The sequence below is a fragment of the Lemur catta genome, chromosome 15 (assembly GCF_020740605.2).
Source record: "Lemur catta isolate mLemCat1 chromosome 15, mLemCat1.pri, whole genome shotgun sequence".
Classification (NCBI taxonomy): domain Eukaryota; kingdom Metazoa; phylum Chordata; class Mammalia; order Primates; family Lemuridae; genus Lemur; species Lemur catta.
The window spans coordinates 5,827,415-6,058,734 of NC_059142.1; the positions used below are offsets into that span (position 1 = coordinate 5,827,415).

The window sequence follows — 231,320 nt, forward strand, 5'->3', positions numbered from 1 at the left end:
GGAAAAGGCAGACTGCTTTCAACCTGAGCCAGGTTGCCCTGGATCACAACAGGCTGAGGCTAGGTCAGAGATGCCTGGAAACTGAACCCTGGGACCTATGGCTTGGGGACAGAGCCAGGTCAGTCAGGTGGGAGGGAAGGGGTCCCAATCAGGTGGATTGATATAAACCAGAATCAACACTCAGGTATCTGAATGTGAGAAGGCAGTGAGCTCCCTGTCCCTGGAGGTATGCAGACACAGAGAGGCACCCTTGGTGGGGAGCAGCCAGGGAGACTCAGAGGTCTGGACTCCCAGGCCCTCCTAGCCCTGGGCCTCAATGAGTCAAGCTGTCCTCAACACTGCCTTGCTCAGACTCCAGATATACCCTGTCTGACCACACCCCCCATGGGAGTGAAATTAGTGGTGCACTTTAGAAGGGGGGGTGCTGGGGGAGAGAGAACCCACAGAGGCCCACGTCCCTGGGGCTCAACCTGGACGTGCAGATCTCTTTGTTCCTCTCCCAGAAGTGGCTGCTGTGGAACATGACCCAGAACAGGGGTGGCCAGAAGCCATTGAGGGTCTCCAAACCGCATCTTCCCCACAAGTAGCCCTGCTCAAGGGTCCACCCAGGGCTTCACCTCCCTCCAGATGAACTCCTGCTGGGGAATGCAGGGAACACAGATGGTCTCTCCTAAGTCCCCCCACCCCCAGGAGACACTCAGGAGGTCTTATGAATCTGGTGGCTTCCTGATAATTTAAACAGCCCTTCCCAGGGAGAGGGGTGGCAGGGGTGGTGCTGGGTGAAGCCTAAAAACCACTTTCTTCAGAGTCAGGCAGCTTTTCACCTGCCTGCTGTCTGACACGAAACCACTTCACTTTTGTGAGTCTCAGCTACTAGATCTGTAAAATGGTAATACTCCTTCCTGCAGTTACTCTGCAGAGGCAGGTAGGGTGTTTTGGAGTCATCATCACAACAGATCCTCCTCACTCTTCTTTTTTTTTTTTTTTTTTTGAGACAGAGTCTCACTCTGTCACCTGGGCTAGAGTGCAGTGGCCCAATCCAGCTTACTGCAACCTCCAAGTCCTGAGCTCAGGTGATCTTCCCACCTCAGCCTCTCGAGTAGCTGGGACTACAGACACAAGCCACCATACCCAGCTAACTTTTTCTATTTTTAGTAGAGACAGGGTCTCGCTCTTGCTCAGGCAACTCTCAAACTCCTGACTTGAAGTGATCCTCCTGCCTCACTCGGCCTCCGAGAGTGTTAGGATTAGAGGAGTGAGCCACCACACCCGGCCCAGCCTCACTGTTTTTTAAATGACTACCCCATATGTAAAGAGCAGAGCTCAATAAAAATGCACTCCATAACTGCAGGAGTTAGGGGACAGGGAAAGAGGGTAAATCAAGGTCAACAAGAGACTTACAGCCCAGAAAATGCCAGTTGAAACTGAAGCCTGGTTGAAGCCCCGGTGGGGCATGCTCCAAAGAAATGGGTGAAAGGACTTTACGTCTTTGCCCAACAGCCTGGGATTACTAGGGCAACCCTCAAGGTGAGGTGGGGCTCCGGTTTTTCAGGGGAACCTGCTTGTCTTGGCACACACAAAGAACGTGGACACAAGCCCCTCTACCCTGCTGTGCCTAGGAGGAGGCAGGGGCCCCGGCCTGGCCTACGGTGACTCCTGCCAGCAGGTCCTGCACTGTCCAGTCATTGAGGGCTTACAGCCTGCCAAGCGCTTCTCCTGTATTAACCCATTCATTCCTCCAACAGCCTTAGGGTGGGCTGTTACCAACCATCCTATTTTACAGATGAGGAGAAGAGGAAATTGAGGCAGGGGGAGGCGAAGGGACTTGCCCGGGACCTCACAGCGCTGCTGCCCCGACTTTGTCATGCCGGGCCAGGCAGGCCGGGCACAGGGGCGCCGAGCCAGGCAAGCCCCGCCCGCGCGGGCCCGGCGCAGCCAATGGGCGCCGGCCCGGAGTGGGGTGATGCGGCGTCAACGCGCAACTCCCGGAGCCGGGCCCTGGGTCACGTGCGCCGCGCCGGTTCCACCCGGGGGGCGGGGAGGGGCCGCGGCGCGGGCCTGCGAGGCCCAGCCCCCACGCCAGACACCTGGCTGGGACTGCGGCCAGGTGCGCGTCCCGGCACCGGGCGGGCTAGTCGGCATCCCCCCCGCTGTCGGGACTGGGCGGCGCGCCCAGAGCGTGGGATTCAGCCCAGGTCACCCGGCCTGTCCCCTGCCCGACCTTGGTTTTGCCAACTGGGAGATAGGGGTTCGCAACTCCCCGCTTCCTCCCCGCGTCTTAGAGACTGGGAGGCAGCTTCTGTGGTTTCTGAGCCATTTGGGGCGGTGTCCAGCGCGGGCACGGCCTCTTCCCAGGCCACTCTTCCTGCCGAGCTGTGCCCTCGGCGCCCCGAGCTCGGTGGTGGGTGGAGGGGCAGGCCCTGGGCAGGAGGACTGGGCTGTGCCACCTTCGGCATTGCCTAGGAGCCTACTGAGACCCCTCCCTAATCCCGGAGGCCCCTGCCGCCATGCCTGGCCCTGCTTGTGCTTCATTGCTGCTGGAGCTAAGCTGGGACATGCCAAGGTTGTGGCCGACGCCAGCTGTGGGAAGGGATAGCCAGAAGCACGATTTCCCCACCCCTCTTTCTCCATCTGTGTGAAATGGAGCCAGATGACTGTTGACATGGACGATTCTGGTCCAAGATGAACCTTGTGCTCTGATTCCAGTGTGGCCTCTGCCGTGAGCTGGCAAGTTCTTTCCAGTCCTCTCTGAGGCTCTGTGGCCTGCTCTGCCCCACCGAGGTGCGCACCACGGGGGGCACCTCCAGGCTCCTGATGGGCCACTCGACAGGCCCTCCACAAGAGAGCTGGGTGAACACGAAAAAGCTGGTTGAAGCCCAAAGCCTGCCACTCAGTGAGGGGTGAGGTTCACAGACATGGAGAATGAAGGAAAGGACACCTGTTCCCTGCGGGCTAACTGGCTGTTTGGGGAGAGGCCAAGTGCAAACTGAATGGGAATCCATTGGTAGCAGGGAGAGTGAGAGGGGACCACAGGTATCATCTGACCCCCACAGGCCAAATGCAGTCATAAGTGGATTATGACTTTAAATTGTCAAAACGTATACAATCACACCTGCGGGCTGGATTTCGGGCTTTTCTTGAAAAATGGAAGTGTTGAGCAACCCAGGGCTTGACAATGGCTGTCCCTTTTCAGCCGGGGCTGTGAACTCCTTTCTCCACAGTCCTTATCACTCCTTGGCATCACTTATTTATAAATGAATATATTAATAATAAAAAGGCTTCTGGGGAATTGGATTTACCACCCATGATGCCATTTGACAGATCAGGAGCCTGAAGACCAGAGTGAGACAGTGACTTAGGCACCTACAATGAAGCCTGCAACCCCAGGTAGGCATGGGGGTGGGGAGGAGACGGCACGGACAGTGGAGTCCCATTGGGATCCGGAAGCGTTCCAACGACTCCCTTGTGCTGAGGGTAGAGATTTTGCTTCCTGAGCTGTGGAGGACCTGGGCTTAGAGGCCCTGGCCAGACCCCTCTGGGGTCCACCCAGAAAGGTCTGATAGGGGCTCCTCAGAAATAAACTGATGGAATTTCTGGGTGAGTCATGCCTATCCGAGGTCTCTGATTCTGCCCTCCCTCACCCCTTCAGGACCCAAAGGAGACCCTTTTCCTGGGGTCTTCAGTGGTGCTTCAGTGGGCGACTAGTGAGCAGGTGGACCATGAGCCATGACAGGACCACAGTGTTCACATGTGGCCTCCCAGCTTTCCGGGGAGGGGACTGCAGGTGGGGAGCAGCTCCTCTCAGGTTCTAAGGATGACAGGCAGCCAAGAGCTGAGGAGGCAGCATTTGAGAGAGAAGTCCAGAAGTTTGTCTCTGTCCAAGTCTGTGCCCCTATTGTGTCCCCCCCCCCCATCTCTAGCCGTCTCCATCCACACTGCAGTGACCATCTATCATTTGTGTCTACCCAGATTTCATCCTTCCTCTGTTAACTGCCTGATTTTTCAGGGTGGGCTCTAAGGCTTTTGCTGGAACTACTCTATAGGAAGGAGACGCCTCTCTCTGCCAGTAGGATGTCTGCCTGGAGCTGCAAGCAGCCTGGAGCCAACCGTATGGAAGAGCCAACCCAGAGAAAGCAGAGCCAGGACTTACAGAGGGGCAGATTCCTCACCAAATTCATAAGCACCTGGATTCAGCTGTGCCTGAAGCTGACATTTCAGTTACATTAACCAATAAATTCCTCTATCTGATTAACCAGTTTCTGCCACAATCAAAAAATGCCCAATGTGCCATCTCTAAACGAGGAGTTTGGACCACAAACTACCTCCATCCTGGACAAAGAGGTCCTGATGCTACTTAACTTTAGCATTTCCCAAACTTCATTTCCTACAGAGCCCCTCCTTTTTTAGGAACAGCTATTAATGTCCTTTGGCAAATGTCCTTGAGGGATCTTGAAGTGCCTGTCAGGAGGCAAGTCAGTTGAGTCAGAGTTGCATGACCACCTCCCTTGCCCTGTGGTGGGACTACCCACTGCAGCTGCTCCCAGGTTGAGAGCTCCGGGGCTTGGCTACTTGCTCAGAGCCTCCCTCACTGCAGGCCCTGGAAGAGGGTTCCAGCACTTACTGGCTGCAGAGTGTCCTTGATTCTGGAAATAGCACCAGGCTCCGAGCTCCCCAGGAGCAGGACCAGAGCAGCCCTACCCCTTCCTTCTGGCACCCACCTGGCACACAGCAGGCTCTCGGGGACATCGGCTAAAAGCACAAGCGGACCAGGTATCCTGGAGAGTCCATGGTGGTGTCTGGGACCAGCCTACTCTCCACAGGACAGGGACACAGCTCGGGCCTCTTTCATTGCCCACAGTGCCTGGCACAGGGCTGGGGCACAGAATGAGCTCAAGGTCCATATTGTCTGTTCAGAGGGACCTGGGGTTGCAGGCCTCCTCCACTTCAGAAGCCCACTCCCTTACTCCCCCTGGTGTGGGGGCCTCTATGTCACTCTGGCCAGAAATAGGAAAGGCCTCTGCGGAGCTCCCTGGAGCCCAGGGAGGCGACTGGCCGAAGGGATCTGGGTGCTGCCACTTCTGGCTTGCGCTGGTGATGGTGGTGGTCCCAGCGTGGCCCCTGCCATGGACCTACCTGCCTCCTATAGGCAGAAAGGGGAGCCCCATCCTGAGCCACCCGCCCAGAAGGGCTGTGTTCAGGGTGGGGGGCATCTTTCCTGCCTGCTCCCCCGTGGCCCTGGCCTGGGAGGCGCAGCTCCGGGTTCCGGTGCTGCTGGCTCTGCTGCTGCTGCTGTGCGGCCCTAGGCAAGCCACAGTCCTCAGTGCCTTCACCCGCACGGCGGGAGGCTGGGCAGATGTCTTAATGCTTAGTCCAAGTTCGCTGGGTTATGATGAGTCCACCCAACTTGGGGGCCACCCTCAAGCCCCAGGAGGCAAAGGGACTAAAGGACTCTCAGGCTTCCCAAGCCACCTGGAGAAGGCACAGGTGTTGCAGGCTCCCACAATCCACCCCTCAGGACCCCTACGCCTCTAGGCCTGCCAGGGGCCGCTCCCCAGGACAGCTGCCTCCCAGCAAGAGCTGCAGGCGCCCACCTAGCACAGGAGAGGGAGAGAAGACTTTTAAAAAGGGGGAGAGTGGGCTGGGGGGATAGGAGGAGATGGGTCTCTTTGGGGGGGATGAAAATGTTCTATTAATAAAATTGACCGTGGTGATGGTTGCCCAACTCCGTGAGTATACTAAAACCTGATTATACGTTTTAAATGGGCAAATTGTATGCTATGCAAATTATATCTCAATAAACCTGTTACCAAAGACAGCAGAGGGAGAGTCTCCCTGGCTTGGAGCAGCAGTGCTCAAGTTCCGTGCCCAGGACGGGCTCTGCAGAAGGTGCTGACGCCCGGCCACCGTGTGGGAGCCCAGCAGGGGGCGGGGGGTGGGAGTGGGGCTGAGGGTGGTCAGCGTGGCTCAGGTCTGCTTGCTCAAAGCCTTGGGTGCTCGGGGCAAGAGTGAGTGGCCTGCCCCTTCCTGCCTGGGCCCTGGGACGAGAGGCACAGGAAGAGGTCTGGTCCTAGAGCTCTCAGGCAGGTGTGGCAGGCTTGCAGCTGCCACCACTGATGCCCCAACCTGGGCCGTCCCAGGGGTTTTCCTGGCCAGGCAAGGGGCTGTTGGGACATCTCAGGTGGTGGGGAAGGGGTGGAGCGAGGGTCCCCATGGCAGCCCCTGCTTAAAGGCAGGTGGTTAGACCTGGCAGACCCTTCAGACTGTCACAAGTGACTTGACAAAGATCACAAAGGAACAGTTTGTTCAATTATTTATTTATTGTGGAGTATTTTACATGCAAGAACCCAAACTAGAGAGATGGTATCTGGAAGGAGGGCCAGTGGGGTGGGTGGATGCTCTGGTGTTGCTCTGAGCCTCGCGTACACTGACCCGCCCTCCAGAACCAGCTCTGCCCATAGAAACACACGACAGTGACAAGAACACCAGACTTCTGGGACAAGTGGACAATGAACTCAACACATTCTTCTTTTCAATAGCCCCCAACAATCCTGAGAACCCTCACAAATGAAGTGCAAACTTTAGGAAATAAATGTCCACCCCCCTCTCCAGGGGAGCCCGGAGGTTTGTGCAGAGAGCAGCAGTTCTGACTTAGGGGTTGACGACTGCTGCTGGGGGCCGGTGGCTACAGGGGAGGTTTGGACCCACGGACAGGAAGGGCTGGAGACAGGTGCTGGGGGAGGAGGGCACCGCAGGGCCTACAGGGAGTGTCTCTGAGCTGGACACACACTTCTCTGTGGCTGGGGAAGACTGGCTGTAACCCCACCCAGCTGTCCCAACAGCAGACTGTGGAGAGGCTCCCAGGGGCCACCTGGCAGCGCCAGGGGCTGAGGCCAGGCTGCGAATGAGTGCCTCCAAGCCATCCAGGGGCTGGCCTGGCCCCACTGGACCATCCAGAAGGCTGGGCCCAACTGAGAGGTGTACGTGTGGGGGCCAAGGGTGGGGGTGTGGTGCCCGGCAGCAATCTGCCCTGCCAGCACCTGCTGCCACTGCGTCCTCAGAGCCCTCGCCACCACTCTCCTGGCTGGGGCCTTGAGGATGACTGCCAGGGTGCCAGGGTCTCCTCTCCAGAGCAGCGGAGTGACCACACAGGCCCTGAGACCACTGGGTGAGGAGGGAAGTGCAGTGAGCCAAGGCACGGTCACTCACAAAGGGGCTGACGGACAGAAAGACAGGAGGACAGACAGACGGTCACCTTTCCCTCTGGCCCAGGCCAGCAACAACCCCTTTTGGCTTCAAAACCCCTTGTCCTGTGCACACTGATAATCAAGCTGGTCGTTCTTTCAGCCTGGCCACAGTGCACCTGGTCGGTTGTCTGGGGGCGCCTGGACAGGGACCACCGTGCCTGGGGGCAGACTGCACACGTGCCATCGGCTGCCGCCCACTGGCCAGACAGGTAGGCGGCAGGCAATGGGTAGTCTCCACATCTCGGCACACAATGAACACAGAAAAGGTTAAACACATTCCCAAGAAAATATTTTGACAAAATAAATATTTTAACCTATAATCAGGTATAATTAGTGCTTACGAGGAATCCCAGCAATAATTTAGTGTAATTAAGTACATACTGTATCTGTGATTTCTAACACTTGTGGGAGGCTGGTGGCCTGCGAAGGCCCAGCTTTCCTGCCAGGGCTCTGCTCTCTTCCCTGGCCAGGTGGCCTGAGGACTGTGCTCCTAGATGGGGGGGGGGGAGCTCAGGACAGCACATCCCACCAGGGCTGAGCGGAACTCCCTCCAGGGCACCTGGGTGGGACTTGCTTCCTCAAGAGCCCATCCCCTCAGCCTACCGGTGGGGTGGCTGTCTGGACAGGAGGTGGCAGCAGGTGCTTGAAAGCCACCAGGAGGGTGGCTCCAGGCTGGGAAGGCAGGAGACACATGTCTGCGTGGCCAGTGGCCTCCTGCCAGCCCACATGACTCCACCACCACCTGCTGCCCACGGGGCAGCCAGGCTCCTCCAAGCTGAGCCTGGCCCACCAGCAGGAGTCAGGGCGGGGGTGGGGGCAGCTCTGGGAAGGGTACTAGGAACGGCTGTGCTGGGGCTCCCAGTCGGGCACCTGCCTCAGCTTCATGCCCTGCAGGAGCCCCTCTCGCTCTCAGAGCCTGCAGGCTCCTGACCTGCGGGACCTCCCTGCGCCCAGGCAGGGAGGCGCGTTCTGCCCTCACAGGGCACTGGGCCTGGTGCTATGGTGCTGGGGCTGTGGCAGTCCGACTGCCTGAGGTCCCACTGCCCACTGCCACAGGCCCTCACAGAAACTGTGCCGAAGGGCTGGGGTCTCTGGGTACACCTAGGCCATTCCAGCCACCTTCTCTGCAGCTCCATCCAAGCCAGCTGTCTTCACAAGTCTCAACATCCAAGGTGGCCTCAGGGGGCTCTGCCTTTGAGAAACGCTGATGAGAGAGGCCCAGGCTGAGTCGGAGAGCAGAGGTGGCGGCTGTGGCACGTGCTGCTAGACAGGGCAGGGCCTGAATCAGGCTGGCCAGGCTCCGGGGAGGAGCTTCCTGGGCATCCTCTAAGGAACTGGAGTGTGACATCCCCAGCTCGTCCTGCCAGGTGGGCCCCCAGCCAGACCGCAGGCCCCCTCTTGGGGGAAACTGGAGGGGTGCTAGACTGGGCACGGGCAGCGCCCCACTCCCTGTTGGAACTGTTGGTGCTCGGCATGGCCCCTGGCTGCAGTCTCTATCCTAACTGCTCCCCAGAGACCACAACACTAGTCTCTGCTCAGGTGACGCTCGGCCCCTTTTCCCTGCTTGGGCTAAAGCTCTGGCAGTGACTGCTGCAGCCTCTAGGCCATCTTGCCAGGTGGGACGGGCTGATCATACCAACGAGGACACAGGATGGGAACACGTGTCACCAGCCTCCATCTGCTGAGCCCCAGGCTCTGTCAGCCTTCAAGGTTGGCTTGGGGAGAGGGTGCAAATTGGTGGCCAGGGGACATCTGAGGTGGGAGGAGGTCAGGCTGTCAGGACAGTCTGTGGGAGGAGGACAAGGCCCATACCAAGAAGCAGTGCAGGGGTCTTAGTGTCGCTCTGGCCACTCAGTCACCTGGAACCTCCAAGCACGGTGCAAAGCTGTCTGCTGCTGGGCCCTGGAGGTAGCGGTGTGAGGCTACCACAGGCCAGGCCAAAGCCCTGAGTGTGGCAGCTCACAAACCCACGACACTTTCCCAGATGTGCCTCCCCGAGCAAGCCTCTCCACAAACCAGGGCCAGGTGTGTGTGAACGTGCAGGGTGCGCTGGGGCAGGCGGGGGATGGTGGTGCTACCTCAGCAGCATCCCTGCTGCCCTCCCAACCGCCTGTGGCCCTTCCCCACGCCAGGAGCCTGCTGAGCCAGCTCATGCGTGGGCTCGGGCTAGCAGCTGAGTGATGGAGAGGGTCGAGAAGGTAAAAGGACCCCCTGTGGGCACCCACAGAGCCTTCTGAAGTACTGCCACACCACGTGCCACAAGGTGACACACAGTCCAAGGAGGAGACCAGGCCTGTGGGTGCAACTGTGCCCTGTTCTTCCACAGGCAGCAGCACAAAGCCCCTCCTGGAAGAGAGGGGCACAGGAGGGCGGGCGTGCCAGGTGGAGGTGGGGCACACGGAGGGGACCGGGGCCGCCCTTTCTCTGTGGGTGGGTGGGTGGGTGGAGGAAAGACTGTCCAGGTCTGCTCAGGAAACAATGCTAAGGGGCTGCCCTGCCTGGGGCTGGGCCACTCTGCCCACTCTTCCTGGGAGGAAACCTGGGCAGACGGGCCCGTGAGGGGAGGGAGGGGCCTCCGGCCGCAGCTGTCCCACCACCCAGAGGGAAAAAGGTGGCTGAAGCTGACCCTGACTAGTGGGAGGCCTGGGAGCGGACACGGTGGCATTTCCATGGAGACACAGGTGTGCAGGCCGCATGGGGGCTGGGGATGGGAGGAGTTGCCAGTGCCTGGTGTCCACAGCAGGCGGGTGGTGACCCGCCATCTGGGGAGGCAAACCACAGAGCCGCTCACAGGGCGAAGAGGGCATCCTCCGACCGCTCCGGCTTCTTCTGGCCAGGAGGGTTTGAGGCTGGGGCGGGAGCCTCCACCGGGGGTGAGGGGAGGTCAGGAACCATTTCAGCAGCTTTGGCTCTTTCTTCAAGGAATTTATCGAACTCTGCAACACAAACCAAGGCAAGGGCCGGGATTGGTGGGGTCACCCCAGCACGAGCCCCCACCCCTCCCAGCTCCGGCCTGTATCACCCAGCAGGGGGAAGGCAGGGGTGGCAGGGCCGGCAGCCAGCCAGAGCCAGGGGAGCTGCCTACTCCTCCTCTACCTCCAGGGCTGGTGGGCGAGCAGTGTGGGGGAGAGGGTTCCAGCTGTGCCCAGCCCCGGGCCTGCAGGGAAAGGCTCTGGAAAACAGGGCGCAGAGCACCTGCCGCACCTGCCGCACCGCCCACCTGGAGGTTTGTCCATTTTCCAGCAGGGGCGAGTTCCTAATTGACCTGGCAGGGCCCGTCCCACCTACCCCACCCTCTCCCGCCAAAGGGAGAGGCCGCAGAGATGCTGAGGAAGGAGGTGGGGGAGGGGGCTCCACGCCCACGCGGGCACCAGAGCTAGAGCGCCAGGGCCTCTGGCGCTTCCCTGCCTGCGGAGCGGCTGGCCACTGCGGGTCTGGTGGGCTGTGAGGGGCAGCAGGAGCCGGGGAGGCAAACGTGAGGAGTGGGGGAGGTGGGACGTGGGGGTCTGCGTGGGAGAATGAAGCCCCCGCTGCTCCCACTCGACCCATCAGCTGAGGCCGGGGACGCCCCTCCGTCGGGCTCAGCCGCCCTCGGCACCCTGCACACCCTGTGAACTCTGCCACACGCGTCTGAGCGGGACTGAGCACCCAGGGCTCGGGACCCAGATGGCAATCCGCACCCACTGTTCACTAGCTCTGTGACCTTCTGAATGTCACATGTTCTAAACTCCGTTTCCCAATAAGCAAGATGAGAGAAATGACACCCCACGTCACCCGTGAAGCCTGTGGCTCAGGGCCCGACACAGTAGGTGCTTTGGCAGCAGGGGCTTCTTGGTGATCCGGGCTGGTCCCTGCACAGCCTTGGGGGCAGCAGCAAAGGGGGCGCTATAAGGCCGTCGGCCAGGCCTTACCTTCACTCGTGACGCCCTCCTCCAGGCCGTCGCCCTTCTGCGGGAGGAGCAGAGAGAGCGGCATTACGGCACTGGTCCCGCCCCAGCTGCCCAGCCAACTCTGCCCGCCCTTGGCCACCCCAGGGTGGCACTGCCCATGGCAGCCAGAGCAAAATTTCCTATTTCTTTCTGTTTCTAGATCTTTGTAATGGCAAGCACTGCTCTTCTTATTGGAGAAACAGATCTTTTGTTTTTAAAAAACAAAAGCAAAACCAAACAAACAAAAAAACCCAGATAGGTTCCAGGTTTTGCTCCTCCAGAAGGGCCAGAAAGAAAAAGTCCAAAGTCAGTGCGGGCTGTTCTCCAGCCCGGGCTGCAGAGGGCGGGACCCCGGGCCAGCACTCCCGATCGGGGCGCTGGGGAGAAGCGCAGGGGGCGGCCACAAGCAGGCTCAGCCCAGGCGCAGCCAGGGTCGCTGCATGTGCTTCGCTGCACAGTGCCCACTTGCGGCCACCACAGGGGTTCTGGGCAGACACTGTCCAACCAAAGCTGGAGACAGCAGGAGGCCTGGATAGACCAGGGCCATGAAGCCCACGGCACAGAGCCTGGCACCCAGAAGGTGCTGCGGCAGTGAGGATGTCCCTCTGGAAGCCATGTCCTGTGGCCTCCCAGGAGCTGCACCAACCTCCTCCTGTGGCCCAGATCCTGTCACCTGCTGTTGGCTCCAGAAGGAGCTACTGAGGCTGTGTGCATTCTTATAAAGTGGATCAGACTTGATCTTGTTTGGAGAATGCAGTAGTTTCATGAGCTCGGAGCTGCCCAGGGACTGGGGAAGAGTGGCGTGTGCAGGGGCCTCACTGGGAAGGGGCAGGATGGGGAATTGACAAGGCCCCAGGCTGGTCTAGGAGACCTGGGTTTTTTCCTGGCTCTGCCACTAACCTGTGTAGCCTTGCTGGACAAGTCCCCTCCCTGTCTTGACCTTGGGGTACCCCCTTAGAAGGTGAGGACCCTGGTCCTTCTTGCTTGGCTTCTATGACAGAAACTATTTCTTTTCGAGGCACTCCCTTAGGAAGGATATCATGGGATGTTTCCTTCCTCTCCTGATACCTGGGTGGCTGCCTCCTTTGGCAGTGAGTGTCCTTGGAAAGCCTGGCCTTCCAGGGAAGAGGCCCAGAGCAGTAAGAGGCCCTGACCTGAGGCCTGCTGTGCTAGTGTGGGAGGTGGCCAAGTCACCATCCCACAGAAAGCCAGGCTGACCCTGTGGTTAAAGAACTCAAGAGGCTACTCTGCTCTGGGTACAGGGCCTCCTGAAGAGGAGGCAGCTAGGAGCAAGAGATGAAGTGTCTCTAGGTCTGGGGGAGGATCCAACTAGCCCATGACCCTGGGCAAGCCACTTCCCCTCCCAGGTGCACTCCTTCATCAGCCACTGGCCAATAACCCCCACTCTGTCCCCACACCGGGCTGCTGAGTGAAAGTGCTTTGTAAGAAACAGGGAGGAGGCTGGCGCGGTGGCTCACGCCTGTAATCCTAGCACTCTGGGAGGCCGAGGCAGGAGGATCGCTTGAGCTCGGGAGTTCGAGATGAGCCTGGGCAAGAGCAAGACCCCGTCTCTAGCAAAAATAGAAAAAAAATAGCTGGGCATAGTGGTGTGCACCTGTAGTCCCAGCTACGTGGGAGGCTGAGGCAGAAAGATCGCTTGAGCCCAGGTGTTTGAGGTTGCTGTGAGCTAGGCTGACACCATGGCACTCTAGCCCGGGCAACAGAACAAGACGGTCTCAAAAAACCAAAAAACCAAAAAAAAAAAAACAAAAAAAACAAAAGAAAGAAAGAAACACAGGGAGGGACCAGCTCTCCTTTCTCAGGACCTGCTGCTGGTTTCAGATGCATAATATCCTTATCTTCTTGCCCCATCTCTTAGGATGGAGATAGTGGTCTACAGTGGTCTTTTGGGCAGGGGTTCTTTTTCTTTTTTTGAAACAGGGTCTCACTTTGTCACCCAGGCTGGAGTGCAGTGGCATCACCATCGCTCACTGCAACCTCAAACTCTTGGGCTCAAATGATCCTCCTGCCTCAGCCTCCCAAGTAGCTGGAACTACAGGTATGCATCACCATGCCTAGCTAATTTTTAATTTTTTCCAGAGACCAGCTCTGGCAGTTGCCCAGGCTAGTCTCAAGCTCCTGGCCTCAAGCAATCCTCCTGCCTCGGCCTTCCAAAGTGCTGGGATTATAGACATTAGCTACCGTATCCAGCCAGGGGTTGTTTTGAATAAAAAATCAGGCAGGGGGAATGACAGTGAATTAAAAACAAAACCACTGTGTGTATATTTCACATAAAAAAAAAAAGAACCCCTCCCCCCAAAAAGGCACACACACACACACCCCTGAAATGGAAAAGAAACTGCGGGGAAGGCAAATGTGTGTTTTGGAGTTGCTGGAGCTGAATTCACACCCCAGCTCCACCTCCCTGGGCTGGTGTCCAGCAGGGCTGTGTGGGTGCGGGAGGCCTCACCACCACGGCTGGCCACCGGGCCTGGGAGTCACCCCAGCACCGCACCGTGGCCGAGCGCTGGGGTGGCAGGTGGGCTGTGGCTGGGCCTGCCCTGCACCTCCCTCTCCACCGACCCTGGATGGGGGCCGTGTCCCCGGAGGCCTGTCCTCAGAAGAGCCTCCGCTTCTCCACACCCCACACGAGATATAAAAGTCAAGTCTCACCAGGTCCATCCTGAGCCACACCTCAATGTCGTCCATGACAGAGGGCTGCGCAACGGGGATCTATGGAGGCGGCAAGCGGTGGGCCAGGCAGCCCCGCACAGCCAGGCGAGGGAGACAGAACACCGGAACAAAGGAAATCGTCAAAAGCAACCCCGAACAAAACCAAAATGTACACAGAGCAAAAAACACGATGGGCACGGCACGCACAGGCAACACGGGGGAGCCACATGTGAGATGGCAGGTGAGGAAAGCAATGGGGAGCAAATTATAAGAAGCGGCTGCCCGGCAGGGCGGGCGGCAGGAAGGCGGCAGTACGAGTTCTTGAAATGGAGAACTTTTTGACTACGTGTGTCGGCCCTCAGGGCTGCACAGCCCCTCTCACCTTAGGAAGGCCCCGTCCTACAGCCTCACTCTGAACTTGGCTGGAGGAGCCAAGAGAGGGCCCCTGACATGCCAGGGAGGCTGAGTGGCAGCCTGCCCAGAGCAGGGTGCAGGTGTTCAGGGGGTCAGGGCAGCGCCAGCCCTGGGAGATGTTGGGGGTATTTCGAAATGTGTCCTGCTGTGTTTCTGAGAGGCACCCGGGAGGCACGTGCTCCGTCAGCCTGGGTGTGGCTCAGGGGACAGAGGCAGGTGCACTTAACCACCAGCAGAAACACAGCAAAAATGAGGGCTTTGATGACAAAAGGGACTGTGAGGCTTCAGTCGCCTCTGTGTCTCTTTAGGGGGAAAGAATCATGAAGCAGCCCCGAATACAACAGCTTCCTTTAGTCTCATCCTTTCTTCCCAGCTTTCCGTGGCGTCTGCGCCACAGCAGTCAAAGAAAAGAAGTTCCACTGAGAACGGGGAGCAGCTGCCAGGGAGCCAGGGACGTGACTGGGCCCCACACAAATGAAGACGCACCTCATGGGTGCCTGGGCAGTTGCCACACCTGGGCCCCTGTGCCAGGGGCCTTGTGGGCAGAGATTCTGAAAAATGCATGTGGCTAATAATATTAAAGTTGCTGTCAGATATGACGTGATAAGTAGAGGTAACCTTTAATCCCCTAGAAGCCATGTTGACGGAATGTTGGCTCCCAGCCTGGAGAAATGGGGTGATGGCCCTTGATCCAGGTGACCTGCCCCCTCACCTACTCTGGGTCTGGGAGGTACCTTTTGGGGGCTCACTTGCAAGCCCACTATTTCTTTCTTTTTTTTTTTTTTTTGAGACAGAGTCTCACTCTGTTGCCCGGGCTAGAGAGCCGTGGTGTCAGCCTAGCTCACAGCAACCTCAAACTCCTGGGCTCAAGCGATCCTCCTGCCTCAGCCTCTGGAGTAGCTGGGACTACAGGCATGCGCCACCACACCCAGCTAATTTTTTCTATATAATTTTAGCTGTCCAGCTGATTTCTTTCTATTTTTTTTTTTTTAGTACAGATAGGGTCTCCCTCTTGCTCAGGCTGGTCTCGAACTCCTGAGCTCAAACGATCCACCCGCCTTGGCCTCCCAGAGTACTAGGATTACAGGCGTGAGCCACCGCGCCCGGCCAAGCCCACTATTTCTAGAAAAAAATGCCAGCACTGTGTCTATACCTGGCTTCACCCCAATGTGATCTAAGGTAAAAATAAAGTTAAACTAACCAGTAAGAGGACTCCCTCAGCATTTACCAAATGTAAAAAATAACATGACCTTCACAAAGGGAAAGAACAAAGAATGCATATCACCAGCCCTGATGTGACAACTCCAGTCCTGGGGGTTGACACCCACTGCTGATGCCGCTGGCAGGTGGAATTGGAGCAGGCTGAGCAGGTGTCTGCAGGGCCACCGAGCGCCTCCCTCCCTCGCTCTGAGGAATGTGCTCTGTGCCCTAACTTCAGACCCAACATGGGTGGCCCACGTTTTTCAGAAAGGCTCAAGCCTCCCATGATCAGATTAGGAAGAGCCTGTCTATGTTGCTGTTTTATCTCTTTGACTTACTGGGGACTTAAAAAGGTTGAATCGAAAAAATATCAGGGAGTCTTTATCATGCTGACGTGAATCCTAGGGACAAAGAGCATGTGATCACTCACTGGGGAGGGGCTCGAGTGTCCGGTGGATGTGCTAACAGTGCCTGAAGTGGGCACCACCTTGCCCATCACTAGTCGACAAAAGCAGGTGTTGACTTCCTTGTGGCCAGACACAAGCAGGGTGCGATCTGCTACTTCTCACTTGCTGCCAGGCCTTCTGCCTTGACACGTTCCTGGAACAGGGGATGCCAGTTGTCATGGTCTTGGTGCCTGTAAGTCAGAATGCTTGGCCTCTGGGAGGATGTGTGTCACGCTAAGTCCCCAGAACTAAAGCTTAGAAAGTCAGCTGTGTCTCCAAAGAGCAAATAAACCCCACAACAGCTGTTAGAGTGCACACCGGCCCTTTTTCCACACCTGTCCAGCTTCCATCCACTCGGGAGAACTTGTGATCAGACAGCCTAAGCTTTTCAATGTGTTGCAAAGGCTTGAAAAAAAGCCATTAAGGGGTCGTGGGCCTTAAACTTCAGATTTCTATTGTAATTGCTTTGTTACTGTTAAAAAAATAAATCCCTTGAGGCCTGGGATCATGTTCCAGTTTTCTTCTTTAAAGATTAATCTTGAGAGCCAGCATACTCAGAAAAGAAACAGTGATATTTGAGAAACTCATCCCCTCAAAAAAAATTCCCCCAAAACTGGATCACGGAACCCTTTTCTTCCTTCTCCTAGGTTTTTCCAAATAAGTAGTATGTTTATGGAAAGGCATCCTCCAGCCCAAGCCCGGGGGCAGGCTGAGGAGGGCAGCCTGGGTTGGGGGAGGCTCCCCCGGGCCCCACGCTCACTGGCAGCCAGACCTGGGGCGAGGCGCTTCTCTCTCACCCCAGTTTCTTCACCGGAGGGTTCCCACCTTCCTCCGTCCTAAGAAGCCGCAGAGATCTGGGTGAAGAAGCAGGAGAGGGGCAGGGCAGCACTTGGCCTTGGTCTCCTCTGTGCAACAGGGTGACTGCCAGGTTGTATTTAGCTCCTAACGTTCATGACTCAGAATCCCTTCACTTCCAGGTTGGGCTTCTGTTTTCTAATTTCCAAACCCAGGGATGTCAGAAATTATTGGAACTGACTCATTTCAGCATGAAAGGCACTTGGCCTCAGGGCGGGAACCGCTGTGGAGCAGGGTGTTGGTTAACAGTGAGGCTTAAACAATGTAAGGCAGGGGTTCACTGTCTTGTGCCAGACATAAAATCTTAGGGATTCAGATCTCCCACCCTGGCAAATAAGTGCCTTGTGAGCATTATAACTGGGCAAAGTTCATTCTAATAATGCAGGTGCTATCAGACACAGTACACATGTGCACTGCTATGACAATATCAACTGGAGAAGTGCTGAGGGGAAGAGGAGACTCCCTTCTCCAGGCTGATGGCGGAGGGGCCCTGGCTGGAGAAGGGGGCACTGCACTGAGTCTCAGGGGACCGTGTCTCTGCCCTGTGGCTTTGGGCGAGTCACCAGGCCCCGGGAGGCGTCAGCACCCTCATCTCAAACAAAGGGCTGGCCCAGCAGATCCCTAAGAAGACTGTCGGCTCTGACGTGCCATGGCTTTAGCATCTTCTTGGGCAATGATCCCAGCTGAAGGCTGGTCCAAGGGGTCTGCAGTAGAGTGTAAGTTGGAGGAGGGAGACAGAAAGGAAGGAGAGATATAAAGAGAGAAAAAGAAAGGAAGCTAGCACGAAACACCCTCCAACCGAGACGGACGCCTGACGCTCAGCCCCTCTGAAGGCAGCGGGCAGGCCTGGCTGGCTCAGCTGCGGCCATGGTTAGACCAGCCCTGCCCATCTTCAGCGTCCAGAGAGAAGTAGGCATCTCGGATGTCAGAATCGGCAGGTTTTGATCTGCGCGCTAGGTGAGTCGTCTTGCTGTCGGCTGACTCTCACTGGGAACTGCAGGCAGGGGCAGCTCTGCCTTGGGGATCAGGAGGGTCACCTGCCCAGGGGGAGAGGTGTGTCTGGTCCTCCCAGGGATACTGATCATCTGTCCTGAGTGGGAGGGGCTTAAGAGCCTCCAGGGCTGAGTAGGGGTCCCTCCCTCCAAGCCCAAGCCTGGGTTTTGACAGCAGCAAACTCTTTTTACCAACCTACTTCTGTTCTTGTTTTGACAACAGGATATCTTCCTGGCTGTACCCTGCGTGAGAGAGACACCCCTAGCTGGTCATCAGCCAGGAGAGGCAAAAGGACCTTGAGCTGGAGAGCCTGGGGCGGGAGGGCACAGGAGCACTGGGAGCTGGCTCATGACAGATCTCATTTCTCTTCAACTAGTAATGACCCTGGTGTTAGTTAGCTTTTGTGTTGGACATTCATATACCTGAAGGCCCAGGAGAGTAAAGCCCCGTGGGATGCTCCTTTGCAGCCTCCCACAGCCCACGTCCGCAAGGAAACCGAGCCATCCAGTTTTCCACGCACCAAATGCAGTTTCTGCAGCTCAGGTGTGCTATTTCCAGAGAAGCTGTGAGACACTCCCCATTACACTTCACCAGCACCCCAGTGAGGCTGGGGAACCCGGATCCTTGAGTGCGGCCCTTTGATTTGTTCTGTGAAGTTTGGATTCAGTTGAGGGGCCACACTTGGGGATCTGGAGGGCCACGTGTGGCCTTGGGGCTGGAGGTTCCCCACCCCTGGAACACCTTTGGTCTCACTCATAGTACAAAAAGTTTCCAAGTAAAGAATTTGTACTTGGGAGGTTTGGACAGACTCACAGTTTCTACACTATGGGAAGTAAGGCAAAGCAATTAATGTACGTTGTTGTAAAGAAAAAAGACTGCAGTCAGGCGGGAGAGACACCAGGTTAGCTGTTAGTGGAGTTTGTTTCTGGGAATTAGAGACGGGAGCTCTATGTGGGGCCAGGGCAGTAAAGAGGCAGCCTGTGTGGGCAGAGGCGGGCGCCACCACCAGCTGCCAAGGCCACACTCAGGGTAGTTGTGTGGGCAGTATCCTTTTTTGCAGGATGAATAGGCACAAGGGCACACAGGCTGGATGTGCCCAATGTGGACAATGGAGTGGACGTGGTCTCCAGGAGCCAGCCTGTCCCCAAAGAAGCAAATGAGGGCCCGGGCCAGGAATGACTACCTTTGCACCCAGATCAGGAGTGTGCCGCTGCAGTGACGGGGCGGGGGGAGCGTGGCTGTGCAGAGGGCACCAGCCCAGACTGTGGGGCCAGCAGACGCCCCTCACTCCCGTGGTTCTGGGCAGTCCTGCCTGGCCCACGTCCTTGCTCGCTGGTCACACCTTGCTCAAGCAGGTGGCGCCTGTGCTGCCTGCAGTCTGGGATCTGCTGGCCCCACCCCTGCCCACAGCCTGGCACAGCACAGAGGGGGCAGTTATGCACCCCCCACCCCACCCCACCTGGAGGGAGAGGCCTGCATTTCCACTGCTTTCATCATCTTTCCTTCCCTGTATTCTCTCCAGCTCGGGCCCCATCACACAGAGCTTTGGGCTCTGTTATAGGTGAAATGGTCACCCCAAGGCACGTGGCCTGGATGAGGTCACCCTCTCTCCCTGCACCAGGCTCAGGCCACCTGAACAGACAAGGCAGGACAGACCCGCCCAGGTCTCTGTGCCAGAAAAGCTCTGCTGCATGAGAACTAACTGCAAGTATGACATTGAACTCCCCGGCTTTGTCTTCTTTATATTCTGTTCCTACTGTGTTTGTGTATTTCTTTAAGAGGCCTCAAATCCTTTGGGGGGACTTAGTGGACACAAGTCACCATACTATAAAAACCCATCAAGCCTAGGACTGCCAAATCCACAGGCACTGGGCTGGACGGATTTTCTGACTGGTCAGATACTTTGAATCTGTTCCCTTAGAACTGTCCCCTCCCAAGCAAAAGCCACAGTAATTTGTGCTCATCCTGGAAAAGTGAATACTGCCGAGAGCCCCGGAGACAGTAAAAGGAAGGAAAATACCCTCTCCTCATCCCTGCTAATGTCCCAGACCCTAACGGCCCAGGGGCATGGACCTCAGCAGAAAACCAGAGAAGGTGTTTCTGGGACTGGAAGTCTGTGGCTTAAGGAGATTATACGAAAATAGGAGGGGAAATTTGGCACCCCTGTCAGAAAGAGGGAGCATGGCCTTGTACTGTCTGATTCACAAGGGCTCGGCAGGTGGCAAGAGGAAGGCGTAGGCTGTAACACAGGACAGGGGCTGGGTAGACGGCGGGCTCGGCTGGGCTGGTGATTCCTCACCATTCCTTGGGTTATGAGCCAGCTGTCTATAGGCTCCAGGTCAGAGTCCCCACCTCGACCTCTCTTCTGGGCCGAGGACAGAAAAGTCCCAGAAAGAAAAGTCACAGCAAGACCCATGAGAAAGAAGTCAATAGCACATATTGTGGAAACAGAAAAGTCACTGTTCAGACTTAATCCTTTGTCATGTAAGGAAAGGTAACTTCATGCCCCTGCCCCCAACCTCCACCCCTGGCAGGTGCCCCTTACCTGCCTGCAAAGAAGAAGACAGTTTAGTAACCAGGAACCCCCCGGGACATACATGCTCATGCCCGGCACATCTCCGTGAGGCCAGGGAAGGCCGAGCGCGGCTGCTTCTCTCGATGGGGCCAACTGTCCAAAGCACCAGCTTTTGCAAAATCATTTCTACTTTTTTCTAACTTAGTCCTGCATTTTTTCTTTTTCTCCTTTCTAGTGGGCTATGTATTCCTTTTCTAAACTCTTCACTTGAACGCTGAATTTAGATATATTCTTTATTGTCTTTTTTTAAATGATAAAGTAAAGATGACCGACTGGGTTGGACTTGCTTTGTAGAGGTGTGGCTACACAATTTTCTCCCCTTCTTTGCTGTGTTCTGAATTTCTCCCTTGGCCCCATTTTCATTTCTAGGTCAGCATGGCTTGGGCTGGGACAAGGTAACTGAAGTGCTGTACATGGGCAAGAACGTGTGTGCACACACGGCCACACACGGCCACACACAGCCAGCGAGTGCCCTGCCGCCCCGAATCGCCAAGGCTGTAGCCATGGCATCACCCCACTGAGCAGCAAACATGAAAAGCAATCTGCCTACCGCTGTGTGGAAAACTTGCTGGAGTCATCAAGACCTTTGAAAATAGGGAGCCAGTCCATGCCACGCACCCAAAGGGTAAAGGGCGGAAAGTCACCCACATCTCCTGCGCTCAGACCCAGGCCTGGACACTGATAATGACAGGGGTACAGCAGGACACACCCTTGCATGCACAAGGCAGGCGCTGGAGCCAGAGTGGGAAGCAAACAAGGTCAGCCTGGCTGGGGGACAGGGCTGTTCCCAGACCTGGCCAGGGTCACCCAAGAGGAGCGGGTGGCCACACCAGGCCGTGCACTGGCAGGCCCCCAGCCCAGCTCTCTAATGCTCCCCTAGGGGCAGGTGGGAGGACATTCTCATAATGGGAGAAACAGAACCTTGACAACTGCATAGATTTGGGGCATCCCAGTGGCACAGCCCGCCCCTTCTTTGGAAAACTAGGGTGCTGAGAACCCAAGGCAGCTGGATGGCTCTTCTGTGCCCCCTGGTGGCCAGTGCAGTGGGACACATGCCCTCAGATCAGGTTGGCTGGGCCAACGCAAGAGCCAGCTCCGCCCCCACCCCACCCCAGCTCCTCATCAGCAGCAGGGGCTCAGCAGCAGCGGGGGAGCCAGGTAGGAACTGCTGCCTGCCTGGGCCCACTTGGACAGGGGCTGCAGGAGGCTAAAACTGGTATTCGGGAAGCAAACAGCCCTTTGCAAACCTTCCTGTCCAGGGGACAGATGAGCACTACCCTTCTCTAGCACAGCTGGGGACCTGACAGGAGTTCCATTTGTTGTGGGCAGCTGTTCCAAGGGCCCTTTTCCTCCCTCCCCTGCAAACAGACCTGCTTCCACACACATTTCTTAGTTAGACAAAGAAGAGAAAAATCTCATGAAAAGCATTAAGACATAACTTCTTTCCCCTTCAGTAATCTGAAATCTTGTAGAAACCATGGCTGTGTTTGGGGGCTCAAGCAGGTACCATCCTTTACTTCGAAGTGCCTCTCCCTTGGCTTTGCTCCATATCTACACATGGAGCTTCCCAGAACACCACCCAGACACCACCCAACCGCTCCAGCTCCCCAAACAAATCCTGACCCTCAAGTGCCTTCTAATGGGGTTGGTATTGCTCTGCTGGGCCAGTGACAAATGACCACCAGAGATGTGGCTCAGGTCAGCACTGTCCTTCTGGTGCAAGTCATGGTTTTGTCAGAGCACTGCCCACCCCCAGGGCACTGTAACAGGTGACGACGGGGCCCTGTGGTAGGAAGAGAAGGGGTTCTGGAGTTGGACAGTCCTAGGATGGGATCTCCCCTTGCGGTCGACTCTCTGAGTGCCCCTTGGCCCATCTCCCACCTCCCCGAGCCTGTTTCCTCTGTGTATCGTGAGAAAGCTCACATGGGGACTGACCTCATGGGGTGGGGGAAGACTCAATGAGGCACTGCCTGGTAGCATACAAGGGCTCCACGCGTCTCTCCTCAGTGTGTCCCTGCCCTCTGTGCAAGCCAGCTGCTGCCAAATTATCCAGCTAGCTTTGCCAAACTGCCCAACTTTCCCTCCAGAAGCCTCCAGGCAGGAAAACAGGGTTGAAGACCTACCCCTTCCGAGCACTGTTTTCGACTGTCTAGTGCAGAAGTGAGTCCTCCAGCAGCCTGGGGATCCTCATAGGTCACCCTGGGGACGAAGCAGCACACGCAGAGTGAGTTCTCCCCCAGTAATCATGGGGGACTGGGGCAGTGGCCTGTAATCACTTTCTATCCCATGGCACCTTCCTCAGATGTCCTTAGAAAACTGTTTCCTGTGACCTTGGCATTGGGCAGAGGCCAGGGGCTCATGCCGCCTGTCTCCCTGCAGCTGAAGCTAGGAGACCTAGGTCCCAGCTCGGGTTCAGCCACTAATCTCCTCTGGGATCTGGGATATTATGCACCTCAACATCCCTCTCTTGAGTAACAATAGTGGGGTATCTCTGAAGCTCAATGACAGGATGTCAAAAGTGCCCTGAAACCCCTCAGAAGGACAGCTAGACAAAAGCAAAGTAACTAATTCTTATTTTATAAGCAGCAGCCTCAGCAGCATTTGACAAGGAAGGTAACCTCTGGGACCAGGACAGTCACTGATTTTGGGGGGTGTCTCCCTCCACTCCCTGACCCCGGAAAACAGCTGCATCCATTTTACAAGCCACTTCTGCTGGTGAAGAGTCGTGGGGCCGTGGGCTTCTGGTCATCATGTTGAGTCCTGAGCAGGACTCAGGGAGCCGTATGCACCATGATGCTGGGTCCCCGGGAAAGGTGGGGAAGGGTGTTGCTCACCCACCTCTAAGCTGAACAGAAAGCGCAAAGCATGCACAGTGCCCCCCTGAGGTGCAGGGGGGTGTCCACTTTGGAATCAACTCCCCCAGTTCCATATGGTTCATCCTTGCCAGAGCTGCTGTGAGAGAAGCCTCTGCCCTGACCACTTTTTTAGGCAGGAAAATCTTGCTGCTAGGAACCTGGCTCAGTCCCTGCCTTGCTGCGCCCTCCTGCTTCTGAGCTCCTCCTGTGGATGAGGGGCTGGGCAAGGTGGGGTCTGCGGCAGCAGCATGGGGAGGAAAGGGAAGAGAAGAGTCACCTCCTGTAACACTGACAGAAATCGCACTGCAGTCAATCTCAAGGGCGGGGGGTGAGGGGTGGGGGTGGAGAGAGAGTGTGTGTGTGGGCAGGGGGCTGGCGTTCATTCAACACCTGCATCTAAAGCCAAGCTCTCACAGCTGTGCTTCACAGTTCCTGGCAGTCCTGGACCTGGTAAATCAAAGGCCTTCTTGTGCTGGCCTGTGATCAAACCTGGGTCAATCTCCCCAATATCTTTACAGAGCCACTGGAAGGGGCCCCACTTACGTCTTGCGCTGCTCGGCCAAAGAGTTCCCTCTAGTCTGGGCAAACATGTCAAAGCCATCACGGGGATTACACTGCTGGAGTGAACTGAGGGTGCCACTGACGCTCTCTGTCCCCAAGTCTGTGGCAAGAAAACAAACGGAGGCAGATGAGAATCAAACGTGGATTGTGGATTTGATGGAGGGCCCCCAGGCTAGGACACCAGCTGGACAGGTTCAGGTCCCATGGGCTGGGGGCAGGACTTTCCTAGGCACTCCCAATGCACGACATGCAGGAACAGCCAGGGCAGGGCCCAGATGGGGGACAGAATAGCCACTGCCTGCCAAGCTGCTCAAGGAGACGAAAGAGTCATCACAATGAAAAGGAGATTGCTGGTGGTAGAAGGCTAGGACCCAGGCCAGTGCACCTGCGTGTTTCCCATAATGCCCTTCTAAGGTAGGCCCCTCATTAACTCAACCACAATGTCCAAGGACCTGGGTCATTTATTCACGTAGTAAATATTTCTTAGGCACCCACCATGCTCAGAACTAGAATTCAAGTGGACAAAATTGAATCTGACGTGGTCCTTGGCCTTAAGAATCTCCCCGAGTAGGCAGGAGACAGACAGACAACAGGAGTGCTGGGCTTGAGACGTTAGGAAAGACACAAAACCAACACAGTGAGTCTCTGAGGATGACTGAGAGTATGCTGGGGAGAAGGGGAAAAGGCAGGTACAAAGGCACAGGTCTGGAAGTTCAGGGTGTGTGAACAGTGCTCACAGGCGAGGAGGAGGTGGCTGGAAAGGCGGGTGGAGGTGGCTGATGAAGCCTCCAAGGCCAGGTAACGCAGTGGATGGTGAGATGCTACACATCTTTTAAGAAGGGAGGTAGCAGGATCTAATTTGAAGTTTTTGTATTAAATCTGGTGAGCATATAAGCTGGAGAGACTGAAGGCAGAGAAATCTGTTCCAACAGAGAAACAGTGGCTACAGATATACACAATATTTTTTTTTTTTTTTGAGACAGAGTCTCACTTTGTCGCCCGGGCTAGAGTGAGTGCTGTGGCATCAGCCTAGCTCACAGCAACCTCAAACTCCTGGGCTTAAGCGATCCTACTGCCTCAGCCTCCCGAGTAGCTGGGACTACAGGCATGTGCCACCATGCCCAGCTAATTTTTTCTATATAGATTTTTAGCTGTCCAAATCATTTCTTTCTATTTTTGGTAGAGACGGGGTCTCACTCTTGCTCAGGCTGGTCTCAAACTCCTGACCTCGAGCGATCCACCCGCCTCGGCCTCCCAGAGTGCTAGGATTACAGGCGTGAGCCACTGCACCCAGCCAGATATATGCAATATTGAGAAGCTAGAATTACAGCAACAGACAGGCCACTAAATAAAAGCTAACTTCAATTCAAAGGAAATGAAGGTAGACAGAGAAATATTAAGAAAAAGGGAAAACAAAAAACCAAGGCAGAGGAAACAATTTTGAGAGCCATGCTTATTAATTATTTTACTACTATAATTTTATTATAAATTGGTATCATCCAGCATAACTGAAGCACCTAGGGTCATATACACACTTTCAAACAGCACTGTAGAAAAGTGGTGAATTTCTTTTGTTTAAGTTCCAGACAATGGAACGCTTTAGGTTGATGGCATAGTTCAAGGAGAACAAAAGTGTCCGTGCCACTGCTTCCTATTTCCAAGCCCACTGCAGACATTGCCAATCAATCACAGACTGTTCTAAGCCCTGATGTAGCTGTGGCATCTTCCTCAAACCTGTGTTCCAAGCAGCCAATGAGCTGAAACCTATTGGCCATCCTTGACCTAGTTAATATTGAAAAGGAAATCACTTCAACCACAGGGAATGTTCCAGATAAAACACAACAGACTACCTTTCTTTAAAAAGCAAACAACTTCCAAATCCTTGGAACTTCCTCTACCCCTGCTTTTCAATACAGGTTTAAATATCAAATTTAGGGAAAGAAATTACGAATTAAAGGTGGTACAATTGGCCAGGACTCGGGAATATACTTTCACATGGATTCCCCAAAAGGCTCTCTTCAGGCCTTCCAAGAAGAGAGAGAAGTGGCTTAGAAAGGAAGCCAGTGGTAGGGGTCCCTTCCACCACTATGAGATACTCACCCAAGCCTGCAAGCTGGGAGGAGAGAGAAGATGGGGGTGCTGTGTTCCCCACCATCGGGCTCACCACAGCTGGAGACCCTGGCCCCAGGTCTATTAAGTTGTCTTCAGTCACTTCATTCAGTACCTGTCAGAACATGAGACTGGCAATGAGCCCCAGAGCCCTTGTGTCGGTTCCAAGCCGAAAGCCAGCAGGCAACTGTGCAGGGTTCTGAGAGGAAAAGCATCGGGCTGCAGCAGTCCGGAAGCAATGCCCTTTCCCTCACCTGCCTTCAGGGTCCATGGTGTGCCCCCGCTGTCAGTGAGCCTCCTCCCTGTCCCCACTTGAAGGAGGCAGCACTGAGTCACCAGGACAGTGACTGTCCTCGGGAGCTTCCTTGTCACCTTCCCATCAGGGGCGCCTGCTAGCTCTTCCCCAACACCCCATCAATCAGAGCTTCCTCTTCAGTTACCCAAATATTCTAAACCCCGTGAGAAAACCAGAGGTGAGGCCAACCCAAAGCAGGGCTCCCCAGCCTCTATAGCGTGGAGGGGTGGGCCCAGCCTCAGGCGACGAGAGAATTCTAGAGGAATACTTACCCCATTACTGGCGTTTTGAACTGATCGGCCTGACCTGTACCGTTCAAACCTGCCAGAGAAAGAGAAAGCAGAAGTGAGGGGAGAGGGTGCCGGGACAAGCCAGTGGGTGCTCGCCGGTCCTGTGCAGAGTCCCTGGGACCAAGACCAGCCAATCCCATTTGAGGGCTGGGGGAGTAGACCCAGACACACACAACTTTGCCACACTCTCTTCTGCATGGGGCTCCCCCCGGCGAGGATCAGTCTGTCACACGGCACCCTGAGTCAGCGTCAGGGAAGGTGGTGGCTGGCCCACTGAGGAGCTGCCTATGAGCACCCCAGGGTCACCTCACACACCCAGGTTCAGGGTGCTCCTCTCGCCCCTGGAGGGAGTGTGGGTCAGCCACTTTACCTCGGGGGTCTCAAATGTCCAGGCAGTAACCGTAGACCCCTCCCTATTTCACAGAGCTGTGCTGGGGAGCAACTTGCTAGTGATGCTAAAATGCCCCCAATTCAACCTCTGGGGGAAAGGGAGTAGGGGGTGCAAGGGGCAGGCACTAAGCGGAGGAAGACGGCCTGGTAAAGTGGCCAGTAGCCACGGGGAAGTCCGGGCCAACCATGCAGGGGCTGCTGGCAGGGCAGGGCAGGTCTGCCAGCGGGTCTCCTCTGCACCGTCACGGTGCAGACAGACTTGGGTTGGAACAGCTTGGAAGGCCTCCCCTCTCCCACACCCAAGTCATCCTCATACCAGGTGGGGATCGGAAGAACAGTTGTGAGGTGTATGTGGGGCTAGGGGAGAACACATCATGTTCTGCATCGTATTTCAAAACTCCAAAACACCATGGCCAAAGAGGTAGCCAAGAGACTTTTTCCAGCTGGAGGCCGAGAAACTGGGCTTTAGTGAGGTACACTGCTCCACATTTGTCTCCCAACTTGCTGGGGCCAACATCTGGTGACAAGGGATCCCCAGGAGGAACAATCTGGCTAGGCAATGAGTGTCCACTGTGGCTTTAAGAAAGACTTTAGTCGGCCGGCACGGTGGCTCATGCCTACAATCCCAGCACTCTGGGAGGCTGAAGTGGGAGGATCGCTTGATGTCAGGAATTTGAGACCAGCCTGAGCAAGAGTGAGACCCCATCTCTACTAAAAATAGAAAGAAATTAGCCAGGCAACCAAAAATAGAAAAAATTAGCTGGGCATCGTGGTGTGCGCCTGTAGTCCCAGCTGCTTGGGAGGCTGAGGAAGGAGGATTGCTTGAGGCCAGGAGTTTGAGGTTGCTGTGAGCTACGATGACGCTGCAGCGTTCTAACCCGGGCAACAGAGCAAGACTGTCTCAACAACAACAACAAAAAGAAAGACTTACGTGGGTTTTTGCAACAGTGGTCTATAAGGATAATGGGAATATTAATACATCTGAAAAAATTTAATCCTGTGGCACCTTCCCCATACTCTCTCAGAGGAAGAATCAGTTTTATCAAAGGCACTCTAACCAGGATAGTCCCTATGGGACACGGGCCCCAGACTTTGCCTCTGAATTCTTTGTAATGCTAGGACTGGCAGACTCATGGGTGAAAATGCCCACATTAGCCCGCTCCTGTTATCCTATTCTAGCAGGGGCTTAAATGGGTTTAACAGGTTAAAACCCAGGCTACTTAACATGGAAAAATTGGAACCACATGGTAAGACAAAGGGGCTTCAGGGTAGGAGTCGAGGCCCCTCAGATCACTCCTATTCTCCAACAGACACACTGGGCCTGGGGCCCCACACTCCCACTGCAGAGTTTCCTCACCTGTCAGATGGGCGCAGGCAGTTCCCATCTGACCTAGCTCTGCTTCTATGGCCAAAAGCTGAGACAAAGCCCGGGTTATGAAACCACAGCAGAGTCACCCTTTGAGACCCCAAAGGGCAGTGCAAACGCAAATATCCATCACACTGACCCTAACTCATGCCAGATCCTCGCCCTCCTGATTAATCCGCACTGCAAGCTTGAGTCAGCTGGTGTGGCAGAGGGGCCAGGACCTCAAGTCTGCAGGAGACTCCGGCCTCTCTCCCACCCTCTCAGCCCTCAGCTTTAAGGAGAGAAGGTCGGGCTGGTCAAGGTCCTTTCTGGTCCTGACACTGGGTCACTCAGGAAAGCCCAAGGTGTACCCATCAGAGTGATGAGACGGGAACTGTGTTTGCCATTATACTTCCTATTTAAAACTAGGTCTAAATAAGATATTTTGGACTTTGGCTTTGCAAATGGAAAAAAAAGATTGCAAGTTTGTTACCTCAAACCCCAAAATGATTTGGCTGCAGAAAGAACTGAAACGAATGTGTGCGTGCTGCCCTGGGCAGCAGCGTCTGGCACTTCTGCCCTGCCTGCTTCCCCTGGGCACTCTGGATCACACTGACATTTGCAACAGGAAAGCTTTTTTTCTTCTCTTGAAGAAGGGAAAGAGGAGATCCTTTTTCTTAGTAGAGATTTTTTTCCCTTTAATCCTTTTCAAATTCAAAGGATCATCAAAGGAAAAGGTGCAGAAGCTCTGGGGGCCCAGACCCCCCAAGTCCTGCTCCTCCCTGGGCAGGTTGGTGGGAGAGGCCCCACAGCCTGAGGCTCGCAGGGAGCAGAGCCTGATTCTGCACGTCAGCTTCCTGCTGCTTCTGCTGCTCCGCTCCCAGGAGAACAAGCAGCATTTTCCCTGTCAGCCGGGAACAAATTAGCATCTCTGATGAGTATTTTCCAACTCTAATCTCTCTCTCTCTCTTTCTCTCTCTCTCTCCTTTGTTTATGAAAGAAATCCCCCTGTTACGGCAACAATCTTTTCAAGGGGGGAAAAAAAGGGAATCTGGCTCCTACCTCTCATATCGGAGGAAGACGTTGTTGAGGTCATCGTTGACGTGCAGCAACTCCTCTGTGACCTCCTCGTTGGACACGCGGGAGATGAGCTCCACGATGCGCTGCTGCATGGCCCGGCAGGTCCTGTTCAGCTCCTAGGGAACACACATACCTCTGGGTAGCCCGCTGGGTATGCTTTTTGTCACATTCTATTGCCTTTGAAAAAAATTTGTACTGATTCTTAAAAGTCACAAAAGGAGTACATGCGTCTTCATAACACCAGACGTGTGGAGAATACAAAACAGAAGGTCCTGCCGCACTGTCTGCCCTCCCGCCCCAGAGGAAAGGAGTGCTCTTTCAGTAGACAAACGTCCACAGAGACACACTGTTGCGTCTACATAAGCACATGTTTACATAAATATTTAAAAGTATTACAATGTGATTCTTTGTAGTTTGCTTTTTCTCTTCAACAAAATATTCCAGATACCTCTTCCCATCACTTTGTGCAGACGGCCCCATTCCTTTGTGTGTGTATCATAATGTGTCTCCCATTCTTCTGTTGCTGGGCATTTACGTTGTGGTCTCTCTTTTTTTGGCCAACCCAAATAATGCAGCCATGAACATTTGTACACATACATGCTTACACACTTGGGCCAGCACTTCCATAGCACAGGTTCCTTAGCAGCGGAATTTCTGGATGAAAAGGTATGGTCACTTAGAATATTAATTGGTAATAGTACAAGGCCTCCAAAAAGATAACATCAGTTTATTTCCAGCAACAGCATGAGTGTATTTTATGACTGCATAAGGCACATTTTGGTGGCTTGTCTGCCACCCTGCTGAGGTCTCAGAAGCTCGGCAAGCTCCCACCCAGCCACCTGGCAGGCCAAAGATGACATTCACACACTCCCAGTCACCACCGGAACCCTCTCTACCCTGGGAAGCAACGTCCCCCTGAAGACAGAGCTTTAGCACACTGTGGCCTGGCTTCCACAAGCCTTTCCTGCTCTAGAACGGCAGCCTCACCAGTGCTCTTGTTTCAACTTGCTTGTGGAACTCCCTCAACTACCTGCCAGGCTCCTTGCCATCCTGTACGCCAGACTGAGGACAGGACAGAGCAGGGAGCTGGCAACCCTGCCAGGCTGGCCCCTCGGCATCCGTGACCACAGGAATTGCCTGTGACCAAAGCTCCAGGTCCCAGGGGGCCATACAGGGTTAAAGCAGGATGAGATGCTGTACCCACCCACCTGGGCACTGGAGGGAACAGACCAGCCCGTGAGGTAAGGGAACAAGGCATGAAGGAGAAGTCCCTCCTTCTCATAGTTTGGCCTTAAAACCACCTCATTTTGAAATCGTTTCTGGTAGAAATAACTGATCTATTCATAGCAGACACAGGCAATCTCTGTTTAGCTCTGCATCTTGTCTCATAATCTGGCGAGCTTGGCTCAAAGGCTTTCCCTCCTACCAGGTCATAAACTCCTTGAAGGGGCTGTTGTCACCTACCTACCCACCCACAGATGCCCTTAAGCCCTGCACTAAGCCACACACAATGAACAAGCTCAGCAATTGTCTGGTGAATCATGACACCAAGGTGGTCAAACAAGCAAAGTGGGGAATCAAAGGCGCCCCTTCCACATACTCCCTGCACCCTGAGTGAGACACAGCTCTCACACGTGGGGGTGGCCTCCTTATCTGCCTGTCCCTCTAGACTGAAGCTGCTCGAGGACAGAGAAGGCCTCTCTTCCCTGCTTCCCCAGTACCTGCGGCTGACACTCAGGAAGCACTCTCCAAGTGCTTTGGAGAGAATTGATTCATGAAGGCAAATTACATTCCTCCCATGCACACTTAGTCCAAGGTATCAGGATAGTGTTCCCTCACATACACTGCTGGAGGGCCCTGTGTGTCCCAGGCCTGATACTGCAGGTAGTAGCCAGGTAGGGACTTTGACGCACCTGCTCATCACAGAGCAGATCAGCCTTTGGGGACTGCACAGTCTGCTTCTGCTGTCTCTCTTCCCGCGGCTGCTCAGGACCCAAGGGCTTCCTCCCTGAGGGTAGAGACAGCTGTATTTGTCAGGGCAGAGGAGACCTAGATTTAGGCAGCTGGATACACAAGAGTCTAGAGTTCATCTTAAGAAAAAATGCTTCCTTTGGAGACTCTGGCTGACCTTGGTGGGCCCTGTCTATCTGGCCATGGCAACGCTGCCCTTTGTCTTGGTTCTACCTGGCTCTCGTCCTCTGCACAGCCAGGATGGGGCTGTGAGTCTCTCTTGGTCAATGGGGAAGCAAGCCCAGTGTCCGGACCTGCAGATTTCTCTCCGAACAGACTCCCACTCTTGGTTTTCCTAAGACTTCAATCCTAGGTTTTGGAGAAGGCAGGGTTATCCCTAGGAGTAGGAGGCTTTGAGCAAATCACCCAACACTCACAATCAATATCTATCTCTCTCTCTCTCTCTTTCTTTCTCTCTCTCTCTCTCTCTCTCTCTCTCTCTCTCTCTCTCTCTCTCTCTCTCTCTCTCTCTCTCTCTCTCCCCACACACACACAATGAGGTGCTTTAGGTGACAATGGCTCCCAGGAACCAGCTCAGGTCACAGCAGCCCAGCCAGATAACATTCCCACCAGCACCAGACATGCAGAAAGGGGCCCCTTTCTGTATCTCTGCTGCTGGTGGGAACGTGGCTGGGGCTGGAGGGGGAAGGAGGTGTCCAAGGCAGTCAAGCTGTGGTATCCACTCAGCTGTCTGTGGGAACCTTGACTCTAAAGCACCTTGACCCTTGATCTCCCCAAACCACCAGCTCCTCATCACTGTCCTGTCTCAGTTACCCACACAAGCTCAGCCTTCTTCCCAGTACCCTTCCTTCAGAGAATGGGGAATTCCTGTCCATCTGGAATCTAGTTTTCCCTCTCTAGGACTCACCCCAGGCCTCACTGAAGCAGCAGTAAGCATTTACACACATACAGGCGAGTGCTGGGGTTGACAACAAGAGGCGAACACTGGAAATTAACTGCAGAGGTCACTGATATCCAGTGAGGAGTAAAGTACAAAATGCCCATTCTATTCTGCTTCAAGTGGCTCACGTCCCCAGGCCAGCCAGGAGAGGGGCACTCGAGAACTGGCCTGGGCCTCGAAGCCTGGCCGGGTCTCCGTCAGTGACAGATTGCCACACAGTAACTGCCACGGGCTCAGTGGATTGCCACAAGTCACACCCAGTCACTGGGCGATGACAGTGCACAGGAAAACCAACACACACCGGAAGCCCTAATTACAGAAATGAAGTGTGCCCACGAGTGATTCTAACGTGAGGCCAGGCCCTCAACATTAAAACAAAATAAAAATGTCCAAACTTATGAAAGAAGCGATCACATTAGAAAGTGTAGAGGATTTCAACAGCCAGGACTGAAGGGAATGACGTAAAATAATCATAGTATTTCTCACACATCATGAAAGCGCAGTGAGCACCTACTCAGGGCTGACAAGGGAACATGGATTTAGGTTAACTTTTATTATTTTTTTATTGAGACAGGTCTCGCTCTATAAAACGTTAATGGTAGAATCTAGGTGGTAAATATACAATGTCCACTGTAAAATTCTTTCTACTTTGCTGTATGTTTGCAAATGTCCAGCACAGGAAGCACCGGGTGGGAGAGAGAGGGGCTGACCTCTGTCTCCCCACAGGCCCCAGCTGGCTGCTGGGGAGCAAGTGGCCCAAGCCTGGATAAGCTCTCCGAGTCTCCGCCACTCCCCGGGCCTGCTTGTCCCTGTGTACGGTGTGGGGCGGGGGGTGCACGAAGTCCCGCAGAGTGCCAGCCTCTGCAGCCTCCACGGCGTGGGGTCAGGTCCCCCACCCCCAGTGGCAGCCAGGGCAGCTCTGCTCTTATCTATTTTAAACATTGTCGTTCACTGTAGAATTTTATTTGGAGTGGAAAGGACTCCGTTACTTTAAAAAACTATGCAGAAAGTATGAGTTGATGTGATCCGGGCTTGGAGGCAGAACGAGACCCAAGGGTATAGGAGGCAGTGATCTCATCAACTCTAAGCACCAGAAACATCTGCTTTGGCCTTGCATTTGCTGCCTCTCTTCCATTGCCTTCTTGCTGGGGTGTCGGGTAAGACAGTCCCCAGCCCCACAGGCAGAACCTTCCATGCCCCAGCCCTGCAGGAGCACCCTGAGGGCTTTCCACAGAGCTGTGCCCAAAGACAGGCCCCAAGAGCCTGCATCAGGGATGGGGCTTCTGCATCAGGGGTCTCCAGGGGTCTCTGCACAGAGGCAGCTTTACCAACTCTTGGCTTCAGCCTTTTAACTTACAGTCTCAAAAAAGAAGGAAAAAGAAAAGAGACGGGAGGTGGGAGGAGGGCCAGATATTAAGATTCCTGCCACCACAGTGAAAGCTGGCCATCCGCACGGCATCCATGCAGTCATCACAGCCAGACCCACAGCAGGCTCGGCTGGGCGACCTTCCTCGGCCTCGTCCGCCTCCAAACCACCCAGATGGAGCAACTCTCTTCTGGGCCTAAAACACCTGAAAGCCTGTGGCTTGCTTGGGTCACCCTTCCCATGGTACAAAAGTGGGGACAGGGATTTCCTAAATGTCGAAGATTTCAGCTTTGGGCTCCTCCTATCTCTGGTTCTCAGCAGAGGGGAGAACAGCTGGTCACTTGTACAAAAGCCCTGCGTCTACCAGGGCACCTTATTCAATATCCTCTCTTTTCTGTCTAATTATTCCCAATGCCTTTATCTTTTCTTCAAGGAACATTCTCATCCCCACCTCACAAAACAGTCTTTTAATCATCTTTATGGGTTTCCTCTGAGCCTTCTGCAAGTTTGAAGGAACAGGGGATAAGATCCTGAAGATCTGTTTTCTGTTGCTGTAAAGAAGGGAGGGAGAAGTCTTTGTTGATGAGAAAGGGAGAATAATGAAGCTAAACATGTAAAATAAAACTATATTTCTCTAGAGAAAACGGCCTTGACCATTTTGTCTTTGTTGAAATAAGATGCAAGAAGTAAGAGGGGATATACCATCTGTTACTTGAAGACACAACATGGAGGAGGGCTTATTTTATTACAATATCTGATGGATGGCCATATAAGAACATACATTTTGGACAAGCGTGGTGGCTCACGCCTGTGATCCTAGCACTTTGGGAGGCCAAAGTGAGAGGATCACTTGAGGCCAGGAATTTGAGACCAGCCTGGGTAACATAGCAAGACCCTGTCTCTACCAAAAAAAAAAAAAAAAAAAACCCAGAAAAATCAGCCAGGCACAGTGGCACATGCCTGTAGTCCCAGCTGCTCAGGAGGCTGAGGCAGGAGGATCGCTTATTTGAGGCTGCAGTGAGACTCTGTCTCAAAAAAAAAAAAAAAAGGAAAAGAAAAGAACATACATTTTTGGTATCATTAGGTTAATTAAAAGTTATTATTAATTGAAGACAAAGCTTGAAAGGCTAAATCAGGAGAGACAGAAGGCACTGGATGGCAGAATCAGGATCTTTAAGTTCCAGAAAGCTGGACTCAGGCTTTCAGCAGCTAAGGGCATGCCCTTTAGCAGGGACAATGTGGGGTCTTGGATTTCAGGTCCAGACCCAAGTGTGCATGCACAGGATGAGGAAGACATGGCTTAACAGCCACGCAGGAAGGAGAGGGAGCAGTGTTTTTACAGGTGATGGAAGCTTGCCATTTTACAACATCCACCTCTTATGAAGAACTGCCTGTTCATCTCCATGGTGGGCTGCCAACAGCCACATTTGTTCCACGTAGAGACTGGGCAGTGGGCAGGGCTCATGGCAATCTTCAAATATTTAATGACCTACCCATGTGAAAGAGGAATTAGTTTTGTTCTGTTGTGTAAGAAGACAGACCACGGTCAAAGTTACAGGGAGACAGAATTTAGCCCAATGTGTGAAGGGGCTTTCCAAGGATAGTCACGGAAGCTGCAATTTGTGAGGCCTCACCTGTGCCCAGCCCTGGGCAAGGCACTGCCACGGTGAGAGTAATCGCTCCAGTCGACGAGCAAGAGGGAGGCTCAGGGAGTGCAGGTAACTTGCCTGGTGTCACCCAGCTCCTCAGTGGGAGGGCAAGGACAGGAACCCAGTGATTCATAAGCCTGTGCTCTCTCTACCCTCCTGTGCTGCTTCCATAGTCTAACTGAGATGGCTGTTGGAAACAGAAGTACCTCCACGGGCTGCCGTGAACAGCCTGTCCTCGGGGATGTGGAGGAAGACCAGGCGGTGCTGGATAAGATGCTGTAGAGGAAATCTGAGCACGGGTGTGAGCGGGACTAGCTGCCTAGGAGGTCTCTCTCAACTCAGAGAGTGAAGGATTTGACACAGAGCCTGAGAGGAGGAGTTGCTGTGTTCACTCCAGGCATCATGCCTGCCCTTCCCTCAGGAGCTCCAGCTAAGCTGACAGCGCAGGGTGCTAGAGCGGCCTCAGCCTCTCCTCAAAGACCAGCCGCCCACCCGCGAGTCTGCAGGCAAACCGTTCCCACCAGCAAGCTTCCCTGCCGCGCTGGCTGCGCTGCGGGAGCTACACCCGAGAGAGTTTCGTGACGCGCAGGAGGCAACTGGGATATACCCTGCCCACAATTATGATCAGCTACACCGGTGCTTCCAGGCCTGACACCACCAATTACCTCTCTTCCCCTTCTCTCCGCCTCCTACCCAGCAATTTATACTCAAGTCGGGAGCAGCGTCTGTTGGTGGAGACATTTGAGTTGGTGACAAATGTGTTTCTTTCCATGGCCCTGGCCAGCACTCTGAGCTCTGGACTGCTTCTGCCCTGAGCACTCTGGCTGCCCTCCAGCTTGACGGAGGGTCCTGGGGAAGAGTTCCGATCCCAGCACTTTCTAAGCAGGCGGTGGCATTTTCCCATGCGTAAGGCTCACTGTTCGGTGTGGCTCAGAACCTGCCCGCTGGCTTCTAACTGCCAGGGGAAGAAGAGGAGGGAAGATGTCAGGGATGGCTGAGGCGTGCGGCCACCAGCCAGGAGAGCCGTGTCTGTGCACAGCTGTTCCCAGTGCTACCCAACCTCTGAATCCCCCGTGCTGGAAGGACAGCCTGCTGCTGGCACCCAGAATCATTCTTTTTCTGTTTGATTTATAAGATAGCAGTGAGGGCTGGTAGGCTCAGAGTTGGAACAAAACAGAGGGAAGGAAAACGTCATGGGAAGCAACCTATTTTTGAAAACTAAGAGCTGACGCCAGGAGATTAGGTTCTGTTTGTCTTGGCTGATGGGCTTGTTTAAAAAAAAGAAAGACAAAAAACCAAAAAAAAAAAAAAAAACCTTGCAGTCACTCACACACACACACACACACACACACACACACACACACACACACCACAAACACGCACGCGCTTGTGGAGTATTCCTGCTGTCTGGGTCTGCTCTGGCTGTCTGGAAGCATCTTGGCTTTGTTCAAAACATCCCCTGCTGCCAGGAGCTCAGCTCTGTCCGAGCAAACCCCCCTGTCAGCAGGAATTCCGACGCTGACACAGCACAAAGCTGCCTCAAGAGGCCCTCTCAGTTTCTGGACTGACCTCAGATTCCTGTGCATCTGGCTACTGCCGGCAGAGCCCTCCCGCAGCTGGGAGCGGCGGCCAATGACATGCACCGAAGGGAGGCTGGGGCCCGTGGAGTGCAGCGCATGTTCAGCCGGACCTGCTGAGCCGAGGCAATCCCGGTCTGACGCAGGTGTCAGGAGTGAGGTCTGGGAGCGAGGGAGAGGCCACTTGGGGCTCCTCACTGGGGCCAGGCCAAGGGTACTCATCTTGGAGCAGCCAGAGGTAGTGACATGGAGATGCGCTGTTTTCCAGTCCATCCCCTGCACAAAGCTGAGTTCCTCCAGAGCAGGGGCCGCAGCCCACACGCACATCTCCGTGCCTGGTGCGCTGTGCTGGGTGTAAGGCCCAGAGCAGGTCTCCACCCACCCTCACCCACCCCCACAGGAGCAGGAAGGGCCACTACAAGACGCAGCTGGGGACCAGGCTGAGCCACCCCAGGCAGGGGTACTCCTAAAGGGCGGGGCCTTCACCGACAGCGAGTGTGTGCCAGGAGCAAGGTGGGAGGTGTGGCACTCAGGGGCCAACACTGACGAGAGCTGGACAAAACAGCAGCAGCAGCAGGCACGTCACAGGGCACTCACGCCAGGTCACCACATTCACACCAGGTCGCCGAGCCAGTCTGGCTCCTAACCTATTCACTCAAGCACCTCACCCCACAATGAAAAGATCGGCCACCTGCATTCACAGTATCCTTTCTCCACCTTCCAGGTCACTGGCTATAAGAGTGATGGCGATAACGGCTTCTACCTGTCCCTAGGCAACACGAGGCTGAGTGTGGTCCACGTGGACTTAGTCCCTGTCAACAACAAGGCCCCTGGGCCCATCCCTCCTCACACTGTGTCCCCGAGTGGGGCCTGCCACCAGGCCTTGTGCTTCCAAAGATGAGTCTCTCCTCACCTGCAGCAACTCCAGATCAGACGAGTCCTCCTGTCCGGGGACCATTTCTGTTAACATCTCAGACATGACTTTAGTGTTCCCTCGAACAACATCCAGTTCACTCCGCAGCCTGGCGATCTGTCGGGGCCGGGAGAGGAAAGCAGGAAGGAAAGTCAGTCACGCACCTGGAACGTCAGAACCAGCTGGCTCCCCAGGCTGGTGGCAGTCCCCTCACTGGGAATCTAGGCCACCCTTCGGAGTACACACTGTACAGGCCGCCTTATCTCTCCCCAGCCTGCCTGCCAGGGCAATGGCCACAACAGCCTGTCACTGTGCCTCTGCCCGTGACGCCGAGGCAGCGCTATGCCGCGAAGATGCCAGGTCCACAGCGCACCACGCCGGCTCTCCATCTCGGCCTCCGGCGGCAGCACCTTGAGCAGGAACTTAACCTCTCAGGGCCTCCGTTCCTGCTTTTTAAAATGCAAGTGTGGGAGGGCAGCAGGGCTGAGATCCCCTGGGGCTGAAGTCCTATTCTACAAACCTGAGAGTTACAGACTCCGCCCCCAGGAATTTTATCATCTAAATACTATGATGCTCTGAGAGGCTGGCCAGTGCCAACAGCACTTTTCAGATATGGCAAGGATGAGAGAGGGAGAGCAGGAGAAGACCACAGTGGAGACCCCATCTCCACCCAGCTCCCTACCTGGTAAGACGACCCCTTGAAAAATACCCGACCTGCCCATCCATTGGTGCTCCTCAAAGCCAGGAGCTGGGCCAAGGCCTGACCCTCCCCTCCTGCATCAGTGACACCTTCTACCCTCAGTCTCCAGCCCAGTGGTTCCAATCAGCTCCTCCACTCTCATAACCCCCCACCCAAGGCATCTGCAGAAATCACAGGGACCCGCCTGGCACACAGTGAGGCACCAAGAAGAATCTGCACAGCAATGCCCATCTGTCCTATCACACAATGATGGGAGACCAGTCCATGCCGGGCGGATGTCAGGGACTGCCCCATGACACTGGAAGAGCCCTGGAAGACGCAGCGAGCACCCTGAGGTTCGCTGGGGTCTCTATAGCAGCAGCAGCAGCATCCAGAGACGCACCTGGATCTCTCTGAGCTGCAGTTTCCTCGCCTGTGGAAAGGTGGTAATAAACCACACCTCACAGGGCTGCTGTGAGTGCTCGCACAGGGCCTGGCTCACGCGGGTGCCCTCTACTGTACAGTACGGCCTCGTTCCTGCTCCAGTGTCCAGAGAGCAGAATTGTGACGTCGCTCTTCCCGCACATGCTCCAGCTAGAGCAGCGCGTCTTCTCAGCGAAGCCTTCTCCGACTCTCCCCGGCCATCCCGAGGTCGATGTGACCACTCCCACCTCCTCCCTCTGGCCCCCACGCACTGCCCGGCCTCAGCTGCCCCGAGCTGGTGGGCTCCCTCAACAGACCCGGAGCTCCTCAGGGCAGGAACTCTGCTGGGTTCAGTTCTGTACCCTCAGCACAGGGACCTCAATCAGTGCTCAGCCGGGGAGATGGTCTAGGTCCCAAGAGGCTCTGGTCAGTCTCTGGCTCTGCCTGCTGGGTGGCCCAGGGGTCTCCTCCAAAGTCTTGGATGAAAAGAAGTTTCTGGCGAGGAAGACCCAGAAACGCTACAGTTTGTGACCACGAGGGCTCTAAAGCCTTAGGGCTTCTCGGCCAGGCTGGACGCCTACCTGTCTGCCTCTGCTTCCGTCCCCCCCGGGGACAAGGGCATCCCGCACCACCACGTCTCACCCGTTCCACGTTCTCCTCTCGACTGCTCTGGCCACTGGGAGGGCCTTTCCCCAGCACCCGCTGCCCGGTGACTGTCCAACTTTGAACACCTTCTGCCTTCCCTCGGAGCAGAAAGGGACAGTGTGCCCCTAAAAGATCTTCTCTTCCCATAGTTTCCCTTTTTGGCCGTTGTGGGTAACGAGGAAGGGCAGAGATCAGTGAAGCAGGCCATAGTTACCGCAAACCCCATGCGTCAGCTGCGGGTCCGGACCTCCTCCCCCAGAAGCACACCTGGGTGGCTAGCACGGCGACCCCTCCTATCTGCCTGTCAAGCCCACGGCTGCCCTGTGGGGTAGGAGGGAAGGGTCACCTGTTCACTGACAGGAGACTGAGGTTAAACGTCCCAGCTGAAGCCTCACAGTGAGTAGCAGGGTGGGGGCTCGTGGCCAGGCCTGTGTGACCTCGAGTTCACTTCTCCTGCTCGCACCGCTAGCAGAGAGGCAAAAAGGACATGGCCCCGACACGACACTGCCATCACCTACACACAATTGCATGAGGTTCCATAATCGTGCCATTGTCACAAATAGTAAATAAGGATTTTGAAAATATAAGCACTGGATAGATTTTTTTTCAAGTCTGACCAATTCTCAAATTTTAACTAAAGGGAATTCTTTCTATAGGTTCATCTAAAGAGCAATCTCCACCACTCATCTAAAAAATCCAGTTTGGGGTTAAAACTGCATTAGCTTATCAGGGAGGAACGAGGGAAGGGGGACAGCTCTGGGACAGAAGCAGGAAGTGCGTGCGCTGCAGGAAGGCCTCCCTGAGTGTAGCCTCCAACTCCACTGGTGCTTCGCTGATGGGGGCACTCCCCTCTGACAGCTGACATTTCTTACAGGACAAATCTAAGCCTCTGCGTGACAGACAAGCCTGTTTGCAACTCGGCTGCGCTTCTGTGCTTTTGGCCTCACTTTCTGCCACTATTTCCTCCCTGACCCCGGCCCTCCATAGGCACCTGCTCTCCAGTCAAGCCACCTGCTTCTCCCTGAGAGAGCCCCGTGCCTCTGCTGTGCCCAAGCCACTGCTGTGCATGAGGCCTCACCTGCTTCAGGACCCTCGGCATGTCAGCTCCCTGGGAGCCGTTCCAGGCACTGCTCAACTCAGGGCTCACAACACGGAGCACTCGGCTCTGCTCCCCACCGGAGTGTGAGCACACTCGGTCGTGACTATCTTGGCATCTGTGTCCCCCAGGGACGGGGCCCTTCCATCTCTATGTCCCCAACACCTAGCACACTGCCTGACCCAGGGAGGCCTCCGTCTGTGTCTCCTGGGAAGATGAGTGAGGATGGTCAGCTGACTTGCCTCTGGCCCGGAAGAATGCAAGTACCTGTTCTGAGTTGGCCGTGATGGGGCCAGTCACGCTGAGAGCCGGGGCCTGCGGAGCGGAGTAGGGAGCAGGAGGCGGCGAGGAATAGGAGCCGGCACTCGTCTTCTGCTGTGATTGCGACCTGGGCATGGTCGTGGCTGGATCCACTTCAGGGACGCTCTAGCAGGGCAACAACAAAGTCCTCTGTTCACTTGGGCTGCCTGCAAGCTGGGCCTGGCACCTACCCCACCTGGGCAGCACTTCCCGGCAGAGCTGCCCGTGGAGAGGGTGGGGGCCCAGCCCTGCTGCTGCCCTGGGGAGGCTCGCGGAGCCCGCTGAGCCCAGCCTCTCCATCCAGGAAGGGGGCTACCAGCGGCTCTTCCCTCTACTTACCTCACACGGGGTGTGCGGCAGACAACAAAGCAACTCCAGCAGGCAAGGCCAAGAGCGCTCTGTGAGTGCTCTGCTCACGGCTCCCACTACTAAGACCACCTCAGGATCCGAGTGAAGGGAGGGCTGTTATTAGGTTTTGCTAATCATGAATCCTTATTTGGTACCATAAGATTATGTTTTGGCCTTTACAAGTAGACTAATATAAATAGTTATTATGCAATTTACTGAATGTTCTTTGTAATTATAGGAACAGCAACACTGCTCTGTCATTATTAGAAGAATAAAACAGGTTATGTTTATTTCACAAAGCATAGTACATGGTTTGGAGGGATCATGATGAGACTAAGGCTTTGGAAAGTGCAATTCCTTGTGCTTTCCCTCTGGGCATCTCAGATAACCTCTAGACCATTAACTCACGTGTCCCCACGAGAGATGTGCACAGACATGCGGTCCTTCTCGAGGCCCACATTTCAGAGATGGGCAGTGGGGGCTGGCAAGTGAGGTGTACTGGGACGAGGTGCCTCTCCCACTTCTTGGAGCTTTCCTGGTTCTCTCCCCCTGGGCTGGGAATGGAGCTGATTCCCAGCAACACCGTGAATGGCACGGCCTGCAAGCTTTTAATCCTGAAGCACAGAGCTGTGCCATCCGCAGCCCTTGAGTTGGCACCGTAAGAGCTTCAGCAGATGCCGCTAAATGAGCCTTTCCTGGGCTTTGAATCCCAAGGCTGATGGAATCCAAGGATGTCTGGATTGATGCTGAATGCTCATAGCTCAAAATAAATTTTAGATCCATTTGACTTGTACCACTCAAAAACTAGAAAGCTGCTCTTTGCCCCTGTTAGTGATGTCGACTGTCTACATTGCTCTGAGGTGTTCCGGTGGGGATCCTGGGGGAATGGAGACAGGATTCCCCCACTGATTGTGTGGGCCTCTGAAAAGCAGGTGCTAACGACCCCCACAGGATGGCTCCGCCCAGGCAGCTATTTCCATGAAAACTCTGAACTGATCCCGCTATCATGTTCTTCCCCGGTCAGGGTGAAAACAGGGGAAGGTGGGGGTGGGGGAGACACTGCCGCCACTTAATGACCAGTCAACCAGCTGTCTCACTCCTGCATTCCCCTTGTTATTAAAAAGGAATGCCCTGGAGCTTTAAGAAAGCATGATGACAAGCTGAATAATTCAAAGGGAGCAGCAGAAGGGTGGTGGCAGTGGCCTGGCTGGCCTGTTCTGCAGTAGGTCTCCCTAGAAAATGCCAACTGGAAGCTTACCCGCTGTGGCGTGTGTATGGGAGACAGAGCGTCCAAGTCTGCCATGGGGAATTCAACCCCTTTCCTCTTCAGCTCCTCGTATATGTGCACGACACCAGTGAGGTCAGGACTGCTCCGAAAGGCATCAGCCCAGGCCTGGGAGGACAGAAGAAGGCCTGTTAGGAAGCATTTCTCTCCAAGGGCTGTCACACTGCCTGAAAATCCAAAGCAGCCCACGTCCTCTCCTAGGGACCAATGCTCTCCTACGCACGAATGCAAATTGCACTGGCAGAACTTATTCTGTTCCTCTCCTCCTGCAATTGCTGCCACGACACAGCTGGTGAAATCCTGGCTTTCAGTGGTGCTGCTGAGCGTGAACGAAAACACAAAACTTAATTCAGCATGTATTTCCTTGGAGAAGAGACAGAGAAATAACACCTAAGCACTGTGGCGCATCCTAAAAAGCAGGCATTTCCCTAATCACAAGGAAATCAATTGCTGGGGCTGTTTAGCTGAAGGGGGTGGAAGGCACAGCCTCATCACCTAGTGGTAGGATGCCCACCCTCTGTGCAGGAGCTACGGCGGGTCTGCGCACACGGTCATTAACAGTCATTACCGCACTCTGCCCTGAGAGCCTCCATCAGTGGAATTGGGAACCGTGGGCAAATGAGCAGAAAGGAGAGGGGAAATTGATGTGTGACATGAAATAAAAGCTAACTCCAGGTTTCCGCAGTAGATCAGAGGCCACGAAAGCCAAGATTGCCTAGCCCAGCCCCTCAATGGCAGGTGAGATGACTGCGGTTCTGTGGCCGGGGAGCTGACCCCTAGGGGTGCTGCTCCCTGCCCCAAGCTTCTTCCATTATGTCGTGCTACCAACAATGCCAACATACATGTGCCCAAACCAAAAAAATCCACTGGACAGCATGACCACTAGATTCTCTTAAACGAAAACACAACACAGACAGGAAAGAGTAAAAGTTCAAAAAGATTATCATTTTCATTGACTCGTGAAACTCTTAAAAAAAATTTAATATTCTGTTCTTTGGAAGTTACAGAATGTATCAGAAAAAGCAGCACATCCAAAGGGCTCCCCAGAAATGGGACCCAGCCTTTCCCGTGCTGTCCCGGTCACCGTACATACCCAGCGGAGGTGGCAGAGCCTCTCGTGCCCGTGCTCCATTGCCAAGTCTGTCGTCGTTACAGCGTTTAACTGCCTCCCTGGCTCCAGCAATGCGTTCCAACCAATCCTGAGGCAGCCACAGAAACTCTATCTCTAACCAACAGACCCATGTGAAGTTAAAAGGTCACTTTCCAAAAAGCCTTCTTAATTACAACCGATGCATCCACTTACTACAAACAGTGTTGTCAGCCTGGCTTTCTCCCTGATGCACTTTGTTAATTTGCATGCTCAGGGATTTGACACCCTGGATCAGGACAGCTCATCTTGGCCAGCCCTTCCTTCTGGATTCTGAGGAGGGCGAAGAAGGTGCAGCGGAGGGCTGTCTGGAAGGCCCAGCTACCTGCAGGCTCCCCAGGGAGCTCCCCACAGCCCCGCCCCTGCCAGCTGCCCTGGCTGCCTCTGCCTGCTTCAAAATCCAGCGAGTCCTGTGGCTCCAGCATTTTAGTTTAGGGTCCTGACTTTAGAGTCTAAAGACCAGCCTCACAGCCCACCGTGGGAGGCTGGGGAAGAACACATGGCAATTCTTTCTGGTGCCACTTCATGCCTCTGTACCCGGGAGTACAAACAGCTCTAGGGATCTCTTTCAATTCAACTTGCTCTACCCAAGTCAAATTTGAGATAATGGGAATGACGATGAAAGAACCATGGTGGTTCTCTCCAGTCAGAGGATACTTTCTTGGGGCCTGTTCTTCTAAGGCATTCTGCTGCCCCCATGCTCACAGAGGCAGCCCCCCAGCTGTGCCTGCACCTGGGGGGTGGGGAATGCATATTCCAAGTTGGGCCAATCAGATGCTCCTCCTCCCAGGAGCTCAGTCCCAGGAGAACTATCCACTACAACTGTGGGCCCTGGGCGGCAGCCACGTGCAAGCCCAGGACGGGGAGCACAGACAGCCTATGTTCTGGAAAAGGAGCAGCTGGCATGTTCAGAGGTGCAGACATGCAGAAGAGGATCTGGAGAGCCTTTGTGATCCCTTCTGTCCCTTCCCAGGCCCAGTCACACCCCTAGTCTGGGTGATCTGAGCTTCTGGGAGGCCCTGCCTTATGACACACTCTCCTCTTTGCCTATGCAAGCTGGAGTTGGCATCTGTTATTTGCAACCAAGCAGTCTTGGCTAATGCACCCCCTTCCCACCTGCCATGATTCCAACCCCTGTCTGGGACCCCTGTGCAGTCTGGGTGAGGTGGCTGCTAACAGAGCATATGTTTGTGACAGCAATCTCCTACGAACACGATTCTGACACCAACAGAGGAACAAATGGGGTGTGGGGGCGGGGCTTTAAAGGAACAGTCAGATGTGAAAATGCAGAGATGGGAGAAACCCAGAGATGCCATGTGTCCCTAGCATCTTCTTGGGACGTGCCTAAAAAAGGGTGCTCCCGTCTCCCTCCCCAACAGGTCAGACACCTACTGAAGGCACACATCGAGTCTCTCGCCCTCGCCCAGAGAAGGCAGTCCATCAATATTTGTCAGGTTAAACTGAATTCTGCTCTCACGGTTACTAAGCATCCTATTTTCCTACTTCAGAGAACAGAGGAAAGATGGCCATTTAGGCTGTCAATAGACCGAAGTGACAGTGATGAAGGAGGGCCCCTGGAAGGCTGACCCAGCTGAGGACGCTTTCCAGGGGAGATGCGGTGAGCCTCAGGGTCCCTAACCTGAAGCCCAGGAGCAGCAGGTGGGCGGGACAGGCTGCCCACCCCAAGAGCCACCTTCTCAGAAAGCAAAGTGACGTGGCAGCACGGGCACCCTCTGAGGACTGTCACAAGAGCTAGCCAGTTAATGGCCGAGTGGCCACCTCCCTGGAAGCCATGCTCTTTATATAATTCCCTCTTTTCCTGCCTGCGGCTACAGGATTAGGGGGTTGAAAGACCCAGAGGAAGGTCTAATGAGGAGGAAAAAAGAAGAGATCAATTTACATTTTTATCTCCTTCATTCCTTTGGATTATATACCAAACCCCAGACTGAAACCTTACACAAACATAAACCATATCCTATTCATTTCTGTATCCCTCAAAGTTTGACAAAGTTTTGAATCAGCAAATTTCAGATCAATAAACAACTGCTGATTTAAACTCTGAGTTCTGTTATGCCTTTGGGTAAAAGAAGCCTTCTGTCATTTTCTGCTTATGTTTCCAGGCCCAACTTCCTGTTCCCAGTGACAGGGTCCCTGCAGAGCCACTGTCCACACAGAATGTGGCCAGGGCCCAGCCACCAGGTCTCTGCCACCTTCACAGAACACACCTCCAGCTCCTCCCGGCCCTCCTGCCCCACTCCCATCCCCACCCGTCAGCTCACTTTCTTCCGTGGAAAGAGTGTTTTTAGGCTTTATTGCTGGGGCTCGGGGCAGGGTACAGGGAAGGCGTGACCACTCTGAGGTTACTCTACCAGGATGACACCATTTCTGTTCCTGAAAACAAGTTCAAGGGAAAAGCTGAAGGATGACACAGAGCAGGAATATCCTTGTTATCTTCTCAACAAATACGACTTAACATGAGCAAACAAAAAGGAACGCAAGCCAAAAGAGCAGCTGAGGGGCTGGGTGGAAATAGGATGAAAGCCGGACGCTGCCGGAAGTGGTGCCTTTGGTAGTCCAGGGCCGGGAGCAAGAGTCAGTGAGTGGCTAACCAGGCTGCTCGGCTCTTCCCACCCACCCTGCCAGGGAGACCGGCTTCCTCCAGAGGGCAGATGCCTGTGGGGCCTCACACCCCAGTCGGTAAACAGTCCCAGAGCCATGACTGGGCTGGGTCTCGGGGAAAGCAGAGGGCAGTCTTCATTGCGCGTTCTGATGGGCAGGGCCCTCTGGAGCACATAAGCCTGAAGCATTGAATTTTGGGGAGAGCTGGGGTAGCTACAGATGGCTGGAGGGCAGCCGGAAGGCACGGAAAGCCTCCAAGTGGAAAGGGATGGAATGCGGCGGTGGGGGGGGAGGGGGGAAGGCTGGACATCAGCTGGGTTCTCTTTACAGTTGGCCCAGGGGACTGCTGAAGGCAAACATGTACCACTGGAAATGCCACTTCGGTGGCCAATCCTAAGCTAGCCATGCCTGTGATCACACTCAAGGAAGGGACTCAGGGAGGTGGGCTGGGACAGGCAGATGTGCCAGGACCAGCTCTGCCACGCCTCTCCCTATAGGCACAGGGAGACTTCAGGAAAGGTGGTCTGGAGCCCAACCTCCCTCCTGCCCTTCAACCTGCTGCAGCCCTGCTTCCATCCTCAGGGGCAGCCAAAGGGGAGGTGGGCCCAGGCCAGTGGCCGGTGATCAGAACCATGGGTTCCACCTCTGCCAGGAGCCCCAGCCATGCTCCATGGGCAGGAGGGGCTGTTGGGGTCCACCTGTGCAGCCCCTTCACCTTGAAAGCTTTTCAAGTGCCAGTATGGTCAATCTACTTTCCTGGAATGGAAAGCTTAGGGTTGCATCCCATCCCCAAATAATCAAAAGCTGGTTCAAGTCCTTCCTGGCTAGGCCCTGGCCCTCTGTCACTTGCAAACCTTAGTTTCTCCTGTTCAACTGCTAGCTCCCTGAAGGCAGGGCTGGGACTGACCGAGCCCCACTTCCCAGGCAGCAGGGCTTAGAAGAGTACCAACAGCATCCTCATACCAAGGATGGTGAGGAAGACTCTGTTACTGCTCTGGCACCCACACATTTAGCTGAACCTCTTTTCAGTCTAGCCATATTTTTTTCAATCATTCATTCATCCATTTAAGACAGTCTCGCTCTGTTGCCCAGGCTGGAAGGCAGTGGCATGATCATACCTCACTGTAGCCTTGAACTCCTGGGCTCAAGTGATCCTTCTGGCTCAGCCGCTCCCAACTAGCTGGAACTACAGGCTCAGGCTATCATGCCTGGCTAATTTTTTCTTATTTTTTTTATAGAGATGGGGTCACACTATGTGGCCCAGGCTGGTATCAAACTCCTAGCCTCAAGCAATCCTTCCTCAGCCTCCCAAAGTGCTGGGATTACAGGTGTGAGCCACCACACCCAGCACAGTCTAGCTGTATTTATGAGATAGCCTGCTACCTACTTACAGGCTGGCAAGAAAGCGAGGGCTCTGTCACCCCCCCAACCACCCCATTCTTGCTTCATGGCGGGAGCAGTACTTTCTCTCCCAGAAGAAATTATCAGACTCTCTAGGGAGCTTGTACAGTATTTGGAAGTATATTCAACATGCAAATAAGATTTTTTTTTCTCAAAGGGGTTAAAAAAAGGTTGACCCAATGCAATACTCATCAGATGGGCTATAACGAAGAAGACAGAAAATAGGGCACGTTGGTGAGGATGTGAGGCAACTACAGCTCCTGCATGCTGCTGGGGGAGACCACTGGGGAACCAAATCAGAGCGTGGGCATTCCCCACGACCCAGCAACCTGGCTCCTAGGTGATAGGCTAAAACATAGGAAAGTGCTAATATTTGACCATTTTTGACCAACAAAGATGGCACATATTCAACTTAATACACGCCTGATAAAAATGAATACAAATGCTTGCCAAAAGACGCGCTAGATGCTTGTAGCAACATTTTTCATGGTACCCCAAACTGCGAACACCGAGTGCACATCAACAGTGGGAGGGAAAAACTGCAGCGTATCCCCATGACGGGACCTGGCACAGCAGAGGGAGCAACGGGAGCGAAAGACCTACGATCACAGGCAACAACTCTCATGACACCCACAAACAGCAGAACCAGCCACAACAGGCAACGAGCACTGTTGTAGGAGCCCGTGTGGCTGGAGAACAGGAAAATCTCACCTGTGCTGTGAGAAGTTAGGCAAGTGACCATCCTGAGGCGTAGGAGCTCTTTGGGTGCTGGTCATATTCTGCTTTGTGATGCAGGGGCTATTTACATGGGAATGTTCAGTTTGTAAAGATTTATCAAATTGTATGTGCTTTTATGTGTGATTTCCTGTATATATAGTATAATTCAATAAAAAGTGAAAAAAGGGCTCAGGATCCTGTTTATTGTTTTGGTCCACCCATCACAGAAGCCGAGCCATCCCCAGCTGCCTGCTGCCTGCTGCCTGTGTCGGGGGCCATGACCAAAGGTGAGAGCCCTTCAGGAACAGCGCAGACCTGGAGAGGAAGGGCTCTCCCCTGCAGGTCGTCAAGCTCCACCTAGGAGTACCCTTGCCTGAAGCCCCTTGTGTTCCACAGCTGGACCAGGGAACTGTATCCAGTGTGTCTGCGCCAGGCAGGGGCCTCAGAGGCACCTCAAAGCCCCGCTCTGCTCAGGCGCCCAGGGCTGGTGCACACGGCAGCTGCCAGCCAGTAGGGGGCGCCTCAGAACACGGGTGCAGGCCACTGCACTGGGCCACTGCGCCGGGCGCGCCGATCTCACGGGCTCAGGGCTGAGGGCAGGCAGGTAGAAACCCCAGGCCCCGTTGCACAGATAAGGAGGTACAAGTTAACAAACTTGCGCAAGGTTAGAAGCAGGGCTGGGTAGAAGGTGGAGGGAGTTGGAGTGTGGGGAAGGGGTGATCCCAGTGGGAACGCTTGGAGGCCAGGGTGGGTGTGCGGGGATAGGCATCGTCTGGGGCAGAGACGTGGGCCACAGCCACTGCAGAGCCTCTGTCTGCCCTCAGCCCAGGTCCCCACACAGCAGGGGCAGTGCAGATCATGACCTTTGTGACCACCCCACCTGGCCCAGACAGGTTCTCACCCAGGAAGTGTTCCTTCCAGGTCTGCAGCCACCGTAGGGCCTGCCAAGAGCTGTCTCTGCATAAGGGGTTCAGGCTGGGGTGCCCCCTCTTTTGTGAGAAGAAGCCACTATTTGTTTTCCTGACATCGATTCCTGGGGGGTTGAGGTAGAGTATAACCCCAGGAGGAAGGAATGTTGGGGGAGGGGGAACATGTGTTCGTGCACATGTGCAGGTGTGTATGTGTGTGTGTGTGTGTGTATGTGACACAGAGAGAGAGAGAGAGAGAGAGAGACAGCGCAAGATGCTGGATGGCCAGGATTGGGAGGGGGGAGAGGGACAACCCTCGGGGAGTGCGAGAGGGGCTCTGCTGTCACCCACACTCCTCCCCTTCCTCAGAGCTATAGTGAACTAGATTCATACATTCATTTTTCAAAAGTGCTTTCTATGAACCCAGTCTACACATTCCACTGCCCTAGACCCTGGGGAACCACGTCCCTGGACTCTCAGGGAACCAAGAGGAAGGCAGACAAAAGAAAAGTTAGCAAAGCCGAGAGCTTGAAGACCATAAAGGAGAGCGCTGTGAGCGAGAGAACGTGTGTGGTAAATGGGTGGGGAGGCCATCTGAATGATGAAGAGGAGCCACTGCTCCAGGAGCCGGGGAGGGACTTTTCAGGCAGAGGGAACTCAGGCACAGAGAACAGACAAAGGCAACGGACTCCAGTTGGGGCCTCCTGCTCCACTCCAGCCCCGAATCCCAGCAGCACCTGGAGAGCCCCGAGCCCACCGTGACCACACTGCCTCTGCCGGGCTGCCTCCCTTTGCCCTTGCTGGAGCCCACGCCTACCCCCTGGGTTGGTCTCTCCTCTTGGCTCCTGCAGGCCTCAGTCTTGCCTCTGCCACAGCACTAATCACCCAGGTTGGATGTGCTTCTTGACTTATGTGCTTCACCTTGTCACCAGGTGCTCTGTCTAAAATCCAGGTTTGTGTATACCCCGGCTCAGAACCCTTCAATGGCTTCCACTGCCTTTAGGACCAAGCAGAAATTCCAGCATGTAGGGCCACAAGCCTCTGACCATCCTTCTGGCCCCACATCCTGCCTGCTCCTTCCACCCCCAGCCCTAGACATTCCTCATTACACCCTCTCCTCCATGTGATGGTTTTTACAACATGTCCACAAGTTCTTTGACCCCCCTCTCTTCAAGAAGTGAAGTTTAATTCCCCTACTCTTGAGGTTGGACATGGGCAGCAGATGGCCAGGCACCCAGAAAGCTTCATGGAGGATATGTCAATTGGCTGGAGAACCACCAATTAGGGTTTTATTCCAGTGGGACGAGTATTTAAAAAAATAAGTATACGTATTTTGCACCAAATATTTAAACATAGAAGCCTCCATTTTTTCCTCCAAATGGTGGGAGAGCATGAAGACTCATCAATAACAGACTTCATCTTACTCTGCTCCAACAAACTGGGCAAGGGAAGCGGACCTACCTGGATCAGAGCAAGCACTTTGTCCTGTACAATGGTGGGAGGGTTGTTCTTGGGAGAGATGATTTTGACCAGAACACTGTCGATGAAATCTCGGTTGGCCACAAGGATGTGGAAGCGGTGGCCACAGTTCTTCACACATGTCTCCAGTACCTGATGTGGGGAAAGAAGGCAAGAGGTCACCCCCTTGGGAGCTGGAGGAGACACAGGGGACTGAGGAGGGCAGCTGAGTTTCCACCACCCCCTGTCTGGCTTCTAGATCAGCTTTCTGACATGTCTCCTCCAGAGCCAAACCTAGATGGCACATGCATTCCCACACTCTAATTCAGACGTTCCTCTGGGGATGACAGCAGCCCCTTGCTGACTGAAGTCTCCTGTCCCTGCACAATAATCAGGCAATTAGTTGGTAATTGAGGCACCAGTTTTGCATGAGAAGGATGCTAGTATTTTAATGGGATCAAAATGACTGAGCGGTCCCTGAAAATTAGCATTTTAACTCCCCTCTTTGGGCCTCTGGGTGTAAGGCATTAGCCAATGGGACACAGGCTCTGTCACAAGAGGAGGCTGCTGTGACAGCTTGAATTGCCTAGTGAGTTACTGGCCCTTGTATGTGAGGAAGCAAACATACACACATACCCCACACACAACCCTGCTTCTGCAGCTAAAATTGGCAATGACAAAGGATTTTCCACCCTTGATGAATGGGCCTCAGTTACCATGTGGCTTTAAGGTCCATGTTTGATTCAGACCCTGCCTGCTCCTCCTTTGTCCAGGAAAACAAGTTACATGGGCCTTAGCTGCTCAGAAAAGCTCAGCGCATGGGTTCTGGCCAGATAGGCTTGAATCTCACCTTGAATCTCAGCTCTGCTGCTTTTTCCCTGAATGGCCCAGGACGGTTTCTCTGAGCCTCATCTGTAAAGCAGGGACAATGAGTCCTCCCTTGCAAGATTGTTGGGAAGATTCGAGAGAAAATGTTTAAAGTACCCTCATAGGGTAGGGAGCCAATAAATGATGACCATGATTCCATGATCACTATTCAGAAGGCTGCTACACATGAGTCAAGGACAGCTGCTTCTTCTCCCACAGGACAAGGGGAAGGCCCCTTGGAATTCAGAGGCACCAACTAGCAGGGCTTCTCCAGCCTCAAACACGGCTTCCTGAACTTCCCAGCTCTCTGTAAACCAACCCATAGCATCACCTGGCCCTTCCGACGACACCACCCCCTGGTGCCACATCTACTAGCTGGGGAACACCTCCTCCAAAGGATGTCACCAGGCCGGGCGCAGTGGCTCACGCCTATAATCCTAGCACTCTGGGAGGCTGAGGCGGGCGGATTGTTTGAGCTCAGGAGTTCAAAACCAGCCTGAGCAAGAGCCAGACCCTGTCTCTACTAAAAATAGAAAGAAATTAGCTGGACAACTAAAAATATATATAGAAAAAACTAGCCAGGCGTGGTGGCGCATGCCTGTAGTCCCAGCTACTCGGGAGGCTGAGGCAGGAGGATCGCTTGAGCCCAGGAGTTTGAGGTTGCTGTGAGCTAGGCTGACACCACGGCACTCTAGCCTGGGCAACAGAGTGAAACTGTCTCAGAAAAAAAAAAAGGATGTCACCAGCAACGGGGAACATTTCTGACTGCCTCTGTCACTCTCATTCGCCCAAACTAATCTGACCACTGGTTAACTCACGCAGCTGTTCCACAGGTCTGGTTCATATAGTCGGGCTCTGCCTTGACAAAGCACAGCTGTAAGAAAGATCCGTAACTATGACTGACTGAATGCCAGCTACACGCCAGGTGCTGTGAGAGACCCTCCCAAGTGATACGTAATTTCACTGGATTCTCACAACTAGTGATAATTGCTTCTCCTTAGGTGGACTTCATTATCCCACTTTTTGGAGTTAAAAGATAAAGACACGGGTCTAGGTACACACTGTCAGCCAGTGCCAGAGCAGATGGGAGCTCGCTCAGCCTCCCCTGGGGCCCTGGTCTCCTTGTCCACCTTGGGGCCACAGAGCCATCCCGCCCTCACAGCTCTCCTCCAAGTCACAGCAGCTGAGAGTTCCTCAGGCGACTGGTAACATGTGCTAGATTTCTTGTTCCCTCATTTGGCCCTTGAAAGAACCCTGTAAGGTGGGTATTGTCCCACATTAGTGAGGAGGCCGAGGCTTGGAGAGGCTGTGCAGCCTAACCGAGGAGGCTGGAGCCGGGGCTCGCCCCACGGCAGCCCTACGGCCAGCCAGAGTCGTCCCCGCCCCGCTGCTGCCTACACCACGGGACACTCTGGGTTCTGCCTGGCCTGCCAAGGAAACCCTGAAGCTTAGCATCCTCACAGCCTTAAGCAACCATAAGTTTTATTCAGTGAAGGAGGCATTTGCCTTTCTTAGTCTCTGCTTGTGCCTGATTTGGGTGCCCATGAGATAACTGGCACTCTGTCTTATTGACCTGAACTGTGGGGCCTGCAGAGATGAACCTGAGGGGGATCTCCCTGCTCTCGAAGGGCTGACAGGCACCCATCTCCCTAGGGTTCTCTAAAACCCTCCTCGCAACTCAGACAGTCAGCTGCGAGGGCCAAGGTAGGTGGCAGGAAGTATGCTTTATTCCATGAGGAGAGGTAGGAAAGGGCAGGGCAGGGGGACGCAAGCAGGTGGGAGAGAGAATGGGAAAAGAGGCACAGGGCTGAGGGGCAGGGAAGCCTGGGCTCTGCTCCACTCTCAGGGCAGCGGTGGGGAGGGAGCAAATCCTCAGCTTTTCCTGACAGCAGCCCCCAAGGCCAGTGTATTCCAGCCTGGCCTTGGAAATGCCCTGGACAGAGATGCCTGTGCCACAGAGTGGCCCCAAAGCCCCTCTGAGCAGGAGGTGCAGGAGGTCCTCCCTGGGGGGGCCACCTTGCCAAATAGGCCCTGGAAGAGCTGTCCTTATGGGATGTAGAGTGTCACACAGTGGCAATTTTCTAGAACACAGCCAAAACCCACAGAATAAGCAAAAGGGGCCTCTAAGCAATCAGAAATGGACATTTCAAGTCCAGACAAAAAGATATAAGCAAAGAGCCCCTCAGGACCTCCTACTAACTTTCATTTTGGGTAAATATTAACAATCTTGGTGGGCAGAGATAGGAAGTTAGGAAAGGGCCACAAGAAACAGGTAGGCTGAGAGCAACTAACAGGGTAAGTGAAGCCATAAAAGTTTCACAAGCTCTTTGCACGAGACCATGCAAAGTGCGCCAGGCTGGGCCTTCGGTGCAGGGGTGACGGCTCTGCCCGTTTCACCAGCCTCCCGAGGGCAGGACTGGATTTGTAGCAAAGACCTGACCATCAGGAAAGGTTGAGTAATGTCCATCATGCCCTGCTGTAGGAAGGCAAGCAAACACAGAGTCCACTTTAGACAGATTTCCATCCCACATGGTTGCCATGACGTTGGGCGTATAAAGGGAGAAGCTTCAGACACCATGAAAATGCCCTGATGTGTCAGAACTCATTCCCTGGAGATCTGAGTTATTGAAAACAATTCATACTGGGCATCACTCTGGGTTTAGTAAATGCTGTGGTTCAAATTCTGAGAAAAAAAATAATAAAAAGCTTTCAATTCCCTATTTCTCAATTGGTCTTTTCTCCTTTATCATTCAAATCCCAATTCCCTGGCAGAAAGAACTCTCTTAATAAGTTTTTGGTTTTTACTTGGGCAAAAAATCCAAACAGTTTCTCTGCTTTAAAAGGAAACATGTTGTGGCTGTTTGGGATAAATAACCCACTATTTCAAACCTACAGAGAACTCGACCTACTGACCTGTTACAGTTTCTATTTTAAGAACTCATTGTGGCCCAGATTTCGCCACATCTGAAAAACTGTTAGCTTTCAAGACAGAAATAACACCTGAAGTTGTCCCTTTTAATTCTCTGACATCTTAAGGAAGGGCAAAACTCCAGTCTGTTCCTTACTGAAAGGAGTCACTTGGCTGACTTTTTCAAGAGGCTTTGCAGCTGCTTGCAGTCTGTACCCCATACAAAGGACATGATGGCAATCCACAGCTCGGCAGCTTACTGGCTGTGAAGGCTCTCTGAGCCTCAGTTTCCTCATTTGTATGAGTGGATGACAAAACCTATTTTGGTGGAAGGTGATTTTAAACGTCTGCATTAACATCTGAAAAGCTGAGCACAGTCCCAGGCAGGTTCTCAACCGGTAAAAGTTAACACAAAGAGGAAACTGACACCTAGAGAAGCAGTTGGCCCCAGTCTCAGATCAGGCAGGTGGCAGAAAGGGGACCCATCCCCAGGCCTTTGGCTCCTTTGCCGTGGGTTTCTGTACCTGACAGGGCTGCCCATGGCTTATCTTCCGCTGGCATACATTTACCAAACTGAAGCCCACCCTGTTCGGAGGAGGGCAAGAGCCCGACTTCACCAGCCCAGGCAGCAAGCCATTGGGAGGCTGTGCCAAGGGGGAAGCGGGAAGGCCCTGTGAGGGGCTAGGCGGGGAGCAGGGAGCTCCCCAGATGCTTTCCCTCGCCCAGGGGGCAACACTCACTGTTAAGGCCAGCATCACTTCTCTGTAGTTCCGGTTTCCATTGAGCCGCTTCTTCAGGGCTCGGATGGCATCCTTTGGCCTGGAGAAAAGGTCAGACGTTAAGATCCTTGCAAATCCCACTCTGGGGCACTGTCCTATAGAGTCACTCCCATTTGTGTGAGCTAGCATATACACAAGGTTATCTGCTGCAGCATGTTTGTAAACGTAAAAGATTGGAAACAAACTGAAAGTCCGTCAATGCAAAACAGGTTAAATTAAATCATGGCTCATCCACACAAGAGAATACTATGCAGCTGCAAAAAAGAATAAAGAAACTCCTTATGCACCAAGATGGGCACAACTCACAGACACGTACATAAAGTCCTTTGCAGAACAGTGCATACGGCATGCTACTGAGTTCTAAAAGGACGGCAAACACATACACAGCACATGGGCCAGTGCAGGGAACAAAATCTTGGAAGGAGCCTGGTAACTGTGGCTGCCCCTGAGGAAGGAACCAGGTGGCAGGGGCCGTGGGAGGGGGTTCACTTTTTGTGTGCCTTTTTGTGGGCCTTTTGAATTCTGTATTATTTATTAAAAACAATAACTAACCCTTTGGTGTGTGGGTAGACTGAAGAGAGTTTTTCCAGAGAAACCACAAGAGAGACACAGAATAGAGTGGCTAGGTCCTTGCTTAGGCCTGGCTGTTCAGCTATTCCTGAATTTCATGGAACTCCTTTGCCCAGAGAAAGCTTGAGTCTCCTCAAAACCCAATGAATTGTGTGTTTTTAGGTAACAGATCTGATGTAGATTCCCAGAGGGCACCTTGCAGAATTATAGGCAGTCCCCAGTTACAAATAGGCCCCGTTCAAAGCTTGCTCATAAACTGATCATTCGGAAGTTGGAATGAGTTCTTCCTTCAATCACTGTTATAGCTGAGAGTTAGGATCCCCAGCCAGCCCTCTAAGCACGCCTATTACTTGTAGGTCTTGTGTCTAACATGCTATTTAATTTATTCTAACTTAAGACTCAACAAAGTTGTGGGACTGAGAGCTGCCCCGGGCAGCCCCTGGCATGAAGTCTCTGCCCTGTGATGCCACACCACCCTGTGCTCTGGGGAGCCCCCAGTCTGGCTGTAGGCCAACCCTCTGTTATCACAAGTGGGCTCTAGCCTTCTACTACTCTGCGTATCAATATATCTTAGTCTTTCCTAGGTTGAATATTTGTAAGTCAGGGACCTCCTATTCCTACAGTTCTAAAATATTATGACTCTATTTATCAAATGGAAGAGCCCTTCCTAATGTGCGTGAAGGTCACACGCATTTGAAGTCAGGGGAGGGAAGAGTGGAAGCTGTGCTAATCAGTGTTAATTTAGAGAGAAAGTCACAGGAGCAAGGCAAGCAAGACTTCTGGAAGAAATTTTAAAAACACCCTGAATCACCTATTTTCCATTCTCAGCTTGAAACATGGCTGCCCTGCAGGAATTCTCGGCTCCTAGGTCAAAGGGCGGATGGGACAAGGCTCTCCTGGGGAATGGGCCCCAGACAAGTGCGTTAGTAGTATGGCTGCCATTTCCAAACAGGGATGCTGATTTCTGCAAATATGAGACGTAACCAGCTCTCTGCTTTGAGCGCTGTTTGTGGCCTGAGAGCTAGTGAAAGTCAGTGGCTACTGGCCAGCAGCACAGACTGATTTCCTCTCTCCAAGGCTCTGCCAAACCTCGGTTGTTCCTGACCCATCGCTGCCATCCCTCTCAATCCAGTCTCTTTCCTGTCCTCCTGAGCTCCACAGAGCAGGAAAATGGGAACAGCCCCTGAGGGCTGCAGTCCCTTCTGGCTGGCAGGGCACCTGCACCCTCTCCCCATGAGGGGGCCACTGAGTGGGAAATCAGACAGCAGGCTCCTGGGTGAGGTTTAAAATTAAAATTCATCCACAGGCTCCGGGAGGGAAGTACTGCCGGAGAGTGATGGGTGAGCACAAAAGCAATATTTATCTCTCTCCCCGGGGGAGAAGCTTCAGAGAGGAGGATCAAAGTCATGTCAGAGGAATCACAAAGTTTCAAGGAGCTGCAGCAGATTAGAAAGTGTGGAGTTGGAAACCAGGAAAAGAGAGAGATGCACGTACCGTCAAGAGCAGGTGGAGCAGGAAGAAAGGAGGGCCTGTGTGACATGGCGCCATACCTGGTGGCTCTCAGGGGAAAGGTCAGGCCCCTTGGGCAGTCCCAGGCCCTCATGACCTGGCCTCTGGGCCATCTTCAGGCTCCTCAAAGTCTCCTTGGACCCCATACTTACAAGAATTCTTCGCGGGACTGCAGACAAGCTGCTTGTCATGCCTCTGGCCACAACCTTTACACCGCTTTGTCCTTCATCTCTTGTGAGAAGCTTTCTCTTCGTCACCCCCAGGAGGACACGGCTGCTCCTCCTCCATCGGCCTACACACGCTCTGCAATTATCCTGCTCCACTGTATTCATCCAAGTCCTTCCCTGTGCCCCTTCAGCTTAGAGGCTGGAGCACAGGCAAAGACTCTGTGAACCGGGGAAGGTCCAGAGACAGTCATGAACATGACCCAGGTCAGTGGATCCTCGTCAGAGCCATGCATCGGAATCACCTAGGGAACAACTCTCAAACCCACGTGCTTATGCCCTAATTAGGTAGGTCTGGGGTGAGGCCTGGTAAACAGGGCCTAAAACACTCCCAGGTGGGTTATTCAGCCACCCACTCCGGGTTAATGACCAAGGGACTGCCACACAAGGCCTCACGTGTCAGCAGCCCTTAGGCTGGCAGTAACCTCAGTCCTAGACATTAGGGAAAGCCCAGGGAGAGGCCTATGGGCAGTTTACCAGTCTGCACCCACAGGACCACAGCCTCCCATTGGGAAAGCAGCGACACAAGACACGCAGGCAGAGCTTCAGTGGCCGGAGCCAGGCGGGCCTGGGCTTGTGTCCCACGTGTGCCCTTCCAGGTCGTGCTGCAAGGCCTGTGACAATGACCAAACCACTCTGGGCCTCAGTTTCCTCAACAGTAAAACAGCCTTTCTCTACCTTTTAGGGCTGTTGAGGGGCTGCACGAGATGATGCAATCCAGGGCTGGGCCCAGGGCCTGGCACATGGCAGGTGCTCAGAGACAGCAGACGGGGTAAGGGCAGGGAACCTGCAGAGATCATCACCAAGGACCAGACAGACAACTGACACCCCAAATAAACATGATGACAAAAGCCACGGGCAATGGAAATCTTGAAAGGAGAAATAGCAAATCCATATATACATAGCATGGATATGGAGATCTACTTAGACAGCCAGATACTTTATATGTATTTACTCTTTTAATCCTGATAACAGCCCTATGAAATAGGTACTACTGGTAACCCTATTTTATAAAAGAGGAAACTGAGACACAGGGAGATGAAGTAACCCACTCAGGGTTGCACAAATGAGTGGTACCTGATTCCAGACCAGGCTCTGCCCTCAATCCTGCCAGTCTCACTCTACTATGCTTCCTGCACATCCGCTGCTCACCCGCCCTCAGCCGGGGGGCTCTACCTTTCCCCCATCCCCACCCCATCATCCCTACCTCACCTGGCTGATGCCCTGGCATCCTGTAAGACTCCAGTCTGGTGTCACCTCCTCCAAGAAGCCTTGGTTGCCAACTGCCCCAAGGCTGGCTGCTGTGTTGTGCTTGTCTCTCTCTAGCTATATACAGCTTCTCTCTCCCTCTCTCTCTCTCTCTCTGAGAACTTGTCCCGCTGTGTTCTGATTATGTTTACATGCCTGCATCCCTCATCACACTGTGAGTGCCTCAGGGACCTCATTCATTTATTCACTTATTTAACAAATATTTATCAAGAGCCAAACATGTGTGCACTGTGCTAGATGCTAGGGACAGAATGGTGAGGAAAACAGATGGAACTCCTGCCCTCATGGAGCTCACAGTCTCATAGCGGTTACAGGGCAGGACAGACACTAATAAACACCACACAGACCCCTAAATTTAAACTGTGATGAGCACCAGTATAATTCAGGGTATTACGAAATCATATAATGGAGGACTTGTCCAAATTGGAGCGAAGGGTGTCAAGGAAATGAGGTTCAAACTGAGATCCATGAATGATGGGAAGTGCTTAGTAAGGGAGGTGAGGGGAACAGATAGGACAGCAGGACAGAGGACCTTCAGGGAAGGGCACGAAGGAATGAGTGGGGTGCCCTAACAGCAGCTCAACTTGTGGGGTTTTCTCCCACTCAGGAAGAGATTTTTTTTTTTAGAGACAGGGTCTCGCTCTGTCACCCAGGATGGAGTACAGTGGCAGTGGCATGATCATAGCACACTGCAGCCTCCAACTCCTGGGCTCAAACAATCTTCCTGCCTCAGCCTCCCGAGTAGCTGGGACTGTAGGGGTGTGCCACCACGCCCGGCTCGGAAGAGATTTTGGCAGAATCTCACAGCAGAGGCAAGGACAGAAAATCCTCAGGAACCACTGAAATGCTCTCACTCAAAAACACAGGAACAGGAGCTTGGGCCACTTGAGGAAGAAGGTGTGTGTGACCAGGCTTTCTGAGAAGTGAGGATTTGAAAAAGAAGGCTTTAGCCCCTCTGGAATGAGGAAGCTCCTGGGGTTCCTGGGCTTCCTGACCTCGAGCCATAGAAGCATTTGAACAATTCACTGGAAAATAGGAGTTGCTGACATATTTGTGTATTACTCAAATTTGTGGAGAATTTCAAAGGGGGCAGAGGACTGTGGAAAAGTTCAAGGAGCTGAAAGGTTGGGGGACTGAAGGACCCAAAGTGGAGCTGCAGGGCCAGGGTTTCTCAGCAGGGCTGGCTGAGGGCTCTTACCCTAAGGGCCTGGAAGGTCCCGAGGGCTTGTTAGCAAGGGGATAACTTGCAGAGTTCTGCAGCAGGAAGGGACTGAGGGAAGGGCCAAAGCAAATGTCCAACTCTAGGGTAAAGCATAGATGTCGGAGAATGAAGCACCTGACCTTGACCTTTCCAGCCTAATTCTAGACACTCCTTCTCCCCTTCACATTGCCCTGTCCACCGCAGACTGCTCATATCCCTCAACACGCTGGTCCTTTTTATGCCACCCTTAGCTACAGGGCACACTTCTCCTCCTCCTGCCATCTTTGAAGCCACAGCCCAAAGCCAGCCCTTCCTGGAGGCACGTTGCCTGCCTTTGAGGCTGCGGCATCAGACACAGGCCTCAGCCATAGCCCTGGCCCGTCCCCAAGGTGAGGCCTCTAGGGCAGGCTGCACAATCACTGTGGCCTCCTGGAGCCACTATCCTTCGCTGGTGGGGTCAGTAAATGGCTGGACAGCTGGATGAACTAGTGAATGAGTGGTGTCTGAGGGAGATGAGAGCAAGAGAGGAGCCCAGGTGGGTCTGAAGGAGGGTGGCCATTCTGAGCCTGGTGACGATGGTATCAGAGATGTGCAGTCTCCAACAGTTATCTGTGAGTCATATATGTATGCCAGGCACCGAGCTGATCACCTACATTTGGCTAGCAAAAATATATTTAATACCACCTTTTACTGAAGACTCCCACGCTTCCACCCAGCACAGGCCACTGCCCAACTCCAGAGTCTCCTGTGCATCCCCCATCAGCATGTCCCCTGGGACCTCAGCTGGCAGCTCGGATCTACTCCCAATCCCTGCTCCCCAGCCTGCTCCGTCTCAGGAGATAGAGGCTCCGCCCACGGCTGTTCACCGAAACCCTGCAGTTATCCTTGACTCTGCTCCTGCCCCACATGGGCCAACTCCATCAGCTCTACCTTTTACACACATTCAGAATCTCATCAACTCTCACACCCTCCACGCCCATCACCCCAGGCAAGCCAGCCACCATCTCACACCAGGATCACAGTGGAAACCTCCTCACCGGGTTTTCTGCTTCTACCCTTGGCCTGACCCAGCCAGGCCATTCTGAACACAGTAGACACAGTGATCTCTTTCCAATGTAACTGAGACCAAGCCACTCCTGCTCAATCCTCCGATGCATTTCCCTCTTAACTCAAGTCAAAGCCAGAGTCCCTCTGGAGCCCACACGGATTCCCAATATGTCATCAACCTCATTTCCGGGCACCCTCTTCCTCCATCCCCCCATTCTGGGCCCATCAGACACCTTGCTATTCCTCAGACACACCAGACACCCTCTGTCCCAGGACTTCTGTGCCTGTGGCTCCCTGAGCCTGGACAATTCTTCCCTGTATGATCCTCACCCCTCACTCCCTCATCTCCTTCAAGTCTATGTTCAATGTCACCTTCTCAGTGAGACTTTCCATGATCATTCTAATTAAAATAGCTAATTCCCAGTCTTCTCTCCCCCATCTCCCTCCCACAGTCTTGCCCCCATCTGACCAGGTCTCCTGTTTAACTGTCCTGTTTATGGCCTGCCTCTGCGCTCCAGGGGCCGGAGTCTGTCTTACCCACTGCTGTGTCCTCAGTACTCACAGTAGGGCCCGGCACAAGGTAGTCACTCACGAAATATTTGCTCAAGGAAAGCAGGACCAAATTTAAGAGGCTGGTTCCCCAGTTCACACATGGCAAGACTAGAGAGGGACAGTGCCGAGATGCCAGCCCAGGGCTGCCTGAGTCCCAGCCGCTCTCGCTGCCACTCTGGAGATGGTTTAAGAGGGCATGGCTACGGTAAAGTAAATGCTTATGGTGTGGATTGAGGGCTAAATATAGACCAATTTGGAAGAAGCGCGATTCGCGTGTAGAAATCGAAAGGAGAGGACATAGGAAACAACAACAACAGATCCAGTGGTGTAGGAATGCAAGAGGGACAACTTGTGGGTTAAGTCCCCTCATGCTAGGAACTGCTGTGTGCCACAAAGGCCACTTTCTCACTTCCTGCCTCACCTGACCCATGCCAGGAGGGCCTCCCTCCACGGACACTGTGGCACTCTGACTCCTAGGGCTGTCCTGCAGACACCAGTGCAGAGACAGCCACACGTGTGAAGGAGAGACAGGGGCCAGGAGGAGGGACAGGAAGAGGTGATAGTTTGGCTGCAGAGACTGATAGCCGCTGGGAACCAAGTAAGCAAGTAGCTTCATTTCCACTTGTGATTAAAAGCAGGTGATTAAAGGAGGTGTCACGCTCTACCCTGAGCACTGCCACAGGGGAAGTAGGGGGAGGGATGGACAGGAAAGGACAGATAATTAAGAGTGTCAGCTTATTAAATGCCAAAGCAAACAGACTAAAAACAGAACAAATCATAAAACCCACCACCCTTGGGCCCTGGCAGGCTTTGATTGACCCCCAAAAGCTGAGAGAGGCTCCCAGGGAGGGACACACGTACCCTTCCTCCGTCTCATTGATGATGTCACAGATCTCCATGTTCAATGTCCAATCCTCACTTTGCAGGGAGCCATCTGTTGCCTTTTCTGTGGAATCAGAGAGAAAACTGGTTTACACTTCTCCTGGAACAAGGGGCCCTGGCAGGACATGGGAAGAGACTGGAACCACCACATTCTCTTCCCAAGCCGACGGGCTGGGCCAACAGAGTCATTGTGGGGGGGCTGCTTTCACAGGGAAACACTCAGGGAGAGATATGAGGTTGAGGGCTGGTGTCATAACGTGGTCCTTCAGTCACCAAACTCCAGACTGAAAAGCTTATGATAGGCTCAAGCCGTCAAAAATCACCCAGATCACAAGGAAATTCAGTTTATAAGCCCACAGATTCTGGAGACAAACTACCCAGGTTCAAGTACAGGCTCCACCCCTTACCAGTTGTGTGACCTTGGGCAAATCACTTAGTCTCTAGGTGCCAAAGCTAGTGAAAACAACAGTACCTGCCCATAGAGTTGTTATGAAAATTAAATGGGTTAACATACGTAAAACACTTTTTTTTTTCTTTTGAGACAGAGTCTTGCTTTGTTGCCTGAGCTAGAGTAAGTGCTGTGGCATCACCCTAGCTCACAGCAACCTCAAACTCCTGGTCTCAAGCGATCCTCCTGCCTCAGCCTCCCGATAGCTGGGACTACAGTTACTTGCCACCACATCCAGCTTACTTTTTGTTTCTATTTTAGTTGCCCAGGTAATTTTTTCTATTTTTAGTAGAGACAGGGTCTCATTCTTGCTCAGGCTCGTATTGAACTCCTGACCTCAAGTGATCCTCCCACCTTGGCCTCCCAGAGTGCTAAGATTACAGGCATTAGCCACTGTGCTGGGCCTACATAAAACACTTAGGATAAAGCTTAGAACACAGTAAGCACGATGTAGGTATCTGCTATTATAATTATTAAAAATCAACTTCAGTAGTTAAAAACCACATCTCAGATAAGGGGGAGGAAGAAGGGAGCAACATTTCTCGAGCCACTGCAGGGATGTGTTGGGTGCTTCATGTGCATTATTTTATTTCATCCACAAAATGATCTCTGACCATTCAATGGGGAAAGGAGAGCCTTTTCAACAAACTGTCCTAGGAAAATTGGGTGTCCATATGCTAAAGAATGAAGTTGAACCCTTGTCTTACACCATATAAAAACCCTTATCTTACACCATATATAAAAATTAACTCCAAATGGATCAAAGATATAAATGTAAGAGCTAAAACTATAAAACTCGTAGAAAGTTTTAGGGGGAAAGCGCAGGAACCCCAGGAGCTTCCTCATTCCACAGGGGGAAAGCTTCATGACATTGGATGTGGCAATGATATCATGGTTGTAACACCAAAAATACAGGCAACAAAAGAAAAATTTTTAACTACAATAAAATTAAAACTTCTGTGCATCAGAGGACATAATTGACAGATTAAAAAGGCAACCTGAAGAATGGAAGGAAACATTTACAAATCATACATATGATAAGGGGTTAATATCTAGAATATGTAAAGGACTCCTATACCTCAACAACAACAAAAAAACAAAACTATCCGATTAATATATGGGGAAAGGACTTGAACAGACATTTCTCCAAAGAAGATATATAAATGACCAAGAAGTATGTGAAAAGATGTTTAACCTCACTAAGCATTAGGGAAGTGCAAATCAAAACCATAAGGAGATATCACCTCACCATCATTAGGATGGCTACTATCAAAAAAACCCCAGAAAACAAGTGTTGGTGAGGGTGTGAACAAATTGGAACCCTTGTGCACTGTTGATGGGAATGTAAAACGGTGCAGCTGCTGTGGAAAACAGTACAGTGGTTTCTAAAAAAATTAAACATAGAATTACCATAAGATTCAGCAATTCCACTTCTGAGTATATAACCAAAAGAACTGAAAGCGGGGTCTTGAGGAGATATTTATATACCCATATTCATAGCAGCGTTATTCACAATAGCCAAGGGGTAGAAACAACCCAAGTGTCCATCAACTGATGAATGAATAAGCAAAATGTGGTCTGTCCATACAATGGAATATTACTCAGCCTTAAAAAGGAAGGAAATCCTGTCACATGCCACAACATGGCTGAACCTTGAGGACCTTACGCTAAATGAAATAAGCCAGTCACAAAAGGACAAATACTGTATGATTCTATTTATACGAGGTTCCTAGAGTAGTCAGATTCATAGAGACAGAAAGCAGAATGGTGGTTGCCAGAGGCCAGGGGGAGGGGGAATGGGGAGTTAGTGATTAATAGGTACAGAGCTTTAGTTTGGGGAAAATGAAAGAATTCTGGAGATGGAGGATGGTGATGGTTGCACAACAGTATGAATTTACTTAATGACACCAAATTGTACACTTAAAAATGGTTAAAACAGTAAATTTTAATGTTACATGTATTTTACCCCAACAAAGAAAGATCACCAAAAAAGAAAGAAAAATTATATATAAGCCAACGGGTTGTTGGGTGCGGGCAGTAGCAGGATGGGGATCCCAGATCGGGCCTGTGGCCTCATTGGACAGGAAACCTGGGGCCTGGAGAAGAAAAGGGAAAGGTCCAAGAGCTCAGGATTGTCAGTGGCAGAGCCAGGACAAGAACCAGGGCCACTCGGCTGCGTGCCCTTCTGGGCTGTGAGCTCCACGAGGACAGGGACTAGGCCCACCTTGCCTTCCACTGTGTCCCGTGTCCAGCACTTGGTAGCTGTGCAATACATTTATGGCAGATGAATGACTGTGTTAACATTCCTTCCTCTATGTTAGGGGTCTCAGCCCTCCCTGCACATGAGAACCACCTGGGAGCTTCCAGAACATACCAATACCTTAGTCTCATGCCCCAGAGGTTCTGATTTGAATGGTACAGGGTGGGACCCAGGCATTAATATTTTTAAAAAGCTACCTGTGTGATTCTAGTATGTAGCCAAGGCTGGGAATCATTTTTCTCCAGTTCACATCCTTCCCCGGTGCTGTCTTCTAGCTGGCCAGTGAGAGTCAGAGACAAGAGGTTTCCTCTGGGAGTTCACACAGTGCCTGGCCGGTCCTCTCCGGCTTGTCCCATTGTCCTGCACGCTCTGCTTAAAGAGGTATGATGTCTGTCACAGCGCAGTGGGGAGCCACTAATTTCCTCCACAGGGTATAAGCATCAAAGCACCCAGAGTGCTGTGGCTGTCCTCTGTCACAGTTCAGGCTGGACTGTAACACGACTGTTACAGTGCCTGTCTGCTTCTCCCATTGCAATGGCCGCATTGTTAATGACAGGGTCTTAACCGTCTCTCTCTCCCCAGCTCCAAGGATGGTGCACGGCACATCTCGGGCCTTTCAATCTCAAGTAAATGGCATTGGGACCTTGTGGATATACTTTGCCTTAAAGTTACAGAAAGAGCTTTCTCAGAGTAGTCTGGTCAGATGGTACTTTCTGTACCTCCTTCTGGCCCTGTTATCTTCCTTTTAAGAGGGGTGAGGAAGCAGTGGGGGCAGCTGTCAATGTATGAGGTAGGGATGAGGACTTAGAATCCACTCTCTTGTCACTCCAGTGGAAGAGAGAACATCTCCAATTAATATTCACAAAGCACATTAGGATTCTGAAGCAATAGGGAATAATGGTTCTGTGTAGAATTTTGGGATTGATTTTTCTTCCCACCTGGTTTGTAGATGCCAGTCTGCCTCACGGCATATAGAAATCCAGAAGGTTCATTTCGTATTATTGGGGCACATATCCGATGAGCTTCCTACCCATCCAAAGCCCTTCTCCTTCTCCCTCCACAGCTGGCATGGAGTACCCCTGAATGCTGTTCCTCTGGGCCGGCCCCTCTGGGCTCCTACCCACACTCCTGAATGTTGGGGAGGTAGATAAGTTGGCTGTTTTCTTCTCCATTCTCACCAAGAGGATGTTGCTGAATGCAAAATGCTAAAACAAGCTCTCTTTTGCCTTCTGGTGTTCTCTGCCTCTGAAGTCACTGTATTTAACTTCAAAGTGTAGAAAGCAGCAGCCAAAGAGCCGAGCCGCTGGCTTGTGAGGCTCCTCCAAACAGGACTGCCTTAGGTTTCAGACCAAATGGGAGGGCGGGAGGACAGAAAAACCACGCTCAGAGAGTGCTGTCCCTGCTGTCAGGGGCAAGGCTGCAGGGCCTTCTGGCCTGGGTCCTACGCCAGGCAAGAGGCAGCCTTTTCTGAATGGAGGAAATGCCATGGCAACAGCATCAGGATGCTGCTGCTCTTGCACGGCAGGTTTACTGGGAGCTGTATCTGACTGCCCAGCTCAGGCCTGCCCTGCCCTGTCCTGTCCAGCCCAGCCCCTTGCCCAGGCTAGCCCCTGGCAGTTCTCACCAGAGAGGTCAGCACTTTGCAACGGGTCACTGGTGTTTTGATCTTTATCCGTCCCCAGGGCTGGCTTGTGGGAATGACTTGCCCCATTACTCCCTGGAGCATTGTGTTTCTGCTGTTGCACCAGGTTTTATTTTAGGTTTTGACAATTTGTGTGACAAAAGAAATGAGATTGAACTTTGCTTTCGTCTGGCCTGGGGACAGGACTGCGTGAGGGAACTCACATTGAGTGGCCTCAGTTCCAGGGGCAATCAGATCCAACTTTGTTCCTGATTTGCTGGGAATTCTTTTATGAAGAGAAAAATAAGAACTGATTTGAGCTCCTTTGTCAGACTTACTTCCCTCCTCTGTTTCAGCAGAGCCAAATAGCCACGGTTGTGTCTGTGTGGCATTTCCAGCAAAATGAAAAGAAAGAAGTGCTCTTTTTGAGTTGGTTCTTTATAATCAAAATGAGTATATATCTTTCAACTTGAAAACTCAGAATCCCAGTAATTGAATAGAACGCACTGACCCTGAGGATAAGTTATCATGCCTTTGAACCCCCTCCCAGTGTGAGAGGAAGGGAGAGGGTGAATATAAGGTTAATGGATTCTGCTGCTAAACCGAACTTGGAAATGAGGTTTCATTGATTTAATATTTCCTCTATTAAGCCTCCCAAGACTGTGTCCCTTTGTGGCCCTAGCAAAGTTCGATCTCGGTACTTTCTTCCCCTGAGAGCCTGTGCACAGCGAGTTCCGTGAAGGGGCGAGATGACTAGCTGGCCTCTCCACTTGCTGGCTCGGAAGGGTAGCAAGCCCAGGCCTGCAAGCAGAGCTCTTCCTTCAGGATGAGTCTCCTCTTGAGGCTGCTGCATTTATGGCCACAAACATGCCCCTACTGTGTGTGACCCAGGTACTGAGTCACTGGTCTGGGAGTAGACACCTTAAAGGGGAGGGGTGTTCAGAGACAGCCGCAGGAAAAGCAGGGGCTGGATCATTTCATTGCCGTGGTCCCCACACCCAGGGCCCATCCTGTCGCTGGGCAAAGCCCTCAGGCAACGAGGCACACTGCTGTCCCAGTGACTGCTTTGTGCCCACCCCCACCCCCAACCTCCCTGGAGCCTCTGCCCTCAGTATTTTCCTCTCTAGGCTAAACTGGTGGTTTGAGCCACTCTTCCTGGTGCCTGGCACCACCCCTACCCTTCCCAGTCCTGGCTGCCCTGCCCTGGCTGGCTCTGCTTTCCCTTACAGGCCCAGGTATACTGGCTTTGTGACTTGGACTCCTTTCCACGTGCGTGAAATGGGTGGGGAGGGGGCAGTGTGACTCTGGCTCAACCATTGCTGACCTGCGTTCTCATCCCTTTCTCTCCCTGTCCACGTGCACCTCCCTGACCTTGCAGGCAAGTTGCAAATCCTGCCTCTATACCTGCCAGCCTGGCACCACGTGTGGGTGGGTTTGCTTTTCCAGGGTGGTCAGAAGTCTTTAGGTGCCAAGTGTGACAAATAAAGAGGTTGAAAAAGCTGGGGATATATCTTTTTTGGTAAAAAAAAAAAAAAAAAAGAGAGCAATAAATAAAACAATGAGGCTTTTTAATGCAGACTGAAGGCTGTTGCACAAATGTTTTGAGCAATAGCTATATTTTTGGAGTGTGCTGTCATCGCTTGTAAGTATAGCTTTTGTTTGGATGTGTGAGTTCTAGTATGTTATATAAAAGCAAGTGTCTCTTCTCCATAGCTGCATCTAGTAAAACAAGGACACTTCCAGCTTGCACAGAGGTCATCTATCTTATTCTCTGAGTATCAGCAGAAGTGTGGGTTGTATTAAGCTTTTGTTAAAATGGTAGTGATGGTATCCCTCTCATGCATTCAGAATTAGGATGGGGCAGTTTCAGAATTCATCTAAGATACCAATTTCAGATCTAAACCCAGGCTCTGCTAGCAGGTGGGGCAATATCATGCAAATGCCCAGGCTTTAGTGACTGACCTGAGACCAGATACTGGTACCAGAATCCAATTATGTGATCCTGGCCTACTAGGTGTGCAGTGGTGCCTCACTGTGGTTTTTTGGTTTGCATTTTCCTAACGACTAGTGAGCTTATGCATCTTTTCATATGCTCATTGCCTATTTGTATATCTTCTTTCGAAAAATGCTCAAGTCCTTTGCCCATTTTTTAGTTGAGTAGTTTTTTTGTTGTTGAGTTGTAGTTCTTCACATATTCTGGATACTAACCACTTATCAGCTACCTGCTTTGCAAATATTTTCTTCTATTACATAGTTATCTTTTCTCTCTCTGTCTCTCCTTTCTTTATTAGAGATAGGGTCTTAATCGATCACCCAGGCTGAAGTGCAGTGGCTTGATCATAGCTCACATAGCCTTGAACTCCTAGGCTCAAGCAATACTTCTGCCTCAGCATCCCTAGTAACTAGGAATACAGGCACATGTGCCTAATTTTTTATTTTTTATAGAGGCTGGGTCTCTGTATATTGCCCAGACTGGCCTCAAGCAATCCTCTCACCTTGGCCTCCCAAAGTGCTGGGATTACAGAAGTGAGCCCCATGCCTGGTCTCACTCTCTTAATAGTGTTCTTTAATGCACAAAATTTTTAATTTTTTATTAAATCCTATTTATCTGTTTTTTCTTTTCTTGCCTATACTTTTGGTGTCATAGCCAAGAAATCATTGCTAAATCTAATGTCAAAAAGGTTTTCTCTTGTTTTCTTCTAAGATTTTTATAGTTTGTTTTTTATTATTATTATTTTTTTTTTTTTTTGAGAGAGAGAGTCTCACTCTGTTGCCCAGGCTAGAGTGCCGTGGCATCAGCCTCGGTCACAGCAACCTCAAACTCCTAGGCTCAAACGATCCTCCTGCCTCAGCCTCCCGAGTGGCTGGGACTACAGGTATGTGCCACCATGTCTGGCTTATTTTTTCTATATATATTTTTAGTTGTCCAGATAATTTCTTTCTATTTTTAGTAGAGACGGGGTCTCACTCTTGCTCAGGCTGGTCTTGAACTCCTGAGCTCAAACGATCCACCCGCCTCGGCCTCCCAGAGTGCTAGGATTACAGGCGTGAGCCACCACGCCCGGCCCAATTTTTATAGTTTTTGCTTTTATGTTTAAGTGTTTGGTCCATTTGGAATTAATAGACCTTTCACAAAAAGATTGTTCTTTCCCCTCTAAATGAAAAAAGTATGCTGTCACCCTTGTTGAAATCAATTTACCATACATGGGAGAGTTTATTTCGGGCTCTCTATTTTATTCCATTGGTCCATATGTCTGTCCTTATGTCAGTACCACACTGTTTTGATTACTGCAGTTTTGTGGTAAGGTTTGAAATCAGGAAGTGTGAGTCCTCCAACTTTGTTCTTTTTCAAGGTTGTTTTGGCTATTTAGGATCCCTTGAGATTTCATGTGAGTTTTAGGATAAATTTTTCTATTTCTGCAAAAATGTCATTGGGATTTTGATTGGGATTGCATTGCATCTATAGATCACTTTGTGTAGTATTGTCATCTTAAAAATATTGTCTTCCCATCCATGAACATGGCATATCTTCCATTTACATATTTCTTCTTTAATTTCCTTCAGCACTGCTTTATAGTTTTCAGGACACAAGTTTTTTACCACCTTGGTTAATTTCTAAGTACTTTATTCTTTCTGATGCTCTTATAAATGGAATTTTCTTAATTTCCTTTTCAGATGGTTGATCATTAAAGTATAGAAACACAACTGATTTTTGAGTGTTGATTTTGTATCTTGAAGCTTTGCTGAATTTATTTATTGCCTCTAGTTTTTTGTGTGTGTGTGCCATTTTAAAGGTTTTTGTACATATAAAGTCAAGTCATCTACAAACAGCAATAATTTTACTTCTTCCCTTTCCCATTTGAATGCCTTTTCTTTTTCTTCCCTAATTGCTCCAGCTAGAATTTCCTATACTGTGTTGACTAGGAGTAGTGAAAGCTGACATCCTTGGGCCTACACACACTTTTACAAAACTTAATCATACACTGTGAGCAAACAAAACTGAAGAGAAAATCCATTTGAGTCTTCATTCCACAGAAAGGTAGGGTATCTGCTGGAGGTTGAAAGCAGGAACCATAGCAGGGTCCAGAGGACTTTGGGAGCTCTGAGGAAGTCCCCTCAGGCTTCTCTGGTCTGGAAACCTTCACTCCAGCCTAGTCGCCTGTGCTTAACTCTCTTCTGACATCCTCTCCAGAGCTGCCTGTGCCACCACGCCCAAGAGATGCCCTTGATGGGCTCCAGCACCTGACAGTACAGTCCATGCAAGGGCTGAGCTTTTAAAACAGTTCTAATGTTGTTCTGAGAGGTTCTGCAAACCTTAGTGGCTTAATGAGCCATGAGTACATTATTGGCCCCCTACGTAAACCTGAAACTGCCTGGAGGCAGGACATCTTCATGTGTTCAAGAAGACCTGACCTGGTGCTGATGAGGGCCCTTTAGAAGTAAAATGACAACTGTAAATCCTTTGGAGGCCCCTGGGTGACAGGCACTGGGCAGTTTGGTGAGATTAGAGCTGGAATCCCAACTGTCCCTGCTTCTCCCTTTGCATTTAGAAGCAGGAGAAAAGTGCATCACAGCAGAGGCTACAAGCAGGGGGTATGAACTCAGATTTGGTGAGTGCAAGTTCTGCCAATTACTGTGTGACCCCAGGGCAATAACCTGGCCTGCCCAAGCCTTTCGGACTGCTGTAACGTGCTGCAGTAATAGCACGCTCTCACGCAGCTGCCCTGACAGGAAACCAACACACAGAAAACACCCAGCAGAGCCTTTAAGAAAGAGGACCTTTCCTCACTCTTACTTCTGTCATTATTACAGCTCTTCTGAAAGGGGCTCTGCCAGCACCCTCCCCTCTGTGCCTCATCCCTTTGCATTCCTGTGTCACCACTGCCACCTACAGGTAAGTGGCCATCCACAAGCTACGCCCACCAGATCCAGCACCCTGGGAGCTCTCCAGCCTTTCAGGTTTCTGGGTTCCTGAGCCAGGAGAGTTTCATGCCCAGAAGCCACAAGGGGCTCTCCTTCCAGAAGGAAGCCCCCAAACTTGGTTGGCTCACCTGCAGGGTGAAGGAGCAGCCACAACACAATTTCCTTAAGAATCCAAATGTTAAAACTCCAAGAGGTCCTAGAGAGCATCTAGTAAAAAGATTCCCCAGGGTTCACATTTCCTGGGCCCCAGGACATGGGGCATGTCGGGAGGAGGAGGCACGGTGCTGCTGCTGGCTCCCCATGGGCAGCAGGAACTGAACCACTGGTCTCAAGTCTTCAAGGAAATGGCGCTTATTCCTTTCACACACACAAAATGTAGAAACAGAAGGGAGAAAACTCAAATTTATTCAGTTTGGGCCAGGTTCTTTACACACATTACCTCATTTAACCCTTATGTCCCCCTCCAGGAAGGCCATCTCTTTCTAATAGGTGAAGAAAAGGAAGCCTGAGAAGGGATTAGCCCAACACTGCGCAGCTAGGAGGTGGCAGTACTGCCCACCCCACAACCCAGGTAGACCTGGCCTTGGACCTCAACTTGTCCCCAAACAGATGGTGGTGGGGGCAAAGAAGACCCTGGCCTCTAAAACACACTGGTCCAAAAGTTTGGATGCAGCCCACCCTCTTGATTTTGCAGGTGACGGCTGAAGACCTTAGGCTAAGAAGGGTAAAAGATACCAAGAAGCACCCGAGTAAGAAAAAAAAAAAGTATAAAAGAAAATGCTGGTGAAAGGGTCAAGTTCAATTAGATGGAGCCTCACTTTATTCCCTTCTTCTTATTTTATTAATAAACTTTTTATTGTGGAATAATTTTAGATTTGCTGAAAAGTTCCAAAGGTAGTACAGAGAATTCTCATTCACCCCTCTTTAGTTTCCTCTAACTGTCACATCTTATATAACCACCGTACATTGGTCAAAACTAAAAAATTAACATCAGTGAAGTACTATTAACCGCACCCCAGACATTATTTGGATTTCTCCAATTTTCCACCAATGTCCTTTTTCTGTCCAGGATCCAATCCAGAATGCCACACTGCATTTCGTTTTTCCTTCTTTTAAACCTTCTGTTTTCTTTAAAGACTGACAAACTCCCAAACTCCCCCACTTACTCTCCTGTCAGTTCTAAAGGGCAGCTCTGTGAGAGCCAGGATTCCACACCCAGGCCTCATTAGGGCACCACATCCTCCCACTCCCCAAACAAAGGAGCCCTTCAGGCCAGCCAAACAACAGAGAAAACAGAAGCTTGTTAGCCACACAGGCCCGAGGCTGCTGACCCAAGTTCTTTTTTAACTGGAATTCCCTTGAGGGAGATCCACAGATTTAAAATGCATTTGGGGTCTGCTCTCTAGAAGCAGAGCCACCGGTTTGATGTATTCCCTTCTTTGTACTTAAGGGAATATCTTACGTGTGGAGTAAATGAGTGTGCAAGACAGGAGCTGGGGGAAGAGGCTGATTTAGGGCTGGGATAGAAATGGCCACTTAGGAAGGAGGGGCCTCCGCAGGAGCCTGCCAGGCCAGGATGGTGCTAGGCCCAGCCGAGCAGGCTGCTCTCTAATGTCAGGCAGGTGGGCCAGCGGGCTAGGGGTATCAAAGGTCCCCTGGGGCCTGGTGCTCAGGTTTGAGCTTCTGTGCTAAAGCAGAACAGACAGACTTGGGGCGGTGAGGAACAACTGCCCTATCTTCCTTTTCACCTCTCTTCTCTGTGCAGGCTGTTTGCTGCCAATGTCCTCTTCCCCAGAGAGGCTTTCAGGGGCTGGTCCCCTTGCTCTCATGCCCACCAGCTGCCACCAGCACTCTTGAGAGAAGAGAGGAGACGTGCCTGAGAATTCTGCAGTGCGCTGCATAGCTACCAGCCCTGTCTCTAGCTGCTCCTGACTACAGAGACCAGAGGAGATGTGAATGCCATTCCTCAGGCGGACAGAATATGCAAGGCCATCCAAAGACTTCCCAGCTCAATTCAAAAACCTTAACTGTGAGGCCTCTCCCTGCCAGGCACTGTGCCAGGCTGGGATGGAAAGAGGCAAGATGGAGCCCCTGCCCTGAAGGTGCTCGGCAGGAGAGACACGGGGACAGACAGCTAGTACACAAGGTGATGAGTGTTAGCATAGGGGTATGTGCCACCAGATGAGGAATAATCCGGGAAGCTGAAGGGGGGAGGGTGGCTGTGAATGCTAAGGAAAGGGCGTGGCTAGACAGAGGAGCAGGAATTTGAAGAGAGGGGCCACTGCAGGCCACGTGAACTGCCTGCCAGGGCCAGGCCACAGTGAAGGGGTGGGGAGAGGAAGCCAGTGCCGGAGAGTCCTTTCATCTTCTGTAAGGAGTCTGGGCTTTCCGCAGGAGGCAACATGGAGCTTTTCAACAGGAGTGACAAGAATATTTACGTCTGAGACAGATCGCTGTGGTAACAGCATGGGAGCTGTGCTGAAACGGAGACTGCAGGCAGGAAGCAGAGGGCAGGTTATCACAGCTGCTCAAAGAAAAGAGCAGACAGGATAGCACGTTGGCCAAAGGCATGGTTTTGAATCTGAGAGACTGGGCAGTCAGTCCTGGCTCTCGGTGACCTGGGGCACATTTCTTACACGCTCTAAACTCCAGTTTAGGCATCTAAAAAACAGGCAATATACTCACAAGGCAAGATCAAATGAATTAGTGATGTAAGACACAAAACAAGGAACCTGGAACACAGTAAGGGCACAATAAATAATGCACTACAATTCTTAACACGTGTATTACATGGACTGGACCTTGGGAAAGAGAATTCCAGCGGGGAAGGCAGAGGGGAGGGTGACTGTCTCCAAGTCTTCCCCTGCAGCCTCCAGGCAGAAGAGTAAGGTGGCCGCCCTAACTCCCTCCTGGAGTGTGGGCAGAGAGGACCAGGACAGGGCTGCATTCTGTTGGCCAGGCACCAACCAGCCTGAGAGGCCAGCCAGGGACCCTCAGCATCACCATGAACAAGGCTATAAAAAGGAAGGTCTCCTTTCTGCCTCAAAGAGCAATTACAAAATTCCAAGCCATGAGAAAGACTCCCCAAAGTTCCCCAGGGCTCATGCCTGCTGTGCTCATTAAAGCCACAGTGCTTTGACTAACTCCTGCAAAGAGTTGTTCTTCAGAACTAGGTAAAGAGAAACAGTCTCCTTGCCACCATCACGGCATTTGCAGGATTCAAAGGCACTTGGGGGGCAGCAGTAAAAAGCAACCCATCAGAGTAGGACTCAAATATTAGCTGTTTTTCCCAACCAGAGGCCCAGCCTTAGGAGGATTAGGAGCTAATAGTCAAAAACACCCATGTTAAAACAATGAAATTAAATTTTTACACTTAAATTAACATGTATTTTTAAAAGAATAATACCCACTGCTGGGAAGGTTATAGTGAAACCAGAACATCACATAACTGAGGGTAGCATGCATTTAAGAATTCGTGGAAAAACAACCTGGCCAATAGATATCAAGGGACTTGTTGTAAAAGGTTCTTATCCTTTGACACAATAATCTTTTCACAATAACTCTTAGCAGAAAGAAATACGTCAAAGAAAAAAGCCACATACAACTCTGCAATCCCATTCCTAGGTATATACCCAAGAGAAATTAAAACATGTGCCCACATAGAAACTTGCTTACAAATGCTCACAGCAGTATCATTCACAATAGTCAAAAAAAAAAAAAAAAGGAAAACAACACAAATGTCCATCAAGTGATGAATAAACAAAATGCAGCATATCTATACCGTGGAATATTATCTGGCAATAAAAAGGAATGAAATTCTGACACATGCTACAACATGAATGAACCTTGAGGAAACTAGGTTAAAAGAAATAAACTAGTCACAAAAGGACAAGTACTGTATGATTCCACCTACATGAGGTAGCCGGAGTAGTCAAGTTCATAGCGACAGAAAGTAGAATGGTGGTTGCCTGGGACTAGCGGGAGGGAGAAGTGGGGAGTTGGTGTTTACTGGGTGCAGAGTTTCAGTTTGGGAAGAGGAAAGGGTTCTGGAGATGGAGGGTGGCAATAGTTACATAATACATGAATGTACTTAATGACACTGAACTGTGTATTTGAAAATGGTTAAAACAGTAAATTTTGTGTTATATACATCTGACTACAATTTTTAAAATGGGAAAAAAAGACCACATATTGTATGATTCCATTTATATGAAATGTCCAGAATAGGCAAATCTATTATATAGAGATAGAAAGTAGATTAGTGATTGCCTACAGCTGGGAGGGTTGGGGGACTGGGAAGTGATTGCTAATGGCTTTGGAATGATGAAAATGTTCTAAAACTGATTGTGGTAATGGTTGAAAAACTCTGTGAATATACCACAAGCCATTGAATTGTACATTTTAAATGGGTGAATTGCATGGTATGTGAATTATATCTCAATAAAGCTGTGAAAAAACTGGAACAAGTTACCAGGAACATGTTCAATGTAGTATTATTTAAAATTCCTAAAACTTCTCAAATAGGAAATAGAAAAGTCATGGTTAAATAAATTACGGTACCTTGGCTCAACTGAGTATTATGTATCCATTATAAGTAATAATTATTAAAATCATATAGAAATATTCTGTAATGGTATAAAGAAAACAAAATACAAAATTGCTTTAAAAAAAAAAAAAAAAAGGATGCCTGTGGATAGTGCCTGGAAGAGAAATAGGATAAAAATAGGATAAAGTGAAAATGTGTTGAAGTATTTGGCTTAGAGGCAAATCTTTAAAAATTTTTTCTGTTGTTGTTATAAAAAGAAGAAAAGGGAATATTATACTGCAAAAGACAAAGGGATAAAATAGCAAACTAACAACCAAAACTAAAAGCCAATTATTTAATTCTTCCATCAAAAACAGCAAGGTACGAGGCATAAGGCTGGCCTGAACACAAGGAAGCCTTTCTGAATATATAGATTATTTTCTTTAGGGATAAAAGAGAATATCTCTCAAAGCCCGATATCTCTCAAAAGGCATTTTATTCAGACCAGGCCTCCCTATTAACTCTCCCTTGTCCCAGACCGGGTTACCAGGGTACCCAGCTAGTCAAGGAGAACCAAACTGAGAGCCGGTCTGGGCTGGCACAGGGGAAATGCAGACATTATACGCACATGTGATTTACATTCCAAAGCCAAACACAACAGGGTTCTGAATCATCTGGGAAATTGCTCCTATCCATCAACACAGAAAACTCAGGAATATCAACAGTGAGAACAAACAGGGGGGATTACATTTAAATGTAACCATATTTAAATATGAAGAAAAGCCCAAACACAAGCGTGTATTCCTGCTTGTACAATATTCAGGGCTAATAGACTTATCGCACACAGGTTGTGTAACTTATTAACAACAATGTGACTTTAAACAGTAGTTCTAACTGGGTCACCTTGAATAATAGAAAACAAGCTTGCCAAGGGAAACATGCAAATAAGATGATCAAAATCCAGCAGGGAATGGGCATTTTCCTAGCTTTTTGGCATTTTTATTGTAGAAAAAGAAACATAGTATCTATTTATCGTCCTTAGCACTGAAAAAACCAGCAGCACGATATTGCATTCTTCAACGGGGTGGAGTCCAAAGGGAAGGGCCTGACATTGTTTGCCACACACTGCAACTGAGTCAAGCTGGTATATAAATAAAGTGGCCTAGCCAGGTTTATCACGTGAGTCATGGGCACAGAGTACCCACCACCCGTGCAGTGCAAACCACAAGGGCAAACAGCAGAGGCCTTGGGAGGAAGCCTCTCTTCCTCCCTCCCCCGTGCCCCCATCTCTCTCTGAGGCCAGGACCTGCAGGCAGAGCCCTTCTCGATAAAGAATTCCCATCCTCCACATGCTGTGTCAAGTGAAACTTTCCTAGAGAACATGCCGGAGCAAACAACCACTGGGCTTCTGAGAGAACAGCCGCAGAACACACTGAAAAATCTTAAACTTTCAGTTGTATGACTAGATATTTTATGACATTAATAATTATGATTAATTTATTTTAGATGTGATAATAAGCTGTTGGTTATATTAAAAAGAGTCCTTATCTTTTAGAAATACAGACTTAGGTATTATTTATACATGAAACTATATGATGTCTGGGATTTACTGCAAAATCACCCAGGACAGGAGAAGTGTGTGGGGCTATAGATGAACTAAAATTGTCTTGAGTTGACCATTGTTGAAGCTCGATGATGAGTACATGGGGGTTCATTATATTAGTCTTTTTCCTTTTCTGTGTATTTGAAATTTTCCATAATAAAAAGAAAAAAATTCAGTAGGAAGAGGCATAAAACCATTCATAACGTCGACCCAGCAATATACCCCTAAGGAAAGAAGTGAGGGGGAAGGGGAAGCTGATTCTGCAAAGATGCATAATTGAGAAAAACTCTGCTGTTCCCAACAAATGAGAGGATGGCTGAGCAACAAGGGTACATCAGTAAGGCAAAAATGCTCCGTGGCTTTTAAAAATGATAAATACTTCAGCCTAGTCCCTAAGTAGAAATCGGTATAGGAATGCTAAGTGGAAAACAGGCAGCATAAAATATTATGTGCATACTAATCACCACAAGGTAAAAATGCGTGCTCAATAATGGAAAGGGTCAAAAGAGAATGCAGAAGGGGACATCCTCCCTTTAACACTCAGCTCGTAGCCACCTCTCAGTGAGGGTCCAGGCCGCCCCACGTGCATGTGCACAGCACGCACACTCCAGATGAATCAGCCGTGCTCTTCCGGGTTCCCATAGCCCTCCCCGCTGACTCTCACAGTCCCTACTGCTTGTGTAATGGCTCCTCCTGGACCTGCCTTCCCTGACAGACCGGAATCCTGGCACCACACAGTAGGTATTGAATAATGTTTGCCAAACTGAATGGAACACAAATAGCTGCTGTCTGTGTCTTGGGTTTTTTTTTTTAATTTAGATCTATTCCCGCCCACAGTAACCATTCAGGAGAGGCATTCCTCAGTGATTATCAGAGAACAATGCTTCCATTTCTGATTCACAAAGTGCTTCTGCTACTCTGGGCCTGTGAAGTCAACAAGGCAAAACAAAATCAAGCAGACTTCCTGTCCAGATCCTTGCTGGACCACAGAGAAAAATCTCATTTTGTTTTGCAAGCTTGTAACAAGTCTCATTGCTATGGTTTCTGATACCAAGTCTGAAGATATTCCGCAAGCTTCGCTGGGAGAATGGGCCTTTCCTTGGCCGCTTGGTAGGGGACGGCTGTATGGCTGCTGTCTGTGGCTGGTGAAAGTGGTGAAGGGTGTAAGAACCAGAGCACAGCCAGGACTGTGGCTGCTCAGCAGCTCTGGACTGGGAAGACCAAGAACTGCCCATCCAGACTCCAGACTGCACTTAAAAGGGCTTCTGCAGGCAGCCGCACGGCCAGCACCACGGTCCTTAACCACCCAGTCTGGATGTTTCTCCATCCCTTCTGCTTTAGGGCTGCTCTGAGCAGCACGCATTTGGGGCGGGAGGCCGGGGAGGGTGGATATGGATATTTAAGAATGTTGGGAAGGAAATCTGTAGACTGTCGTTTTTCAGCGCTGTAGCTCTTAACTTTTTTTGAATAAGATGGGGTTTTTTGTTTGATTTGTTTTTTGTTTGTGTTTTAGAGACAGGGGCTCACTCTGTTGCCCAGGCTGGAGTGCAATGTCAACAATCACAGCTCACTGCAGCTTCCAACTCTTGGGCTCAAGTGATCCTCCTTCAGCTCCCAAGTAGATGGGACTATAGGCATGCACCACCATGCATGGCTAATTTTTTTTTTTTTTTTTTTTTTTTTGTAGAGACAGGGTCTCACTATGTTGCCCAGGCTGTTCTCAAACTCCTGTCCTCCAGCAATTCTCCTGCCTTGGCCTGCCAAAGTGCTAGAATTAGAGGCATGAGCCACCATGCCCAGCCAAGAATTGGATAAGATGTTAAAGGAAAAATATATTCCCTGTGATAATCTGGCAAGACCTTTCCAGAAAAGCACACATACATATATAATACTACACATACTTTCAACAGGTTCTTCACCAATCCCTGCCCCAGTCAGGTACCACTTGCACCCTAGAGCACCACAGGAGCTGTAGCTATAGCTTTGTTAACACGAACACTTAGAAAAGCTCAACACGACATGAATTTCCACAACAGCAAGGCAGCTGCGATGTGAGAGGCACCTACAGAAAGTGATGTGCGGCAGCACTCTGGGGAGGGGCTCTGTGTCTGTGTCTTCGTGAAGACCACCAGCAGCGGGACACACAGAGCCCATGCCTGGACACACAGAGGAAAGCAAGAGCACTGCAGTTAAGACATTCCATTCCAGATCTTCAGAAAGGCCGCTGCCAGCCCCGATGTCCCCAAGGCCCTCAGACCATGAGACAGCCTCTTTTTGTTAGACTAGGATGCCGACACTCTACTTATTATGCAGAGTCATTTTACTGAGGTTTTCCTTAAATGCTTCAGAAAGTAGGGTATAGAGAATTGCCAACACACAAGCTTTAGTACATTCTCTTAACAAAAACAATAACAATAAGAACAAGAAAATTCGTCCGGGTAGCTTAAGGGAATGACCAAATCCAATATTCTTATAAAAGTGGGTAGGAAAGGGGGTCTGGGAATGTGTGGAACATAACTTCGAACGTGGCAGGTACAAGGAGGACCACAGTGAGCCCCAACAGTAGGCACACACCTGGCAGGCCCCTCCCAATACTCCGAGAGTCCTGGGTTCCCCAGGTCTGACTAAGTCCATCCCTTGTCCAAGAGATGAAACACTTTCCTATCAGCCTTTTGCAAGCAGCTCATCAATATGCTATGAAAACGTTCTGAAACACGCTTTGATCACATCACTGCCCTGTTGTAGCCCTTTATTGTCTCCCCTTGTGATGGTGCAAGAAGGGTATGTCCTATCTTCCAAAAGGAATTTAAGGTAGTTTTTAAACAATAATTTATACCCAAGGCAAATAAAGTAAAATAAAAGCAAGACTGAAAGCTATATGGAATAAAAAGAAGAAATTTTTTACCAAGAACCAGAGAGAAGACAGTTAATGCAATTAGACACTAATCAGGCCTGGGCTTCCTGGTAGCCTGGGCAAAAAAGGAAAGACAATGAGTTTCACAGTCCTCACTTTCTGATTAAGGGCAGAACAAAATGCATTTCGTTAGGAGAGGGAAAATTTTTTTCCTGACACAAAGTTTTGAGATTAATTTATTACAGTCATTCTTCTATTATGGAATAATGAACAGCATAATATAGAATGTCTTTAACAACAGTTTCACATAAAATACAAAATGTTCTTCCTATAACTTAGGCTGGCATTCACTGCCCTTCACAATTTGTCCCAGTTACTTTTGTAGCCTCATTTCCTACTTTCTGCTCTACACCATTTCCACAGGGAAACTACACATTCAATCAAACCAGACTCCTCTTTCCCAGAACACATCATCACCTTCTCATTACTTATTTTTACTTGCCCTACACTCTTTAAATCCTGCCTCTTCTACAAAGATTTCTCCAATTCTCCAGTCAAAAGAGGTCTTGTCCCACCACACTTCCCGTGCCCCTATACTGCCAAGCAGGGCAGAGTACCACCAAAGCAAAGCCACTCAGAGGAGGCAGCAGGATCTTTGGAGTCAGACAGACTGAGCTCAAATCTGATTCTGCTGCTTATTGGCTGTGAGACCCTGAGCAAGTAACTAAATCTCTCTGAGCCTCAGTTTCCACATCTGTAGAGCAGCAACAATAATACACCTTGCAAGCTTTTGTAAGAATTAAATGAATGAAATAAGGGCCTAGCACAGGGCCTGGCACATAGGAGCCCTTAGGAGAAACAGTGGTGGCAATAACTGCCATGATAGAAACTTGGGTATCTATCTTCTCTCCCCCACCAGAAAAGGAGCTCCTCGAAAGGCAATATAATGAAGTACCTCGCAGAAGACCTTACACATAGGGGGGCTTCAATAATGGAGTGTCAGAGTTGTCTGCAAGTCTGACTATTTGGAATTACATCAGAGATCCTGACACACAGTGGATTCAGGCCAGATCCGGGTCTGGAACGCGAGGCTCCGGATTCCCAGGCCACACTTCACCTGCATGTTGCTGCTGCCCCTTGAGGGTCTCAAGCACACTGACCTCCTGTTTCACACAATAAAGATCCTCTTCCCCATCAGCAAATCATTCCTATCATACAGGTCTCCAAATACCATGCAAATCACATTATTACAACCTGAGGTGGCCACCTTTCCCAAAGATCCCATTCTAGGGGAGCTGGTGTGTATTTAATTGTTATGAATGTATATCACTGACCAATGCCTTGATGAACTATGGATAAAATCTATCAGCACTTGATGGCTAATTTGGTATAACACGAATACTGTGAGTTCTAATAACTCACAGGAGACTACTCTAGTACTTACCAGCTATATGTCTTCCATACTCATAAAACAACCATAATTACCTTTCATGGGTGAGATGTTCTCGTAATTCTTAAGTGACTTAACCCTAGAAAGTCTAAGGAAAAAGCTAATTTCAAAGAATTTTTGTTTCAAAAGTAGAAGATAAGACCAAGAACCTATGAATCTGCCTTTTAACAAACATGTCAGCAAACATACACCCCTTCATTTCCTGGGGAAATGGGCATTGCAGTGATGCTGGCCCTGGATAGCAGTATAAAACTGTTTCACAAACAATTGAATCTTCTATTTTGGAAGCTCTATTTTGGAAATGTTGTGGGGGGAAAGCCAGGCCTCCTGGGGTGGGCATGGAGGGGTGGGGAGAGTGCCTTTGAACCATACAGATCTAGATGCAAATCTCACTTAAAAATATTAGGATAAGTTGTTTAACCTCCTTGGGCCTCAATGTTCTCATTTTTAAAATGGGGATATTACTATTAATGAATATGGAAGTGATTCTCCCATTTTATTGTGCATCCAAATCATCCAGAGAGTTTTTTAAAAATACAGTTACGTGAGTCCCATCCCCAAAGATTCTGTTTCAGTGCATCTGATGTGGGGCCCAGAAATCTGTGGGGATTTAAATTATTTTTCATTTTTAATTACACAATATGTAAATACATTTCCCCCTTGTAAAATATTAAAACATTACCTTATCAGTTATGATTGCATTCAGCTGCAAGCAATTAAAAAACTAACAGTCGCTTAAACAGATGGGGGCCATTTTTCTCAGGGAACAAGAAGAAATCTAGAAGCAGGCAGTACAGAGCTGGAGCTCAAGGATTCCACGAAGGACCTTGGAACTCTTTGTTTTCTTGCTCTGCCATCCTTGGCGTGAGGCTGCCATCATTTCCATCCTTCCAGCTGCAAGGCAGACGCTGCTCTCCCTGGCAGGGGCTGTGAAGCAGGCAGGAAGAACATGCAAGAGCCAAAGGACTTTGCCATCTTATTTAGTAAGAGCTGCTCTCACTAAGAGCTTCTGCCTCCAGCCTATGGACAGAACTGTGTCATAAAGCCATCCCTAGCTGCAAGGGAGACTAGATGAGAGAATGTTTTAGCTGGGCATGTAGCCACTCCAAACAAAACCAGGGTTCTGTCAGTAAAGAAGAAATGAGGAACAGGTACTGGGGACTTGGCAAGCAGTATCTACTGCAATTACACATGAGGTTCATGGTCGCTTTGCCCCTCTTTCCCCGATCCCCATCAGTCCTGGTCTCATGGGCATTTTTGCCAAGCTTCCCAGGAGGTTCTGATGCCCCTCAAGCATCACTATGGAGACCACCACCACACGCAGAAGTTCAGATCTGGCTTTAGAGTGTTCAGTCTGGTGAAGCCATAACAGGTATCCAACGAATATTTGCTCTCATCCTCTTTTCTCCCCTACAAGTCATCCAGAAAATCTCACCTCGTTTGTTATAGCCACATCTCGAGTTTGGTCCCAAATGGCCTTGCTTAGTGTCTAACACTAGGGTGTGTAAAAATTGGCTTGTTTTAAAAATCAAATCCATCCTTCAAAGGATGATGATCTGTCACCCCTGACAATATTTAAAGAATGGGACTTGGGCCCAAAATATGGCTGAAGCATGAGACCCTCACTGAGGTGATAGCATCATCCCACGAAGTGACTCACTGCCTAGAACGACTTACTCTCATTCCGTGAACACATTCAGCAGCTGCTTAGGGAAAAAAATCTGAGCATAGGCAAGTGTGCATCACACATTAAATGGGGGAAAAAATCAAGATACAAAATAGTATGTATGGTTTTATATTAAAAGTATATAATCATACAAAGGGAAAAAGCCCAGAAGGCTAACCCCTAATATGCTAACAGTGGGGGTTAACATCTTAGTGGCAAGAGTAATTACCTCTTATTCTATTTTGTTTTGTTTTGTTTGGGGGTATACTTTCTAAGGGAGTACTTTCTAAAATTTTCTACCAAAAATATGTGTTTTTTTCATAACCAGATTTATGATTTTTTAAAAAATTTATCAACCTATACAGTCATCAAGAATAACAGTATGTCATATCTAATCTTATCTGGCCTTTGTGTAAAATTAAATGGCAAATAAGGAGGACCACAGCCAAAGCAAGGGCATGTCTGTGAATGTAGGGCACCGTGACAAGGCTGCTGGCTACAATGGTAGTGTTTTAACATCCTAAAACGTTCAGATTTAACAGGGGAAAACACTCCAGAATGAAACACAGGCTCAAGGTTCTTGTGATTTCCTAATCGAGAAGCTGCAAAGAGAAACGCGGGTTCATTACTCAGCCACTGTGCTGCACTCAGCTACTCTGCACATAGCAATTAGAGTGGAACTCAGGGCTCCATGCGTACTGCATACAAAGCCAGCCACCCTCTGGGAGGAACCAAAATGTACAAGACCCCACAGCATGGCAAGCAGCCAGCTATTAAGAAAAGTTTCTGCAATCAGGGTATATTCTCAGCAAACCCCTGCCTGCAATTTCCTCAGGAAGCCTCTGTGGCTATCAAACAAGCAAACTAATAAATATATGATAAGCAAGATCTACAAGTTGGATGCTGTTAACTTAGGGGAGGCAGCCGAACCGTGAGTCGGGTCTAGGGAGGTAACTTCATACCTAAGGCTCTATTCTCTACTCACCCTTTCCACTCTAGCAAATGCTTATAATCTGCTGGCAATCAACAGCCTTGGCTGAGCTTCTAAAACAAAGCTGCCCCCAATCACTACAGACCCCCCTGATTTAAATTTGGTTTGCTGCATTCTGAGCCTCTTCCTCCAACTCTAAATGGCAGAAAAGTGATCTGCACGTCCACTCTTGCTGCCCTTTCTGGTCAGTGGACTTTGAGCTTGCTGAGCTGTGCTAAGGCCCTGGTCACGGTGCCTGCTTTAGCAGGTAGCTTAAAGGACTGGAGACAGCAGAGGATGGTGTGCCTAGAAGCCTCAGTCCTGGTCCTAGAGTCCCCTGCTCTCCCTGGATCTCCATGGGCTCTGAGGCAAGCTGAATTATGCATCTGACTACACAGTTTCTAAAATCTGTACTGATGATGCCATAATGCTCCAAGAACCTTTAGGACATAAGAAGCTAGGTCACAAGTGATAAAATACAGTTGGCAAATCAACATAAAAATATTCAACCTTGGCCGGGCGCAGTGGCTCACGCCTGTAATCCTAGCACTCTGGGAGGCCAAGGCGGGCGGATCATTTGAGTTCAGGAGTTCGAGACCAGCCTGAGCAAGAGCGAGACCCTGTCTCTACTAAAAATAGAAAGAAATTATATGGACAGCTAAAATATATATAGAAAAATTAGCCAGGCATGGTGGCACATGCCTGTAGTCCCAGCTACTCGGGAGACTGAGGCAGGAGGATCACTTGAGCCCAGGAGTTTGAGGTTGCTGTGAGCTAGGCTGACGCCATGGCACTCTACCCGGGCAACAGAGTGAGACTCTGTCTCAAAAAAAAAAAAAAAAAAAAAAAAAAAATTCAACCTTAGCAGGAATTAACAGACGTGAAAATTTAAGTGAAATGCACTTCCACCTACCAATTTAGCAAATTCCAGGGAATGACTCACTGCTGGTGGAGGCTGTCTATTGCAACAGTCCTAACCAGTCTCCCAGAAGGGAAGTCATCGCCCCTGCCCTGCCCAATCCACCCTCCACCCAGGGAATTCAGATCTTAGCCTATCACTGGCCTGCTTAAAGCCCCTTTATGGTTTCTCACTGATGTTAGGACAAAGTCTGCGTTCTGCCACCTAGCCTCGCTTGATCCTGCCCTGCCTTCCTCTCGGCCCAATTCGCTCCACCTCCCACTGTCCTCAGCTCCCCCAGGTCTCCGTCCCTTAGCAGCTCTGGGCATCCACACATTCTGCTCTCTCTGCCTGGATATCTAGGACAGTCTCTCCCCACCATCCCACATGTTTCCACCCGCGTTAATGTTTAACACCTTCAGAATGTGACCTAAAACCCTTCTTCAAGGAAGCCTTCCACAACACTGCTCCACAGGCTGGTGCCCCTGCCCAACCCAGGCCAGGTTAGTTTGGGCCCCCATAAAGGCAAAGCAAATGTAAAGCAGTAGAAATTTTTTGGAGAATAAGAACCTTAAAAACGAATATACCCTTTGATGTAGTAATTCTATTTAAAGGAATTTATTAGAAGTAAATAATCTAAAATGCAGACAAAGATGTAGGCCCTAAGATGTTTATTGCTCATTAATTTTAACAGCAAGGAAAAAAAAGAAAAGGAACCATCTAAATGTCCAACATTAAGGGAATGGTAAATTGCAATGTAGTCATCCACATAATGGAATATTATGTAGTCATTTAATAATGATATTTATAAGCTCTTTTTTAATTAAAAATGCTTATTCCATATTAAGTGGGGGGAGGAAGGCACAAAATTATATCTATAGCCTCATCTCTGTAAAGAAAAATGCTTTAATAATACAGGCAGAAAATATGCCAAAATGTTTATAGTAGTGACCTTTGTGTAGTACGATAATGAATATTTTTCTCTACTTCTCTACATTTCTTTATGCTTTCAAATTTTCAACGGGGAAAAAAAGCTCCTTAAGGGCCTAAGTTCAACCTCCTCAGTTCTTCCGCCTTGCTCTGAAGATGCCTCAGACGGCAAGGGCTCAGAGTTGAACCGGCCTCTCGTGCCCCGGCAGCACTGATCTCCCACGATCCTTCTACTGAGGGTCTCCTGACCCAGAGCATGCTGTGACAAATGCCAGGGGAGCAGAAAGGAGGGCTGAGTTCATCTGTCCTTGCAGCACCAAAGGAAAAAGCAGAGCAATGCCCGGCAAATTGTCCTTCCTCCAGTGGTCCATATACCCAGTGTTGTCTGGCTGCCCTAAAGCAGGCTGTTCAATATGAGCCCTTCCTCCCACAGAAGTAATGATCACAGAAGCCTAACGAATTCACTCACCTGGTTTTGTAAGACATTCTACGATAATCCCATTCGAGGTACGCCTACATTTTTACTTTTATCTTTGGTAGGAGTCAACCAGTAAGGAAATGTCAGCCTGTATGTCAATATTCACCCCTGATGAATAACCAGCCACAATCAACGCCTCACACCTGGTCCCATCAGGCTTGGATTAGGGGAATTTCAGAGGTAAGGACGGTGAGGGCCAAAGATCTGTAGCAAATGGGGGCTGGTACACATCCACCAGATGAAACAAAGGTTCTTTCCTGCTTTTCTGTGCCACCACAGGGGGAGGGCCTTTCCCAGTGATTGAGGACCCCATGTCACGCAGGCTCTGCATCACCCACTGGTATCATGGGCTCTCAGCTCACTAGCAGCTTTCTAAGGCTGACAAACTGCCCAGCATTGACACACAGCCCACATGCTACAGTCTCTTTTCCTGTGGGCTGTAGGAACGAGAAAGTGCAAGGATAAATGGCACTAAATAATGCAGAGGTGAACACCACTCACGCAGGAGCATAACAAAGGACATTTGAGAGAGCTGCACAGTGGAGGGGGGCATGTGGAAAGGTTAGCACTCCACACCAGGCTCCAAATCATAGCTCTTAAGCTTAAAGGCAGCTCCCGCATTGGTCTCCTTCATGTCTCACCAGTCCACCTGCATCTGACACTGCTTAATAGAGAATTACACTCCATTCCTGCCACTCACAGAAAGGTCTCCACTGATGTCCACACAAAGGCAGTGCCACATGCTTGGCTGGGATCCTGCCACACGGCAGCTCTGCTTGGGAGGGCTCTCCCCAGAACACACTGCCGCGGAGAGCAGAGATCCCCTCTGTGTTATCCCTCACACCCACCGTGGTGCAATGGAAAGAGCACCCAGGAGTGGCAGGTGGAAGTGAGAGGGGGGCAGGTTTCAGATAAAATTAAGAAAAGCCTTTCTGTTTAACTGGAGAAGAGGCCAACAGTGGGATGTGCTGCTTGCGAGAGGGTGAGCTTCCCATCACTGGAGGTATACAAGTCTGAGCGGGCAGCCACCTGGCAGGACACTGTAGAAGGGATGACTGCTGTGCCAGAGATGTTGCCCTCAGCAACCCACAGGGCTTCTTCCAACTCTGAGACCCTGGGTGCCTTTGATTTCAGTGGAGCTGCCTGAGGCTGCCTTCTTCATTGTTAACATAAGGCTGCCGGCAGTCCTGCTCTGACTAGGCTGCTGTACACAATAAATGACTGCCAGGAGAGGCACTGGGGGAGAGTAAGGGAGCAATTCAATCCTTTACTGGAGAACAAAGTGATGGGGTGCTCTGGAGAAGCCAATGAGACTCAAGATAGCCATGAGATTTCAAATCCCTCCAGACTCCACTTCTACCCACATACACATGAATGCATTCCAGCAGACAGACCGTCAGAAACCAACACCACCTAACCTTTACTGACTTCTTGTAATACTCGAGATGCCTCACCTCGTTACTTTATTTAATCCTCACCATAAGGCTAAGGTAGAAACTTTTAATCTTCACTTTCTATGTACGGGGCAGGGGAGACTCAAAGAAGCTAAATGAATTGCCAAAACTCAACAAAGCAAGCAATGGGACCTGGAATATTAATCTACTCTTCTGACTTCTGAACCTAAGCACTTCACCAATAAGTTATAATGTAGCCACTCCGTAAGGGGATGAAAATGATAAAATGAAGAACTGTGATATGCAGACAGCCTCTGAATGATTCGTTTCCACCCAATAGTGAAGTATCTTGCATCTGAACTAAACCTTTCCGAAGGTGTGCAAAGGGAGGTCAGCCCTCTCTGGTGGGACCTTTCCCTCCCTATCATTGCCTACCTTTTGGCATTGAGACTAATACTGGGCAAAAAGTTGGCAGCTGACTTTTAGAGCTGAAGAAAATCTTAACTTTCATCAGCTTGGAGGCCTCTCAGACAGGCTGTGCCCAGCCACTGCCCAAAGGCACCTCACTGTACTTGTGCAGACTTTAGCAGATCCTATTCAAAAAGCATGCTTCAGGCCGGGCGCGGTAGCTCACGCCTGTAATCCTAGCACCCTGGGAGGCCGAGGCGGGTGGATCGCTCGAGGTCAGGAGTTCGAGACCAGCCTGAGCAAGAGCGAGACCCCGTCTCTACTAAAAATAGAAAGAAATTATATGGCTAACTAAAAATCTATATAGAAAAAATTAGCCGGGCATAGTGGCGCATGCCTGTAGTCCCAGCTACTAGGGAGGCTGAGGCAGGAGGATCGCTTAAGCCCAGGAGTTTGAGGTTGCTGTGAGCTAGGCTCACGCCACGGCACTCATTCTAGCCTGGGCAACAAAGCGAGACTCTGTCTCAAAACAAACAAACACCAAAAAAAAAACATGCTTCAAAAACAGATGACATTATGAGATAACTAGAAATTTTGAACACTAACTGGATACATGATAGTGAATTACTGTTAATTGTTAAAGTACAATCATGGTATTATGATTGTTTTTAAAAAGAGTCATTTTCTTTTAGAGATATATACTGAAACATATTCTGAAATAATATGATTTGGGGGGCTTACTTCAAAATAATATGGGCAGGGAGAGGGAGTAGGTAGGCACATCGAAAATATATAATAGACCATGAGTTGATTAATTATTGAAGTTATATGAAGGGTATGTAGACGTTTGTTATACTGTTCTATTTTTGCATATGTTTAAAATTTTCCATAACACAGAGTTTAAAAAGTAAATCTAAATTTGAAGATAAGACTGATACATTCAATATTCTCAAAGAAAATTTAAACTATAGAGCATAGATTAAACGTAACAGAAGTATAGGTAAGGGAGAGATTCAGACTCAATAAACACATTTATTGGGTGCTTGTTATATACTAAGCTCTGCAGTAGGCTTTGCACCTCAATTTCCTCATCTATAAAATGGGAACGTTAAGATTCCACTTCATGCTCTTTTTCTACCATGTGAGGGTACAACGAGAAGTCTGCAACCCAGAGGAGAGCCTTCACTGGAACTCCACCATACTGGCATCCTGATCTCAGACTTCTAGCCTCTAGAACTGTGAGAAATAAATTTTTGTTCTTTATAAACCAAAAAAAGAAAAAAAAGTTGTCACTCAGATGAGATGAGCTTATACATGCCCGGTACTTAGAAGAGTGGCTGGCACTTAGCAAAAGTACCCAATAAACAGTAGCTTTATGCAACCCTATGCAGTAAATATTATTAGAACCACTTTATAGATGAGGAAGCTGAGGCTCAGAAAAGTAAGGTAACTTGTCCAAAAAGTAATGCTGCCAATAAGAAGCAGAGCCTGGGTCCTAGAACCAGTCTCCCCCATGCTCAGGGCGGGGCTCTGCTCAGCGCATCCCAGCCAGGAGAGGTCCTGTGACCGGACAGCGTGGGGAAGGCAGGCTTGAAGGGAACAAATGAGCTGTGACCGTCTAAACAAAGAGCAGGAATAAAGTAAGCCTAAAAGAACTAAGGAGGAAAAGCATGCAAGACCCTCGGCAATGCCATTCTGATGAAGTTCTAGGCAAATTCTTCTCCTAATTAAAGACTGGTCTCCACAGCTGTCATTGGGGTGACCTCACTAATTCAAATAAATAGCCACGAGGTTTCAGAGGGAACAATTTTAACTCTGCTTTCCATAATAAGGATTCTGATTATAGCCCAAAGCTTTAGCTAGTTAAGTGTGTGGGTCAGTCTCATAAATTGTTTTCTTGGCTGGATCCCAAGAAAGTCAGGCTGTCATTCCAGCCACGGGGTGATTGGTTTTGCATTCCTACCCAAAACGGAGGCTTCTCCATGACGCTTGCAAATCATACTTGTAAGATATATACCACTGGGATTCTCAATCTTCTGCTAAAATCTGTTCTAATGTTTTCTTTGGGCAAAACTATACCATTTAAGATGGCTGTCTAGAGATGGTACCCCAGAATGCACCCACAGAGAAGATCATTTCTCCAGTGGACAGGTAGCCAGAGGCCATCTCAGTAGCAAAGCCTTCTATGTGAGCTAACTGCTACTTCTCCGAGCACCTGGGAACGGGATCCTGGCCCTTATAGCTCCTGCTCCAACTCGCAATTCTGCTCTTCACATGATGAATGCGGCACCACTGATAAGCAAGTACCAGAGGCCTTTGTAGGGTGCAGGAAGAAGACTGGTCGCAGTCTAAAAATGCCATTCATGTCCTGGCTCTTCCCTCAGATGACCATGGGTGATTCTCTTATCTGCTTGGCTTCCCTGTTTAAAAAGTTGGATAACAAAGAACCTCACTGCACTATGAAAATGAAACATGTAAATAAGCTAGACAAAAAATTGAGTATTGGTGTGATTGTGCTCACTTTCATTAAGCCAGAACTAGATCGGATCTTTCAGAATAGGGATTCCAAGCCAGGAGGTCACACCCGGGGCAGCTCTCCAAGCCTTCCTTGTGGGTCTCTGACCTGCACGTCCCCAGAGGTAGTGTGGAACAATGGAACCAGCCCAGGCAGTGAGTTGCTCAGGCCTAGGTTTGATGTCCGGCTCTGCCACATTATCTTTGAATTTTCCATTCCTGGCAATTTTACAGTTGAAATGGATTAAAAAAATAATAATAAGCCCTGTCTACTCGTCACTGTCTAAGTTGACTGGAAAACAAAAATCCACAGATAACCTATGAACCTCATTTTGCCTTAAGCGTTTCAGCCTCTTTTCCATAAAAACATAGCACAAAAGGGCTGATGTGAACTTTTTTCATTTGAAGGTTCTGCCTTGCCCTGTTCTTTACTTCCCTCCATTACAGGTGCTCATGAGCACTAACAGCTCCTAAAATGAGAGGCAGGAAGAAGGCAGGAGACGTGGACCCAGGAATCTAAGGAAAAGCTATAATCCCATTCACCAACTTCTGAAAAACCAGCACTGGCTGAAAACAGCAGACAAAGGTAAGGACTAGATGACCCTGGTCTGCCTGACCCAAAATCAGCTTGTTCTTTGTCACAAGGCTGCATAGCAAGACTCAAGAAATAATAGCAGTAATAATAGTGGGGCCTTGGGCTCTGGCAGACCAGGGCTCAAACTCTTGGCTCTGCAATTTATTAGCACCAAGATCTCAGGCAAGTTCATTAATTTTGGCTTTAACTCTCAAGTTGTTTCATATGTAAAATGCGGTTAGCACCTACATACTTTGCAGGATTGCTACAAGAATCAGAAATAATATATATTTAAAGGACATTTATAATAATAGCTACCATGTGTTAAGAGCTTATTATGTGCTGATACATACATTGTCCCATTTAAACCTTAAAACAACCCTGTGAGGGAGCTATTACATCCCCCATTTTTAAAGGTGAGTCTATCTCGGTTCAGACTAAGTAATCTGCCTCAAAACACAGTGTTGGTAAGTGTTGAGCTGAGACGGGGACTTGGGTTTGTCGGCCCCAAAGGTTGTGTTCTTAGTGCTGTATCAGTGCTCAATGCACAGCAGATAGTAAAGGAAAGGAAGCTGTTAGAATTCCAGCCAAGGCTTTTGCTACCTTTACTCACAGCAGCCCTTTGATGGGGCACCATCATTCCCATTTTACAGGTGAGAACCTGGGGCTCTGATAGATTAAGTCTCCTAGAGTTAAACAAAAAAGCCCTTATCTTTTAGAGACATATATTTAAACATTTACCTATACAATTATAGATGTCTGGAATCTGCTTCAAAATAACATAGAGTGGGAGGGGAGGATGATTAGATGACACAAGACTGGATTGGCCGGACGTTGAGAATTGTTGAAGCTGAGTCATGGGCACATAGAGGCTCACTATACTGTTCTCCCTATTCATGTTTATGTTTGAAATTTTCCATAATAAAAAGATAAAAATCGCTTGGCAAGGTGGCTCATGCCTGTAATCCTAACATTCTGGGAGGCAGAGGTGGGAGGATTGCTTGAGCTCAAGGAGTTCAAGATTCAAGCCTGAGCAAAAGCGAGACCCCCATCTCTACAAAAAATAGAAAAATTAGCCGGGCATGGTGGTGCACACCTGTAGTTCCAGCTACTTGGGAGGCTGAGGTAGGAGATGGCTTGAGCCCAAGAATTTGAGATTGCAGTGAGCTATGATGATGCCACTGCACTCTAGCCAGGACGACAGGGCAAGACTCCATCTCCAAATAATAATAATAATAAACAATAAAAACATTTAAAAAAACAAAAAATCACCTCATCTCCTGATGAATGTGTAAGGCTGAAGTGGGTCTCAAACTGGGACTGGTGTCTGTCCCCAAATTCTGAGTTCCCCCAAATCCATTGTAATAATCACTTTAAGACACCCTTTCTTCTTTCCATCCTTGCTATATGGGTCTAATCTGAGCTGTGAAGTTAGGAAAGCAAGTCAGTCTCCATTAAGGGTCAAACAGTGGCAGACCAGCGTGCTATAGGGCATTGCTGAGCCCTGCTGCCTGGAGAGTCCAGGACAGGCCTCAGCAGGGTAGCAGCGCTCGGCTGTGTTGAGGATTTGGGTGATAGGAAGGAGAACGTAGGAACGTGAAAGCAAAGGAGGGAGTGCAAATGCACAGAGACCGCAGCATCACTTCCTCCAGTCTTTCTTCCCATAGCCTACCCTCCAAACAGAAATCTGATCACATCTTCCTCCTGCTTATTAAAAACTTCCCACCGGCCGGGCACGGTGGCTCACACCTGTAATCCTAGCACTCTGGGAGGCCAAGGAGAGAGGATCGCTTGAAGTCAGGAGTTCGATACCAGCCTGAGCAAGAGTGAGACCCCGTCTCTACTAAAAATAGAAAAATTAGCCAGGCACAGTGGTGCGCACCTGTAGTCCCAGCTATTCGGGAGGCTGAGGTAAGAGGATTGCTTGAGCCGAGGAATTTGAGGTTGCTGTGAGCTAGGCTGACCCCATAGCACTTTAGCCTGGGTGACAGAGCAAGACTTTGTCCCCACCCCCCCGCAAAAAAAAGATAAAAACTTCCCAAAGCTCTCCAACTTAACTCCAGCTAAAGTCTATTCTTCACAACCTGAAAGTGACTATCAAAGTGACTAGCTCTAACCAACCCTCACTTCCACCTCCCACCCCTCACCAGGTCGCTACATGAACACTCACAAACCCATAAGCCCTTTTTCTCCCATGTCCTCTCTTCCTAGCACATCTCTCCCCCTCCTGAAAACTCCTGCAGGAGACCAGCTCAGATGTCACCTCCCTTGTAAAGGCAGTCCTCACTCTGCCCAGCTCAGGGCACACCCTTCTACTGTCAGAACACCCCCACACTGCACTTGGGGGTCTGCCTCCCAATGAAAAGGTGGGCTCTAGGGCAGGGAGAGGCAGCAGATAAGATGATCAATACAAGGTTGGCTATTATCACTACTAGTGACATAAATAATGCAGCCCCTGGGCGGCAGGCAGGAGCTGTGCCAGCCGTCACAGTGCCTGGCACAAAGCAGCTGTTGGGAGAGGCTGCCGGCTGAGTGGACAGGTGAGGACGGCAGGACGCTGAGCAGAGGGCTCCCTCCCGACCTTGGCTGAGGCAGCCTTGCTGTGGTGCCCTTCATGCGTCTGTAAAGCTCACGGCTGCAAGAGGCTAATTTAGTGCCTAAAAATGCTGTAACAGTTTCCTTCAAAGGTTCCAGACAAATGGAAAATGACACTGACAGCTTGATGTTCCCCTCACTTCCATGGCTGCAAACCTAAGGAATATTTATGATCCATGGGATCAGAGATTTGGTGTCTTAGAAGCAAAGAAAGGTCACAAGATGAACTAACACAGGCCATCTGCTCCGGGGTGGGGAAAGAGATTCCCATATTCAGAGTTATTCTCCCCAATGCACCAGGCACCTGCTTCTCTTGCAAAAATGTACAAGCCAACACAATGATTTTTATTTAACTTAGAATAAAACCAGCGTCTCCTACAAGGAGGGGTGAAAAGCTGAACACAAACATGCCAACTAACAGGGAGCTACGGAAGCCTTCTGGCGGTGAAACAGGAGGCCCTGCACTTGTGCTCCCCATATTAAATGCTTAGTGACAAGGCCTAACGGAGGAGAACAAATGCTCCTGGAGAGGTTTGCATGACGGCACAGAGAAAAACTAGTCAGGGGGCCAGCTCCCCCCCTCGTCCATTTCTCACAGGCTGGCTGCTCCTGCAATTCCCAGCACCACACTCCTGACATTCCAGCAGATGCTGCCACCGCGCTGCCACCACCGCAGCCGCCACACTAATCCTTCATCCTCGGGGGCCAATGGAAATGTAGGATTTCCCATTAATCAGGGCCATGGACACCAAAATAGCTCATATGACCTTTGCAAATACCAAAGGGTGGATTTAAAGCACAAACTGGCAAAAGGTAATGCAAAAGTCTTTAGCTTTCCTTTCAGAGATGATTTTATGCAGTCATTAGCCAAGAAACACACTGCCGATAGGACCAACAAGGTTAAAAATTAGGTAGAAACAGCCAAATTGGAAGTGAGGCAGCCACCAACATTTCAACACACACACACACACACACACACACACACACACACACACACACACAGTTTCTTGATGAATTATTTAACTTACATTAAAAATATATATGGCTCCAAAATCTCCTAGGATTGGATTGAAAACGTCATCTGGGAACTAGCAGTTCTCAGAGAATAGTTATCTATTGAAACAAACATGGATTTCATTGCGTGATACCAGTTGGACTCCGTCAGACAATAAAAAGCTAATACCAGGCAGGTGAAGTGGTGCTTGCCTATAATCCCAGCTACTCAGGAGGCTGAGGCAGGAGGATCACTTGAGCCCAGAAGTTCAAGGCTGCAGTGAGCTACAGTTATGCCACTGCACTCCAGCCTGGGTGATAGAGTGAGACCCCATCTCCAAAAACAATATAAAAACATCATTCAAAATTAAATAAAAAGAGCTAGTACTGCCACAGACCCTCTCTAAGGGAGACCCACATTACATGGGATTCAACTCATTATTAAGCTTCATTACATACATACCCATTTTCCCTCCATTTATAACCTCTAAATCTTAAAAAGTCAATCATTGATATTTTAGGAGCAAAACTGACCCCTTAATATTTCATGGAGATTTTCTCTTCATGGCTATAATTCAGCACCACACAAAACTGGATCCTAAGTGATCTTAATAAAATACAGGACTCTGGTTTTTTCATTTGAAAAAAGTAATTACAGAAAAACTTGAAGAAAAGAGAAAAGAAGAAAAGCCATTCACATAAGCCTGCTACCACCCTAATTCAATTTTTATAACAGCTTTATTGATATATAATTCACATACCAAAAAATTCACCCTTTTGAAATATACAATTCAGTGGGTTTTAGTACATGTACTCAGAGTTGTGCAACCATCACCACTATCTAACTCAAGAATATTTTCCTCATCCCAAAAAAGACTATACCTATTAGTAGTCACTTCCCATTCCCCCCTCCTTTCAGCCTCCTACAACCACCAATCTGCTTTCTCTCTATATAGATGCACCTATTCTGGACATTTCATATAAATGCAATCACACAATATGTAGCCTTTTGCATCTGGCTTCCTTTGCTGAGCATAATGTGTTCACCTAATTCAGTATCTATTAGCACTTCATTAGATTTCCTCCCCATCTTGATTCTTATACATTTAAAACTTAATCCTTTGTTAACATTACAAAGTCAAGCCTGGTTTTTGCTGAAAAAATGAGTTACAGATCCTAAGCTAGGATTGTGGGTCCAGAGGCTGAAGGAGGCCTGTTTTGTTCTCTAAATGCCAACCCATCATGTTGGTCTAATTTTAACAGGACAACCCCACACACGAAATACAATCTTCAGCAAGGAGCAGAAGACTCCTGAACCCTGCTTTAAATAGGAACAGCTACCGACCATCTATTGAGTTCTGTTTGCAAACGTCACGAGCTAAATTGTGCTCCCCGCAAATTCATACGTGGAAGCCCTGACCACTAGTACCTCACAATCTGACCGTATTTGGAGACAGGTTCTTTAAAGGGGTGATTAAGTTAAAAATGGGGCCCTGATCCAATCATGCATGAACAGAAGAATGACCACATGAGGACACAGCAAGAAAATGTCCATCTGCGAGCCAAGGACAGAGGCCCTAGGAGAAGCCAAACTTGCCAGCAGCCTGATCTTGGACTTCTAGCCTCCAGAACTGTGAGAAAAATTTTGTTAAACCATCCAGTCTGTGGTATCTTGTAACAGTAGCCCTCGCACACATCTCATTTAATGCCCCAACACACACTTTTAAAAGTAGAGTTTTTATCCCCATTTTACAGATGAAGAAACTCAGGCTCAAAGAGGTTAGTGGAGCTGGGACTCAAAGTGAAGTCTATGTGATTGCGAAGCTTTCATTCTTTCCAGAAAGTACAACATGCTGTAATTTATTTTTTATTTTTTTGTAACATAAGCAGTCATACTGTTAAACATAAAAATCTCTGTTCTGTTTTTCAAAGATCAATATATACTGTTTCTGAATATATCTGGTTACAGTCCAAATTCAGAATTCATTCACTTCAGAAACATTTTTGAGGGAAGAAAAAAAATTTAATGAATCCAGTGTTTTACATGCATTATCCAATTCTAAGAGATATGTATTAGTCATAATTGAGGAAACTGAGGCTCAGAGACATTAAGTGACTATATAATAACAATGTATTTGTCTTTCATTAAGTTTCCCAGTCTAACAGTTGCATTTTGAAAGACCAGCTGAACTAGATTCTATTCATCAACCTTTCACTGAGACCTGTAGTGTTGGGTGGTCCAGATACCAAGGTGAATGCACGCTAGTCCCTACCTTGGAGGGAGTGTGAAGCCCAGCCAGGGAGGACTATAGTTCTCCAGGGCCACTGCCAGCCCATACACAGCTTCTGTGCAAATCAGAAAAAGGTACCCCTTTCTCAGTGTGAAAGCAGCCCCAGAGCAAAGCCTCTTGCTAAGAGTGAGATCAGCAGAGTACACAAAGAGAGGCAGCCTCCCTCCCACACCCCTAGGGACCACAGCCACCCACGATCTGCAGGCAGGCCCTCCCTGTGGGAAGGGAGCTGGAATACAGAGCCAGGCCTGCTCAAATGAGTAGTGGGCAAAGCCAAAAAGTAAGAGTGCCAACCAAGCAGAGGTCAAAACACCAGAAGAGGCCATATAAAGAGTAAATGTCCCATAAACCAGGTGAATGGGGAGCTGGGGCCAGGAAGCCAAAGCAGGTCAGGGACACCTCGTTTTATGCTCTTGGGGATCCTCCATAGGGATTTCATGCCATGCATTTCCCACACAGGTGCCTTCTAGCCTAGACAGCTGCTCTTGCCACCTGCCACTAAGGGTCCCCACCATCCCCTCTTCCCAGTGCTAGGTGATGCTCTGGAGTGGGAAGCAGCAGTTATGGCACTCCTACCAGGAAAACCCAGCTCGCCAGCAACCCTTTAGGCCTGACAGCATCAGAGACATTACTGAGCATCCAGCATGGCAGAGCACAGGGCCCACTACAGGAAATGCCACATCACGAGGCTTCGTCTCTGACAACAGCCTGTCCCAGGCCCCAAGAGGGTCCAAACTGAGTCAGGAGAATAAATGCTACAAATTGCCCCTTCAAGCAGCTCAGAGTCTTACAGGATAAATACACCTTCCTTCTACTCTATAATCTGCTCTGTGCCAGGATGGGTACATGACAAAAATTCACAGGGAGTAATCGGGGTACCTGAAGTGAGGACAATGGCTCTGTGGTCAGAGGTCTCAGTAAGTGTGACATCTGAGCCTCACTTTGCAGGAGGAGCAGAATCTTCCACTTGAGCAAGAGGAAGAGGAGAGAGCCATCCTGAGGAGGGAAATGCAGAAGCAAAGGGGAGGCTGGTGGTGTGCCCCAAAAAGGTGCAAAGTTCAGAGTGGCCAGAAGCTAGAATAGCACTCCCCAAAGAGTGGGTCGCAGACCACCAGTGGGTGAGTTGAGGTGGGCCAGGGCAGTCGTGTTACATAACATTGAACTCAGTCTTTGTTTTTCTCTTTTTTGGAGACTAGGTCTTACTATATTGCCCAGGCTGCCAGGCTGGCCTCAAACTTCTAAGCTCAAGCGACCCTCCTGCCTCAGGCTCCCTAGTAGCTGGGAGTACAGGTGTGCAACACCACATCCAGATGAATCCGTTCTCTTGAGATTTCCTGCCCCAGCTTGGTGCTAGAGCTGGTGGCCACCACTGTTCCAACACTTTGTTGCTCCCTTTTCTAATGAGAGTGGGGCTCAGCTGGGACCCTTAGTAGGCAACAGGATCCAGCTAGAATAACCTTGCTTTGATTTTATTGTATTTTTAAATTTTTATTTTTATTATTATGTTACTTTGGATTAATGCCAAGTGTAACTGATTCTCAACTTACAGAAGTCCCTTAAGAGTAGATTTGCCCAAGTGAAAAATTGAGTCAATATAAAGAAAATAATCTATAAATGATAGTACTAGGAGTGAACAGAAACTTTGGTATCTGGGAAACCCAAGGCCAGAGTCTCCTTGTACAGGGATGAGAAGGAGCAAAAACTGCAGTTTCCTCTTTTGAGTGGCCAGTGGGCTGGGAGGACCCACCAGGAAGGAGGTGCTGTTTCAGCTTTGCTTTTAGGGGAAGGATTTCTGGGATGGTGTCTCTACAGATCTACCTGGAGCCAGCCTAGTAAGCCAGGTCATGGCTTTCGTGTGGGGCAGACTTGGATTCAAGTCTTGGCTCTGCCATTTACTCCCATGTGACTCAGCCTTGTCCATAATCCGAGAAAGTAATACCGACTACCTTGGGGTGCTACAAGGAAAATGACCAGCACCCCTCAATGGATGGCAGTTCCCTCACCCACCCAGCCCTTCCTAACTTTCTGGAAGGTAACCAAACAGAGACCCAGTCTCTGAGAATGTTCATCAGATTTGGGGGAAATAGAGTCCTACTCCTCTGTTCCGACCCTAATTAAAGGATATATCAATACAAAATGCCTGATCCCACTTTATCTTACTGGTTTAGAGACAAAAAGGAGTAACATTTAGTACTTGGGAAGAACCTGTGGATTCTCAAGGATCATATGTCACGTGCAGGAAATTTGAGTTTGGGCATAGAAATATTTGGTTTACTCATGACTGGCAGGCACATAGGGCAAAGAAATTAGTTGATATACACTTGATATACTTCATATGAAAACCAACTGGAAAATTGTGACCAAAAGCGTTCTTAGAAAAAAACCTTTCAAGAAGAGTAAAGGTCCTGGCTGGCCTTTTACAGGGCGGGGAGGCCAAGGATGCGGGAGGAACAGGGAGCCCCCGCAGCTCCACCGGCACGCACTTCCACCTCTGCATCTCCATGGGGACGAGGTGCTTAGGAAGGAAGTTAGCCACAGGCAGTGAGCTTTAATCCACACGTCTGGGAGATGGATTTCCGTTAGACAGCTTGTTCCAACAACAACTGAATGCCTTTTCTCCTCCCAGGATATGTAGAAATGTAAAGGATATCCAGCACTGAGGAGGGTACGGGGAAACCAGGTGCTCCTGCATTCTGTGGGTGAGAGGCTAATTTAAAGCACCTTTTTGGAGGGCAATTTGGCAGTCTCCATCAAAATTTCAAATACTCCTATAGTCTGACACAGGCATTTTATGTCGAAGAATCTAAACCATAGAAACGTAGAAGTGTAAAAAAGATATATTGCTATTAGGAAAAAAAGCCACTGCCACCAGTAGGAAAATGGCTACATAAATTATATATTTGCTCTGCGGAATGCTATGCACAATGAGGTAGATCTAAATATGCTGCCATGGAAAGGTCTCCAAAATATACAATGACATGACAAAAGCAAGCTGTAAAATGAAGCCTATAGTAGGATCCCATGTACACAAAAGAACTTCATGGAACAAGGACCACACACTAAGCAGCTGCCAAACATTATCCCTGGGGAGCCTAGGGGGGCTGGGAAAGTCGGGCTTGCTCTTCATACATTAAATACTTGTATATTTTCTAATTTTTTTAAACAAGAATGGGTACTTTTGTCAATACCCATCCACTGAAAGGCAAACAAAGAGACAACAGCTTTAGGATGCCCAGTTAGCATAAAGGGCCAAAGAGAAGGCAACCTCTGGGCGACAGCTGGAGTGAACAGAGGGTGGGAACGCTGGCCCTGCCACAGGAGGCCCTGGGGCCACCCTGAGGCTCACTTTCTCCTCTGCCCACCCCAGTGACAGGAAAGCTGGAAGGGTGTGGGCACATTCTCAAAAGCAGCCTTTCCACCACCAGACAGGGCAGCAATGGGGCCGCTGGGAGGCCATACCCACAGACTGTCCCCACCCCTTCATCAGCCTCCGTCCTGTCCCTTGGTGGAGCTCTGGGACAGGTACTATCTCACACCCTTCTTTCTAAGACTACCAAGTTTTGAAACTGAAGACCCCTTAGAACATTCTCTCAAACAAGAGCACCTAGGTTATAAAGTTCAATGACAAGCTGAAGGGCATCTTGTCCCTTCTCCAACTCCTTTCTTTCTCTGGTCTACTCCTATTCATCCTTCAAAACCAGGTGTAGGCAGTGCCTCTTAGGAAACTTCCTTCTCCCACCACACCCTGGGTGGACTAAGCACCTCCCCTCTGAGCCTCAGGGCCTTGTCCCCACTTCTACCACAGCTTTCACCTTGGGCAGCAAAACAGTGTACTCACGCGTTGGTCTTTCTCTCAGCACAGGCTCCCATAGCAGTGATTGTGACACACATCCCCAGCACCACATAGGAGGGCACTCAGGGGCCCAGGGCCACCTGCCTGACTGTAGAACCAGCGAAGTGAGCTGTGCCAACAAGAGGCATCCCCTCCTGGGGGACATCTATTCACAAAGGGCCAAGATAATGCCACCAGCCCAACTGAGGGCCATAATTTCTGCTGTCACTTAGCCACAAATGATTCCTCAAGTCCCTCTGTTCTACCACTAACTCTAAACCCGTGAGGCTAGGTGGCCACCATCCCTCCCAACAAAGCAATTTTGGGTGACAACAACCATACAGCACCACCTAGCAAATACGAAATGCTGAAGAACAAAACATACTCCCCAGGAAGCGGATGCTCTACCCTCCTCCAGATATGCATCCTTCACTTAGGCTCTACATGGGTGCTTCATAATATACCCCAAAAAAGTATACAACCAGCTCACACCCATTAGGATGGCTACTATAAAAAAATTGAAAATAACAAGTGTTGGCAAAAGCATGGTGAAACTGGAACCCTTGCACACTGCTGGTGGAAAACAGCATGGGAGTTCCTCAAAAAGTTAAAAATTGAACTACCATAAAATACCGCAATTCTACTTCTAAGTATGTACCCAAAGAATCAAAAGCAGGGATTTGAACAAATATTTGCACACCCATGTTCATAGTAGTGATATTCACAATAGCCAAAATGTGGGAACAACACCAGTGACCACCACTGGATCACTGGATAAACAAAATGTGGTGTAAGCGTACAATGGAGGTACACAGCTTTATATCAGCTTTAGAAAGGAAGGGATTCTGACACACGCTCCAACGTGGATGAAACTTGAAGACATTACACCAAGTGAAATAAGCCAGTCACAAAAAGACAAATATTGCATGACTCCACTTATAGGAGGTATTCAAAATCATAGCGACAGAAAGCAGAACGGTGGTTGCCAGGGGCTAGCAGGAGGGAGAAGTGGGGAGTTAGTGTTTACTGGGTGCAGAGTTTCAGTTGGGAAGATAAAGTCCTGGCGATGGATGGTGGTGATGGTTGCACAGCAGTGCAAATGTACTTAATGCTACTGAACTGGACACTTAAAAATGGTTAAGATGGTAAATTTTATGTTATGTGTATTTTACCACAATAAAAACAAAGTCTGCAGGGAGTCATTCTTGCCCTTGAGTGTGAATTAATCAGGAAGCAGCAGTTTGGTTGTAGCAGTCTTCCTGGAAGGTGCTAGAGACAAGCAGGAGTGCCCAGGCCACTTTCCCCACCCAAACAGGACAGAGAACCACAGTCCCCCCAAAGGCACTCACCATCTATTTGAGGGGCAGAGCCTTAAGTGTTACCTGGCCCCTAACCCAGGAAGAAACCTGTGCCCACCAGCATGCACACGGATGCAGCATGGAGACAGTCCACACCTGACCTCACTGACCTGCCCCACCCCCCAGCCCAACACCCAACACCAGAGGAAGCCAGGTGGGGTGGGGGAAGCAGGCGTCTGTGTCGTGGGCCTCACTGGGCTTCAATCCTGTTGCTTGTGTGATTCTGAAAAAGTCGCGACAGAGGTAAAGACACTCAGCTCACATGGTGGAGAGGGTTAAATGAGATAAAACAGTAAACAGACACAGCACAGCTCCCGGCACGAGCTCTTTAACTGTTTGTTTCCCTCCCCTTTCTTCCACCCTACACAAGCATGCCTCCCCTCGTGTGCATGGTTAGCTGCTCTCAGGGCAGGCACAGGACATTATTCATCTTTGAATTCAAAAGCCCACCCCACCCTACACGGTGCATTTAAATAAACAGTCAGATAATTACTAAATACACATAAAATATAAAGCCACTGCAGCTCAAGGGCTTCTGGGCCAGCTTTGTGGCAGTAGGAGGATTTAAATTAGGTCTTGAAGGGTATATGAGTCTAAACATGAGCAAGGGAGATGCAAGACTGCCTTGCAGGGGCAAAGACCACGCTGGGCACAGGCAAGGAGGGGCAGGAACACAGAGCATGTCCTGTCCACAAGAGAAGAGACAGGAAGAAGTCCGGTCAGTGAGTGAGGGCCTCGAACCCCAGGCTACATTTATAAATCATTCTAAAGGAGATGGGGAGTTCCAGGAATTTTCTGGTAGTTTGTCCAAAGTTTTGAGTGGCCCCAGAGAATAGAAAAGGAGGGAGAATGGAAAGGAGACCAGCTGGGTGGTTCCTGCAATGGCCCAGGCCTGACCAGGGCGGGACCAAGTTAGAGGAGGTGAAAACAAAGACAGGGAAACAAATGCGAAAGACATCATAAAGAAAAACAAACAAAACCCCTCACACCAATACTAAGCTCTACAGCCAAGAGGGGCCCCAGAACTGCCATGGCACAGCACGGCTCCTCCATCCATCTGCCCAGCCCCTTCCTGACCTCCCTTCCTTTCGTTGTTGCTCACCCTAGAGCAGTGTGTCTTTATGTTTAAAAAGTATTTATGAAATTGAAATGAGTGCATTTCATGGGCACCTTGTCAGAATGTGCCATTACAAGTGACATTTTTGGGTGTCAGAGTTTTGGGTGTCTCATCTGCTGGTAGATCTGATTTGCCCAGTTGACAAGTGAGAAGACTATGACACCAGCAATTATAGAAACAAACTCAACCTAGAATCTGGAAATCAAGCTGTTCTCTCCGTCTCTGCCATCACACACAGCAGACAATGTGGTGGCCCACTGGCAGAGGGCCCTCACTTCTCAAACCACAGCAGCTCAGGGGGACTTGCAGGACCCCACACTACATGACCTTCCAGGATGGTAGAAAGAGACAATAATGTACACGGTTTCTCAGGACTAGAGGAAGAAAGCAGAAAACCTCTTCAAAATATCACTAGGATTCAACACAAAAGAGCACACACTGTACGACTCCACTCATATGAACTTCTAGAACAGGCAAAACTAACCTATGGCAATAGAGGTAAGATCAGTGGTGGTCTCTGCAGGTGTGCTGGAGGGGAAGATTGACTAGAAAGAGATGAGGGGACTTTCTGGGGTGACACTGACCATCTGTATCTGGACGAGATATGGGTTACAACATGTATGCATCTGTCAAAACTATAACAATTAAGATTTGTGTATTTCACTATAAGTAAACTATACCTCAATGAAAAATATTAGAAGGCAAATGGCAAATATATATATATAAAAAATACACACACAGAGGTAAATACATATATAGAATACATACACATACATAAATACATATATACATATATATGTGCATATGTATGAGAAATAAAAATAAAATCCTAAGCCCCCTACCAGCTGAATGGACCCCTCTTGGCCAATGGTACCCCAGAGAAATCTAAAAAATGAGTTCCCAGCCATGATGGGATGGGAGGTCGGGCACACCTTGTTATACACCCTCCCTCCTAACCACCACTGGGCTTTCTTTCCCAAAGGTTAAACAGAAACCAGACCTCTGGAAAAGACTTGCTTCACCACTGATTTCAACCTACCTTGTGACCGCCTCTCTGTTTTGCAGTTTTGACACAAATGACCAGCATTCTATAAGGACGGCCTTGCTGAAATCACAGGAACACATCTAATCCCGTAATTTTCTAATAACAGCTAAAGATCAATCCTTTGAGCTCTCTCGTGAGAAATTTTTCTCCAGCTGCGCTATGAGCACCTACTAGGCTTTTCCACCCTAACACATTCCTCCCTGATAAAAGACCACTGGCCGCGGAATGGTTCGTGTCCTCTGCTTCACCTTTTGATGTTAGAGGGCTGAAAACTCCACCCTCAGATCATGCTAACGCCACCATTTTTTGAACATGGGACCCATGAGGAAACACGAAGCTCAATTGCTCATGCGCATGTTTCTCCTTTCATAAATGTTCATGATTCCTCCTACAGCTTATTAAATATGTATATTCAGCCACCCTGCTCAGCATAAATTTCTGTTCCCTTTACCCCTCCCTCAGAGTGCTTGCTCTTGGCTTCTGCCTGAGGCTATGCTTCCCAGCCTGTTAGACTGGCCAACACGCAGGCTACAGCCCTGTATGAGAAGCAAAGCTCTCCTCTCCAAATTTATGAACCTTACGATTCCTCAGTTGACATTTGTGTGTTTGTGTATGTGTGTGTGTGTGTATATATATAAACTGGATTCATAAGAAAGTAGAATCTCCTACGGAGAGCTAAAAGTCTTAAGAAAAGCTAAAAGCCACTTGGATTTGGGCCTTAAACTTTAGGCCTGAAAAATGAGCTCAGAGAGCCTGTTCTTCAAACCGCATTCTTCAAATGAGTAAACAGACCAGACATGACCTACCCAAAGTCACACAGCAATTCAGCAGCAGAGTGGTGACCAATCCCAGACTTCTCAAGACCTAGCCGCCAATTAGTTTCTCTGTTCTGGACCAGTGCCAGAAAAAGCAGATGAAACAGAAGACCAAAAGGTGATTTTATGAACTAATTTCATTTAAACCATCAAACCTAGAGCTAAATAGTCCCGCCCCTGCCCCCCCCACCACCACCAAGCCCGGTCTAAACCAGGAAATTAACTTTCAAACAGTAAAAAGTATTGACCTTCATGAGGCTGAGTCAAGAACTGCCCCTCCATCAAATGGTAGACACTCCTGCCTGGCTTACCCTCTTTGCCCATGTACAAATATCCAGATGACTGGCAAGAGGCTCTGAGCTAAGTAGGAGTGTAGGGGTCATAAAACTGAGTCACTGTGTGACTTTGGCAATTGGCTTTTGTCCTCAGTTCCTGGTTCCTAGCATCCAGCACCTGAAACCCTTGGAATCTCAGGAGTGACAAGTGTCTTTTTGTATGCTAATGAGATGACTAGTGGCTAGGGGTCCCTAAATAGCTTCAGGATGGGGCTGGTTCCCAGAAAGACCAAGGCTAGTTTAGAAGGTTGGAACTTTCAGCCCAATCCCCATCCCACCCCACCTCCAGGGAGGGGAGAGGGGCTGGAGGTGAGTTAATCATCAATGGCCAATGTTTTGATTAATCAGTTCATCTAATGAAACCTCCATGAAACCCCCTAAATGATGGGGTTCAGAGAGATTCCAGGCTGGTGAACACACAGAAGTGTTGGGAGGGTGGCACGCCCAGAGGGTATGGAAAAGCTCCTTGCCCCTTCCCCACACCTTGCCCATCACTTCCATTTGGCTGTTCCTGAGTTGCATCCTTTATAATGCAAGTGTAAGTGAAGTGTTTTCCTGAATTTTGTGAGCTGTTCTAGCATTTCTCTAACATGAAGAAGGCAACATGGGAATTCCCAGTTTATGGCTGGCCGTCAGAAGTACAGGTGATAACCAGGAACTTACAACTGGCACGTGAAGTGGGGGCAGTCTTGTGGGACTGAGCCCTTAACCTCTGGGGTCTGCATCAACTCCAGGTAGTTGGCATCAGAATTGAATTCAATTGTAGGATACTCAGTTGGTGTCAGAAAACACACACACACACACACACACACACACACACACACACACACTGGGTGTCAGAAGTGTTGTCAAGGTAAAAACAGCACAGACCTACCCTCTCTGGGCCTGTTTCCCCACCTGTAAAAATGAGAGGTTGGACCAAATGCCACTAAGGCCCTTCCAGCTAGACTCCTACAGTTCCTTGAACTGCTGGTTTAAGAACTTCCGGAGTTAACATGAGGGATTCTCACTCTTTGGAAGGCACTGGCAAATTCAGCTTTTGAACCCCAAGCAACATCATGTCTCCGGCCTCAGTTCCTGTTTTGACTAATGACATGCCAGAACTCTGTGTGACTTCTCCTTTGAGGAGCAACAAAAAACCTCAACAGTGTCCTCTTATAGGGCCCTGTCCTTGTCCCCAGCTCTCAAAGACTTACACCAATTCTCTGAGAGGAAAGAATCAGTCTCTATTACACTCAATTTTAAACCAAAACCCGAAACAGAATTTTTTGACGTGCCTCCCAGACTACAAGGCTTGTGCTTCATTAATGATTAAAACAGCAGCTGGTAATGTCTTAAAAGCAAGTTGGTCAGTTAGTCAACTTAGCATCTGCTTAAATTCCCTCTCTTCCTCCATACAACACTGTAATTCTAAAGCAAATCCAGAGAGAGAGAGTAAAAGACACAGTCTTCTATTATTAAGAAGAGACTCAATGAGGTTGTAAGAAAACACATCCTTTGACCAAACTCTCAGAAAAGTTTCTGGGATGAGGAGAACATTTGTAAACTGAATTATGCTAGGAAGACTGAAACTGGGTGAATAATTTCTAACACTAAGGCAGGTCTGGATTTAAAACAACTATTAGATTTTCAGCCACCAAGTTCATTCAGGTATTCATTCACTGAATTCCACAAACAATTACTAAGCTCTCTAGGTTAGTGGTTAAGAGCACCAGCTCTGGAGGCCCCAGGCCTGGGTTCCAGTCCCTGCTCTGCCACCTATAATCCACAGACCTTGAGGGAGGTACTTCACTTCTAAGCCTCAGTTTCCTAGTCTTATACAATATCAATGATAGTACCTGCCTTACAGAGCTGATGTGGGAGGGAATTAAAGGAAATGATGAATGTAAGGTACTTAACCCAGTACCTGGTGAGGAAAGTCATACTGACTAGTGCTAATAGCATTATCCTTCTTATCTTTAAGGCATTTTGTTAGACTCTACTGAAAAATAAGGGCATGACACCAAAGGCAATAAAAGAAAAAATAGAGAAATTGGACTTAAAACTAAAACTTTTGTGCATCAAAGGACAACAACAGAGTAAAAAGGCAATCCCAGAATGGGAAAAAATATTTGCAAATCACATATCTGATAAGGGATTAATATCCAGAACATATAAAGAACACCTAAAACTGAACAACAAAAAACAAACAACTGATTAAAAATTGGGCAAAGGATTTGAACAGACAGTTCTCCAAAGAAGATATACAAATGGCTAATAAGCATATGAAAAGATGCTCAACATCACTAATCATGAGGCAAATGCAAATCAAAACTACAGTGAGATACCACTTCATAACCATTAGGATGGCTACTACGAGGAAAAAACAACACAAAACAAAATACAAGTATTGGCAAGGATGTGGAGAAACTGGAAAGCTTGTGCACTGCCGGTGGGGATAAAAAGTGGTACAGTAGCTTGAAAAATAGTATGATGGTTCCTCAAAAAATTAAAAACAGAATACCATATGATCTAGCAATTCCACTTTTGGGTATATACCCAAAAGAATTGAAAACAGTGACACGAACAGAAATTTATACATCCATGTTCATAGCAGCATTATTAACAATAGCCAAAAAGTAGAAGCAACCCAAGTGACCATCAGTGGATGAATGGGTAAACAAAATGTGGTATATACCTGTAATGGAATATTATACAGCCTTAACAAGGAAGGAAATTTTGACATGTTCCAATATAGAGGAAACCTGAAGACATTATGCTACATAAAATTAGTCAGTCACAAAAGAATAAATACTATGTGATTCCACTTATATGAGGTTCCTAGAGTAGTCAAATTCACAGAGATAGAAAGAACGGTGGTTGCCAGGGGTTGGGGGGGAAGAGGAAACAGGGACAAGCTCTGGAGACAGACGGTGGTGATAACTGCACAAAAATGTGAGTGTACTTAATGCTATTGAACTATAAACTTAAAAATGCTTGTATATATTTTACCACAATTTCTTTTTTTTTACATTAAAAAAATTTTATTTTTTATTTTTTTATTTCAACATATTATGGGGGTACAAATGTTTACATTATGTATATTGCCTTTGCCCCACCCGAGTCAGGGCTTCAAGTGTGTCCATCCCCCAGACGGTGCACACTGCACCCATTAGGTGTGAATATACCCATCCCCCCCTTTCCCCTCCCGTCTGCCCGACACCCAGTGAATGTTATTACTACATGTGCATTTAAGTATCACAATTTCTTAAAAAGAAAGAACAAATAGAAACAGGTGCCCTTATGGAACATTGAGTCTAAATGATGCTTGGGAAAAAGTATAACATAATAACACATTTTGGTTTTACATACTCACTTGATCCTCTTAACAACCCAGTAAGCTGTGACAGCACAAGTATTCTTGCATGCTCCTCACCACCACCATTTACAGATTGGGAAACTGAGAGTTAGAACAGCTACTGGATTGACACAAGGGCAGTTACATAGAGAGGCAAAGATGGGACTGACTCCAATCCAAAACAAAAAGTGCTAAATGCTGGCAGAGAAAAAAAAAAGGGCAACAGAAGTCCACATTCCCATTGAAGGAACTGTGCTATCTTTCTGGAATTCCCATTTGGAATCAGTTATGGCCCCTTCTTGTCCAAATGGAACCAGACCATGTTCACTGTCTAAAAGGCAACACAAATAAAAGCTCTAGAGCTAGACTCCCGGGGTGTAGAAGACGGCTTGGCCTACATGAGCCAGGAAACCTTGGGCAAGTTTCTAAGTCTCCATTTCTTCATCTGTAAAGCAGAGATAATACCACTGACTTAGTGGTGTTTTCAGAGAAAAAACATTTAAATGAGATAATGTGTACACAGCACTTAACAAGGGGCCTGGAACATGGTGAGGGTCCAGTGAATGATGGCTAATAATTTTAGCATTAAAAGATGCTAAAAAGGTTGGTTCAGTGGCTCACACCCGTAATCCTAGCACTTTGGGAAGCTGAGGTGGGAGGATCACTTGAGCCTGGGAGTTTGAGACCAACCTACAAGACCTCGTCTCTACATAAAATAAAGAAAAAAAAAATTAGCCGGGCATGAGCATAGTGGTGTGCACCTGTGGTCCCAGCTACTCGGGAGGCTGAGGCAGGAGGATCGCTTGATCCCAGGAATTTAAGGTTGCAGTGAGCTTTGATGATGCCACTGCGCTCTACCCAGGGTGAGAGAGCAAGACTTTGTCTTAAAAAAAAAAAAAAAAAAAAAAGATGCTAAAAAACTAAGGGCGACAGAAAGGAACCTGTGGAGTGAATAATTGTGCAGAGTTTACTATACCACAAGGTCACAAGGAAACAGAAAGTATATACCCTGCCCTTGAGGAGTCTCCAGTCTTACTCTGAAGACAAAGCAATAAGACAAAGACAGGATAAGATAAATAATAACAGGAAACAGAACCAGGCAGGAGGGAAGGAATCAACAAATTTGTATACATTAGTTGACTGCAGGACACTGTGCTAGGGACTTTACACATATTATCTCATTTAATCTTCACAAAAACCTGGAGGGCAAGTAATATTCTTCTCTATTTTATAGGTGAGGGAAGAGCCAAATGAATGATATGTACACTAAGCACTGTGAGTTCAGAGGAGATTCATCACCATAAACAGGGTGGTCTAGGAAGACTGCCTGGAAGAAGAGGCAAGGGCTGATGATTGGAAGGAGAAAATCAAAGAGAATCTTCTAGATCAGAAGGACTAGAGGGAGCACTAAAATAGGTACCAAGTCTGAGAATGGTTTTTAAAAGGCCTCTCTTCTAACCACAACAAGCTGGGTCAGCAGGAAAATCCTGAAGGATATTTTTTATCTTTTCAGACTACTGGGTTAGCCCAAGTTTCTAGGTGATTTATCTGCTAGGTCAAGAGCAACAACCCTTAACTGACACTCCTCTGGGCACTGTATTTATACCCTCTTCCTCACCTAATAGCCAAAGTCAAAAATAAATAAATAAATAAATAAATAAAGGCAGATTATACAGAAATATGCTAAAATGGTTATACAATGTTGCATCTCCAAGGCATGAGAAAATGGAGAGTGAAATACAGAAGTATTCTGTCATGTGAAATCAAAAGGATCTTAACGAATTTGTTAGGAAGTAATTATGGGGATTTTTTTCTTTGTAATTTTATTTTTTCAAAAGCATAATTATATGAGAATTTTAGATATCCCAAACAGCTCCCCTCTAAGCAGTTCCTTCAGAAAAGCCCTGGGAGTATCTCAGCTCCTGTCCTAGTCATGATAAACAGAGCAGGATGAGGAGCAGGCTGACTCCTCCACATGATTTTTGATGTCAGGGGTTTTATAACCTGTCCAGGCAATGAAGGACAAATGCTCTCAGAACCCCATATTTCTTCCTGGTGCTCCATCAACCTGCCTTGGCACCCTTCTGTCTCTGATGGGGGCTCATAAGGAGTGTCCCTACCCCTGCCCTCGGAGGAAGTGGCACTAACTGCTACTGACTTCCTTGTAGGATCCCCCCTTCCATTCTGCACAGATGGGGGCTTTGATGGTAAAAGAGAAAAATGATCTTTTGGTGACTGCCAAGGAGAAATCTCCATGCCTCTGTAATGATATCCATGTTACTGTCCTCCCTAGAAATCTTTCATGGCTCTCCAGTGCCTCTAAAAAAAAAAAAAAAAAGAGTCCAAAGTACTTGGCTGACACGTGCAGTGACCCTCCACAGTCAGGCCTCATCCTACCTTATGATCTCACCCCCCACCACTCCCCTTTGCCAGGCAAATAGAACCAATCCCATCACTCTCACCCATCCCTTAACATTCAGCACTGGCTCAGGTTGTCATCTCTGCCAAAGAGCCCTCTAAGCCTGCTTTCCCCTTTCTACATGAACCGAATCCCACCCATTCACCAAGGCCCTGCTCAGCAGCCACAGTCCGCAGGAGTCCTTCGCTCCTACAGTGCTCCTCCTCACCTCCCTCTTGCTGAGGGCAGCACAGTGTAATAGGACACCAGCTCTGGAAACCGGAATGCTGGGTTCAAACTCTAGCTCCCTTACTGCTAGTTGTGTGACCTTAGGCAGGTTCCATACCTTCTGACAGCCTCAGTGTGCCCAGCTGCAAAACGGAGATAACAACAGTACCTTATTCACAGCATTGTTGTCAGTACTAAATGACTGCAAGATACGTAAAGTGCCCACTTCTGTCTCTGGCACATAGTAATGCAATACTAAACTTTCAAAAACAAAGAAACCTTTAACTATTATTATTACTACTGGAGGTGACCCCTCCCCTCCTCCATTCCCTTACTGCATTTATCCATCCAATCTTGCAACCACTTTCTATCTTATCTGATTTAGATACTGCTCTTTGCTCCCTTACTAGGCTGAACACACTAGTAAATGCTTAGCTTGGTACCTACAGATAATCAATACAGGGCCACTGAATGAAGGAACGAATGAATGCATGAATTTTAAATAGTCACACTTTTAGTCTTTCTACAAGAAAACCCACATTTAATTTTGAAGAAAGATAAAGAAGAGATTAAAGTAGAACTTTTAATCTAGAGCAATAGTTCTCAAAGTGAAGCAGCAGCATCAATACCATCAGGGAACTTGTTAGGAATGTAGAATGCTGGTTCCCATCCCAGACCTACGGAGTCAGAAACCCTGGGGGCAGGGCCAGTACTAACAAAGCGTTTAACAAGCCCTCCAGGTGATTCTGATGATGCTGAACCATGAGCTCTGAGGGCATGAAGTAACACACATGGCAGCACAGAACGGGCACTGGATCAGGAGTGCATTCTTGGCTTAATTCTGGCATTGTCCTTGCACAGGTCTCTTAACTTCTCATAGCCTTATTCCTTATAAGTGATACAGGAACATTAACACCCAAATAACTAAATGTTGTAAAGATTAGATGAGACTCCATGTACAGAGTTTGCATATAGTAGGTGCATAATAATTATAAGTTCCACCAGGTACAGTGGCTTGCACCTGTGGTACCAACTACTCAGGAGGATGAGGTGGGAAGATTGTGTGACCCCCAGGAGTTTAAGGTTACAGTGAGCTGTGATCCCACCACGGCACTCCAGCTTGGGCAACAGAGTGAGACCTAGCCTCTAAAAATAATAATAATCTTTAAATTTTTAAAATAATTTAAAAAATAATTATAAGTTCTTTCCAGTTCTCTTCTTGTGTATCTCATAAGGCTGTAAAGATTACACAAAATGACTGAAGCAAAAGGGCTTTGCAAATTGCCAAGTGCTGTAGCAATCTGAGGGACAACTAATGATCCTTGGTACAAACTGCCAGCCTAGAGTTAAACACTTGCATTCACAAGTGTTTAAAGTAGTTTATGTCCAACACCACTCAATCTACAAACAAAAACTGTGCAACAGAGTATCTGCCTCTTACCTGTTTATTAAAGCAAAACTATGAAGACAACAGTTGCCCTCACCCCCAATATGCGCCTCGGAATTAACTAACTACTCACTGATCTTTGAATCTAAATGGATCTAAACTTTACCCCTCTTGGAAAAGGATTTTCTGAAAACTTCTTGCAGCCAACACAAGGATAACTGAAAACATGTGAATAGCACCATGGACCTGACTTGGGGAGCTCCCCATGTATCACATCCAGCTTCAAGATGGTAACATTTTGAAACTTGTTACAGAAGAATAAAAATCAAGAAATAATAGTAAGTGCTTTTTCTTCCTCCACATTTCTTAGCCTCTCACACCTCAGATGGCTTGCTCTCTCTCTGAACCAAGCTTTCTACTTAGGAATCATCTTCCAGAATGAAGGGCAGGATGGATGCAGGAAATGCACAAATAACTACATCAGACTGTGGTCTTAGCTGCTAGCTTGAGATGGGTGGACCAAGTGTTCAACCAAATAGCACCAGGTGAGACCATCCTCATGAGGCCGAGGCATGAAACAGAGTAATAATTACTCCACCAACCACTCAGACCCGGCACACCTTTTGTGAGTGTGTCGCCTCCACTGATGGATCCCTAAGAACGGGTCATTAATAGGTGTATCCCCAGAGCCTGACACAGACCTGACACCCAACAGGTACTTATAAATGCCTACTGAAGTGGACAGACTTATTAAGTGTAATTATTTAGGTAGAGGCCCCATACAGCTGTGGAAAGGTGTTCTTTTATGAGTGGGGAAAGTGAGGTCCAGAAGTACTAAAAGTTGAAGTTACTTAAAGAATGAGGTCTTTGATGCTGCCCACCCAGAGCAAGGCTGCACCCTGTGACCCAAACCCTACTTGCCACTGCTCCCCACAGCCACCTTTGCTCCACTCAGACTGGTGCTCACAGATGTGCCTATGCCACTCTATCTAACTGTCCCCAGGCCCAGGAATTCTCTTCTCTGCCTGTGGAGTTCCCACCCATCCTTCATGAACAGCCCTCAGACTCAAAGGAGTCCCTGTCACCCTAGCCTCTTCTGAATGCTTTCAAACTCCTTCAGCACTTAAAACCTGCACTATTCATCATTGTTTCATGCATCTCTGTTTTCTCTCCTGAAACTATAAATCCCTCGAGGACAGGAACAGGCTCTCCCTTTTACCAGCTGAGCAGTTATTTCACTGCTCTGAGCCTCAGTTTCCCCATCTCTAAAGTGGGAAAGACAATAAAATTTATTCACAGAAAAGCTATAAGAAGCAAATGATGGCTGTAGAACTGCTTTGTGCAAGCTCTAGCTACTGTTTTTAATCATTAGCCTTGTTGTCCACCTACCAATACTAACAACCCTAAATGTCATGAAAATCACTTTTATGCCTTGTCACAACAGTACAGCACATACATTGAACCTCACTCTGTCTACTTAATCATTTACCTGAACTGGACTGAACTTACTGAGACCTTGCCCATTGGCTACCCGGCAATGGGGAACCTGCACCACCTTTATGGTCAAGTGTCTTTTATAAGCAATAGTGGACAGTAGGGCCTGAAAGCGTATTTTCCTTCACAGGTCACAGATGGGCCAGGTGTCTCACATACCCTCCCTAGATAGAAAATCCAACCCTAACTTAATTATTCTGTTATTATCAGTGATACTATAATTTACTGAGTTTCTACTATGTTCCAGATACTATGCTAAGTGTTTTACATACATTATCTCATTTAAAACACACTACTCTGTGAATGTGAATCTCTGTCTCTCTCTCTCTCCCCCTGTCTCTCAAAAGATAGCCAAACTAAGGCTTAGAAGGGTTACACAATTTTCTGGAATCACACAGCCATGAAATGGGCAGAACCCAAATTCAACTCAGGTCTTCCTGACAGAAGTATCATGCTCTTTCCACTTGTTATATATTCCTACCTCCCTTATATGTGTATTTTAAAGTCCCCTTTAACATCTACTCCTCATCAACTACCATGTCATTTTTAAAGTGTAAAGGGGACAGAAAAGAAAAAAATCCCCCCAAATTTAATAGCTCCCTCTGTTAACTGGCTAGAATTCAATACTCAACTGAAAAATGAGTTTTGGGAATATAGCTGTAGTGAAAGAGCCCCTGAGGAAAGTAGGAAAGGAAATGAGGAAGAAAGGAGGTGAGAATCAGACAGACACTTGAGTGGGCAGCAGGGGACAAAATGTTACAAAGGTGGGAAAACACTCTTTTGGGGCCCAGTACCTATTATCCCTTATAAAAGACACGATACCAGAAAGGCAAGAAAGGCTCTTAAATGCCAGTTATCCAACAAGAGACACCTCAATAATTTTACAGGCCCCACTAGCAGCTGAAAAGTAAGCTGGAAATTTATAAGCCAAGCGGGAATAAATCACTACTGCCCAAACCAGTCAGGCCTATAAGGACACCAAAGGACCTTGCTCATAAAAGACGTTTTACCAGTCCTTCCACCAACCAGGAGGAACCTGGTTTTTAAAGAAACTAATCAGCATTCTTAACTGATCACTTGACATAAGCCACTGCCTGGGGTGAAAAGGTAAGTCATGCTCTTTGCTCTTGCTTTATATTCCTACCTCCCTCATATTTGTGTTTTAAAGTCCCCTTTAACTTCTACCCCTCATCAACTACCTTGTCATTTTTAAAGTGTGGAGCTTTACTAGCTTTACTAGCTCCCCCTATTAACTGCTATTTTAGTACGGAAATCTCATATGGTGGCCACTTTGGTGTCCTTTACCCACACTTTGGGCTTTCCCTAGCCAGGCTGCTGGTCATCTCTGGTGCCCCCAGGTGCCCAGAGCCCTCCCATAGGATTAACAGATACTGCTGAGTACCACTCTCTCCACGGCTGCCACCAAAAGATCTCAGCTTTGGCAAATTTAATATGGGGTGGGGGCGGTGGAGCAGCAGTGAATGTACAGAGCCAACCACAAAGAATATCAAAACTTTAGTATTTGGAGGGACCTACTACATCTCACCTCCAAACATCTCATTTGACAGATAGGGGAACTTTAAGCCAGAAAGGGCACAAGGTCATGGGAGAGTCACTGGCAAAGCCACTACTGGAGTCCAGGCATCCTGATTCCCAGTCCAGGGCTCTTATCATTAAAGAACACAGCCTCCCTTCTTTCCTGGGAGGCACTGCAGGCATGCCATCCCCCTGCCAAGATAATCACCCTCAAAGAGCCCCTCCCCCCATCCCAGTCCCTCCTACAGCCTAGCTGAGTTGCAGCTCAAATTAGCAAGTCCTGGAGTAGGGGGCATTTTCTGGGACGGTGCCCAGACTGAGGGCTGCTGGTACTGAAGAGGAAGGACAAGAATGGAGGGAGGAGGTGACATCCCACAAAGGGTTTGAGAGAACTGGGTCCTGGGGGCAGTGGCAGTGAGACTGCCAGGCTGGATAACGGTGCACGCAGTAGCATCTCCCAATAAGCAAGGGGTAAGCAGATCAGCAGTTGGCACCACCTCTAGGAGAGACAAGAAGGACTGGGCCCTGATGGGTAGGTAAGGTCAGAGCATCTCCGAATTCAAGTTGGGCCTCAGGGCCGCCTCCTGGCACGGTGGCATCGGCGCCCGTGAGGTGGTACCGATGCCCGGGCAGAGGCCCTATGACACGGATGCCCGGCCCACCCGTGAGATGGCACTGGCGCCCAGCAGAGGCCCGCGGTCCTCACCAGCCCTGTCAGCTGCAGCTGTCGCCCAGCCGCCCGCCCCACACGCGGCCTTACCGAGGCACTGCCCCACCGGGGTGCTGAACGGGTTCCCCAGGAGGAACTCCATCTCGGGCGGACAACTCGCAGCGGCCCGGGCCCCCTGTGTGGCGCCGCGGTCTTCGCAGTCCCCAGCCGCGCTCCAGACCGGACTGACACTTGCCCTCGCCCCACCCTTGGGAACGCAGAGCGCCGGGCCCCTGAACCCGCCCCCTTGTCGCGTCTCTATTGGGCAACAGCTGCACAGCCCTCCTTCGATTGGTCTTCACACCTCCCTTGGCAAAGCCCCACCCACCCTGCCGTGTCCGATTGGACTGAGAAGAGAGCTGGGTCACCCGAGTCCCTGTCAGGCGTAGCGGCACCTCCCCTAGCCCGCCTCCGAAAGAGAGGGTGTGCATTTTGATCTATCTGCATATTGGTTAATCTAGAGGATCCTTGCTATTATTGGACAAGAGAAGAGTCAATCATTCAAACAGGGGGGCGGAGAAGAGGTGGATCTAGGAAGGTACCCGCCCATAGAAAGTGCTGATTGGAGAAACATTTGTTTTCCCCACGGCTGGTTGGTGTTAAGACTCTTTCCCCGCCCAGATATGGGGTCACGTGACCCCTCAACTTTCACCCAGGATGTCTGCCTCCCGACTTCCCCTTAGCAACCGAGTGGCGGCGCTTGGTTCCCCAGCAACCGGGTGACGCGTCTGCTACATGGAACCAGCCCGGTAGCCGGCGTTTGAGAAGGTGAGAGCGGGGAGCTGAGGCTCCAGAGGACTCGCGGGGGCAGACAGCGCCCGACTTAACTCTTTCCCGTGACCTTTTTCTCTGAGGACTCTGGCCCGGCCCCTCTCCTTTGTAAAATGAGCACACGGGTCCTCTGCCAGCCACTTGACAGTAGCGTTGAGACCTCCAAGACTCTTTAGTCCTAGCTTTTCAGACCTTCAGATAAGAAAGAAATGCTAAAGGTGCAGTTCCTCAGGGAGGAGGGCCAGAAGGGGTTTTTGATCCACTAACTTCTTCCAGAACAGCCATCATATCCAACCTCTTATCTATTATTAAATTGTTTCATCTTGGCGCTATATAAAGTGTTTTGGTTGTGAATACATATACTCAGGTTCCGCCTCTCTCTGTCAGTAACTCATCGTATGACTTTAAACAAGCTCCTTCCCCTCCACGAGGACCTCAGGTTCCCAATTTGGGAATTAAGGGAGTTAGGACTCCCTTCTTTAATGGCTTCCAGAGCGGACATATAATTAATAATGCATGTGCACTGAGTATACAGTAAGCACTCAGTAAGAGGTTGGTTTGCTTTTTATTAATTCATGGCCGACAGGGACTATGTTTTTCAGATCCAGCTAACCCCGGGTTGTTGTTTCCCAGGAAAATTCTCAATCTGTTTCTGTGTGAGGAGGCTACTCCGTTGACAGTTGTGTGAAACGCTCTGCTGCTTCCCTCACCTCCTACCTCCAGTCTTCACTAGCAACACTATTCTCAGGCAAGTCAACAGGAACCCAGGTTGGGGGATAAATTACTTGTAAAATCCACATCAGGAGGACTGTTTGGGCCTTGGCCCTGACCCAGAAGAGCTGGAGAAACATTGTGAGCTGTGACAATGATAGTCCCTAGTAGCCTGGGTACAGTTGAGTCATGATTAGGAAAATGGGCTCTTCCTTATACTAGTTGTGTAAATTTGGGCATGTTAATTAACCTTTCTAACTAGCTTCTGTTTTCTTATCTGAAAACTAGGGATCATTAGTCTTACGCATAAATTAAGTTCCTAGAAATCTCTCAAATCCACATCTTACCACCACCCTGGGGATCTCTCACCTCACTACTCTTGCAATTGTCAGTACTGCAGCTAGAGTGATTTTGGATTTTTGTTGTTGCTGTTGTTGTTGTTTTTGTTTGTTTGTTTTTTGAGACAGAGTCTCACTCTGTCACCGCAGGTAGAGTGCAGTGGTGTCATTGTAGCTCACTGCAACCTCAAACTCCTGGGCTCAATCAATTCTCCCGCTTAGCCTCCTGAGTAGCTGGGACTACAGATGGGCACCACGACACCCAGCTAATTGTTTTTTCTATATTTAGCAGAGACGGGGTCTCGTTTTTGCTCAGGCTGGCAATCCTTCCACCTCAGCCTCCCAGAGTGCGAGGATTACAGGTGTGAGCCACCACTCCTGGCCTAGAATGAGGTCCTTAAAGTTACAATCTGATCATATCACTGCCCTTATTAAACCCTAGGAGCTTTCCAGGGATCCTGGGATAATAATAAAACTCCTGCAGACCTCTACAACCTTGCATCACTTCAGCCAAAGTGGAACATGTCTATTCTCTCCTACCACAGTGCCCTCGCCATGTAGTTCCCTCCTCCTTCTTTCCTACTCATCCTTCAGATCAGCCCTGTCTCCCCTGGCCACACCAGATACCCCTAAGTATGCTTTCATAGTTCCCTACAGACTTGTCATGGTTTGTAATAAAATATTTGTATGATTGTTTGGTTTCTGTCTGAACTGAAACAGAGGTAGGGGGATCTGTCTATTTTATTCACAGCATGTAGTAGTTCAGTATCTGTGTGGACTAAATACATGATTTTCTGCAAATGTAGAAGGTAAGAATTATCCACCTTTTGCAGATGGGAAAGCCAACACTTAGGTGAAATGAATTGCCAAAAGATGCACAGTCAGGATCCAAATCCTTCCCTGTTGTACTTAGCAAATAGTATGTCTAACAACAATCTCACATTGCACAACACAGCAATTGCCAGGCTTGACTGAAAGCAAGCTTGATCTCTCACAGGTACCAGGCCTTGATGACAGGTGGGAGGGATGAGAAGTCAGTTAAAGTTTTGAAATCAGAATTAAGAGTCATCTGTCAAAGTATAGCACCATTTTGGGGAAAAAGCCCAAATACTTTGCAGATAATATTTGCTGAATACAATGCATTAAAATTTCCCCAAAGGCAAGTTGATGGCAAGTTATGGGAAACTTTAGAGAAAACTGTTTCGGAAGAATGGGGAGCTAGCGAGAGGCTGAGGGCTGGAACCATCTCTAGGGGTTGAATCAGTCACCCTGAGGAGGTGGAGCCAGTGTGGACAGATTGGAGAGAGTGGGAAGAAAAGGGCTGAGTTCTTGGAGGATGGAAGGCCCAGGTGGAGAAAGGGCAGGGGGTTCAGGGCTGCGGAGGGTATGCCTCCTCCTGGGGCAAAAGGGAAGGACACATGAGAATTAAAGGCATTGAGACATTTGATTAGGAACAGAGGACACATTTGCACAAGTTGCACCCAAGTGGATGGTGGGGGAAGAAGGAGGGAGATCGGTGTTAGAGGGAAGTCTCTAAGACCAGGTGACAGGATTACCAGCCCAACATCAGGAGTATCTCCAGCAGAGCTTACTGTAATGCAAGGCAGGGCACAGGGGCTGCCCAGCATCAGGGCGGGGGGATGGGAGGTTCAGGGAGGCCTGGATGTTGGGGAGGCATGTGGGTAAAGGTAAAAGGTGATGCTGGGAGGGAGGTAAGGAGCAGGTGGAAAGCAGAGGGGAGGACTGCATTTCCAGAGGCCTCAGGGGGCAGAATCTCAGTAGACTGACAGGAGGGTATGGCTTCCTGAGGTTCAACCCTTCTGGATGTCCTCACCAAGAGAGCTGGTGATGATAAGAACAAGGTCCAGCCAGGAATCAGGCTCAGGGTCAGCCCAGGGCCAGCCTTGCCAGGTGACTAACCAAATCCACTGATCCCCCCTATGCCTGAGGTACCTCAGCCAAGGCCCTGTGGACCAGTAGCAATAGAAACCTACTGGAGTTAGCGTAAGTGGAAGAGGACCTAATGTGAGAAACCAGGAATCTCTCACGGGGCCTGGCCTTAGGGACATTAGGGACTGGAAAGCCAGCAAGGAGGAGGCAGCAATTGTCTGTGTCAGTCTGTTTGTACTTGGTCTTTTGGATCACTCAGGTTCCCATCTCTGGTTCTGTCTGTGCATCTGCCTCACCTGCCTCTTGCTCTCTGGGCTTGATCACATGCCTGGCCAGCCCATGCTCCCAAGCCCTTCCCCAGCGCAAGCAGCCTGCTCTGATGGGGATGCTCACCCCGGGGCCTCAGGCTCACAATTCCCAGAGGGAGGACATGAATGGGCAGCTTGGGTCAGTGCCTCCCTGCACACTGGGGGTCAGCTTGTGGGTTGTGGGGGGAGTACACACATGACTTCCAGGAAAGGAAGGGGGACTCAGGGATGGGGGCTGCCAAGGCAGCATGGTCTATGGTTGGCACTAACAAACCTGAATGGGGATGGGCAACAAATCCAGAGGCCTGACCCAGGGCCCTGGGCTTAGGGGAGCTGAGCTCCACAGGCTAAGGAGACCAGTGTGGACACCAGTCCAGTGGGTCCAGGTAGGGTCCCAGCTGTGCTTGTGGGGTCAAGGGATGAACCTCTGTGAACAGTCTCAGATGGTGACAGGGAAGCCCTGGAACAGCCTTGGTGCAAATGTATTAGCCCCAAGGTGCAGCAGGCTCAGGGCCAGGCGGGAGATAAGCCTCAGAGTATCTGTGGCTGCCATGATGTTCCATGATACCTTAAGAAGAGACCTCAGCCAGACCCTGTCCCCAAACAAAGGAACAAGTAGGCTGTGAATGAGGAATGTGGTGTTTTCTAGGGAAGCCTTTGGGGAAGATGAACCAGCCACACGACTCAATGGAACCGAGAGTGATGGATGACGACATGCTCAAGCTGGCTGTGGGGGAGCAGGGTCCCCAGGAGGAGGCCGGGCATCTGGCCAAGCAGGAGGGCATCCTCTTCAAGGATGTCCTGTCCCTGCAGCTGGACTTCCAGAGTACGTATCCTGGGTGGATAGGTGTGGCCCAGGATGAGGCCCCCAGCTTTCTCTCCTCCACCTTCAAGCCCCGGATTGCACACAAAGTCAGAGGCCGGGGCACCCACATCAGCATTAGAGCCCACCTGGGTTACAAGGCATGGGAGTGGCATAGATGTTTTAAAAGCTTCATACTTAGTGTCATCACCATTTGAATATCCATAAAACTCCTGATTCTGAATAAGAGCAGAAAAAAAGATAAAATTGTCCCCTCCAAATCTAAGTGAACCCCCAAGACCATGCTGTTTCCATCACACGACTCCACATTGGTGTCCTTGGGGTGGGGTTCCCTGGCAGGCAGAACCTAGGAGGTCCCACATAGCCAGTGGCCAAGGTGGGAAGTGTGGGGAGAAGGAGGAGCTGGCACTGGAGGAGCAGCTTCGGGGGACACGACTGAAGAAGGGCTGGACATAAGAGAGCCCTGAGGCAGGGAAGCACCTCAGGAGTGCCAGGACAGCCCCATGGGAAGATGTGGCTTGGGACCAGGCAGATCCTCACTGCCTCAGTGTCCCCATTTATGAAATGGGATAACTATAGTCCCTAACTCAAGTGCCAGTTGGGGGTCAAAGTGAGATAACATGTGCATAGTGCCTGGCTCGCTCGGGAGGGCCAATGAGCCAGGGCACAGTGAGTCGGGGCAGAGAGGGTGCGAGGGGGAGTTAGAGAGGTAGGCAGGGATCCTGAGACCCTCGTATGCTGTACAGGCCAGGCCGCTGCAGAGTGACCTAGTCTGACTCACCTTCCTGCTCTGTGTGGGGAAGGGAGGCTGGCTGGCATCCACTCAACAAGGAGGGACGCTGAAGTGGGCAAGGCAGGCAGGGCCCAGGCCCCAGCCCCACGAAGCCCACAGGCCTCCCGGAGTGTGGCCTCTAGGGCTGACCACCCAGAGCAGGGAGGGCCCTGAGCCTCAGCCCCTCAGCCCCAAAAGGAGTAAAGGGGTGCAAGATGGCTGCCACAGGAGGGGCTTTAGCGGCTGCCCACTTTCCTTTTACTTCCCCTCCCCCACCTAAGGTTCCTTCAGCCAGTATTGCCTCTTAGATGCCAGGTACTGTTCTAGGCGCTGGGATTCAACTGTGAGCAAAAAAGACAAAAAAACTTGTCCTCATGGAGCTGACATTCAAGTTGGGGAGACAAATAAGTAAAATGAAGAAGGAAAATAATACTGTATGCTAAAGATAATGTGTGCTATACAGGAGAAAAAGCAAAGGGAGGAGAAAAGGGGAGTTGGTGCGGGATGCTGTGTTTATAGGGTGGCCAGAGGCCTCACCAAGAAGGCGACAATGGAGCAAAGACTTCAAGGAGGTGATGGGGGGAGCCACACAGAGATCCATCAGGGAAAGCGTGTGAGGCAGCGGGAGCAGACAGTGCAAAGGCCCTGAGGCAGGCTGGACCTAGCCCGATGGGGGCCTGCTAAGGAGCCAGTGTGGAGGCAGGTCAGAGAGATCATGGGGTCAGCTGGTATTGGCCTTGGGGCAATGGAAAGTGTTTGAGTTTTACAGTGAGTGAGGTTGGGGCCCCCAGAGGGTCCTAAGAGGCAGCATGACAGGTTGGGACTTAGGTTTTCACAGGACCCTGCTGGCTGCAGGAGGGTAGACTGTGGGGGCCAGGGACCTAGGCAAGGATCTAGCGAGACAGCCACTGCTGTGGTCCAGGGAGTGATGACAACAGGCTGGGCAAGGTGGTGGCCACAGAAGTGGATTCAGTGTCTTCATCGAAGATTAAATTGGCTTTTCTGGCAGTCTCGTCATGCTGATGACTCATTTAGAGCTAACTGCCAAATACATCTCGGTTTGTTGTATTGTTTTGGCTTTTCCACATGAACTGCTAATACCTAGAAAAAAGCCAGCATGTAGGTGTGACAGGGCACCCTGATGCGTAGGAGCCCCCCAGGGGGAATGGTACTGCAGGGAACTGGCCAAGGGCAAAGCGGGGCTGGGGGGCTCTCAGTGTAGGATCAAGGCCAGAAAAGGCACCTGGAAAGTCCAGACCAGGGTTGGGAGGTGGCTGAGAGCCTGGAGCAGAACCCGGAACCGGAAACACAGGTGGGGATGGTGGCCAGGATGGATCTGGGAAATCTGGCCACACACAGGGAACTGGAGAAGCCAGGAGAGGCAGAGCAGCAGTCCAGCTCCAGGGGAAAGCTGGTGGCCCCTCAGGGCCTGGGCCAGAGAGCGCTGTCCCGACCCCACAGCTAGGAGCGGGGCCGTACCTCCCCACCAGCACCTCCACAACCTCAGCCTCACAGGCCTCTCTGAATGCATATTGAAACTGCCTCACCAGATGTGTGGTTGTTAATCGCATTAATTTTTAAACCCCTTTCACTTCTGTATTATTTCCGTTTCTTTTAATGAGCATATTCTAATTTTAAGTTTTAGAAATCATTACAAAAGCAAATATGGAAAAAAGGGGACATAGAAACAACAGAGCTATATGTGGCTTCTGGGAAAAGCTGGTGGACAAGTTTAGCCTCTGAAATTTTACAAATACAATATAAATTTATTTATACCTATGTGTTATTCAGAACTCTCCTGGCTGCCAGTGACAGAAGCCAAGCTTTGCCTTACCCTCTGCAAAGGGAATGAGCTGGCCGTGTGGCTGGGGAGCTGGTCTTCAGGGGCCACAGGGTCCAGGCGCTCCCACGATATCGGGAACCTGCCTCTCTGTTGTATGGGCCATTTATCCCGTCCCTACATATGGACACGTGGTGTTTCCCCCATTTTTCTGCCCCTCACGTGCCTGTACATATTATTTCCTTGGATACACACGTAAATCTTTGAAGATATATTCCAAGTAGAGAAATTGCAGGTCGAAGGGCACAAACATTAACTATTTCAGTAAATGTTGCCAAACTACCCTCCAGAAAGGCTGAACTAGTTGATTAACCCTCCCACCAACAGAGATATGCTTTGATTATATTTGTCACACTGTAAAAGGAAGGCCCCTCTGCCTGTGTCCTGTGTCCCAAGGCATACTGTCCTGCTGGGGAGCCCCCAGCCTGGCCCCAGAGACAGCCCAAGTGTCTCTTGCTGCTCCAGATCACCCTCCCCTGCTACTGACCACCCCTCACCCACAGCCCTGCCAATGCACTTATTAGGTCCTCCTGGGGCTCTGAGTGGCAGCACTGATTTCTGCCCAGCCCACACAGTGATAGGGACACGGTGCTCCTCGGTGCTCAGCCCACATCTCCAGGGCACTTGCGTATTCCAGGGCAGGGCTGAGGCGTTATGGGGTCTTTCGCATGGTTGTGTCTCAGTGCTCCACCAGGCTGGTACAAAACTCTAACCCTAGCCCACGGCTGGAATCTCCTCCAATTGTTTCAGACATCCTCCGCATAGACAACCTCTGGCAGTTTGAGAACCTGAGGAAGCTACAGCTGGACAATAACATCATTGAGAGGATCGAGGGCCTGGAGAACCTCACACAGTTGGTCTGGCTGGGTAAGACCCCTCCTGTGTGCGTCCACCCTAATCAAAGGTGATGCCCTGCCAAGGTCATTGCCTCCCCAGGAGACAATAACCATGTGTGACACTCAGCTGCTGGCCCATCATTAGCCCTGGTACAGCAGAGGCTCTGTCTGCTGGGAGCAAGAAAGCTGCTATTTTTTAAAAGCCTGGGGCTTACACTGAGCAAAGCACAGCAAAGATGTGCTAGGACACACCAGGACAGAGTGTTCTGCCCCCTCCTGCCCAACCTCACAGTCTGGGTGGGGCACAAAGGGGCAGCTGTGGACTCCTATTGAACCTAGACTCAGGTGGGCAGATAGCCACCGACAAATAGCATTGGCTGGTGGGGCCCAGATCAAACCGGAGGTAATCATCCCAGAAGCCAGTGTACACTGAGCACTGAACTGCATGTGAAGCGTGGGCCTTTCTGCTTTCCGTGTGAGTCTCCCAATCCACACAGCATTCCCGTAATAGAGATCAGCAGACTGAGGTCACAGCAGGTAAGCGGGGACATCAGGCTCTCAGCCCACTGCATCAGGCCTCACTGCCAAGGCCGCAGGGGTCCAGTGAACTGTGTCCACCTGCTGGCCTCTTAGGAGCACCCTCACATCTGGCGAGGGGCAGGTGGGCACCCCACAGGGAGAAGGGGATGGGCCTGAGAGCTCTTCATGCACTTTGTCTTATTCAGCCCCCTAACAGTCTCAAAAGATGAGTGTCCATTATAACCCAACCTGCAGAAGAGCAGCGGGGCTCAGAGAGCCCAGGGCACCTGCCCAAAGCTGCACAGCCTGGAGGCCCCAGAGCTGGGACTCATACCCACGCCTGTCAGAGCCCGCAGCCCACATTCCCTCCGTCCTGTTAGGCCGCTTCCCGGTAACAAGGGCAACCTGGGGCATCCATGCACCTCCCAGTTTGGAAAACACTCTCAGCTACATTTGTGCCCACAAGCACAAGCGCACGGCAAGCCCCGGCCGGAGTACGCTGCCGTTTCACAGACGCGGCACCTGAGCCCGAGAGGCTGACCAGCTTGGCGGAGCCGCGTGCTACAGGCAGCGGAAGCAGACCACAGCCAGGTCTTTTGACTCCCGGGCCCAGGTCTCACCCCAGGCACCCCTCCACACCCCCAGCACCCATCAACGCTGATTGCTGGGCTCAGTGGCTCTGCATGGCCAGGAGTCATCTGTCTCTATAGGGGATGGAGACAGTGGGCCTGACTGTCCGGACGGTGCCCAGGCCAGCCCAGACCCTGAGCCGTGTCCCCCACCAAGGTCTACCATGCACAGGCCATCTGGATGTCGTGGTTCGAGGCAGGAGCTACCAGGCCCAGCTGTCTCGCAGACATAAAGCAAGTGCCATGGAGCCCCATGAGAGCTCCTGTCTGTCCACTTATCCAGACGGAAACTTGAATCCTGGTCCCCTCCCTAACAAGAGCTTGTGTCCCCAGCACCCAGAGCCTCTGCACACACGATGGAAAGTTAGCTTGTTCCTAGAACCCTTGCAGCAAGGGTCCTGTGGGCTTATGCCCAGTGCTCTCTGGTATGGGGTTCGAGAGCCGAGAAGGCAAGTGCTGGTAAGAGGTCTCGCCATGCCCCCCTCAGGGAACAGTCAGAAGCTGGCCTTTCTCCAGCCACAGCACTAGTCAGTCCCCCAGGGACCCAACCACAGCTGGAAGAGCAGAGCTGGGTCTGTGGGTGCTGAGAGTGGGGTGGGGGAGATGACACTCGGATGGGTCAGCACAGCCCCCCACACTTACATTCATAGGGCCTGCTGGTGGCCCACACAGTCAGCTGCCGCAGGGCTGTGGGTGTGCAGGAGGCAGCCAGCACTGGCTCCTGAGAGCTGGCTGTGCACATCTCCCCAGCCTCGCTTCCAGGGATGCCACGTTGGTAGCTAGGAATTGGCCGTGGTGGGAGTATTTGCACCACAGAAATCAGCCACGACTTCCCCTACTCCATCATGAAACGTTTGCCAGCTCACCACCAGGGGTGCACCAAGCCTCCCAAGAACAGAAAAGAAATGATGCAGGCTTGGCATTTGTTAGACACCAGTTCAAACCTAGCTCTGCCCTGTGAAGTATCTGACTTTGCACTAGGTATTTCTGCTCTCTGAACCTCAGTTTCTTTATGCACTGTGTGATCTCGAGCACATTACCATGAGGTCCCTTTGAGTCTCAGTTTCCTTATCTATAAAATGGGGATGATGATACCTGTGCTATGAGGATTCAGTAAGGTAATGCATTTAAAGGGTCTGCCATGGAGAAAGGAACAAAGCGTTATTGTTAGTCTCGATGTCAACAGGTGAGCACCCCTGATATGCAGAGGAGGCTAAATTAAGATGTTGTTAAACTAACTTCCCAAATCGCCTTTTTTCTTAATTAAAAAAATTTTTTTAGAGACAGGGTCTTGCTCTGTCACCCAGGCTGCAGTGCAGTGGTGTCATCACAGCTCACTGTAATCTCAAACTCCTGGGCTCAAGCGATCCTCCCACCTCAGCCTCCCTAGAAGCTGGGACTACTGGTGGGCCCACCACACTCGATTAATTTAAAAATTTTTTTTGTAGAGATGGGGTCTCACTATGTTGCCTAGGCTGGTCTCAAACTTTTAGTCTCAAGTGATCCTCCCACCTCAGCCTCCCAAAGCACTGGGACCACTGTGCGTAAGACACTGTGTCCAGCCCCAAATCACCTTTTAAATGTGATCGCTTGCAGTTGTCAAGATCATATTTCCAAGCCCAGGAAAAATTCCCAGTTTTGGCTTCTAGGCCATTGGTATTTCTGTACAAGATTACAGCCCCACCCACCAATCAACCCTGGAAACCTGTGGTGAGGAAAATTTATTTCCAGAGATGTGGAACTTGGGCTGTGGAGGATTCTGAAGTCTCCTTTGGGATTGGGGTTGGGGAGGGAGCCTGAGGCAGCTGTGATATAGTGGGAAGAACATGACCTGCCATGTGTCCAGGGAGAAGCCCTAGATGGACTCTGGCCCCACTGTGGTTAGCTGTGTGGCTTTGGGCAAATCACTGAGCCTCTCTGAGCTTCCACCGCCCAAATGATCAAACAGGGAGAAAAAATCCAAACTACCACTCAGGGCTCTTGTCAGAGTAAATATGCACAGCACTTGACAAAGTGGTAAATGCTAAGCAGACAGGAGGTGATCTTACTAAAATGCCACAGGTGGGAGGGAACGGGGATACTGCACAACTGGCTGCTCCCACCCCCAAGGTACACTGCTTTAGACCTGCTACTAAGCATTTTCATCCCAGAACTTGGGTAGAGCATAGACATAAATATTTGCCCACATGTCCCCCGCCAGGAGATGACTGGCAGAACTGGAGAGGGCGGTGAATGTTTGAGGCTGCAGGGAAGAATCCGTGCCAGGCTTCTAGAAATTCTAGACAGTGAGTCAATTCCTGGCCCCAACACCTCGATGCTGGCTCACAGAGCACTAAGCAGCCCCGATGGTTTTCTTTCAGGACAGTCTAGCCCCTAACCCAGGCACAGACCCTCACAGCCCTCCTCCTTCCCTAGATCTGTCCTTCAACAACATTGAGGCCATCGAGGGGCTGGACACACTGGTGAACCTGGAAGACTTGAGCCTGTTCAGCAACCGGATCTCCAAGATTGACTCTTTGGATGCCCTTGTCAAGCTGCAGGTGTTGTCGCTGGGCAACAACCAGATCAGCAACATAATGAACGTGAGCAGCCCGGTGGGGGAGGGCTGGCTGCCAGGGCTCAGATGGAGCTTGGCCACAAGCTTCGGGTCAAGAAAGGGGTCTGCAGCAAGGGGAAGTGCAGCCTGAGTGTCCCAGAGTTTGCTCTTTTCCTGGAAAAGCCAGAAATCCGATTATTCCATGAGGGATTTGATAATGTTTAAATACCATACTTAACCCCACACAGTCCCTCTGTGGGTACAAGTTTATGACCTCGGCATCAGTGAAGTCACTTTCCTGAGTCTTAGGCACATTTAACAAACATTTTTGCTGTTGGTTGTGGGGCGTATGTCCTGTGCTCAGTGGGTACAGAGACAAGATATGGTCCCTTCAGGGGTGACCAGCACACACCCACATAATCAAGATACAAGGTGTCCCAAGGAGCAAGGCGTATGGGTGGTAGGAGGGCACCCAGAGGTGCCAGCGGTGTGTATGAGTGACAGTGGACACTGGTATCTCAGGGGAAGGCGGGCTGCACCCCACATACCCCCACAGTGGGCTCACAGCAGCCTGCTGGGGCTGAGACCCCAGAGGGCTGGGCCTGTGGTAGCAGCTATAAGGTTCCTATGTCAGAGATGACCCAGCAGTGACCTTACCAGGTGGCTCCTGGCTGCTTCTCCAGCCCACCAATCCTGGGGACTGTCCAGCATCCTTTTAAAATTCCTTTTCTGTTTACATCCGTCAGGCAGTCTGGGTTCAGATCCTAGCTGCACGCCAGGGTGGCTTAGATGAATGGCCTAGGGTGGGTTGGCGCTGAGTTGTGACCTGTATTTAAGTCTGTCCGGCAGGGACAAACCCCAGAGGTGCTGTAGTCTCAGAAGTCTGCCCTGCACCCAAGACAGGAGGATGTGAACCCAACTGGGGCTCACACTTCCTACAGCTCGGTTTCCTTGTCTGTCAGATGGAGATAGTGGCCATTACCCACCTGCCTGGGCTCTTGCGGGAATCACAGGAAGTTATGAACATAAAGCACTTGGTTCAGTGTCAGGCTGGAGTGTGTTCTTAGCAAATGGAGGACAGTTGTAGCCAAGGTCTTTCCTACAAGAGTGTCGGGACAAGAGGTGACCTGATTCAGACTCAGTAAGAGATGATTAGAATGTTGCCTTCCAGCAGAAAGAAAAGGCTTCCCAGCGGGAAGGAAGGGTGTGGGCAAGGGCCTGGGGCACTTGGGAATGCCACCTGCAGGGCACCGTTGAGGAGCCCCCTGTCCCTGGAAGAGGTCAAAGGTGTGTGGTGCAGGGAGGGGCCGAGGGTATGGCTGGGGCCTCACTGCAGAGGGTCAGAATGGCCAGAGGAGCAGTGGAAGCCAAGGAGACTTCTGTGCTGACGCCTGTTCAGGGACAGGTCTACCTTTAGGAAGGAATCTGCCACCGTGAGATGCATCCAAGGGGGATTGTATGAATGGCTTAACCCAGGGTGGTGCCACCAGAAAGGGTGTTGTGCCTGCAGGTAACAGGAAAGCTTGCCCCAAACTGGCTGTAGCAGAGCTGAGGCAGAGACCTGGGTGCAGGCGGTTTGTTTGGGATGTGGCTTCAGGAAGCCAGAGAAAGAGAAGGGGAGAGGAAGAACCAACATGCAGGGGTGTCGCCGAGGCCGCTGCAGGCAGTGAGCACTGACCCTCCTGGGCCTCGGGAGTACGCAGAGTGCCTCCTGAAGTGACCACCTAGGGACTGGAGCCTCAGGCATTGATCCCCCTAACAGCTGAGGGACACCCCAGGGGGACTCCCTCCCTCCCCACCAGGCTTCTGGGCTGGGTGGGCTTCTGTGGCTTCGGAGACCTCTGTGAGGCAGACAGTGAGAAATGAGATGGGACACTGTCAGCAACAGTCTGTCACAGCTGCGGCTGAGGCCCAAATAAGCTGAGGACCTGCTACAGACAACAAGGGCATTAGCTGCGTGATTATTGGCGCTGTGAGGGGGGGTTATCAGTGGAGCTTCAAGGACACAGTTTCCTTCTGCCTCTGGGCTCCGCCGTGCTCAGCATCTCCCCAAGGCCGATTCTCTTTGTCGTTGCAGTCAAGGCCACAGGCTTCCTTGTCTACATCTAGCTGGACGGAGAGAGCAAGAAATCTGCCCCCATCAGTGACCCGTCATTCTGATCGGGCAGTCCTAGGGCCTGCACTGACCCTCAGACCAATAGCATGGCTGGGGGACAGCCAGGCTTGGTGGCTTAGATGAATGGCCTGGTCAAGCACTGAATTGTGACCTATATTTTTAAGTCTGTCCAGCAGGGCCAAACCCTGGAGGCCGTGTGGTCTCGGAAGTTTTCCCTGTGCCAGATGGAGGATCTAAACCCAACCCATGCCCTTTCCAGGGTTCAAGTCTTGATTGTCCAGCCTGCCCTCTGCCCTGTGGGGGCAGGGAAACCAAACACTGGCCAGTGGGATGGCGGAGTGAGGCATGGAGGGTGCAGGCAAATGAGTCAGGGGCTGAGATGTGGTCTCTGTGTTCAAGTCTCAGCACTGCCACCTACCAGCTGCCTGACCTTGGCCAGTGACTTTGAGTTCTGGGTGCCCATTTGCCCATCTATAAAATGGGAATAATAGTAGTTGCTACTTCATGGGGTTGTTGTGAAGATTGAGTCATGCCCGATACAGGGCCTAGCACATAGTAAGTACGTAGAAAGTGATATTATTCAGGAATTTTCAGATTAAGGGTTAACCTCAAACAGCCTCAAACCTTGCTGCTTGAAAATATTTCTGAGCATTTAGCAGATGTTCCTGCCTTGGTAGGTCCTATATCCCAGGGCTTACGTGGGAATGAATCTCCTCCGATTTGTTTTCCTTTGGACATTTGGAGGCTTCAATAGAGCTGAGACCGTGTCCCTCTGAAGGCCCAGGCCTGGGCACGAGGGGATGCGGAGGGTGTGGAGGGGAACATGCCTGGGCCCTGCCTGGACACCCCACTTCCCCCTTGGCCTTGGGTCTTCTCCTCCCATTCTGCCCCTGCAGGGACTGGCCAAAAGGAAATCCCATCACCCTTTCCCAGCAGGATGCTGGGTGCCAGGTGGCCCCTTGTGCACATGGAAGAAGCCAATAAAGCCAGTCCCCAGAGAGAAAGAAGGCCCATGGGGAGAAGCTGCCAGGGAATGTGGAGGTGTCTGGGCCAGATGTTCCTAAGGCCTGGCCACATCCTGGGGACCCTGGGGACCCTGGATTGTCTTTACCTAATCAGGTACCAGCCTTCTTAGTTACTTGACCCAGAGAGTCCTGACTGGATGCCGCTCAGGTATTAGCTCCTAACCCTGAGCATCTTTAATTTTAGTCCTCATCTGCACCATTTATAGGACATCTAATTATATACTTTCTTGTCATCTGTTTATTTATTAGGCTTATTTTTGTTTCTGCTCCTTGCATTAAAAACAAACACATGGGCTGGGTACAGGGGCTCATGCCTGTAGTCCCAGCACTTTGAGAGGCCAAGGAGGGAGGATCACTTGAGGCCAAGGGTTCGAGACCAGCCTGGGCAACATAGTGAGACACTGTCTCTATAAAAAGTAAAAAAAAAAAAAATAGTGGGCATGGTGACGCATGCCTGTAGTCCCAGCTACTCGGGAGGCTGAGGCAGGAGGATCACTTGAGCCCAGGAGTTTGAGGCTACAGTGAGCTATTATGATGCCACTGCACTCTAGCTTGAGTGACAGAGTGAGACCCTATCTCAAAAAAAAACAAAACAAAAACATAGACATTTAAGCAGACGTTTGAACACATAGGGAAGAGCTTCGTTCACTCCTGGCCTCTGTCCCAGCTTCCCCTTCCAGAGGCCCCAGCTGCTTCTCAGTTGCATGTGTGTCCTTCCAGGAGCCTTGTGTTTAAACACTGGGTGTGATTGTCATGCCTGTCCAGATACCCTCCAAACACCTGCCTTTGGTGTCCCCTCTCCTCCCAAGTCACCAGTGCCCCCTCTCAGCTGGATCATTCCATTACTCAGCCGCAGCATGATGTGTTTCTCGGTCCCTGTAGGTAGATGTCAAGGTCGTTTCCAACCTGGTGCCACTACACACAGGCTGCAGTGGATGTCCTTGAACAGGGGATGTACTTGAACAGGGGTTACTTTGCTCCTGGATGAGCCATCTGTAAGATAAATTCCTAGAGGGGAATTGCTAGGTCAAAGGACATGTGCATTTTAAATTTTGATGGATCATGCCAAATTGCCCTCAGTAGTAGAACTACTTATTAATAAAAGCCCACCAACAAGGATGAGGCAGCCTGTTCCCTCTCACCTTCTACAACACACTTTGTTTTCAAATGTGTCTCTCTTTGCCATTTGAAAGACAAACAATGGAATCTCAGTAGGAGATCTCTTAAAAATTAAATCAGATCCTGTCTCCCGCACGTCATACACACTTAAAAACTCCAGTGGCTTCCATTGTCCTTAGAATAAAATCCAAACTCTTGACTGTAGCCTGCATGGTCTTAACATAAACCAGCCCCTGACCTCCTGTCCAGTCTCGTTCCAAGTCTGTCCCCCAGCCCCTCCCCACCAAGCTGCAGCCACCCTGGCTTTGGCCCAGTTCTCAGTATGTGCCAAGTCCTTTCCTGCCCCAGGGCCTTTGCCTATACTGTTCTGCTGCCGAGAGTGTGCTTTCTGCTCTTCCACGGCTGGCTCCCTCAGGTCTCAGATTAAATGTCACCTCCCCAGAGAGAACTCTGAGTCCCCTAACTGAAAAAGGCCTCGCTATTATTTTCTCTCGTGGGGCCATCTCTATGTTCCTTATAGCACTTACCCCAACCCTAGTGATCTTATTGTTAAATCTGTTGCTATAAGAGCAGGGCCCACATGGGCCTTGTTCACCACGATATCCCCAAGGCCTGGCACATGCCTGAAGCCTGCGAAGTGCCCAATAATGTTTGTTGAGCAAATGAACAAACAAATGACTGAAAGAAATTCATTCGAAAAAGCATGCTAGGTTTCCTTTCTATCTTTTCATAATATAATGTCTAGGTGTTCAGAATATGCTATCCAATGAAGTATTAACTATCTGGTTGACTTTTTCCACATTTTACTAAATATAGAGTATAGGAAGAACAAATAGCAGTTAGTGGAATGTTCTACTAACTGTTATCCCATGAATCCAAGGTTAACAATAAATTGGGTTCCATTTAATTTAAGATATTTGGACCTTTTGCGGGCTTTACGATGTACAAAGGCATGCCTGTGTGAGTGGCCACTGACAGCAGCTACAACTACCACTCATTGAGTAGGTCGGTATCGGGCCCTCTTCTAAATGCTTTTAATAGCTTGTTTCATTTGGTCTTTACATCACCTATAACACACATGATATCGTTTTACCCATTTTACAGATGAGAAAATTGAGGCTCACAGATATTAGATAACATGTCTAACATCCCACAGCTAGGATTTGAACCCTAGTCTGCTGATTCTTTGGAAAGCCCATGGCTGACCAGCGTCAGTACTGCTGCCCAGCCTGGAACCCCCTCCCTGCCCGTCACCCCACCTAGTGCTGATGGTGCTGTGGCCAGGCTGCAAACTCCGAAACAGTGCTGAGGAGAGAGGCTGCAGGTGTGTTCTCAGCTCTGCGATGGCCAAGAAAACAGGTCTTTCTCCCCCACCTCTCCCCAGATCATCTACCTGCGACGGTTCAAGTGCCTGCGCACACTCAGCCTTTCTGGGAACCCCATCTCGGAGGCAGAGGATTACAGGATGTTCATCTGTGCCTATCTTCCTGACCTCGTGTACCTGGACTTTTGGCGCATCAGTGACCACACGGCAAGTGTCTCCCTGTCTCCCAGCTCTGTGAGACAGAGCCTTCAGGCTCCCAGGCTTCGTGGGAAAGGGGTGTTGAGGGGTAGCTTCCCCCGTGCACAAGTAGGAGGAGAGAGAGGGCAGCTCCCCCTCCCCAGCTCCCTCCACCTGCCTCTGCCAAAGCGAGTCCCACAGCACCCTTGTGGGTACCGTCTCATGCATGCTCCCGCCAGCCCGGCTCCCTCCAGCATTGTCTCAGGGCCACCTCAGAGCCATCCTGCACTGGCTGGTTTTCCAGATGAAGATGTTGAGGAGGCCGAAGGAGGGCCAGCGATTAGCTAGGGTCACTGGCTCTCGGCCCAGCCAGGATTCACCCCAAGTCTGTGTGACCCCAGGAGCAATAGTAATAGCTGAGCTCTGGAGGGAGTCAGGCCACCGGAAGCTCAGTTCTGGCTCTCAGAGGTGGAGTCTGGGCTGCAGATAGAGACCTGAGTGTCATCCGAGGATCACCTTGGCTGTACGTGAAGACATGGGCACAGGTGAGATCACCTGGGGTGCTCAGAGTGAGCTGACAAAGGGGTGAGGACATTCCCGGCTGAGAAAGAGCCAGGAGGAGGTAGAGCACAGAGGCAAGGGCCAGGACCCTTGTGACCAGTCCTATGGCCTTTGACTCACTTTACCTCTCCCATTGTCCTTGCCTAAAGATGCCAGAGGGCCTGCCTTGAGGCTTGGGGGGGGGCAAGTGCTCTGAGGAGGACACCAAGTCCGGTGGAGGGGTGCTCCATCACTGGGCCCCCGCCCCGAGATAGCCCCCAGCCTCAGGCTGCTGTGCTGCCTTCCTTGACCTCCCTTAGACTCAGACAGCTGCGAAGGGCCACAAGGAGAGGAGCGGTTCTCCTCCACAAGACCTCCTGGCTCTCACAGCCTTCACGAAGGGGACCCGTGCGACACCCCTGCCCATGTGCAGGAGGCTGCAGGATGGCCGAGGCAGTGTTGCTCGGAGGAGCCAGACATCTCTGGTAACGGCGCCTCTTCCTATTCCTGGGTCAGAAAGAGCGGGCGGAGGCCAAGCACCAGTACAGCATCGATGAGCTGAAGCACCGGGAGAACCTGATGCAGGCGCGGCTGGAGGACGAGCAGGCCCAGCGGGAGGAGCTGGAGAGACACAAGGTACCACGCGGGCAGGCCGCACACCTCGGCCTGGCTCAGAGATGCCCACGTGAGGGCACTGATCCTGTTCAGCAGAGGTGGGCAGGGGTCCCCAGGCTCTGAGAACACAGGGCCTGATGCCCTCTCCCCACCTCACTCTGCCCACGGCCAGCTCCATCGCAGCCCAGACCCCGACCCCTGTCTGCACTGGCCTTCTTGCCTCCAGCCCAGGGCTGGAGAGAATGTGCTAGACAATCTGTCAGAGCGACTCCTCTTCTTAAGACTCTCAGGCAGTTCCCTATGGCATGCCAGCAACAGCTCAAGTCCCTTAGCTCAGATGGGTGAATTCATGACTGGGCCCTGCTGGCCTCCCTCCCACCAGTCCCCACCCCTCCCTGCAGTCAGACTGGGCCACATGTAATGTTCTGGAAACAGCCTGCAGTTTTAGGCCTCTGCACCTCCGCACGTGCCATTCCCTTTGCCTAGAATACTCCCCCCAACCCACCTTCCTCAGAGGCTGGAGCCCAAGTGCAGCAGCCCCTCATCCATGAAGCCTTCACCAGCCCAGTGCCTGGCGCAGCCCCCCACCGTGTGCCCTCACAGGCGCCTGTGAGATGTCCTAGGGGGCCCTCCTTGGAGTCACCGGGCCCTGGTATGTTTCTGCCCGCAGGCTGCATTTGTTGAGCACCTGAACGGCTCCTTCCTGTTTGACAGCATGTACACAGAGGACGTGGAGGGCAAGAAGCTGTCCTACCTGCCCGGTGTCAGCGAGCTCCTCGAGGCATATCCTTCTGAGTTCACAGCTGCCTCCTCTGACAGAGCCTGGTCCCTGTGTCACCAGCCTGCCTTTGACAAGTCCCCTTCCACTCTGGGCCTCGGTTTCCCCACATCTCTTATAAGACCCTGGAAAGTAAACTCTCCACTTCAGAGCAATGTACTCCTTGAGAAAGGTCATTTGAGCAGCATGGGGCAAATGCTGTCTAGATTTCGGGGACACATTGAGTGTCTGGTCAACATGGCAAGGGTCAGCTGTGCTTGGCAAGTCAGGTTTTTGGAGGTGGAGAGATTGATTGAAATGCGCATTTACAGCAATGATCCTTATCAGCCACTCTCATTGTTCCTGCTGTGCACTTGCATACAGAGGATACAGTTTTCCCAACCACCCACTAGACAGGTGCCATGATTAACTCCATGCACAGTTGGGGACGCTAAGCTTGCAGAGGCTACGCTGTCTGTGGAGCCTGAGAGCCTGCATTCTTCTCTCCAGTCAACCAGAGCCCAGAGGGTGTGCTCAGTACTTGTCATATGGCTGTGGCCATGACAACCAATCAATAGGCTTAAATTGTAAGCTGAGGGACTCAGGGTAGGCTGGAGGAGTTCCTGGATCTGAGAGCTCTGAGATGAGGAACCAGTCACAGATGGTGACCTTCACTGGATAGAGAGAAATTCACTCAAACCCGACATTCTGAAGAGAATGAGGGAGGGGCTCCCAGCTTGGCCTCGCCACCCACCAGCTGGGTGCCCTGTGTTTGCCTCTCAGCTCTAGCACAGTGTGGCCATGTGACTTGGGGCAAGGGTTTCCACCTCTCTGAGAATCAGTTTCCATCCCCCCAGGATCACTGAAGGCCCTCTGGGCTGTACCTGCCTGACTCCAAGAACCTCTACTAAGAACTCCGTAGGGTAGGTTCTGTTGTACGTCAGCTGCAGATGAGGAAACTGAGGCCTGGAGAGGTGAAGTGACTTGCCAGGGTGGGTCCCGGAAGCAGTGGCAGAGCCAGGACTTGAACCACACGGTCTTCCCCCAGCTCAGATACAGCAGCTGAGCACCAAGAGAGGCCCTCAGGAGAGGTGCCCTTCTAGATAACATGCCAGAGACAAAAATGCACGCTGCCCATTTCCCCGACGGGGCTGGCTCTCCCGGCTCACAGCCCCTCCCTGGCCCCTCAGCTCTCCCAGGAGTCTCTTCTGGGACTTTCTTAGCATGTCTCTCCTCTGCCCTGTAGACTCCTCCTATGGCCCCTGCCACCCCCCACAAAGCCCCCGTTCCTGAATCCTGCAGGCTGAGGGCGGGGTTGTCCCAGTCACCACATTATTCTCCAAATCTTGGCTTTCTGCAGTTTCTTCATCTGTCAGACGGACCACATGAGACCGTGGGTCTGAATCCCACACACCGTATTGAGCACACAGTCTGCACTCTGCTCGGGGAGTTACCCACACCTTTGTCATATACCCCCCGCCCCCTGCCCCCGGTGGCCCCCTCCTGACACAGCCGTGAGCTTCCTTAACAGCCACTCACCTACAAGGACAAATTTGTCATCATCTGCCTGAGCATTTTCGAGTATGGCCTGAAACAGCATGAGAAGCGGAAAATAGAGCTTGACACCTTCAATGAATGTATCCATGAGGCCATCCAGGAAAACCAGGAGCAAGGCAAACACAGGATTGCTGAGTTCGAGGAGAAGTACTTACTGGTAAGCCCCAAGGCCGCCCTGCCTCCTGCTCTATGGTGCCGAGCCCCAACACCCACTGTGGAGGGACTGCAACTCCTGTGCCCTATGATGACCCCTGAGGCCCATGGTCATCGTCCCCATTTGCCAGGGATCACAGCTAATAAGTGCCAGAGCCAAGGTCCACCGTACCCAGTACCACCAGCCACAGCTTCCCTGCTGCACGACGAAGAGCTGTGTGTGGGGCCTGTGGGTCTCTGGCACATAAAATGGCCCTGGGATTCAAGGTCGTCCCCATCCCCACCTCCTTATCATCATCATCACTATTAACAACTGTATTAGTATGACCATACTATTATGATAAGGATGATGACAACTACTACTTTTCTTTTGTTCATTCATTCATTCATTCAACAGACATTTTCTGAGCCCCACTCTGTGCCCAGCCCTGGCAAGCTGGAGCCATGCCAGACATGGTTCCTGCCCACGTGGGACTCAGACCCAGGCCCAGGCCCTCCCCACTGAGTGAGTGAAGTGGTCAGTGCTAACCCAGAGGGAAGCCCGTGAACCTTGGGGGTGCCCTGGGGGTACCTTAACTCAGGCTGAGGCTTATAGGACAAAGAAGAGTTGGACAGGGAGAAAGGGCTTTCCACCTGGGGGAACAGCAAAGGAATGCCCCAGGTGTTTGGGACCCATCCTAATCAGGCCACTGGGCCTGGCCCAAGCAGATGTCATTGGAAGGGCTGCCAATCTTTGTACTTGATGGGAATTGTTTCTTTCAATTAGCGTTATCTTTTTTTTTTTTTTTTTTGAGACAGGGTCTTGCTCTGTTGCCCAGGCTAGAGTGCAGTGGCCTCATCATAGCTCACAGCAACCTCAAACTCCTGGGCTCAAGTGATCCTCCTGCCTCAGCTTCCTAATTAGCTGGAACTAGAGGCACATACCGCCATGCCCAGCTAATTTTTCTTTTTTTTTTTGTACAGACAGGGTCTTGTTCTTGCTCAGGCTGATCTGGAACTCCTGGCCTCCAGCAATCCTCCCACCTTGGCCTCCCAAAGTGCTGGGATTACAGGCGTGAGCCATACCCTAGTTAGCATTACTTTTAAAGACAGGATTCTCAACCTGTTCTAAGTCACAGATCTTTGTGAGACCCTAAGGAAAGCTATGGACCCTCTTTCTCCTCAAAAACTCTTCTCACACACCAGGTTTGCTTATAGCACAGGGGTTTCAAGGAGCCCATAAAGCTATTCCTCGTTGTGAACATTAAAGTAGAGAAAAATCCCCAGGGAGGGCAGATCTAACAGAGTTGGTGATCGACTCCATATGCTTCCCAGCCCTCCCCACTCCCCCACCCCCTTCTTGTCACATTAGCCTCACTAACGGGACCTCACAATCTGTGGGATTTAATTCTCCAGACCCTCCTTATAATGGTACAGGAAGGGGTGTTACTGCACTCAACCAGAAGTTCAAAACCATCAGCAGAGGAACACACTCGGCTCACATATGTGTTTTATTTGGTCTGCAGAGGGTTTAAAAACGTTTTGAACATTTTGCTGACATTAGAAACTGGCAGATTTCACAGAAAAATTGTGGTTGCCAGCTTCTCTGGAGGCAGTTGTCACTCAGTGCCTGAGCGGTGGTTGTCCCCTCTGGACAGGCCATGGCTCTAGTCCCCCAGTCCCTGCCCAGCCTTTTCCGCCCTGACATTTCTTATCTGATCCCGGTAGCCGTTGGGTTTGGGACACCTGCATATTCATGGGCCAGCTTCTCCTGAAGCCTGCCCGGTGGCCTGGCCCCTCAGCAGCAAGTCCCTCTGAAGAAGCAGGACGTGGGCCAGGCCAAGCCTGACTCGGAAGGAGCTGCTCTGCTCCTCGGATGGAGTGTGGATCGGGCCTTCACAGCAGGCCGGCGGCTCAGAGGCCACCTTGGATGAGCTGGCAGACCCCCAGGCTCCCCTCCTGGCGCTTAGAACAGTGGATCTTGCCCAGCCTATATGCAGAGTTCGTGAGGCCTGGAAATATGCTCATGCTCCGGCCCAGGGGCACCCGCTTAGGCAACCTGGGGTGTGGCCTGGCACAGGGACTCTCCAGAGCTCCCTAGGTGCTTCTGATGCTCAGTCTAAGCTAAAGCCACTGTCCTGCAAGTTTTCAAGACCCCATGTGCCCTGAGAGCCCCCCTTCCCTCCCCTCACATGCCCTCTCCCATAGCTTTGTCCCGCAATCCCCCCACCCGCCGCACGCCCCGTTAGGCCTCCTCCGTTGCACACAGCCCTGTCCCGTGCCCGGTGGGGCACGCCTCAGGTCATGGTGCAGTCATACAAGGCTTGGGGCTCAGACCCCGCACTGGTGACCCCGAGGCACACCAGGGACCCTCTCATGGCCTCCATTTCCTCAACTGTAAAATGGAAATGACCACGTTGTGGAACTGTAGTGAGGAACCTGCGAGACAAAGGGAAAGCACTTGTGCAAGGCCTGAGGCAAGTGAGTCTGCGTGCAGTCCGGGTTCACTTTTGAATAGGTAGTACACGCACATGGCACAGAACGAAAAATGCCCACAAGGAGACAGTCTCCCTCCTTACCACGTATCTGTGTGTGTGTGTGTGTGTGTGTGTGTGTGTGTGTGTGTGTGTGTGTGTGAGAGAGAGAGATGAAAGTGTGGCATGCACTGTTCTGCACTTTGCTTTCCTGTGTCATCTATGCATCTTGGAGAGTCTTCCAAAACGAAAGAGTTGCTTCATATTTTTTATAGCTGTAAAATATCTCACTTCATGGATGAACCATAATTATTTAGCCAGTCCCTACTGATGGACAATTGAATTTTTTTCCAACCTTTTGCTCTTTCAGTGTTGCACTGAATAAGTAGGTACAAGTTTGACCTGCAGGATGAAGTCCTAAAAGTAGAACTGTGCATTGGGACTTTTCATAGTTATTGGCCAACTGCACCCCACAGAGCCTGTACTTTCCACAGCCCTGTCAGGCCAGTGTCACAAGCTTTCTCATGTTTGCGAATCTCGTGCACCTTCGGTACGAGTTTAATTTCCCCACGGGGGGTGGGGGGGGGGTGGGGGGGGAGGTGAGCAGCATGTGTTCTACAACCATTTGTATTTCTTATTGTGAGAACTATTTGTTCTTATGTTTTGCTCTTATTCATTTTTCTATTTGCTTTTTGTCTCTCTCGGTACATCTTTCTTTTTTAAAATATGGTTACTTTGTAGGAGCTCTTTAAAGATTGAGATTAGCCCTATATCAGTGAAATGAGTTGCAGATATTTTTCCCATTTTGTTGTTTATTTTGCCACTTTGTCTGAGGTGCTTTTGCCATTCAGAATTCTAAAAAAAAAAAAAAATAGATTTTGAGACAGGGTCTCACTATATCACCCAGGCTGGTCTCAAACTCCTGACCTCAAGTAATCCTCCTGCCTTGGCCTCCCAAGTAGCACATGTACATTTTCTTATGTAGTAGAATTTATCAATCTTTTCCTCTGGTTGTACTTGAGAAAGACTTCTCCACTCGGAGGTTATTTATTAAAAATCCCCCATGTTTTCTTCTAGCACTTTTATGGTTTTATTTTTTACATTTGAATCTTCACTCCATCAGGAATTTGTTTTCATGTAAGGCTTGAGGTAGAGATTGAGCCTGGTTTTTCTCCAGACGGGGTAGCCATTATTATGAATATCATTCACCCCACTGAATCATGCCATTACTCCGTCCTTCTTTGTGATAAATACCAAGTGTCAAGAAAAACAAGCTGACGTTGCACCCAGTGTTGGTTGCGATCCCAGGCCCTTTGCTAGTGAACAGCTGGTACTCAGCACCGTCCGTGGACCCCAGGCTGCTCTCCAGCCCATAAGCACCTCTCATTCCACACCGTTTGGCATGTTCACCGCTGGCTTCCGCTTCCTCACTGGGGTTCTGTGCAGGTTCACCTGACTTCCTCAAAGACTGAAGCTGTCTTTCCTTTCCAGTGTCTCTCCCAACCTGTGCCTGTTACAGGCCTTTTATAGGAACCTCCATTAATCGCGTCTCGCCAGGCACTTCACATACCTGGCCTCTGATCCCCAAGACTTTGTGAAGCACAGATTCTTCTCCCCGTGTACAGTGATGAAACCGAAGCCTAGAAAACACAAGTGGCTCTCTCAAGGTCACCCTGCTAATACGTGACCCAGGCAGGATTCAAATTCAGGTCCACCTGACTCTGAAGTTATAGGGCAAGTAAAATTCTTCTTTTACCCTATTAGGGCCTCCAAGTGAGACCAGAATTAAACTGACATAGGATAGACTAACAGAAGAAAAACATACAAATTTTGTTTAGTAATTTTCACATGTACATGGGAACACTCACAAGAAAAGTGAAGACCCAAAGAAGCAGTTAGTGCCGAAAGCTTATACTAGATTGGACAAAGAGTAGTAAATTGTGAAAACATGACAAACCAAAGGGGTCTGGGCTAGGGCAATTAATTGTGGAGCTTGACTAGGCAGATGAGGGTTAGTTGAACAAGGTTTGTACAGATTTCTCTCGGCCCTGACTCCCCGTCTCTGGTGATAAGAATGTCTTCCTTCCTCCTAGCACAGGGAGAGTGCCTTTTACATGGGAGTTTCATCCCCTGCTTTCAGGAAGAAAAGGGGAGGTCAGAGTGTCCTCTTTGCATCTGCTATTTTTAAGTGTCTTAAAATAGTCAACATTCCACAGCAACATATTTTGGGGCTCCTTCCACCTGCCCACAGCCTCTAATAAAAACTGGAGCAGGCCGGGCGCGGTGGCTCACGCCTGTAATCCTAGCACTCTGGGAGGCCGAGGCAGGCGGATTGTTTGAGCTCAGGAGTTCGAGACCAGCCTGAGCAAGAGCGAGACCCCGTCTCTACTAAAAATAGAAAGAAATTATATGGACAGCTAAAAATATATATAGAAAAAATTAGCCGGGCATGGTGGCGCATGCCTGTAGTCCCAGCTACTCGGGAGGCTGAGGCAGGAGGATCACTTGAGTCCAGGAGTTTGAGGTTGCTGTGAGCTAGGATGATGCCACGGCACTCACTCTAGCCCGGGCAACAGAGTGAGACTGTCTCAAAAAACAAACAAACAAACAAACAAAAAACCCGGAGCTAACAGGCATTGAGCACTTACTAGAGCTCACAGGGTTCTCTTACCCGTGTCGAGGTATGGGTATGGGCTGTTATCATGCCCACTGTATAGTCAAGGAGGTAGGTATGGAGAGGGTGGGCAGCTTCTACAAGCTCACAGAGCTGGCCAATGGCAAAACTGAGACTTGCCGTCTCCTGAGTCCAAGTTCTTACCCATAAAACCAAATTGCCACCTGCCACTAACTAACTATACTTAGTAGTTGATTATTCCTAAAGCACAGGCTTTTGTTTCCAGAGTTTAAGTGCCATTCGAGAAGAGACTGAGATGCCCAGCATTGAGAAGAAGATCATGGAGTGTGGCGAAGACATCACGGAGCTGTTCAATGTGCTCATGACACTGGAGATGCAGCTGGTGGAGCAGCTGGAGGTGAGGCTGGGCGTGGGGTGCAAGTGTGCTGCGGCTGCAGGTCTGCGCTCGAACCGCGGCCGTCCCGCGCGCTCCTCTGTTGGAAACGTCCAGTGCCACTCAGCGTGTCAGGCTGAAGCTTTCTTGCTCATCAGTCCTGTGTTTGCTTTTAACACATTTTAATAATTTAGATTAGAAAAGATTCTTGTGGAGAATGAGAAGTGAGCTCATTATTCTGGAATGTTTGCCCCCTCGTGGAAGAGCCCCGAGCCTCAGCAGGGAGGGGTTTTTGATTAGGCTGAAGGAACTGTTTGGGTGCTTGGAAGATAAAGTGGACCCCCACTTGGGGACCAAACAAAGGCTCCTCCGCATTGCAGCCTGTAGTTGCCACCTCCTGGGCGATGCGAGGAGCCTGCAACTCAGCACTAAGTAGTGGAAATGAAAAGCGCTGCTGTCTCAAATTCATTAGGGGCCAGGGTGACTTGCGTGTTCACAAGGCATCAGAGGCTGGGAGTCTGAAGTGGTGTGATGAATTGAACCGCATCGGCTGCTGCTGTGGCTGGGCCAAGAGATAGCGCCTAATCAATTCCTCACAAGTCAAGTGACACCTCAGACATGGGATAGATTTCCCCATCACATCTCACGGCAGATGCTTGTTCCCCACTGGGGAAGCTGCAAGCACTGCAGAAGCAGCATGCAGCACGGGGGAGAGGGAGGCAGCAGCTCCCAACGTTTTCAGGCAGGGAGATTGCTTTTCAACATCCAGACATTTCCCAGAACCCATGCACTGTCATACTTGTATTACCAGCAGCCCAAAAGCTGCAAGGGCAGTAACACTTTTCAATGACCCTATTTTTATTTACTATAACGGCACTTACATACATTTGGAATATGCACAGTGTGCTCGGCCTGCAGACAGTCCTCAGGCTCCTGTTGATCCCCTGCACCCTTGGCCCACCTTGCAGCCCCTGGAATTTATGGCAGATGGCGGGGGTGCTCCCAGAGTAGCAGGCCTCACAGCTGCGTCTTCCATTGTTCCCTCAATCCATACTGAGTCCCATCTAGGCCTTAGGTGCCTTGCTAAGCACCGGGCAACAACAACTAACGGTAGAGGCCTGGGGTAACAGCCAGCTCTCAGGAGGGCCTTCTCGCTGCCAGGCACCTCGCAAAGCATCTTGTGTGAAGTGATTCATTTAACCCCACCACAGCTATGTGAGACAGGTACTAGGTAGGAAACCCATTCCACAAATAAGGCGGTTGAGGCCCAGGGAGGTAAACTTTCCCACAGTTACACACAGTGGTGGAGCTGGGATATCCACCCAGGTAGTCTGGTTCTTGACAACTCACTTCACTGTTTTCCTGGGGTGGTGGGTGAATGCCACTGAGAAGCCCAAAGGAAGGGGGTTAGTTAGCTCTGTGTGTGTGTTGGGGATGAGGGCAGTAAGATCAGGACAGACAAGTGTTCCTGGGAGAAGGACTGGCACAGGCAAAGGTCCGGTGAAAGCATTAGACGTTCAGGTGGCGAATGAGTTAATATGGTTGCAGAGCAACAGAGCTCTGGATAGAGAGTTCCCAAACATCTGCCTAGGAAGGTCAAGGTGTGTGCTCTTTACCCTGAAGTTCTGTGATTAGAGCAGGAGACTACTAAGTGCTAAAGAATAACTTTTGCTCTGATGCTGGGTGTCTAAATATGCATGTTAACTATGTTATCATTTCCAGGAGACTATAAACTTGTTCGAAAGGAACATCATCGACTTGGTGGAACTCTTTATCGAAAATGTCCAAAGCCTATATCCTTTCTTTGATGACTTCCCCATGGGGAGGTGCCACAGGGCCTTTGGGTTGTCCTGGCCTCTAAAGGAGCTAGGGGAGGGGCACCTGTATTTTTAACAAAAGGCAAGGAAGGGTGAAGCTTCTTTGAAAAGTAAGCAGAATACAAATAAGTGGGGTTCCTTCTAGATGCCCACCTGCAGGGACACCCCCACCCCTCCCGCTGCCGCTGGTGCCCTGAATACATTGGCAGAGATAGTAAGAAGTCAGTGCTCTATAATCATACTTTACTTTTTACCAGAAATACCCCCTCCTTGTTTGATTTACAGAAAGCTCTACACCTCCACCAAGATGATAAATTTGTCACAGGATCCTATTTAGTGGAAGTCACCACCTGTGAAATTAGGGGAATGTAAAACCTCCAGTTTTTCACCACGGAAAAGGCTCAGCTTCAAAGGATGCAGATTTGGCAACCATTTATAATGTTCAAAAGAATGTTCCATGGGGTCCAAGGGGGTTTCCCTTCCCTCAGAACAATCGGTCTTGTTATGATGGTTTGGACTAGAGTAGAGTCTGGGCGTGTTTGTTCTTACGTGGGTGAAGCTCATGGGGAGATGATGCCCCAGAATCAGGGCCTGTCCCTGTGCTGCAGACAAAAGCACTCTGGGGGTGAGGCACCATCCACGTTGCAGACACTGACAATTATGTATAATGAACTGGTCAGGTTAAATGTTAGGGTTAGGACCAACATTTGGAGCATGACCAACCCTTCTGCCACCTGAACTCAGGGCCCTGCCACGTGGGGGGCAAACTGCTATGCCCCACCCAGAAGCAACTGCCTGGTCCTGCCCTCCTGGGACTCACAGTCCAGCAGGGAGGCAGAAGTTATGTAGGTAATAAGTGGTATCAAAGGTACAGGGTGAGTAGCGGTTAACCCAGGGCGGGTGCCAGGAGCCTTCCTGAGGGAGGGTCCACTAAGTGAGGACCCGAAGGTGGCCAACCAGACCATGTACAGGGGTGGAGAGGACATTCCAGGCAGAGGAGGCAGCCTGTGCAAAGGCCCTGAGGACTGGCCACAGAAGTCCCGTTCGGAGAGGAGGCCTTTAGGCCAATTAGAGAGCGGGAGGCTTCCCGCAGCTTTGCGCAAAGCAGATGGGCTCCCGACTGTCTACATCTTCAAGCTCGCTCTGGCTGCTGTGGGGAGCAAGGGCGAGTGCGGAGGCCAGCGGGCAGTCCACTGCGGTGTCCAGTTGGGAGGCCGTGGGGGAGGAGAGAAGTGGACGATGGAGGGACAGCCAGGCGCGAGGGTCCGCGATGACCAGGTGTAGGGACAGGCACGGGGGCGTTGGGATGGCTCGGGGGTTTAGTGAATGTGGGTGGACGGCTGTGACGGCACTGATGCACCTGGCGCCTCAGAGTTCGCCTTCAGCCCTGAAGTCTGTTCCCGCGCAGCTGGAACGGCCCGGCCCTCGGCGTGCTTGTCAGAGGCCCCAGCCCGCGGGTCAGGGATGCGTCGGTCTGCTCCGCCCCGGGCCTTTGCTTAACTCATGGCTGCACGATGGCTCAGTGCCGGGACCTGGAGAACCACCACCACGAGAAGCTCCTGGAGATCTCCATCAACACCCTCGAGAAGAACGTCAAGGGCGAGCTCGACGAAGACTTGCCTGACGACGTGCGCTCCGTGAGTGCGGCGGGCGGGGCGGGGCGGGGCACGAAGAGCGGTGCTGGGCGGGGCGGGCTGGGAGGGGCGGGGCACGAAGAGCAGTGCTGGGCGGGGCGGGCGCGGTGGGGTGGGGCGGGGCGGACGGGGCGGGGCACGAAGAGCGGTGCTGGGAGGGGCGTGCTGGGCGGGGCGGGCGCGGCGGGGCGGGGCGTGCTGGGAGGGGCGGGGCACGAAGAGCGGGGCGGGGCGGGGCGTGCTGAGCGGGGCGGGGCGCGAGGCTCGCGGGAGCCTGACAGACTTGGTCCAGGCCCGCTCTGTGGCTCGAGTAAGACTGAAAACCTCCTGGAGCCTCAGTTTCCTCATATGCAAAAGGGGATCGTAACCCGCCTTGCAGAGTCGTTGTGACATGAAATAGGCTAAAAAAATAAAGCACCTGGCTGGGCACCCTGTGGGGCCCAACTAAAGAGGAGCTCATGACAATTAGGCGGTTTCACCTTTCCAACGAGTTGGTTTCCAAAAGTCCAATTCTGTGGGGATTTCTGGCACTTTCTAAGAAAGGCAGTTACAAATAGGTCTGAGATTTCCCCCCAGGTCTTCTTGACTTTAGAGTCTCTGTGAAGTACTACAGGACGGTTGGAGACCTCGGCCCACCCCCCCATCCCCGCCCCAGCAGTCTGATCCAGCATGTCGCCATCCCAGTTTTCACCAGCACATCCAGTGATGAATGGTCACACAGTCAGCGGGGTCACCCGGGGGGACCTGCCTCGCCCCTTGGGTCTGCACACTAAGAAGGCTCTCCAGGTCTGCGTTGGGGCCCAGTAGAAGCCTGCGTGTGTCTCTGGGAAGGAGTGCAGGTGACGGAAGGGCCACTCATGCATCATGCATCCCGATGCCAGTTCCTCAGTTCCTCTCCACCTCCGTGCTACCACCACGGCCAGCCACTGCTGTCCTTGCCCTGGACCACTGGCCTCTGTGCTGTTCTCTTACAGGCTGTCCTCCACATGGCAGCCAGAGCAGTCCTTGGAGACCCAAACCACATTATTTCACTTTTGCACAGCACCCTCTAATGGCTTCCCATGACTCAGAGTGCGCGTTCCCCCGTAGTGCACAGACCTCACAACTGGGCCTGCTCACCTTGGCAACCGCCCCCAACCCTCTGAGCTGTTCCCCAGTGTCCAGCTTGCTCCTCTCAGTTGATATTCCATCTGGCACATGTGCTCTTCCCTCAGGTCCCCATGTGCCTGGCTTGTCCTTGTCATTCAGATCTCAGCTCAAATATCAGCTCATGGGAGAGTCCTTCCCTCATCACCTTCCTGAAAAACCATTGTCTGTTGCATACCCCATTTATCAGGTGAGAGTCTCATCACAATTTCAAACCACCTGGCTTATGTCAATTTGCTTTTGTGACTATTCACACTACATATAAGCTCGTGAGGGAGGCAGGAAGGGCCTTTTCACCACCACGTACCTCCCCAGAGCCAGCAACAGTACACAGTGTACAGTGGAGACGCCAGGATGTGTCTGTGGAATGAGTGTGAGTGTGCACGTCCACAAAGTCTCTGTCAGCCGCTGGACTGAGTCCTGCAGACACAGAGGACCAGCAGTCCCCGACTCCCCCAGCCTCTGTCTTGGGGCTGAGATAGAAACCCAACATAACAGCATGGCGGCAGGGCCACCGTGATGCCAGCCTTTCCTCCCTAAGCTGTTAAATTTGGCTAACTGCTATTGACCAGATACAGGAAAATGCCACCTTTCCCAAGCCAGGAAGATAGGCTCCCCTGAGAGAGAGCCCACTCAAGAGTTTCCCAAGGCCGGGCGCGGTGGCTCACGCCTGTAATTCTAGCCCTCTGGGAGGCCGAGGCGTGTGGATCGCTCGAGGTCAGGAGTTCGAGACCAGCCTGAGCGAGACCCCGTCTCTACTAGAAATAGAAATAAATTATCTGGACAACTAAAAATATATATAGAAAAAAAATTAACCAGGCATGGTGGCACATGCCTGTAGTCCCAGCTACTCGGGAGGCTGAGGCAGTAGGATCGCTTAAGCCCAGGAGTTTGAGGTTGCTGTGAGCTAGGCTGACGCCATGGCACTCACTCTTAGCCCGGGCAACAGAGCGAGACAGAGTCTCAAAAAAAAAAAAAAAAAGAGTTTCCCAGACAGACCCTCTTCGTGGGTAGAGTTCCCTCATGGCACAGCACCTGGGTCTGTGACACCTACCGGGCACAGGGCTGACATATGCTCACTCCCTAATGACTGGGACATGCCGAAAAGATGAGTCCCAGAGGCCCATGGCAGAGAAGCTGGCTGGGCTGGAGCTTCCGGTGGCCAGTCCTCCTTCATGCCTGGTTGGCTCTGTCTGGTGCCTCTGACACCCATTCCTGTGGCTCAGGAACGCATCAGCACCTGCTGGCCATAGTGACTAGTGATGAGAGTTTGCTCACTGAGGGCTTGCCATGGCCCAGGCTGGATGATCACACATGATCGCATTTACTTCACCAAGGGACCCTGCGAAGGAGGTACAATTGTTGTCTCCAGTTTACAGATAAGAACACTGGGTAAGACTGTGGCTTAGAGAAGTCAGGTAAGCTGCTCACGATGACAAACCTTGTGAGGACCAGAGTCTGGATTCAGACTCTACTGACAGATGCATAGCCTGGGCCACTGTCGCAGAGCCAGTGCTGCTCCCCTCACTGCAGACTGCAGGTTGGTGGGCACTCTGGGTGTGCCCGTGGCCCCAGGTACTAGGCCATGGGGCTGCGCCTCTGAGCTAAGGGCCTGGCTGCCTTGGCCTCGCTGGGAGTACTGGTGTGGAGTACTGCCTTCAAGGCCTCAGAGGGGACAGCCATCCCTGCCCTATGTAAGCCAGTTGGAGCCTCTGTCCCTTTGGGAATGTCCACAATTGCAGCAAGAGGTGTAATTAGGACCTTACACCATTGCCTGTCTCCTTACATTTAAGCAAAAAAAACATGGCCCATTGTTCTCAGGAGGAAAAAGTATCCCCTGACTATAAGTAGTAATAACACCAGCAAATAGCTGACATTGACTAGGGGCCTCCTGAGGGCCAGCCCTGTGAGAAGCAGTGGATACAAATTTGCTCTTTGAATCTTACATCAATATGGTAAAGTAGGTACTGTATGGTTCCCTTTTACAGATGAGGAAACCAAGGCGCAGAGATTAAGGTAATCTGCCCAAGGACACACAGCTAATAAATGGTAGAGTTGTGATTTGACCGCAGGCAGTTTGACTCAAAGCCTTTGATAAAACATCTACTGAGCCTTTAGCAAGACGTGGGTGTTCAGGGGAGGGGCTAGGGCCTTGAGTGAAAAAAATCTGGCTCCTGTTACCTGATTATCCGTGAGCATATCATACACCACGTTTTAGGTTATCTCTAAAACTCCTCTGGTTCAGCTGAGCGACTGTTACCAGCTCATGCCATACTTAGGCCAAATCTGTCCCATGTCCGTACTTTCAAGTCCTTCCAGCTTGAGAGGAAACGCAGAGAGTACATGCTGAGGAGAGGGCCTGGAGTGGCCGGGGAGGGAGGGCCTCGCAGCGCTGTCGGCAGGGAGGGCAGACATGCTGCCTGTGTGCTCTGAATATCCATGTGGGCATCCAGCTGCAAGGGCAGGGCAGTGCTCAGGCCTAGACCATGGGGAGGACCTTCGAGTCCGCAGAGAGTCTGCTCGAGTGACAGTGGTCTGACCCAGCCAGCAGTCCATGGATAGGGCAGCTGTGATGGGATTCCAGCCAGCACCAGGAGGCCCCCTTGGCATAGGCCAAGTTGCTCCTTTGTCTATGGTGGAGGGGGCCACTGGGTCATTCTGTGGTGCAGTGGTCCTGGGGAGGGGCACCAGCTGTGCCACTCTCAAAAGTCACTTTGAAAGACACGTGTCTTCACAGCTTTGAGGACCAAAGAACAGGCTGGGACAGCCCAGGGAGCCAGGAGCAGCTGCTGTCTCTACCCTAGTGCTTTCAACCTGCAGAAACTGGAGGGGGATCCGGAATGTTCTACCTGAAAATTTCTGTGTACTTATTGTAAGAGGGAAAATTAAGGGAGCTGCCACTCTAGGCCACCTGAAGTCCAGAAACAACTTGCAACTTCCATTTTAAATAATTTCTTTAAACCAGATTCCTTTTGTTTGTATTTTACAAATACCACATGGTTTTTCATAACCAATTTTAGTCTCAGATGTTTCTAAGCAGACTTCAGTTTCTGTTGTCCTCAGCTTCCAAAGCTGCTTTCTATATATTCAAACTCTGAGGGGGATGACTTCCCTGCCTGGCTTAAGCTATCAGCTACGACCCACATTTGAAAATGAAGGATGAGAACCTTTTCACAATGGGTTGTTGTGATTGGAGCTATTTCTAAAGTAACTGGGACACCCACTGCTGAGCGTGTGGCTCAGGCTCATGGAGAGCAGGTTTTGCACATCTGTGAACCATTCCCAGAGCCTGGCCTGGGGCCTTGCATGTGCAGAGAAAGAACTTAATAACTTCTTGTCATTTCTTCCATGTGACTATACTAATTGGTCCCCCAGATACCCCCATTCCCCACATGAGCTGACTTGGCTTTTCCCACAAGGGATTCTGTGGAAAACCAGCATCCCACAAGACATTAACAAGCGTTACTCTGAGAAGAAGTCTGTGGCCAAATAAGTTGGAAAACCAAGAGAGACAAAGTTAAAAAGGTTTGTTTTCCACAGGACTTGGCAGCACCTTCAGAATACTTTGCGTGGCCTGTGAATCTTTAGGAGAGGCCTGAGGGGTACTGACTTTCCCAATTGTATTTGACCAAACAATACTCTTTTTGCAGAAATATTAACATCTCAAGGTTCCACAGAACATATTTTGGAAACCATTAACTGCTACTATAGGAAAGAAAAAAAAAAAAACTCAAGTATACATTCCACTTGCAGTCCTCTCTACAATATGGAGAATTTAGGTCCTTTGCTGTCCTTGGTATTACAAAGTATGATACCTCTGCTTCAAGGTGGAAGCAGCTGCTTACCAAGTGCTTCAGTGGCCTCCCCTGCTCTGGGAATGACTCCATTCAATTTTCAACCATTCCAGCACACAACGGCCACAGCGTCAACACCTACAACAGACAGGCCTATTAGAGGATGGTTGTTTTTGACAGCTTTTTACAAGGCAGCAAATAAGGTCAGGAACAAGAGAAGGCAGGAGACCCCAAAGAGAATCCAAGGTTTGATTTGGTTGACATGAGAGGCAGTAGAGAGACTATGTGGTGAACACCATCAGTTTGCAGGGGCCACCGTCCTCAGAGCAGCCCCCAGACCCTTGGGCAGCCTCACGTTTCCCGCCCAGCTGGCAGAGGTTTGGGGCAAGTCAGACGTGAGAGCAGCTGAGAGAGAAGCATTGAGAACAGACGTCCTGAGCGAGGACACCCCTGGGCGGCCGTCGCCTTTTCCCTGCAGATGCTCCTGATAAGGAATGCAAGGACGCCAGTTGGCCCTTTCCCCGTGAAACCTGCCAGCACTCGGGTCGGGGACATGGTTGTCACCTGAAGATGAGCTGGCATAAGTGCACCAGTAGAAAAGGGGGCTCTCCGCTGGGCATGTGGCCAACACAGCCAGGGGACTCCCAGGTGTTCCTTTTCTATTTAGCTCTGACTTTGTCCTCAGGGTGTAAGGACATGCATGATCTCATCTTATCCTTCTCACTCACCAGCTTTTTGTCGACAAAGATACAACTATTAATGCTGTCGGGGCATCACATGACATCCATCTCCTGAAGATTGACAATCGAGAAGACGAGCTGGTGACCAGGATCAACTCTTGGTGTACACACGTGGTGGACAAGGTGAGTAATGCTAACCCATCCTAGCAGGGCATCCCAATTTTTCTAACTACCAGCCAGAAAGAAGGTGGAAATCTTCCCTAGGTAGTGTGTAGCATTTTCAATAAGGAATGAAGAAATAAAATTACGGATTGTAGCATTCCACACTGAAGACTTAATGTTGCTGAGAGATTTTAAAACCCATGTGTTTCATCATTTCTCCAACTCCTACCTCAAATATGTAGAGATCAGCAGAACCCGGCGAGGCTCTGCAGTCAGTGAGGGATTACGCAGATCCCAAAGAACTATTTTTCTTTCCCTCAACTTGGACTTGGTAGCAGATGTTAACCAGGCATCTGATTTAAGGACAGTGGGCTTTGGTCTTGCCCCCCAGATTCACAGGGATGAGACCACGAGGAATCGCGAGCGAGTAAAGGAGATCAGTCAGTACATCGACCACATGCAGAGTGAACTAGACAACCTGGAGTTCGGCGACATCCTGGACTAGGTGCGTGTCGGTCCCAGGGTCCCTTTCAAAACACAGCACCAGGGCCAAGCAGGAGGAGGAAGTGTACACACTTCATCAATAGCCTCAGGAGACAGCTACTGGGAATTTCTCAACCCATGACTCCCCTAACACCCTTCTTCCCCAACCCCTGGGAAAATTTACAAATGTAGAGAAAAATAAAGGACCCATGTCACCTTTCCCCTATTCTTAAAAAAAAAAAAATCGAAATTCATGTTCATGTATGAACAGGAGAAAGATCAAGATGAACAGCAGGTCGTTGGCCCGTCTACAATAGCAACTCCCAAGGGGGCTGGCAGTCAGCTAGACTCTTGGCAGTGGCATAACGTCAGACGTGGCCAGCGCCATTTCCTCTGGGGTGTGTGTCAGAGCAGGCAGCAGCTGTGGCGAAGGGAGGCTGGCTCTCCTGAAGAGGAGCAGGGAAGCAGGAGAGGCTGTGGCTCCCACCACAGTGCTGGGGGCTAGGCCCGCCCACCAAGGCAGAGGCAATGGCTCCCTTCGCCTGCAAGCTTCGCCGAAGGGACCTGAGGACCCTCCAGAAGTGAAGAGTGCAGGTTGGGCATCCCAGCTCCGTGTCACCACTGCAGCCTAGGCTTCGTCTGTGACAGTGCCTCCTCAGAGTGACATCAAGGGTTTCAGGGCTAGTATGTGGGAAGCGTGGAGGCAACTGGCATGGGGTCAGTGCCCTGTGAACAGGGGTGAGGCCATTTTGTTACTCAGGTACACAAGGACACAGGGCTCAGGAAGCCTTCACTCTCCCCACTGCCCTCTCACCGGGCCTGGCACCAGGAAGCAGCGCCTGCCTCCTAGGACCGTGGAGGTGGCCGTGTCAGGGGGACTCTCAGGACTCCCGTGTGGAAGCTGAATGGACACATGCACATCAGGTGACCGCCAGGCCTGTTAGGGCATTTAACCTAGAAACAACTTTCTATTTTCAAGAGTAAATCATTTTTTCTAGAACAGTAGGAACAAAATAGAAACAACCAGCTTAGACCAGGAAGGACTCACTTTCAAAAGATTTTTTGATTAAAATCCAGCAAAAAAAAAAAACCAAACAAGTCTTCGGGTTGAAGGCTGAAGAACACAAATAGAGTTGTCTGTGGATGACACGGCTGCTTCCCCAGCGTGAGGTTCCCGAGCACGGGCAGCAGATACCAAACGCGCCGCGGGAGATAACGCTGCTTAACCTTGGTGCAGCCCAGACAAAACAAGAAGAATGGAGAAGCACAGAGGCGCCCATGGAAACAGGGCTCAACACGTTTCCAGGGTGGAGAAATATTTAATAAAATCAGGGTCAAGAGAAAGTCACTGGTACAACTCATCTCCTTCCTTCACTGCTGCCTTGGAATCAGGCTGACCTGGACGGCGCCCGGTGTCTCAGGGCTGTCTCTCGGTGATGCTGAGCGGGGCCGAGCCCTGAAGGTCAGAGGAGCCCTGCAGGTGAGGGGGACCTCACAGGCCAGAGGAGCCCCCCGGGTCAGGAGAGCCTCCCAGATGAGGGGAGCCCCGCAGGCCGGGGGAGCCGCAGCGGTACGCGTCCGTTGTGCAGGGCAGGCGCTGCCCAGGCCTCAGTCCTGCAGGAGCTTGTGCTTGACTGTGGTGCTCTCAGAGCAGAGATGCACGAAGAGGGCGCCGGCGGCGGTTCGGGCCCGCAGCTCCTGCAGCTCGTAGTCATGAGCCCACTCAATGTTGCCCCACTTCTGGATCTGAGGGGAGGACAAGACAAGATGCTGGGCGAGTGGCTGGTGCCTGGCGGCCTGCTGGCCAGAGCCACATCCACCCCAATAGATGGTCTGAGGGCCGTAGCCTCAGATCTTGCCAAGACACGTGAGACATGCATGGTGGGGAGGCAGCAGGTAAGAGCACCCAGGTGGCCAGAGCAGGCACCTGTGCTCTCGGGGGATGGATGGTCTGGGAGAAGAGCAGTCCAGGCCCATGGCCAGTGGCTGCCCACTGCTGGGCAGGCTGGCCCCGGAACCATCCGTGGGACTGCTCTGTGGAGGCATGACCGTGTGCCCTCACTTCTCCCACACTTCATCCTACCAGGAAGCCAGCATGAGGCAGCCTCTCGACTGTCATCCTCGATGAGCTGCCTCACCATGATGGGCTACAAGTGCCCTTGGTCCCCCTGGGGGTGGAATGGATGAATCAAGCAAGGCCTCACAGTGGCTTCAGTTCTGCCTCCTGGGGAAGTCACAGTACAACAGAGGCCTCTGCTCTGCATGCGGGGGCAGGCTGCAGATTCTCTCCAGGGCCCTAAAAGCAAGAGGGAGGAGCCCCAGGAACACAGTGCAGCTGTCCAGACATCAGTGCAACTCCAGCCCAACCCCGCCGGCTCCTCCCTGACTTGGCTGCTCCAGCCGGTCGAGGAGCTCAGCACCTGCCCCACCTCCCAAGCTATCTGCATTACTGGGCTGCCCAGTCTCAATGGGGACATCTGTAATACGTCATCTGAAGAGCATTTTATACTTTCATTTTATACCATCACATACACAATCTAGGTTATTACTCATCTCGTGGAGGATCAACACAGAATGATGGTCTGGCTTCAGTCCCACAGTCAAAAGCTGAGGCCAGACCCGAAGCTAGGTTTCCTGGGTCCCCACCAGCCCCACAAGTCACCCCCTTCCCATGTAATTGGTTCTGATATCCTAAAGTAGCCAGCCACTGCTGCTGAACAGGAACAGTTTTTCCCCTGGTATTTTTCTGAGCAGAAGACTACATGGACTTGGGAAATGCTGACATTACAAATAGGTTTTTATCATACTAGGAGCCAACTCATAACAGCAACTAACTTTCTGAGGTTGGAGGAACAAGAACAACAACAATAAGACTACAAAGACTGCCATAATTTTCAGAGTTAAAAAATGTAAATGAGAGTGTAGCAAAACCCTAACTCTGAGCCACCTAAATCAAAACTCTGTACAGACAGCAGCTACCCCTGTGCTCCTCTGCCAGCCAGATAAAATGTGAGGGTATGAAGGCCTGGCAACTTGGGAGCACAAATGGGGTCAGTCATCTCAACAGGGCCTGTTCTACAGGGTGTAGCAAGCCCAATTGGTCTTTAGCTGTCCATGAACCTCCATATTCAGAGCAGGGGCTGAAGGTCTTGGCCCTAGAGTCACCAGACCTGCCTTCAAACCCAGGCTGGAACATTTTCTGGAGATGCAACCTTGTGCCTTGGTTTCCTCCTGTGTAAAATGGGAATAACCACAGCCCCCACCTGACCAGGCTATCCAGAAGAGGATGCGAGGCAGTGTGGGGAGTGCCAAGCACAGCAGTGGCATTTACTATTTTTTTTTAATTATTACTACTTGACAATACTTTTATTGGTCCTCACTTTTGTTTTCTGTATGTACACGAAAGAAATAAAAGCCAAGTGTATACAAAAATATTTCAGGTGGGTTAGCCACCCCTCCCCAGGTTAGCCTGGATCAGGAACAGGTAAGGCGGGACCTGAAGTGCCACTCCTTACCTGGTACTCCTCCTCCAGGCGTGACAGCAGCACAGCCTGCTCCACTGTCAGGTGCAGGTCAATCAGGCCCAAGGTCAGCACCATGGACTTGAGCTGGGTCACTATAAACTCAATCCCTGTGGGGACATAAGCCAAGTCAGAACCCGAAACCGGGTGGCTGCTACAGTCTACCCTTGTGAGTCCCTGCAGCCCTAGCAGAGGACAGGAGTGACCAGTGCAAAGGGCTGGGAGAGGGAGAACGTCCCAGGGCCCCGCTGGCATTTGGCCCACTCTTCTGAGAGAGAACTCTGGTTTTCCTTGGGGGTGATCCTCCTTGCTCTTACCCAGTGGACATGTGACCTGAACCTGCCAATCACAGCACGCCCCCCTCCGCCCCACCGAGTGATTGCTTGACACATGGGCATGTGACCGGAGCCAGGCTGATGAGATTTGAACTTGAAACTTCTGCTGGAGAGGCAAAACCCAACTTTCAGCTGGAAGAGTGTGGGCCTGGAGTGCTGACTGAAGCATCAGAGCCAGCCAGCGTCCAGGCTCACAACTGCCCCACAGCTCGGAGTGCCTGGGGAAGGGCGTGTATAGGTTTCAGATGCTGATGGGCATCATGTCCACCCCTGCACCCCAGGACACTTACAGACCTTGTAGGGCCCACATGTTGTAAGATGCCAGGTGGTTGACGAGCACCTCTCGCGTCTTGGCCGGGATGCTGGGTCCCATTATGCTGGTGGAGGAGCCGATCTCCATACTGTATCTGAAAGCAAAAGGTATGTCCCTGTCGAGCTGTAGCCTAAGAGCAGCACAACTTTTAACCTGAAGCAAAGACCTAAACATCTGAGCACGTGTGTGCCCCTATGGCCAAGGAGCTAGTCCCAAGGACTCTAGCAGCAACTGCCACTGTGGCTAGTGGCCTCCTGACCTGATTTGCCGTCCCCCAAGAGCAAACCCAGAGGACCAAGAAACCGCCTTGAATGAAGGCATGATTGATGGGTCATATGAGCAGGGGCTCAGTCACACGCAGCTGCCTGAAATGCTAATTCGTTTGCCTTGGAATCTCTAGAACTCTAGGCTACATGCTTTTTAAACCTCTCTAAAAAGTTTTTCACATTTGAGGGCGTGAAAGATTTCTTTTAAAGACTGTTTTCCTTAAAAGAATGTTTGTATATGTCCTTTATCATGCAATCATTTTTTTCAAACATTTATCAAGCTTGTGTAATAAACAAGGCATTGTTTTTGGTCTGTGATCTATGGGACATGAGCTTCTTCAAGAGAAGATACATTTTCAAGAATAATAACTATATAAAACAGAAAAAAAGTAAAAACTTTTTTTGTAATTTTCTTCCATATCACTGATTTTTTTCTATTGTTTTAAAAATATTCTTGCTGAAATTTCTAATACAAAACTGACAATGGGAAATGGCTAGGTTTTTATGTAAACTATTAAGGAGGGGATATCTCAACTGCCACAAAAACTTGACGACTCTGTACCACAGCAAAGATCTCCGAGCACCTAAGTTATTGTTATATTTCATTAGATTCCAAAATGACATTGTATTGTCATGTTTCGCACACAGTACTGCTGTCTGACCCTTCAGAAAACTGGCTTTGCCTTTCTTTTCCTTTAAATCCCAAGGATGCCTGGCACATTGCGAGCACTCAGGCAACACGTGGCAAATGAGTGGGGCAGATTGACAACAGCACTTCTGTGAAAAATGCTGTACCAAGAAATACACCTTGTAAGCTTATGAATACTATGGTCAAGGTAGTGCCATGAAAGCCAGCCCTTCCAAATTTCCCTTGGGATGAAATGAAACTGAATTGACTTTGCCACCATATCAACAGTCTGTTCAGTTTTGCAGTCAACAGTCTTCCTATTAAGGAAAAATACTGGACATCATCAGCTCCTAGAAACCACAGACCACAGGCGTCACCCACAGTTCTGCAGGAGGCAATCCACACTTCCCCATGTATACATGTATCATACACAGTTTTGTGATTTTCTTTAATCGTGTAATTGTGATGAAGATAAAAGTAACTGCCAGAATCTGAGCATTTACTGTGTGCTAAGCAGGATGCTAAGCACATTTCATTTCATTTCATTTACTCCTGCCAACACCCTAGGAGGTAGGGATTATTGGCCCCATTTATAGACAAAGAAACTGGAGCTCAGAGAGAGCTACTCATTAGCCGAAAGTCACACAGCTTGATAGTGGCAGAACTGGGACTCAAATCCACACTGCTGCTCTGACCCACTGGAAGAAGGTGGCCTGGGGACTCTGGTGCTTCACTGAGGACACAGAGCTGCCCCTACTCAGTGTGCATCACAACATCAGGTGCTCAGTGCACAGCAGCTGAAATGAATTTGAGGACATTTTTTTCAAGGTGACCCAATCCCTGAACATCTGAGGGGAGTGGAATCCCAAGGGTATGCTGAAATCAGAAAGCCGACATAGCTAAGAGCTTTGATTGTGCAGTGTGGCCACCCGACCCCACGACCCTGCCCAACGCTGGTACCCAGTGTTTTCTGCAAGGCTCACATCTTACCTTTTCTCGGCCCATGCTATGATTGGATCCCACTCATTCTTTTGAAGTTCCACTAATGTCTCTGGCTCTTCCACCCTGTAGCTAATTCATTGTAAAAATCACCTTCATTAATAAAAAAGTACAATTTCTTTATTTAGTGATAGAAAAGGAAAAACATAAAGGGCAACAGCAAAAACTTCACCACCACCATTCCAGTCCCACGAGTCTTTCCCTAAAGCAGTGGTTTTCAAAGTGTGGCCCTGGGGCCAGCAGCATCGGCACCACCTGGGAACTTCTTGGACATGCACGTTCACAGGCTGCATCCCACACCTGTAGAAACAGAACCTCTGGAGGTGCGACCCAGCAATCTGTATCGTAACAAGCCCTCCAGGGGATTCTAATATAAGCTTGGGTTTGAGAACCAGTGCCCTAAGTACCCCCAAATATTTGACAGGCCCAAGCTTGCAGCACTGTATGTTCCAGCCATTCTAAAGCAGATCCAGTGTATTAGCTGCAACCCTGACCACACCCACTTGACCCTCAGATGCTGAGTGTGAACACTGCACCAGACACCACTGCGCCCGACCCTCAGCCCCTCCAAGAGGCGATGCCCCTGGCCACAGGCCAAATTGCCTGCTTATACCCACCTCCTGGCTGTAAGCTATGGATGTGGCTGCTGGCATGGACACCTGACCTGAGGGGACCAAGCTAGAGGCCAGGCTGTGCCACTTATTTTGGCCAACAAACACAGAGACGAGTCAGTTGCGGGGGAGCTGAGCTGCAAGGTCTCGTGAGATGGGAACCCAAGTGGGCACTTCGGAAAGCCGCAGTCTCATGGAAGCAGAGTGGGGAGAGAGGTCAGGTGTGCAGGAAAAGCTGCGCTGCCGTGAGGAGCAGATAAGCAGACAGACCTTCCTGCCCTGACACTCCGCTGCTCCGGTGGGGCAGAGGGAGGAGCTCCGGCATCTCATCTTCCACCTCCCATCCGGGTGGCCCAGCTGTCCTTCATTTCCTGTCAGGATCCCTGAATAGTTTTCAAGAAACCCCCTTCCTTTTGCCTGAGCTAGGTCGAATGGATCTTGCTCCCTACAATCAAGTGACCCTAATGAAAGGAGTGAGCTTTCCCACTGGCCGTGGGCCACCCCTGCCGTCAGCGCTGATTTCCTGTGTCATGGTGAGATGACTAAGGATCCTGGAGCACTCGGGCCAGCAGGCTTGGCACTGCTCAACCACTTCAGTTGTTTCTCCAACTTTCCTTCAGTATCACTGACCATTTAGCCAAAAAACACAGAACAAGAGGAGATTTCTGAACCGGGGGAGGCAGCTCCTGAATATCAACATCTGTAGTGACAGGATGCCTACAGGAGACCTTGCTTGTGGGCAGAAGTCCAAGGTCATGGGCCCCACTAAGGACTAGCAAGTGACCCCTGTGGTCCTGGTGCCTGCAAGAGCTATATACACACCCCCTCGGCCCACCCCAGCCCAAGGAGCAGCTGCTGGGCTGGAGAAGAGGAGGCTCCCCCAGCGGGCTGCAGAGCAGCCAAGTGCCCACGTCAAGTGGGCCGCCCTCCTGCCCTGTGAGGTAACAGAAAGGGTCTGCCTCTTCTTCCACTGATAACCGTCTGGGCAAATGAGGCAAAACAGCCCCAGGGACTCGCTCAATCCAAGCGGAATGCCTATCTAATTGTCAATTACCAGATGGTGTCTGTGTCCAGAAACTTCACAGCCGCCCGGATCAGCTGATCCTTGTTTCTCTGGGTTGGGTTGTCCAAGGATGTGTTGCACAATGTGGTCTGAATCAAAGGCAGAAAGCGCCTGTCACCACCTGCTGGGCTCAGGCAAAAGCCCTGCTCTCCTGAGGACACAGCATCCGACACACAGCTGCATGGCGAGAACTGGACAGCACCACCCCAAACAAAGCTCTCCACCCGCGTGCCCGCACACCACGGCAGCAGCACAGCTCCCGAGAGTCCGCTGTAGCCAAGGCTCCATGCTAAATGCTTTGTGTGAATGCTCACGGGCCCCGGAGGGGCCTCACAGTGGCCCTAGCATTAGTGAACTTCCCCAAGGTCGCATGTTCTTTGCTACCAGGCTGTAGTGTGTTTGATTTAATCCTCAGACCAACGCTTTGCAGTAGGTACTATTATTATATCCATTTGAGAGATGTGGAAACTGAGGCCCAGAGAGGTTAAGTACATCGTCAAACACAGCAAATAGGACACATATCAGTATGGCAGTCAAATCTGACTGAAAAGCTTCACCAGCTGGCCCCCTTAACACCTTAGAAAACAAGGAAATGAACCATGCAAGCTGGGATCAAGATTATTTTTCCAGATTTACATTGTCAATAATAGGTTGCTTAGGTTACTCTAACTATTAGCTTATACCCCTAATTGCCCTAATTGCCCTAATTTCATCAGATAGTCAAGGAGCAGGCTGGCACCTCAGCAGGCCATGCTGACGGGAAGCCCAGCTGGGTTTGCAAAGGTTGAGCACAGCCATGACCAGGAAGCCAGCAACCAACTCCTCTATCGACTGAGTGCCCACTCAGGAACCAGGAACCACGCCCAGCACTTTCTATGCAGCATCTCATCCACTCCTGATCACACCTGCATGAGGTAGATACTGTCATCAATCACCTCTTATAGATGAGGCACATGGGGCTGAGAAAGGGGCAGCAACTTGCCCAAGGTTGCAGTTTAGAAGCCACAGAAGCTAGACCTTAGGGGTCTGGATAGCCCCACCTGTCCCCAGTCAGCTCTAGTCCCTTGTGAGCCCCTCTGTGTGGATGAGGGGCTGGCCAAATGGAGGGTCTTCCTCATTCACCCATCTGCCTCCAGTGGTTCCTACATTCAGCCACTATTTACCGAGTGCCAACTAGACTTCCTGCTAGGGGCTATCTAGACACTGGGGAGTAAAACAGAAGTGGCCCCTGCCCGCCTGTTGCTTACCAGGCAGTGGAGGAGACAGACAATGAAAGTGCAAATACAAAACAGACAATTACAAGTTGTGTAAGTGCTGATGAAACAAATGACCAGCTGCTGTAATAGAAAGTAAGAGAGCTGGGCAGTCAGCAAAGGTGACATCTGTCCTGAGACCAGAGGAGAAACCAGCCATCCAGCACGGCGTTCCAAGCAGAGGGAACTGTAGGTGGCCTGGCCAGCAGGGAAAGAGTTTGGCACGTTCAGTGACTGAGAGGAGGTGAGTGTCCCTGGAGCCCAGGCAGGCAGAGCCCGGCCTCCAGGGCCTCGTCAGAATTTGGAAAGGAGTCTGAATCTTTGCCACGTAGACTAGGAAGGCCCTGGCGGGTCTCAGGGTGTAGGTTTGCACTGTGAACTTGTTACCAGGTGCATGGTGTAGTACTTGATGGTGTCCTGCTGGGAGTCCCATTCAGTGGCCACTGCGATGGCCAGGGCCTCACTGGGGACCGTAAAGAGCTTGGCTTGGGGAGTTTTCAGCTTCCTGTGGTCCAGGTTTATCTCAAAGCCACCTTGAAAGATCAAATGAAAAACTCTCAGGGATTGTTAAGTGGAATTGAGTGACCATTCCTATATTTAGCCACTTGAATTGGTGCAGACAAAGACAAGTCTGTGTCCCTTACAGAAACATATTTGACAAAAGCAAGAAGGATAATCTCACCACTGAACCTCCTGAAGATGAAAAATGTTTCCAACCATTCATAAAAAAAAAAAAGAGGCACTCAAAATTTCAGACACTCACCTTCACCCTGTGTGATGCTGACATTCTGATAAAATCTCTTCCTTTCTGTAAGAAAGATTTTTCAAAAAGGCAGTTTAAAATAACAGCGAGACAGCTCAGGAAGCGACAGGACCAGCTTGTATCATTACTGCTAATGCTGATTGATTGGCTTGATTTTCATATCCCCATTCAAGGTCTGCCCTACTCTACATGGTATAATCAACGGCTTCTGATTGAAGCTGGAGGAGGGAGCATTGGATCTCCTGGGAGGGAGGAACAGGACATGCTGGTCATGCCGACACTGGTCCCCCAGCTCAGGGACAAGTCTGATCAGGAGCAGCACCAGCTGCAGACTGTGTGGCCTGACAGACTTCCCAGCCCCTCCTGCCTTAACATCTGAGCAGGCTCCTCCACCTGCCCCTACCACCAGTGCAGCCCCCATGCAGCACACCTCACCTGCAGCTAAAGCCAGAGACCCATTTCAGGCAAGACTCTGCTGCCTCTAAGAAGAGGTGAGTGGAAAGCCAGTTTGTGTGTGCATGTGTGTGCCTGTGCGGGTGTGCATGCATGTGTGCATGTGTGTGGTGTGCAGGCAGGAAGCAGAGCTCCCAGGAGCATTTCCCACCCCCTCTTTCCAATTAATTAACCTAATTAACCAGCTTGCTTGTGTATTCAACAGCAACTCTAAACATTTCCTTTAAGAAGGGGAAAATCTTGCGTCCTCTGTTTTCTTTTGAAAATAACTTGAATAAAATCTTACATGAAACTATAAACATATTCTCCCTCTTTCACCCTGGAGGGATTAAAAAACCAAGAGCGCTTCATAAGGAATTATGCAGATTCCCTCAACTACTAAAGAATAAACAGGACACATTTTGGAGTCTACAAACTATAACTCAGTCTCTCACATCTGTGACAAACACAAAACCTTCATTCATTCACTTGTTTTTTCATTCTTTTACACATTCATTGGGTTCTAAAAGCCTTCAGAGACAATAACTGAAGTTACTTATTGGAAATAATGATGCAGCATGTGGAGGAAAAGGAGATTAATTAAATAGTTTGCTTTTAATGCTTAAAAAAAAAACAACCAAGCTTACATTAAAATTTCACTAATTCAAACAGACTATGAAAATTCAGAAGAACCTGGTGTGTGTGCATGGAGGGGGGAAGGTAATGGAGGAGAAAGGGCGTCTGGTTGGTTTTACTCCAAACATTATTTTTATGTTTTCTATGTCATATCAGTGTTTCCCATCATTCTCATTTGTTATCATTAATACTTAAAGACAGAGGGACCAGAACTGCATTCCACGGTTGCATTTACTAAACTAAGGCCCAAATTGTTTTTCCTCAAAAATATCTGTATGTCTACCCTGTGCCAGGCACTGTTTTTGGCACTTGGGATACAACAGTGAATAAAACAGACAAAATCCCTATCTTTATGGAGTTTAAATTTCTTTTTGAAGTGATCAGATATGGCCACGAAGATGATGCTGTCTTACTATGGCATGATTTACCACCTTTGTCTGAAATCATAACACTGATTCTCTCACATATTTATTTGATACCAAAATTGACACAAAATGCACCAACCTACTGCTTTTAAATTTCCTTTACATGCTATCCTGGTCATATTCAAATGGCAAGTTAGACACGGGTCTGGAGGCTTCCTTTCCCCTCTCTGGTCTGGACGGAGGTATCTAGACCACACCTGTTGTGCTTTCCAACACATGGGCTGGGCAACACACATAAAAGCCAGGCCAGGCAGGAAGTTGGGAAGAGCTCTGAGAGCTCTGACTCAACAGTAGGGGAAGGGTCTTCCCATGGTAGCAGGAGACCCATGATCTCATGACTCAGGAGACCCAAGAGCAGAGAGCACAACATGCCAGTGAACACTCTAGCACACTGCCAGCTCAGGCCCGGCAGACAGGCCCCAGAGACCTGGGGCAGAGGAATGGACTCAGGCCAGAACCTGCTGGCACAGTCTGAACCATCGAAAGCGGCCGGACAGCTAGGCTTCCTGCGAGAGAAGTCTTTTTTCTGCTTCGCTGGCTAGGCCCACCTCTGTATCTGAATAAGAAAAGACTAGAAAGGAGTGCGATAGGTGGAGGGGCAGGGAAGGAGCCACCAAAATTGCTCAAAACAGGAGAAAACCATGCAGAAAAAGATACAGCAGAAGGGCAAAAGGAGCCCAAGGGCTGCCGGCCTCAGATGAGAAGGCAGGTGCACGTATAGGCGCGTCTTAGACAGGGGCTCTCCTGAGTGACGCTGACACTTAGAGGGGCAAACTTGTCTTCCAACAAACTTTGGTGAGTACTGACCACGTTCCAAGATGTGTGATGAGTCTTGGGGATGGGATGTGTGCAAAGCTCACCTCTGCCCTCAAGCCCCTTGCTGTGTAGTGGGCAGACAGACACCAAGCCAGGCTACCAGTAAGGTGACTGCTGTGACGGTGACGGCACCTGCAGGGATGGAAACACATACCAGGGAAGCCTGACCTCGTCCCGGGCGGAAGGAAGGCCTCCAAGCAGATTTAATAGGCAACCTGAAGACGAGGCAGGAGCTACCAAACTTTATTTTATTGATTCATTTTTGGAGTGGGTATTGTGGAAATAGTTTCCAGAAGAAGAAACAGCTTACATGAAGGTCCAGGGCTTCAGGAAGAGTGCAGTTCTGGAGCACTAGAAAGACAGTCAGAAGGACAAGACTGGCTACCCAGCAGGGAATGGTTAGAGATGCTCAGAGAGGGAAGTGGGGGGGGACAGCTCTAGGGGGACCGAGGGACATAGAAGTCTCAGCAAGGAGGGCAAAGGGAGCCAAGTAAGGGGTTCACATAGGTAAGCAAGAACACGATCTGGACAATTAATTTGGTGGGATTTATGCTCCCCAACAATGTCAAAAAGACGGAAGTTCTTCACCTGGGCCCTCAAAGATCATGAGTCACGTAAGGCAAATCATGAGACCACCAGAACCCTGCCAAACACCCATATTTTCAGTGAATACAGGGTTAGCCAACATCAATGGGAATACCATCTTTGAAGACGAAAAAAAACCAGCCCAGCTTTATATGATCAGGGTCTATTTTGAGCATGAATCACTCCCTTTATAGCAGCAGTCCCCAACCAGTTTCATGGAAGACAATTTTTCCATGGACTTGGGGGTGAGGGTAGGGTTGGTTTTGGGATGATTCAAGTGCATTGCATTTATCATGCAGTCAAACCTCTCCGCTAATGATAATGTGCACTTGCAGACGCTCCCCAGCACTAGCATTACCACCTCAGCTCCACCTCAGATCATCAGGCATTAGATTCTTGTAAGGAGCCACAACCTAGATCCCTCGCATGCGCAGTTTACAGTAGGGTTCACGCTCCCATGAGAATCTAATCCTGCCCCTGATCTGACAGGAGGCGGAGCTTATGTGGTGATGCCAGCGATGGGGAGCGGCTGTAAACGCAGATGAAGCTTTGTGCACTTGCCTGCTGCTCACCTCCTGCTGTGCAGCCTGGTTCCTGATAGGCCATAGACGGATACCAATACCTGTCTGCAGCCCAGGGGTTGGGGACCGTGGCTTTAGAGAACATCTATGGCAAAAACACACATAGTGCTTTTTAAGAGACAATTTTGTGAACGACGTAAAGCAATGGGTTTGTGAAAAAGCGTTGAATTTAAAAAGTTGGCCACAAGAAAACAGGCTATATAAGCAGAGAACAACTGCTTATGTGAAGAGTGCTGAATTGGAAATTAATGTCCTTTGGGTCCCTTTTTCCCATGAGGTTGCTTCAGTCCATACAAAGAAACAAGCAGTTTTCTGCATCACTCACATCCCCCTACAATCCTCCTGTCCTGGTCTTTATAGACCAGTGAGTGATCATCCTACCAGTCACAATTTCCGGGTTGGCTTTCTCTTTGGAGATTCAAAGACTCAGGAACTACAACTCCCACTATGCACCAAGAAGAGGAAGTGCTGGTCTCAGTGTTCTCAACACATTTATCTTTTAAAACAGTGCCATCTGGCGGGCCTTAAAGCTGAAGTTCTAACTCGGGGCAACCCTCCATCCTAGCTTAAGGCAGCTCCAACCATTTGCAGGTTATCAAAATTCTTCAGTCTAAATATATAAAGAACTCTTATAACTTAATAACAAAAAGACAAATAACTCAATTAAAAAATGGCCAAAGGACATGAATAGACATTTTTCAAAGGAATTATAAAAAATGGCCAATAAGCCTGTGAAAAGATGCTTGGACATCATTCAACACCAGGGAAATGCAAATCAAAACCACACAGAAGGCCAGGTCCAGTGGCTCACACCTGTAATCCTAGCACTCTGGGAGGCCAAGGCGGGAGGATCGCTCGAGGTCAGGAGTTAGAGACCAGCCTGAGCAAGAGCAAGACCCCGTCTCTACTAAAAATAGAAAGAAATGATCTGGACAGCTAAAAATATATAGAAAAAATTAGCCGGGCATGGTGGCGGATGCCTGTAGTCCCAGCTACTCAGGGAGCTGAGGCAGAAGGATTGCTTGAGCCCGGGAGTTTGAGCTTGCTGTGAGCTAGGCTGACGCCACGACACTCTAGCCTGGGCAACAGAGCAAGACTATGTCTCAAAAAAAAAAAAAAAAAAAAAAAAACCACAAGGAAACACCACTTTACATCCTTTAGGATGGCTATAATTAAAAAGACCATAACAAGTGTTGGTGGATGTGGAAAAAACGTAACCCTCATACACTGCTAGAAATGTAATATGGTGCGGCCACCTTGGAAAACAGTCTGGCAGTTCCTCAAAAAGTTAAACAGAGTTACCATTTGACCCAGCAAGTCTACTCTTAGGTATATACCCTAAAGAAATGAAAACATATGTCTACATAAAAACTTGTACACAAATGTTCATAGCAGCATTATTCATAACCAAAGGGTGGAAACAACCCAAGTGTCCATCAATGGGTGAATGACCAAGTATAATGTGTCATTATACTTGTTTATTCCATAAACAATGGAATATTATTTGGCAATAAAAAAGAATGGAGTACTGATACAGGATACAATATAGATAAAACTTAAAAACATTATGCTAAGTGACAAAGTCCAAAAAGATCATATTGTATTATATATTTCCAATAGGGAAATCTATGAAGGAAGAAAGTTAAGCAGTGGTTGCCTGGGGCTGGAGGGATGGAAGGGGCAAAGGAAGATACTAGCTAAAGTAAAGGTAAAGATTTCTTTTGGGGGTGATGAAAATGTTCTAAAATTGATTGTGGTAATGGTTGCATAACTCTGAATATACTGAAAACTATTATATTCACACTTTAATGAGTGAATTGTACAATAAGTAAATTATATCTCAATAAAGCTGTTTTAAAAATTCTTTGGGCCAAATGCATAAACACACAATTTTCCAAAATGCTCTTGTATCTAGAGCAAGGCTTGGCAAACTTTTTCTATAAAGGGCTAAACAGTAAATATTCTAGGTTTTGCAGGCCACACAATCTCTGTTGCAACTACTCAATTCTGCCACTGTAGTGAAAGCAGCCATAGACAATATGTAAACAAATGAATATGGCTATGTTCCAATAAAACTTTATTTTAAAAAACAGGTGGCAGGCTGGACCCCTGACCTACAGACTACATAATCTCCTTCGACCCACACCACTATCCTATGAAGATGAGAAGGCAGCTAATGCCTCAGAGGTGGTAGAGACTCTGAGGTAAATGTCTTGTCTAGGTGACAGACAAACTTGTAAATGGCAGAGACAAGACTTCCAGCCTTGACTTTACTGGGCTTTTGCACTCAGCCAGATATGTTGTTTCTCTAAAACACCTCCTACTCCAAGCAGTCGATAGATTTCTGATAAGCTGGTATAGAACGGTACTGCCACAACAGCCTCAACATAGGTCTCCCTGCCGTAACATCTCCTCTGACACCTCGGTGGCCCTTTCCTAAACTCCTTTTCTCCTTTGGCTAACGGAGCATAGCCATTCCTAAGGGGCCAACTTTAATCAGCTTACCAATTGAAGTGTTGACTGAAAAGGACCCACTTGGGATTAATATTCCACTGCTCCAAACACACACACACAATCTCACAACTGGTAAGGTCTTTGTAGAGCACACATGGGCCTGATTTGTGCACCTCCCTCTCACTGGGCCTCATACATTCATTCACTCCTATTTTCTTTCATATTTGACTACCTACCATGTACCGGGTAGGTACTTCCAAGAGCCTAAACTAGTACGTTTGCAATAGAAAGGAAAAGAAGACGGTAGATCAAGTGCCACCATAATGGAAAGTGAGCATCCACCAACTTAAACTAACCCTTTGCTTTTGCCAACTTGGTTAACTCCTGAATGTGTCCCCTTTGCTTGTGCTATGCCACCCTGGAATGCTCTTCCATCTTCTTCTTCTTTTTTTTTTTTTAATACACTCAGGTAGTGGGATGCCTGCCCTCTCTCTCCAGAGAAAGAGGAGAGGGCAGGTCCCCCCAGAGCTACCTTACCCTGCTTCCTTCTTTACTGGCCCTTCAAGGCCCACCTCCAGGCCCTACACCTGAACTCTGAAAGGTGAAACAGCCCCTCCTGCATCAAACCCCCTTCACCATTTGTATAAAGTTATGGAATTTACCAGCCAGAAGAAGGGCCCTCAGAGGCAACCTAGTCTTTCAATTCACAGAGGAAAATGAGGCAGTAGTTTACGTGCCCAAGGTCACATAGATAGTACTTCAGAGCTTTAGCCAGCATCAGATCCCAGATACGTACTCCTGCCACAATGCTAAACTGGCTTTCCTAAAACAGGCAGTGTAAACAGCAAGGTCCCTAATACCTTGCTGCCACCTCTAGGCATGTTCTAGATACCCAATACTCTTCCTCCTTCTCACCAAACTCCTACTTACGGATCATGGCTCAACTTAAATGCCTTTCACCCAAGACCCTTTCTAGACCCTGAACACCCCTAAAATGGGAGTAAGTGCTCCTTTGTGTGTCCCTTATCACAGGATATTATAAGCTACTGTTTAATCAGGATATTATAATCTTTTGCATTTGACAGTGAACATCATTCAGTTCAGTGCCATGTCTGTCTTGAAGACCACTGTGTCTCCTGCCTCCAGCACAGAAAGACTAATTGAATGGAAGGAGTGTTAATACTCTTCATTCATTGAAGTGACTCACTCCTACTCTTACCCTAATCCAGGGGTGGGGAACCTGTGGTCTTAAGGCCACCTGTGGCCTTCTAGGTCCTTAAGTGCAGCCTTTTGACTGAATCCAAATTTTACAGAACAAATCCTTTTATTTGTATTAATACATTTTTGTTCATCTTTTATATTTTTATTTTAAAAATGAACACATTTAAAAATACCAAAGAATAAAATAAGTTTCAACGAAATAATCCTCCCAGATTGGCCAGCACAATTAGAACATTAGTAAGCCATGAGGGCTAAATTGGCAGCTGCTATGCTCATGATTTAGCTCTAACTTCCCCCACATGACTGGTGCCACTACTGTACGAGGCTAGTTGGCAAGAGTTTATGGGGATCGACTATGCTACTCTGTTACCAGCTTTTGACAATGGTGCACTGTGTTTCTGTTTGAAGTGGAATCTGTGAATAGTTGCACAGCTTGACAGTATTTTTTCATTCTGTCTTATTAACAGCCCATCATGTCAAAGAAGACCAAGAGAATGCCGAAGGAAGAAAACAGAGTTTTTAATGAGGATTGGGAATTGCAATACTATCTTGTTTCTGCTAAAGATAAGATGATTTGCTTGCTTTGTGATACTGCAATATCAACATTAAAGAAATTCAATGTTCATCAGCATTATAACACTCATAAGGACCACAACCATATATATATTTTTAAATTTTATTTATTTATTTATTTTCTTGAGATAGAGTTACTCTATCACCGCGGCTAGAGTGCTGTGGCATCATCATAGCTCAATGCAACCTCAAACTCGGGCTCAAGCAATCCTCCTGCCTCAACCTCCCAAGTAGCTGGGACTACAGGGACATGCCACCATGCTCTGCTATTTTTTTCTATTTTTAGTAGAGATGGGGTCTCGCTCTTGCTCAAGCTGGTCTCCAACTCCTGAGCTCAAGTGATCCTCCCTCCTTGGCCTCCCAGAGTGCTAGGATTACAGATGTGAGCCACTTTGCCTGGCCAGGACCACAAATATTTCAAATTAGAGGGAGAGGCGCAAAAGGTTATACTGTAGAAATTAAAAGATGAAAAGTAAAGACAATTCTTTCAAGCAGCAATAAGACCCGGAAATAATGCCACTGGAGCAACTTACAAAGTAGCTTATATACTGGGGGTGGGGTGGGGGGAAGGGAAGCCATTCAGGGATGTATTAATAGAAATTGTGAAAGAATGCATTGTCGAAGTTGTAGGATGCTTAGACTCCAATAACATTTCAAAGTACAAACAACTGCCTCTTTCAAGGAGAACCATAACTGATCGATCCTCAGCATGAATTAGCCTTCGACTTAACAGAACAACTTCATGCAATACTTCAAAAGGAAAATACATATTATTCAATTTCTTTGGATGAATCAACTAATACTACTGACTTGGATACTACAGAACATTGAGAACAGGTATCTTCAACAACTTTCAAGATAAATGCCGTGAAGTTGGACTGAATTTGGTAAATTTAGTGAGTGTATGTAAAGACAGTGCACCTTCCATGACAGGAAAACATGAAGGGTTTATTGCACAGATAAAAAAAGTATTAACAGATTCAGGTGCTTTCATTTCTTTTCATTGTATTTGCATCAGCAAAATCTCTGTGCTAAAGCTACGATTTTAAGTGGCACTTTGCAACAAGTTATATGTATTGTTAACTATACTCTTGCAAATGCAACATGGCATCCTTAGTTTTGTAACTGAGGCTAACGTGGAAAGAGGAGGTATTCAGTGTAGATTTGCAGTATCATTCTAAAATAGCATGCATTGGATATCACAGGGACAGGTATTAGCCAAAATTTTATCTTTGCGATAACAGATAGTTAAATCTTATAAAGAACAGAATCAGCAATGTGAATTTTTTTTTTTTTTTTTTTTTTTTTTTTTTTGAGACAGAGTCTCACTCTGTTGCCCTGGCTAGAGTGAGTGCCGTGGCGTCAGCCTAGCTCACAGCAACCTCAAACTCCTGGGCTTAAGCGATCCTACTGCCTCAGCCTCCCGAGTAGCTGGGACTACAGACATGCACCACCATGCCCGGCTAATTTTTTCTATATATATATTTTAGTTGGCCAGATAATTTCTTTCTATTTTTAGTAGAGACAAGGTCTCGCTCTTGCTCAGGCTGGTCGAGAACCCCTGACCTCGAGCAATCCACCCGCCTCGGCCTCCCAGAGTGCTAGGATTATAGGCGTGAGCCACCGCGCCTGGCCAGCAATGTGAATTATTGAAAGAAGATTTCTATAGGAATGCAGCATTTCTGTGTCATATGTCAAATCAAAATGACTTGAATATTTCTTTTCAAGGTAAAACTAAGCCTATATATGATATGTGGCAAAAAAAAATCCAAGCATTTTGGAAAAAAGCTATCTTTTTTCAAAACACTTCTTTAAAAGGAAATTTTGGATGAATATTTTTCCCCAGTTACCAAAAGTCATTGATGAGCAGGATAATATATGCAAATCATTTGAAGAATACACAGCTGTTATAGACCTATTAATTGGAAAACACAATGAAAGTTTCACTGACTTTGAGAATCATCACATCACACTCAAATTAGCATTTCAGCCTCACCTAGTTGATATCACCAAGGCATCTAAAAACCACAGATGGAATTAATTGAGCTCTCAGTAGATGACATTTTAAAGTCATTGTTTGATGCTGAGAAAGATCCAATTGCAATATGGAAAAATACAGTAGAATACCCACCCCTGTGGCAACATTCCCGAAATATGCTTTCTTGCTTTTCAACCACTTACTGCTGGGAATCTGCATTCTCCTACCTAGCCCAAATCAAGATGCCCTTAAGGTCACAAATGACTGATACCTGTCTAGAAGATCAACTGAAATTGTGGACCTCCATGCTGCAACCAAACATTCAAATACTTTCCAACAAAAAGCAGATAAAACAAAGTCATTTAAAAAGTTAGTTAACTTTAAAATTAACAAATAGTTTTCATTTTTTGAAATTATTAAGTACATAGTAATTAGATTTTTACAAAATAATGTACATTTTTTAAGTATATCTAATTAAAGTCTCTTGAATGTGGTCTTATTTGATTACAGCTAAATTAATGCAGCCTTCCAACCTGAAAAGGTTCCCCGCCCCTGTCCTAATCCGCTTTCCAGCAGCAATGAAAGAGCCACTACCTTCATCTACGCCTCATCAGAGTCAGAGGTGGAGGAAGGAGGCAGGGTGTCAACTCCTATTTAGGAGAGAAGGCTACAGATATCAGAGGTTTTGGTAGGAGAGAGGGCCACAAAACCTACAACGACCCGGGGATGGAGGACTGAAGGCCTGGGTTCTAGGCCCCTACTATGCCAGGTCTTGTGCTGAGCACTGAGGACACAGAAAACAGTCATGCTGGCTGGCCTTTGCCCTCCACACATCTCTCACCGAGTCTGCTCTGTAACCTTGGCAAAGTCCTAATACAGAGCCCAAACTTCCTCGTTTGAAAACAAGGATGACACCTGCTTTCCTTATTAAAGAGAGGAGAGCCCTAACCTTTGAGACAAGCTGCATGGGCCAAATATCAATGACTGTCACGTATTGTGATGCGCTGTGTCCCCTCGGGTCGTCCCTGCCCTTGTCTGGGTTTCTCATCTGCACTAAAACCCGATTGGCCTGAATAACCTCATGAGCCTGACACCTGCCTCGGTCACCCTGTCCTGCACAACCTAAGCCTGAAGCCCACCTTAGCCTTGCTCGGCCCCCAGCCAAAAGAGCACGTGTCCTGGCCTCACCTGTCGGGGGCGCGTAGGCCCGGGCCGGGGCTGGGTGGGTTGGCCCGGGCCCCACGGAGGCTGTGGGGCCACCTGCGGGCCGGTTCAGGAGGCGGCGCCCCGGGTCCCGCAGTCGTAGGTAGCTCCTCCACATCGCGCCCGAGGGCCTGAGAGGACGCGCGGCGGGAAACCTGGGAGCAGAAAACACGGAACGAAGAGACCCCCAAGGCGCACGCTCGGGCTGTACGGAAATCTCACTGCCTCTGCAGAACTCTCAGCCTCTCCTGGACGCCGCCATCTTCCACATGATACCAACGGCGAGCCGTCGCCAGCGCGCGCCTCCTGCGCACCGCCCCCCCCCCGTCAATCAGCATCACAATCGCACCTCGCCCCGCCCCCTCCCACGCCGTGCCTCAGACAGAAGACTACAAGTCCCAGCAGGCCTCTCGAACACCCCGCCACGTGTTTTCTCCGCCCGCCAATGGGCGGAAGCGCCGCGTGAGCCTGCTCCCGCCCTCCCGGCTCGCCCGAGCCAATCGGAAGGGGTGGTGTGTGTGTGTGCGAGGGCAAGTGGGGAGGGGGACCCAGCTCAGGACGGGGAGGCCCTGCTCGCAGGTCTCCGGGTCCCGGTGGCGGCCGAAGCGCTTGGTCCGCAGGCGGCGGGCAGGTGGTCCCCCCTCCCGCTCCCTCCCCGCGCGTGCGCGCCCCAGCCTCTCCCTCCGCGCCACCCTCTCGGCTCCCGCGCGGCGGCGGCGGTTCCTCTCCCCCTCCCCCCAGCCCTGGCTCCGGGGGACCCCGCGATGCCGGTCCGCACCGAGTGTCCCCCGCCGGCCGGTGCCTCGGCTGCCTCCGCGGCCTCACTCATCCCGCCGCCGCCCATCAACACCCAGCAGCCCGGCGTGGCCACTAGCCTGCTCTACAGCGGCTCCAAGTTCCGCGGCCACCAGAAGAGCAAGGGGAACTCGTACGACGTAGAGGTGGTGCTGCAGGTGAGCGCCGGGCCGGGCCGGGCCGGGGCCCGAGGGCCTCCTCGCGGCACTCACGGGCCGTGCCCGCCCTCGGCTCCTGGAGCCCGCAGCCGCGGACCAGGCCCTCGCCGCTGGGGCCTCCTGCACCCGGCGCTTCCCACCCGGGACCTACCCAGCTGGTGTCTCATACTCCGAGCCCCAAACCTGACCTGCCCCCTCGGACCCGGAGCCTGTCGCGACCAGCTCCTGGCCGACCCCGAACACTCTCCCTGACTTGAAGCCCGTGACGGCCCGCTGAGGATCCGGAAGCCCCCATGACTGGCTCCCCTATGGCCTGGATCCTTCCTCTCCGTGACTTGTCCCTAGACCAGCCCTGCCACTAGTCCTTCTCAGTCCCTGAAGAGCTCTCTATTGGTTTCCCCAGATTCGGGACGCTCCCCATGGCTGGGCCCATGTCAGATTCTCCCAGACCTGAGACGTGCGCCCCCCTTTCCACAGTCCCGGGAATCCTCAGACTCTGGGGTTTTCCTCTTCCTGAGGTTTCCTCCTCAGGAGAGTTTGATCAGCTCAGACGTGGGAGCACCCTCCTTCCATTGGTTGAGCATCCAGTCCACAACTGATTGGTCAGACTCTGGGCCCTCTCAAGACCAGGGACTCGCTGGGTGCCGCTGGGTGGGGCTCCCCACAGTCTGTTAGGATCTTGCCACCCACTGCTTCAGTCTCTTGTGGTCTGGGCACCCAGCTCCTCCCAGCTGCCCCCAAACCCAGGCCTCCTGCGGCAGGCTTCTCACACTCCCTCCTCCTGTTCTGTGACCATGTCCAGTCTACTCTCGCTGGCCTCTGCACCAGACTTGCCCACTGCATACCTTCGTCTTGCTCATTCCTAGTTCCAGGGGTCCCTCTTGCCATGTTCTTAACTTTTCTTTACACAAGGACAGGGCTTCCTCCCAGTCTCTGACACCCACGTGCTGGGAAACCTAACTCACTCAGTTTTGTTTCATGTCCAGTCACCTCCCCCCATTTGACCTGGATTTCTGAGTACCTGCTGCCAGTCCCTGATCAGCTTTGGAACTGCAGCTTCACCTGCCTGGCCCTTACCCCTCTCATGCATGACACCTTTTCCCAGCCAAAGGGGATTGGTGGTAGTGAATACTCCTTTTTATGTCCCTTCTCTGTACCTACCCCTCCCTGCCTGAGGACCCACTTTCCCCTCCCTTTTGCTTCTTCTTCCTCAGTCTGACACCCCACCTCCTAGGCTGTTCCCAAAAACCCCTCCAAACATCTGTCCCCTTGAAAGCCCTTCCAGAAGCTTTGAGGCTCTGTATGCTGCCTCACTGCCCCAGTGTGTAAGGTAGAACATACAATGTATCTGTTCCTCGTGCTTTTGCCCTTTTTAAATTTTAAATCTTAGCCTCACTTCTGAACAAGTAGGTCTCCCACCTAAAATACAATGAGGGTGCCTTTTCTTTCTGCCAATGTAGAGCATTCATCACTCTCTTTTTTTCTTACTGCTTTGTGGGAATAAGTAGTTTTCTTTGGTTTTGATTAGGAAAACTTCACCTTTATGTTAAGTGTGTCTTTGGTCTATAAACTTAAAGTTCTGTTGTGAGCCATGATATTTGTTGTAACTGAAAAACTACTGTGGCTGAAATATTTCCATCTTCATAACTGTATGCCTAATGTGGTGGTGGGGGGGAGTTGTGCTTAAAATGTGAGACTCTAGTATGAAGGTATGAATTTGTGCCCATTTTTTAATTTGATGGTTTCTGATGTGGTAGGGGACAGCGGGCAGGGTAGCTAAGCATCAAAGGGAAGTCTGCTTTGGTTACTGCAGCAGCTCTTCCCTCCTGTCACCAGTGTGGTGTTTCTGAACTCCTGTCAGGGGTCAGTCTCCTTGTGAGCCAGTGGAAGCTGTGATTAAGTTGGGGTGCAACTGAACCTGCCTGACATCTGGATTGGCTAGCTAATTGATTGTTCACCAGTCAGTGGCATGTGAATTGCCTCATCACCTGGTTTTTCAGCCAGGACTAGTTTCTCAGATTCACCCTTCTTAGAATACTCTTCCTGCCTTTTTTTTTTTTTTTTTAGACAGAGTCTCACTCTGTTGCCTAGGCTAGAAGCTCACAGCAACCTCGAACAGGTGATCCTCCTGTCTCAGCCTCCTGAGTAGCTGGGACTACAGGCACACACCACCACGCCTGGCTAATTTTTTCTATTTTTAGTAGAGACGGGGGTCTCACTCTTGCTGAGGGTGGTCTCGAACTCCTGAGCTCAAGTGATCCTCCCACCTCGGCCTTGCAGAGTGCTAGGATTACAGGTGTGAGCCACCACGCCTGGCCTCTTCCTGCCTTTTATAACTCAGATTCTTTTTTCCTTTCCTTCTTTTTTTCTTTCTTTCAGTACCTTTATTTAGATACTATTCATCCATTTACAGTGTACAGTTCAATAGTTTTTAGTATATTCACAGAGTTGTGTAACCACCACCACAACCCAATTTTAGAATATTTTTATCATCCCCCCAAAAATCCTCATACCCTTAGCCATCACCCCTTTCCAATTAGGCAACTGCTAATCAGGGTTGGTGGGGTTTTTTTTCTTTTTTTTTTTAGTTTGCCTGTTCTGGACATTTCATATAAATAGAATTATACGGTATTTGTTCTTTCGTGACTAGTTTCTTTCACTTAGCATAGTGTCCTCAAGGTTCATCCTTATGGTAGCATATATCAGCATTTCTTTCCTTTTTATGTTGCATTGTTCATTGTGACAATTGTCCATTGTATGGATATACAACATTTTGTTTATCCATTGATCAGTTGATGGACATTTGGGTTGTTTCCACTTTTTGGCTATTATGAATAATGCTGCTATGAACATTTATGTACAAATTTTTATGTGGACATACATTCCATTTCTCTTCAGTAGATAGATACCTAGGAGTGGACTTGCTGGGTCATATGATAACTCTATGTTTAACATTTTGACGAACTGCCAGTGATTTCCAAGCAGCAGTACCGGTTTCCATTCTACCAACAGTGAATGAGGGTTCCGACTTCTCCACATCCTCACCAACACTTGGCTGTTGTTCATCGTTTTCATTGTAGCCATCCTACTGGGTTTGAAGGGGTCTCTCATTGTGGTGTTGATGGGAATTTCCCTAATGACTAATGATGTTGTGCATCTTTCATGTGCTTTTTGGAGCACTTTCTTTTTTGAGATTTCAGTTGAAAGAGTTCTTCCAACCTTTGTGAGGTTCTGACTGGGTCTTTTTCTTTTTTCCCCCTCTTACTGTGACTACTCTTTCCTCCTCTGCCATCTAAGAAGCCAACAGTAGGATGAAGCCCAGGTCACTGTGAAAGGAATATTAAAAAGAGCAGCCGTTGGACACAGCTGTGCTGCGAGACCTTCTAGCTGAGCACGTGCCCTGTTATCTTTCTCACTGAGATGCTGGCCTGCCGTTTGCTTAAGCCGTACACATTGTGGTGTGAGTTCACCAACCATCTTCAGGATCAATTTGGGCAGAATGGGAGAGACACATGGTTGAATGGAGGCCAAGCTGAAATGCTGATTCTTGAGCATGTGATAATCCATGCAAAATGTTAGCCAATTTACAGTTCAATTTTTAATTGTATTAGCAAGTATCCTTGCCACCTGATACCCTTTGCAGCAGCTGTGAAACCCCAAACTATATTGAGTTCAATGAGAATTGCATACATAAAATTTAAAGCTTCAGGTTAATATTTTGTGTCCTTTAGTAAAAGTTCTTTGCTGAACAATGTTAGTGTGGTCAGCTGTTTTAGATAATGTCCAATGCCAAGGTCAGCAGATGAGGATAGTTAAAATGCTTTGGCAGTTTTCACATGGAATACCTTTGTCACCAGCACCAAACTGTGAAGGCACTTTGGCTTCATTGAAGCTTGTTTGCTTTGGTGCTGACATCATCTGGCTAAGTTCATTACAGTTTTTAAGGATTGCCTTAGTATTTCATTTATGGTATAACGATTTTTTTTTTTTTTTTTTTTTTGAGACAGAGTCTCACTTTGTTGCCTGGGCTAGAGTGCTGTGGTGTCAGCCTAGCTCACAGCAACCTCAAACTCCTGGGCTCAAGCAATCCTCCTGCCTCAGCCTCTGAGTAGCTGAGACTGCAAGCAAGCACCACCACACTTGGCTAATTTTTTCTATTTTTAGTAGAGACGGGGTCTCGCTCTCGCTCAGGCTGGTCTCGAACTCCTGACCTCAAGGTTCAAGCAATCCTCCCACCTTGGCCTCCCTGACTGCTAGTATTACAGGCCTCAGCCACTGTGCCCCACCTGATTTACGGTATAATTGGAAGTAGTTGAGTTCTCAAATCTGATAAATGCCACAAAACCTTTCTAGTTTTTTGAAATGATTCCTCACTTAACATTAAAATCTCAGTGAGCTACAGGTACCATTGTACTTTGTTTTGCTTTAATTCAGGGATTTACTTTGTAAGTGAATCCAATTGTCATGAAATCTGAAACTCAGCCTGTTCAGGATGAGTCTGTATATATTTGGGTGAAATGTACTAGTTATTATGCATTCAGCTGCAAGTAACCATATTTTGCATTTCAAAGTAGCTTAAAGAATAAGCCTATTATTTCACATTATGAGGAGTATGGAGGTGTCATGGCCCCCAGTTGGTTAATTCAGGAGCCTATGACAGGTCAGTTCCTTCCATCTGTCTGTGCTGCCATCCTCAGCCTATCCTTGCCTATTTCTCCTGATCTCTAGATGGCTGCCTTAGGACTGGACCCTGCTTGCAGATGCTGCCACCACCAAGGGAAGAAAAAGCCATTTCTTCCTCATGCACCTCTTCAGAAGCCAGTGATCTCTTCCAGATGCACCCAGGAGACTTACACACACGTCTGATTGGCCAGAATTGGGTCACTCACCCCTAAACTGATGACTTGCAAGGGGATAGGGGCATGTGTTTGCCTTAGATCATCGGGGTTAACCAGGCCTTATAGGGTAGGGTAGGTGCCAGAACAAAATCTGGGCTCTGCCCAGAAAAAGGAGGAAATTGGTTGTTTGTAGGCCTCCGGCAGTCTCTCAGCAACTAGCAAGTGGTAGCTGCTAAGTCTCCAAATCTACTGGGTCTGCCATTTTTATTTATTTTAGGCTCCTGACTCTTTTCATTAAAAAACGCAACATCTGTATGTGAAACAGACAGAGCAGGCATTCACAGTATAGTCAGATTTTTGGTTGCATTTGGTTCATAACTGGAATTTATCCCGTATAAAAGTCTTTATAAGATGCCGTTTCTGAATATTCTGTCCATTTCATAAAGAAATAATGCAGGATGATGCATAGTATAAAAAAATAGAGGAGGAGTAGACTTCCTAGACCAATGACAGAGAACATAGAAATAGAAATAGGTTAGAAAGACATTGGGAAGAAAGTCAAGCCCAGGGTTAGGGGTGACACCATATGTGCAGGTAGAGACTGAGACCTCATGCCCAGCACTGCACAAAGTCTGCTGGGAGACTTGCGTTGAAGACAGTGCAGAAAATGAGGTTTAAGCAAGCTCCCTGTTCTAGAAAGGCACTTTAGCTTCAAGATATTCACCTGCAGGAAGTTGAGAGGGTCCTGGGATCAGTTTGCTATCGCAGAACAGGCCTGTGTAGGGAGGACTCGGGAAGATTCCAAAGGCCAGGTGAGCCTTGGACTGTGCCGGGCACACCCTGACCACCTGGTCACTTACCTGGCACTTCCTTACCTAGCCTGGCATAACAGGATTTCCAGAGTACCCCCCAGTATGTCTCCTAGTGGGTTCATCCATTTGTAACAGGTTGTGTGTCCTTTCTTTCCAGCACGTGGACACGGGGAACTCCTACCTTTGTGGGTATCTGAAGATTAAAGGCCTTACTGAGGTAAGCACTTGTCACATGAACTAGAACTGGAGAATCGGTGGCACACTCAGCAGTCTCGTGGGGTTAAGGGTAGGCAGTCTCAACTCTTCAAGACCTAACTAGACTATTTCTAAGCGTTGTTACTGTTTGGGGAACATAAAGATGGTAGTTTTGATGTGTCCTGTTGGGAAATAATACAGATTCACAAATATTTTTAAGAAAAGTTTATAGATATTTCACAATGCCACCAACACTATTGATTTTGTTTTTAATCCCTTTTGGGGAAAAAACCGTAGTAAGACTATAACTACCACCCTCATCATAAGTTTACAATTTCTGAGATAAGGATCAGTCATACAAGAATTGAGGTTTTAAGTTCTTTAAACCCCTTAGTTCATCAGAACAATGAAAAGTGACCATCCATTTTCCAGCAGAAGTACCTGCTATGTCAGAGTAGAGTGTTTCCTTCCTTTGAACCAACTTTTTAAACCTCAGAACTCCTGGAAGTTTAGAAAGCAAGAAGGAGACTCCTTTCTTTTTCATTAGCAAAGAAACAGGAAGCAGAGAAAGAGGTGGCTGGACTGGCCGTGGACTCCACCGTGAGTGCGTGGGCTGGACCTGGCTGTAGGGCCTTTGGCCTTTTGTCAGCTCTGATGGCCTTGATGACCCAGCAGTATTTGGACGGAGAGCTGTGCTGGACGGAGCAGTGGAAAGGGTCCGGGGCAGCATTCTCACTCTGCCCCTTCCTGCTTGTATGACCTTTAACTTCTCATTTCAGTGTCCTCATCTGTAAAATGAAAATTAAAAATCGCTGCTCCAGAGCCAGCACAGTGGTGTGTGCCTGTAGTCCCAGCTGCTCAGGAGCCTGAGGTGGGAGGATCAGTTGAGCCCAGGAATTCCAGGCTGCAGTGAGCTGTGATTGTGCCTGTGGATAGCTACCTCACTCCAGCCTGGGGGATATAGTGAGACCTTGCCTCTAAAAAAAAAAAAAATCCCTACTCTGTGTATTCGGTGGACTTGTCCTGCAGGGAAGAAACAATGTTAGACGAAGTGGCAGACTCGAGTGTGATACTGACATGGGATACAGTTGTAAAGTCCTGATCCGCCTCAGCCTTGAGGCAATTGTTTCTGTCTCCTTGATACCATCTGGTTCTCCTCCTTTTCTATTAGAATTCTATTTCTATTAGAATTTGAGAGCTTAAATTCTTAAGTTTGATTGAGAATTTCCTATGATGTTTGTTGTTTAGACAAAAGGTACCTTCTCTACCTCTAGAAATGTATCCAATCAAGTAGGAGTAGAAAATGATAGCAAAGTAAAGGGTTCTAACCTTTGGGTTTGTGGTAAGAGAAAACATATACTAAAACAGAATATGTTCAACTATCAGGCAGCCAAAGGCATTTGTTAATTAGGTGCAGAGCATAAACATTGAACTTCATAAGGAAAGCTGCAAAATGCATGAGACGTTGGAATGTTAACACTAACTCCAAAACCAGTCATTTGGGTGATAGGAAGCTGCACAGATATGGTAAGTAGCATTAGAAATCTTGAAATAGTGTGCAGAAATGCTAACAGTTGTAACTCTCCACCAGGAGCAAGTAGCCTCTCTGAGTCGTGAGCAGCAGTCAGGCTCCCTTGAGGAGGAGGTAGTGGCACAGCCCTTACTTGAGGGCCAGCCCAGGGGGAGCCCTAATCTCTTAACTGCAGAAACTCATCCCTCCTGGCAGGTCCCTTGGTCTGCAAATGGAGTGGCCTCCACAAGCACATGCCCTCCCCAGGGGCACCCGCTCCAGGAGGAGCAGTGGACTGGGTTATGCGCTGCCTGACGAGCATGTAGTTAGAGCAAGGCCTGTGCAGGCCCAGGGTGCTTAGATTTCTTTTCTGATAACTTTTTGTTTTTTCGTAGCTTTATTGAGATATAGGTCACATGCCATATAATTTACTCATTTAAAGTGTACAATTCTGCTGGGCACAGTGGCTCACGCCTGTAATCCTAGCACTCTGGGAGGCCAAGGTGGGAGGATTGCTCGAGGTCAGGAGTTTGAGACCAGCCTGAGTGAGGGTGAGACCCTGTCTCTACTAAAAATACAAAAATTAGCTGGGCATGGTGGCGCATGCCTGTAGTCCCAGCTACTTGGGAGGCTGAGGCAGAAAGATCACTTGAGCCCAGGAGTTTGAGGTTGCTGTGAGCTGTGATGATACCACGGCACTCTAGCCTGGGCAACAGAGGGAGACTGTCTCAAAAAAATAAAATAAAATTATAAGTCTAATACATGGTTGCCATAGATAATTAGTAAAATGCAGAAGACTTCGAGGAATCTTTTGAATAAATTTTTATACCTATATTTTCTGTTTTTGTTTGCTTTCCCATTTATAGTTGCTAAAATATCAAATATCTAATTTATTTTAATCTATTTAAATGGTTTGGGTTTTAGTTGTAGTAGTTGTCTTCTTCATGTATATGGTGTGGAAAATTATTGAATTGGAGATAATTTGCCTCTTAGCTATCTCACATTCACAAACAAAGCACAGCTTTAAAGTTTGTGTGCCTTCTAGAAATGAAATCCCAGAATTGTAAAGAATGGATATTAAATAACACTGTCTTTGCATTTTGGAGCCAGCGACTAGTCAGGAAAGGAGACCTTTCCTGGGGAACTCAGCAGCCAGTGGGGCTATCTGGGAGCCCAGCCTTGCAGGGATCATGGTCAGGCCCTTGCCTAACTCATTTGGTGTGTTTGGAAAGGTTGGAAACTCCAGCTGAGGTTATACTAGACTTGTTCAGAACCAGAGAGACAGGTTACACTAACCAAACTCATAAGAGACTAATGTATGAACAAATGTGCCATTAAGTCACAGAATGAGGTATATCCGTGTTCAAGAAGTTCTGACTGGCTGGGCGCGGTGGCTCACACCTGTAATCCTAGCACTCTGGGAGGCTGAGGTGGGCGGATCATTTGAGCTCAGGAGTTCGAGACCAGCCTGAGCAAGAGTGAGACCCTGTCTCTGCTAAAAGTAGAAAGAAATTATGTGGACAACTAAAAATTCATATAGAAAAAATTAGCCGGGCATGGTGGCACATGCCTGTAGTCCCAGCTACTTGGGAGGCTGAGGCAGGAGAATTGCTTGAGCCCAGGAGTTTGAGGTTGCTGTGAGCTAGGCTGACGCCACTGCACTCTAGTCCGGGCAACAGAGTGGGACTGTCTCAAAAAAAAAAAAGAAGTTCTGACTTACTGGCCAATTGAATGTTAATCTGTCAGAAGACAGGTCTACTCGGAAAGCCAGGGCACCAATCAACAGACAGTTTTGGGTGAGCCTAGAATCAGTGAAAGGATTTCTTGGAGAACTTAAAGGACTGATGACAGCCAGGCCTGCTGTGGGAAGCCCATGCCCTACCTGGGGTGGCGGGTGTGGGGGTGGTTGTAGGGGAGGTGCTGGCTGTAGCTCTCCCTCTCTGACTTGTTTTTTTTTCTGATATCCCTCCTGCTGACATGGTTTTTTCTTTGGCTCTGTAAATTAGCTCCAGTTTGGCTGTAGTCAAGTGCTTGAATTTCCTGTTCCTGCTCTGAGACATATTTTCTCTTTTTTGTGACTTCTATACATATTGAATCTCATTCATTATGTATTTATTTTATTTAATTCTCAAAGTTTGAGGGTACCCTGTAGCCACACTCAGTACTGCTTAAAGTGTGTTTAGAAAGAAGTCAGTGCAAAATCACTAGGGAAACTAGTGATTTAAACCAGCAGTCCCCAACCTTTTTGGCACCAGGGACTGCTTTCATCGAAGACAGGCCGTGATGCAGGCGATGGGGAGCAGCTGTAAGTGCAGATGAAGCTTCACTTGCCTGCTGCTCTTCTGTGCAGCCCGCCCCCCCAACCCCTGTTCCTAAGTTTCATGGAAGACAATTTTGCCATGGTGGCGTGGCGGGGGGGTGCGAGCTCTGTGGCCCGTGGCCTGCAGATTTAAACCATAAGTGTTTTAGTTTGAGGGGTGGGTTGGTTGATTGGTTGGTTTTTACAAGGGCAGAGTAATGGTAGACTTTTTGCTGTTTTAATTTTTTGTGCCTACTTAATAGCACATGAACAAAGAGCAAATAAAATTTGTGACGCACTCCAAGCAGCCATGACAGCTTGCTTATTTCTTCAACAACATGTTGCTTAATGGTTGTGATCTTACATTGCAGATGTGATTTGCATATATTTTCTTTCAGATAAATTGTTCTTAGTTCATATGGTAGGATTACATGTATCCCTATATGTCAAAGTATTCTACAAAAAAATCCACTTCTGGAAATTTGAAGAATTGGTATAAAAGGGAGAAATGACTGAGCCAGCTTGAGAACTAGAGGGGTCTGTGGTCTGATGGAGGCTCAGCTGTCAATGTTGTGATTGTGGAGCCTCCTTGAGTGTGTACCTTGGAAAGTAAAATCTACTAAGTTATTTTCTGTTTTGTGTGCTAGAACATTCAGGACATACTTGTGGAAATCATTCACATTCTTTTCCAAGAGACCAACATGTGACAACACCTCACAAGTGAAGTCAAAGAAGGGTTCTGTGCTTATAGCTAAGTCCAAGAGATGCCGGGCAATTTAAATTCAGATTCATTTCCACAGCCTCTTGGTAAATCAGCTGGATCTAACTCCAGTTTGGACTGTCAGTTAGCAATGTCAGAGTATTGGGAAGAAGTTAAAGAAAGGCTGATGCCTTGTAAGAAGGCTGAAACTCTCATTCAACATCTTGTTTTAATATTTGGGCTTTTACCATAGGAGTACCCAACCCTTACGACCTTCTTTGAAGGAGAAATAATCAGCAAAAAACACCCTTTCTTAACTCGCAAGTGGGATGCAGATGAAGATGTTGATCGGAAACACTGGGTAAGTCAGTCTCTGATCTGCTCTGGTTGCCAGGGACTGTGCTGGAGCACTGAAGAAGTACTGGGAGCCAGAGACCTCATTCCTTATTGAGAGTTATGGGGCTTTGCAGCCAAATGGACGCCTGTTCTGCACTCAAACCTCAGTTGTTCCACCTTCCTTAGGAAGAGAGTTTGGAAACTGTCTGACCTGCTTCTTAAGTAGCAAGTGGTTATCTAACAAGAGCAACCCCCAGAGTTCCAGCAAAAACTTTGTCTAGCTGTCAGAATCTTCACAGTATACCCGTGGCCTTCCCACCTGTTTGTCTATCTTCTGTCCACTGTTCCTTTCTAATCATTTCGACTTGGGGAAAACCCTGTGAAACATGCAGCAGTCACCCCTGACTGTAGGATTGCCATGAGACAGAGAGTCTCATGTACAGTCTTAAACACACCACTGAAAAATCCAGCCTCCCCTCTTTTTAACTGTCAAGTATAGAACATTGTCATTTACCAGTAGTGGACACTTCATGACAATTTAAAGGTACTGTTCTGGAGTCTTTTCGTTGGTTGTCACACAATTACTGTGTCTTCAAAAATCTATTTTCCAAGCTATGATAATAGCCTTTTGGCTTAGTTGACCATGGTGATGATGAAGTTTTGTTTAACACTGAGGAAGTCCCATGCATTTACCTTCTGTAAACCAACCAGAAATGGTTATGTCAGTAATGGAGATTCTAGAACTCATTCTCCCATTGCCCCTGATGCCTGGCGTCTAAACTCTTCCCTGATTCTGGCACAACTGTCCAGAGAGAACTCCTACTGCATCCCTTTGCTTATTAATGTTTTTTACTTGAGTGAGGAAAGGAGCATCTATCAAATGCTGAGGTTCAGTTAAATTTAAATTTAATTTTTAGCTTTTTTGAAAGCTACATGTTTTGACTGTTAAAGCAAATGGACACTAAAGCTAGACAGTCATTTGTGTCTCCCTGTAAAACAAGAAAATGAACAAGATCCAAGAATCCAAAAGGTCGGGAGACCCCAAGTGCTATGTGATGGTGCCTGGTACCAGAAACCAGAGTTGGAGGGGTCCCTGGTCCCACCAGCACCCACCCCTGCCCATTGCTGGGCTGTTCCGATGTGACTTGCCACCTCACGAGATGGCTCCTTCCTCTCCTGGACCGCTCCAGTGTAGAAAGTCCTTCCTTGTAGTAAACTATAGCCTGTCTCCCATTCAACTTTCTTTCCGATTTCAAATTGGTTCTACAAAAAGCAAAGTCTTTGAGGCCCAGTAACAACTTGGTTTTAGGCTAGGTTGACTGCAAATTAAATACCTGGAAAACAACTTGTAATTTTCCCATTGACTTCCGTTAGAGCATTGGAAAATATCTGGGACTGCATCCTCTGTTAGGATGGACTGAAATCTTTTAGGTGAGAGAGGGACTAAGAAGGCCACCCTTAACACTGGTGTGCTAGGTGTGGTGGCACAAGGGAGCCGGGCCTGTGGGACGTTTCCTCCTCCAGCAGTTGTGGCTGCCTTCACAGTACTCAGCATTCCCCACACCTCTCCCAGCTCACAGAGGGTTCCCGGATTCCCAGCTGGGACTCTTGGGGCTTTATACTGCACCTGTGTTTGTTTAATACACGTCACCTATGCCATCATTTTTCCATTGTAAACTAGAAGCAGAGACATTGTATTGCACCCTCAGATTTTCCTGAGTGGTATTTAAGTTGGTATTATGGTGGTACCATAAAGTCAAGATTCCATATATTTAATCTACTTAGGATAAAAATATCTGTGTGACAAAATCTATGACTTAATATCTCTATCTTAATTTTTTAAGATGCTTTCTTTTAAAATTAAAACATGCTTATTTTAAACTATTTGAAAAAAACAAAAGCTAGAGGAAAAAGAGTCATCTGTAATGACAACAGCGAAAACTATAAAACAGCTGTTAACCTCTTCCTGAATCCCTTTTGGGAATATAGTATATACTTTTTTGTCTTTTTACAAAAATGGGATCATAAGATACAGTTTTATAACCTATTCTAGTCCACTTTTCTAACTTAACCATATGCAGTCAGCCCTCCCTAGCTGTGGATTCTGCATCTATGGATTCAACCAACTGTGGATTGAAAATATTTGAAAAACAATTTGCATCTGTACTGAACATGTACAGACTTTTTTCTTGACATTATTCCCTCTACAATATAGTAATACCACTATTTACATGGCACTTACATTATAGTAGGTATTATAAGTAACCTAGAGATGATTTAAAGTATATGGGATGGGCCAGGCATGATAGCTCACACCTGTAATCCTAGCACTCTGGGAGACCGAGGAGGGAGGATTGCTTGAGGCCAGAAGTTTGAGACTAGTCTGGACAACTTAGTGAGACCTCATCTCTACAGAAAAAAATTAAAATTAGCCAGTTGTGGTACATGTCTTGACCCTATCTCTAAAAAAAATTTTTAAATAAAAAAATAAAGTATATAGGAGGATATGCATGGAGTATGTGTAAATACTATGCAATTTTATATCTTGAGACTTGGGCATCGATTGATTCTGGTATCCACGAGGGTCCTGGAACCAATCCCTATGGATACAGGAGGACGACTGTATCACCCATTTCTAGTTTCTACTTAACTGGCTGGCTCAAGCCCCTATGTCACGTCAGAGAACCAAGCTTCACTAAACCCTCTCTATGTGGGGCTAGATAGGCTATTTTAAGTTGTTCTGCATGACTCTTTTTGCTACTATGGATTTACTTACTAAGATCTCATTAATTTAGCCTTCCACTGTATGTGGGTAAGGTGTTCTGAGAAAGGCCCAGCGTTGCACCCATTCCATCCTTTGGTCTTGTCCTTGGGCCCTGTTAACTAGGCAGGCATGGTCCACTGGTGCCTTAGCTGGAGTCCAGGCATCTGCCCCAGAGCTGAGGTCTGCGTTCACTGGGGGTGACCATGGGGCCCCTATCCAGTACTCAGCCTTGGCTGCCCTTGTCAGGAGCTTGTCACCACCTGTCATGTCATTGGAAAGGTGACTGCACCTGGGCACCTAAGAATAGTTCTGACACCGACCTCTCCCTCTATTGATCAATTTTCACACTGTCCTTTTTGCTTTCAGGGCAAGTTTCTGGCTTTTTATCAGTATGCAAAATCATTTAACTCAGATGACTTCGATTATGAAGAGCTAAAGAACGGGGACTATGTCTTCATGAGGTGGAAGGTACGGTCCGACCTGGCGGCCCTCCAGACTCCCAGCATGGCAGCACCTGTGATGTGCCCACACATCTGCTCTAACCACGGGCTCCCTGTGTCCGTTGCTCATCATAGTTGTCTTCGTGGCATAGTCTTTGGGTGCTTGTAAAAAGCAGGCACAGCTCCAGGGCACGCCCCAGTTAACTGCTGACAACACAGACAGCTCCTGTTTGCCCTGTTTGGTGTCTAGCAGGTGGATCCAGGCTTCCGTGGTGGTCATCCTGTTTGTGTCTTCTCCCTTTCCTTTCTCCCACCCCAGGGGCCTGCTGAAGTCCCAGATTGACTCACGTCAAGTGTTCTGTGGATTCATGGCAGAGCCAGACTTCCTTTGAGCTTAGTCATCTGTCGTACCCTGCTCCCACACAGGCTAAAATGCCATCCAGTGCCGGGTACCCTCCACCATGTCGTTTCCCCAGGGCTCAGGACAGTCTCAGCTCCTCTGCTTCCCTCCAGCTCAGGAAATGAGGGACCAGGAATGGAATGTGGGTTTTCCACTCAGCAGCCCTCAGAGAGCTCCATCTGGCTGACTTGGTAGATTGGCTTTTAGCTGAGAAGTCATTTGTGCTCCCTGCTTTGATAGCACAATATTTACAAGCACAGGATAGCAAAATCATGAAGAACGCTTGTTAAATAACTTTGTGAACATACACCCACCTCCATCCCCTAGCCGCCAGTCTGTAGGAAAAAAGTTGTTTTATCTTGAAATTGTGCCAGCGTTCATAAGGACAGATCATTTAGAGTAGTCTTTTCCAGTCTCCTTTGTATCACTCACCATTTTGGGGGAGTGGGGATCACCATGCTTTAAGTGGATGTTGCCAGATGTGGAGTAAATGGTGAACCCTTCCCTTGTGAGCGTGCCATCTAGTGGGAAACATGCCAGCTGAACAACCTATTAAAGGAAGCATCTCGTTCTAATTTTAAAACGAATGTCTTAAAAAAACTTGTGGGCCAGGTGTGGTGGCTCACATATATTGTAATCCTAGCACTTTGGGCAGCCGAGGCAGGAGGATTGCTTGAAGCCAGGAGTTCGAGACCAGCCTGGGCAACATAGCAAGAGCCTGTCTCTACAAAAAATTTAACCATTAGCCGGGCATGGTGGTACACACCTGTAGTCCCAGCTACTCAGGAGGCTGAGGCAGAAGGATCACTTGAGCTTCTAGCCCAGGCAACAGAGTGAGACTCTGTCTCAAAAAAAAAAAAAACTTTAAAAAAATTGTTAAAACTACAATTTTAGAGGTTGAATTGAAAGGAGAAGAGTGTTTTAAAATTTAAAAAGCGGTCGGGCGTGGTGGCTCACACCTATAGTCCTAGCACTCTGGGAGGCTGAGGCGGGAGGATTGCTCAAGGACAGGAGTTTGAGACCAGCCTGAGCAAGAGCAAGACCCCGTCTCTACTAAAAATAGAAAGAAATTAACTGGACAACCAAATATACATATAGAAAAAAATTAGCCTGGCGTGGTGGTGCATGCCTGTAGTCCCAGCTACTCGGGAGGCTGAGGCAGGAGGATCACTTGAGCCCAGGAGTTTGAGGTTGCTGTGAGCTAGGCTGATGCCATAGCACTCTAGCCTGGGCAACAAAGCGAGACTCTGCCTCAAAAAAAAAATAAAATAAAATAAAAAATAAATTAAAAAAATAGGCCGGGCGCGGTGGCTCACGCCTGTAATCCTAGCACTCTGGGAGGCCAAAGGCGGGTGGATCGCTCGAGGTCAGGAGTTCGAGACCAGCCTGAGCAAGAGTGAGACCCCGTCTCTAATAAAAATAGAAATAAATTATCTGGCCAACTAAAAATATATATACAAAAAATTAGCCGGGCATGGTGGCACATGCCTGTAGTCCCAGCTACTCGGGAGGCTGAGGCAGTAGGATCGCTTAAGCCCAGGAGTTTGAGGTTGCTGTGAGCTAGGCTGATGGCACGGCACTCACTCTAGCCCGGGCAATAGAGCGAGATTCTGTCTCAAAAAAAAAAAAAAGACACATGCCAGGAGCACAAGAATGCGCTTCAGAAGTCAGGCTGAGATCCCAAGGTTCTCTGTCACCCAACAAGTCTGGATTAGACCAGGAGATCATTTGGGGATTTTTTTTTGTTGTTTTTTGTTTTTTTCCTGGAGTGGTCCTTAACAGGGAGGTCCCAGGGGCTGGTCAGAGAGTGCTGTCTGTCACTGACCCTCTTCCTCTGTGTGCAGGAACAGTTCCTGGTCCCAGACCACACAATCAAAGACATCAGCGGTGCTTCCTTTGCCGGATTCTACTACATCTGCTTTCAGAAGTCGGCAGCCTCCATAGAGGGCTACTACTACCATAGGAGTTCAGAATGGTAAGGGCCCCGGCAGTCAGCGGCCGTGCAGAGGCTTGCCCCCCCACCCCCAGGCTCTCCCTTGGCTCATCAAACCCAAAAGATCTCCCAGCCTGTCCTGTATAGATTTCATGCTTTATTTGGATGCTAAGGACCTATTTAAATGATCTCAGTTGCTCATCACAGTGGCTCATCCCTATCCACAGAGCAGAGTAAACGAGATGAAAATAAAGTATTAGGTGAAGGAACTCATTTTTAAATACTCTTAAGCAATACTTTTATCTCAGTCTTGTTGGTTTTGTATTAATCCTCCCAAAATTAATCAGTAACTAAAAGGTGATTTCATCCATTTGTGGACAGTGTGAATTTTGATGGCAGCAGCCTTTTTAAATTTTGTGGCATCTTTCCTTAGACATGGGTCTGAGTGCACTCGCTTTCTGTCTCATGGCCTAGGGGCCATGTGAGTTGACAGTTCTGTCCTGTGTTTCATCCACAGTGAAGGACAGAGCACCACCTCAAGTACTAACTTTTCCAGCTTTCTGGGGACTACTGCATCCTTGCTGCTTTTTAAGCACATGCTATCCCTAGAGGGCAAACTATATCAGAAATAGCTGATTTCCTCTCTGAAGGTAGAAACACTTGATTTCCTTTCAAATTTTTCACACTTTGGTGACTTGTGAGTGATCCTACCCTAGACTGAATTGAATTCCTTGTTCAGTGGCAGCAAAATTGTGTCTGCAAGTAAATAACCAGTCCTATAGCCATGATCATTAGGCTTTCAGTAATTGTTCTGTTTTCAAGTGAGTTTTTAAAACTTTTCATAATCCTTTTTAAAAATAACAGCTCTATTGAAATATTATTTGAGTGCCGTGGAACTCATTTAAAGTGTACAAGTCAATGGTCTGTAGTATATTAACAGAGTTGTACAACCATCGGTTTTACAACATTTTCATCACAAGAGGAAACCCTATACCGCTTAGCCAGCACCCCAAACTCCCCATCCTCTTCCAGCCGTAGTAGGCAACCACTGACATACTTTCTTTGTGTACAGATTGGCCTACATGGAATCCTACAGTATGTGGCCTTTGAGACGGCTTTTTCCACTTAGCATAAAGCTTTGAAGGTTTATCCATGTTATAGCATATATCAGAACTTCATTTTTATTGTCAAATAATTTTCCATTGTATATCTATACAACATTTTATTTATCTGTTCATCAGTTAATGGACACTTGGGTTGCTTCCACTTTTTGGTTATTGTGAGTGAATAATGCCGCTGTGAACAAGTATCTGAGTTCCTGCTTTCGATTTCTTTGGGCACATACCTAGGAGGGAAATTGCTGGGTCATATGGTAATTCTATATTTAACTTTTTGAGGAACCGCCAAATTGTTTTCCACAGCAGCTGCACCATTTTACTTCCCCACCAGCAGTGTAGGACGATTCCAGTTTCTCCACATCCTCCCCAACACTTGTTATCATGTCTTTATAATTATAGCTGCCCTAGTGGGTGTGAAGCAGTGTCTCATTATAGTTTTTATTTGTATATTTCTGATGGCTAATGCATATTCCTTTCCTGATAATTTTTGGGGTAAGAAATAAACATTTTTTCAGTGTTCTTGCTCACTCCTATGTAAAACACGTAGGGGAGAGCTAACATCCCAGCCGTCGACTCTAGGTGTGCCCGAGAGGTGCCATCCAGCGTGTGGGCTGTCCACCGCTGTTTTTTCTTCGTCTGTGGGACTCCTTGGAGCACCCACCAGCAACAAAACAAACACCTCAGATTGCTCTAACATTCTCCAAGCTTAATACCACACCCAGGGCAGCAAGAAAATGAACTGAATGGTGAAATAAGGTTTAGAATAGTGATGAAATGATTTTTTCCATGCTATCTTTGGAATGAGAGTTAGCATATGCCTGTCCTGTCCATGAAGTTCTTAGGGTACTCTAGCCTGGCTTTATATGGACAGAGCTGAAATGCTTCAAGCAGGAGAGGGGCAAGTGGCAGCGTGATGTAGGGGCCAGGTTGTGGGTCTGTACCTTCTCCCAGAGCTTATCAGGCTCTTTTTTTTGTAAGACATACCATAGTTGCTTCATGACCAGAGCAGAATGCCAAAAAACAGTTCATCTTGTGCATGGTTCAGGCGGATTAACCAAAAAAAAAGGAAAAGAAATCAAACTAAGTTCAATTTGAGAAGTATAAAATGAATTTACATTTCAGTCCGAGTATGTGATTTGTTGGGTGCTCTGGTTTGGGTAGGTTTTCTAACATACTTTGCTCAGTGTGCATTGGATGATACCTCTCATTTGTCTCTTCCCCCCATGCAGGTATCAGTCCCTCAATCTAACTCACGTTCCTGAACACAGCGCACCGATCTATGAATTCCGGTGACAGCGGTTCAGAACAGCAACCAAATAAAACTGAACTTGGCAAAAAAGAACTTTGCTGAGAAAATTGTGTACCTGCCAGAACCAGGAGAAGTGTGTTCCTGTTTCTTCGCGAGCAGATTCGCATCAGAAAGCATGAGTGTTAACCCACGGAATCCAAGGAGCGTGGCAGACCGGCGGGGCAGGTGAAGGGAGTGGTCTCCGTTCTTCCTCCCTCTCCGTGGTAGTTTGGTTTTCATCTGTTTTTAAGCTACCTTAAACGCACTTTTCCTTCCTGCACAGCTAACTTCTGCATCACTGAAATTCCCATTCCTTCCTCCATCCCACCTTCAGCCAAGTAGAAGAACTGCTCCTGGATCACCCTCAGCCTTGGTGCTCAGTGGGCCCAGGCCTCCCTCCCCCAGTTCCTTTGTCTAGTAGCTCGAGAGAAGGCAGAGCCCCTGCACCTCTGTGCCCCCAGAGCTCTGTGCAGGGAGCTGGCAAGCCGCAGCAGCATCTGCCACCAATGAGGCAAGGGGCGGAGGCCAAACGGTCCCTGCAGGGCCGCCTCAGTCTTCAGTTCTGATGGCTTCATGGGCCAACAGGGGCTGCCGAGCCTGGCACTGTTCACAGTAAGGTTCCCTGGGCCTGCCATCGGGGTCACTAAACACGAGGCTTCCAGATCCCTGGCAGGAACAGATTCCAGTCCTGCTTACTCAGTATGTCTGCTCCAAACTTTTGAACTTGAGGGCAATACTAAACTTAAAAATAAGAGTTTTTTTATTACAAAATTATTTTTATGGTCCCTTTAACAAGGACCCTATGGCAAATGCACAATTATTCAGAATTACATTTTATCGTTTTCACATTGAAAACAGCAAATGTTGACTTAGTAATTTTTATATCTATATCTATATGTATATGTATATTTAATCAACCAGCAGTTTTGAAACTAGTCATCCTGGTACAAAAGTTTTGCAACATTGCATAAATTATAGTGCTAAACACAAGAACTGTTTTTGGGGCCAGTTTAGCATTTGTACCTCCTCCTTTTGCTACTCAAAACAACAGTGCTTCACGGCGACCTTTTCCATGAGGCAAAAGGGGTCGTGATTCTCCAAAAACAGTGACTCTGAAATGTTGGGACGGGGTGGGGAGGGGCGGGAGACATGAACACGCTCAAATAACGCGAGGCTCACGTGCCAAAGTGTGTGTGTGTGTGTGCGCGCGCGTGTGTGCCATTTTTGTTTCTTGTTTCTGTTTTTTTTAATGTTTAAAAAGCTTAATAGGTTGGCATCAGTTGTAGCCCGAAAATACGGGCAGGGCTTTGGGGAATTGGCATTTTCTGGTGGTTTACAAGATTTACTGCGAATACAAGAGAAAAAGCTTTAAAAACAAGATAGCATTATAACCCACAGGAGCAAAGCAACCTGGAGGTTGCACGTCCATGGGTGGTGTAAGAGAGCATAAAGCCCTACGGTGAGATGAGATGAGAGGTGGGGACGATTTTTTAAGAAGTGACTTTCCTTTTGTTGACATATGTACTGTATGTTACTGAGATTGAATGTTAGGGGAAGCCTTAAGGGAGAAGTATTTGGGAAAGTAGCCAGTGGGCACTTGTGATATCTAAAGTCTATAGTCCCAGGGCTGCGTACGGAGGGGCAACCCACTCGTTCAGTAAAGGCAGGCCTTGGATCCCTAAAATGTTGCCTCTTAAGGGGAAAAATAATTCACATCCATTCCCAGAGATGCATCAGAAAAGTTTCCTCAATCTTAAAACTCGACAAGGTGTCAGAGTAGCTGCCTCTGTCCAAACCCAGCTGATCACACTCATGAGGAGACACTCACTGTGGCTTCAGTTAAGTGACAGAGTCACTGAGGAGTGAAGGGGGCAGCAGGGCCGTGCTGGCCTCTCCCTGCAGCACAGGCTATCACACTTCTCCTCAGTCCTGCCCACATGGCCTGCTAAGCAATACCATCTACGTTTCGTGAGCCTCCTTGCCTCCTCGGAGCACTGAGGGGAGAGGTCATCCCTGGAGCTTGTTGGTGGCTTGTCATGTGGCTCCTAGTGGGGAGGGGGATGTTTGCAAACACTGCTGGTGTTCTAGCCAGACAGTCCAGGTCCTATTGTAGAGTTTCTTTCTTCCTTCCCTTTTAGCTAGGTAATAAAGTGCACTGGTTAGTTGTACTGGGAAAAATGAAGAAATGATACTTTTACTTCAGACATATCTGTGATGAAGATTTGTTCACTTAAAGTCTGCCTGCTGAGGATAGGGAAGGGATTAAGTATTTTTCCACCTCCTCTTAGTAACTCCCCAATGACCAACATCAACTCCTTCTCTTCTTTCTCTCTGTTCCTGAAGGAACTCTGGGGAATCATCCTCATCCACATTTATGCTTTCCTGAACCTTCTCAGTGGTTCACATGCCTCTGATACTATGTGCAATATTTTTGGCTGACACTTGTATCCATCATTAAGAGATAAGCGCAGATTGCCGATTTCCTACCGTCTCCCTGCACCCAGACAAGCCTGCCTGAGGGATTTGGCCGTTCTTACTCACTGCTCAGAAAGCTTCCATTCTGCTGTCCCCAGCCTCAGCCCTCTTCCTGGCTGGACTTCCACCAACCCATCCTTGGAAAGTTTAGATAGCGTTTCAGCTGCAGTCCAAAAGTAATAAAACAATGCCTGATTTTAAGTAGAAAGTCAATCTGTGTGCTGGTTCTGTTGGTAATGAAATCACAAACTCCAGGGGAGCAAAGGGGTTTTTCAATATCTTTTGCTTTCAGAAACAGAGAATTTATGTTCTCACTAAGGCCTTGAATTGATTTTTTTTTTCCTCATAAAATAGTCTGATAAGCTAATTTTTAAAAAGAAATGCCATTAAGTATGTTGCATTGTGGTTTAAAATTACTAACAAGTTCTGGTAAGGAAAAATAATATTTGATTTTGAATCTTAAATGTTTTTAAAAATTAGATTTGAATGGGTACAAAGTACGAATATTTTGTTTCTCTATGGAGGACATGTGGAAAGGGTTTGAGAGTTTGGGATGGGGAGAAGTATTTTGCAGAGCTATCAATGTCCAAATAATTTTTAAAAAAGAATAAAGGTATTTAAGCAGTGAGTTTGTCCTATTCCTTTTTTTTTTTACTAGATAACTTTATTGAGTTCTTTCAGTCTTTAATGGAACAGGTAATTTATTTGCTATATCACTTGCTCTAGAGCATAAAACACTTGCTATTTCATGTATTTAAAAAAAGGTAAAATCTAACAAAAAGGAGTAAGAAAGTTAAAAGTATTGACCAATTCCACTTTTGAACGTTAATATAAAAATTCTAAGGCCAGCCACGGTGGCTCACACCTGTAATCCCAGCAATTTAGGAGGCCAGGGTGGGAGGATTGCTTGAGGCCAGGAGTTCAAGACCAGGCTGGGCAACTTAGCAAGACCCCATGTCTACAAAAAATAAGAAAAATTAGCCAGGCATGGTGGCACACACCTGTAGTCCTAGCTACTTGGGAGGCTGAGGCAGGAGGATCACTTAAGCCCAGGAGTTTGAGGTTGCAGTGAGCTACTATGATGCCACGGCACTCTAGCCTGGGTGACAGAGTGAGACCCTGTCAGGGAAAAAAAAAATCTAAATAAAACACTAGCAAATCATATTTAATACATAGTATGTTAAAAATAACCCTGCATGATGAAAGAGAATTGATCTTGGGAATGGAAGGGTACTTAAATACAGGAAATCTATTTATATGTAACATCAGTAGGAAATTAAACTATATGAATATCTCATTGATTGCATAAAAGATATTTGAAAAATTAGCTTTTGTTTGATAAAATATTCTTATAAAAATAGGATACTTCCTTAATATGGGTAGTATATTAAATGCTAACAGTATACTTTAGGGTGAGATCCCAGAGACAGTTATCTAACAGATATATAGATGAAGCTCCTGCTGTGTTCTAGCACTGTTTTTGAGTTCTGATAAACGCCTCCCGTGGAACTTAACCTTCTAGTTGGGGAGGAATAGCGAACAACACCTTGCCCTGTGTCTAATGGAACCAGTCCTTTTCTGCTTCCCGGCTGTGGAGCTCCCAGAGCTGGCCAGAGACCTGCCGGCGGGAGCAGGAAAGGCGCTCTTGGGGAACAGTTTCAGTGGTCAGGTTGCTCCTTCCTTTCCTTTCTGGAGGTTTTCAGCTGCTTTAGCACTTCTATTTGAGCTTACTTTTGTTCATTTCTGTATTTCTTCAGAAATGTGGAAGCATTTTTTTCTGCATGTGCGAAGAGTTTATACTTTTATTTAACACAGAAAATGTGCAGATGGAGCTATCTGCTCACTGCCTGCTTCGCGGTCTGGTGTTGGAGCAGGCAGTGCAGTCCGGCTGTTCTCGGCGGTGATTGCGGTCCTCAGAGAAGATGCCTTGCAAAAGGGCGAGGCCCCTAACTCAGCCGTGTCACTTGATTCTGACAAACCACATTGTGTGGTTTCAGGTACCACCTCCCTGAGCTGCATCAAGGGACATAGCTAGAAATGTTTGTGTTTTCAAGGAACTGTTTAAAGTGTTGAAAGAGGTCTAAATTTTAAGCAAGTTGAAATGCTAAGGGAATTTACATCAATGGCAGGACAAAGCTCCCCTATGTGTGTCAAGTATCGTCTGATCTCACGTTGTCTAAACAATAGTAACAAACTTTTTTCTCCCATGAGACACAGTGTCAAGAAGGTAACAGACTGTTCACAATGCTGGACTCATACAATTTAAGACACCACTGTTGTTTCTTGCCTAAAGTAGAAAAGTGTACCTTTAGGTCCTAACGTGCCCTCACATGCATCAGCTAACACCTCTGAGCTCGAGTTCCCTCACCTGGAAAGGAGGAAGAACAGCTTCTCCTGCACCAAAGAATTGTTGAGGATTCAAGGAGATGCTCCCAAAAGCACTTAGTAAGTTCTAAAAATGCAACACACAAGTAAAGTGTTATTTTTGCTTAGTAATATTAAAATTTACTGAAGCTTACCTCACGTACTGCAGCATTCTGGGTATTGGGGATGACAAAATGTCTCCCTTCCCTCAAGGAACTAATAGTCTAGAACAGCCAGCAATACCGGCTTTAACATCTCAATTCTTACATCCCCAGTTTTTAACCTCTAGTTTGCTTTGTTTTTAGACCATCCATAGGGACAGTAGAAACTGTGGAAATTGTGTAGGTTAAGTGTGAAACCAACTCCAAGACGGGACAAAAGGAAAATTACAAACATGACTGCAATCTTGGCTGATCTGACCCGCACCTGAGAAGGGACGTGCTGAAATTGCTTGGTAATGAAATAGGCAGCTGGCTTTGATACTCGCGGGAGTGGGGGACTAACGATTGCAGTTGAACAGCTTTTCCCTCCAGATTTTTCTTCCAAAACATCTAGACTCTAAAGATTGAAACTCCTTATTTGTACATAGTGGGAAAAAGAGGTAAGGCTTTTCATTTGTACAGAAGTATATGCTGAATTCAAGTTTATTTTTGCCATTTTTCCTTCTGGTTTTTCAGCTTGCTTCATTTTGTGATGCATTAGTCATCGTTTCTCTCCACAATTGAATGTGGCTGTACAAGAGAATCACCTGGGAATGGTTTAGCGTTCTTATGTCAGGCTTTACCCAGGGTAGCCCTATGGCACCTGTTGATGTTCCGAAAGCTCCAGGTGACTCTAACATGCAGGACAGTTTGAGAGTGACTAAGCGAGCCTCCCCTACAGGAACGAGAGGCTTTCAGGCTTGTGGTGTTGGTGCACTAAGTGTGGCTTCTGGCCATTCACAAGGCCGCACCCATCTGCAAAGGGGCTGGGAAATGGCCCAGCTGGGCACCTAGACGGAGAGGGAACTAGAGTTAGTGAACAGATCTGTCTCTGCAGGGTAAAACTGTGGCTGGAACAGGTCTGGAGAAGAACAGGAGCTCTGCTTTGGACATGTTAAGTCTGAGATAAGCATGGGAATTCCAAGTGGTGATGGATATAGGAATTCAGGAGAAATGAATGAGAAAGGTCTGGACTGGAGATAAAATGTGGGCTCTGGCAGCATCTAGGTGGGGTATTTAAAGCCGCAAGACAGGATGAGATCACCAAGGAGGTGAGCGTAGACGGGGTGCTAAGAATGGAGCTCTGGGGCCCTCTGACATCAAAAGCTCACAGACAAGAGGAGGAATAGCCCGTGGAACAGAAGGCAAGCTGGCATTCTGGGAGCCACGGGAGAGGGACAGGAGAAGGAAGCATCAACTGTTGACTGATGCTGTCTTGATCTTTGCGTAGAGCAGTGTGAGGGTCACTTCTGACCTTGAGGAGAGCGGCCTTCATGGAATGGTGGGGCAAAAAGGGAGCAGAGTACGTTTGGGAGAGAAGGTAGGCGAGAAAGCAGAGGCCATGAAGCTTCCTGTAAGAAAGCAGACACCATCTGGCTGCACCACAGGTCAGTATGTAGGGAGTCTACCTGCTTTGTTTCCTGGATTTCAGTCCAAAGGCTTGATATAAAGCCCTCAGATGTTACTCGCCACAGAAGCACAGCTCGGTTTGAAAGCACAACCAGCCCCACGTGCTGCCCCCCCCGCCCCCGACTCCAGATGTCTGAGTTTGAAGTGTGCCCAACTAGGATTAAAATGTTCCTTTTCCTGCATCAGAGTCAACCTCCAGAAAATGCCCCAGGTCAAAACGGACGTTTGCATCACAGGTACATCCTGCTCCCCACAGCCAGCCCCAACATGGTAGCTCCTGCCTTTGGTGGATGCCCAGGCGCAGGGGGACGGGGTGTTGGTGTATTCCAGGACTGGCTTCACTGATGCCCATCCCCTCGAGAAGAGGTTCTGCTGAACCACATGTGTGCATTAGGGGCTTCCCGGCCAGGATAGCCCCCCGGGGCTGATCACACCCTCCCCAGTCACAGCCCCACCCCCAGCAGCTCCCCACCACTACCCAGGGAGCAGGGCAGCTCATTTGTTGATTAGGGTGGATGACATCTGCAGGGCCTACCCAGTTTATACTGGTGAGGAAGGCCCAGCCATGACTGAGTTTGAATTTCCCACGAGTATGTCTATATGGCAATAAGAGTTGGATTGAAAATTGAAATTAATTTTTAAAAATAAGCCAGGCATAGGGGCATGCATCTATAGTCCCAGTTATTTAGGAGGCTGAGGTGGGAGGATACTTTGAGCCTGGGAGTGGGAGTTTGAGGCCAGCCTTGGCTACGTAGCAAGACCCCCATCTCTACATCATCATCATCATAATAATGCAATCCTTTTGTAGTTCATAAGTGTGATGGTTGGGTTTTCACGATCATGTGTGAGATGTGCCTCTCTCAAACCATGTTATGATGTTGGCACATTACCCATTTGACATGAAAAAAGAAATAATGTGCCATTTCTCACATACAATAGGGTTGTACCCATTCTATCTTTTGCTGTGGACTTCCCATCTTTTTGTTCACTGATCTAGCTCCCCAGCCCAGCTCTGACCTCCCTGAGAGCAGGGCTGGTGTGTCATTCATTTCTCCATCCACAGGACCCAGTGGGTCATGCCCACCAAATACCAGCTGAATGGCCAACAGCTCCATTAGTCAATTCGATTGAGCAGACAGGCACCGCCTCCATTCCTCCATTCCACAGTGAGGTGGTAGACCTAAGAGGTTACCTGACCCGCCCTCAGGCACCCAGCAAGTTCACAGAGGGTGGGGACAAGCACCATCCTTTTAGGAGTCATCTGGCAAAAAAATAGGTGCTCTAGAAATATTTGTTCAATAAATGAATGGATTTGAGTGACGAATGCTGTCCCAGTTAGATAATTGTAATTGTAAATGGTAAAGTCCAGATTTACCCCCAGCCACTTTGCCAGAATTTGTTCTGAAATGCTTTGTTTTTCTTGTGGTAAAATATATATAACACATATCCATAAAATTTACCATTTTAACCATTTTTAAGTGTACAATTCAGCGGCATTAAGTACGTTCACGTTTTGCAACCATCACCACCCTCCATCTCCAGAAGTTTTTCATCATCCCAAACTGAAACTCTGCACCCATTAAACACTAACTTCCTGTTTAAGACCTTTGCCCATTTTTTTAAATCAGGTTGTTTTTGCAAATATTTTCTCCCATTCTGTGGATTGCCTTTTCACTCTGTTGATAGTGTCTTCTGATGCACAAATCAAATGTTTCTATAGTTCTAGTAGCAGCCTCTCCAGAAACATATAAACTCCATCTCGAGGGTTCCTTGGGCAGCATGAACAGCGAGGCTTATAGTTGGCCTCCCAGGTTAGGGTTTGGAGGACCCAGACTGGGCAAGCAGGAGAGACGGTTGCCTAGAGGAAGCTTGATGTGCTCCCATGACCCTTGACATAGGCGCAATTCCCATGTTACTTGTGAAGAAACCAAGGCCCACAAGGATTGTCACAGAAGCAGATACAATGGCAAAGATGCCAGGACTCTTGGAAGGTGAGTTGTTTTCCAAAACTCTTCCATTTCCTCAACTGTAAACTGGAAGTGAACATGCTTTTGTGGGCACAGGGGTGGTGGTAAAGGAGACCCCGAGAGCCACATCACATAGACGTTGAAGGCAGAGAGGACTTACAGACCCACGCCTGGGCCAGGGCTCTTCAAGCCTCCACATCTTCACAGACCTCTCCAGTTCCCAGATTGTTCTCACCTCTATCATCTTCTTTGTTTACAGAAACAACATATATATTCTACCTACAGTCTGTCACATTACCGTGGGGTCACTGCACTTGGAATTGAAAGCTCTGGGTTCAGATCTCAGCCCTGCCATTGAATAGCTTGAACATTGGGCCACTTTGCATAGTATGTGACCTCAGTTTGTAAAATGCAGATGAGAGTGGCAAGGTCAAAGCTTGCACAAGTTCCTACCTAGCCCATAGCCTGGTGCATAGTAGGTGCTTAATAAATATGGGTTGAATCTGAGGAGGGATGAGAGAGATGAGAAGTGACTTCCAATGGCTCTGGCTTTCAAAGAGAACTTATGAGCAAGCAAACTATATGCCAGGTGCTCTACAGTCATTATCTAATTTCATTTTTATAGCAACCACCTTATTCCCATTTTTAGGATGTAGAAACACACTCAGAGGGGTTAAGAAATTTAACTAAGCTTACACAGTTATGAACCTGGAATTTGAACACAGGTAGTATGATTTACAAGGACCTGTTCCTTTTCCCCAACTTTTTATTAAAACATACAGAAAAGTTGAAGGAATAATTCAATAGCACCCACATACCTTTCCCCCAGGTTCAACAATTGTGAACACCTTGCCACATTTACTTTAATATGCTTTCTCTAAATATATACATATTTTGAACTACTCGAGAGTAAGGTGCAGACATCATGAACTTTCACACGTACTATAGACTGAATGTTTGTGTCCCCCACAAATTCACATATTGAAGCCCTAATTCCCAATGTGATGGTATTTGGAAATGGGGCCTATGGGGGTAATTAGGGTTAGATGAGTTCGTGGGGGTACTGTACTATTCATGGTGGGATTAGTGGCCTTGTAAGAAGAGACACCAGTGAGCTTGCACTGAAAGTACTCTGAAAGTACGCACTGAGGAAAGGCCATGTGAGGAAACAATGGGAAAGCAGCCCTCTGCAAGCCGGGAAGAAAGCCCTCACCAGAAGCTGCCCATGCTGGCACCCTGATCTCAGGCTTCCAGTGTCCAGAACTGTGAGAAAATAAATATCTGCTGTTTAAGCCACCAAGTCTATAGTATTTCACGACAGCCCAAGCATACTAAAACAACCCCTAAATCCTGCATATGCATCTGCTAAGAATAAAGACATTTTCCAACATAATCACACCCAAGAAAATTAGCAATATCTCCATAATATTCACTATCCAATCCACAAATTTCCCCCAATTGTCCTCAGAATGTCTCTTTTTAAATTTTTATTTATTTCTTTTAGATATGGGGTCGGGATATGTTACCCAGGCGGGAGTACAGGCGAATGATCATAGCTCGCTGCAGCCTCCAATTCCTGGGCTAAAGCGATCCTCCCACCCCAGCCTCCTGAGTAGCCGGGACTACAGGAGAGCACCACCAGGCCCAGATCAGAATGTCTTTTTATTTTTTATTTATTTATTTATTTTTTTTTTTGAGACAGAGTGTCGCTTTGTTGCCCTGGCTAGAGTGAGTGCCGTGGCATCAGCCTAGCTCACAGCAACCTCAAACTCCTGGGCTTAAGCGATCCTACTGCCTCAGCCTCCCCCAGTAGCTGGGACTACAGGCATGCGCCACCATGCCCGGCTAATTTTTTCTATATATATTTTTAGTTGTCCAGATAATTTCTTTCTATTTTTAGTAGAGATGGGGTCTCGCTCTTGCTCAGGCTGGTCTCGAACTCCTGACCTTGAGCGATCCACCCGCCTCGGCCTCCCAGAGTGCTAGGATTACAGGCGTGAGCCACAGAATGTCTTTTTATAGCTGCTTTTTCAATTTTTCACCCAGAATCCAGGCAAGTTCCACACATTGTATATAACATCTTTTACTCTAGAACAATTCCCTTGCCTATTTCCTCCCAGTCATTGACAATTTTGAAGAGCCTAGGCGACTTGCCTTATGAAATGTTTCACTTCCCACATCTGATGCTTCCTCGTGTCTAAACTCATATCTAAACTCAGGTACAGTATTTCTGGCAAGAATCCCACATAGGAGATGCCGTCTGCTTTATACTGCACCATATCGGGAGGCATCTGATAGCAGGTAGTGCCGAGTGGCAGCGCCTGGTTAAGGTGGTAATGGGGATTCGCTTTTAACCTCGATACAAAATGAGAGCCACTAGGTTTTCAGCTTAGCCCTTTTCCTTTACACTGTCAAAGTCAGCTGCACCCAGGGACACGCAGTTCAGGGCTCATCACCGGGATATCCTGTCTCTTCCACGTCGGGCACCTGCCAGTCTTAGCCGGGCCCAGTACGACACAGCCCCGCTCCCACCAGGCCCCGCCCCGCGTAGCGGTCGCAGCCCGGCCCGCCGGGCAGGCGGAACCGATAGTGTCTGGCGCTGCGCTCGACGTCGCCCGCCCGGACTGTGAATCCGGGAGCACCGGGAGCCCACGAGGACGCTGTGCTCCGTTGCTTCCGGGCGCGCACTGCTCTGCCGCTGCTGTCAGACCAGAATTCTCGGTGCCGCGGTCGTCGCCGTCGGCGTCCCCAGCTCTGCCGCCGCCATGGGGATCTTGGAGAAGATATCGGAGATCGAGAAGGAGATCGCTCGGACGCAGAAGAACAAGGGTGAGGGCCGGCCCGGCGGGGCCTTCTATTCTGCTCGCCTCAGTTTTCCTGTCTGGAAAATGGGGGAACAACTCCAGTGGTAGAGCTGGGGCAGGCTCGGAGGCCGCGGAGAAGTGCCAGAGAAGTGCTGAGGCCGCCCATCGCGCCCAAGGCAGGGCCAGGAGGGAGCGATTCTCACGCCCCGGTCTGATGGCAAATGGCCACCAAGAGATCTGATCACTGCCAGACCGGGTGACCGAGTAGAGAAATCCCGAGTTACAGAGCAAGCATCTGACCCAGAGAAAGGCAGGCTGGTGTTCAAACCCCAGGCTCCCAATGGCCAGGCCTGGGGAGTTCGTGCTGTTCCCTTTTGCGCTGGGAGGTGCAGGAGGAGACCTCTCAGGAATAGCCTCACCCAGCAGCCAGGAGCCCACTGGGTCAGAGGGAATCCGGACTCTGGAGTCTGGAAGGCCTGGGTTTGAACCCCAGTTCCACCACGTATCTGCCGTGAAACACTGGAAAGTCACTTCACCTCTTGGAGCCTCAATGTCCTCATCTACAAATGGGGATAATAACCCCTTGCTCCATCTTCGCTCACAGCTAAGTGAAATTACATGGCGTTTGCAAAGCACTGGGCACATGGTGGGCACTCAATATTTAAAATAAACACCCCAACATAGACAGCACACAATAAAGCATCAAATCTGGACTTCAGATTATAAGGGCTGGAGGAGCTCAGAGAAGAGAGGTGAGAAGAATGGTGACATCTGGAGGAAGTGGGACTTGAGCTGGTTGTTAGGAGGCATTCCGGGTGGGAGGTATTGCTGAAGTAAAGCTTGGTGTGGTCCAGGGACAGTAAGAACAATGTAGATCAGCAGGGGGCGTGTGGAGTAATGAGACAGGCGATTGGCTAGGCCAGTGCCTGGCCAGTCCTGTGAGGTTCAGGCTTGCAGGAGGGGGAAGCAAGAAATGCTAGGTGGCTGGTCTTAGTGTCTGTCCTCCCTTAGCTCCATTTAGGTCTGAAGAGTGAGGAATTGGGGGGTTTCTGTGACTCATTCATTTTGTAAATCCTTCCTGAGCCTTTATTATGTGCTAGGTACGGTGGTTAAAGCAGTGGACACACAGGCAGGCACATCCCTGCCCTTGGATCTGACCTTCTAGTCGACAGTCTATAAACCAGTAACCAAATAAATAAGATAATTTCATCAAGCAATAAATGCTACGAAGACAAACTAGGGTAATGTAGCAGAGTGTTGGGGGTGGGGTGGGGCCAGGGCCTACTTAGGTAGGATGGTAGAGAAGACCACCATGAGGATGGGGCATTTGAGCTGAGACATGAATGAGAAGAAGGAACCAGACATGCAGAGATCTAGGGGAAGACTATTCCTAGCAGACAGAACAGCTAGTGCAAAGGCCCTGAGCCAGGAGCAAACTTGGTGTATTCAGGGATCAACAGGTCTGATGCTAGGGTGCAGTGATGGGAGAGGAGGGCGCCAATCATACAGAGCCCCAGAGGTCATGGGAAAGACACTGGGTTGTGTTCTAGGGCAGTGGGAGCTAGTGGAGAGTGTTAGGCAGGGGAGAGATTCATCTGATTTCTGTTTTAAAAGTTCCCTCTGGCTGCTATGTGGAATGTTATCTATAAGCCCCAAAGAAAGTAGCAGGGAGGCCTAGGGGAGGCTAGAGATGCTGCCGCTTTGGCAGTAGTGAATGAAAAGGATGTAAAGGTGATCAAGACTTAGTCCTTTCCCTCAGAGGTGCTCACAATTTTGAGCTAGGATGACGGAAGGGCTATGTGAACCTGACAATTGCGGAACCCATTCTTGACCCTTTCTCACCACCATCAGTTCACTCATTCTCCTGCTAAGACATTTCCTGGGCACCCAGGCCCTGTGCCAGAATCTGGGGATACATGACAGTATATAATTTCTGACCTCTTGGAGCCAGGGAAGTAAAGAAACAAAATAGTTTCAAAAAGTGATAAGGGCCATCAAGTGAGTAAACAAGATCATGAGGCAGAGTGGTGGGATTTACTGTGGATAATAATGGCCGACTTTTATTGGGTGCTTATAGTAAACAGTGTTCCTAATGCTTTCTTTAAGCCTCACAGAAATCTGATGAAATAGTTATTACTGTTAACATCCCTATTTTGTAGATTAAGAAACTGATGCACAAGAGGATTAAGTAACTTTTCCAAAGCAAAACGGCCAGTAATGGCAGGATGAGATTCCAATACAAGCTCTCAAACTCTGTATGACACTGCCCGGCAAGGCTGGGCAGGGGAGGCCTCTTTGAAGAGGTGTTTTTTGAACTGCACCTCTAATGGTGAGAAGCAGCCAGCTCTGGAAAGATCTGATTGAAGTGGAGGGAATAGCAAATGCAGTGGTCCTGAGGCAGGTCCTGAGGCAGGAGTGAGGTCAGTATGTTCTGGGAAAAAAAAAAAGCCCTGTGTCTGGAGTGTAGTGGAGGAGGGAGAGTGGTAGGAGACATGTTGAAGTAGCCAGGGGCCAGGTTACTTAGGGTCCTGCTTTTCAATCTTAACCACAGCCCCGTTTTATAGCAGATTTTGTAATGCCCTTTTTATTGTTCTGCAATGAAATTCCCCATCAATAATGTAACTTATATACCCACAGAATTTGACAAAAATCAATGTAATGCCCTAATAGTAATATAAAGTAGGAGAAAAAGGAGAGTAATGTATAATGGAAATAGTGTTTATTGCAACATGTAAGTAAATGCTGGGGTGCTGCCAAAACGTGGTGAAGTTATAATGAAGCAATGAGATGTGTTGGCCACTCACATATCCTGCTAGAGGCACTGCTGTGACAGCTTGGTATCCCAGAATAGTGAGCAGCTTGAGGTAAAGTTTCAAATACTGTCTCCCTTTTATGTGCACAGGAGTTGCATTCCTAGGAATTTCAGTGTATATTAACATTGCAAAAAATGCCCTGTGTTCATATGTGAACAGGGCTAGGTTCTAGGCCCTGGTGATCCCAACCCAGCTTTTCCCTCTGGATGTCTCTGGGACCTGAGCAGTCATGTGGGGCTCTGGACAGTTCTTGGCTGTGCAGGACTGACTCATCTTGTAGGGCAGCTGGTTTCCCTGGCTCCTGTCCTGTAGATGCCAGTGAGGACTTCACCAGCAGAGTGAACATGAAACATCCCCCAGAATTTCCAGAATGCTCCCCAGGGAGTAGTGCTGCCCCCCCCCCCATTGAGGACCACTGACATAGAGTGGTGAGGTCTCAACAAGGAGACTAGATTTTATTCTAAATGAAGTGAGAAGCTAAGGGGGCCTTTTAAGCAGACGAGTGGTTTTTCTTTCCTGTCTCCTTGATGATGATTGCATGTGGTCCCCATGTTCCCAGCCAGCACTTGGTCGTGTGTGGGGTCCCATCTGACCTACTGGGCTTGGAGACTGTGGACACTTACCTTCTATCTTCCTTTATATCCTTTAGCCACTGAGTATCATCTGGGCCTGCTGAAAGCAAAACTTGCCAAGTATCGGGCCCAGCTCCTAGAACCATCCAAATCTGCCTCATCCAAAGGAGAGGGCTTCGATGTCATGAAGTCAGGTGATGCCCGTGTGGCGCTGATTGGATTCCCCTCTGTGGGTAAGGTCAGTGATGGTCAGTGCGGGCCTTGTCGGGGAAGGCAGGAGGTCATCTCCCAAACCGATGACTATCTGTGCCTCCCCCAGCGCCTTTCTGGTTAGCTCCAGGGACAGAAGACCCGGCCTCCCCCAGCGTTGGGTCCCACGAGTTCATTGTCCTAACACAGAACATTCTTTCCTCTCTCCAACAGAAATAGCACCACTCAGTCTCCCAACTCAGCCATCATGCACAAACGTTCATCGAGTATGTGCTTTGTGCTGGGCACCGTGGCAGGGACCAGACAGCTTCTCTCCCTGCCCACATAGAGCTCCCATTCTCAGGGAGAAGGGACAGTAAATGGGGTGTGTCACGTGATGAGGATGAGGAGTAGGGCTGGCAAGTGACGGGGGCAGAGGTCCTACTGGTTACACTGGGGTCTGGGAAGGCTTTTCTGTCAAGCAGATACTTGAGCAGAAGCCTGCAGGAAGTGAGGGAGCTCTCAGAGCCCTGCCTGAGAACGTTTCAGATGGTGTCCAGGGCACCAGGGCAGCCGGTCTGAGTGAGTGGCAGAGAGAGCAGTGGGGGGCAGTGCCTTGTGGGCTGCCCGAAGGACTTTGGCATCGAGTGAAGAGTCAAGTGGAAGCTGCTGCAGTTTTCTAGAAGATTTCTTCTGAAAGCTGCTCAGTGTAATGTAAAATCCATATTGATTTACATTTATGTGGTGAGTAAGATGAGCGTCATTGTGGGGTTTTGAGCAGAAAAGAGACATAATCTGATTGATTTTTTTAAAATAAACATATTTTAGAATAGTCTTAAGTTTACAGAAAAGTTGCAAAGATAGTGCAGAGTTCCCATTTACCCTTCACCCAGTTTCCCCTGTTGTTAAAAATCTTACATTATATAGTTGTCACACCTAATGAATCGATGTTGATCTGGGTTTTTGAGTTTTGATTTTTTTTCAGGGGGAGAGGGGAACAGGGTCTTGCTCTGTTGCCCAGGCTGGAGTGCAGTGGTACAGTCATAGCTCACTGTAACCTCAAATTCCTGGGCTCAAGCGATCCTCCTGCCTCAGCCTCCCAAGTAGCTGGGACTACAGGAATGTACCACCAGGCCCAGCTAATTTTTTAATTTTTTATAGAGACAGCATTTTGCCATGTTGCCCACACTAGTCTTGAACTCCTTGCCTCGAGTGATCCTCCCACTTCAGCTTCCCAGAGTATTGGGATTACAGGCCTCCATTCACCACCCAGCGATCAGTTATTAATAGCTCAAGTCTATACTTTATTTGGATAGGTTTTCCCTACTGTCCTTTTTCTGCCCTGGGACCCCACATCACATTTGGTTGTTATGTCTCCTTAGGCTCTTCTAGACAGTTTCTTAGACATGCCTTGATCTGATGACCTTGACAGTTTTGAGAAGTACTGGTCAGGTATTTTGTAGGAAGTCCCTCAATTGGGGTTTGATGTTTTTCTTGTGGTTAGAGTGGGGTTGTGGTTTAGAGAGGAAAACCACAGAGGTAAAGTGCTGTTTTTATCACATATTAAGGGTACATGCTATCAACATGAGTTATCAGTGTTGCTGTTGACCTTGACCACCTGGCTGAAGAGGTGTGCATCGGGTTTCCTCCCCTTGCCATACTGTACTCTTGGCAGGGAAGTCACTGTGGGCAGCCCACACTTAATGGTGTGGACTCATACCTCCTTGAGGTGGGTGTGTCTTGTGTCTATATAAATTGTTTGAAATTCTTCTGCATGAGAGATTTGTTTCTTCTCTCCCATTCATTTGCCTTATTCAGTCATTTATTGATATCAATATGTACTCATGGGTATTTATACTTTGGGGTCTAATACCATACGATGTTCTTTTCATGTTCAGATTGTTCTAGCTTTGGAACTATTTCAGATGGCTTCTTGGACGTACTCCCATCATTGTGTTATTCCAGCACTTCCTCACTTTCTGACACTGCAAAGTGCTTAAGGTTCTTCTTGTGTATTTTCTGCCCTGGCCTAGAATCAACCATTTCTCCAAGGAGCCCTGGTTCCTTTTATTGGAGAATATTAGAAATCACAGTCTGGATGCTGACTTACTTTTCAACAGAACCACTCTGGCTGCTGTGCAGATAGCAGGGTAGCGCAGGGCAAGGTGGAAGCAAGGAGCCCAGTGGAGAGGCTGCTGGAATACAGGCCATGTGAGCAGCGGCCAGGGCACTTGGGTCGGATGCTGGGGAGCAGCTTCTAAGTCAGGGCAGCTAAAAGAATGTGTATTGAGCCCATTACTCGGGGCCAAGCATAGGGGACATTGGTAACAGCTACCATTTCTTGAGTACCTGCTGCAGGCTGGGCAACGTTTTGTTTTGTTGGTTTTACCCTCTGCCTATATAATTGGTGTGTGTATCAGAGAAGGAGGGAAGGTGATTGACTGCTAGAAGCCACTATAGTTAAGAAGGGCCGTGCCTCTGGGGGTCTGAGCCCTGTGCCAGACCCCACCTGCCCTGTTGGGAGTACGGGCTTTCCCACCATGGGATGGTCAGGCATAGGGGCCAGACAGGATCAAGGGTGTCCCCCAGGTTGGTTGCCTGGTGTCTCGGCAGCCGTTGTTTTCAGGGCTGTTCCATCTATCCATATCTATCTCCTCCACCAGGTTTTCATTGTTCCTCGAGTTTCCAGGAGCTCCCCAAGGCTGAGGGTTTCTGAATTTGAGGACTCAGTGTGTTTCCTTCACACGTCCCATCTTGGGTTTCAGAGATCTGAGGGCTTGCGAGGGAGATGTGCCAGCGAGGAGGCAGGGTCTGGGCAGCGCTGGCTCTGTTGCATCTCAGTCTCAGGCTCCTTGTTCCAGGGGCCCTGATGATTAGGATGGGGTGGGAGGCACAGGGCTGGGCTTCTTCCCCTCCTGGCTCTGCCCCACCGCTTGGCAGCCCCTCTTGACCATAGCATCCATCGCTGAGATGTTACCATATTCCCAGTGAAGGGCTCGCTGGGCCTTATCTTTTTAGTCCCTGGCATAGTCCTTCAGGGTAGGAACTGGATTGATGCCCACTGTGCATGTGAGGACCCTGAAGCTCAGAGGATGTAGTATCTTGCCCAGTCCCAGGGTCCCCCAGCAGAGGTGGGATCCAAAGCCAGGTCTCTCCGACTCCCAGCCACAGTGAATGGTGGCCTGAGTGGTCACATCTAGATCCTCTGCATCCCCCCTTGCTCCCCACAACGCCTCTCTCCTGCCAGCTACCGGGATGTCTCTGCCTCAGACTGGGAGGTTGCCATCTCCTCACACATCTCACACCCTCCTCAGGTGAGCAGGACTTCTAGGTACTGGTTTCACCAGTACTGTGGGGCTGCTGCCTGCTTTAAGTTCTTTGGGGCCAGGAGGGTCTGGAGGGTTGTGTGGGGCTAGGGAAAGGCTCCTGATTTATGTGAGAAATCCAGCCAGGCGCCATGGCTCATGCCTGTAATCCCAGCACTTTGAGAGTCCAAGGCAGCAGGATCACTTAAGGTCAGGAGTTTGAGACCAGCCTGGGCAACATAGCAAGACCCCATCTCTACAAAAAATTTTTAAAAATTAGCTGGGCACAGTGGTGCACCTGTAGTTCCAGCTACTCAGGAGGCTGAGGCGGGAGGATCACTTGAGCCCAGGCATTCAAGGATGCAGTGAGCTCTGATCACACCACTGCACTCCAGCCTGGGCGACAGAACAACACCCTGTCTGTAAAAAAAAAAATCCTGCAGAAACTAAGTCTCTTTATCCACCAAAGACAGGCCTGGTGCCTCCAAGGAACATAGGAGGAGCCCTCTGATGCCTGTCTCATCCTGGGCAGGGCCAGAGGCAACTCTCCCAGCTGGGGCGGTTCTTTTCACACCCATCCAAGTCGCCTGCACCTAGCAGGCACCCAATTCCGAAAGACTCTCCCAGAAGGCTGGGATAAGACTCCTCAGTGCAATGACCTCCTTTTTCTCCTAGTCCACCTTCTTGAGTCTGATGACCTCCACAGCCAGTGAAGCTGCATCCTACGAGTTCACCACTCTGACGTGTATCCCCGGGGTCATTGAAGTAAGTGGGGTGTGCTGGGCACAGAAGGGGAAAGGGTGAGTGCTTGCATTTGCACTTGCATGTGTCATGTGTGTGTAGGTCTAAAGGTGGGTGTCCCTGCATGGGGGCAGGCTCTGGACTGAGCTGCTCTGCCCTCAAGCACTGGCACTTCTGGGGATCCTGGCTGCTGGGACCCTGGAGACGCCTGGCAGGGCATGGAATCAGGAGGTCAGGACAGCATATGGCGGCTCTGCCTGGTGCCCCGTTGTGTTCCCCCACCGCCCCAGCTCTGGTCACTAATTGCTGGTTGGCTGGATCCTTCCGTCTCCCATGAAGCTTCAGAGCTTTGGGTGGTGTTTGCCTTGGGCAGCTGGGTGTTATGGCCTTGAGTCTCCCACAGGGACGCAATTTATTTGTGAAGAGCGTCACCCTCAGTGATGAGTGTCGTGGGACTGGGGAGTCCCACCAGCCTTCCCCAGATGGCAGCTGAACTCAGTCTGTGGTCTGCACCAGGCTCAGGCGGCCACAAGGCTCAGATTTGGCCATGGGTTTGCCCCTGTGTTTCCTACAGCTCCTGAGCTAGCAAGTGGGGCCACTGCAGGTGTCCTGGGTCCTAGCAGGCCCTTCCCAGTGGTGACCCAGCCTCCCCTTTACCTTTTATGTCTTCTGCATCCTAGTACAAAGGCGCCAACATCCAGCTCCTGGACCTTCCTGGAATCATTGAAGGCGCGGCCCAAGGTGGGAGGCAGGGACGGACGTGTGGGAGACAGGGTGGGGCTCTGTCACTGATTGCTGAATTGGGTGTGGCTGTTGTGATCACCACAGATCCGTTTCTGTTGCCCCGTTTTCCAGAAAGGACAGGCTCAGTTCAAATGCTGGTACCACACAAGCTTTGTGATCTTGGGCAAGTGATTGAGTATCTCTAAGCCAAGCCTCAGTTTCCTCATCTGTAGAATGGGAATGATAATATTGAATTTACGGCATAGTTGTGAGGATTGAGTGAGGAGATGTGCGTGCACATAGCCTGGGGCCTGCCACACAGAATGGTGAGGGCAAAACAGCCCTCATTATCCTGTTATTGCACTTAATGCAGTGATGTCGGGTTTCCTTCTAAAATAAGTCTCCATAAGTACAACAGCATGTAGATTAAAGAGAAAGGCCAAGGATGTCAGCTTGGGGTGGCTTATGGCATGTGGTGGGTCTGTAAAGGACAGGAGTCCAGGAGGCCATGGGCCAGGCGGGATCACACAGGTCCTGCCTATGTCACTGTTGCCTTGCCAAGGTGTAACCACATCCCTTCCACCTGTCCAGGGAAAGGCCGTGGCCGGCAGGTGATCGCTGTGGCACGCACAGCCGATGTTGTCATCATGATGCTGGATGCCACCAAGGGAGAGGTTCAGAGGTCTGTGGGGTAGGGCATGGAGCAAGCTTACATGTCTGGGGAGGGCCGGTGTGTCCTTCAGCTCATGGTGGGTGGTCTGTGGGGTGCTTGGCCCTCTCATACATGGGAGCAGTGGCAGGACTTTCCACGGACTAGACCCAAGGAGACCCAGCCTGGGATGGCCTCTCCTCGAGCCTGTGCCCAGCCAGCGTGAGAATCTTGGAGCTGGGGACCAAGGAGCATGGCCTGGCTCTGGCTCCTGCCTACAGAGGCCTGTGTGCCCTGTCACTGCCCAGAACCTGCCAGGGGCCCAGCCCCAAGCAGCAGAAGCATTGTTCATCCATGCCTGCCGGCTGGGGGCACACCAGGCCAGGGGTGTTCCTAGGGACCAGAGGAGCACTCTTGTGTGGTCACCTCATGGGGGCTCATGCCACTTGCCTGTGCACACCGACTATACACCAGGCCAGTCTCCCGTGAACTGTGGCATTGGAGTTTAGAGGCTCCCCTGCAGCCCTGGGGTGCTGGGAAGGGATGTTTTCCCTGGGTTGCTGGGGGAGCGGGCGGAAGAGAGAGTTGGTTCCCGTCTGGGTAGGCAGGGGCTTCCTGTGTAATGTGAAGCTGCCTCTGTGGGCAGCCTGTGAGGGGCTCGTGGGGTGCTCTGCCCAGGTCTCTGCTGGAGAAGGAGCTGGAGTCCGTGGGCATCCGCCTCAACAAGCACAAGCCCAACATCTACTTCAAGGTGAGGCTCCTCTGGCCTGTGGGCCGGGCTGCGGCAGGGTTGGGGTGCATTGGCCTGCGGCCATGGGGACCATCGCCGCTGCCCCTTGGTCAGCAGCTCTCCCTTTCCTTCTCTTCTTCAGCCTAAGAAAGGTGGTGGCATCTCCTTTAACTCGACAGTGACATTGACCCAGTGCTCCGAAAAGCTGGTGCAGCTCATCCTGCACGAATACAGTATCCTCCCTCCAAAGAGAGGCACGGGAGGGCAGCCGCGGCGGCAGGGCAGCGGGTGGCTAATGAGACAGGAGGCTTTGTGGCCCGGAGACCCCCGATCCACCTGAGCAGCCTCCAGGAAAGCTGCAGCCCAGCGAGGCAGCTCCTGTCTGCCTCTGCCTGTGTGCCTGCTAAGCGCTAGACTGCCGGGCTGCAGCCGCTAGCTTAACGATGGCTTCCCGGCTCCTCACCGAGTACTAGGCACTGTGATGGCCAGGTGACATCAGGAAGAAAGACAGGGCGTCCTGAGAAACAGCCTCTGAGGACCGGGGGTTCCTGACCTGGAGCAGCCTCAGGGAGAGTGGAGGGCTCTGAAGTATTGTTGGGGGCTAGTTGGGTCCTGGGGCTGCAGAGGGGCCTCAGAGGCAAAGTTGTGCTTGGCTAATAGCAAACTCTGAGAGACCTATCTCATGGTGGGACAGGTGGTGAGCCCCTCGTCACTGGAGGTGTGCGACCAGAGGTAGGACAGCCCCCCCAGAGGAGAGTCCCGCATGGGGAGAAGCTGGGTTCGACCAGCTTTCAGATCATGCTTCTGGCACTGAAACCCGGGGTTCCACTGAGATGCATTAGCAAGCATATCTTTTTCCCTGCCTCACAGTGAAGATTTAAGCAGTTTGTTGATTGAAACTTTTATATATTATGGTTCCTTTGGAGGAGGGAAAATGAGAGGCTCCCCAAGCTTTAAAGTCTTGTAAAATCTCACAAACAGATGACTGCCAAGGTCCCTTCCAGCCAACATATTTCTTGCTCAGCTCTTTGGGGCCCTCCACTGAGGGGGCACAGGGGCTGCTGGCACACAGGTTGCCCCCTTAATTGAACCCCCACAGAGATCTTCAATGCAGAAGTGCTCTTCCGAGAAGACTGTTCCCCGGACGAGTTCATTGACGTGATCGTGGGCAACCGGGTGTATATGCCCTGCCTGTATGTAAGTGGCACCAGCACCCCGGGGGCACCATGTAGGACGGGGAGCCCTGGCCCTGCGCCACTCCGCCTTTCCTCTGATGCGTTTCATGAGCTCCTGGGGCCCAGACAGCTGAGGGCCTCTGCTCCCCACATCAGGCAGGCTTCTGGGAGGAGCACAAATCCTGGGACTCTCCCATCCCTCCCCTCCCCTCCCTCTTGGTGGTTGCTTGAGCCTTGCAGACATGGAGAGCTTGAAGCCAGGCTTCCAGCTCAGCCTTTCCCTCTGGGGGCACTGGCCGGCCTGAGGCAGCAAGGGCAGGAAGGCTCAGCTCCCGTGCCTTGGCGAGCTGAGGAGGAACTGTGGGCAGGTGCAGGCCCGTTGAGGGCCTTTCTCACCTTGCCCCCTCCCTTCCCCACCACCCACCTCCACCTTTTCAATCTCAGGTTTACAATAAAATTGACCAGATCTCCATGGAAGAAGTGGACCGCCTGGCCCGAAAACCCAACAGCGTGGTCATCAGGTGAGGCTGCTGCACCCCGCCGCTCTGCTGTCCCATCTCTGGGATCTGAACCAGAGGTCAGGCCTCCCAACCACCTTGGCCATGGGGAGCAGAAGCCGGCACAGTCTTCACCAGCACACTGCCCTCAGGGCTGGGATCTCCTCTCCAGGGCAGAGCACGTGGTCACAAGGCCAAGGAGAGGCGGCAGGAGGCGCCCCTCCTGATAGCAGCTGGTGGCATTGGCCCATCCAGCCCTGAATTGGCATGGCCAGGGTGGGCGATGTCTGGTGGGCTGGCTCTGGTTAAGGAAACAGAAGGATTTGATCAACCCAGGTTGAATGGTTGAGAGGCTTCTTAGCTTAGTGGTGTGAACCTACCTCTCCTGGTGCTCTGAAAGGTGTGGCTTCTGTGTGACCACAGCTCAGAGAGAAAAGGGAACTAAAGTTCTCAGGCAGGCAGGGTCCACCTACTACTGCCTGGCGGGGTTCTTTTGGGGCCAGCGGATTCATGTGCCCCGCTTTCCTGGTTTCCCAGCTCAAACAAGGCACTTGGCAGCTTCACAGCGAGGCTTGGCCTCCAGAAGTGAGACGCTCAGACACCCGGTGAGGGTGGCCAGTGCAAATGCCGGGTGAGGATCCTGGCTGGCCAAGCACAGGCATTTTGTGCGTGTTGCAACCACTGCAAAGAGCAGGGTCCCTCCCGCGGAACAACCTCAGCTCCTCTTCTCCTCCTGCTGTATCCCAGGCCCTTCAGGGGCTGCCTGAGGACATGCCCATCCTCAGGGCACGAGAGCATTTCTAAGGCCTGCAGGCCACACCTTTACCTGCTTCTGCTCACAACAGCTGTACAAAGGTCAGGACGCCACTCATGGTCACACTGCTGCAGACAGGGTCCGCCCTAGGACTGGGTGCCACCAGAGCCTGAGTTCTTCCCTCTTCATGCTGAAATCCCTGCTGCTGCCCTGGGCCCCTTGGCAGCCCCTCTCTCCTCTTGGCAAGGGGTGAGCTCTGGATGTCAGGAGTTCCCAGCCTCTGCCCATGATCCACCACGGCCCCTGGCCTGTCTCCCCACAGCAGCCCCAAGTCAGTCCCAGATGCTGCGGGCCCACCACAGAGCACAGCTGTGCTGGCCCAGGAGAGACGCTGAGCCGTCGGGTGTGACCATGTTTGGTGATCAGAGGCAGCTGAAGCGTCAAGCTGCCATCAGCATAACAGGCTTATTTCCCCATGGGCACCAGTGGGGCCACCCTGGCCTTGGCACCTGTGCAGGCCAGTGGAGGTTGTCCCCTCCCACAGTGAGAAGCAGAGACCTCTGCCCTCCGACCCCATGGGGGCCCTGCCTGACCGGCCGCCTTCCTCCCTGCAGCTGCGGCATGAAGCTGAACCTGGACTACCTGCTGGAGATGCTTTGGGAGTATTTGGCCCTGACCTGCATCTACACCAAGAAGAGAGGACGTGAGTTGGGCAGCCTGTGGCCCAGGAAACAGGCCGAGCCTCCTGCTGCCCAGGGGACCGCCAGGCCGGCCCACAGCGCCCAGAGGCTCCAGTGCCGGCCCAGCCCGGCAGCGCTTTTCCCATCTCAGAGTCAAGCACTGCTCTCCACCTCAGCCTGGGCCCGTAGGGCAGAGTGCCACGTTCTGGTCTGGAGGGTTCCCTGAGGGTCAGGGAAGGCAGTGGCCTAAGGCTGCCTGGAGTCTCACCAGCTATAGCACTCACTGCTCTCCTGACCTCCCCCTCAGGGGCAGGCCCCACGTCAGGAGTTTTAGGCAGCTGAATCCATGGAGCCATCCTATGTCCCCACCCCCCAGTACACACACTCACACACACCGGGGACCTAGCAGCTGACTTTGGGGCAGTTTGCATCAACCCTAACTTTGTCCACAAGGGGAGAGCCACAGGTTCCCCAACCAGACTCCAACAGCCATTTGCTCCCTGCCCGTTGAGATGCTCCAAGTGCTTTGTCAGGGCTGTCACAGCTGATGGGTGGCAGGCAGTGTGAATCCTGGATTTTGATTTATTTTGATTCTCTGTGTTAAGGTCAAGGTCGTAAAAGGTGGCACAGGGATCTCTACTGAGGTGTGCTGCATAGCACGGGGAAAGTTAGGCCAAGGCTTGGGAGACCAGAAGGACTTTCGCAGCCAGCTCTTACTTACGGAAGGAGTCACAAAGCAGCAGGGGCCATGATGTGTGGCCGACGTGCTCTCCCCATCTCTCCCTGCAGAGAGGCCAGACTTCACGGATGCCATCATTCTCCGGAAAGGAGCCTCTGTGGAGCACGTGGTGAGTTGACCAGGCCTGCGTAGACAAGGGGTGGGAGCTCTGCGGGCCCCTGGGGACTCCTTTCTACCCTGGGACACTTCCAGCCAGCAGGGCTGAGCTCAGCTCTCCTCACTCTTGGAAACTGAGGCAGAATCTGGATTTAGGCAGCCTGGGGTCATGTCCATACCACCCCTTCCAAGCTGCGTGTGGAGGCCCCGTCCCTCTCCTGTGAGATGAGGGGTGCTGCCCACACCCCTGGATAGCTGGGAGGCCACACTGAGTGAGGTCCAGCATGGAAGGCACCCAGCATGCTGCCTGGCACTAGGGAGATGCCGTAAGCAGTGGTCTTGTCACCCTGCTCCCAGGGCCATGGGCTCCTCAGGCCACTGCCATTCAAGTGTTGAGGTCAAAGAGAGCAACTTTCTGTATTGCTGTTCTCGCAGTAGGGCTGGAGCTGGGAGTCCAGGAGGGGCCCGCAGAGCCTTTCTCCCCTCCACCAGTGGCAGAGCTAGCTAGGGCTCAGAGTTGCCACCTCCCATGGCCCCCACTCAACCCCCCTGCCTGGCCTGCCCCTCCCTGCCCCAACATCCTACCCCCAACCCAGGATGACTTCAGATATTTCCTGCACTCAACACAGGTTTATTGAACATCAGCACTCAATGAAATAGCTCCAGTTCCTGTCAGACTGGGTCCTTTGGGGTCAGCAAATGCCAGGCACCCAATCCCAAAGTCACACATATGGGGGTGGGGGGTGGTATGGTGGGGTGCCAGGTCTACACAGAGGTCAGGAGGGCAGCTCGGAGGTGACCCAAGCTGGCTAGTCGAACAAGAGGGGTCTGGCAGTGTAGAGTTGGGGTAGGCTGGGTTCTGCAGTGGCTCACGCCTGTAATCCTAGCACTCTGGGAGGCTGAGGTGGGAGGATCTCTTGAGCTTGGGAGTTTGCGACCAGCCTGAGCAAGAATGAGACCCCGTCTCTACTAAAAATAGAAAAATTAGGCAGGCATGGTGGTGGGCACTTGTAGTCCCAGCTACTCGGGAGGCTAGGGCAGGAGGATTGCTTGAGCCCAGGCGTTTGAGGTTGCTATGAGTTAGGCTGATGCCACAGCGCTCTAGCCCGGGTAACTCTGTGTCAAAAAAAAAAAAAAAAAGAGTTGGGGTAGGGAGTACCCCAGGCAGGGGAGCGGGCCTGCACAGGCCCACAGGCTCTGGGCTTGGGAAGCATGAGCACATTTCCCTGTCCTGAACTCTGTCACCGGAACGTGACCCTGCAGGAGCAGGTGATGGTCCAGAGCCCAGGTCACACAGCCATCCTCCTGGGCTTTTGTTTTCTTAGGTGTCGTTTTCCTCAAGCTCAGGATCTGTATCATAGAGCCAAGCAACACTGTGAGTCCCTGCAGCCCCTTAGAAGGACAGTGGTGGGTGGGCCTGAAGTCTGGTCTCATGCATTCGTTCATTCAGCAAACCCAGCCCCTGGCCTCTGGGTGCTGGTCTCAAGGTACTGATAGAAATGAGGCAAGACCATCACATCTTCCTCAGGGCCTGGGCTTGAAAGTTAGCATGCCAGGCAGGAGCCAAGGAGACTCAAGATTACCCTCCTGAATCCCTTCAGTCACTCACAAGGAGCTCCTTGTTGGAGGCTGCATCCCCCAGGCCTGTTTGAGAGCCGAGGAGCCCAGCAGGCTGTAGACGCAGGTGCCTGGGAAGAAGCGCAGGGTGTTGCAGGCAGCAGGGATAATAGGTGCAAGGCCCAGAGGCACAAGTGAAGGAGGGGAGCACAGGGCAGAGGCAACAGGTGCTGGGCCTGAGAGTGAGGAGAGATGGGGGTGTCCCACAGAGGCCTACTCCTTCTGTCGTCACCTCCCTTCCAGCTTGCCCTCCCCAGGTGCCTCCCTCCAGGACACTCAACTGTCCCGGGTTTTACGAGCTGTAGGTAAAAGGCCTGCCCTGCCCACAGAGTTCGTTACAACCTGGGTGTTGACAACAGAGACCCAAAGAAGGTGAAGCAGGCAGACATCGAGCCAACCAGACCCAGGGTCACACCCTCGCTCCCCTATCCTGTGCCTTAGTGCCCTCATCTGGGGGTAACTGACCCCCAGGGCTATGGCTATGCACCCAGTGCTCCTAAAGTTCTCAGGGTTTCAACAGAATCCAGTGACTGGGTGACCCTGCATTTTACATTCTGCCTGTGGGTTTAATTTATTTCTTAGGAATGGGCAAGCTGAATAAAACATAAAACCCATTTATAGGCCAGAAGAGACCAGAACCAGTTGGCTTCCGTCTTGTGTCAGGGGAGTGTTCTTGCAGGCCTGACATCTGCCTCTTCCCCTGGGAAGCCAGGCAAGCCCTTTGGTCTTTGACCTGTAAGACTTGTGGGCATGTGGGAGGAGGAGCAACCCTGCAGTCTTCTCCCTGCCTGCCCCACTTGACTGCCACCATCACCGTGGCAACAACAGGGCAATGGCTGGCTGCCTCCTTCAGGGTCTCCTTCCTGAGAGTGCTGGGACACCTCTGACCTCCCTCCCTGCCCAGGAGTGCTGACAGCCTACAGCTGTCTAGGGGGGTGGGGGTGGGGTGATGTGCCACAGCTCGGGCTGGGAGGACTGAGAGACAGTGACCAAGCAGTGGTGACTCCAAGCTGTCACCCTGTCCCATTCTGAAGGAGCATCTGTTCAGATGCGGAAGGCTGTTCAGGCGGAAGGCTGCTAGCAGCCAGGTCTTCAACCTTGCTCTGGCAGCTGTGGGCACATTCCTAACCGTGCACTGCTGCTTCCAGGCAGGTGTGGGAGTGGGACCCTCTTGCAGCTGGGACTAGGAGGCTGCATGGGAGTCAAGCATGAGTCATTTCTTGACCCAAGGCCTGCACTGTTGGAGCCCCTGCCATGGTGCACCTGTTGCTTTTTGGCACATCCCCTGTGCTTTGGGTGTGTGGCTGAGCTCGGGGTGGGGTTGGGTGGAGCCTCATCTTCCTCTCTGACACTCTTGTCCTCTAGTGCCACCGCATCCACCGGTCTCTCGCCAGCCAGTTCAAGTACGCCCTGGTGTGGGTGAGTCTCTGGGTGGGAGGCAGGGTCAGACCCAACACAACATGCAGAGCAAGGCATTCACGCTCTCTGCTCAGTGTCCCTGTCCTTCTGTGGGGACCAGTGTGTCTGTCCTGTTCCATGAGTGTGCATGCCAACCCAGGCTGGACATAGGCCTCCCCGACCTTTGAGATCAGGAATGGTCCCCACTGGGGATGTCCTGCTATCTGGGGCCCCTGCTGTTCACACACCTCCACCTTCCTCCAGTGACATCCCCCTTGGCCTTGGCCAGTCCAGGCTGACATGACCCTTCTGCCCCCATTCCTCGCCCAGGGCACCAGCACCAAGTACAGCCCACAGCGGGTGGGCCTGACCCACACCATGGAGCACGAGGATGTCATCCAGATTGTGAAGAAGTAATGTCTCCTCCAGGCCTCCCACCCACCGGCCTCATCTCCCTGGGAAGTCGGACCCACTGGGACACACAAACGCCCCAACAGGGAAAACGCAAACACACACCCCAGGAAGTGTTCCCTCAAGCTTCTGCGGTTTCCAGACGTTTCTTCAGTAGACAGATGATGAAGTGTGTTGGGGCAGAGGGGCAAGATGGGGGCATTTCCCAAGGTTGATCCCTCTGCCGGGGGCTCTGAGTTTGGGCCCTGGGCCTGCATCTGGACCCCCAGCCCCTTTGGGCAGTGAGGGAGCAGGTTGCCCGGCTGCCCCCCAGCCACAGCCTAGCACGGACTCATGCTTAGTGCCAGGCGGGGAGCCGGGCCTGCCTGGGTCTCCGGAGGCAGTGGTCACCGTCGGGGCACCTGCTGCTCCCTCAGCCCCTGCCAGCTTTTGGGGGCCCTCCCAGGATGAAACTCCCCTGTCCCCCACGCACAAAGGGCTGTCCCCTGGTGGGAACCAGAAGGTAGTAGCTTCAAAGGCCCAGCTCACACCCTCCACAGCCTGAGTGGTGTCTTAAAGTGCCTCCCCCCCCCCCTTCTAGGGCAGCCCCTGCCCAGCACAAACGCCAGGACCTGGGTCTGCACCCCTGGGGTGGGGACTTCTGCATTTTCTGTATTTTCTCTCTAAGCTCCCACCTCTCCTTTCTGAAATAAAGGATTAAAAACTGTTCCCGTTTGGACTAAGGAACATTTTGTAAGCTTGGTGAACTCTGTTGCCAGGTTGGTGGGCATGGGGGGGGCGGGGCGGGAATGAGCTTGGCGCCCTGAGTGGGTGTAGCCTGGGCCCGTGGTGCAGGCCCAAGCCTGGGGCGGCAAGGAGAACGCAGGGGTCCTCACCAAGGCTGGGACGGGCTCTGCCCGGGAGGTTGGCCAGGGTCTGCAGGCCCAGACCGCCCTCTGGAGGGGTCTGGCTGCCGGGGTAGGCAGCATCCCCAGGAGGCCCTGTGACAGCCCTTGGGATGGCAGGGGGGCTACCCTGTGAGAGCAAGGTGGCCGGGTGCATTTCCTGTTGCCTCAGAGGCCAGGGGTGGAGGCGCCAGCAGGTGCTCACTAAGTGCCTAGTGTATGCCAGGGGCTGTACCGGGCCACCCCCACAGCCGCTGTTCTCCATGGGAGGCGACTCGCTGTAGGCTGCACAGCTTGTGAGTGTGAAGCCAGACTTTATTAATAGGACCTCTGAGTGGCAAGGAAGGCTTCCTGGAGGAGGTGCACCTTTTGGGGTGGATGCAGCAGGTATGTGTGGCTGCCAGGAGGGGCCAAAAGCTCCCTTGGGAGGCCTTGGGCCAGGCTGGAGTGTGGGACAGACCCACTGCTCAGCTCTCCAGGCTGTTCCTGCCTTCCCCGTCAGCTGCTCGCTCCTTTCCAGAGACAAAACAGGAATAATAGACATCATTAAATATAGATGGGGCCCCAGGCGGTTGGCGTGGTGGGCTGGGCGACACTGATCTGCTCTGCCGGGCCAGCCGTGCTCCTGGGGCCCGCCACGGGACCCCCATTAGGTGGCATGCAGGCGGGGAGCAGGCCACGGGACCCAGGTAAGGGAGCCCTAGTTCTGGATCCTTGGAGTCTGCCACTGGCCCCCCAGATTGCAGGGGGGAAGGCAATAGGGGGCAGCAGCAGAGCTGGGGCCTTCCCCTAACTGAGGCTCTTCTCTGAGCCTCATTCCTCCACCTGGGAGATGGTGTGATGATGCCCACACAGTCCCCTTCTGGCGATGAGGGCACGGAGACAGGCGAGTGCTTGGTGGCTTACCTCAGCCCCTGTCCCGGCTGCCCCAAGGCCTGGCCATGGAATCCTAAGTGAGGGTTTCTACCTGTGAGGTGGTCATTCCCACTCCCCACCTTGCAGGTCTGGCCTCTGGGCCCAGGCAGAGGTAGGGAAGGCCCTGAGTTCACAGGGTGTCCAGCCAAGTGCAGGCCTTGGATGGGATCCAGGCCTATTCTGTCTCCCAAGCTGGCTAGGAACGGGTGGGAGGTGAGGCTGGGGGTCTGGAGGTCCTCGGGCAGCGAGGGCTCAAGCCAGAGGCTCGGCCACTGGGCCATGCGTGTTCCTCACTGGGCCAGGCCTGTGCCCGTAGGTCAGGGTAATCCACGTCTCCATGTCGTGTCCTGGGCATCTGGGTCTGTGGTCAGCATGGTTGTACCACCTATACCTGTGTGTGAGGGAGGGGTTGTGCAGCTGCACATGCCCAGGTCACTGTGAAATGGCAGCTCATGGTGCCCTTAGGGCTAGGGAAGCCCCCTAAGAAGCCCCAGTGGTCCCTGACCCACCCCCCCAGGGTAAACTCCAGGCTTGGTTCGCACCCCTGTCAGCCACCCGATTCCTATCACTCACCCTCCCTGGCAATCACAGAGGGGGCCTGCACTCTCGCTCAGGCCTGTCCCCAGGCAGCAGGCCTGCGCTCAGTCCCAGGCTGGCGCCCCTGTGGCCTCCAGGGGTGGCCTGGCCTGCAGCTTTAGAAGACTCAGGTGTGCAAAGGAGCCAAGGGAATGACCCATGCCTGTGCATTCATCCATGCTCCACGCCCTCCTCTCCGGCTCAGATTCCACAGTTCCTCACACCCGCACTTTCTTTTGGCAGCAAAGCTGGGTTGGGGCCTCTTCTTCCCACTCTGTCCCTCTCCCGAGAGCTCACCCACCCCAGCCCCACCTGCTGCATGTCGTCCCTCGGAGTTCCAAACCTGGGTCCAAACTACCTCCTTGACTCGCCACTGCACTGTCCCACAGCCACTGCAAACCCACTGTGTCCAAGACCAGGCGTGGCATTCCCACGTGGCCCCACCTCACCTCAGAGACAACTCCTCTGCTCATCCAGCCACGCCAGGCCAACCCCAAGTCCACCCTCACCCCAGCCCCATCCAGCCCCTCACCAGGGCCAGCCTGTTTCAACTCATCCTGAATGTGTCCGCTGTACTCCCTGTAGCCCGGTCCCAGCCAAGCCACTGTCCCCGCCCTATCCCTCTCCACACGGTGGCCCAAGAGCTTCTTTCCAGACCACTTTCCAAGAAGCGATGTGAGGCAGCAGTTGAGCACGGACACTCTGGAGCCAGGCTGCCTGGGCTCAACGCTGGTTTCAAGCTGTGGCCTCAGGCAACTTACATAACCTCTCCGGGCCTGTTTCCTCATCTGTGAGATGAGAATAACCGTGCCCACTTCAGAAGCTTGTGGCGAGAGTCCATGAGTTCCGCGTGGCCTGGCAGTTCTGAACACAGCCCTGCCGCTTCCTGGCTGTGGGCTCTTGGCTGAGCAATCTAACCTCTCTGAGATCGAGCCCTTCATCTGCAAAATGTGAAGAACAGTTTCTATCTTACATATGTGAGAATCTAGGGAGATAGTCCCGAAAAGAATTCAGCACGAAGCCTGGCACACAGTAAACATTGGCAGTGTTGGTTATTTTCGTTACTTTCAAAATGCAAATCTGTTCATAGCAATACTGTAAGCTTAAAGCCTTGCTGTGGCTTCCCACTATTGTAGGGATGGTGACCAAAGTCCCACCCTCCACTGCCTCCCGGGGTTGGTCCCTGCCTGCCATCCTGGCCACTTCTCATTCCACATGCCCCTCATCAGATGCTCCAGACAATAGGACTTTCCTTGAAGCCCTTCCTACCATCTAGCCTTTGCACATGCTATTCCATCTACCTGGAATGCTGTTCCCTCTTCTGTGTGATTGGCGCCCTCTCCTCCTTCAGATCTCAGCTCAGGGCTGCCTTCTCAGGGGAACCCTCCTGGACCTACAGTGCAGTGTTTGCCCACCCAGAGTCATGGCCTGACCTTCATAGCTCTTGTTCGCGTAGCTCTTTGTTTAAAGACTGTGTTCCCTGTGACATGGGAAACTCCATGAGGGCAGGGAATTTGTCTGGTTCCACTCAACTCTGTGACCCCCTAGTGCCCAGCACAGTGCTTGACACATAATAGATGCACAACTAATATTTGAGGAAGGAATGAATGACAGACTTGCTCCCTGACACCCCTCTGTGCCTGTGCAGAGGCTGGGGGCTCTCAGACGGAGGCAGCCCCTGCTCACCACTAGCCTGAGCTTGAGCTTGGGCCCCTGAGACCAGGAGGGGTCAAGTGGGTGGGCCTTGCCACCAGCAGTCACCCAGACCACCCCCGCTCCACAGCAGACAGGGCAGTGGCCTGCATTGACAATGCTGACAATCATAATGGCCACTTACCCAGGCCAGGCACTGTACCCAGCTCTCTGTTTCTCATTTAACATCCACGTCAGCCCCAGGAGGCGGTGGCACTGGTAGCACCTACACCTACGGATGAGGCGACCCTGGTGCAGAGGCTGCGTGACTTGCTGTGGGTCAGATCTGCGACAAGAACGAGACCTGACCCAGAGCTCTGAGCCACCCGGCTCTGTATCTCCTGGGCTCCGTCTCTGGGTGCTGTGTGTCTTCCTCCTCCTACAGCTGGGCTTGCCTCTCTGGCCCGCAGTCTCTTCATCTGGACGGTGGGCTCCAGAGTGAAAGGAAGCCTGCCCGAGGGTTTGCAGCAGGACCTGGGCAATGGCGGCCTCTCAGCCTTTCCCCTGGACAAACTCCAGGCAGACAAAGACCTCCAATAGGGCAGGGAGGGGTTGTGGCTCTAGGAGGTGTCCTTGAGCCCAAAGGGCCAGCCCTGTCCCACTTCTCCCCTGCAAGTCTCTAACCGCTCTCTGCCTCAGTTTCCTCAAATGCCACCTGGAGCTGGGGTAGGGAGCGTGGCTGGACCGTGTGGCCTCGGGCCTTGACATTCTTCCTGGGAAACCCTCTAAATGGGTGTTTCCACTCACTGTCTCCAATTCCTTTTTTTCCATTTTTTTTTCACTTTTTAAATGTTACTTTTTTGTTTGTTTGAATCAGAAATGCATTCATATGGTTCAAAAATCAAACTGCTAGAGAAAGGTTTACAGTGAGATAACCATTCTCATTAAGTTCTTGGATATCTTTTGCAGTATTTCTGTATGTAAATAAAAGCAAATACAAACTTATATTCTTACCCCTACACACACACACACACACACACACACACACGCACATGCACACACTTCCTAAAGAAAGAAGGCCCAGGTATAGGCTGTAGACAAGGCTGTGCTGCATCCTGCCTCCTGCATCAGCAGATCCTGGCACTCACTCCCCATCAGGACTGAGATCTTCCACATTCTGTGTTCCAGCCACGTCATCCTAGAATCCATCACGGTCTATCGTAGCAATGAGTGGCTCTGTGTGTGCCCCGATCCCCATGTGCACAAAGGATGGATAGGACAGACTCCCAGTGGTGGATTCCTTCCTCCCTCCCTCCCTTCTCCCTCTCTTCCTTCTTTTTCTTTTTTTTTTTTAATCAAGATATAATCCACACCCCATACAATTCACCTGCTAAAGTGCACAATGCAGTGGCTTCAGTGTGCCCCTGGTAGGCCCACCCTGTGACTGACCACCACAGTCCCAACCTTCTCGAATCCTCTCCCATCAGGTGTAACCTCCCTCACCCCCACCACTGCACTGGGACCACCCTCGTCATGGTCACCCCTGGAGCTCTAAGGAGCTGCATCCAGTGGTCAGTCCTCCATCCTCAACTCACCTGGCCCGTGTGCCCATGTTTCACAGGGGCCCTGCCCTCCTCCGCAGCCCCAGGCCCCTAATCCTTCCTGGCTCTCCGCCACCTCCTCCGCTGGCTCTATGGTGGTCACTGACCACCTCCTTGGCCCTGGAACAGTGCGTCCCCGGGGCTCATTCCTTGGCCTCTCCTCCCTCTGCACCCATTCCCTGGTGTCATCCTCCAGAACTGTGGCTTCAACACCACCTAGATGCCGATGACTCCCTAACTGATGTCACCAGCCCTGATTGCTGTGATGGCCCCTGAGAGCTCCCTGGCAGTGCCCCATGGACATCTGACATGCACACATCCAGAGCTGGCTTCTGAGCCCCACCTCCTCAACCCCCTCTGCCTGCAGCCTTCCTCACCTCAGCCAACAATGGCCTCTCCATCCTCCCTGCTGTTCCGAAAGGAAACCTGGGAGCCACCGCTGACACCCCTTCAGCAAGTCCCGTCGGCCCTGCCTGCCACATATGCCCAGCATCCCACCACTCGTCCCCACCTGCACTGCGGCAGCCTGGACCACCGCGGAAGCCTCCGCGCCGGCCTCCCTGCCTTTGCCCTCATCCCTGCAGTCGGTTCTCCCTCGGCCCAGAGGCTCCCATGAAGACTGAGGTCAAATTCCATCCCTTCTCTGCCAAAACCCTCTCATGGCTCCACCTCGCTGGCCGTCAAAGCCAAGTCTCCACCGTGGCCCACAAGGCCCCACACCTGTGCCCTCAACCTCTGACCTCACCCCCGAGCTGTGCCCCCACTGCCCTCTGGCCACCCTGGCCTGGCCGCTTGTCCACCCCTCAGGCCCAGGCACTACCCGCAGCGCCCCCTCTCTCATCCAGCCCAGCGGGCCTTCCCTGACTGTTGGGTGTCACATGCCCCCACTCCATGCTGCCCTCCCGGCTTGCTTTCCACCCACAGCGCTGACCACCACCTGGCCGTTACCTATGTTACTCGCTGTCCTTGTTCATTGACTGCCCCCCACCCCCAGACATCGACTCCATTGGGATTTTTGTCTGTTTCGTTCACAGTTGCTTGGACGGAGCTTAGACAGTGCCTGGCACACAGCACATGTCCACAGAGGCTTCTGAATGAATGAATGCATGAACGCTGGCTATAGGACCCTTGGGGACAGGGGACAGGCTGACTGAGGAATCCAAATGGGGGCCCCAAGCAGGGATGCAGCTCATCAGGGATGACCACCTCGGAGACCTGGCTGGGTCCCTCCACCTCCCGAACTCCTGGCAGGAACAGGCTCTGGGGTCAGCTCAGCTAAGCCCAGCTCAGCCCAGCGTCCTAGGCCGCCCCTCCTGCATGACGGGCCAGCCATCCCAGGGCCGAGCCGGCAGAAGGTCTAGTGAGGACAGTAGCTCTGGACCTAGCCAGACCTGGCTGCTGCTTTCCCAAGCCAGGTGACCTCTAGCAAGTCCCTTTACAGCTCTAAGTTTCCCTGTCTGGAGAAGGGAGATAGTAGCAGTTCTTACCTCACGGCCTGCTGTGAGGATCCCGTGAGGTCCTGTGCCACACGCCTGGCCAGGGCCTCACTCTGGAAACCGGCTCCAGGAGGCGAGGCGAGCATCACCACCTCTAGGTTCAGAAAAACATCTCTGCCCTTCATTTTCCCCGATGCAGGCAGCAGCCATAGCCCAGAAAGAGGAAGGAGCATGCACAGCATAGGAGAGGGTGGTAGGGCAAGCGCACTGCAGAAGACCCACTTCCTGTGTACCTGTGCCCCAGCCCTGGCCCGGGAAGCCGCCTGATAGCCCCCGTTTCCATCGAGCCCCTGCCCTTCCCCACAACTGCCTGGCCCAGGCACCACCAGCCCCTGGCACGACCCCTCTGGATGGCTGGGCACTGGCTGGCTCTCAGCGAATCTCAGGGAGGAGCAGGAGCATGAGGATGACAGTGGGGAGGTGGGGAAAGCGGACAGAGGAGAGGCAGATGGAGAGGGGAGGCTGGCCTACTGCACGTTCCCTCTCAGCTCCTCACCACTGCCCTGGGAAGGCCTGTCTGTCCCCGTTTCACAGCTGAGCAAGCCAAGGCTCTAAAGCCACTCACCTGAGGGTGCAGAGTTGGCAAGTGGCAGAAGCACGGCCAAAACCTTGCTGCTCTGGTCTCCTGTGTTAAACCCTCAACAAGCAAAGCATTAGATCCGGGACCCAAAGAGTAAACTGCAGTTCAGTGTGTCGGAGCCTGACAGAAACTCGAGGTCTGCAGCCACCCTGGCCCCTGCATGTCCTGATCCTTGGGCAGAGGGAGAAGAAAGAGGAAGAGGAGGAGGAGAGGGAGGAGAGCTGGTTCTGAGGCTTTGGGCCTAGGGCTGCCACCCCACCCTGAATGTTCCCCTGTCCCTACCTCTTTTAGTGCAGATTTTCAAAAGTGAGTAAGACTGGTCACCGACCAGACAGTGGGCACATGGCCTTGGGTCAGGTACCCAGCTGAAGCAATCGGCAGCCCCCAGGGAGGGAAACCTACTCAGCCAGGGCAGAAGGAGAGGACAGGCCTAGGCAGGGGCCTCAGAGAGGTGCCACCCGGAGGCATCTCAGCCCCTTCTACTGTCCAGCAGCACCATCAGGCCTTGCTGCCTCCTGGTGAAGGAGACAGGGCACAGTTTGTCACTCCCACTCTACAGAGGAGATAACTGAGGCCCAGAGAGGGCAAGGGCTTTCCTGAGGCCACATAGCCAGTCGGCGGCATAGCTGGGAATCAGAGCCAGGCCTGCCCCCCCCCCCCCCGGAAAGCCTCACAAGGCCCTGCTGGAGTCCTGCTGAGACACCCGCACCTTGTCCTGGCTCTGAGCTGGCAGCCTGGCTCTCCCCCATGTATTATTCAGCTGCTGAGAGCTAGCCAGCTCCCATTACACTGACCGCAGCCCTGGGCACCTGCCCTGCCCGTTCCCCTCCTCCCTAGCCCAGGATCTGAAGGGTCCAAGGTTCTCCTCCAAGGTGACTTGGTGGGCTTCCACCATCCCACCCTGGGCTCAGGAAACCAATCTCCACTTCCAGTCCAGTGCAGATTTGCTGGGTGACTTAGGGCAGGTGGCATCCTGTCTCTGGGGCTCAGTGTCTTCCTGTGAAGCCGCAGTGACCCAAGGGCTCCCTGCAGGGGTTGCACCAGCTGAGGCACAGGGAGGGC

General features: G+C 50.0%; 5 protein-coding genes and 1 non-coding gene across 21 annotated transcripts; 4 read left to right on the forward strand and 2 right to left on the reverse strand.

Moving 5' to 3' along the window:
* Positions 1-8,596: 8,596 nt before the first annotated feature.
* Positions 8,597-117,744, reverse strand: TOM1L2 (target of myb1 like 2 membrane trafficking protein). Of its 5 annotated transcripts, XM_045526883.1 has the most exons (16): positions 117,542-117,744; positions 62,484-62,568; positions 55,212-55,290; positions 50,700-50,849; positions 42,420-42,554; positions 40,781-40,939; positions 37,671-37,787; positions 29,237-29,370; positions 26,422-26,470; positions 25,846-25,969; positions 23,728-23,845; positions 22,456-22,528; positions 20,054-20,143; positions 13,847-13,906; positions 11,156-11,192; positions 9,947-10,180 (listed from the first exon to the last, which is right to left on the reverse strand). In XM_045526883.1, the coding sequence occupies exons 1-16, from the start codon at positions 117,591-117,593 to the stop codon at positions 10,032-10,034; spliced, it is 1,611 nt and encodes a 536-aa protein (XP_045382839.1). In that variant the 5' UTR covers positions 117,594-117,744; the 3' UTR covers positions 9,947-10,031. The 5 variants fall into 5 exon arrangements, with proteins under 5 accessions (XP_045382834.1, XP_045382835.1, XP_045382839.1 ...); XM_045526879.1 differs by lacking the exon at positions 20,054-20,143 and having other exon boundaries at positions 9,736-10,180; positions 22,453-22,528; positions 117,542-117,708; XM_045526881.1 differs by lacking the exons at positions 13,847-13,906; positions 20,054-20,143 and having other exon boundaries at positions 22,453-22,528; positions 117,542-117,708.
* Positions 117,745-118,082: 338 nt separating this feature from the next.
* DRC3 (dynein regulatory complex subunit 3) lies at positions 118,083-171,432 on the forward strand. 4 transcript variants are annotated; one of them, XM_045526885.1, is made up of 15 exons: positions 118,085-118,258; positions 118,895-119,009; positions 122,158-122,334; positions 125,694-125,810; positions 129,343-129,509; positions 135,108-135,254; positions 136,281-136,400; positions 137,050-137,162; positions 138,676-138,850; positions 144,200-144,331; positions 146,030-146,100; positions 147,638-147,761; positions 153,430-153,561; positions 153,932-154,045; positions 171,393-171,432. In XM_045526885.1, exons 3-14 carry the CDS (start codon positions 122,175-122,177, stop codon positions 154,043-154,045), a joined length of 1,572 nt encoding a protein of 523 aa, XP_045382841.1. In that variant the 5' UTR covers positions 118,085-118,258; positions 118,895-119,009; positions 122,158-122,174; the 3' UTR covers positions 171,393-171,432. The 4 variants fall into 4 exon arrangements, with proteins under 4 accessions (XP_045382842.1, XP_045382843.1, XP_045382841.1 ...); XM_045526884.1 differs by lacking the exon at positions 171,393-171,432 and adding an exon at positions 154,784-158,832; XM_045526886.1 differs by lacking the exon at positions 171,393-171,432 and having other exon boundaries at positions 118,083-118,258; positions 153,909-158,832.
* On the reverse strand, positions 155,068-174,999 carry ATPAF2 (ATP synthase mitochondrial F1 complex assembly factor 2). 5 transcript variants are annotated; one of them, XM_045526892.1, is made up of 10 exons: positions 174,665-174,689; positions 166,076-166,216; positions 163,776-163,820; positions 163,400-163,545; positions 161,751-161,848; positions 160,258-160,385; positions 160,077-160,157; positions 158,174-158,286; positions 157,539-157,654; positions 155,323-155,769 (listed from the first exon to the last, which is right to left on the reverse strand). In XM_045526892.1, the coding sequence occupies exons 4-10, from the start codon at positions 163,443-163,445 to the stop codon at positions 155,632-155,634; spliced, it is 720 nt and encodes a 239-aa protein (XP_045382848.1). In that variant the 5' UTR covers positions 163,446-163,545; positions 163,776-163,820; positions 166,076-166,216; positions 174,665-174,689; the 3' UTR covers positions 155,323-155,631. The 5 variants fall into 5 exon arrangements, with proteins under 5 accessions (XP_045382847.1, XP_045382848.1, XP_045382845.1 ...); XM_045526889.1 differs by lacking the exons at positions 160,258-160,385; positions 166,076-166,216 and adding an exon at positions 167,242-167,335 and having other exon boundaries at positions 174,665-174,741; XM_045526888.1 differs by lacking the exons at positions 160,258-160,385; positions 166,076-166,216 and having other exon boundaries at positions 174,665-174,999.
* Positions 175,000-175,090: 91 nt separating this feature from the next.
* On the forward strand, positions 175,091-197,368 carry GID4 (GID complex subunit 4 homolog). The gene is made up of 6 exons (XM_045526894.1): positions 175,091-175,632; positions 181,440-181,499; positions 186,240-186,347; positions 189,453-189,554; positions 191,771-191,901; positions 194,207-197,368. The coding sequence occupies exons 1-6, from the start codon at positions 175,444-175,446 to the stop codon at positions 194,268-194,270; spliced, it is 654 nt and encodes a 217-aa protein (XP_045382850.1). The 5' UTR covers positions 175,091-175,443; the 3' UTR covers positions 194,271-197,368.
* A 4,142-nt stretch (positions 197,369-201,510) lies between these two features.
* On the forward strand, positions 201,511-201,614 carry LOC123621421. The gene has a single exon (XR_006729145.1). It is a non-coding gene; the product is annotated as a small nucleolar RNA U13 (small nucleolar RNA).
* Positions 201,615-205,314: 3,700 nt separating this feature from the next.
* On the forward strand, positions 205,315-223,300 carry DRG2 (developmentally regulated GTP binding protein 2). 5 transcript variants are annotated; one of them, XM_045526895.1, is made up of 13 exons: positions 205,315-205,510; positions 208,948-209,108; positions 213,040-213,129; positions 213,786-213,846; positions 214,420-214,510; positions 215,156-215,228; positions 215,350-215,440; positions 216,307-216,404; positions 216,827-216,903; positions 218,248-218,336; positions 219,103-219,161; positions 222,131-222,184; positions 222,494-223,300. In XM_045526895.1, the coding sequence occupies exons 1-13, from the start codon at positions 205,447-205,449 to the stop codon at positions 222,578-222,580; spliced, it is 1,095 nt and encodes a 364-aa protein (XP_045382851.1). In that variant the 5' UTR covers positions 205,315-205,446; the 3' UTR covers positions 222,581-223,300. The 5 variants fall into 5 exon arrangements, with proteins under 5 accessions (XP_045382851.1, XP_045382854.1, XP_045382852.1 ...); XM_045526898.1 differs by lacking the exon at positions 208,948-209,108 and having other exon boundaries at positions 205,329-205,510; XM_045526896.1 differs by lacking the exons at positions 222,131-222,184; positions 222,494-223,300 and adding an exon at positions 220,474-222,124 and having other exon boundaries at positions 205,329-205,510.
* Positions 223,301-231,320: the final 8,020 nt, after the last annotated feature.

Bases quoted from the DNA above. Each gene is read 5' to 3' on its own strand.
- GID4 (XM_045526894.1), top strand. From the start codon at position 175,444: ATGCCGGTCCGCACCGAGTGTCCCCCGCCGGCCGGTGCCTCGGCTGCC. The intron at 175,633-181,439 runs GTGAGCGCCGGG...CTTTCTTTCCAG, and splicing joins ACGTAGAGGTGGTGCTGCAG to CACGTGGACACGGGGAACTC. The intron at 191,902-194,206 runs GTAAGGGCCCCG...CCCCCCATGCAG, and splicing joins TACCATAGGAGTTCAGAATG to GTATCAGTCCCTCAATCTAA.
- ATPAF2 (XM_045526888.1), bottom strand. From the start codon at position 174,797: ATGTGGAGGAGCTACCTACGACTGCGGGACCCGGGGCGCCGCCTCCTG. The intron at 163,821-174,664 runs GTGAGGCCAGGA...TCTTTCTTACAG, and splicing joins GGCCTACGCGCCCCCGACAG to AAAGGAAGAGATTTTATCAG. The intron at 158,287-160,076 runs GTAAGATGTGAG...TTTTGCTTTCAG, and splicing joins ATAGCATGGGCCGAGAAAAG to ATACAGTATGGAGATCGGCT.
- DRC3 (XM_045526885.1), top strand. From the start codon at position 122,175: ATGAACCAGCCACACGACTCAATGGAACCGAGAGTGATGGATGACGAC. The intron at 144,332-146,029 runs GTGAGGCTGGGC...TATCATTTCCAG, and splicing joins AGCTGGTGGAGCAGCTGGAG to GAGACTATAAACTTGTTCGA. The intron at 153,562-153,931 runs GTGAGTAATGCT...CTTGCCCCCCAG, and splicing joins GTACACACGTGGTGGACAAG to ATTCACAGGGATGAGACCAC.
- DRG2 (XM_045526895.1), top strand. From the start codon at position 205,447: ATGGGGATCTTGGAGAAGATATCGGAGATCGAGAAGGAGATCGCTCGG. The intron at 205,511-208,947 runs GTGAGGGCCGGC...TATATCCTTTAG, and splicing joins TCGGACGCAGAAGAACAAGG to CCACTGAGTATCATCTGGGC. The intron at 219,162-222,130 runs GTGAGTTGACCA...CTTGTCCTCTAG, and splicing joins GAGCCTCTGTGGAGCACGTG to TGCCACCGCATCCACCGGTC.
- TOM1L2 (XM_045526878.1), bottom strand. From the start codon at position 117,593: ATGGAGTTCCTCCTGGGGAACCCGTTCAGCACCCCGGTGGGGCAGTGC. The intron at 22,529-23,727 runs GTAAGTGGGGCC...CTTCGTCCCCAG, and splicing joins TTGGCCGAGCAGCGCAAGAC to GGTGACCTATGAGGATCCCC. The intron at 10,181-22,452 runs GTAGGTCTTCAA...TTTGTGTTGCAG, and splicing joins GAAAACAGTGCTCGGAAGGG to AGTTCGATAAATTCCTTGAA.